This window comes from Triturus cristatus, chromosome 7 (genome assembly GCF_964204655.1).
Source record: "Triturus cristatus chromosome 7, aTriCri1.1, whole genome shotgun sequence".
Lineage (NCBI taxonomy): Eukaryota > Metazoa > Chordata > Amphibia > Caudata > Salamandridae > Triturus > Triturus cristatus.
In genome coordinates this window covers 472451908-472740265 of record NC_140590.1, presented here as the reverse complement: position 1 = coordinate 472740265, position 288358 = coordinate 472451908, and the positions used below count along the sequence as shown (strand labels likewise).

The following is a 288358-nucleotide window of genomic DNA, read 5'->3' as shown; positions in this document are numbered from 1 at the left end:
TAGGGACCCTTAGGATTCAAGGGGACTTAATCTCTCAACTCAGAACGCCCACAGGCCCTGTGGCGCGTTTTTAAGTTGGGGAAATAATTCCCTTTCAATCCTGAGGGACCCTGGGGTCCAACTAGCCCACCAGGTGCTTCCAGTAAGCACCACTGCTCTGCGTTGCAGAGAGGTGGTGCAGGCCGTGCCACTTTTTACACCTCTCTGCAACGCAGCTCTGTGGCGCTTACTGGAGGTACCTAGTGGTCTAGTTGGACCCTAGGGACCCTCAGGATTCAAGGGGACTTAATCTCCCAACTTAAAACGGCTACAGGGCGTGTTTACACAGTGGGGAAGGGAGGGGACGGGGCATGAGGTGACGTGTTCAAACACGCCCTGTGGTGCGTTTTAAGAGGTAGTTTTAATCCCCTGCCCTATTATATACTAGGGGCTTACAGAGGAGGTCATGCTAATCACAGGGGGACCCCAACACATAGTGTGCCCTAGTGTATGTAGGTGTTTTCACTGTATTCTGAGTGTCTTTTAACATAGCACTGGCTCTAGGACTGGTTAGTCAGACTCAGTTACCACCAGTATCCGTCTGAAAAAGTTGAGGGTACAGGATGATTTTGCAACAAGGCTTGTTTCTGCTCTTCTGTTTGTTCTTTCTGCACGTTATACTTCTTCCTGCACTTTTCTTCGTCTTTGAGGACTTCTGTTGCTTCTTTCTGCATTTCTTTTTTTTCTTTCTGTGCGTTTTTCCTTCTTTCTTCACATGTCCCCTCTCTGTAGGCATAGCTAGAAATTAGCATTTAAAAAACCTTTGAAATTCACTGAAAAAAACATAGGTTTCAGGCATGTTATAGCTAGGAATTAGCATTTAAAAAACCTTAGAAATTCACTGAAAAAAACATAGGTTTCAGGGGCGTTATAGTTAGCTGGAGTCTTCACTCGTACAAAACCATAGAAATTCCCCCGTTATAGTTAGTTCAGCTAACTATAACTCGCGCGCCCGCAATGCACTGCTGATGACGTCACATATTACATCACTCATGACATGGTCAGTGACATCACTCATGACATCACTGATGACATCACTGATGACATCATCCCTGTGATAGAGTGGCAGACCTCCTCTCCCCCTAATATAACCTTTGATACACACATTCAAAAATAGAAATAAAAAATTTCAAAACAATGGACATACCAATACCAGTTACAACAACCTATTCAGTAATTGTAAGATCCACATCCACATCCACTCATTCACCAACAGTCCTATACAGTCACTCATACATGTACTCACTCATCATATGTACTCATACACCTATACATCCTGTTACACAACGCCACTCATCCATAAAGTTACTCACACACATAGTCACTCATGCTAATAAAGGATCAAACATCTGTTTACCTGCATATACAGTTATACACACACCACCACACTTACTTCTACAGAAACTTACACATACTTAGTCTTTTAAACAATCACTTATAGAAACACATACTTATTCATACAGGAACTCTTTCAATCTCTCACTCTCACATATACTCACTTATATACACCAATAGTCACATATACTAGTTTAAAACATATGTAGTTACTCATAGAGACACTATTGAGACAGTCATTCACTCACTAACACAACCATGCACACACTCATCCACCCATACAGTCCTGCACACATGCTGTCTTCAACACATACAAACAGTGAGTCACTCATTCATGCACCTATGCACTACGTAATACCCCCACCGAACCATACAGACATCAGACACTTATACTGATACTCAAAAAACCAACTAATAACCTATATAGACACTCATGTAGCTACTCACCAACCCATGCAGCCACTTATACACAAAGTGAGAGACTGATACAGATATTTACATATTTAAACATTACTCACTAAGCCATGTATTCACTAAGATACACTTAATCAGTCAGTTATACAATAAATTTTTCAAAAACAAATCATCCATTTAGACAATTATATACCCATTTATTCTTCCATCGACCTTGAGATAGACATATATAAAACATATGTAATTTTCAGAAAAACACACATTCACTGGATGATGTCATCAGTGATGTCATCAGTGATGTCATTTGAGATGTCATCAGTGATGTTATGAGTGATGTCACTGACCATGTCATGAGTGATGTAATATGTGACGTCATCAGCAGTGCATTGCGGGCGCGCGAGTTATAGTTAGCTGAACTAACTATAGCGGGGGAATTTCTATGGTTTTGTACGAGTGAAAACTCCAGCTAACTATAACGCCCCTGAAACCTATGGTTTTTTCAGTGAATATATATATATATATATATATATATATATATATATATATATATATATATATATATATATAGCAATGCTATTATAGATAATCGGTTGTGCTTCTTCAAGTCTACAAATCTCTCTTTCTATTCATAGATTGTATACCTCTCCTGTGTATGCAGTCGTTTACTGAAGTTGCGGAAGAGGGGATTATTATAGGTATTGTGATACTTATATGTAAATGTCTACTTGCACTATAGTATGATACACTCTTCTTTATATACAGGAGACACATAGAGATTCTTGGGGCACCACACACTTTCCTGCACTGCCTTCGTGGGACCTGTGTTTTTTCTCTTCCCTTCCCCTCTCCCCCATTTCACCTTGACTAGCTTTGACCTTATTGGGCAGTCTTGGTAGAGGGAGGAAGTTGGGACCTTGCTTCGTTGTCTCCCTATCGCTCCTGTGTATACACAAGTGAGAATCGACACTCTTGACCCTGATGAATATCGTTGTTGTGTAGTGTTTGTCTTTGTCACACTTACCCCCAAATCCCCTTTCTCATCCATTTATCAAACCCAGGCTGTGTGATTTTTTGAGGTGTGGCTTAATTTACAACATAAATGAATCACACACTTGTGGGGCGGATGTGGTGAAGCGACACCAACTCACTGCGGGATCTTCGATTACCTGAGCAAGAGCACACCAGCTCCACTTACCCACCCATACATAAAAGGGGTCCATATTTTAGACATGTAAGAATGTCATTTGTCAACATCATCATTCAGGCCTTGTATTACTTAAATGCTTAACCGTGTCAACTTCTGACTCTGAGTCCACTTCTCCTGACTCATGGATTTTGTAAGTTTAGTTTCAATTAAACACTAGTCCACATTGCTCAGAAAAAGTTACTATTGCTAGTTTTTGTTATAATATCAGGTCTTTGTTGTGTCATGGGGGTAGTCTGGTCTCAGTCTTTCTAAAGTTCTGATATAAATATAATATAACAAACTAACTATGGGGCATATTTACAACAAGGCGATAAAAAACTTATCACCGCTTTAGCGGCCGCTTTCGGCCGAAAAGCAGTGATAATTGTATCGCTATATTAGCATGGTCACGCTAACGCGTGAAACCTTGCTTTAGCGTGGGGATTTCTAACGCCCAGCTTTGCATCTCTAATGAGATACAAAGTGGGCGTTCCTGACCTGACATGATAGGAGAAATGTCGCTAAGCGACATTTCTCCTATCATCAAGCCCCACGCTATGAAGCATAACGTCAGGAAAAGTAGCGCTAACACCTGTTATCGCTACTTTCCTAACACCTGCTTCAGGACTGATTTAGCCATGATATCCTATGGAAGGAGGATATCATGGCTAAGTTTGTGAGTCCCTATCAACAAGCTAACGTGAGATTATCGCTGGGTTTCCAGCGATAATCTCACGTTAGCCAGTTAGCATTTGAGATAAGCGTTGCTAATAGCACGCTATCTCAGCGAAAAAAATCCCCGCTAGCCGGCGATAATTATCCTAGCACTAAGTGCGCTTTGCAATAATTATCGCCGGTTGTTGTTGATATGCCCCTATGTGCTTCTTTCAATCTAGTTCCTGTGGTGGATAATCCTTTGGCTAATCCTGCAGTTGGAGTTCACCTAGGTGGGAGTAGGACCTCGCATAGTAACCTTCCCTGTTTGCGCGCTAGCCTGCTACTTCTTCCACCACCATTAAGAACACACCTTGGAAAACCATGCAGTAAGAAGACTGACAGAAGTAGCAGCCATTGCCTCATCTATTCAAGTAAGAGAACCATGGAGTGAAGTGAACTAGTTTAGTTAGTAACTAACTTCTACTGATGATGCTGTTTATCTAAGTTGTTGTAGGCAATGGCAATCCCTCCTAGTGGTAAATATAGTTACAGAGGGTAGTAGGACAAGGGTATAACTAACTTCTATACTCTTTTGTAACCAGATTTAAGAAATGAGCTGTGCTCAAAGGCAGCAGTGCAAAATAAAGCACCCAAAAAAGATTTGAGGCATAAAGTAAAATAATAATTTCACTTTAATTTTTGTAAACAATAAAAGTATAAAACCCACCCTCTCCACCCACAACAGGCCCACCCCTCTCCCCAAACATCCCCCCCATCTCCAACTAATGTCCAAAAAAAAGAACTTCCAAAAGTCCAACTTTCCCTTCCCAATTCCCACCGTCTCCACCCACAACAAGAATCCCTTCCACCAAAGCAACAAAGCAAAAAATTAAAAAAGGGCTTTGGAGCGCACAACTTTGGAGCTAAGGCTTATCAACCGGCAAAGACTCCTGGCGAAGCTGTGCCAGCTCGCGGACCACATGGCATTGTAAGTGGTCTTGGTAAGGGGGGTGCAGCAGTGGTAGATCGAAACGAGGATCCCAGCTGCAGGTGGCAGAGCCGACGTTGTGGTCGTGATGGAGATGCTGGTGGCTGGCTGGAGGAACTGGGGCTCCGGGCAGTAATGGCAGATGCCTCCTCCTCCAGAACCACCAGCCAGCAAAGTTTGGCCTGGATGGCCTCCTTCCACTGTTATTTCCTCCCGAGATGATGGACCAGCAGGAATAGCTATACGAAGAAAGAAAAAAAAGACAAATTGCAAATTGCAAATAATGCTCTGTGCAATCACTTGTTTATATAGTGGCAGTATATTGCTGGTCCCCTAGGACCGTTGTAATTATTCATGTGATTAGTCACAGGGCCATGTTTTCCGCACACATGCCTCAAAAAAAGAAGGACTGACAGTTTCCAAGGAATTAAGCCAGAATATTACACCACCAGATTAAAAGTAAGTGATCTTTTTTCTTTTAAAGGATTCCCTAGTAAAAAACCTAAACTAACACTGTGTAAAAAGAAATAAATAAATAAATTACCTCTCATTAATGAGTACGGCATTGTGCACTATCCAGCACAAGTATTCTTCTTCTTGTGCTAAATTAATAGAGGCATGCTAGCGCGTCAGGTACTTTGCTACTTTTTTTAGTCTGCAGCTGGGGCAGATGTAATGGACAATTTATTATCTTACTTTAATTCCAACGGCCCTGCTCTTCTCCGACTACTTTTTAATTCTACTCTGACTCCAAAGAGGCAGATGAATAACAATAATACATCACACATGTCAGATATAAAATGCGAATATCCTGTCTGCTATAAGTAGACAGTGGGAAAAACAATGCACTGCAGTACAGGGAAAGGAACAGGAAAGCTTTATTTGGCATGTTTGTCATAGTGTATCCCATTGGTCAAACTCTAAATCAAGCACTTAATCCCACTTTGCTCCCTGGCCTCTTTCTCCAACACAAGTTATTTTCAAACAATGCCTTCGCATGGTAGTAAGGAAACTTACTCTACTCCCGGGTAAGTTAGAGGGATTAGGTAGGTAGAGGTTTTGCTATAGAATAGTGGGCTGTGTGCCAAACTTTGGCTTAGTCAGTCACAGTAGTTGACGAATGATGAAAGGGAAAAATTTGAACAGGCGTAACCATAAATATGTTAAGGGAAGCCATGAAATATATATATACATAAATCAGTCGACCAGAAAAATGTGGCACATGCCAACAATGGATTTTTCAATTTCTTTGGTCTGCTGGACAGAATTTAGGAAATAATAAAGGAGTTAAGTGCTAGTAGGAGGTGACTGAGTGGGCACTGGAAAACACACCCTGTTTTCGGTTTGCAATGCATTGAAAACTTGGTACATGCCGCATTAACTGAATCAAAGGCACTTTGCACAGCCAACACTGCAGTGCTAAATTGAAACATGCTGCAGTTAGGTTACTACCCAGATGGTGAAATGCAATGGGCAGGGAGGTGATGCATGATGATTGGTGGGATATCTGCCTCACTTAACAAATACATTGAGTATAATTAATTTGTCAATAAGCAAGCAACGTGGCTTACCACCAACCATCCCTGCTGCCGCTTGGACTCCCCCTCCAATGCCTCTTCTGCCTCCAGTGCATTGGCACTGCTGCTGGCCCTGGCACTGGTGGTATGTCTGGCTAGAAAAAAAATTACACATTTTAGACGCCAGATATGCTTCAGTTTATTGTTATTTTTTAACAAAATACAACTGCAATATCTCACTACAGTTTAGTTAGAAGTATCTTTTATCAAAACTATCATTTTGGGCAGTTTGTTGCCGTTGGTTGACAATGTTGAAAAAGCCAGGTAGTCAAGCCAAACACATGCACTTTTACACCCATACAACCACTCTCACACCCACTCACACACCCATGCAGCCACTCAGACACCCACTTACACACGGATATACACACAATGATACAGACACCCACATAATATATGTTAGAAGTAGTATCAGTCATTAGGAGTACATTTAGTATACTAATTTAATTTTTGTAGTATATTAGTATATACGTTTAACAACATAAACTCTTAGAAAATACTTACACTCTATGGATATTATCATTAGTGATATCATTTGAGATGTCATGAGTGATATAATCAGTGATATCACTGACCATGTTATGAGTGATGTAATATATGAGGTCATATGCAGTGCATTGCAGGGGTGTAAGTTAAAGTTACTATAACTGCTGAATTTCTATGCTTTTGTATGAGCAAAATCTGAGGTTAACTTTAACGTCCATGTAACCTTGTTTTTTCAGTGAATTTCCATTTTTTAAAACTTTTATTTCCTAACTGTAACCTGTAGACTTTGAGAATGGATGTTTGAGTGGCTGTATAGGTCAGGTAGTGGGTGTATGAGTGGCTGTATGGGTCTGTAAGTTGGTGTGTGAGTTGCTGTATGGGCCTGTAAGTGAATATTTGAGTGGCTTTATGGGTGTGTGAGTGTGTCTGCGAGTGGGTGTGTGAGTGCCTTTGTGGGCCGGTGACTGGGTCTGTGAATGACACTATGGGTCTCTGAGTGGGTGTGTGAGTGCCTGTGTGGGTCTGTGAGTGTGTTTTTGTGTACCTGTGTGGGTCTGTGAGTAGGTGTTTGAGTGCCTGTCTGGGTTTGTGACTGGGCTTGTGAGTGGTGCTATGGGTCTGTGAGTGTGTGTGTGTGTAGCTGTGTGGGTCAGTGAGTGTATGTATGAATGCCTGTGTGTGTCTGTGAGTGTGTATGTGAATGCCACTATAGATTGTGTGCATTTGCATGCTTAGGGTATTTTAAAGGGAGAACAATGGACTCTGCCCTCTCCAGGACAAGAGGAGAAAGAAATCACTCATCACAGTTACTACAGATCAGATTGTGTTCAATTAGATCAATGATGCAGTCACCTCCATTAATCAATCAATCAATCAATCAATCAATCAATCAATCAATCAATCAGAGATTTGTAGTGTGCTATTCACCCGTGAATAGCACTGGTCAAGGCGCTGGGGGTGGGAGGAAACCATGCAGCTCCATCTCACCCAAAGAGCTAGGTCTTGAGGTTCTTCCTGAAAGTTTGCAGAGTGGGAGAACATCTGATGCTGAGCTAGAGTTCATTTCCGGTCTTTGCTGCGATGTAGGAGTAGGCTCTTCCACCCGTTCTGTATCTGCTCATGCGAGGGGTATTAAGGATTTCAGATTGTGTTTCAATGCGGAAAACGAGAGGAAACACATTTGCTTTGCCCTCCCCAAGGCCAAGAAGCTAGTATTCTTTTTTTTAAACAAGGGAAGAGGGCTGCGTGGCTCCCCTTCCCCGGGTTGATTTCGACCAAGGGGACACCATCCACCGGGGCCTGGCCACAATTCAGTGGGGGAGGGGGCAGAGTGCAACCCCTCCCTTGACCGGTTCGGCTCCAGGGACCCCATTCCTTGGGACCCAACCAAAATACAATGGGGTTAGGGGTGCTGTGTGACTTCCCTTCCCACGTCAATTTTGGCCCTGGGGACCACATCCCCTGGGACCCAGGCCAAGTCTCCCTGGGTGTCCTGGCCCCACCCAGAGTATTCAGTGTCCAGTATCCAGGGGACCACGGGGAAGCCTCAAGGACCCATGCAATCCCAGCCAGCCCCACGCCTTCTGCAGGAGCCGGCATTGCTCTTGCATGCAGGGAGCTGCTGGAAATGCAGATCCCTGCATGCAGGAGGAATACTTTCATCTCTTTCCCTGCCTGCATGTCTGCGGGCAGGGAAAGAGTTTAAAACTCCACCTCCAGCAAGCGGATGCATTTTGACAGCTCCCATTTGCTGGAAGTGGAGTGTTTGCTTTGCTTGACAGAGCTGTCACAGCTCCCACCAAGCAAAAGCAAACAGCTATCTCCTGAGGGTGGGCACCTTGGGAGATAGCAGGAGCCGTCCCTAAGGGTGGCACTCCCATATATGGCTCCAGGAGTGGGCTGTGCAGTTCCCCTCCTTTATTCAGCACTGGCCGGCCCCGGAGAAGTGGTGGTCCTTATATGGCCTGGAGGGGGCCATGCAGTCCCCCCTCCATCTTTTTGAAAAAAAGAAATTAGCCCCGGGGAGGTGGTGGTCTTCAAGGCCCGTGGGGTCCACGTGGCTCCTCATGTGATTTTTTTCTTTATAGCCCTGGGGAGGTGGTGGGCCCCGGGCCCTTGGGGGATCCACACAGCTCCCTCAATTAATATTGCATTAGCCCCGGGGAAGTGGTGGTCCCCAGGGCATTATTAGGCCCTTGGGGGTGCAGTGTGCCCCTCCTCCATTTTTATAAATAGAGTCTGTATCCTTGCGGGACCTGGCTCATCCGGGAGACTTTATTCATGTGTTTTTTAATTCACAGTGAAATTCACGCGCATTCGTGAGGAAGAAGATATCCAGGAAACAGCAATATGGAGTCCAGGGACGCGGCAGCTCAGGTAAGTAATTTTTCTTTATCTAATGTTTCTAGTAATTGTAAAATGAGGGCGGAAGGGAGGCGGGCAGCGTGTAGTGGGGCTACGCGAAGTGTGCGGGTGGGCGTAGATTTGCCCCTACTCCGTATTGCTTCACATAGCCTCACTACGCCCACTATGCCCAGGGCTGGTATTTGTACCCTGCCACCTTTTCTTTTTTTTGCATTTGTTTTGGAACTCAGCTGAAGCCGAGTCCAAAACTGGCTGGCAACACTTCCTGGTTGAAGTGTTGGCAGACACCCATAGCTCTGCTGATCTCTGAAGGAACTCATCATTATTCGTGAAGGCTTTGCGACCCTAGATATACAAATATAGATTTCATATAATATCTCAAAAACTACCAAACGCATTTATACCAAATAACAGAAAGTATGCTTTCTGGAACAAAAGCTACCTTTTTGGCAAATTTGATGTAAATCCGTCCAGCGGTTCGGGCTGTAGGCATGTCTAAAATCTCTATGGGAATTAACATGGGAAATGCACTTTTTTTGGTCACCCCCCTTTTTCTCAACCCCCACTTTACGAATCAGCCCAAAACTTTCCATGCACAACTCGAATGAACTGGACACCTTTTTTGAAAAATGTAATGAAGATTCGTCAACCAGCACTAAAGATATAGGCAAGTCAAAATCAATATATATATATATTACCTACTGGCGGTCGCCAGTAGGTAGTTATAGTTAGGACCCTGTTTCCATAGGAAATCCGCAACATTCTATTTTGAATAACTTTGGCACCGGTCGACGAATCCTCGCGAATTTCTCAAAATAGGTGGGGCGCTACGCTGCGCTCCTTCCCTGAAAGTCTCGGGGGGATTCGTCAACCGGGGGCTGAGATAAAAGGGGGGTCCCAAAACGCGTTTTTCCCATGCATTTTTCCATAGGACCTTTAGACAGGGCTACAGCCCGAACGGCTGAACAGAATTACTAGAAATTTGGCAGAGAGGTAGTCCTCAGGTCAAGGAAGTGCCTTTTGTAGGTTTGGTGTAAATCTGTTCAGTAGATTCTGAGAAAATAGCCTTTAAATCAATATATATATCTGAGCCAGCTTACGGTACGCTTACCGTAAGCTTACCGTACGCGTACGGTGGCGTGCGCGAGCGCGATTTTGATTGGCTGTTAGATCTTAGTAAACATTCGAATCGGCCGAAACCAGGAAGCGGCGGCCGCCATTTTGTGTATTTCACTCCGGTAAAAAAGAGTGATATCTTGAAAAGGGGGCAAGGGAGAGAGTTACAGACCCCCTAACATTTGTAAGGGGGTCAAAGAAGGACAGAAAAGTACAAAGAAAACATTTATTGATTTTTTAAAAAAATCACGGGGTACGCGTACGGTAAGCTTACGGTAAGCGTACGGTAAAAAAAAAATAAAAAAAGAAATGAAATTCAGATTTAAGTGTTTAGATATTAGGGGGCTCTAAAAAGAGCCGTTGTGTTTATTAAGTGATTTTTTAGTGGTACCTACAAGTAAGTACCGATGCAGAGTCTAAGGTTCAAGAGGAAGACTCTGTTCCCTTCATCATTGAAGTGCACACCATCTCCTCTATAAATGTCTTGCATGTCGTAACGCAAGTTGTTGTGGTAAATGGAACCCATACCATAGTCACGGAGGAAAGCAGAAACAGATTTGTTGACGTGCTTTCTTGCTTTGTCAATCTGCGGACAGAAATGATTGGACCAGTTCCATTTTTGCCTTTGGCATATGTTAGAAAACACAAAGGCAGTTTTAGGGAAAAGTGAAAACAGTTGTGCAAAGGTGTCCTTCATAAGCATTTCCAGACCTACCCCAGTCAAAGTGCCTAGGTCATTGCCACCACAGTGCACTATTATGAGGTCAGGGTGTTGGATTTGCATGAAGGATTTCACCAATGGCATCAATTGGTGCCACTTTAACCCTCTCTGACCAATCCATTTAATGTCTACATTTGGCAAAGCAAGGTCTCTCACCATACCTGTTTTCTCTGCAAACTTTTCACTCCAGAAGACATAGCTGTGCCCTACAATCCACGCTGTGAACATCTTCAAAGGAGAACTGGATGCACTCAGGAGGTGTCTTTCAGTAGAATGGCAATATGAAAAGAAAGACAGTTTGGAAATGGAGGCATACATATTTTTTTTAAAAAAAAAAGAACTGATTGGCTGTTTCATACCATTCTAGAATAAAAACTAGACTGTATGTGTAAATTAATAGAAGCATGTTTTGTATTGGTACAGAAAAATGTGTTACCAAAGAACAGTACTATGGATTTGCTGTTAGGTTTGAAAAGTCAAGCACTCTTGCTCTGTGGAATTGAAACATTGTTTAGCGAACTTCTGACCTGACTCCACACAGCAGTGTTCCATGAGCTGTTGCTATGGTAGCAGGCAGAAGTCAAGTTGGGGGAAGGGTACTAGGCAGAAGTCAAGTTGGGGGCAGGGTACTTTTGGAAAAGGATTGGTTTTCAACCAATAGAAATGTGTGATTACATTTGAAAAAAAGGGGCAAGCACTGAGATTTGAAACTTACATGTATATGTGTGGAAAAATAGAGGGAAACTTTGCCATTATCTGGTTCTGCTGAGAGGAGAGAGGTGTAGAGAACAGAGATCCTGGCTCTGATAATCTGCTGTTTGAGTGCCACATTTCTTTCACAACTAACTAATTTTAAAGGTGAGGTTAGAGTTTGAGAGGGGATGTATATGGTAAATTAAGAAATGAATAATAGAAATGTAATTCTTTTTGTTGAAGTTGCATTTATTATTTTCTGTTTTGGGAGAAATTTAAATGTGAGGAACATGTAAAATAATATGGACTATGTTTTCACGATAAATTAAGGTGTATTGGTATAAAAAATGAATAGTTTAAGGGTTTGAGGTTGGACTCAGTAATGCAAATACATTCAGCATCACTAAGGCTGGTTGCCCTTGGTGGAATGTAGGCAGTCACCCAGGTTACACATGTTGGGAAATATAGGCAGAGATTTATTGTGTACAACTCTGGTAATTTTATATTTGCATTAGTAGGAAAAAGGGGGAGCGATTTTTTGGTGCAGAAGCAGACTCTTAGCACACACCCAGCTCCTTTCCATGTATAATCATGCACAGTATTTACAAGCGAGTGGGGTTTGAGGTTTCAGTCTGTAATGCAAATACATTCAGCATCACTAAGGCTGGTTGCCCTTGCTGGAGTGTAGGCAGTCACCCAGGATACACATGGTGGTGGTCTGAAAAAGCAGTTTGGACATGTGCATTTAAAAAAATCTGAAAAGTGGATTCATAATGTGTCAGTCTGTAAAAGTGATTATCACTTGCCAAAAAAAAAGAGCAGTAAGTGTGCATTCAAATTGGCAAAGAAATTTCGTTTTGTGACTAATGTGAAAACATGACTCTGTGTGCAAATAGGAATTACAGGCAGAGATTTATTGCGTTTTGCTCTGGTGATTTCACAGTTGCATTAGTAGGAAAAAGGGGGAGCGATTTTTTGGTGCAGAAGCAGACTCTTAGCACACACCCAGCTCCTTTCCATGTATAATCATGCACAGTATTTACAAGCGAGTGGGGTTTGAGGTTTCAGTCTGTAATGCAAATACATTCAGCATCACTAAGGCTGGTTGCCCTTGCTGGAGTGTAGGCAGTCACCCAGGATACACATGGTGGTGGTCTGAAAAAGCAGTTTGGACATGTGCATTTAAAAAAATCTGGAAAGTGGATTCATAATGTGTCAGTCTGTAAAAGTGATTATCACTTGCCAAAAAAAAGAGCAGTAAGTGTGCATTCAAATTGGCAAAGAAATTTCGTTTTGTGACTAATGTGAAAACATGACTCTGTGTGCAAATAGGAATTACAGGCAGAGATTTATTGCGTTTTGCTCTGGTGATTTCACAGTTGCATTAGTAGGAAAAAGGGGGAGCGATTTTTTGGTGCAGAAGCAGACTCTTAGCACACACCCAGCTCCTTTCCATGTATAATCATGCACAGTATTTACAAGCGAGTGGGGTTTGAGGTTTCAGTCTGTAATGCAAAGACATTCAGCATCACTAAGGCTGGTTGCCCTTGCTGGAGTGTAGGCAGTCACCCAGGATACACATGGTGGTGGTCTGAAAAAGCAGTTTGGACATGTGCATTTAAAAAAATCTGAAAAGTGGATTCATAATGTGTCAGTCTGTAAAAGTGATTATCACTTGCCAAAAAAAAAGAGCAGTAAGTGTGCATTCAAATTGGCAAAGAAATTTCGTTTTGTGACTAATGTGAAAACATGACTCTGTGTGCAAATAGGAATTACAGGCAGAGATTTATTGCGTTTTGCTCTGGTGATTTCACAGTTGCATTAGTAGGAAAAAGGGGGAGCGATTTTTTGGTGCAGAAGCAGACTCTTAGCACACACCCAGCTCCTTTCCATGTATAATCATGCACAGTATTTACAAGCGAGTGGGGTTTGAGGTTTCAGTCTGTAATGCAAAGACATTCAGCATCACTAAGGCTGGTTGCCCTTGCTGGAGTGTAGGCAGTCACCCAGGATACACATGGTGGTGGTCTGAAAAAGCAGTTTGGACATGTGCATTTAAAAAAATCTGAAAAGTGGATTCATAATGTGTCAGTCTGTAAAAGTGATTATCACTTGCCAAAAAAAAAGAGCAGTAAGTGTGCATTCAAATTGGCAAAGAAATTTCGTTTTGTGACTAATGTGAAAACATGACTCTGTGTGCACATAGGAATTACAGGCAGAGATTTATTGCGTTTTGCTCTGGTGATTTCACAGTTGCATTAGTAGGAAAAAGGGGGAGCGATTTTTTGGTGCAGAAGCAGACTCTTAGCACACACCCAGCTCCTTTCCATGTATAATCATGCACAGTATTTACAAGCGAGTGGGGTTTGAGGTTTCAGTCTGTAATGCAAAGACATTCAGCATCACTAAGGCTGGTTGCCCTTGCTGGAGTGTAGGCAGTCACCCAGGATACACATGGTGGTGGTCTGAAAAAGCAGTCTGGACATGGGCATTTAAAAAAATCTGAAAAGTGGATTCATAATGTGTCAGTCTGTAAAAGTGATTATCACTTGCCAAAAAAAAAGAGCAGTAAGTGTGCATTCAAATTGGCAAAGAAATTTCGTTTTGTGACTAATGTGAAAACATGACTCTGTGTGCAAATAGGAATTACAGGCAGAGATTTATTGCGTTTTGCTCTGGTGATTTCACAGTTGCATTAGTAGGAAAAAGGAGGAGCGATTTTTTGGTGCAGAAGCAGACTCTTAGCACACACCCAGCTCCTTTCCATGTATAATCATGCACAGTATTTACAAGCGAGTGGGGTTTGAGGTTTCAGTCTGTAATGCAAAGACATTCAGCATCACTAAGGCTGGTTGCCCTTGCTGGAGTGTAGGCAGTCACCCAGGATACACATGGTGGTGGTCTGAAAAAGCAGTCTGGACATGGGCATTTAAAAAAATCTGAAAAGTGGATTCATAATGTGTCAGTCTGTAAAAGTGATTATCACTTGCCAAAAAAAAAGAGCAGTAAGTGTGCATTCAAATTGGCAAAGAAATTTCGTTTTGTGACTAATGTGAAAACATGACTCTGTGTGCAAATAGGAATTACAGGCAGACATTTATTGCATTTTGCTCTGGTGATTTCACAGTTGCATTAGTAGGAAAAAGGGGGAGCGATTTTTTGGTGCAGAAGCAGACTCTTAGCACACACCCAGCTCCTTTCCATGTATAATCATGCACAGTATTTACAAGCGAGTGGGGTTTGAGGTTTCAGTCTGTAATGCAAAGACATTCAGCATCACTAAGGCTGGTTGCCCTTGCTGGGGTGTAGGCAGTCACCCAGGATACACATGGTGGTGGTCTGAAAAAGCAGTCTGGACATGTGCATTTAAAAAAATCTGAAAAGTGGATTTATAATGTGTCAGTCTGTAAAAGTGATTATCACTTGCCAAAAAAAAAGAGCAGTAAGTGTGCATTCAAATTGGCAAAGAAATTTCGTTTTGTGACTATTGTGAAAAGAAATGTCGTAATATATTTAAATAAAATAAAGGAATTTTTTTTTAGTTTTTTTCAGGTATTGCTGAAGAGCAGTGAACAAAATTTAAGATGCCTACAAAATCCAGAGTTCAAAAAACTCACAAAAAAAACCTATATTTGAAGACAACTGGAGGACCAAAGTTAGTAGAAGATGCTCATGTTGGGAAAAAGAAAAAATCTTCTGGTAAGCAGAAAAAACAATTTCTAAAAAATATATTCAAAAGAATGAAAAATGTACAAAATGTCTGTACTGGAAAGAATGTTTTGAAAAGAAAAGGACAGGAAAAAATTGAGAATTTAGTTAATGCAAATATACCTTCTGCAACTGAAAAGATTTACATAAATAGAAAAACAGCGTTTAAAGAGATACGTAGAAAAATGTTTCAGAGAAGAGTTATGTCCAATTTGATAAAGGATGTGAAGAAATATAAGCAAAAGAGTAAGTTTTATAAAAGAAAAAAAGAAATTGAAGCCATTGCAGCAAAGGCATTAGAATTAAAAAGGAAACTATTCATTTTAATTTTGAATAGGATGCGTACATTAGACAAAATGGTTAATGTACTGAAATCACATAGCAAAAGGAAAAGAGTAGTGAACAGAACAAACTTTTGTAAAGTGTTTTTAGGAAAGTGGATGCATAGTTCAAGTAGTGAACCTTTTTTTAATGAAGAGAGCTATTTTCAAAGTAATAGTTTGCTGCATGCAGTTGACACCAGAGGTCGTGCTTACGAAGTAAAAAATGGTTGCATAATGGAGAAGGAGATAATGGTTCCAAGAGATGAGGTACAAGTGATGGCAGATGAGGCTATGGGGAGACGTCCTAAAGCCCCAGTGTACACTTGGAATTGTAGTAGTATTTGCACTGTGCGTCAGGAATCTATTGACAAATTTCGTGAGTTTCTAAGAGAATATAGTAAAAAAAGTATAAAACAGAAGATTAAGGTGCTTCAAAGTCTGGATCCATGCAGAGTGAGAGAGAATACTGGTTTGCAGGGTCATTCTCTGGCTTGTCTATCTAGAAAAGTGTGTAATAGTGTTTTCCATCATTTTAGGATGCTGGCTGTTCATCATACTGAAATGAGAAAGTTTGTGAGACGGTTGTACTTTGCCAAAAGTCCAGCAATAAAGTTAAATGAATTGAATAGGGCTCTGTTCCGAGGAACGGTATCAGATGTAGAGAAGGTTGTTGATGAAATTCAGTTTTGTTACTTTGGTCCTGAACAAAACAGTGCAGAGAAGGACACAGTAAATGAGGAAGAAGTGGAAGAGAATGTAGAACCCTCTGTAAGTAACACATTTAATGATCACATAACAAAATTTGCAATAATCTCTAATGAAAGACCAAATTTTACTTGTATTTGTTGCCGCAGAACTCATTATAGAAAACAAACTAGGAATGTTGATCTCTACAGAAAGAGTAAAAATGAAGATAATTATAAGTGGAAGGATTTTGCCACATATATATTTCTTGAAAATTGTTTTGATTTGGGTGAAGATCAGCGTATTTGTAAATACTGTTACAACAAGTTAGAGGAAAATAGAATGCCGACCAGAGCTGTACATAATAATTTAGAATTGGATGCTATTCCTGCTGAACTTTCTGAATTAAATACATATGAGTCTATACTCATTCAATGTGTTCATCCGTTCCAGACCATAGTACGTATGGAGCCCAAAACTGGTAAATTACCTCCTTCCGATTTACTGAGAGGTTTAAAAGGTAGAGTGGTGTATTTGCCCTTGGATTTGAAAAAAAATATGGAAACTATTGATGCGGATACTTTGGAAACTGAACCATTAATTATTCTGGTTAATGGTGTACCTACAAAGAATAAGAAGCTTTGGCAGGAGCTGGTAGATGTGCGGAAAGTACAAAGAGCAAATTTGTATTTGAAAAGGAATAACAAATGGTATGAATCAATTTATATAGAAGAAGAAGAAGAAGAAGAAGATTTACAAGAAGACACAGAAACACCAACTGGACAAATTGAAAAAGTGGACAAGTCAAAGGAAGAAGAAATTTATGAACATTTTAGCATACATCCTCTTCATTCAAAAGAAGTTATGGGAGACAATATTGATCTCTTTCAGATGAAGAAAGCAAAAGGAAGTCCCGTGAGTGTATGGGAGGAGAGCTTGGAAGCTCGATGTTTTCCCCAGCTGTTTCCTAAAGGAAAAGGAGGACGATACGATGAACGTCCGGAACAGATTCCAGCTTCTGAGTATCGGACTACAAGACTATATGCTGAAGATCCCAGATTTCGACAAAGTATTCCTTATTTGTTCCATCTTTTATTTGAAAGCGACTTGTCTGCACTGTCTTATGCAGTAAATCACATTTTAAAAAGTGGAGTACATTTACAAAATGTGTCTGCTAAGGATTTTATGGAGAAAGTGCAGCACCGAGATGATCATTTGGAAACACAACTGATCAATCTGATGGCTTGTCAGCGTGGGACAAATGAATATTGGTACCGACGCCATGGTGAATTAAAATGCATGTTACGGAATTTAGGAACACCAACATGGTTCGTTACACTAAGCTGTGCCGAGTACGCTTGGGATGATTTACTGGATTTTCTACGAGAGGCAAATTCAAACATTAAAAACATCGAATACAAGACAGCAGGAGAACTGTGCTCATTGGATCCGGTTAATGTTTGCAGATATTTCAATCATAGATTTGAGGCTATGATGTCCTTCATCTGCAATAAAAAAAATCCACCTCTTGGAGAAGTAGTAGATTTATTTTGGAGAAAAGAGTACCAGGCAAGAGGTGCTCCTCATATTCATATGCTGTTGTGGATCAAGGATGCCCCAAAGTTTGGAACAGATACTGATGAAGCAGTGTTATCTTACATTGAAGAATATGCAACATGTGCTATACCAAAAAGCACAGAAGAGAAAAAGTTAAAGGAGCAAGTTTTACGTTTCCAAAGTCATCGGTGTGGAAAATACTGTCGACGGAAATACAAGAGCAAAGATAAATACTACACTAAATGTCGATTTGGATTTCCTAGACCTGTTCTTTCAAATGGAAGAGTAAACAGTTTTATGTCAGCTGTGAGACATACTATCACAAGAAAATCACCTAAGAATACCCACAACCTTAAAAGAAAAGAAGAATCAAAAAATATAAATGACTACAACCCAGTCATTTTATCCATGTGGAACGCTAACATGGATATACAGTATGTAGCTGACAATTCCATTGCTGTTGCTCGATATCTAACGTCTTACATTACGAAATCAGAAAAAACAGAATTGAAGGAAATGTGGGAAGAGATTTCTCACGAGAAGACTGTCAGTAAGAAGCTGTACAGTTTCAGTTTGAAGATGTTATCGCATCGAGAAATTGGATCCTACGAATGTTCAGATAGGTTATCTTCTGCAAGTCTCTACTCGAAGTCAAGAAGAATAATTTGGGCAAGTTTAGGCCTTGCAGCAATGAGAAATCGGGTATTAAAATCTGTTGGAGAAATTGAATATTTGGCCGAGAATGACCCAGAAAGTACAGATATTTTGAAATCAAACATGTTGGACACATATTATCCCAAGAGAAGTCAACATCTGGAGAACATGTGTCTCTATGAAGTGCTGCAGAACTACATTTATTCACGGAAAGCCGCAGAAGACATCAACAATGGAAAATATAAAGTCATTGGTGAGGAAGGATGTTTGGTGAAGCAAACAAAAGGAAGTTTGATAAATCACAGGAAGCTGAGTTGCGACACTACTGACAAGAAGGAATTTTACTACTTGGCTCTTTTACAGTTGTTTAAACCATGGCGTACAGAGGATGAACTACTGGGAGAATTTCAAAGCTATGAAGATTCTTTTAATGCTTGCAAAGATAGCATACAATGCAGTACATTCTCAAGTTATCTGCAAATGTTAAATGAAGAAATTGAACAGGAAACTACAATTGCAGCAGAAATAGCTAGAGACAGTTCTCAGGACAGCCAAAGTTCAGAAACACTCAGTCAAGATCCCCTAGGACAACCAATCGTTGAAAATGAAGCATCAATAGCCATGAATGAAGTGGAAACGGCTATGAATCAAGCTCAAGAAGAATTTATAGACTTACAAAATTTGTAAAGACAACTGAACGAAGAGCAGCAACAAATTTATGAAGAGATCAGAAACAAAATTGATCACGGATTTCTACATGAAAAAAAAGAGTGCTCATGCACATCATTTCATCCAATCAGGATGTATGTAAGCGGACAAGCTGGAACTGGAAAAAGTTTCCTAATTAAAGTCATCAGAAGCTACCTACAGCAAAAAACGGATTCTACTTTGTCTTGTGTGGTTACTGCTCCAACTGGGTTAGCAGCATATAACATAAAAGGAATCACTTTACATCGTTTGCTAATGTTACCAGTGGAGCATGAGAACAAAATACAATACAACAAGCTAACTGGAGAAGCATCCTTGGAAGTTTCAAGAGTCTTGAAGAAGATGCAAGTTCTCATTATTGATGAGGTGAGCATGGTTTCAAACTTAATGCTTGCCTTTGTGCATTTAAGAATGCAGCAAATTCTGAAGACAGACTATGACATGTTATTTGGTGGAAAACACGTCATAGTTTTTGGAGATCTTTTGCAACTTACTCCAGTTAAAGGACAACCAGTGTTTAATACTGTCACACATGAAGACACGAAGAAGTCATTGGGAAGCATCGGAAATACAAATATTTGGTCCTTCTTTGAGTACAAGGAACTTACTACTAATATGAGGCAAGCAAGCGATGAAGAATATGGAAGTATTCTGAAAGATATCAGAATTGGACTACTCACAGAAGTTGGCAAAAAAGCATTACAGAGTCGGCTGCTACATAATTTATTTCCAAAGGAAGAAATAGTTGCAGAGAAGATATACAAGAACATTGCAGAAAACAAAAGTATCATCTGCTTAATGCCAACTCTACGTGAATGCTCAATATTCAATGAGGAGCTTTTGAAATTGGAAAAGGAAGAGATCAGGAAATTAGAAGCAGTGGACAAAATTGAGGATGGAAGAATTACTGTCACAGTAACAGGCACACTGAAAAATAAATTGGATTCACTAGAGAAGAACATTTCCAAAACAGCTGGATTAGAAAAAAATCTATATGTTTGCATGAACTGTAGAGTATTTTTAAGGAGAAATTTGGATGTTGAAAAAGGTTTAGTTAATGGAGCTATGGGAAGAGTTGTGGGTTTTATTAATTATCAGAAAAAAGATGGAATTGAATGTTTAAAAATAAAATTTGATCAGATAGAAGAAGTTAAAGACATTTGTCGTTGTACAGTTCGTTTCATGCTTGTGAAAGACTTATATGTACGTAGGAAGCAGTTTCCGTTTTCGCTAGCATATGCTGTAACTATTCACAAGTCTCAAGGATTGACTGTAGATTGTGCATTTGTGAACATTGGTTCAACTGTGTTCAAAGAAGGTATGGCATATGTTGCTTTGTCACGAGTGAAAACATTATCAGGTTTATTCATGATAGACTTTGATGACTCAAAAGTTAGTGCTGATACAAATTGTGTAAAGGAGTATAATAGATTAAGAAGAAGCTATGCTCCTCATTTAGGTCAGTATCCTGTGTTGGAGAAACGTGTAGTTTCTCGTAAAAGGAGAAATGAGAATATCTGTGATGAAGATGTACAGAGGAGGAAAAAAAAGAGGAGTGATGTAATTGCAAGCAAAAAGAGTAAGGAAAAAGAAGAACAGGTTGTAGGATGTCATTTTGAAAATAGCTCTGGTGTCAACTGCTACGCAAATGTAGTGCTGAATGTTGCATTTTATCTGGAAAGTTTGCAAGAGCAGATAATAGTAAATCAGGGAAAAAGATTCTGTTCAGAGCTGAGTCTCCTTTTTCAAAAGCTGAGTAATGATAAAACTCAAATAGAAAGTGCTACTGAAATTAGAAAACTTTTAGATGTATGTTCAGGACGAACACAGTTTTCTCAAAATGAACAGCAAGATGCACACGAATTTTTGATGTTTTTTCTTCAGGTACTGGAAGAAGAAGAAGTTGCAATTGATAATTTATTTGGTCTCTCTTATAAATGGGAACATAGTTGTGAAAACTGTTATAATATATGTGGCTCTAATGTTGATAATGAAAGGTTTATTTTTTTGACATTGCCAGAGACTAAAACAGTCACTTTTGCTAAATTAGTTAAAGATGCTAATCATAGCATGCAATGCGGTGAGTGTCAATCTGACATGTTTTCAACATTAATTTTAAAGGAATACGGACAGTATGTAATTTTAATGATGCAACGATGTAGAGCTGATGGTTCAAAATTGGATACTTTAATAAAGAAGTTTACAGGACGGCAATTATCAGTTTCAGGAAAAACTTTTGTAACTGTTGCAATAATTTTCCATGAAGGACCTACTGTTACTTCTGGACATTACACAGTTTATCTTAAATGTGAAAAAGGCTGGACACTGTGTAATGATTCCCAATTGGTTTTTAAGCAACGTTTGCCTTTTGATTTAGCAAATTCCTATCTAATCTTCCTGAAACCTAAATTTTAGAGAGACTTGGCAAGATCTGGACAAAACAATTTTACCATTTTATTGGATTACCATTGGAATTTTCAAAAATAAAGATTTTTTAAATTATCATTTGGCCTAATGGAAAGATAACCAATTGTAATGTGGACTTTTTTAATTTTTAATGAAACTTTCGAAAACCAAAAATTTAGAGAAAATCGGTAACATCTGCACAATTTAAATTTTGGAATGTTATTGGAGTGCCATTGGAAATTTTTTCAAAAAAGATTTTTTAAATTACTATTTGGCCATGTGGAAAGGTAACCAATTCTATTGTGGACTTAATAAATTATTAATAAATATTTAGGGAACCAATATGTTACAGAGAATCGGTGAGATCTGTAAAACTTTAGAATTTTATTGGATTACCATTGGAAATTTAATCAAAAAAGAATTTTAAAATTACTATTTGGCCTAAAGGAAATGGAACCAGATGTAATGTGGAGTTATTTGAGATATAATATTGTGATTATACTTCTGAAACAAACATATCAGACGGTATTTTAAAGAAATAAGTATTGATATTAGATGATATTTTTTTAGAATATTATGCATTTCTATAATGTTAAGTTTAAGTAAAAAGAGATTCTGGGCTTTTTTAATACAATCTTTGAGATTGTTATTTTTTTTTGCCCGCTGTAAAATGATGAATGCAATTGCTTTCACAATTTATAGTGAAATGCAATATATTCTGAAAACAGCAAAAATAAGGCAAAAATATTTTTTGAAAAATATGTAAATATGTGTACTGTATTATAAAATGTTTTAAAAATATTAATACTTTTTTCTTTTTTTTCAGATTGATATAGAAAATTTTCGAAAACTAGAACCATTTTTAAAGCAATTTTTTTAAAAAACAAATGAATAAATATTTTTTTGAGTGGGTATGGTAAGTCAATAATAATAATTGTAGTCTCTCAAGGACCTTGTAATGTGATAATTGATTTTTAGTGTTTTTAAAAAAAAAAAAAAAAAAATTACGCGTACCGTACGCGTACGGTAAAAAAAAAAAAAAAAAAAAGTTTTTCAAAACATATATAAAAAATAGATGAAAGGTAAGGTTGGCTCTTAAAAGAGCCGTTGTGTTCATGCAGGGACAGAGGAAAGAAAGATTGGGAATATTAGACGGTACGACAAGTGTGCTGATCTATTTTACTGTTCACTAGGGAAATACTGGTCTCCCTATAAGTAATTAGATCGTGACAAGTGGCGCACCGTACTTCAACCCTCGCAAACCGAGGGTTAATTTCCAGAGGGCCAGCAAAAGGAGATGCTCCCCCCACAGATGAAGGGCTCACCTGACCTGCAGAAGAAGGACTCGGCCCTGCAGATGATGGTCCAGGCTGAGCTGCTGTGGATGTGCTTGGTTGACTTACTGAAGGGTTACCTCCAGTAAGTCGAGCATGTGTCCTTTTGTGTACATCCTTGAGGTGCCTCATCATGGTATGATTCCCAAAGGAATACTTCCTGTCAGGATTACCTCTTGAAAGTACACGCTGACACAGCTTGCAAGTCACTAAGGGTGCATTTACCTTTAGCTGGCCTTCAGGAAAAGTAAAATAATCCCATACATAAGAGGTCTTTTGTTTCCTCGCTCTCTGCCTCAAGGTAGTGCTGCTAGTGCTAGCCTCACTCTCAGAAGGGCTCTGCTGTTCTGCCATCGTATCACAAAGACAACCCAGCTCCTTCTCCTAAGGGATCACAAGCAGAAATGAGGGGAATGGGTGTGGTGTAGGAGAGTTCTAGAACTGAAAGTAGTTTCATCCAATCAAAAGTTGTGTTTCATGATCACATGACCTACCGTACGCTTACGGTACGCTTACGGTGCGCTTACGGCAAAAGTACGCATGCGCGTAAAAAAGACACGCGCTTGCGCGCATGCGCATAACAGTCACTACCCGACACTTCCGCGTAACGTGCGCGTGTAGCGTACACGCGTACGCGTCCCACGCGGAGTACGCGCGGCTACGCAAATTGCGTAACTATACGCAAACAGCGTAGATAAATTACGGGCATTGCGTAAACCGTACGCTTACTGTAAGCTTACGGTACGCGTACTAAAAAAAAAATTAAAAAAAAAGGAAAAAATGTATTGCTAATAAATTTTACCTGTTTATTTTATAAAATATTTTTTAAAAAACATATTATAGAATTTTAAAAATTTAACCATAGTCTTAAAAAAAGGATAGAAAATTAAAAAAAATATATGTTTAAAAAATAGAAGAAAATAAAAAAATTAGCATTTAAAAAACCTTGCAAATTCACTGAAAAAACCATGGGTTTCACACACGTTATAGTTAGGAATTAGCATTTAAAAAACCTTGCAAATTCACTGAAAAAACCATGGGTTTCACACACGTTATAGTTAGGAATTAGCATTTAAAAAACCTTGCAAATTCACTGAAAAAACCATGGGTTTCACACACGTTATAGTTAGGAATTAGCATTTAAAAAACCTTAGAAATTCAATGAAAAAACCAAAGGTTTCACACATGTTATAGTTAGCTGGACATTTCACTCGTAAAAAACCAATGAAATTCCCCCGTTATAGTTAGTTCAGCTAACTATAACTCGCGCGCCCGCAATGCACTGCTGATGACGTCACATATTACATCACTCATGACATGGTCAGTGACATCACTCATGACATCACTGATGACATCTCAAATGACATCACTGATGACATCACTGATGACATCATCCTTGTGATAGAGTGGCAGACCACCTCTGCCCCTAATATAACCTTTGATACACACATTCAAAAATAGAAATTAAAATTTTAAAAACAATGGACATACCAATACCAGTTACAACAACCTATTCAGTAATTCTAAGATCCACATACACATCCACTCATTCACCAACAGTCCTGTACAGTCACTCATACATGTACTCACTCATCATATGTACTCATACACGTATACATCCTGTAACACAATCCCACTCATCCACAGAGTTACTCACACACATAGTTACTCATGCTAATAAAGAATCAAACATACATTTATTTGCATATACAGTTATACACACACCGCCACACTTACTTCTACGGAAATTTACACATACTTAGTCTTTTAAACAATCACTTATAGAAACACATACTTATTCATACAGGAACTCTTTCAATCTCTCACTCTCACATACACTCACATATACACCAATAGTCACATATACTAGTTTAAAACATATGTAGTTACTCATAAAGACACTATTGAGACAGTCATTCACTCACTAACACACCCATGCACACACTCATTCACCCATATAGTCCTGCACACATGCTGTCTTCAACACATACAAAGAGTGAGTCACTCATTCATGCACCTATGCACTACGTAATACCCCCCACCGAACCATACAGACATCAGACACTGATACTCAAAAAACCAACTAACAACCTATATAGACACCCATGTAGCTACTCACCAACCCATGCAGCCACTTATACACAAAGTGAGAGACTGATACAGGTATTTACACATTTAAACATTACTCACTTAGCCATGTATTCAATAAGATACACTTAATCAGTCAGTTATACAATCAATTTTTCAAAAACAAATCATCCATTTAGACACTAATATACTCATTTATTCTTCCATCGACCTTGAGATATACATATATAAAACATATTTAATTTTCAGAAAAACACACATTCACTGGATGATGTCATCAGTGATGTCATCAGTGATGTCATTTGAGATGTCATCAGTGATGTCATGAGTGATGTCACTGACCATGTCATGAGTGATGTAATATGTGACGTCATCAGCAGTGCATTGCGGGCGCGCGAGTTATAGTTAGCTGAACTAACTATAACGGGGGAATTTCATTGGTTTTTTACGAGTGAAATGTCCAGCTAACTATAACATGTGTGAAACCTTTGGTTTTTTCATTGTATATAGATATATATATATATATCCACTAAAAAAACCATAGGTTTCAGGCACGTTATAGTTAGAAATTAGCATTTAAAAAACAATAGAAATTCACTGAAAAAAACATAGGTTTCAGGAACGTTATAGTTAGTTGGACATTTGACTCGTACAAAACCATAGAAATTCCGGCATTATAGTTAGTTCAGCTAGCTATAACTCACGCCCCCGCAATGCACTGCTGATGACGTCATATATGACATCATTCATGACGTGGTCGGTTACATCACTGATGACATCGCTGATGACATCTCAAATGACCCACCCAGGGGATTTTTCAAACAAAATGCCTCTTTTTTAAAAAAAATCACTCGGCAGAATCCACTACCCCAGCGCGACTTCTGCCGTTTTTAAAAAAATGCTCCTTTTTTGCCCTGGAGGGCCTTGTGGGACCCCTGAAAGTCCAAGGGATGTAGGGTGTTTGTCCCTGCCCCCTTTTCTTCCTTTTCATATTTACATTTTCCTCATTTCTTCTGACTGGGTTATTGAGAGAGAAAATGGCTGCCAACACATTCTGGTTTTGAGTGTTGGCAGCCAATTAAAATGAAGCGCGTGATCGGGAGGAGTCACGAACCCACTGCGGCCATAGATATCGATATTTTTATTTTGTGAATTTTCACAGCAACTACTGAACGGATTTGCACCGTTTTATAAAAGGTTGCTTTCTGAACCAAGCACTACCTTTTTGCCAAATTTGGGGTAATTCCGTTCAGCAGTTTGGGCTGTAGCCTTGCCTAAAGTTTCCTATGGGAAAATGATTTTTGTACTCTTATTTTTTAAATTTCTCAGCAACTACTGAATGGATTTACAACATTTTTTTTTAAAAAAAAGGTTGCTTTCTGAACCAAGAGCTACCTTTTTACCAAATGTGGTGTAATTCCGTTCAGCAGTTCGGGCTGTAGCCTGTCTCAAAATTTCCAATGAAAATTGACACACGAAAAACACGTTTTGGGTCCCCCATTTTTTCTCCACCCCTGCTTGACAAATCACCCCCAAACTTTCAGGAGAGGAGCTGACATGGATAGACTTTTTTTGGGAGAATTTCGCAAAGATTCGTCAAACGACACCAAAGTTATTAGCAAATCAAAAAATGCTTTTCCTCTGGAAACGAGGTTCTAACTATAACTACATACTGGCGACCGCCAGTAGGTAATATATCTATATATACATATAGATATATATATGGATATAAATATTTCTATATTCACTGAAAAAAACAAAGGTTCCAGGTACGTATAGTTAGGAAATGGGTTAAAAAAGAACCTTAGAAATTCACTGAAAAATCCAAAGGTTACAGAGACGTTATAGTTAGGCTCGGGTTCCATTCGTACAAAACCAGAGAAATTCAGCAGTTATAGTTAGATGAGCTAACTAGAACTCGCGCCCCTGCAATGCACTGCTTAAAACCTCACACATAGCATCACTAATGGCATGGTCAGTGACATCACTGATGATATCACTCATGAAATCGCAAATGACATCACTGATGACATCACCCTTAGACTCTGTGATGCACCCATTCACACCCCCATATAACCTTTCATACTCCAACTTCCACACTAACATTCTCAAACCCTTAACAGTACTTGCAGAGCATTAATATCTTATTTAGCCCCAGGGAGGTGCCGCATGGCCGCCCTGCATTCTGTTATGTTTAGCCCTGTGGAGGTGGAGGTGGTGGTCCCCAGGGTGAATGAAATCCAATTTGTAATGAAATCCAATTTGTAATGAAATCCAATTTGTAATGAAATCCAATTTGTAATGCGCTACTAAGCCCAATGGGCGTCAAGGCGCCTAACTAAAGAATGCTAGTTAGATCAAATGAACTTGCTTACTGGTAGGCCTTGATGAAACACCACGTTTTGAGCGCTTTTTTAAAGAGGGCTAGTGAAGGTTGGGCCTTAATCTCAGAGGGGAGGGCATTCCATAATCGAGGGGCCACGTTGGAAAAGGCCCTGCTGCCCCATCTGACTTTCTTGGAACGGGGAACTACAAGAAGATTCATCTCGGAGGAGCGAAGACACCTGCTTGGGATATAGCAGGTTAGCAGGGAACCTAAGGAATCAGAGGATCCGGCCAATAGGGCTCCATACGCCAAGCACAGAAGTTTGAACGAGATCCTATGCTGGATTGGAAGCCAGTGCAAACTCTTCCTGGCTAATGTAGCCAAGGAAGCATTAGGTACAGCCAGAACAAATCTTGCTGCAGCGTTCTGCACAGCCTGAAGGCGTTGAATGAGACCCTTGTTGATATCTGCATATAGTGCGTTGCAATAGTCCAACCTTGAACCCACTAGTGCAACCACAATCTGCTTACGGGCCTGGGGGGAAAGATAGTGAATGATTCTCCTAAGAATCTTGATAACCCCCCAGCAGGTGGCCACCGTTCTATTGACCTGGAAAGTCATAGTCAGCGAGGTGTCAAATATAACGCCAAGGTTCCTGGCAGAGTGGGATGGAATAGGGCAGGTTTCCAAAGATGGGGGCCACCACTCACTGGACCAAATATCCTGATTCTTACCAAAGATCAGGACCTCGGTTTTATCGCCGTTCAACTTTAGGGAGTTTTGGATCATCCATTCGGAGACTGCTTGCATGCAGTTCCTAAAGTTGAACGTGGATGTACTAACCGAGTGAGCCAGGGACACCATGATTTGGGTGTCATCGGCGTATGACACCACCTCCATCCCCTGCGATTTCACAAGCCTAGCAAGTGGGGCCATGTAAATGTTAAACAGGGTCGGGCTCAAGGCCGACCCCTGTGGAACCCCACATTGCAAGGATTTGGCAGGGGAGAGAAACTCTCCAAGCTTGACCCTCTGCTCTCTTAGATCTAAAAAAGAGGACAAAAGGCTCAGGGCCGGACCCGCCACTCCTACCTCCCTCAGACGTGATGTTAAAGTCGAGGGAGACAGGGTATCAAATGCTGCCGTTAGATCAAGTAGGACCAAAAGAGTGGTCTGACCTTGATCCACCTTCGTTCGAATATTATTCACCACCATAGTGAGTGCAGATTCCGTACTATGGAATTTCCTGAATCCATGCTGGGAGTTGTCCAGAAACCCAGAGGAATCCAGGAAAGCAGACAGATGAAAATTAAGGTGGGATTCGAGCATTTTGGCTGGGGCAGGCAGCAGAGATATGGGTCTGAAGTTTTTGAGCATTTCTGGGTCCTGGGTGGGCTTTTTAAGCAGGGGCTTCACTATCGCCTTTTTCCAGGCTGCCGGGAAAGTACACTGTGCCATAGCACCATTCATCACCTCCATCAGAGGCGGTAGTAGGGTGTCCCTACATGCTTTCAGCACTTTCAGGGGACAAGGGTCCGAAGGAGAGGCCGACTTTGTCCTGTCCAACAGAAGATCAAGCTCCTCAAGGGAAAGCGGCGGGAAATGGGTGAGGGTCTTAGTGGGATCTCTGGTCCAGGACTCCAATTTTGCGAGGGCCAAGGGAGAGTGAGCCCCCAGGGTACTCCTCTGTGTTTCCAGAGCAAGATAGATATCCTCAATTTTGTTATGGAAAAACTCTGAGATTTTATTACACAACTCCTGTGAGCCCACAACTGGATCAGGCACTTGTAGGGAACATAGGGAGTCCACAATCTTAAAAAGTTCCTTAGATGATGTGAGGGATGTGGTAAGGTTGGAGAAAAACTCCTGCTTTTCCTTTATCACCTTGACCTTGTATTCTCGCAGCAGACGTTTGTGTGCCTCTCCTTCAGTGGGGTCCCAGGATTTTCGCCATCTTTTCTCCTGTCTCCTGCAGCTCTGCCTCAGGAGCCTTAACGGCTCAGTGAACCAGGGAGCTGAAGGTTTACGCCTTGCTGAGTACCGAAGGGATGCAGGGGCTAGCACATCTACAGCTCTAGTGATAGAATTAGCGAGCTCTTGTGCAGCCTCACCAGCTTCCCTGGTAGATGAATACGAGATACACCCTATAAACGGAGCAAGGGATTTGTTGGTAATATTCCTATAGCTCCTTTTGGGTTCTCTGTTGATGGAGCTCAGCTTAGGCGCACCTGCAGGGGAAGATGCTAATTCTAGAGGCACTGCCAAATGGTCAGACCAGACCAGAGACAGGGGGGGACCAACCGAGAGTCTCGGGTCGTTAGTAAACACCCCGTCTAGTATATGGCCAGCCCGATGGGTTGGGCTGTTCACCAATTGAGTAAAGCCACACGCGTCCAGCGAGTCCACCAAGGAAAGCGTATCTTTAGACCCCAGGTCATCCAGATGAAAATTTAAGTCCCCTAGTATGGTAAGATGGAGTTTACCAAAATAGGGTTCCAAAATTCTAAAGAGCTCACAGCTGAAGTTGGATCTGGGTTCAGGAGGTCTATAAATAAGGATGCCTGTAAAGGATACCGAAGGGGAACAGGAAATAGAAAAGTACATAGCCTCAAAGGAGTCCGAGGGCTCAGACAGGGCTTTAATACTACAGGCAAAGGAAGCTTTATAAAGAATTGCCAGCCCGCCCCCCCTACATCTAGTTCTGTCAAGTCTATGCAACGCATAGCCTTCAGGAATCGCCATCAATAAATCATGACCAGACGAGTCCGAGGCTCAAGTTTCTGTCACAAACACCCAAGAGGGTTTCCTGGCAGTCACAAAATCGTGAAAGGCAACATTATTTTTAATGAGTGACCTAGCATTGACTAGAAAGCCCTTTCTAAGTTGGGTATGGTTCGGTGAAACAGACGAGGTTTGTGTTATCCCGTTAAGGGAGCAAGAGGGCGATGGAACACTGTTGCAAGTATGGCATACAGAAGAACGTAGAATGCCTTCAGGCGAAAAGCTGTGGTGACAGGCTAATAGAGACGGCTTTAAAGCAATCATCTCCTGGAAGGAGTACAAACATGTTACCTGAGAAGAAGAATGCAAATCCTCTGTGCCCAGCCCGTCCCGTAGCCCGTCCTCAGCGCGGACGGGCGCAGACGGGCTGAACTCAGGCGTAACTCCGGCGGAAATCCGGCATCCCCGCTGCGCGTATCCGCTGCGCGTCAGCATGACCCCCTTATGTGTACGTCTAGCGTCCTTGTGACGACTAGAACGTCCGACCTCCAAGATGACGCCGGCAGGCGTCCCTGTGTACACCTAGTATGGCGGCCAAGGTTTCAGAAGCACCGGGAAAAGGGCCCGCCCAACAGCGGTGGTTTTCGGTATATTATGGTGCAGGTAAGTGGGCTCGGGATAAAAGCAGGGGATAATACGAAATTAAATATAACCAAGATAAAAAACGGGATATTTTAAAAATGCCAGAAGTAGGCGGCAAGAACAAACAACAAATTACGCAGCGCGCTCTGGACGCTCTGTGTCAGCTAGCAGGGTGTTGGGGTTGCCGCAAGGGCAGCCCTCGCATAAATAATGAAACTTGGAGATGGCAGTCCCCGGGGCTTTAGGAATTCTAGGGGGGGCCAGTGCAACCCCTCCTACATATTTACACATGCCTGTGGGACCTGGCCCACCTGGGGGCAAACAATAAACGAAGCGCGGAAGCTCATACTTTGTTTGTTTTGTCATTTTCGGCCAAATACGCCGATCCGGCTGAAAATTAAATTTGTGTGGGAATCAGTTCAGCCGAGTCCCAAAATGGCTGCCAACACTTCCTTATTTTAGCATTGGCAGCCAATCAAATCTCAGTAGGATCTCAGTAGACTGTTGGGCTCCCAGATATCTATTTTTTTAAACTTATATATCTCTGAAACTACTGAACGGATTTACACCAAATCACAAAAAGCACGCTTTCTGGACCAACATCTAACTTTGTGCTAAAATAGGTGTATTTCCGTTCAGCGGTTCGGGCTGAAGTTGTGTTCAGAAAATGAAAAATACCCGCAGACATAACATGGGGAAAATGCATTTTTGGGCCCTCCTTTTTTCTTGGCCCCCACTTTATGGAGCACCCCGAAACGTTCAACACAGCAGCTGAACCAAAAAGGGGACTTTTTTTGAAGATTTCATGAAGATTCATCAAGCAGTGCCGAAGGTATTGGCAAAACAAAAAACAGTTTCCCTATGGAAACTTTGATCCTAACTATAACTATCTGCTGGCAACCGCCAGTAGGTAATAAATATATATAGATATGTATTGTGTGTGTTTGTATGTGTGTGTGTGTGTGTATTTCAACCTGCCCCAGGGCACATGAGGAATTGAACAAGACACTAACCGTGTTGGAAAATAAAACGAGGTACTTGGAGAGTAGAGAAGGCGAGGCCTAAAACTCCCTCCATTAATGAACAATTTGTGTGGTCAACAAGGAAACATGGGAAAACCCAAGATTCAAGGGGTACGTGTTCAAGTTACACACTGAGGATGATAGAGCGGGTAGATTACTAGTGTACTGCTCTAATTTGCATACAACCTAACATCACAGGAAGTGACACCACAGGAAGTGACAGCTCTTGACCTTTCATTTGCTTTGGTAACATTTAGGCAACTTTACAAGAAGTAATATCTCTTGGCATCTTTAAATGGATAGCAAAATAAATAACTAAAAAGCTAATTGAAATAAATGCCTGCATTCTCCTGTTCTGACCTTCGCTTGCACGCTTCTCCCAGAAGTGGACTGGCCTATATACCTATATACCTCCTGTTAAATAAAGACAAACGAGGATGTGAAAGGGTAAGTTATATGTTAGTCAGAGCCTTACACAAGGCTTAAATTACACTGCCTCAGTGACAGGTTGGACTGGGGCATCTGTGGTCTGTGAGGGAGGAGATGGTGTGATGTGTGTGCCATCCAAGCCTGCACTGGGCCATGGCCTACAGCCCCGCTGTCTATACTGGAGACTTTAGCACTGGTGGCACCCTGTGCGACAATGTTTGTTGGGGCCTCCCAATGACCTCCTCCTTCTGCATGGATTACCTCACTACCACCCTTTAACAGTGCCCTAAAGTCTCCATAACCAATCTCTCTCATGCATTTCTTTTGTTTTATAACATCAATCATACCAGTGTAAGGTGTCAGAGCACTTTATATCGCAAGCATAGTACACAGAGACAATGAATCATAAGTGTGTAAATCAGTGTATAGGAAACTTTACATCAGACTGAGGACTACCAGGTGTAGAAGTCACAAGTCATCCCCACCGGTAGACAGTATAGTTTAAGAGTGCTTGGTCTGGAGAAGCACAAACTCGGAATTTAAAATGTAACACTATGGTTGGGGCTTGGCTTTACTAATATGAATTGATTTCTACCTAAGGGAACCCTTTTTGCAACATTAGTATAATGAAAGACTGGGGGGAAATCATAACACTCTAATCTATACCTTGCAGTTTGCATCCAGCTCTTTGATGATAGCCAATAACTCACTGTTCTACATTAGGATTTAAACATATGAACAGCAAGTAACAAGAGTCTCTCTGACAGAAGCAGTAATGCACTGACCTATTTATATTGTATGCAGGGTACACTTGCTTTGCAGCAGGCATTTTAAACTCCTGTGCTACTTTATGGGGAGTCAAACTTTCACAAGACAAAACTCCTATCTCTCTGCAGCGGGTCCATCAATCACCAGAGTTATCTTGACATTTTTATGGGTGCCTGAAAATCGTTGGAGGTAAGAAATGCATCAGCAGGTGCTTTTAAAACCGCATTGTACTTGAAAATAGGGCACCCCAAAGTCAGCTTCCGGTGTGGTGGCACTGTTCGCACGGCCCTAGAGCCAGCCCTGCTGGAGACTTGAGTCATGACACCAGGGGCGGCTCCTCAGTTATGGCGGAGGAGCATTGCCCCCCTGCTGAAAGCAAGCAGCAAAAGGTCAAAAATAAAATGAAAATAAAGCACTTTTATTATCATTTTATTTTTCATCCTGCAGGCTGGAACTGCGAGGCGAAGGAGGGGCGTGGCAAATTACACTGAGGCTGCAGTTGCACCAAAATGGAGGAGGGGGGAGTGGTGGGCACTGCCAAGTGCTTATGACAGTTTGGCCAGCCCTCTGGGACCTTTCTACACCTAGCTGATTTTACAGCTGGGTGGAGAAACCTACACAGCTCTCAGACTGAGGGCTGAACCGAGAATAGTATTCCCAGTGCTGGGAGTGGGAGCTAGGAGCCTGCGCAGTGTGCAGCAGTTCCTGGACATCTGGGCGGCGAGGATTGGGAGGAAGGCGTTGGCCGTCGGAGCAGGTAAGTGAATTTTTCTCTTTATTTATATTCTTTTTTTTTAGTTTGTGTTCCCTCTGCCCCCCCGCTTCACCACTTAGCAAGATGAGAGGCAGCTCCTGTAGACAGACATAAATTAATATTTGGATTGTGTGTAAGATGCTGCTTCTGGTTTACACATTTTAGGGCTGCACAGCAGAGCACGTTACTCTATCAAATCCAACCAGTGTTTGGAGGAGGCTTGCACGAAGTGCATCTGACGTAAGGCCCAGTGCCTCTGCCTCCAGTCAGCACATGCTGAGATCTTGTCAGCAGCGTGGGAGGGAAATGGCATGCCTGAGATGCAGCAAATGTTTTCCTAGGTCAACTGCTATCCATGTGATAGCAGAGACCATTTTTATGTCCTTCATTGTACCTTCAGATTATGTGGTAGGTTAAGCCTAGATACTTTTACAATTGTATGTGACAATGGTGAAGGATGGTACTTTAGTCTTGGTCATCTTCAGACTTTAGCATCCTTCAATACGACTGACCGCGAGCGAGGTCATTCCTGAATGGAGAGAAAGACATGGCCTCCGATGTATTACATTTTGTCTCTCTCTTCTCTAGTGCCCTGTGAGTACTTTCAGCCCTTTATTTCAGCAATTGGTGACCCTCTTTTAGAAGTTATCCTAATACATGACCTACTGAGAGCTCATAAGGCTGGTGACGTCTCTGATACTTTCAGAAACAGCCTAAGATTATTTGACATTTTTCCAGGGAAACCTCAGCTGGTTTTCAAATATTCTCAGGTCGCATTAGGGGTCTTGAGTCCTTCCAGAAACATGACACATATCCAGGACCTCTGCTGAATTCTAGCATTAAAATGTAACAGCAAGTTAGAGCAAGCCCACACTTAGCAGTGCAACACTTTTTCCTGTTTTGATGCCATAGAGGCAGGCACCAGTAGAGAATTACAGCAACAATTCTCCTAAAAGCTGCGTGACATTGATACAGTAGTTCTTTATGTCACATCTACAGAAACTGCAAGAGTAAGCTAAAGAAACAGATTATTGGTTAGTGGAAGAAAGAAGCATGAGGTGGAATCAAAATTAGAATGCAAAGATATGCAACAGTCTCAGGATTTGGTACCATTCTGCAGCATTGGCAGTCAGTCTGTAATTTACAATTTAGGCACTGATCTAAAGTGGTAACTAATTGCAGAGCTTAGAACCTCTTGCTTTACCTCTTATTCCAGAGAGTGCACTGGTAATTGATGGAATGATGGACTGTTGGGGTTATACATTATTATAGGTGTCTACGACCCTCAAACATTTAGGGCACTGATTTCAAGTTAAGCAGAGCAGAATTACCATGCAGAAGTTTGCTCTGCCCGATCATAACCATTAGGTGTGTCTGCGCCTGATTTTCCTGGGTGTGGGAACTCTGGATCCAATGTTACCAGCCAGAAATTACAGCCAGAAAAATCATATGAGGATTTGGTTTTAAAAGTGACCAAGCCTCGTCCCTGGACCCTGGCAAGCTTTTTCTTTGGCAAGGAGGGAGGATGCAACACTTGTCAAAACTGTTCTTTTGTTTTCCTGCCGTGCCTTCTCAACCTAACCAAACCCATTTCTTCAGATGTGACACATAAAAGTATGGAAGCATGCCACCATACTTATATATGTTCCACATGCTTGTATATGTTCCACATGCCACATTTGAAGAAATGGGTTTGACCAACATTCAATTTGACATGTCTCAAAATGGCAGCTAATTTGACTGATCTCTGTTGCCATCCGACATTACTATAAAGGTTGCGCTTTTTGACAGGAATGGTGATATGATGAGGACATGCACCTTTCTAAGATGCCCGTCAGACATGCTAGATAACTGGTTTTATCAGCAGTTATGATGCTCGGTGTAGTATCTTCATGTTGTTATAATGTTCTCTGTTATCTTGTTCTTAGCTGCTCAGCCAGTGTGAGTGTTCTGTGTAGAATGTTGGTGCGTGGGCCATTAGTGGAATGTTTGGGTGACTGGTGTGAATGGTGACAGTTGGAGGATGGGCTGAGCAGCTAGCAGGCTGCTCTTGGTGGGGCTGCTGTACAGGATTTAAAAATGCTACATGTTGTCTACTTCAATAAACCTACTTAAACATCATCTACCAGCGTGGACTACTTTACTACACTTGGTACAGCTGAATACTGCTTAAAAGACACCCGTCTGCACTGCCTTGACCTGGGCGAGCGGCGAATGGTAGATCTGCCGCACTCTACACGTGCAAGTAATGTGAGTAGCATTACCTTTCTTTTGCTCGCTACTGGGGTTCCGTTTAGACACACGGCCCATTTTGTCTTGATAAAAGGCACAAGAACTATTCAGAACTTTACTCATTTTTTAGGTAAGCAGCTGTGCGCTACCTCTGCCCTGACTGTTGAGGCATTACTTGATCGATCCAAGGCGTAAGGTTAATTAGAATCTCTAGATTTGTAATTAAAAAAATTGGGATGTAACAAGTTATTTAACAACCCACTGTATCTCACATGCATGCCTTGTTCCTCTATATGTTGGTCATGTATATACATTCTGCTACTGTGCGGGTTGTGTGTTATATGCTTCGCTATCTAGATCATTTCTGGTTTATTCATACATGGGGCCCTGTAGCTCTACTTTGGCCCGCCCACACCAGACGCATCAGAGAGTGCCTAAAATAACTGACCATGGACCTTGCTCACAGGGCGGGACCCGTCAGAATGGCTCTTTCAGAACCATGATATCATGGCGATTTGTAAGATGATATCATGAATGGGGACATGATGCGTGTCACTATTATATGTGTCTATGTCTCTGTGTTTATATCTGGAAACTAATGAGTACCAGCTGAATGTTGTGGTCTACTAGTAGGGACACTCAGGTTTTTATAAGGAAGTCCTATACCAGATACGCAATAACTTGCATGTTGGTGTCTTACACTGTTTTCTTCTCATCCTTTCTAGGTTGGATGATCATTTTAATCGTGGACAAGTACGCAACTTCCTTTTAGAGGGGGTCCTCTCATAATGATTTATAGTTGTGGGGTAGGCCTGTTACCCTTCTGGTCCTGAAGAAGCGCCATGGATCATTTACAGATCACAGGGGCGCAAAACATGTTGACCTGGTTTTACCCCACCTACACACACACTGAGGTTCATCATACCCCTATAGTAGCACTAAACAATTCTGTTTTATAAATCTGTCAGAGGATCTATATATGAAAGTATGATTTGATATCCACTAGTCAGTTTTGATTTACCTTCTTTCACAAACACTGCCACCCCCCTTGATTGAACACCCACACACTCATCAGATGGCGGTAACAATCATAAGATCTCTACTAAAGTGACCCTTCAGGGGATCCGTAGGGCATTGCAGCAATGATGAAGCATGACATCCCTAGGAGTTTGTGAGGGCAACAAGAGACAATCCTGAGGATTGCCTTTGACGTCCTTCCAGAACTTAGTTCTCTTGATCTTTAGGAACAGTATTCCCCTTGTTGAATTGATCTTAATTTCGGAGCATGGATACTGGACCTTTATCTGCTCCTAGTTCCCCCTCTTTTCTTTTTCTTACACATGTGGCAGGATGCACCTGGTACGGAGGCTAAGGCACATGCACCAGGTGAGCTATTGGTTCCATATTGTGATCCAGTCCAATATGGTACCAGAGATGTTTTGATATATATGAAAGTGGGAGGTTGTCCCTACCTTCCAATGGGCTACCTGATAAGGTCAATCAACAGTCGAAATTCAGGCCACAATAATGTCGCTCATAAAAAACAACTTTGCCACATTTACTAAGGATCTGCACCGTGATAAAGTCATGCAAGGGGACACACATGAAACAACCATTACAACCTGACTGTTACCATCCATAGCGATTACCACGCATTGGTTACAATGCGACTTCTGTTACATCGCATAGCCTTTACCATGTGTGATTTTACAATGAATTTGCCTTTACCACGCATGCCTTTACAACGGCACGTTATAAAGGTTTGAATGGTAAGGGCTTATGCATGATACAGGTGGTAAATGCTTATGCGTGGTAAAGGCAATCAGCATCTTTACCTCAGAAGACCGGCAAAGAAATAGATGTCAGTCTCCCGCTTTATACAAAAACTAAAAATCCCTGTGCGTCAGTGAAGAGCAACTGGTGCGGCCTTGTCCCCTTGTAGACAAGGGGGATTCCACACCAGGACGTGGGGCGGGGGAGTTTTCAGGGCTGGTGCCACAGACTGTTCGACTTCAGGGCTCAGGGCTAGGTTTTTTTAGAGCAGGGGTCAGGGGTGGTAGCTCAAGGGGCTGGTTTTAGGGTTCAGGGCTGGGGCGTTTTTTTTAGGACTGAAAACTAGGGGGTTATGCTGTGGTCCGGTTTTAGGGCTCAGGCTTGTTAAAGATAGCGCGTGGTAGCGGTACCTGCATTGTAACCATCGCGTGCTAAAGGCATGCGTGGTATTCGCAGGCGAGGTTCCATCATACATCCTGACACACATCATGGTAAACTTTTGCCAGGGTAATTAAATTCCAGTGAAAAAATTATTTTGTATTGGAAAGGTGTCCTTTTCTTTGTGCATATAGCACTCTCCATCCCTTTCTGTCAAAGGAGTGATACTCGGGTGGATTAGTGTTACCACAGAGTGGGGCAGATTTATGTTCCCTGGCGCATCCCTGCAAATCAGCAGGGATGCGCCAGGGAAGATGCGTCACGCAAGTTTGCCCTTGCGCCACCGCAAATACGCCGCATTTACAATGCGGTGCATCGTGGCACAAGGACAAGCAGATGCGTGACGCATCTACCGGAGTAAGGTTGGCGCAGTGCTGAAGTTGTGTCGCAAGCGTGACGCAACTCCAGCACTGTTCCAACCTACCCTATCCCTAACATGGTGCGTCACACCTTACGCCTGCTTCAAGCAGGCGTAAGGATTTGACGCACCAGCAACGGGAAAGTGACTGCGTGAAATCTTGTAGATTTCACTGCGTCACTTTTCCGCTGCTTTTTCTGACGTAACGCCCACCCTGCATACATTAAACTTGACGCAGGTTTAATGTGGCGCAGGGCTTTACAACGTGACGCATCTCCCCAGATGCGTCACGTTGTAAATCTGGTGCAGCATGGCGCTTGCTTTGCGCCGCCGCTGCATCACAAAAGTGACGCAACGGCGGCGCAAAAGTGGCGCACGGGGCTTGTAAATCTGCCCTATAGTATTTGATGCAAAGCCCGATCTACTGACATAACCAGTGTGCGCTTTGCATAAAAAAATAACGCCTACTTGAATCAGGCTCTAACATAGAGAAATGTTTTCATTTCCGCAAACATTCCAAACAGTGCATGTGTGCACTGTGCAGTACGTATAAAATGTAAGGAATGTTTATGAATTTTCCTAGGGTTTGGGAGGGTATGCATCTTGCCTAAGGCCCTACATACCCTTAAGATGCCACCTCATGGTACAAGTACACAGTGGTACAAGGCATGATGGAGGCGGCCTGAAGAGGCCCACAAAAAGTACTGGCACAGTCACACAGATACCCTCCTCATCTTCTGTATGTCTGTCCCCACACTGCCAAATCAGTGCCAATAAATCCCTCAGTGGGATCAAGACATCCAACCCTCATCGAAAACACTACATGCCGCACACATGCACCATCGAGCAGTCTTCTTCGCTCCCACCTCAGACCCCTCACTCCTGCTGCCACTCTGACAAGGGATGCAGTACACAGCTCAAAATATCCTTCCATTAAAAAATAGAGATATATTCCCCACCTGGGGGCTTCAAGAGACTGCGCGCGGAACATGCCAGCCCTGCTCTCATTCTCTGGGCTGTCACTCGGAGCCCTCGCTGGGAAACGCCGCGTTCTTAACGGCGAACCATCCAGAAGTCAATGAGTTAGTGATGGATTCTCATCCATAATTCTGTATGTTGACAGGCTCTGGGAGGAATGGGCCCGGTTTGTATTAACAGCTCTGTCAGTGAAGATCAATCACGCGCCAAAAATCGGTGTCATCAAAACATACTAAATATGAATGCATGACGTGGGCCATCATTTTTGAAAGAAGTTTGACGGCAGCCGGACATATATCGACATGCACGCGTTCGCAGCCATTTTTCAGCCTATCACTATGGAGATGCTGACCTCTCCAGGCAGCAGGCCTCTGATTGATGGGGACCTCACAAGGGAGGCTGCGCCGCGTGGTCCTCTGAAGTACAGTGAAGCTGAGGGATGCAGGAGGGCACCAGAGCGACCGCGAGGGCAATGGCATATCAGGCACCTATGGGGTGCTCCCCAAGGGGGTAATAAGGCACTTCAGACTCACCCTAGTATTACCGTGATAACAGAGCATGATTTTTGCGTCCACATACATTGTGGTGAAAGATAGTAAGGGGCATATTAGCTAGGAAGTGACGGAGAGAGGAGCTAGCCTTCTTGGCCTTACGCCTCTCTCCGCCACTTCGGAAATGCAAGGCTGCACCATATTATCAAGGATCTGGTGCAGCCTAGCGTTTCCCGCTGCGATGGCGCTAAGTTTAACAACTTATCGCCAACGCAGGCACCCTTGCACCAGAGTGCAAGTGTGTCTGCGAGCAGGGAGGTTTGTTTATGTGCAGGAAGGGACACCACATAAAATGCCAGAAATGGGCACCTTCCTGTACATAAACAAACCATGGCATTTTGCTTTTTCCATGGTTGCTGCACAAGGCAGCACACGTAGAAAAAGCAAAATAGAGGAGAAATAAAGCATTTCTCCTCTTTTCACCATCTTAAGACCAGGGGGCATATTATCAAGGGCTGGCGATAGAATTATCGCCGCTTTAGCATCCCCTTTTGGGCGAAAAGCGGCGCTAATTTTATCGCATAATTAACAAGGACACGCTAGCACGTGTTTCCTTGATTTAGCTCCCGTTTCATCACGACTCGCATCGCATCGATAATGAGATGCAAAGTAGGAGTGGCTGTCAAAACAACATAGGAAAATATTGGTAAGGCAGCTTCGCGATATTAACAACGAGGCGTAGCGATAATCATAATCACACTAACTCTGCCTTAACACAGGAATTTAACGTCTGCCAAATTCCTGACTAAGGCATACCTAACATAGAAGGTGGATTATGGGGTTAAGGCCACAGGGCCTTATCACCAAGTTTATTGCCGTTTTAAAAGGGACATCGCTGTTTTTTCAGCGATGTTTGGCTATTTTCCCACTATCGTTGGAATATTTATCGTCATAGCGCTAAGCGTTGAAAATACAGCGCTAACTTGGCAATATATTCCAGCGATAGCCGGCGATAATAAAAAGCGCACTAAGCACGCTCAACGATAATTATCGCTGGGGCTTGATAATATGCCCCCAGGATTTTCCTGGTCCTAAGTTCGGCACTGCCACCTATTATCGCCACCCTTGATAATAGGTGGCAGCTTCGAATTCAATGGGTGGTGCGGTGGAACGCCCACCGCAACACCCACTGCAGGCCCCCTTTCACGCTAAGTTTAGCGTGAAAGGGGCACTATTATCAAAGCAGCGTTAAGTCACTTAAAGTGGCTTAACGCTGCCTTGATAATAGTGAGCTGACTCAATTGCCACCACAACGTCACAAAAAGTGACGTTGTGGTGGCGATGTGGCGATAGGGGCTTGATAATATGCCCCATATTTTTTTAGACCAATGACTTTGAAACAGATCCCTATGGAACCGTGTATTAGTGTCTTTGATTTGACAGGCAAAAGCACTGATCGTTTTCTAACCAGTGTCTATAAACACCCGTTAGGTAATGTCCCTTAAGGTAATGTCAGTAAAGCAATCCCTGTCTAGATTTTACAAGTTTTACTTCATTTTGCATTCCCTATTTTTTTTTTTCACTGATGTTGGGTTTATTTCGGGTTTTTTCAGTAACATATGACTCTTGCGCTACATGCTGTGAATTGAGTTACCCCCAGGTGCCTGGGTGAGTTCAGGTTGTGGGTGGGTGTTTATGACTAGACAGACTCAGAGCTCAAGAGCTCGGCGGTGACTTACACAGAGTGACTATCAGGGGATCATAAAGGTGGCCTGACTACATTAACATCCAATCTGTGGCCTCTCTGCAGAACACACAAAAGTAACGATCTGCTAGTTGGCCACCGAATTTGTGGGAAAATGTGCGAAAGAGGACCACAGCTGTGAATTGTGGACAGCACCGAAGGAAAAGAAAATGCAATGCTTAAAGGTGAGTGGATGGGGTGGGTGTGTAGAGGGATGGTGATCTGTAGGAGAGAATAAAGAAAGTGAGATATGCAGATAGAGAATTTCAGAAGTATATGGGAGGAAATTGTGTACTTGCCTAACAACGTGAGAAACCGAATAGACAAGGGGTGTGAGTCTGAGTTCTGAAGAAACTGAGACACTTCTAATCCACTATCCATTTTTAGTTCATATGTCTTAAGCCATGCCCATATTTACATAGGCCACATCTCTAGAAAATGATTCCTAGTTACGCTCTCTAGGCCACTTCTCTTTTAGAGACCCCCATCTTTTTCATCCCACTTAAAGCACTGTTTGTATCTAACCCTGGGCATAGTACTACGCTACGCATAGTACTACTACACACTACGCAAAATGCACGTAGCACAGTCAAAGACTGTGCTACAACACATAGCGTAGCAGCAATATCAACAACACCTACAAATGCTTTGATAAAGCAATTTTACATGCTAAAAAGCATATAACCAATTCACAAAAATGAACTGTGAATGAACATATTAGGCAATGAGTGAGGTGATGATTTTGGGGTCCCCCCTAACCTAGGGGGAGGACCAAGCAGATGCATTGAACACATAGAGCATATCATGCTGGTGAAAGATTCACGGGTGGTCCCTTCCTCCTAGGACCACCCCAAGCACAGTCAAATTCAAAAGCATTGAAAATATCATTACATCAAGCTGCAGTTCCACTAGTCGTTACTAGATGTCCCTCACGAGTCAAATGCAAAAGCACTGAAACCCTTTCATGAACCTTTTGCATTTGACTCCTGAGGGACATCTAGTAACGACTAGTGGAACTGCAGCTTGATGTAATAATAATTTCAATGCTTTTGCATTTGACTCGTGAGGGACATCTAGTAACAACTAGTTGAACTGCAACTCTTTGTAGAATTATTTTGATATTGGATACTATAATATTCACTGCCCACTGCTAATCTCGTGCCATAATGCTTTGCAGGGCCTTTGGTTGGAATTGTATTTTTGCCAATAACTGTGCTTGGGGCAGTCCTAAGAGGATGGGACCACCACCGAATCGTTCAAGAAGATGTGCTTTTGTTTTCAAGGCATCTGCTTGGTTCTCTCCCTAGGTTAGGGAGGATCCCAAAATCATCACCTCTCTCACTGCTTGCTAATGTATCATTGTCACTTTTGTGAAATGACTATATGCATTTTTGCATATAAAGAGAGAGATAATTATTTTATCCTAACTTGCACTGTGCAAGATGCTTTGGGCACTTATTGCTCAGAGCAGACAAGCACACATTGCTAACAGCTACACACTATGCAGTTTGCATAGCTGAGCGTAGTTCAAAGTGTACTTTGTGTAGCTACGTGTAGTGCTACTATGCAAACTATGCACAGGGTTATTTGTATCCCATGTACACATTTAGTACTTTTCCACATTTCATGTTATCCATCTGTGCCCTACGTTTTCAAATATAAACACAGAAAAGCCATTCAAACAAGGGGGTTCATGGTAGATACGTTCTCATTCATCCGACTGCACTGTCAAGCACCAATAAAGACATGTTTGAGAAAGACAGAAGATCATTGGAATGTTTTCTCCTTATGTGTTGAAGAAAGTGGGGCACATTTTATTCTGTAAGAGGATGCAATCAACAACTTAAAAACGTGTACAAAAGTTTAATATGCACATATATATTTATATATCCACATCTATGTATAGCCATAGGATATGAGGCTAGTCAACAAGGTGTTTGCACACCCAACAATAGTTGAGTTTTGAACCTAATCCCTGCTTGTTCCCATACTTAGGTGATAAGGTACTATTGCTGGATATTTATGACAGACAGAACGTGAGACTTACATGGCATCTCACACCAGTGATTAATAATGAATCGGTTAAAATATCAACTTTCAGTTCTAACTTCTCAAGCCTCAGCCATTTTAGTTGCTATATTTGCAAGGACCATGTTTTACGTGGCATTCCTCTAGAGGTTTGCCTGTTTTGTGGGCTTTAGGCCTCTGTGCACTTTAGCATAGTGCTATGCTCTCCTTTACAACGTGCTGAAATTGGTCTACACCTGATTGACACATTTTAGTTACATTTAAGCCCGTAGTATATGATACTACATGTACCCAGGGCCCGTAAGTTAAATGATACTAGTGGGCTGCAGCACTCATTTTGTTGCCCACTGTAGTAGCACTGTAAAGCGTATCTCTAGGCCTGCCATTGCAGCCTAGCTGTGCAGTTTTTAAACTGCCAATTCAACTTGTCAAAATCCCCCGTTTGAAGGGCCTAAGCCATCCTTTTCAAATATTTATAAGTGACTCCTAAGGTGACGTGGGGCGGGGGAGGGGCAGGGTGGGGGGTTGTAAAATGTGGCATACCGACGATTTCAGGTACCGAAAAAAAAACAAAACATTTTGTTGCGCACGCTGCATCGCATTTGGCGATGCAGCGCGCGCAACGAAATTCGTTTTTTTTCGTTACTTACATGAAATCATCGGTTTTTTTCGTTACTTACCTGAAATCATCCGTATGCCGCATTTTACAACCCCCCACCATGCCCCTCCCCTGCCCCACGTCACCGCTTGGTGGCACGCCCTATACAGGCCGTGGCTGACTAAAATCAGTTTTCACCTTTTATTTGTACTCCTTTTTGGGGTGAGTGTTCCACATGCCCTTGGGGATCAGGGTGTGCTCACCCTGTCCCCTTATATTTTTTTTCATTTTCAGTGTGCAGGGACTATGTCACTGAGTCCTTTAATGACTGACCCAACATATTGTTCATGTTGTGTGCAGCCAATCAGGGGATTGCCTAGGTCTATTTAAATTGGCCAATCACATAGCTGACACCAACAGTTTAGATAAAGCTATTTTTAACCCCCATCATGATCACCCCAAGAACCTCCTTAAAATGCAAAATTCCCACAAAGCACAGTGTCTGAGTAAAGTGCACATTTTTGCCAAATGTTGTATAATTCTGTGTCATTTCCAAAACAAATGAGAAAAAAATAGAGAAAAGGTTAAGGAGCTAAAAAGACACCACGAACATTGAACTAGGCTAAGGGGAACCAAACATATGAATTCTTTTAAAACAAGCCTATAAAATGCCAATCACTATCAAAAATAAAAGTTCTCGGTGGATTGGGACCTATGCTCAATTTCAGGGTGACCACAAAGGAGAGGAAGTTGGATACACCTAGCGAGTTGTCCCGGTGTTATCTTCAGACAGTTTCCAACTGCTGGGGAAGTTTCTTTTAGTCAGTCCTGCAGCCCCTAGCTCCTCAGGGCAAGCTTCTGGGCACAAGGTCTCCTGTAGTCCTCTGTAGTCAGCTAGGCCCTCTTCAAGTCAGGAGTCCTTCTGCGTTTTGGGTCCTTGTAACAGGTAAACAGGATGCCAACCTTGTGTACTTGTGTGATTCTTCTTCCTCCAGCAGATGTAAGGAGTCTGATGTCAGGATTCTTCTTCCAGCAGGGCCTTCTGCTTCAGATGCAGTCTTCCCAGGTATAGGAATGTTCTGAGGAGGTGCACTTTGCACTCTCCTGTAATTGGAGAAACTCTACCACTGAATCCTAAATATTTTTTCTCATTCCCTCAACTTCCTTTGAAGCACTTCCTCTTTGCTTTACCATAATATTACCCAAGATTCTCTGTTTCAACATGGCAGGATGCAGCTACCACCAGGCAGGTCTGTCTTCCGTTCTTGGCCACCTCCCTACCTGGCAGGGTCAAAACAGTTTTTCCATCCTACTTTGACAGGAGTCTGAATTTAAAAGAGGCTCTTGGGCAAGAATAGGTAAATTCCTCCCTGGCCTCTCCCAGTCAAAACAGGTAGTGCTAAAGCTACTTCTTTGTTCTGACCACTGTTCCTGTCCACTCTTGGTTAGCTAATCCTTTCTAAGTGGTAAACAGTTAACACTCACTGGTCTTTCCTGGCCCAGAGGCAAACTATTGTCCTCTAACTAACCCTGGGCGTAGTGGGCGTAGTGGGGCTACGTGGAGCATCACGTAGTGTGGCCAAATCTACGCACACTCGTACACTCCGCGTAGCCCCAGTACGCGCCGCCCGCCTCCCGCCCGCCCTCATTTTAAAATAACTTAATTATTAATGCATGCGCATTTGTGAGGAAGAAGTTGCCGCAGAAGCAGGAAGAGGGAGCCCCGGGACGCCGCACCTCAGGTAAGACATTTTCTTACTTTTAAATACTTTAAGTTATTTTAAAATGAGGGCTGGCGGGAGGCGGGTGGCGGGCAACTCTGCTCCACCGTGGCGTGTGTGTAGCGCTGCCTGCTACGCCTACTTTGTGGACCACGAAGCAGGCAGCACTACGCACACTCCGCAGGCGGAGCGGAGCACTACGCCCACCCTTACCTCTAACCCAGAGTCCTTAATTCTTGCAACCAAAGATGTGTAGTCTAGCTCTGGCGGTGTGACAGGTGGCAGAACTGGTTTTCCTTCCTACTGTGACTGGCTGTTTGGGAGGGTCCTGGATATTGATGGGAGAAGCTTTCCCTGGTTTCTCCAAGTCAAAAGAGGTAGTGCTAAAGCTGTTTTTTGTTCTCCCAGCTGCTGCCCTCCACCTCCAGGTAGCTTATCCCTGCTAAGTGTCCAGCAGTTAACACCCATTGATCTTCCCTGAATTCAGAGGAAAGCCTTTGTTCTTGGAGTCTCAACCATCTCAGCTTCTTCCTGGAATGTTTTGGGGTGATCCATCAAGCCGGGGCTGGGAAAACGGGGGGTAACAAAACTCGTTTTCCCAATGCAATTTTCCATAGGAAAACTAGACACAACTACAGTCAAAATAAATGAACCGAACTACACCATCTTTGTCAGAAAGATCTCGGTCCAGAAAGTGTGCTTTTAGTGATTGAGAAATTAAGGTTCAAAATGTATGTATATATATATCATGCCACAGAATATCCGCGGAGCGTACAGATCTAGAGATAAGACCTGATTGGCTGCCACTACATTAATAAAGATGCATTAGCAGCTCAGGCTCCTCTCCTGCAAAAAGGTAAAAACAAACATATAGGGAGGCAGGGTAGGGATTCCCTGTTGCACTAGGCCTGGTCAGGGGATCACAGAGGGCTCTCCGGGTCCAAAAATGTAAATATTTTTGCAGTACTGTTGATCCATGGTAGCGGTAAAAATATATTGTGGGTTCCTGCCCTTTTCAAAAATAACCCTCTCTGAGGAGGGTTAAAGCCCGGGGGTGGGAGGGTTGGCAGTTCATATTTTTAAAGGGGAGGAGGTGTGCTCCCCTCCCTGAGCCATTTAAAGGCCCCAGAGGACCCCATGCCATCTTAAGGTCGAGCCTAGCGGCAGTGCGCATGCACTGGTCACTCTCTGAGACTGCTGTAGTAGAGTATGGGAGAGAATCCATGCCCACTCTGCCCATATTTTTCATTGCCTTATGTCATTGTCTTTCGTAAATGGGATTCGTTAATAGGCTTGTTAGTCCCTCCTTAGTATGGCCTTGTCTTCATTTGTAACCTCCCATGGCTACTGCCCCCTTTACTTTGGTTGTTAAACAGGACCTGTTATTTAGTCTGTAAGCACTATTTACTTTATTGAGTTTCTCTTACTGCAGCCTGGATATGCGCTGCTTCAGCTGAAACTGCTTCAGCTGAAACTGCTTCTGTTTTTTAAGCAGTAAGGCTGCCCCCATAACACGGTGCCCGCTTTCAATCACTTTAACCCAGCGTTATCTTATGTCTGTTTCAACCATCCAAGTAAAATGGATTTAGAAATTATTAGTGAATTAAGTCATGTGAATTCCAAGTAGCACATAATCGTGTGCTAATGGGCTGAAGCTGACAACAGCACATCTGTGTAACATGCCGTGTGCACTTAAGCCACTTGATAGGTTGTTTTCAAAAGCCTGTTTTATTAACAACAACACCAACACGACCACCAATCACCACCACCATCAATACCACCACCTCCACCACCACCACCAATACCACCACCTCCACCACCACCAATACTACCACCACCAATAAAACCACCACCAATACCACCACCACCACCACCACCACCAACACCGCCAATACCACCACCACCAATAGCACCACCACCAATACCACCACCATCACCACCACCAATACACCACCATCACCACCAAGCCCATCATCACCACCAATACAACTACCAATACCATCCCCACCACCAATTCCACCACCACCAATACCACCATGAGCAATACCACCACCACCAACAACACTACCACCACCAATACCACCACCACCAATACCACCGCCACAACCAATATCACCACTAATACCTCCGCCAATTCCAATAGCACTGCCAATACCAACACCACCAATACCACCACCACCACCACCTATACCACCACCAATATCCCCACCACCAATACCACCACCACCACCAATAACGCCATCACCAATACCACCACTACCACCACCACCGCCAAAACTATCACAACCACCAACACCACCACCGCAAATACCAATACCACCACCACCAATACCACCACCAATAGGACCACCACCAATTCCACCATCACCAATACCACCACCAATACCACCCCATCACCAATGCAACCATCACCAATACCACCACCACAAAAAATACTATCACCAATACCACCATAACTACCAATACCACCACCACCAATACCACCAATACCACTACCACCACCAATAGCACCACCAATACTACCACTTATACCACCACCAATACCACCACCACCAATTCCACCACCACCACCAATACCACCACTGCCACCAATACAACTACCAATACCATCACCACCACCAATTCCACCACCACCAATACCACCACAAGCAATACCACCACCACCAACAACACCACCACCACCACCAATACCACCACCACCACAACCACCAATACCATCACCACCAATCTATTATGGCTGCCAATACCAACACCACCAATACCACCACCACCAATACCACCACCAATATCACCACCACCACCACCAATACTACCACAACCACCAATACCACCACCAATACCACCACCACCAATCTAATATGACCACCAATACCAATACCACCGCCAATACCAAAACCACCAATAACACCACCAATATCACCACCACCAATACCATCACCAATATCCCCACCACCAATACCACCACCACCACCAATACTACCACCACCACCAATTCCACCACCACCAATACCACCACCACCACCAATACAACCATCACCAATACCAACACCATGAATACTGTCCCCAATACCACCACCACCACCAATACCACCAGCAATACAACCACCACCAGTACCACTACCACAAATACCACTACCAATACCAACAATACCACCACGAGCAATACACCCACCACCACCAATACCACCACCAATACCACCACCACCAATACCAGTACCACCACCACCAATACCAATACTGCCACCAATACCACCACCACCAATACCACCACCAATACCAAAACTGCCACCAATACCATAACCACCAATACCACCACCACTGATACCACCACCACCAATACCACAAATGCCACCACCACCACCAATACCACCAATACCAGCACCACCAACACCAGCACTACCACCAATACCAATACCATCACCACCACCAATACCACGACCTCAGCACATCTTGCTCACTAGTAGTAGCAGGGGCGCTGTGCGAGGCCGGAGCTACAGACGAGACCATCTCTCCCTCCCTCCATGTCTGCATAAAGCACAGCCCACCCTGCACCAGGAGGTGGAGCCAGGGCCCTACTACAGCTGGAATGTTTTTTATTAGGCCAAAGATAGCAATGACATTACGCAATGCCACACTGCACTCTCAAATTACAGAGAGGGCAGGAAATAGCTCCCCCCTCCCGCTCTTACTCTTGATCCATAATCACAGAGCGAATGGTGTTGGAGCGCTTTGTTTTTTTTTATAGCTCAGATCATATCCAACTCTCATTTCACAATTTGTGCCTGTGTAATTTCCAACACTTACACATCTTCTTCACTGTAATATTTATCACTGCTTTGAAGACTTCGCATATATACATGTATGTATGCTTCACCGTCTCCGCTTCACTGCTTCAACAGAAACTCACGGCACCACAAACATCGGTATGTTTCTTCTCCACCATAGTGCACAGTGCATAGTGCAATCACATAGATGGATGGTCTACGTGTTTCGGCTCCCAGCCTTCTACTGGACCATAGAGTACCTGCATCTACAATGCGTTTTTAAAGTGCTCTTCTGCATTAACCCCTCATTCCTGTTTGTTTCTCTACACAACTAGACTATGGGTCTTCACTTTGCTGTTGGCAATATTTCAGCACCATTTTTTATCTCTATAAAGTACAGATTGCACACTCATATATAAGCAAAGTTTTGCATTATAACAGTAAATATTTAAAAAGAAGGTGCAAGTGCAGAATATAGACAAAAAAAATATACTATATAAATACATAAAATCAATATTTAAGTTCCAAACTATGCATGGTGGGGGTGGGAGCCAACACTACTTGAGATAACTATAACTGGTGGATTTAAGTGTTTGTTTGTTTAAAACAGTATATTTTAACTTACATTTTCACCTAACTATAACGTCCTTTTAAGCTTTGTTTTTTCAGTGAATTGTATGTGTATACATATATATGTGTATATGCATACATATATACACACACATTTATATATACATAAATGCACATGTGTATGTTTATATATAGACACACACACGCACACACACACACCCATACACACACACACACACACACACACATGTTTCAGCCGCTCAATTGCCCTCTATGAGGTCCGGGTGGGCTTTCTTCAGGATCTAATTGGCAGAATAAACTCTGCATCAATGTAAACCTTCTAGGTTGAAAGGAAAAAAGGGAAGGTACTTGACCAACTTTGATCACTTTATCATGCTCACATTGTCCAGACCTGCACTTGCTCTCTGTGAGAAGGTTGTAAATAGTCCCCAGCCTATGGAATATCTATGGACAGGGCATGTATTGCCATTGTGTCCTTTCTTTCTGTCTCATTGGTCCCAGCATAAATGAATCATTCATGCTGGCCATCTCACACAGAGTGAATGCAGGTGTGGAAGTCTGAAGTGCATTTGAGGGCTGAAACATGTCGACCTCACAGGGTAAATTATTCTCCTGTTTTTTTTAATATACCTTGTGGGAGACAATATTAAAGTGTATCAGTCCACTTATGAGGTATTTTTGATATTGCACTATTCACTTATGTTCAAATTAGGCATTAGACAGCTCTCTACTTTACATCTACTTTACTCCAGCATGACCCTCATCTCGTAGTGCCCTCTTATACCATCCTAAGTCCTCCTCTACATCAGCAGGGCTGTATACCACGCCTTGGGGCATGAGGAGGAGCCCTATAATGAAGCATGCTTCCTGGCTGGTGTTTTTCTTTTTAACAGATAACTCACCTTACACAGTTACCAAGACACAAGATTCTTTTTTTATTTTGGTCTTTTCATGTCTCCACAGGATCATCTTTGCCTTTTGTTTCTCACTCTGAACTGCGCCCTCGGTGCAGCAGTGGGTGTGGAAGACAACGGAAGGTCGAAATTACTATTTTAACTCCAGTCCTAGAATATTTGGAGAAAGAGCAACTTTCCCCCAAACATTCCAAGAGGATTTTTACTATTCTATATCCAGTTCTGGAATATTGTGTGGAAAGTTCTAAATCCCCCAAGTATTTTCAGGAAGGATTGAAAAATAATACTTTTGAATTGCAGAAAGTGCTGCCCCGAGGGCGCAGCTCAGGGCAAAAACCGAGGAATATCCTACTCTGCTTTTTGGCAGTGCTGTGTTATGTCCCCTGGTTTTTCCTGTGTACCAGCTGACTTGTTTTAGGTGCTTTGTATTTGCATGTTGAAGCATGCTTTTGCATTCTTATTTGCTACTGCCTGCTGATGAGGCTTCTTTTGCTCCTCGAATTTCTGTACCTTACAGGATGGCCTTCAAAGCTCCAGGTATTTATCAAAAAGCATCCAATTATCTTTCGTCGAAGTGAGGTTGACGTAGAGTAACATTGATTCCTTAGGCCATATGCATGCGGTAGATTCAAGCTGCAGAAAATGCACTGTTAGTCAAAGGGGTTCATTTGCTGACCTAACTTTTTAGGAATTGGTTTTATAATATGCTGCATGCACTGCGGACTTTGATATGTATCTTAAAATACACAACTGGTTAGGTGTTTACGTGCACTATTTGAAACCTTTCTTTTTTTATGAGTCGTGAATGGGCTTGGACCAAAGCAGATACCACCACAGTGGGTGTTGAAACTAAGCCATGGAAACTCTGGCTAATCTTAACACTCACTGTAAAATGTTCAGGCTGGAGGAGGAATGCATAACACTGTATGGTGAAATCTTAGGTCTAGATTTAGGAAGAATTCACACAAGGCAGTACAGCAATTAAAGTTGCTGAGTTGCATTAATGGGAGAGAGCAGAACAGTGCCATATCTACTAATATGGAGCACTATTCTGATCTCTCCCCATGCTGGCGACTTTAAGCTGCCATGCACCAAAGCATACACCTTTGTGCCATAGTGCAAGGGTGTCTACATCGTGGTAAGCATAGTTTTTGTGCAGGAAGGGCTCTCTCTTTACAAAATCAGATCTTTATGAAAACATTTCTCTTTGTTACGCCTGTCTCAGGGAGGAGCAGGATTTTAGTGGTAGTGCCTGCCTATAATTGTTCGCAGATAGGGATTTGCATCAAAATCGATGGGTGGGTGCATGCACTACTCATGGAACACCCCCTTGACGCAAAGTACCACAAAGTTACATTGTGCATGACGCAACTTTGTGTTACTTTTGGTTACAATCCAAAGAATATCACTGGATTGCATTGGTTTATAAATACTAACACAACACTTTGTGTCAAATTTGCAATCAAAAAAGTAACAAGTAAAAAGAAACAGAAACCCGACGCAAAGCCATTTCGTAAAAAGCAGCCGAAATCCAATGCACTGGCTCTACAAGTTTCTGTCGATGTCTACACTGTCACACCAACAGAATAGACATCGGCAGAAGCTTGTAAAGTGTGGCATGGAATGCACAGGGGTCTGGAATGTGGTTTCAAGAAGAGATGTGACAGAGAGTTGGGAGGTGGCAGAAGAAGAAGATTGTATTTACCCTGTGAAGTTCTTAAAATGTGTTTTTTCTGGACAGTTTCTGAAGTTATTTTGCTGTTCAAACAAGAATGAGCAGATGAAAAAATATAAAAATTAAGTTATTATGAATTTGTACAGGTTAACATTGAGTACAGTGCTTAATATGTAAAAAGAAAACAAGTGTCAGGGCTGTCGTCAGGAGGCCAACTGCAGCTTGCACCACACATTGCCCCTGCCATGCTGCCAATGATAGTAACAAAACAACTGCTAACCATCACACTCCTACAAGGGTGACAATTCAGACTATTTCAGGCCTCCAAAGTTATAAGATTGGCTTGGCCAGCAAGTGATAGTCGTTTTTAATGTTTATTGAATTAATAATTACCTGTTGTTCTAGTCATCTCTAAATTAGCCAGACAGCACCACTTTGTGGCAGACTATCACAACCGCCAGTGTTGACAATTAAGTGCAGGTGCCGAGTACCAGAAACCACTGGTTCAAATTAAGCACTGGTTGTGTAGAGATGACTACCAGAGAAGACAAGAGCAGTATTGCAATATTTTTCCCATGTTAATGACCAGTAGCCGTGTTCTTTTGAGGCAGATCTGAAATAAATTGGCACATGACAAACATCTTAAGATGTCACGGAAGAGCAAAAGAACAAAATATTGTTTATGGGGGCATGCCCCCAGCTGTGATGTGATATTAAGGGCAGATTTAGAATTGCAATGAATAGAATAGGACTTGATCAATGTATAGGGAGGGATGACTCCTCCCTTGATCACTGTAAATTACCTCCTGACCCGTGGTTGAAGTGTTTATTCAATACAGCGGATTCTTTCTAGATATAACTGGAGGGTTAGATGTTTGTGATTGTGTGGGCTGGTTATTTTTCTAAATGGCTGAAGGTTTGTTTTGTTCGCAGTATATTAACTCTCATTGGATTTTTGGAGGCTGTTGGTGTGTGAGTGGATCCTTTTTGTAGTGTGTAGATAGTGCAAGAGTGTTTCTGTTATTACTGAAGGATATGTGTTGTCATTGCTGTCTCCTTCATCTTCTGTTGACCAGTGTGCTGTGTGCATGGCTGAGACTTGGAATGCTGAGGGTTCTGGAACAGGGAGTCATGGGGGGCCGTAAACATAGAGTGTGAAGAGATGCTTTGATGCAGTAGAAGAAGAACCTACCTACCTGTTGTCCGGTAAACGTTTTTGCTTTAACTTGTTTCTTGTGGTCCCTACATTAAGCTGACAGGATGATTCATGTTGAGATCCCACTGTTAGATAGGAGATAGATTAGATGCAACCTGTGCCATTCTTTAAGCTGAGTATAGAGTCCCCCTAGAACACATATTTGCTTCCTAGGATTCCCGGGACCAGATGTTTGGAACATGGACACCTCCTAAACTGGTCTTCCAGGCAGCTATTAAAGGTTGTTACTTCCTAGGAGTGTGGGGATGTCTGCATGGGTGCAGGCCACAAATTATGATGGGCAAGATGATGAATGAATTATCAATTAGAGATCTGATGAAGTTTGAAAAACGGCTACAGTCCCAAACTGATACTCTGCTAAAAATCCTTCTCACAAATGTAGCAGAGGAATATGGCATTTCATGTTTCGCGGCATTGTTTTAAAGGTAAAAGGGTTTGGTACCTTACTTGTGTCCGGAATGCCAAAAAGGGTCATGCCAGCTGTTTAAATCAACACGATCAGGACACCCTTTCAGCAGCAGGAATCGTGGCACCATGTACTATTATTTTTCTAACTGAATGGAAATATTGATCATGAGGTCCCAGACATACTGGTCTGCTGTAGCTAAGAGAGAGCCATCTAAAAGGGCACCATCTGTTAGAGGGGCACTTTGCAGAATGAAGTACGCATGACACATTTCTGCAGCATGTAGCTGAACAAGCCTACACAACTTCTAAACATGTGGGACTTCTTCCAGGTAGCAAGCTTGAGAAGCTAATAACTTGAATATTCACTCACAGATCAAGGGAGCTTGAAGAGGCTTGTCAGAGAAGAACTCTTAACAAATGGAGAGGTAAACTGTCCTATTTTTAGCTCGAGTTTACCAGACAGTGCAGGGGAGTGGGACATCTTGTGGTTCCCTCCCCTGGGGCATAGCCTCTTTACCATCTCTCTGACTGGCTAGCTTCTTTTCTTCCACTACTTTTAGGGAGCTTCTTTTTTCGTTTTTCGTAAGCACTCCATAAGAATGTAGGTGTGCTCACTCCCTCAAGTGCATATCTCGTCTGTGTTCTGTGTTTCCGTCTCCCTCATTTTACATGATCTCCCCCACCAAATCCCCACCCCACCCCATACTCTGTGTTGCTTTTTCGCTTGTGTGCTGCTTTTCTCCCTCCCCACCTACTCCCCGTTGTTTCCCTGCCACCCTCCCCTGGCACCCGAGTCATTTATATGCGTGCATGTGTAATGGCGCATGTTCACACACATGTCTGACACACACGGGTCATGTGCGTGCCAACAAATGATGCCACCATTACGGTCATGTCATTGCTCCTCTTTTTAATTTTGGCCATGCTGCACAACATCTGGCAATGCTGTGCAACCTTGCCCAAAGGCACTGGCAAAACCAATAGTTCCATTAGGCACGACCTATTGGCTATGCCGATTCTTTCTTGCTAGACATTGTCATCATGAAAAGGGAGGGAGACTCCCAGTGCACATCAAGAAAGTTCGATTTTTTTTAAAGCTACAAAGGAAAAAGAGAAAGTCTTGAAACATTATACATAAGCACAATGGGTCATCTGGGATCTCTAAATATCTTAACTAATTAATGCCTTGTTCCTCATATCTTAGTTAATTCCCCCACATTTTCATTAGTGGTTACCAGTGACCTTCATGGAATAAGTTTGAACGGGTCCCTGCTTTTAACTAGTCTTTCTGTTAGTCCCTTTTACATTTGTTTGTGGCCTGTAACTCCAAATCCACTGTCCTTGCATAAATTGCACTGCATTTGTTTAACAAATGCCACAATTGCATTACTTACATAGTACTCGTGTAACTAATGCAAACCCAACAAGACTTTTGGTGGCTGTTTTAGGGCGCTTAATATTACAATTGTGCCCTAGAGTAGTTTCTCTGCATTGAAATGAGAATCCAGCGAGTAGAGGAACCCTCTATGGAGTCAGCTAGGTCTCTTCTCAGTTCGTATCAGGAGAAGGCAAGTTTTTGCTTCATTTGCACCAGTGAAAAGTTCAATATTGCTGCATTTCTAAAGGTAAGGGCAACTATTGGAGCCAGGCCTGTAGCCAGAAGTATATTTTTAGGGAGGCATGGCCCTCAGCTATGACCAACATTAAAGTGGTTGGGCCCGATTCACAGAACTAACTTAAGACAAAATCCTAAACTTACTACCATTTTGGTATTCACAGAAGGCACTTACTCATTTTGGTATTCACAGAAGGCACTTAGTCATTTCGGTATTCACAGAAGTTAGGAGTCCTAACTTTAGGACTCCTAAATGCCTTCTGTGAATACCGAAAGTCTTAAAATAAGGATTTTTCTCAATTTAGTAGTAGTAAAGTTAGGACTCCTAACTTTAGGACTCCTAAATGCCTTCTGTGAATACCGAAAGCCTTAAAATTAGGATTGTTCTCAGTTTAGTAGTAGTATAGTTAGGACTCCTAACTTTAGGACTCCTAAACTGAGAAAAATCCTAATTTTAAGACTTTCGGTATTCACAGAAGGCATTTAGGAGTCCTAAAGTTAGTTACTTGATATCATGTGCCATCTATATTCTGGTTTCAATATTAAGGTTCACGCCCTGTGATTCTTTGTGAAGCAATATGTTTTTTTCCTAAGGTACATATTAAATCACACTCAATCAACTTTTCACAATCCAACTTTAAATCCTATCAATTCGATGAGATTCAAAGTAGAAGAATGTAAAATTGTAAAGTAGGCTGATTCCCAACTCAGTGGACTTTCTAAACTGTGCAAGTTTTGTGGAATGCAAAGCTTATCAAGTGTTTTGCTCTTTTTTATAAAAATGAGCTGACCTCGGCTCAGAACCCTGCCTCCCACACCTCTTACCTCAGGTGGTGAATATCCAACTTCCACACTCAAAATTATTTTGCTGAAGCGTGTCCTACCTGGGACATTCTGCATCAGGAAATCCTCACACCTAGAAGGCCCAAGTGGATAAACCTTTTTTCACATAAATTTAGGAAACTTCATCCGCCACATAAAGCTTGGAGGTTCCTAATTCCAAACAACTTTGTAGGTGAAGTTTTAGCTTGATTCACCACTAATTTAAAATAACCTTACAGAGAGTTGAGAAATTAGTGGCACACAGTGTGTTTTAAACATTTTAGGGATGCAACAAGGGTAAAAACTAAGTGGAATTTCAATGTCATTTTCCAGGGGTAGTTGGGATGGTTTTACAATGAATTTCACCGTAAGGTTGATACAAAAGATGGATAGTTCAATCATGATTCATCAAAAGCACCAATCAAAACTACATGGAGTTGAAGCAAGCTTCGACATTGGCATACACCCCTCATATTTACAGGCAGGTTATGCGAAAAGTCAGAAATCCGCCAGCAAGACAGGTGCGCATGGTAAAGCATAGATGATTGTGCGAGCCTGAGATGGGTCCATTTGAGGTCTGTGGTCTAACTAAGCACACTATTAACAGCATTGCCTTTAATGCTCTGAGTGGTGGTTTCACAGCTTGCAACTAGGACCCTACTCTGTGATAATATCTCTGTTTGGTGCTAGTGGCATGGTATCTCCCATTTGGATGGCGCAGAGTCCTCCACTTTTGGATTTATGGACATTTTCCTCTCTTTCACATGCAGTAGACTTCTTGCATAGAATCCACAAGGTGGCACCCTCTAAGGGGCTGACATTGCTTGGATGAACATGGGCTTTTCTGAGTGGTGAATGTAGGAACCATTTAAGCCTGCCAAGTTAACTAGAAATGGAAATTATTTTCTTGCAGAGGGATTGTTCGGCATTACTACCAGGTGCAGATAAAAGTCACGCTTCATTTTATGAAGCAGTTAAGGGACTGTCGTATTTAAATGTATATTAGAAGCTCAGATCACTTCCTTAATAGAACTTCTCAGCAAGTACATTGTACTTTCCAGTGACTATGCCAGCAAATGTACACATGGGTGATGGATTAAAAGAGAAAGTGTCAGTACTTCTCATCAAGAGCTTATAGTAACAAATAATAAGGGGGTTTCATTGTTAAGCAATTTGGAAAAAGCAATGTGGGTCAAGGAACAATGGTAAGACCTGATTAGGATTTTATGGGCCACTATGCATGGTGATTTTGGATATTATACTAAGATCCTTTTTAGAAATAAAGTGGAAAATTGCTCTTTGAAATTACATTGGGCCGACTGTATTGGCCGAAACATGATAAGCTATAGATTCCAATTAAAAATACTCACTCACCATAACTCTGCATGTACCTAGCTCATATTTGCTCCTTCAGGCTTTTTCTTACTTTCGCTATTCACTTCCAATCTCTACCCCCGCTTTCTCTCTCAACCTTTTCCCCACTATCCATTTCTGTTTACTGCTGCATCTACCTTCCCATTCCTGTCTCTCCTGCACTCTCTTGCTTTTTCTATTTACTCTCCTTTCTCTTAATCTTCTCTCCTTTTCTTAAACCTCTTCTCTCTATCTTCTTTCTACTTCTTAATATTCTGCTTACTCTCTCTACCATTCTTCTACATGGAGCATGTATGACAACTGAAACTTTCTCTTGGCTGTGCGTGGCCATTAGCAGCACCTGCCATATTTCTTTGACCGCAATGCTTTTCGCTGTTCCCCAGTCCCTGAAGCCTTCGATCCTAGGGTCCTCCTGGAACTGGAGAAGTCCACTTCAATCATGGAACAAGAAGTTAGAGCAACGTGGCCTTCATATCCCTGCAGCGTGTTGTCAATTATTGTTGGACAGGATATCAGGCTGCATGGATTTGGTGGGTTTTAACTGCTTTAAGGCAGATGATGACAAGTTGATATCCACCACACTACTTTCACAGTGCGGCGGATTTAAATGGTCATCCATAGTACTGGAAAAGAAAAGGTTTCTGGTAAAAACACCAGAAACGTTTTCTTTTTCAAAACCAAAGTCGGCATGCAGGGAAAATGCTTCCCAAGAGTCCCGAGTTAGTTTTTTTATTTTGCTGTATTGCACACCATGCAGTGCGAACTGACGTTACACAGTGAAACAAATGTGACTGCAGATCACGCTAACGGAATCTGCTGTGATCCACAAATGTCCTACCACACAGCATTCCTACCCTTCTCCCGATACCAGTAGTACCCTGTAACACTAGGCTCTGATAGTGGAATAGCACACAACATTCTGTGCCAGGGGGTTACTTTGTTAGTGATGATTAAGGAGCTAGAGAAGCACTGGTTTCGGAGGTGTTAGACTCTTCTGTTAAAGCATACCACAATTACAGAGCAGACTCAAACTAAGAAACCTATTGGCACTTTCACAGAACTCAGGAAGTCCATTATAGATTAACTCCCACTACTACAAGGCACCAGCAATTCTGAACACTGGTGGGTTAGAGAAAAACTACACAGCTTGCCAAATTACATTGTTTCTACACATTACAAAATCTAAGTCAGTGCAGTATCTCTACTTACAAGCAGGAGTGCTCGTGAAGATCTGGCGGGAAACAATTCCTGAGAGGATTAGAGACAAGCATCGTACTCTTAAGTGACTCGCCACTAAATACAGCCCTCAGTTTAAAGTTTATGCACATACCAGGTGGTAGTGTTTATTTTATTTGGGAGTTTGAACTTATGGTGCAGACTTTTCACTTTCAATTCTGTCCTACGGCACTGTGCCAGTTATTGGGTGCATGGATCCAGGGGTTTTCTATACATTAAATCCAGGGAGCCATGTGAAGGTGAAGGTAGACCCCATGGAGAGGAGTGACCGCTGACACAGGAGAAGGAAGAATGAAAGAGCCGGCTGCAAGCGCCAAAGAGGCTCAACTTCCAATAGCTGCATGCCAAGAAAGTTATGAAAATCATAAACATACTGACTCAACTTCCTATAGCTGTATGCCAAAAAAGTTATGAAAATTGTAAATTTCTCTTCTTTATGTCTGTCATTTAGGTGACTCAGGTAAAAGTCCTAATTTTCTGTGTTGGTCGAGAAAGCCCTATGTGCTCTTAGAGACATACACATACGTGCCCCCTTTTGTAATCAAGCACTGTACAAAAAATGAGTCTTTATTCTTGGACATAAATCGGGGATTTGAGGACTATATTGTCTTTGAGAAGTTTGGTGCTATTGGTAACCATACACCTTTTTGTTTTAAAAGAAAAGTAAGTTTAGTTCTTTGAGTACAGGTGATATAAGTTGCTTTTCACCAAACTCAGAGCTAGATGAATGCAACATTCTGGAGGCTTGAAAACTAATAATAATTCAGCTTTCAGGACCTGAAATGGCTGAGATTTGATGCTGAAAAGAGATACCCATCTAGGGGCCATATTGCATCATGTGAAACTGGAAAATCTAGGATCAATCCTAGCTGCCCTGTTATTCCAAGTCTTATTTGCACACTCGACCACTGCATAGCATTTTAATCTTGACTTTGTGCTTCTACAGGCCAAGTACTCTTAATGTATAATTCCTACCACTTTGCATGATATGTGGCTCCTACACATTGCCGTCTTCATTGTGCACATTGATTGCAGTGCTTTAGTTAACATTTAGTTTACCATCTCTCTGTGCACTCTCCTGAGAGGCCAAAGATTGGATGTGCATTTAGTCTGAGCACCTTAATGAACCACTGCCTTGCACTATGAGGAACCAGTTCTGCCTTCAGCCTCAGGATTCTCTATCGTGGTCATCATAAAAGTCTACTCGCAATATGAACTCACCTAGACCTGAAGGAGACTTAGTTCGCAATTTGTACTTGTTAGAGATGGGGTCTCTAGAGCACCTTTGCCAAAGTAGGAACCCTTGTTTCTAGTCAGGGTAAGGAAGTTACGCCCTTAGATAACTCCTGCTCACCCCCATGGTAATTTTGTATGAGCAGACAGGCTTATCTCAGAGGCAGTACAGTAACACAGTGAAAACTCTACAAATGGACAACACACCAGTTTAGAAAAATAGTAAATTTTTATTTAAATAAAACAAGAACAAAAACCAAAAATCGACCACACATATATCAAGATATCACCAAGAATAGGTTATTCAGAAGAATAAAGCTTGTAGCAGCAAATAGCTCCACCTGGGGCTATTACGACTTTGTGACAGTGTCGGGCCAGGTGTGCGGTATTGGGCCAGGAGTCACACGGACCCCAAAGAACAGTGCCTTGGCAAACAATGAAAACAAAGATGGTGCACAGTGTCGGATAGGTGATGCTTCGTTGGTGCCGTGCGGCTTTGGTTCCTTACGACCACAGGGGAGATGAGGCCTCGTTTCCTTACGACGATACGGGGGTCGATGGATTCGGGAGGTCACCCATGTCAGGTACAGGCTCCATAATGAAGAAGCACCAGCTCCCGTGAGGTCGGGGCTGCAGTGTGAGTTGGGGCGGTGCATAGTGAGCAGTGCCCTCAGCTCCGCTGCCGGCAGGGGCCTCGTGATGGCATCAGAATCAGTATGGTGTGGCGTCTGCAGGCATCGGGGCTGCGGTGCAAGTCGGGCGGTGTATTGTGCCTTCAAGAGCGGTGCCCATGTCTTTGTTGCTGGGTCACAGCGTCCCTCGCCGGCGTCAGTGTTGCTTTTGTTTTTTGTGGCAACTGAAACCAAAGTTCCAGATGCAGGAGAATAGAGGGAGTGAAGTGTTTGTGTCCCTGAGACTTCAGAACAGGAGGCAAGCACTACACCAAGCCCTTGGAGATCTTCTTCAAGCAGGATACACAGCACACAGCAAAGTCTTGGTCCTCTCCTTGGCAGAAGCACCCACTGCAGGTCAACCCACCACAACACACAGCAAAGGGGTATAGGATCCAAATTTCAGAATATGATTAGCACAGTGTAACTAAAAACTAACTTATTTGACTCAGCCCCGTAAGAAGGCCCTTTTTGCATCCATTTAGTAAGTACGGCGGAAAGGGCAGAAAACAGAACCGCGGCCATCTTGGCCCTCAGCTCTCTCTCGTCTAAAGGAGCTACAATCACGTGGTTCCCTGAACCCGTATTTTCCTTGTTCAGCAGACACTAGTTTTAGAAGACAGGCTGAATTGTATTTACGACCGAGAAGCAAGGTCACATCTGCCAAAAGGGAGTACCAAGCAAATTCCTTCTGAACCTGGGACGAGAATGGAGTCACCCGGTCGACCTACTATTCTTAAAGATAGTAGCCTTTTTTGTATCATTGAACCTAGATATAGGATGAGCTCATTAGGAGCGCCTAGACTGGCTGGTACTTTTCCACTTATAAGGCTTTGTATGTTGCACTGTAATGTATAAAAGTATGAGTTTGTCAAGAAGCCAGCAGTCTTCCTCGGCACACCTCTTGGGTGAGGACCGATGAGGCTCCTCTATGTAGAGTTTCCTGTTTGGCCAATAAACGCTTGAACCTTCTACGTTGCCAACTGCTCGTTATTTGACTTACATTGCGGGCCACTGGTAAGTGTGGCCCTTGAGACTGAAAATTGGATACAACAGTTGGCGACCAAGAAGGGACCCCGTGATAGGGTCCGGCCTCCCCCGTAATCGGGTGGTAGGTCCGAGGGCGTTTCGGTCGGGTGGGCGGAGAACGAGCTCGAGGGTTCCGCTCCGCGCGCTCGAGCGGGAAGCCCTCTGCTGCTAGTCACCCTTCAGCGGGGTCCTACGGGCTCAACTCAGGAAACGGACCGGGTTGGTCGAGAGGAGTTGGCAGCGAAGAACGGACATTCGTACCAGGGTGCACCCGGTGAGTAGAATTTTGATTTGAAGCACTGGCTACAAGCAGTCCCCGTTTTGGTTTTGAAACACGCGAGGTGGAGCGTGTAGTGGTATTTGAAGCACAGGCTCTAGGGCGGTGCATTGATTTTGAAGTAGGCACTGAGAAGCCGTGCTACTGTTGGTTTGAAGCCCGAATGGTATGGCTGGGCATTGATTTGAAAGTACATGTACTTATGGTATGATTTGATGGGCCCTTTTTTCTGACTCGATGAACCGCGCGCGGAATATAGCCCGATTGCGCCTGGGAGACTCACGACCCAAGCTGGGTAGCCGCGAGACATATCCTCGGTGAGGCACAGACCTCCCCGGGACAGGCCTCAGTGGTGAACCAGAAAGGCAGTGAGAGGATCCATGGTGTAGTCAGGGATGTCTATTGTTGGAGATGCTACCGATTAGTGTGGGACTGGCTCACTGACTAGGTGGAAAACGTTGTAACCTCTTGGTTGTGGTTTATGTCATTTGTGTTTGTATTGAACTAATCACCATGCCTTGTTTTAGTAAGTTGAATTGTTTCAGCTGTTACTGTCGGACGGGTGACTCTCGGCTAGCTGAGAGTCAGCCTGCCCCGCCGGAAGGCAGTCCCAGTCACTATATGTATGTGAAGCATGGAATTACCCCTTTATTGTTTTGTACTCTGTGGCATAAATATACTAAAAGTAACGAAGAATTGCTATGGCCAAAGACTGGCTCGTTTTACGAGAAAAAGATTGCTTTCTTGCAGGAACAACTGTTCTCCAGACGCAGCCGCCAGGCTATGTTTGATGCCCTGGGTTCGTGGCTGAAAGAATCCAAGCAGCGCCGGATAAGGGAGGAGAAGCGATCTAGGGCTAAGGCAGGACAGAATGTGACTCAGAAGGCCATAGCTTATGATAGGTCTCGAGCAGAAAAGGGAATAGACTGTATGAACCGTGAATTTCGATTAAAGGTAGATAAGAGCTATGTGACTCGGCCCAATGCTGAAGATGAGATAGAGGACTTATTGGATATACGGCCACCACCTCCTTATGTGCCGCAACGGCTGTATCCGGAGGTGGCTGGAGTCTCGGCCCCAACCACGGCCGCACCCTTAGGAGCCTCAGGAGCCTCAGCCCCTCCGGCTCCCCCCAGTCCCCCTCCTTCGACAGAGCTCTCCCGACTGTCTACATCTGTGTCGGAGGTGATAACTATGTTACCAGCCCTGTTAACTGCTGCAGCAGCTGGGACAACACAGCTGCCACCCGGGTCAATGACTTCCCCTTCTGCCTTGCCCTCCTCCTCCGCGAGTACTACGCCAGTAGCAGCTGTCACCACTCCGACACGTCCGGTTCCTTTGGCTGAGGGTAAAAGGTTGTTTACTCGTTCGGCCTTGGGAACCGAAGAAAAAGACGCTATTGCTGTGCAGGCATCCCAATGGATGCGGCAACCCATTTATTTATTATCAGATATTTGGAGCACCATGAAGGATCACGAGCCGGTAATGCAGCAGCATGCATTAGAACATATGGCAAACCGCCTTATATCATTATGGGAGCAAGCACACACGGAGGGAAGGGCCCCGGCCATATTATACGATATTGTCACACAAGCCCATAAATCCCGCCTTACCCCCGAAGCAGTGTATGGGAATGTGCAGACCCTGGTGGCGTATAGAACCCGCCTGCAGTCCACTAATCCTACGGGGCTATCCCAGTACCCTATGCGGGAAGTACACCCCATCTACCATCCCGAGATCACGGAAGTGGTAGACGCCCATGGGGTAGTTACTCGTCCCAGAGTGGAGGCGCGCTTCCAGGAACAATGGGTGTACACTCCCTGGAAACGTAGTGAGGTGTTGTCACTAAAAAGTCAGTTACCAGATCCCAGGAAGAATCCCACCGCGTATTACAAAGAGCTTACTGAGGCGGCTTCCTCCGCAGTAATGACGTTGGCAGACATCGAGCTATTCTTCGCTCTACTAGTACCGGTGGACATTTGGCGCCAGGTGCATGATCAAGACCATGCAACCGAATTTGGGGGGACCTGGGAACAGCTACGGGGATGGGATAGAGATCGTAAACCAGGGAATAAGCCCCGGGCGGAAATATTGGCCCTTCCTGACAGGATAATAAATTATATGCATTCACTGATCCCTCCCCGAAAAGTGGACTGGGATAAGTTGACGGCCTGCAAGCAAAAGAAGGATGAGAGTGTATCTGATTTCTTTACGAGATTTGAGGGAGTTTTCATTGACTTCAGTGGACAGGACCTAGCCACTGAGGTGGGGGTACGGTTGTTCGTGAATCGATTCGTGACCAATCTGTTGCCAGAGGTGTCAGCTCGATTACAGGCTGCCGAAAGCACCTGGACAACCACCACCCCGTTGACAAAATTGAGTATGGCTCAATATTATGAACATCGGGAGAATGAAAGCAAGGACAGGACAGAAAAGAAGTCAAAGGACTTGAAGACTCGAGTATTGTTACAGCAAGTAGAGAGAGGACGGGGAAGAGGGAGAGGGTCACAGAATTTTGCTTCGAGAGGGGCGGGTCCGCCGCAGACGATGGGACGGACAGATTTGGGCATAAATCAATGTGCTTTCTGTAAACAGGAGGGGCATTGGCGAGCCCAGTGTCCGTTACTATATGAACAGAACAGTGCTCCGAGAGGACGGGGAAGGGGACGTTTCTCCGGACAGCGAGGGGGATCTACGAGATCAGAGCATTCGGCGACAGGTGAGATAGGTCAGAACTGTTTTGATCACGGTCAGGGAAAGCAGTATTATAATGGCGATTATGTGGCAGGCGAAGGATCAGGTTATTCTCAAGCATAGGACAGCCAAAGACAGAGTCAGGGGCAGGTGTCGATTCCAATTGATCAAGCTGGACCTTATGTTCATGCACGATTACTGAATGCATCAGGTACGTTTCTAGTTGACACTGGGGCCATGAACAGTTCTGTTTCACGTGCCCTAGTCCCGGGGGCTGCTCTGTCTGGCCAGAATAATGTGTCTGTGGGGTTTTCTGGAACTCCGGTGGTAAGCCCCATCTCAGAACCGCTCCCCCTTACCCTGGGGCCGGTATCAATAGACTCACCTTTTCTTTTGACCTCCCAGTGTGGAGAGAACCTTTTAGGCATGGACCTATTGAAAAGATTACATGCTCACATCTATTGTTCCCCAGAGGGGGTCTACCTGACCATAAAAGACCCTTCTCCCCTCTCTGCACAATGCTTATCTAAAACAGAACCACTACCACCAGAACTGGCGAACATTCTGGAAACCCTCTGGGCGACCGGAGACACTGATGTGGGCCATTTACGAATAACCCCAGTATCAATTACCTTAAAACAGGACGCTCAGTTGCCGAAGATTCCCCAGTATAAAATTGCCCCTGCTGGGGAACGGGCTCTAATGGCTATCATTTACGATTTGATAAAAACCGGAGTAGTGGAAGAAACGGCCTCTAATACATGTAGTAGCCCTATTCTTCCGATTCTTAAACGAGCCCTGACACAACCGACTCCTGATTATGCTGATACCTATCGATTTGTGATTGACCTCCGAGAAATCAATAAGATCGTGGTACCCCAGTACCCTGTGGTACCTGATATTAACTCCGTCCTGACAATGATTCCTCCAACGGCGCAATTTTTCTCAGTTATTGATTTAAAAAACGCTTTCTTTAGTATCCCTATACATCCAGACAGCCGCTATCTTTTCGGCTTCACATTGGGGGGCCGTAGCTTCAGATTCTGTCGCGCACCCCAGGGGTTTACAGAAAGCCCCAGTATCTATAGTCAGGCACTGAAAAGGATACTGGACACCTTGAGCTTGCCGCCAGGTAATGTATTACTCCAGTATGTTGATGATCTCCTGGTGGCCTCTGATACTGAGGAAGGCTGCCGGACGGCAACAGTGGAATTACTACAGCATTTGGCAAAACATGGTAGTAAGGTATCACTGTCAAAATTCCAATATTGTCGACCGGAGGTGACCTATCTCGGTCATCTCCTGTCGAAGGAGGGAAGGCGATTGACCCCGGAACGTATTGCATCCATTACTAACATGTCTGTTCCTCGCACCCAATGTGATGTCCGCGCTTTGCTTGGCATAACCTCTTACTGTCGCCAGTGGATTCCTAACTACTCTCTCATCACTAAACCTTTCCTGTATTTGATCACCAAAGACGTGCATGAACCCCTACCTTGGACTGATGAGTGTCAAATGGCTTTCCTTTCTCTAAAGGCTGCTTTATGTTCTGCTCCTGTGCTTGGCACCCCAGACTACCGGAAGCCTTTTGTGCTCTATGTGCATGAGGTGGACGGTTGTTCGCTTTCAATGTTAACGCAGGACTTTGGAGGTAAGCAAAGACCCTGTGCATATTTCTCAGCGGTTTTGGACAACGTCGCCAGAGCACTTCCCAGCTGCCTGAGAGCCACGGCCGCAGTAGCGATGGCGATCAGGCAATCGGAAGGGCTAGTCCTAAATACGGATCTCACAGTAATGGTACCACACGCTGTGGACGTATTGTTAAACAGAACTCAGACGCAGCACTTAACTAGTGCGCGTCTTACGGGGTACGAATTGACCCTGTTTGCACCTCACATAACCATTAAAAGATGTATGACTCTGAATCCTGCCACGTTGCTACCCCTCCCCCCGGGAGAAAGTGGCCAGGATGTACATGATTGCATATTCCGGACTGAAGAAGAGACAAAGGGCCAGATAGATCTAACAGACACCCCCTTATCGGAACCCCAAGGAGAATTGTATGTTGATGGCTCATGTTTTAAATTGCCCAACGGTAATACGGTTGCAGCCTATGCAATTACCACCTTGCGGACCGTGGTAGAGGCGGCCAAAGTACCATATCTTTCCGCCCAAGCGGCTGAATTAATCGCGCTACTTAGAGCGTGTGAGTTGGGAAAGGGACTGAGGTTGAACGTCTACACCGATAGCCAGTACGCTTTCGGTGTAGCCCATAGTTTTGGGAGGTTGTGGGCAGAACGAGGGTTTCTTACGTCTCATGGTGAAAAGATAAAGAATGGACAATTGGTCGAACGGCTGCTGGCCGCATTACCTTTGCCAGAAGCCCTCGCCATTGTAAAATGTAGTGCCCATAAGGCTGTAACCAATGATGTTGGGAGGGGTAACGCTTTTGCAGACAAGATTGCTAAGGAAACTGCCCAGTCAGATACCCCCTCCATGTTTGTAATTAGTCAGTGCAGAAGGATGGTAGAAGCAGACACTTTTCGAAACACTGTAGATAGTGTGAGAGAGTTGCAAAAAGAAGCCACCCCAGAGGAACTACAGTATTGGCAGGAGCAGGTGGGGCGGTTAGACGAGAATGGGTGTTGGACGGATTTATCAGAAAAATGCAGATGGCTGTTACCGAATGCATTCGTGAATGCGGTGGTGGCCATGGCACATGGTCCCGCTCACGTCGGGGTCCGAGGCATGTGTGCAATGTTGGACCCTGTATGGTACAACATTAATATCCAGAAAACGGCTAGAAATCTGGTCCAGCATTGTATGATTTGCCTCCAGCATAACCCGGGGGGTAGTACCCCTGTGTTGTCAGGAAGTTTTGCCCCACCTACCTTGCCTTTCGAGGTACTCCAAATGGATTATATACAACTGGAACGGGTTAACAACCTTAAATATGTTCTGGTGGTAATCTGTACCTTCAGTAAATGGGTGGAAGCATACCCCACTAGAGAAAACACAGCTATAGCAACTGCCAGAGCCCTAATAAAGGAGTTCTTTCCCCGATACGGGTTACCACGAGTAATCTGGAGTGATAATGGGACACATTTTAATGCCAACTTAGTTCAGCATGTATGTAATGGTTTGGCAATACGACAGAAGTTCCACGCCGCACGGCACCCACAATCAGCAGGCCTAGTTGAGAAATATAATGGGATCCTGAAGCTAAAATTAGCTAAACTACAGGACACGACTGGCCTGATCTTCTGCCATTGGCCCTATTGTCTGTAAGAACCACCCCTCATTCTCGGAGTGGGATTTCCCCTTACGAGGTGGTTTTTGGGAGACCAGCTAATGTATGGGGGGTGCCCCGGCCCAAGTCATTTAGGGATATTGAGTATCCTATGTTGGCCGACTACCTTTATGCGTTAACTAAAGATCTCCGTTCTATCCACCAACAGATTTCAGCAGTACTGCAGCCTCTGCCGGAGGGCCCCGGACACAGCATCGAACCAGGTCAGTGGGTCCTAATTCGGAACTACCAGCGAAAGTCGAGCTTGGAACCCAGCTGGACCCAGCCACATCAAGTGCTTCTGGCCACGAGGACGGCGGTAAAGGTCGAAGGGAGGCAGCATTGGATTCATGTTTCCCATCTGAAGCGTGTCCCGCTTCCCTTGCCCGAGGATTGCCAGGACCAAGAGGAGAACGAACGGCACAGAGGTGAGCACGACGCCGAAGATCCGCCCTCCCCCGAAGCCCACGGAGAAACGGAAGGGCAGGGAGAGAGGGCCACGAGTTCGGGGTCAGCTGTGGCAAATAAGGCCCTGCCTGGGGACCAAACGCGTGACCAGGAGGGCCACACGCCTTGTTCCTTCTCTGATCCCACTGTGCCCATTTTGTTCATAAATCCTGAAACCCCTGGTCACACCCGATACCACCTGCGGCCCCGCAAACGGAATGAGATCCCCCGGTCCGGCTTACCATAAAAGGTGAAGTCCGAGTTAAGGGACCTAGGGGATCATATGAACACTGGACTGAACTCGTGGAGGGCGTAGAACTATAAGTGATAACCCTGTTCAGAAAGAAGATAGAGACATTGATAGTAAAAGGGGCCCAGGTAATCCTCCTCTCCGACCAGAGTTGCGTCAAATGCAGCTCCCACGCGAGAAGTTTTTTGCACCCTTGATTTTTATCTTTTCTTTTCTTTGATACTTCTACTGTTTTGGAATGCTAAGAGTCTCCCTGTGAGGCTCTAACTCGGACACAGGAAAGAAACACCCTCCGGCAGAATGGACTGCGTGTAGTTTTTCTTTTGTTTTCATTGTTTCCCGAGCTTAGAACTGGACTTTTAGTGAGAATGTATCCCTTTGCTCGCTTAGTCCTTGAAGAAGAGCGTCCCATAATCCCCCGCCCTAGATATGCACATTTACCAATGTTTTCCACATGGAGTTTGCGTACTAAAATTGTGTTTATTTCTATAATAGCCGTGTCATTTCTATTATGTTTAGGATTGTTCATTTATCTAGAATTCCGCCACCCAGTCCATACCTTGGTGTTGACTACCCCCACTCCTCAGGAACACCATTTTCAGACTTTGGCCCCTCACAAAGAAAGGCATCGCCAGACTTATGTACATAATGCCTTCATAGAAATGTTGCATCAGACTCACAGTTCCACGAATGTCACCGATTGCTGGGTATGTGGCCTCCTCCCTTCAGTAATGCATAAACATGATTTGTTTATATCAAAGCCGTTGTCACATCTAGGGAGCTGTGAAGCTTGGTTTAGATTGTTGTCTATGATATATGAGCATTATACTGTGGATGCGCATAGATTCTCGGAGAAAGATTATGACCTAATCCTGGCCTACATAGAGAGGCATCAGGGATTCACTCCCAATGCAGAAGGCACTGATGGCACTTTAGATCCAACAGCCTGCATGAATGTGTACATGGACCATGAGAATGATACTTGGCTAAGGGATGAGATATTAGATTTTGTATCCTTCAATTTCACCGAGTACTTCAGATATTTTCAGGAACGCAATGTCTCCGAAGACAAGATTATACCTGTCCCTGTACTAAATACGTCATCCTCCTTTTGTGTCCAGGGTTCCGGCCACTTGTTCGTAGGATTTAGCAGATGTAACTACACTTATCGATTACGGACTTTTAGTAGTCCTCCCATTTTGACTCCCCCGAACATATATTTCGTATGTGGGGAGAATGCTTACACCTGGCTTCCCAGGGGATGGTCGGGCAGGTGTTATCTGTCCTTCCTCTATCCTCCTGTTTATATTGCCCCCTCCGATTACCATAAATCTCATTCATTGAATAAAAGAAGTCTGTTATCCCTATCCATTGATAATGATGTCACTGATCAAACGGATACCCCGGCCCAACATTTCGTAGACATTATGAAAGGGGTCCTACCTATATGGGGCCCTATCCTCACTAGTAAGGAAATCAGAAGGCTGTCCAGGGTGGTGGAGGGAGTAGTCAATACCACGGCCGGGATATTGACAAATATCACTGTTGAGCTTCAGGCGACCTGGCTTGTGACCCTTCAAAATCGTCTTGTTTTAGACGTCATACTGGCTGACCGTGGAGGAGCATGCCGGGTGATCGGGAGTTCCTGTTGTGTATATATACCTGACTCCGCCCCTTCAGTTCATTTAGCCATTCAGAAACTCCACCGACTGGCATCAGAAATCCATACCGAGACTGGTACCTGGTCCCTGTCAACTTGGTTCTGGGACCTTCTGACCACCTGGGGGTGGAAACTGTTCATGTTTCTGTTGGGTATTATGGGTTTCCTCTTTACCTGCTGCATTTGTATCCAATGCGGCCCTGCCTGTTGTTCCTATTGTGCCACCCAATTTCGCTCGGCACTACCTAAATCCCCACCTACCCAAGCTCATGCCCAGATGGCCAAGAAAGAAATTCATGATCTAATGCAGATAGATGAAGGTATCTTTGAGGATTAGTCATACTTATTTTTATTTTATTTTAGCTACACTGTGCTAAAAGGGCCGTTCTGTAGGATCCAAATTTCAGAATATGATTAGCACACTGTAACTAAAAACTAACTTATTTGACTCAGCCCCGTAAGAAGGCCCTTTTTGCATCCATTTAGTAAGTACGGCGGAAAGGGCAGAAAACAGAACCGCGGCCATCTTGGCCCTCAGCTCTCTCTGGTCTAAAGGAGCTACAATCACGTGGTTCCCTGAACCCGTATTTTCCTTGTTCAGCAGACACTAGTTTTAGAAGACAGGCTGAATTGTATTTACGACCGAGAAGCAAGGTCACATCTGCCAAAAGGGAGTACCAAGCAAATTCCTTCTGAACCTGGGACGAGAAGGGAGTCACCCGGTCGACCTTCTATTCTTAAAGATAGTAGCCTTTTTTGTATCATTGAAACTAGATATAGGATGAGCTCATTAGGAGCGCCTAGACTGGCTGGTACTTTTCCACTTATAAGGCTTTGTATGTTGCACTGTAATGTATAAAAGTATGAGTTTGTCAAGAAGCCAGCAGTCTTCCTCGGCACACCTCTTGGGTGAGGACCGATGAGGCTCCTCTATGTAGAGTTTCCTGTTTGGCCAATAAACGCTTGAACCTTCTACGTTGCCAACTGCTCGTTATTTGACTTACATTGCGGGCCACTGGTAAGTGTGGCCCTTGAGACTGAAAATTGGATACAACAGGGGGCAGTACTTCTCCTTCAGTTTTCACAGCTCTTCCCCTTGGCAGAGGTTCCTGTTGAGTCCAGAAGTAATCTAAATGTCTACGGTCTGGGCCCCAATATTTATACTACATTTTCCTTTGTTCTCTTGTGGCAGAGCGTCTCTTAGCTCAGTCCAAACCAGTTCTGTCCTCTCTGGTCCAGCTTCCTGGCAGGAGGTGGAGACAGCATTGTGTGAGGCAGACCGGGCCTATTCAGGTGCGAGGAAATCTCCTCCCACTACTTTAAATGCAGCCCAGGTCTATTCAGCCCAGCCCTGGCTCATCCAGGAAAGGCAGGACACAACTCAACCCCCCCAGTGGTTGTCTACAGCAAATACACCTCCCCAGCCCCTGTCACTCCAAAGCGACAGGGAAGAAATGAAAGTTAAGAGCATGAATGTTTAAAGCCCTGGGTGGGTGATAGATGTAAAGGAGCCTCTTGAGATAGCTGACACCAGAGTGGGACAGCACTAATGACGAAGCGGAATGGAGTGGGGTGGTACAAGAAGAGTGATGGCAGTATCAGCAGAGCTGAGGGAGTGTCAGTGTTGAGGGTGTCACCAAAAGTTCTGGGAAAATGGGTAATTTTCCTTTCTGCTCCATCAGCCATGTATTTATTTGTACCTCAAACAAACCTATCAGCTGCTTGCCAAGACTAGGAACTTTAGTCTAGTGCTAGCTTCACCACAATAGAAGCAACAATGTCCTCTATAACTGTTAGTGTTTAGTGCCAGAGTAAGTGGTCACAGTTAAGGACTTTGAAAAAAAGGACAGGGCATTGATCAGAGCAATTTGCTATCGCTTTTCTGGCCTCTTCAGTTCATTGTAACTGAGAGGTGTGGAACTGTTGTCTTCCTGCAGCAGCCCTAAGTTTTCCCACTATTGCTTCACATTTATGTACACTTCTTTTGCACATAACTGCTTTTCAGCTTTCTCTGCTGCAATGTTTATTCTTGCTGTTGTCCAATTCTGTCCTTGTGAAGGAGTTTTTTGTTGCTGAATATCTTCAGGCAAGTAGATAGAATGTAAGCCTTAGCAAACAAGCTGTGTTCCAATCACTTTAATACGAGGAGCTATTTCTTAATGTGTTTCATTGCATGCTGTTAATTCTGAATAATAATTTCAGTATTCTTTTTTGGAGACACATTGCTGAAATAGCATTGACGTTCCCATTGATAGATATAAAGTGGGTTGTAACCAGCTCTTATAGAGTTAATTCAAAATGCCAGGTTCGGGTTGGGATCTGTGGTGACAGAACTACAAGTTGAAAGTCAAAGTGGGGACTAGTCTTGAAAATTAGTAGTTATTAACACAGGTTCCATGTTAACCTCCTCTGCTATCTCTTTTGAATAGAATTTAGATTTATCCTTAGAATGATTTCCGAAGATTATTTTTGCGTAATTTGAGAGTTGAAACTTTGGGCTGATTTTTGGGCAGAAACTGGTCTGTGTTGGGCATCATTTGTGGTTATACTTGAGCGGCTTTGGGCCTGGAACGGGTCTTAAAATCTGCAACACTGAGGATCAGGTAAGCGTACGGTTTCTCCAAACAATTACTATTGAAACTGGAGTCCGGGTGGGGAGAAAAGTTGGCATATGATATGCCCAACTACTATTGGCACTAAAATCAAAGCACGACCTTCACACTAAGAGTGTGCCGATGTTGAGAAAACTTGCCATTCACGAAAGCAAGCTAAGGTCCTGCCTCGAATGACTGCAAGATGCTGAAGTGTGCATTTTTTAGTATGCTTTACATAGGAACCTGCTCGTTTGACTTAGCATTTTTGGCACATGGCCCAGCCATGTGCGACACCTTCAGTGAGTCCTGTTGCATTTAGCCAATAGCACCTAAATTGCTGGGACATTATTATTGCCATTCATAAAAGAAAAAAAAGTGAATTTACAAGGCCCATGGCCATTTCAAAAGATCTGCCATATCATCTTTCACCTATGGAGCCAGTCATGAAACTACTGGGAGGGGGCTGCAGAATGGATGAGAAAAAAGATGGACCTCGCCTAGGGAGTCAATTCACCTTGAGATTGCCCTGCAAGTCCCAGTGTGCAAGGCGTTTTTGAAAAAGCCAGGACGGGCAGACAATGAAAGGTACATACCTTTTCTCTTTCATTTCTTTCAGGCGGCCTTTATGCTGCACAGCCAGTGTGCTATTGGCAGGAAAGAGCGCCGCGGCCAGACCTAGAAGAAACCATATGCAATCAATAGGGCTGGTATTGCACTCACTGCTATAAATCCCATTTACCTATGGGCTTGCTTCGACCTTAATTGAGTGTTATGGAAATGTTTCCCCTGAGAACCCCGGGCAGCGCGGCAGCTTGGTAACGCAGGCTGCATTTTTCGCATTAACCGCTGGAAATAATTCCAGGGTATGTTAATCGCCAGCCGTGCTGGTATGTTGAAAGCTAAGCATTAAGTTAGCCTAATGCCTCTGCCAAGTTATAACGGGTTTGCAGGCCGCCGTGAAGTGGATAGAAAATAACACAAAAACATATCTCCTGGTGCGATTTCTCTTCTGGTTTTACAGATCTCCATTATGCCACGCCGACTGTGGTGGGATGTTAGTCTATTTGTCAAATACCCAGGGATCCCGCATCAGTGGGTCAATTACCAATGGGGATCTAATCTTCTTCCTGGGGGGGACTTGGTTCCAAAATTGCTTCCGCCGACCTAATGGAAGCACATTCGGAAAAAATAGATTTAACAGCCGGCCCGCAATACCATGGCCGCCATTTGTTTAATTTTTTCAAAGACGAAGGGGCAGATTTACAAGCCCGTTGCACCTCTTTTACGCCGCAGTTGCGTCACTTTTGTGACGCAGCGGTGGCGCAAAGCCAGCGCCATGGTGCGGGATACGTACAACGTGACGCATCTGGGAGATACGTCACGTTGTAAAGCCCTGCGCCACATGTAGGCATTCCAGTACGGGGGGGGCCGTTTCGTCGCAGGAACGCCTCCTAAAGGTGGCTGAATGAAATCTACAAGATTTCACTCAGCCACTTTTAAGGCCATGCTGCGTCAAAACCCTGCGCCTGCTTGAAGTAGGCGTAAGGATTGACGCAGCATTTTAAAGATAGGGCACCCTCGACCGTTGCTGGTGCTGCGTCGTGCTTGCGACGCAACTCCAGCAATGCGCCGCCTTTACGGCAGCAGATGCGTCACGCATCTGTCCATTTTTGCCCCATGGTGTGCCGCATTGTAAATGCGGCGCATCCATGGTGGCGGAGCTGTGACGCACAATAACTGGCGCATCCCTGCTGATATGCAGGGATGCGCCGGTTATTGTAAATCTGCCCCAATTTACAACTCGGGGATTTGTTTTTGAACAACAACAAAAAAAAGCAATGTCTGTGACAAGCTGGGAGTTTCTCTGACAGCCGTGAGGACATTTGAGGAGTTGTCTACACGAGGCAGCCTTGGTGTGTATAGAAAAAGCTGAGAATTTTGACTCTGGTGGAGTCAACCCACATGGATATAATTTTCACCAGTGGGTGGGAGGATTTCACACAGGGAGAGCCACCGGAGGCTGTTGCCGGAATCACATTGTTTCACCCACCTTTAATTGAGGCAGAGTGGGAAAATGTGGTTATCTGCAGGTTTTTGATGTGGTCCTGTTACTATCCAACTCCAAATAGGGACCCTCTAGTCCTCTTGGAGTTGTAAGGGTTGGCGATAACTCAGAAGAAAGCAAAAATATAGCCTGGGAACTCTTCAAGTGCACAAGTGAGTTATGAAGGCGAAGCTTGAAAGTTGAACCATTTTTAGAATTGATGGACAGCTCCATTTTTTAAAGAAAATCTAGATTTGACTTAGTAGGCACTTCGATTTCTTCAGTCAGCGACTTCTGCATGTGCTGTAGTTAATAAGTGTTGAATGAATTTGGCGGTCAACAATGTGCGGAATATTCTGCTGTAGAACTAGATGAAAATGTACCAAAAAAGCATTCAAGCTTCTCTTTTTCTCTAGCTCTGGTTCAGCTGCATCAGGTCAGGTCCTCTCCTGCATCGGTTCGTGACCGTGGTCCGTATTCTAGCTCTGCCCAATGTTTACAGTGGAAATGAAGTGTTGTCAGGTCTCCTCGGCATTTGAGAGCTGCTTTTAATTCAGAAGCTAGTTCGCTTGATTGTGGGTTACAAGGAGATTCCTATATGTGTTAACTTTAAAGTTTTGGGCACGCCAATGCAGCAGGGCAAGGTGAAGGGAGGCAATCCCATTCCCCTCCCCCACGCTTTGGTAAGGTGAATGGGAAACAAATCAGTTTTGTTCCCCATATCATCAGTATAGGGGTGGGGGAAAGGGCAAAATTGCCATACCCCACACTTGGGCAAAACGATGAATAGGATTGGGTTATTCAAAAGAGACTGCATAACCACTACTTAGAATAACTGAGAATAGAAGTAACACTGGAATGATGACAGAAGAAAAGGATTCAAGAATGTTTATTGGACGGGCATCATTTGTTGAGCCTGATGCTGAAGAAAATAGTATTCCAGCAACCTCTAACAAGCTGCATCCATGGTGACTGGCAGATCCTCACATGGGGAGGATGCCAGATGTGCCCCAATGTCATCATGAATGTCCATGATTTTCCTGGTGAAATATGAATCAAGGTTATCACATCAAAATTGTGTATAATGAATGGGTGAAGCTACATGAAAAAATGTTTTAGAAGAGTTGGCCCCTACTATGATAGATGTACTAGACTGCCACACACAAACCGTCAGAATAACATCTGCACAGATTGTCTCCCAGATGCTCTCTCAACTGAGTAAAGCCACATTATTTTCACCACCTTTGATCTACAATTACATTTTTTTATACTATCTTCCATAGAAATTACAGAATTCACCTGCTTGTTGTTAATTTCTTCTTGGCAAACAAGACATGCTGTTCCCTAAATGCTCCTAATCGGTACACCGATAACACTTTAGTTTCACATTCCATTTGATATTTATAAATTTCTATAGCGCTGAATCACACCATAAGGGGTATCTCTGTGCTTAGCCAGACCCAGGGATTCAAAAAAGAAAGGTTTTTAAAAGCTTTCTGAATAGAGGGAGGCTCTGACAATTGCAAAGCTGGAGGAGCAGTTCGTTCCAGAAAGTAGGGACAAGTTGTGAAAATGCATTGCCACCCTTGGGAGTGCATAGAAGTAACTTGGGCCCTGATCTAAGGGTTCGCGGGGGAGTGTACCTGATAAATTTGTCGGACAAATATGAAGGCCCCTGACAATTAAGGGCGTTATAGACAATGCAGTTGATCTTGAATTTAACCCGCTTTCTCACAGGGAGCCAGTGGAGTTTATTAAGAAGTGGGATGGAAGCCGTTCTGGGAGGGGCGTTGGCTACTAGTCGGGCAGCGTTATTCTGTACAATTTGTAGCTTGTTTAAGGAGGCCTCGTTAGCCAAAGCTCGTAGTGCGTTACAATAGTCCAGGCGGCTTAATACCAGGGCTTGCATCAATGTTTTTTTTGTCGAGGAAGGAAGCAGAGGGAAGACTCTTTTGAGTAAGCTGAGTGTATGGTAGCAGGTGCCAGCAATGGTTGTGGCGTGGGCATCGAATGTGAGATTGTGGTCTATTCAGAATCCTAGAATCATGCCTACTTCTTTGGGAGAGGAAGCCGCGCCCAACTCCTCCGGCCACCGCCTGGGAGTCCATTTCATATTCTGATGCTTGCCCTCTACACTGTCCTTTGCTTTTACGGTGATATTGCCATGCAACCCTTCAAAAATGTTACAACGTTAAGACTGAGTTTGAGCTATGTCCAGTGGTGGCCGGCACAGATCTGGGGTGGCGGGGGAGGGGGTAAGGAGTTGTAAAAAAAAATAGACTTACCTCCTCGCCGCTCATCTCCCGTGTTGTTTCTCCTCAGTCTGCCGACCAGGAAGCAGCCAGGCCCCCCTGAGCCAATCACAACGTTGCAATGTAGCATTGTGATTGGTCGGAGTGCCGAAATTCAGCGCTCAGACAGGGACTAGGGGCCTGGGCATGTTCTCCACCCAAGCAGTAATGCAGCCTGGGTAGAGAACATGCTAAGTGAGCATGACTGTTTGGTCGGCCCGAGACTGCCGGCCAAAGCGTCATCCATACTTCAGTGTGCCCACAACTCCTCTCCTGCTCTGTGAGCAGAGCAGCCCCGCCCTGCCCTGCCCCCATGCTGCCGCAGCAGGAAGGAACTAATAAAATGATAATAACATCGTTATCAACATTTGTTTTCCTTTCCTTCACTGCTGCCATGCAGTGAGGCGACGCTCCTCCGCCTTAGCGAATGAGCTGCCACTGGCTAGGTCAGAGATGATAGGACAGTACTGAATGCCCCTCTGACTGAAAATTTGTGCGGATGATCGCACAGCAATGAAATCACTTTGGTGAAAATAAAGAACAAAAAAGTAAAGAAAAATAAAACAAAGCTTGAAGACTGCTTCAACCTGTGGCAGAATTGCAATTTCTAGCCGCCATAAACTATTACATTTTTTGGACTTTCGTAGTCGTCGAAAAGCCACAAAAAAATGGTGTATCTGATTAATAGCCATATAGTTCTCATAGTGGTCAGTAAACTATCAAGTTTACAGTACTGGAAGGAGTGAAAAGGTATTTTATGACAGGAAGGCAAACTAGACCATTGTTCACAATGCAGTGCAACAATCAACGAGTTGCAGGAATGAAGCTTCTGTGATGCAATGTAGTCTAGATCTACATGTGTGTGCCTTTAGCAGAATATCCCTCATCACTAAAACTCATAGGGGCATATTATCAAGCACATGCAATAATTATCACAAATCGTGCATAGCGCGATTTTTATTATCGCCGTCTATCGCTGGATTTCAGCACCGGGTTAGCGATGTATTATTACCGCTTTTTACCCAGGCGATGTGAAATCCAGCGATAGAGGGTGATAACATGCATTAGCATGAGAAAAGCAGCGAAAAATGACCTGCTATAATGTAAACCTTGATAATAGGCAGGTGTGGACTTAGCCCTGAGATCCACCTCCCATGTTAGAGAGGGCTAAGTCGGATTAATAGCAGGAGTTAAAATCCTGCGATGAAGGGACCTTAGCACAACTTTGATCATCGATTCGCGGGTCCCGGGCATCCTTGTAAAGATCGCAGTGCAGTTTTAGCGATGTTTACCCATGTTGTTCTGTGAGGAATGCCCACTTTGCATGTCATTAGTGGTAATAATCGCTGACATGCAAAGTGGAGAAAAGACGGCTGCTAACTCAAGGAAACACGCGTTAGCGTATCCTTGATAATAGAACGATATTTAAATCACTGCTTTTCGGCCGAAAACGGCCACTAAAGCGCCGAAATTGGGCTTGATATTATGCCTCTTAGTTTGATACAAATGTATATTTTGATTGTCTCTGCTGGAAATAAATTGTACGAGGGGAGTTGAAATTTGTTAGACCCCTTGAGCACCAGGAGTGCTTCCTTAAGAGGAATGTTAAATGTTCTCTTAAGAGTAAGGAGTTTTGCCTCTTTAGAAGAGATGCTCCTCTGAGAGCAAGGGGCAGCCTTGTCTTAAGCAGGGCTGTACTACAGGATTAGGAGTACATTGATTAGGAAGATGAAAGATGAAAGGCTCATTTCGAACTAGAACTTAAAACCATGGGAGTCACCTCTGGCACATTAGGTGAGAACAAGAGCACTCATTGAACGAATAGCAATAAAGAACAAAGTAGGCCCATCACCAATGAAGAAACTACGGAGCAAAAGCTGTAATGATGTGAACAGAATGCGAAGAAACTAGTCAAGTAGGAGGAAAAGATGAGGGAGCAGAAAATGGGAGTTTTGGAGTTAACAGAGCAAGGAAACTCGTAAAGAATCAAAGGGAAGAAATGGTCAGCAGTACACAGTAAAAGACAAGTAAGAGGGCAGACATGTCAGTAGTTCTTGCGGGGCCAGAGTAAGAGAGAGAGAGAGAAAGAGAGAGAGAATAGAAGATCCAGCATCTGGTGCCATCTACTGATATTAGCTATGTTAGTTGTCATGTAATTGATAGCAGGGCAGCCTTGCTTTAACCCCTTCGCTGCTAGGCCTTCCCCCCCTGTTCTAAGCTTTTTTGTGGCTATTTGGGGGTGTTCGTGCTTAGGCCCCTGTAACTTTTTGTCCTCATAAGGTATCCACGCCAAATTGTGTCCTTTTCTTCCAACTTCATGGGGATTTTAAAGGTACCCAGGGTTTGTGGAATCCCCTTGAGGGGACCAAGAAATTAGCCAAAATACAGCTAAATTCTTTTTTTAAATAGGGAAAAAGTGCTGAGGAAGAAAACGTCTGTCTTTTTCCCAACAAATGGTATCAACAAAGGGTTTGTGATGCTGAAAGCACCATTTTCCCAGCTTTCATGGACAGGCAGACGTTTGTCATAAAACCAAAATATTTTACACAGTTTTGGCATTTTACTGGGACATAGCCTATATTTGCTACTTTTTGTGCTTTCAACCTCCTTCCAGTTAGTGGTAGTTTGTTAATGGGTATGAAACAATAATGGATCCTGGAAAGCTATACATTTCAGAAAAGTAGACAAAATTCAGAATTCAGAAAGGGGACATTTGTGTAGATCCTTCAAGTTTTTTTTTTAGAGAAACTAACAGTTGAAAATAAGAAAAATTGAAAATGAGTTGAAATAAAACAGCCATTTATGCCAACGTTTTCACCTATAACTTATTCTATGTATGACAGAGCAGACCTGGGGGAACACTGGGTGGTAGGAAATTTGTGGTGGCCTCGTCATCCCACAACTTTCCCACACAGAAAAGTGATGAAAATGTGATTTTCCTAGCTAAATTTAAGGTTTGCAGAGTATTCTGGATAGGAAAATGTTGAAAGATCCATGCAAGCCACACCTCCGTGGACTCCCCTCGGTGTCTAGTTTTCAGAAATGTCTGGGATTGGTAGGTTTCCCTAGATGGCCACTGCGCCAGGACAAAAAACGCAGGCGACCCTCTTGAGAAAAAAAAACAGGTTGTTTTGTGATAGATAGGTGAGCACCTGTATTTTTGGTCCCGGGTTTGCAGACGTCTAGGGGAACCAAATAAAACCAGACATTTCTGAAAACTAAACACCTTTGGGAGTCCAGGGTGGTGTGGCTTGCGTTGATGTCTCAACATTTTCCTACCCAGAATCCCCTGCAACCCTCAAATTTAGCTGAAAAAAATCAAATTGTTCTCACATTTCTGTGTGGGATAGTTGTGGGATCACTGGGCTGACAAAAATGTCTTCCCACCCAGCGTTCCCTCAGGTCTCCCAATTAAAATGGTACCTCACTTGTGTGGGTGGGCCAAGTGCCCGCAGCAGGGAAGGGCCCAAAATGTATTGTGGAGACATCAAAGTGCCTATGATATGGAAGGGCCAAAAACATGTAGAGATTGAGGGTGGCCCAAAGCGGGTCCAAAAGGGCAGTTTGTTTATTCGTTTTTAGGCTGACACTACTTTGGCCACCCACACAAGTGAGGTATTGTTTTTCTTGGGAAACCAAGGGGAATGCTGGTTAGTAGGAAATTTGTGCCTGGGTGGTGATCCTACAGCTTACTCACACAGACATGTGAGGAAAATGTGACTTTGTAAGTAAATTTGAGGTTTTAGGGGATTCTGGGTAAGAAAATGCTGGGGGATCCATGCAAGACACATCACCAGACAAGTGTCAGTACACACCCATCATCATCCACGCACACCACCAGCCAAGCGCCATCCACGCACACCGACTGCCAAGCGCCATCCATGCACACCGCCAGCCAAGCGCCATCCAAGTACACCGCCATCCAAATGCTATCAATGCGCACAGTCAGCCAAGCAATATCCACGACACCGCCAGCCTAGCGCCACCCACGCACTTTGCCATCTAATCGCCATCCCCAAACAATGCCAGCCAAGCAGGGCCGGACTGGTAACAGCAACCAGCCCTGGCAGATTGCTGCTCTACTGGCCCTGGAGGGGGAGGGTGCTGGTAAAAAGCACCCCTCCTGCTTTTGTTACTGGGGCCCGATATTGCAGCACTGCTTCAAAACCAGACTCCAGTGACAAAACTGCCCCCACGGCCAGAAAATCTGGGGAAACGCCTGATGCCTGCTATGGCCAGTCCGACACTGCAGCCAAGCATCAGTCCACGTACACCACCAGCCAAGCACCACTCCACCCACACAACCAGGCAAGTGCCAAACTACACACACCGTCATCAAGCACAAGTCCACCCACACCATTAGCCAAGTGCAGGTCCACAAACACCGGCAGCAAAATGCCAGCCAAAGGTCAGTCCATGGAGACCGTCACCCAACCTCCAGTGTACACACACACACAAACTCTCCTTGGTTTCTACTGGTTTTCTGCCCCTGCTTGGGTTCAGATGAGAATAAAAAATATCACAGAAACAGCCAAAATGTGTGACTAAAAAAAAGGAGCGCCCCTTGTCTATGATGCTCCTCACTGGCAAGCCCATAAACATATCCCTGGTGCCTAGTGGACTTTCTGCTCCCCTGGGGGACAGATAAGGGGCTATTGCTCTGATCTGCCAGAGGCAGAAAGCCTTTTTTGGTGGTGGAGGCATTAGCATGCCCATTCTCTGCAGCCCCCACCCTATATTAAAAAAGAGAATCTCTGGTGCTTAGTGGGCTTTCTGCCCCCCAGGGGGCAAGCTAGGGGCTATTGCCCCCATTTGCCTCTGGGAGGGGCAGAAAAACGGAGGGATTTTTTTTTTGGGGGGGGGGGATTGGGGCATTGGCATGCCTTTTTGGGCAGCCCCCACCCTTATTTACATAAAAAAATTCCCTGATGCCTAGTGTGCTTACTGACCCCCGGGGGTAGGGCAGATCGGGGGCTATTGCCCCCATCTGCCTCCCAGGGTAGGCACAAAGGCTGTGGATTTTTTGGGGGGAGGTGGGGGCATTGGCATTCACATTTTGGGCAGCCCCAGCCCATTGTATGAAAAAAACAATCCCTGGTGGGCTTTCTGTCCCCCGAGCAGATCAGGAGCTATTGCCCCATCTGCCTCCGGGGGGGGGGGGGGGGGGGCAGAAAGACTGCAGAATTGTTTTTGGGAGTGGGGGCATTGGCATACCCATCTTGGGCAGCTCCCACCCCTAAATTGCATGAATAAAAATTCCCTTGCATCTAGTGGACGTTCTGCCCCCCAGAGAGAGGCAGAGAGACTGATTTTCCCCAAATAATTTTGGGGGGAGTAAAAGCCCTTGCCTAAGGGGCCGCTCCCTCCTCCTTGGTGGCTAGTGGGCGGATCCCTGCTTGGGGATTGCCCTCCAGGCAGATTCTCCCCTTTCCAACGATGCCTCTCCTGACTTTCTACGTGCTCAGGGGGCTGAGATAGCCCCCTGGGCATGTAGAAAGTTAAACTTATCGGCTCTTTTCAGTTTCACTGAAATGACGTCAGTGCAACTTGCGCGCTGATCGTCAAATCAGGGAAACCACACAAACAGCCTCAGGAGCTGGGGAAGCTCTTCCCCAGCTCCCGGGGCTGTTGGTAGGATTTCAAATGTCATGTGCGAAGACGCCTGTGAGCCGTCCTGTGCACACGCCCACCATGGCTCTGGACGGCTCTCGGCCGTACTGAGCACGGAAGGGGTTAAAATCTATGAATAATGTTGTATCATGAGGTGGTCCATAGAAATGCATAGGTCTGGAGAATAATGACTCCTCTGACCTTCTGGCAGGCCCGGAAGACGTCAGAGGACAGGTGTACTTCCGGTTCACCCTTGAACTGTGCTGGTAAAACGTGCTACCTACAACCTGGCACAGTAGCCATTACCTGCCCCGATTTCCACTCTGACTGTGTACTAAGGAAGCAGTGGACAGAAACACAGAATGGTATAGGAGAAAGGTAATGGAGGGGAGGAGAATGGGTCTGAAGCAGTGGAAGAGGGGAACTGGGGCCTAACAACCAAGGATAGAATATCGAACAGGATTGGGTGCCGAAAAGAAGAAAGTCAATGGGGATGAGGGAGAGGCAAACAGACACAGTCTACTGCAAAGCACCAATGAGAAGAAAGAAATAAGAAAGGAGCATAGTCCCAGTGTGAAAATATCTTAAACATTTCCACAAATGATGCTGCCTTAAACTTACTTAGAGATCCTGGAAGTTGCGCACCTTTTTTCAGCCTATGAATCTTTGCCACCGTTTTCTAATAGAGTTTTACACATCACAAGACATCAATACTTACATTTGAAGTTCAGTCAATAAAGAGAGAATTGGTGAAGTTTTGAACGTTTATTCTCTCATTTAGTAGCTTAGTCGATATTTATGTTCTTTTATTCAACTTAGTGGCAAGTCGATTGCAGAAATATTAAGAGATAAAATAGTTAGAACAAGCCTAGAAAAATAAAACAGTGTATTTCCATTCCGAGTATTGTCCTTATTCTAAACTAAAGGACCTATACTACCCTAACAAGAAGCAGAAAGAGTTCTTTCTGGAAAAGAGCAAGTAGATTTCTAAGCAGATTCAAACAGCTAAGAGGAATAATGAACTCCCCATAAAGGGTTGTTCTGGAGACTCAGCCGAGTTCTCCTGACAATTGCATTCACAGCCTTCTATGAAGAGAGAGAGAGAAGGAAGGAGGCACAGCAGTAACTATGATAAGCATATAACAGAAGATCTACTCAGAAAATGCAAGGAAAACAAGGACATCCCTGTTAGCAGTAGCTTATGCCAAGGCGGGCTAGCACAGCAAAGTGCCAAGGGGCATGGCAGGGTGGGAATGCATGGGAAGTCTTGGGTCTCTCTAGCTAGGAACATGTACTATACAGAAAGCAGCTAAACATGTTGCAAAAACAGGTGCATGTCATCATCATTGTCCAATGGTGAGAGGTCTTCCGATGGTCCATCATCTTTGCCCTCGATTCCCACCGAAAACGTCTGTATGAAGTTGGTTAGAAATGGCTACAACATATAACAAAAAGTTATATCTACAAAGGTTCTCATGAGAACCCCTTCCAAGCCTACTCTGTTAGCTGTCTTGTTTCTCACCACATAACAATGAGCTGTTCTGTGATATAAAACATTCAAATTCAGGTATGTCCTGGTTAGATCACGAAATGTAAGCTACAGCAAGCATTTTCTTTTCATTAATACTTATTCATTATGCATATGTGGCAAAGAAAACAATCTAAGTGCAGTGAAGTCATACAGTGTGAGGAAAAAGAAAGAATACCTTTTCTCAAGACACAGCACATTTCACAAAACGTCAAGCCCTAGGGTTCAATTACAAAGTTAAATCACTATTTTGTGGAAAGCATTAATTTTCTGAAAGGGACAGTGTTGAATAAATGAGCAGTGCAGCCTAGCAAGTGGAGAACGACAGAAATGAAAGCTTTCTGCACAAAAATAAACAACATGTTCACTTTTGCATGTTAAAATAAAGGCATGTTTTCTAACATTTAACTAACTTTTCATTTTCATGATAATATTTAGCTAATGTCTATGTTGTTATTATGTGGTAAAATCTACGTAAACATGTTTAGCTTTATCAATAGAGAATTGGGTGATGGCGAATGGTAGGATAAGTTGCCCTCTCCTATTTAGCAAGCGCCATTCATTTATTCACCATGCCAATACTGCTCTGAAAATCACTTCCACCAGCACATACCACACAAGCTTTAAAGAGAAAATAGAGTAAATGAGAATAGCTGAATGCATTGGCTGTGGTCAGTGATGGAAAAGTGCCACTACAGAAGAGCAAAGCATCCTTTACATATGTAGAAGGAGTATGCTGCTACTTCTCCAAGTGGCTACTTCACATCAAATAACTGCTATGGAAGGACTCCTTTCTCATGTATGGGTATATTTGATGGAAATATACACCTCAATACATCTACCACTGATGCCTCTCTGCATTATGATGCTAGTGGTCGGAAAGTAAACCGGCCAGTCATTCCGGCTGGCTTACTACGGGCTCATGGAGCCTGTCGGCTAGCTGGAGCTGGCACGTAATCCCAAAGGGCAGGCCTATCTGCCTTTGGGATTACGATGCATGCCTCCCAACATGATTTCCATGCAGGGCTGTTCGACATGGAAACCATGTCGGAAAGCGTGTTCGGGGGCCCACAGCAGGGCTCACTTGGGTGCACGGCCTCCGGTTAGGGGCTGAGGAGGCACCTATGTTGCCCCCCTGTTGATCCCTGCACCTTGTGGCACGTACCATGAGGGGCCTGCCACGGGTGCAGGGATGAACAGCACCTCCCATTTCCCTATGGGACGATCTATTACGGCCGGTGTATGTCTGTAATGCATGCTCCCATAGGGAAATGCAGGAATGCAACCGAACAATGTTTGGTCGCATCCTAATGAGGCGGTTGATAACGTCGACCAGGGGTCGGCTGGTCCCAGGACCGAGTCGGTGTCTGGCGGAAGCAAATCGAAATAGGCCCCTAGTCTTTTGCTCATTCCATATGACTTCTTGATGCTATTGGACTCTAGCGGCACAGTGACATCCTTTCTGGGTTATTATCTATTTATTATTTTGAGAACCAAGTGGCCTCCTGGGACTCCCGTAAAATTTAATGAGTTGAAAATCAAAAGGATACTCCAACTTCAAAGATAGACCAAAAAGTGAGCTTCTTTGAAAAAGTTTCTAGCCAAGAACACCTGTTTCGCTTCCACTTTTGAATCCTAAGATACATGCAGTTTACAGAACAATAACCGAAAACCAAGATAAACTGACAAACTTAAGTGTGAAGAATTATAGAAATCTTCGCATGACATATGTTCCAGTCACGGTAAATTCATATCACTATGTTACTCCTGTAAAAAAATGTCTTCAATTTGTTTAAAAAAATCTGTTGATGATAAATATCTGATGGCTCAGGAAGAACATCTTTTACATTATTAAAAAGCAGGCATATTGCTAGGTTATGTAAGATAACCCTAAAGATACATGCCTTTTGTCACTACTATTGGAAGTGTTTAGCTTCACGTGGCCACTTCACATTGCTTTCAGTGTTCAGCAGTGACTCGCACAGCTCAAAATGCAGCAGATGCCTTAAATGGCAATGACATCCTCTTGTGAAGTTGCTGATTGGTGCTTGGTGACCCGTGACATTTGTAAATGTGCTGGCCACTTTTCGATATATGATATGGTATTGGGCTCACCCACTTGCGTCAAAACTAGCACATACGCGGTTTTACTTATCATCAGTTGCGGCTCCTCCTCTAAGGTGAAGGAACATCGCACCACTGCTTATTGAGCAGTGGAAAATACAAAGAAAATGATAATAACCAGAAGTTATTATCATTTTATTTTCCTTTGCGGCTCTGGGTGTGGCGGGGCTGGCTCGCCGCAGAGGAAGCAGGTTTGGTTTGCTCTCCCTCCCTATATGCGCATGACGCTTTGACCAGCACTCTATGGCTGACCAAACAGTCATGCATGGTTGACATGTTCTCCATTGGGTTGTGTTGCACAGCCCCATGGAGAAAATGCCCAGCCTCTCCAGGCGCTGCCTGAGTGGCCAAACAGGCTGCTCAGACTAGTGCTTAATTTGTGATCAATTAAGTGCCAGGGCTCTCGTCATGAGGCTACTGCAGCTTGCACCACAGATTGCCCCTGTCAGTGCTGCCAGTGATGGTAACACTCAACTATTAACCATCACACTCCTACAAGTGTGACAATTTGGACTATTCCAGGGCCCTGAAGCTATAACAATGACTTGGGCGGCAGGTAATAGTCATTTTCTGATGTATATTGAACTGATACTTAACTGTTGTTGTGCCAGTGCTGAGCACTGCAAACCACCGGCTCAAATTAAGCACTAGCTCAGACCAATCTCAACGCTGCTCCTGCAGCGTCGTGATTGGCTGGCAGAGTTGAAAGCCTGAGTGCTTCCAGTTAACACTGCAGGCAGCAGCCGGGAAAAAAACAAGAAGACGGAGGAGAGGCGCGCAGAGGATGCGGCAGCAAAGCAAGTATGTTTTTTTTTTTTTCAGCCCAACCCCATCCCACCACCCCCGTCCATAGGCAGCCTCCGCTGCTTATCGTACTATCCAAATGGTGACTAATTAGACTACAAAGGTTTTTTTTTCTCTCACCCCCATTAACGATATAGAAATATCTGAGAGGTGAACTCGGGAGCAAATGCTTTCCGACATACAGCGTCTTTGTTTCTGAGATTGTCCATTCAGTTCATAGTCACCCAGGCTCATTGCATGACTACGAAGGAGTTAAAGCTACTGGATAGGTAATATGGAATAATGATTTTATGCTGCATTAAAATTACAGCTCCATTTACACCCCAGTCTGGGCAACCTACTGTTGCATTGCAAAGGAAAGAAAATCTCTACTTTGGTCCTATGTCTGGCTTCTGAGTCATTACCATACATACTAAACTCAAATCAAGGCCTTTTATCGAAATTAGGCTGCGGCCTTCTACCAATGGAGGGGATCTGTCCTGATTGAGGTTTTATTTGGAGGATGGAGATGCCTGGTCATGAAGGTGGCGTGGAGGGGAGGCAGGGGTCGGGGCTGCACGCTATGGCCAATCTGACTTCTTTACGCGTATTGTACAGCGCCAGGCTGGCAACCCAATCCCCCCAGAGTGCTGCTCGCTTCCCACTGTTGCTTCAGGAGCTGTCATCGGGCGGTGCTGGCACTCACACTCAAGTGGAACGAGAAGCCTCGCAACATCAACAACTTGTCTCATTCGAGGAACGAAGAGTGTGTGGATTTTGGAAGAGCGGCAGCACAGCGAGCCGCGCATAGCGGGGTTTCCACACATTCCAGTCCTACATATCAAAAGCGTATGTGCGCACATAAATATAGAAGTGCTGCATTGTGGCTTGCCAGGGTTTCCATTTCTGTTAAAAGAGGATGACGCTTGCTTGCTTCAGTCTGGGCACGCACTGCACTCCCCAGTTTACGCTAAGAGCCACAGATCACGCCACATGTCAGAACATACCTTCCAGCGGTGCAGCTTTATAGGTGCATCTTATTAACTTTGAAGGGCCAGCTCAGATTCCAGCAGTATCCCCAAATACCCCCTGCGTCCTAGACTCCCTACCTAAAAATAAGAAAAGCATGACATATGGAGAGTTTACAAGTAGGCACTGGGATAAAAAAGGAGAAGAGACAATTGCAGGATGGCGGTAAAGTAGGTTTACAGATGGCTTTCCGTTAAATATAGACTGTTCTCTTGCATCTTTCCAGGAGAGAGGAGGGACAGCATGGTCTCATGGTTTGTCGAGGAGACCTGTCCTCGGTCCATACCCATGCCAGGTAAGCTGTGATCAAATGCCATTCGCAAACTTCGACTTGTTGGGTGGCCATCTGTGAAAATACTTCCTGGCCGCAGTCTCCTTCCTGGTGAGAATGGGATCTCATTGCTGGAAAACCAGATAGTTGGCACTAACTGCAGTCTAAAGAGAAGGAGAATCCAAGGCCTGACTCGGAATGAGCTTTGGACTCCACCCTCACCGTCAGCCTCCTGAACGGGGTCTAAGAACCCCGGCGGCACTCCATACATGTCATTTGTGCTACTTGGGATGGTTTCAGTCACCATCACGCAAAATCATATGACATTGATGCATTTAATTGTTGATACCAGTAACTGACCAAAACGAGGTCCCAGGAAGGATGAGGACACTGTCACAATCTTCATAATAAATAAGTGCCAGCCAAAATCTAAGACTAGATATGCAACGCTGGTGCAATGATATGTGCTGCTCTAAGCAAAGCAGCAATCTGCAGCACCTCGATCTATTTCACGTTGCAAGGGAATCTTTGCAATTTATTGAGTCATCATTCGGAGGGCCCACTGTTATTACTATAAGTGACTACCTAGTTTTACAATGCCTCCGATCGGGTGCAACAGTCAGAAAATGTAAACAAATCGATTATATGCCTGCGGTGGTAAGTCCATCGATGGTCCATGAACAGTGTTACAAAAAAGAATTCCAAAGTATAAAAATCCTCATACCTAAAACACTATATAGTATAAACTGTGAGATTGAGATTAACTGATAATTTCTAATGCAAAGAATGATGGAAATATAAGAATGAGGCTAGACGTCTGTCTGTAAAAAACGTACTACACTTTTAAGGGAAATATTTTGAGAAAAATGACAGTCTTCTACTTTATACAGTGATAGTTATGATGCCCCACCGGCAAATCTTCCTTTTCAGGTTTCAACTGAAACAGCACATGTGTTGTGGCTTGTGAAAGCATTTTATTTGCTTACAGGGGGCTTAGTGCCCTCCCCTTGCTTAACATTGTCTGACTTCAACAGCACTCATATTTTCTTGCTTCTCTTTAGTGTGCACAGGCCAGCTTCACTTCCTGTTTATGTGTTTGTCTCTCCCCTGGAGCATGTCCCAAGTACTGCTTCCTTGCCCAGTGTCCTTCTCCTGCTAGCTTTCAGAGCTATTTTCTTCTTTTAGTTGTCACACTCCACATAAGTGTATGTGTTTGCAGGCTATCTTCCATCTCCCACCCCATTGCTTGCCCCTACCACGTAGTTGCTTTCTATGTCTCACATGCCCACCTCCACTGTAGTTGCATGGTTGCCCCGTCTCACCAATACCCTTCCGTGTTATTGCTTGCCCCATCCCAACTACCCCCTCCTGCACTGTTGACTGCCTGCCGCGTCCCACCTGCACCCCTCCCATCTTGTGCCATTCCCGTCCTGTCCCTCCCAACTGTGCTGCTGCTTGCTTGCCCCATCCCACCCTCCCTCAGCCATGTTGTTTTGCTTGCCATGTCCGTCTCACCCCTACCACATTTTTATTGTTTGCCTGTCCCTGCTACATCGTTGTTGTTTGCCTCACCTATCACTCCTGTCATGTTGTTGCTTGCCTCATCCCTCTCAAGTTGTTGCTACTTACCCTGTCCCTTTCGCCCCTCTCCTGCATTGTCGATACTCGCCCTGTCTCTCCCATACTCCTTCCATGTTTTTGATGATTGTCCTACCCCTCCCGCTCCCAGCCTCATTGGTGCCAACTGCCCTGTCCCTCTATCACCCTCCTGCCCTCTCCTGCTTTGTTGTTGCTTATCCCTCCCCCCCATTTTTTTGCTTGCCCTATCTTGTCTCTCCCAAACAAATTAAAGTACTATGGCACATCATACTACTTTTTCTTCCAACTTTCAGCCATGATGCTGTACATTACGAGTAAATACATACTGACAATGTAAATATCCGTTTGTTCACATCATGCTACATTGATTAGCAAAATAGGGAATTTGTGAATGTGTAGTGTACAGACAACCCCCACTGCTTCCAACATGGACATTCCAAGTTTGCAATTGTGAGTTGTATGCAAGCCCCAGACCGCTGGGCATTTCTGGGCCATGAAAATGTCAAGGAGAATAAACAACTAATCAGAGTTGGTGTCTTACCCAATGAGAGGTTGGGTGAGCTTTGACACATGGTAAAATAAATGCTGTTCCATCAGTTATGTTGCTGTGTCAGTCTGTATTTAATACGCATTGTGCATCAACCCATTGAGTTCCCAATAGATCTTTTGGAGACCACAGATGTTTATATTGCTGTTAGTACCAGCAAAGGCGGCGAACATGTTACATCATAACTAATGCAATATGTCAATGTAAATTATTATTGTTTGCTGTCACAGAGCATAGCACATCTAGGACCTGTGCGCTGATTGTTTGGATGAACAGTACCTTGTTGCCGGGCGGCCAGTTTAGAGTGCTGATGTCATGATCCACGGTGTGTGTTCACCAGTGTATACTGGGTGAGTGCAGAGGCACAATCCTCTGAACCTCTTGGGTGTTGGGGTCTTCTGCTGCAGATGAGTCCAGAGAGGCATGCACAGCATGGGCGCCACTCCTACTGAGACTTGGCGGCTGCAACATCTACACTACGCTAAACACGCCATTGGATTTAAGACAAACTACATTTCCCAAAGTGCTACGTGACTCTCCTGATTTGCAATGGCGGTGTCCTTCTTGGATCTACTGAGCAAGGTTGCTCATGTTACCAAGTGTTCCTTGCTGGACAATTGTTATACTTAGTTGCTGCAGTTGAAATCTTATTGCCAGAAGTTGGATTTCATTGCAACTTAATTCCAGAACTGTTCAGGACTTCGTACTCAGAGAAATATTCTGGATAAACATTAGAGAGAATGGATTTAGATTATGATTTGCTCTTAGCACTGTAATCATCATAATTAGAAATACAAACTCTACACTGGAGTCATCTGTTTGGGATAACAAATTCAATAACTGAAGTCATCCTTAAAGGGTTATGAACTCTGTTGTACACAGTTTATTTGATTTGACCCACATATGCTACTAAAGTACTGTCAGTGGTGAGGAAGTGAACGCATATCACCAGAAGTGAAATACTTATATTAATGAGTATACACTGTGATACAGCTAATGAACCAAGGGGCATATTTACAAGGCGGCGATAGCAAATTATCGCCTAATTAGCAAGGTCACGCTAACGCATGAAACCGTGCATTAGCCCCTGAAATCTGAACGCCCAGCTTTGCATCTCTAATGAGATGCAAAGTGGGCGTTCCTGACCTGACATGACAGGAGAAATGTCACTAAGCGACATTTCTCCTATCATCAAGCCACACGCTATGAAGCATAGCGGCAAGAAAAGTAGCGATAACCCCTGTTATCGCTACTTTCCTTACGCCTGCTTCAGGACTGACTTAGCCATGACATCCTATGGAAGGTGGATATCATGGCTAAGTTTGTGGGGCCCATCAACAAGCTAACGCCACATTTCGTGAGATTATCGCTGGGTTTCCAGCGATAATCTCACGTTAGTCAGTTAGCGCTAGGATTTTTATCGCTTTTGAGATAAGCGTTGCTAACAGCACGCTATCTCAGCGATAAAAATCCACGCTAGCCGGTGATAATTATCCTAGCGCTAAGTGTGCTTAGCGATAAGTATCGCCGGTTGTTGCTGATATGCCCCCTTGTGTTTTAAAAATTAGTCAAATAGCAAACTTGATGTCTAACTTGCTGTAGGAAGTCATATGTATACATTTCTGTCTAATTTGCTGAAGGTTGTTATAGATACAAGAACATATTTTACATGTTTGGATGATTTATTGCACACGATACAGTGCATAAAAACACATATTTCCACATAATCTGTGAAATATGAGAAATATTTTGTGGTTCCCTGTGAAATATGGATTTCTTCATTATAATGACAGCCCCCAAACCAGTCTGTGACACCTTACCATTGTCTGGGCAACTAGAACTATGTTGAAAGGACAAACCAAATTATGTAGCACGTTTTTCTGAATTATGTGGCAATAAAAATGCAAATTATGCAGTACATTCCCAGGCAGTATTATTTCCATCCATTTTAGCAAGAAACAGTATTATTTTGTGTAAATCTGAAAATTGTACTAATGATGCATCAAATTATGTCGCAAATGTAGTAAATCCATAATTATGTGGTAAACACTGTAATCACAGAATCACAAAAGTCCTCTGGCCCTCATCATTGTCCATTGTTTAGTCAAATAATTCATTTTTGAAAGGTAAGCCTAAATATTCTAACTACAACCACTGCAACATTATTAGTTGCAAATTGAAGAGCACACAATGTTCAAGGTGCCTATCACAAAATACACATGAAATATAAAAAAAATTCATAACAGTTAATATGGTCTTATTTTGCCATCTTGGGTCTCTGGTGACATTTACAAATCTCTCGGTCTTCTGCACCCCTCTTCACCAGTATGGGACAGTATTACACACTTACTGGTTATGCATACTCTATGTTCAGGTTATTCCGTGCAATGGTTATAAAGCATATTTCTCTTTAAGCCCTTGGAAATAATAACAGTCAGCAACATCAGAAACTGGGTTATGCATAGTTTTTATGAGGTATAACAGAGGACACAGTGAGATTAGTGAATTGTAATCTCATTGACTGTAATCCAAAAGCATATTTTCTTGTTATAGATATAAAATTGTAAATTGATACTTGTATAGCGCACTACTCACCCGCCAGGGTCTCAAGGCGCTTGTACGAATACTGCTGTGGAACCCATCCTGGCTTTCCCTGTGAGGCGTCCACTCCTGGGCACCCCCAAGGTGGAGGCCAGGCATCCTTAGCGTTGTGGGGGCCGTTGTGGAGATTAAGCAAGCTATTGCCCAGAGTTGCAGAGTGGGACTCCATGATTGGAATAGGCACCGAGGCGAGAATTATCAGGTCCGTGGAATTTTTGAGCCCAAGACCTGCCGTCTCTAGAGCACAGGTTGAGTCCGGCAATAGGAAGAGGCAAAGTGAAGCTATCCAGTGTCTAGGGTTCTCTCCCTTTCTCCATTCTTCTTTCGCCTAATTCACTACTGACCAGGATTAAAATCCACAGCATGGTCATCAGTGGGCTCAGGGAACGGTGAACTCCACTAATATTGCTCCTGTTGGATCCAGATTTCCAGGTTAGTGCACCTTTGATAATGAAGCACTCAAAGCTTGCCCAACTAAAAGAGAGAGTATTGTTTTAGTCTTCTTGCCCCAAAGCTTGCCAGTTCTATTGGAATGTCAGTGAATGATCATGAGCATTCAGATATGATGATGTTGAACCTGGATCAGTTTTGCCCCTGTGTTCTACCAATCTGAATTTGGTCTTGGCAATCAAGAAAGACTATCTGGTTCCATGAGTTCTTTTTGTAGTCTAGATGAATGCAAAACACATGCTCCAACTAGGAGTGTTGCACAGAATGATATTGTACAATCATTCAGAGTTTTGAAAATGACCCTTCGCAGAACTCTGAAGAATAAGACAGTTTTTAACAACAGGAAAATGTGGCACAAACATTCCTTACAGTTCTGCTAAGACTTACATGGGTGATTTTAAGAATCTCTGGGTTTATTAGGGTGTGTGAAAATTGCAGGCCTTCACATCTGCAATTTGTTTTAAGTCTATGCCATCCCCACAGGTTTTCTGAAAGTCAAGCTATTTTTCAGGTTTTGTAAGAAAAAAAGGATAAAAAAAATCTCTTTCGCTCATTTTTAGAGGAAATGCATTTTCTGAAATAACAAAAAATTACATTTTGTGAAAAATAGTCCCACAAAAATTGGATGACACTGATTGGATGGTCAGTTCACACACTCACAGAAGGAGAAACAATACATTGAAGTCCAAGGGTAAGTAGGGCTGCAGAATATAAAAGAAAAGTCTGTAAGTGCCAGATGGAGAGGAAGATTGAGGCAAATGGCGCCTCTATGTGTTGATCTGGCCTCCTCTTGCACAGGTCTAATGCAAGAGGCTAGTGAAAGATAAGAGAGTTCAGGCTGCCTGCCAGAGTTAAAGGGGGGGGGGGATAGATTAAAAAACACTGGACCTTCCATTTTGAGATTCCTACTTTTAGCGAACACTTCAAGACTGAACAATGTGGGAAGTAAGTATCTTAAATGAGTATGAACTCTTTATTGAGAAAATCCTTTGCCATATGTAGTTAGTGCATTGAACAGTTCTGACTGGTTACTGCCTGTGACTCCACGATTGTTTTAGTATGACACTTTTCAACTGCCTCGATATATTAGAATGCAAAATCCAACTGCACACTTTCAGCTTCTGAGAACGTTTCACAGTCTCCTTAATAATGTGGTCAGTACATGTATATATATCTAATTGCCGGCAAACTCACAAATCTGAAAATATCAACTCAGCCAGAAAGAATTGCTCAAGATCACAGAGAATGTCTGCATGCAAAGGGCCGGAGACTATGGCAATTATATGTACTGTGCGATGCAAATGTTACTGATGATGGCTACCTCACAGATCTGGAAATATCAAGATGACACAATGTGTCTGCGTGCAAAGAGCCAGAGACTATGGCCATAGTGTTTTAACAGGGTTGGAAATTTAAGTAGGATTTACTCAGTGGGGTAACGCAAAATGAGCCCTGCCTCCCCTCGCAGAGTGTGAGGAAAGGCCCCTGAGTTTCCCATGTTTCACAGATATTCATTGGTCTTATGGGTTTGAGGGTCCTTGGAACAGCTGGAGGCTCGCTGTGCTCCTGGGGCTCCAGGTGCTGCAAGGCCCTGTGTTACAGACCTGGAAGAATTCAAATGACATTTCCCAAACAATTCCGCGGGACACAACCCCTTCAATTAGACCAAACTCGCTCGTAGACACTAGTTTTAAGTTCTCTCACACTGTCAGCCATTGCCAGTTATACAAATGCCATTATGCACTTTTTCAAGTGTTCTATGGGGCACCAATAGCCTAGGCAGTAAGGCCTAATTTATAAAAGTATGAGTGCCAGTGCCAGAGCTCTGCCCAGCAGCTCATGGCTGGTGCAAATAAGTGCCAGCGCACTGAATACCAAGGCTGCGTAGTCTTAAATCCACCTCGTGCTTCTTTGATCCATTAACAGATACCCCATTCCCCTTTATCCCACTATTGCAGAGTCCTGCTTTCTCCCTTGTTGATGGTTTTCCAGTCTTTCTCTTTCTCCACCTATCTGCTTTGTGCGTTTTCACTCTCTTATTCTCGGTAAATGTCTTATACAAAAAAAAAATGCTGGTTCCCAAAAATGAGAGCTGGTCGCCCTCCTCAGCAACCACCAGCTCCAAAAAAACACTGTCAGGTAGCCATTTACCGGTGCCCCCTCTACAAATGGGTCTCCGGCAGTTCAGAATAAATATTTGCCGCAGCCTTAACATGTGAAACTAGATCATGAGGGCTTGATTCACAAAAGTAAGCTTACTTGTTTGTGTACATTTACGTTTGTTCTGCTATTTATAAACAGAGTTGATAGTAAGTTTACGACTGCTAATACTCAGTTGGCACGGAGAACTCCAAGCACAAAAAGGTTTAAAAGAATGTTTTGTGAATTAGGCCCTAAGTTTTGATTTAAAACACTCTGGTGTGCAGCACATCATATTTTGGGTGAATGCAGATGCAGGAGCTGTCTCTGGCTAAAACGTGGTGCTGCAGCTTGTCAGCTCCTGCGTGGAGAATGTTAGTCATGGGGAAAAAAGGTGGGAGAGAAGTCTTTCCATCTTTGCTCATGGAGGAGGCTCCTGCTTGCAAAGTGACGCTGGCTAAAACGTTAGTACTGCTTGAAGGTGTTACACGTGGGTAAGTTTTCCATTACTCGTTTTATTCTTTCCATTCTAGAGATTGCTGGTTTGCTTTTAACCTTACACATGCAAGACTACATGCCCCCATAATACACAAAGCAGGGCTTTATTATAAGCAATTCAAGCTTAGCAGGCAATAACTTTAGACTTCTGCAGTGCTTAATTTGTAAAAGAATGAGTGCCAGTGCCCAAAGCTCTGTCCAGTGGCCCATGGCCGGCACCATTAAATGTCTTTGTGCCAAATGCCAAGACTGCAGAGTCTTACATCCAGATCATGCCTCTATAATCCTCTATCAGACTACCTGCCCCTTTAGCTCACTCTTGCATGCTTCTTCTTTCTCCATTTATGACTTTTAAGGTCTCACCTGAACTAGCACATGCGCTGTTCTGGCGAGACTTTTAGTTAGTAGACTTCAAAACGCCGACCGCAGCTGTTTGTGAGGCCTAGAGCGTGCGGTTACGCACACAGTTATGCGCAGAGGCGCCATCTGGCTTTCCTCTCAAGCGCGCGTGACTCGCTCCGCCTCTCCGTCTTGCTCGCGCTTCAACCCTCCTCCCCCTCTCCCACCACAGAGCATGTCTCGCGGCTGCGCGTCTTGTTTTACTTTGCGTCTTGTTAAGACATGTGCCCTGACAGTATGCTTAACTAAAACTGCGGCTGTGAAGGTCTTTCAGTGCTTGTTTCCCCTTGATATCAATACAACTGATTAGATTGTAAGCTGACGTGGGTTGCTCTGTCCTTCTAGTTTTTTTCATTTCCATGGCAGTTCCCCTGGGACACTGATAATACTAGCTTCTTTTCCTCGCTCTGTCCCCCTGGAGTACATAGAATTGCATGACTAACCCATGGTCTAGTTTACCCATTTCCAACTGACAAAAGACCTGCCTCCACAATCGAGCTGGTGCATAGTTCCTGATTCAGTCAGGATTCGCCAACTGTGGCTTCAGGTAAGAACGCCTTCCGGTCGTCTAACCCTCCTGCTACTAGTACACCCACACTTGTGTTTGCATGGTTACGCGTGGGACTGTCCACAGCGTGGACTTGCCAGCAAGTCCCAATTCTAACAGACCCCTCTCGGGGGGAAGTAGCTTCTTCCCCACTCGATCATGCCCGCTTTGGTGCCACTTGGCCCCCGCTGGACGCGGAACTCAGCACGCATTGGTTAGCTGGTCCGACATTCACTGTCCTCAATACTTCTTTGATTGTCTGGCTCAGGTATGACTCCATCAGGCATGTTGATATCCCATGGTGCACAAGTGCATAGGCTTTGCAAGGCATGATGGCATTCATCACCTTGTATATTTGCTTTATTTACTAATTACCCTGTGGGTCTCATTGGTGCCCTTCAGCACACACGCGTGCTGGTACTTCTAGTCTGTAATTAACTGCCAGTGCCTGGAGCCATCTTAAGAGCCTGGGGACTGTTGTTGATTGAATGCCAGTGGTTTTTCCTCACTCTCTCCCTCCACAGAATTTTCCACATTTGTGCTTCCTTTATAGTTAGTCATGCCCTGTATAGATTGATTCACACACTCTCTCCAGAACTGTGCAGCCGACACCCCATTGAGCTCGCTGAAAGATTAACTCTGGGTCAGTTCCTCGATTTAAGCTTCCTTGTAACGGGGGGCTTGCAGCAAGCTTCCAGGGTACCTTACCCAAACCCCTGTAGGGAGCGTTTTCACTCCCACCCTCCCAAGGGGGAGCCCCTCCTCCAGGGCGCTCTGTGGGTGGAAACATCCTGTAACTATCCCCTCAAGGACATGCATACCATTGTGGACGTTAGCCGCCGACTGTGACCCCGGCTTTTGGATTCTTAAACTCTGCCTGAATCCTTCCATGTAAGTGCCTCTCTAGCTTAACTCTTCTCTTAGGGGCTGTATAATTGACTACAAAGGCTTATGCCACCCCCTCTCTTATTGGTCTTCTCTAATCCTACAGGTACGTACAAAACCTTCCAAGTACTTTATATTAGTCCCTTGTTTACGTCATGTGCCTGCTTAATTCGGTTCTTCCATCTATAAATCTTCTGTCTTTTTTTTCACCCAGTAGGCAGTTATCATCCTATGTTGTGTTCTTTTTGTCCTGATGATGAATGCCGTTGACATAGACAAGCTAAATTTGGACTGTGATTTATGCATAATTTTACAAATTTTCTTTTCTTAACATATTGGTTCATGCATAACTTCGTTTTTGAATTCTGGTCCAATACGCTGTAGTATTGTTTTTTTTTTCTTCACCTGTTTCACTTGTGCAGTCTAGTATGTTCTCAAGAGCACAAAGTGGTCACTTCTTCTCTTAGCACACAAGTCAAAAAGCATGGCTGATTCTGCATTTCTTATAAGGTCCCAAAGGCGAGACCTACTGGCTATGCCAATTGCTACCTCACATCATAAGATGCCCACGCAGTGAATTGCGCACAGAACTTATATGTGCACTGGCGCCGATTTAGGTCTTGTGTTTTTAAGATGTAAGCTATTTCCAGAGGTAACAAGCATTGGCATAGCCAATAGGTCTCGCCTTTGGGACCTTATAAGTATTTAGTTATGCAGCACAATATCCTTGGTGCAACAACATCAACTGTTGCATGGCTAAACACTTATAAGACCCCAAAGGCGAGACCTATTGGCTATGCCAATGCTTGTTTTTACATCTTTCTGTTTGTCCGTCTTTCTCCATTGTGTGTTTTTCTCTCTCTTGTTCATGGGAAATGTCTGATGTGTAAAAATAAGTGCCTGTCCCCAAAAATATGTACCTGTGACCCCCTCCAGAAATCACAGGCTCAAACTAAGCAATGCACTTCTGTAAACTCCATCACAGCACACACAATATATTGCACAGCATTAAAATAATATAAAACTAACATCTTAAGAAAACCGCTGGCTTGATTGTACATTTAAAGACGAGGCACATAACTATATGAAACACATACACTGTTCTTCCCTTACACTCACACCTTCACACAGAGTTAACACACCAAGCCTTCAAGACTTATTGCCAGAAGAGCAAATAAAGGAAAGAAACTGCTCTGCAAATATTGCCTAGTCCTGAATGGCTTTTTGTATTTTCTGCCCTTAGGTATCTGGAATAGGATTGAAAAACAAGACCCTTTCTGCGTTATCCCTGACCATACCTTTGTGATATTGAGTTTCTATTAGAGGTAGGTGGAACTCGCTGAGTTTCACTCTGCGGATTTACATAAAATCTCCACGAGATTCCATGGACTTCGAAGGGTGGAAAATATGCATATTGCACTGCTTGTGCTTTAATTTATTGCTGATAGAGTAAGCAGCGCTAAAAAATCAGCATGAATGGCACCATAATGTGCGCAAGAGAGCGCACTCATTAGAGTTGATTTTGCTGCCACTCAAGGAGAAAATTTACTCCAGTGGCAGCAAATATATGCGAGAAGCAGCCCAATGACTGCGACTGCTCATGACCACCTGGGATTGAAAATCGTGCTAGGGACGACAAATCTCTCTTGCCCTCACCAGCTCACATTTTTGGAGCCTTGTGGGAAATAATTCTGCCAAGTGACGATTGCCTGAATTTGGCACAAGAGTAATGTGGAGTTGCCAAATTCCGCCAGCAGAATGCAACGTTCTGCCCACCCCTAGTTTCTGTTGGAGAAATTACGGTGATTCACCCTCCGTTTCTTTCCATTCATTTCTTTCCTTGTGCTAGTCTATCAGAGCTATTCTAAACCGTGTGGCTTTCCAGTGCCACTTTCATCAACTTTGCCGCCACCCAACATGCTTTCCACAGTCAAGTTACTGCAGCCATCATGCAGTCGAGAAAACCCCTTCACCTGCACTCTAAATGAGGAGGTGAGGATGCAAGAGAACAAGACAGCTGCGAAGATTTGGCTGGTGTCCTTTCACCACCCACTTCTTAATGAGGATGAACGTGTCTTACAATAGGTTTTGACAGCGATAGGGAGCCGAATAAGCAACTTCAATGATGGGGCAGTTGAAGCAAAATGTCCAGGTCCCATTGACAAGAACAGTCTGTGCCAATGGAGTCCATGAAGAAGTGATCAGAGACTTCCAAATAATCTAGTCAAACATTGGTAAAATCAGTAATTGCTGATATCCATGTAGATAAAGAGAAATGGGACGAATATTTGAAGGATCTTAACTGGAAGAATAGGAAGCCAGCTCTACTGTTATCTGTAGGACCACAAAGATAGAGCTGAATCATTTCTGAACTGCAGATTTTTCATTCACTTTCAACAAGTCACTGGATTCTGCCTCATCAGCATTTAATGTGAGTCATCTGCTGCCAATCAAGGCCCACGCTTTGGCCATCCAGTGTTAGCATATAGTTGAAGTGACACCTCCATTCTTTCAAAAGACATTCTTGGTGTCTTCTGTCTGTGTCTAAAAATTGGATGTTATGGGACTGGATGGTGCTTGCTAAAGGCTCAATGCATTGACTACTGTGGGCAACATTGGGCAATGGTGACACAGTAGAATAGTGTTGGTCTTCTAGTAGGGCCCCCTTGATTTTATTCCAATCGCCGAGAGGTGATGAGCTTTTGGGGATAGCATGGTCTTGTTACCAATCTGGGAATGATAATTCAAATAGGATCGCTGGGGGGGTTCGGACCATGTACGAGGCAGTGAACCTGTGTAAGCTAAGTACAGATGGTTGGATAAGATGCTATCCAGAGTATGGCCTGCATCGTGGGTAGGGTCTTGTACTAGTTTTACTAGCCCTGTGCTACTTATAATATCAATCAGGCAAGCTGTATTTGAACCCCTAATAGATTCAAGATGAAAGTTAAAATCACCAAGCATGGTGACGTTTTTTGTGCAGAGACCATCCTGCAGTAGAGGGCCTATGTTTGCCAAAAAAAGCATTTTTAGGACTTGGAGGTCTATAGAGTAATATTCCCTTGAAGCAGTGATGGTTAGAGTGTTGGAAACAGAAGGATAGGGCTTCACAGGCAGTGGCAGAGACTGTTTGGGAAGCTGTCGGCAGCAAGTTATGATAGATAACCGTGAAACCCCCAACCAGCCTGATGGGCCCATTCAGAGTATGACAGAAGAACCCAGTGGAAGTAATTTTGACCAAGTCTGGTCCCGTTGACTCATCTGTCCAGGATACTGTGACGAATGCAAGCTTTATTTTCTGGCTCTCTATTAATTTCTCACAGTTTGTACTATGTTTCACTAGGGATCTGGATTTTAAAAGGATACAACGCAATGATTTGTTACTTTGCTTGGCGTTGTTAACAGATTTGGCGAGTGTATAGAGATTGATTCCTGAATTCTCAATCCTTGGTCAGCAGGCCTTACATTTGCGGCAAATTGTTTGAAATTGCTTTGGGGATGTATAAAAGGTTAGGTTGAAGCAGGCTGGGTTCTTACCTCCAGTGTTTCTGCCCTGGTATAACTTCTAGTATGCCTTACTTCGACCATTGAAGATGCAGGGGGGCTGGCACTGAGCGCGGTCCTTGCCCGGACAGGTGCAGACGGGCTTGATTTTGGTGTGCCTGATGCGGGAAACATCCATTACAACACAGTCATTACATCGACCTACCTTTACAGCGCAACTGTTACAACGCAACTGCCTTTACATCGCATGTCATTACCATGCATGCCATTACAACGCATGTCAGTACAATGCATGCCGTTACAATGTATACCATTACAACACATGCCATTACAATGCGTTACAAGGTAAGTAATGGAGATATTTTTAGTATTAGGGTGGGTATGGGTTTTGGGGTACATGGGAAGAGTACATTTTACCCCTACACTATCCAACACTTTCCCTACTGTTGCACTTACTGGAGTGGGAATAGTAATTTTTACCCCTACACTATCCAACACTTTGGGGCCTATTAGGATGGCGGGCAGATCGCCCCTACTGGGCCGGCGGTAGCCACCGCTGGCCCGGCAGGGGCGAACCGCCCGCCATCCATGCCTGAATGACCCATCGCCATATTAGTATGGCGGGGGGTCCGCGGCAGAGGGAAAGACAGTCCGACGCTTTTCCGCCGGTCGACTCGTTGACCGTGCGGAAAAAGGGCATAACATGGTGGCGGTGTCTGCAAGACACCGCCATCCATATTATGATTAGGGCGGAGATGAGCCTTTCCATGCTGCCATGGAAAGGCAAGCGGTTTCCACTTGTGGGAGCCCGTTGTGGGCCCCCTGAGTGTTGGGGGGTGGGGTGTGCACTTGGGGGGTACCTTTGGTACCCCCCTACATTGGCATGGACAAGGTGGCAGGCATCACGCGGTGCCTGTCACCTTGTGCATGCCAATGCACAACGTGCATTCCCAGCATTGTGGCGGGTGGTGCTGTGAGCACCGCTCGCCACAATGTTGGGAAGAGGGTATGCCACCACCACGGTGGCATCCTAATTGCATGTGTGGGACCGCCGCACCCCTGGTGGACGGTTCCGCATTCCGTTACGTAGGCGGGCGGACAAATTCCGCCCGCCATCGTAATGGTACCCTTAGTAATTTTTACCCCTACACTATCCAAAACTTACCCTACTGTTGCACTCACTGGAGTAGGAATAGTCATTTTTAACCCTACACTATCCAACACTTACCCTACTGTTGCCCTAAATGTTTTATGCGTTGTAATGGTATGCATTGTAATGGTATGCGTTGTTTTGGAATGCGTTGTAATTGTAGTTTTAAAAAAATGCATTGCAATGGCATGCGTTGTAAAATCATGCAATGTAATGGTAGTTGTGATGTAAAGACTGTGTTGTAAAAGCATGGGTTTTAATTTCATGCGTTGTAACATCATATATTCACCCGATGCGCGCAGACGCGCCTTAGCTGGCCTTTAAATAAGTCCCCATGCGAGGCCAGTAGGGCCGGGCGGGCGTGCCCTGATGTGCTGTAAGCACAAAGTAATAATAAGATTGGGCAAAATAAATGCGAAGAATGGCTCAGACTCAGAGGAAATGCTCCTTCTTTGTTACATGGGTTCTCTATGCTCTTCTTTACCCTTCAGGATCTGCTAGGCAATTCACCACTGTCTCTGATAAAACTAATGGAGCGAAACTCTTCATTGTTTCTGTATCCGATCTTCACGGCTGGACTAGAAAGCCAAAGCAGCCCTGGCAATTTTGATAGAACCAGCCCCGGGGGATGGGGTGAAGTGCAAGTGTGAAGCACTGCTGCTTTTGGTACTGGGGGCCGATATTGCAGCACTGCAGCAAAACCAGTCCCAAGTAACAAAAAGCCCACTCCCTCTGTTGCCAAACCGTCCCTCACCCTTTTAGTCTCCCGGGAAAACACCTGATGCTCGCTACGGCCAGTCCGGCCCTCCCGACCATCGACAAACTCAGACTAGACTGCGCACTGGCATAACGAAACTCGAGGGGACCTCCCTGCAAGGCTTGTGGAGGGCCCCTCTCCGGGCTCAATCAGGTGCTCTGCAGCCAGAGTGCTGTGCTGAGGGGGCCCCCTAGAGCATGGGGCTCCCCCGCACCGCGGGGGCTGCAGGGGCCTGTGTTACGCCCCTGAGACTGCGTGCTATGGCATATCTTCTTCCGTTCAAGAACCTCTATTGGTTTCTTGACAAAACATACTGTTTAGACCCCAATTGAGCACAGCATTTTTACAATTCCAATGCTCAGTTTGCTTTCTTACCCTTTTCAGCAATTAATGATGATGGCACAAATGCATCGTTTTGATGCCAGGGGTGACTGCCTTTGTTTGCTTGGTGAGTTTGAGACTTATGGAAGTGGTAAACATATGCAGGCACTGGTCTATATGTAATATGCGGTAACCTTTTCCAAAGTGATGAGTGAGTTACACATATAATTCATCCTTATGGGGTGCTAGTTACAATCCATTTGCAGTATTTGCTTTTTCTCATTCCTAAATCATGCATGTGGCTAACCCATCTGTTAATGCTGTTGGAACATGGTTTACTTTTTAGCGTTCTGCAAATCGGCCCTCAGCCGTGAAGAGGAAGCAACATGCAACGCTTGATTGGCGTACACCTGGTCCAGAGATCAGAAACAATGAATACGGTGGAGTAAAAGTGGCATTCATAGCATCTCTCGTTCCCTCCTTCCACCAGGTTACATCAACCAATAGCAAGTTGCCCACATAAATTGTATCCCTAAATGAGACATTGGATATATATATGCACTGATCATGTCTAATATCTCCAAATTATATGGGGTGTACTGAATGGTTTTCCAATATGGCAACCTCACGTTGGCATTCTTCCAATCCACTGCGCAGAGGGAGATGCGCAATGTCTTGGCCTTATTTAAACATTCCGTAAATTCATTCATCCCATCCGGTGGCTCAAATCCAGCCCAGGGAGCTTCATGGCTTTAGAATGGACTCGCCAGGTATGTGCTCACCAGACCAGAAGCAACTTCACAGCTCACGCTGCAAGAATGCCCATCCCTTCCAACTCTTGGCGTCTGGAATTCCTATATTAGGATGCAGAGAACTAGGATCCACATGTCGACCACACAAAGAATTACAAATTGACACAGAGCGGCTGTGTGTATCATCACTGCAAGGGCAGTTAAAGATACAACATGGTGTTAGAGAGATACTCAGATATGGGACGGTATCCTCTAATGGAAGTCTATTAGTCAAGAAACCACAACAGTTTAATCAGAACTGAGTGATTGAAGAATACCAAGCATGCAGCAGAACTCTGCCTCGACTAGTTGGCTGCTAACCCAGTTGGGAAGCAGCAGTAACCAGTCCGCAAAAGCATAACACGCTTAAGGAATATTACCCAGATGAACGTCACTAGCGTTGCGTTTTGGGTGGACGCAAAATTCACTTTAAATTATATGGTTTGTTCCAATGCAGAACAGTACCATTCTAGAACAAAGGACTTTTAGCTGACTTGCGGGTAGAGGTATAAAATTGAACATGATGCATATATGTCTTAATGTACCCTGTCCCGTACATCCCATGGGTATTGCAAGTCGCCGAGGGCTATCCAGGCAATAAAGAGGATCGGAGCTGAAGGCCAAGTTCAGTTACTAAGTCATGGAACACCCGGGTGACATGCAATAGTCTTGTCATTTTCAGGGGAGTTTTCATTCTAGTAATTCATTAAAATACCGTCCCTCCTCTCCCCCGTCTTTAAAATCCTTGGTCTCTTGCTCTTTCATATGGAAAAGATATCATGGGTGCACATATATAGAATCAATGTGGAATTTGTGATGTGAAAATAAACATGCCAACAATCTTTAATTGATAGCAAAGTATATTTTCGGTGTAATCTACCTCACTTTGAAAAGTGGCAAAACCTTAGAGTATGTGGTAACAAGCACATACATTTCCGGTTCACGTAATGACCACCCACGGTGCTATAAATAAACATTATGCCATAAAATTCTCCTAATCCGCTAACGGTTGTGAGGTTTAAGCGCAGAAATAGTTCAGAGTTCAGGTGAAGAACTAATTGTCCCGTCAGGAATACATCTGCTCCATTCACACTGTCTTTTGGCTCTGAAAGTAGGCACAGTGACATCACAACTCATCTGTAATAAGTATTACAGTCGAGTAGTTGTGCCACCTTCTTATTGAAACTGTGCACTGATGTCATAGAGAGAGTAATGGCTTCCAGCCCATACATTATTCTTTTCCTATGTTGTGTAAGATAAAGTATGCTATGCAAACAGTTTGAGTATACCCCTCCCACTCTCGGCGCTGTTCAAATAGAAGTTGTGCCTCACTACTTGGAGCTTCTTCTTTGTTCATGTTATTGTGACAACTGCTCGTTCTTTCTGAATCCCAGCTTGGCAGGAGTTACTTGCACAGAAGCACACCAGTGTTTTCACTGCCCTGATTTAAGCAGCACGGATTTGTAAAAGATTCTTGGAGTTTATTAAATACCTGTGCAGGGATTTAACAAAAGCGATTAGAAACAGGTGGCAATTTGTGTATAGGGCACAATAGACACTCTATCATTTCCTTATTATTGTGAGATGACTGCATGTCACAAAGTTTTGTGCATCACTCAAAATTGTAATCAGAGAGGATAATGACAGTTATTTCATGTAATGACTCCGGGACCATTAAATAACAATATTAGACATTGTTCTCTGAGAGCAACACAGGTTAGGAATATTCCACCATTGAGTTCATTTAAATAAATCTATCATGAACTTTGTGCTGTTGACTAGTTTACTTCCTAGGCAGTGCTGCTTGACAGGCAGTGCAGCATTCAGCGGCTCATGATAAGCTAAGCAGTCTCAGGCAAAGTACATGGGAGAAGAAAGAACATGCTCCTTCTTTGCTGCATGGGTTCTCCATGCTCTCCCTTGCCCTGCAGGATCTTCTAGGCAATTCACCACTGTCTCTGATGGAAAGAATAGAGCAAAACTCCACAATGCTTCTGTATCTGATCATAGACAAACTCAGATCAGACTGCGTGGTGTGGTGTATCTTCTGCCCTTCAAGAACCTCTGTTGGGTTCATGACAAACCATGTTGTCAAGAACCCTATAGAGCACAGCATTTTTACAAACCCAATGCTCAGTTTGCCTTTTCACCCTTTGCACCAATAAATGTTTGGGCACAAATGCATCGCTTTGATGCCACAGAACAACGCCTTTGTTTGCTTGGTGAGTTTGAGACGTATGGAAGTGGTGAACATATGCAGGCACTGGTCTATATGTAATGTGCGGTAACCTGTTCCAAAGTGATGAGTGAGTTACACATATAATTCATCCTTATGGGGTGCTAGTTACAATCCATTTGCAGTTTTTGCTTTTTCTCAATGCTCTGGCATGCATGTGGCTCACCCATCTGTTAATGACGTTCGAACACCATTTACTTTTTAGCATTCTGCAAATCGCCTCTAAGCCGTGAAGAGGAAGGAACATCCAACGCTTGATTGGCGTACACCTGGTCCAGAGATCAGAAACAATGAATACGGTGGTGTAAATGTTGTATACAGTATGGATCTTCACAGCATCCCTCGTTCCCTCCTTCCACCAGGTTACATCAACGAATAGTGAGTTGGCCACACAACTTGTATCCCTAAATGAGACATTGGATATATATATGCGCTGATCATGTGTAACATCTCCAAATGATATGGGGTGTACCGAATAGTTTTCCAATATGACAACCTCACGTTGGCACTCTTCCAATCCACTGCTGCAGAGGGAGATGCGCAATGTCTTGGCCTTAAAAAAACATTCCGTAAATTCATTCATTCCATCCGGTGGCTCAAATCCAGCCCAGGGAGCTTCATAGCTTTAGAATGGACTCGCCAGGTATGTGCTCACCAGACCAGAAGCAACTTCACAGCTCACGCTGCAAGAATGCCCATCCCTTCCAACTCTTGGCGTCTGGAATTCCTATTTTAGGATGCAGAGAAGAAATGTTCACATGTCCATCAGATAAAGAATTACAAATTAAGACAGATCGGCTCGCATGCATCATCTCTGCAAGGTCAGTTAAAGATACAACATGGTATTCGAGAGATATTCAGCTATGGGATGGTGCCCTCTAATGGAAGTCCATTGGTAGAATCCTCAACAGTGTTACCAGAACTGAGTGATCGAAGAATACCGAGGCTGCAGCAGAACTTTACCTCGGCTGGTTGGCTGCTAATCCAGTTGGAAGCAGCAGTAACCACTCCGCAAAAGCCAAAAAGGTTTAAGGAACATTACCCAGGTGAGCTTCACAACAGCAGCGTTTTGGGCGATCACAGAATTCACTTTTAATGATATGGTTTGTTTCAGTGCAGTTCTAGAAGAATACACTTTTAGAGGTATAACATAGACCATGTTGCATGAATGTTTTAAAGTACCCTGCCCCGTACATACCATAGGTATTGCAAGTCACCGAGGGGTATCCAGGCAATAAAGAGGATCAGAGCTGAAGGGCGAGTTCAGTTTCTCAGTCATGGAACACCCGGGGGACATGCAATAGTCTTGTCATTTCCAGGGGTGTTTTTATTCAAGTAGTACATGAGAAAACTAACGCTCCTGTCAAACCTCGTTTAAATTGTTGGTCTCTTGCTCTTTCATATGGAAAAGATATTAAAGGTGCAGATATTTAGCATAAATGTGGAATTTGTGATGTGAAAATAAACATGACAACAATATGTAATTAATTGTGAAGTATATTTTCGGAAGAGTAATCTACCTCACTTTCAAAAGTGGCGAAACCTTTGAATGTGCGTTAACCAGCACATAGGTTTCGGGTTCAAGTAATGAACACCGGCGATGCTATAAATAAACATGATGCCATAAAATTCTCCTCATCAGCTAACAGTTGTGAAGTTTAAGGGCACGAATAATTCAGAGGAAAGGTGAAGAGCTAGTTATCCCTTCTGTTGTATTTCTGCTCCGTTTACACTGCCTTTTGACTCTGAAAGTAGGCACAGCGACATCACAACTGATCTGTAATAAGTGATCACAGTAGAGCAGTGCTTAATTTGTGCCGGTGCTTTCCGGTGCTTAGCACCGGCACTTAATTATCAGGGCCGGGTCTATGCATCTGCTGCACACGTCACACATTGCTGTTTTTTAAAATTTACCGTAAGGCTGTATTCGGTGCATGCAGACTCAGCGTGTTCACTGTGAGCCACGGCGCGGTTAACAGTGTCTGGTTGCGCCGTTGCGGGTGTGTGAGACACTTCTTAATCACCTCGCCTGCCCTGAGGCTGAGCCCAAGTCCAATTAATAAATTATATATGTTGATCGTGGCGGCCGCGCGCTGCAGCACTTCGTTCAATCACAGTGCAGTGTTGACCGTTGCAGTGTTGCCACTTGCAGTGACACTGATTTATTTGGGCGGGCGCCGGGCTGGATTTTGGTTCTGATGTGGGGGAGTGGCTGTGCGCGCAGAGCGCGCATATTTTTTTCACATGGCCACACCCGCCCCCAGCATAACCACCGCAGCTCACACTGCCCACCACGAGTCATCACCGTTGTTCAAAACAGGCGACCTCCGACTGACGTCTACATTGAGAGAAGGGACGCCTGTGCAGGCATCGATCAGGCAGTAGAACAGTGGAGTACCGTATGGTAGCAAGCAGCACCAGGCCGCGGCGGCCGCTTAATCGTAAAATCAGTTATTCACTGAGCAAAGGCAGTGCAGCCAGTGTGTGTCCCTGCCGGCCGGCTCACCACGATTAACGAGTAAAGGTAAGAAGTTAAAACTTTACTAATCCTCTTGGAAACCAGAATTCGAGCCTCGAGGTTGTGTCCACCACGTCCTGTGATTCTGGGCAAATCACTTAATTTCCCCGTGCCTTAATGTGTAATGTAAATACGGACGGTGCTATGTAAAGCGCTCGAATACCTTCGGGTCGAGTTTGCGCTATAAATATTTGCAACAACAAAAAAAAAAACATGATAAATGCTTCCCACGGAATCTGATCGGCTCACCAGCTCTGTAAATCTTCCTCATCCTCCAAAAACAGGGTCCCTTCTGTTGACATTCACGACCCACCCCCGCCAAAAGCCCCTGATTTCACCCTCCTTTGAGACTCAGTAGTGTGACGGGTACGAAGAGTCACTGAGCCCGGGACACCTGCATTTTTATAATTTCGAAGGCAAATACGGGCACCGAGCATCACCCAGCGGTCGAAGTGGGCGGGATCGTCAGGGCACGGCGTGCCCCTACTTCTTTAATTGATTAGGTTCCGTTCCCCTGCTTTTTCATTTAAAAGATGCGTCCCAGGACGCCAGAAATCATCAAGGCCTATAGATAAGGCTTGGCGTTCGGGTAGGGGCGGGGTGAGCAGAGAAGGAAATGGACTCTGTCTTTTCTTTCTGGCCCAGAGAATACTATGACAGTGTCCACTTCTGCTCTGCCACTGGCAGCTGCCCCCCCTTCTTCCTCTTCTTCCCTCTGTTTCTGTCTCGCTCCACCTCACTCACTGAAAACCGTGACTTCAAGAAACTGGTATTACCCTGTCTTTCCTCCTTTCGTTTATTTGTTCCCTTTTGAAATGGGTCCAAAAAAAGAAAAAACACTTCTGCTGGAAACGTGGTCTTTTTCTGAAATTTTCAATTTCAAAGTGCAGCCTCGAGATGGAGAGAAATAAAACATTCAAAATATGAAAAATAAATAACCACAGCAACACAGAGCGGTCGCAAAGTGGCCAGAGTGATTTTCTTCACACCCAAACACATTAGCGCCACTTTACAGTGTTTGCCAGTAAGCACTACTTCTATGTTATTGTCTCTCTTTGAACACCATTGTTTTCCCTGGGTGGGAAAGTGCACCATTCCTGGAGGTACTGAAATGCCTGCTTGATGGGTGGATTGGAAAACAAAACAGGGGCTGTGTGTTCACCATACTGCTTACGTATTGTAAGGATATAAGCAATGGGCATTGAAACGGGTCCCTTCTGGGCCCTGTAGTCATGTCCATAACTTGTCAGGCAAAAGCATTCACTCATTTCTGAACAATGAGCGTAAAAGCGTTAAGGTAACCATGTTGTTCCTCCTTATCCGCACCTGCTTTACTTAATCTAGCTGCCTGCCTATGAGTGTTTGCGTTTTCCATGATGATATTATTTTCTTTTTAGGCAGTATATTGCTCTTGTCTAGTACGTAATTTGAATTGAGTCACATTTAGGTGTTTATAGCGGGGCACAGTTGGGTTGTAGCTGAAGGCAGTGCGAGTTTTGCTCAGTGGGACGGTATGGTGTTCAGTGGGGGAGAGGATGTGGCACCATAGTCAGAGCTGCCGAATTTGGAACTGGGGAACCAGGTTCAGCCTTCATGACCAGTCCACCAGACCACTCTACTGAGGGATCCCATTCCCATGCTAGACTTTAGAAGGCCCCGCAAGACCTTAGAAGCCCTGGTGTCCTAGCACCAGCAGGTGGACCCTAGCGGTGGCAGGTGTGGGTTAGTCTTGAGGGCCTGTCCACCACAATCCACACTGGTATTAATGGGACTGTACATTTTCTGATATTTTATTATTAGGACATTTTTACAGTCTAACAGCTAACAGTCTCTGCAAATTTTTTTCCTTATTAGTACCAGTATAACATACAAATGCAGCAGTGAGAAAGGTGAGCAATCAACCTTTGCAAAGGGCCCTCCACTTCACAGCAGCACGTCACATTTTTTAGTAACTTTTGATCCGTTTGAGCTTAAAACAATTTATTAGTTAAAATCGTCAGATTAAGCAGCAGATGATGCATTATGTGGCAAATATGGCAAAGCCATAAATATGTGGAAAACATTTGCAAACTAGGATATTTTGCCATTCATGTTGGAATTGCTCTTGTGGAAAAAAGGAGAAGTGCTGATGACAGAAACTCCATTGCTCAGAGACAAATGGCTTGTGATTCCACTTTTCAGTGTATTTGGGATGTTATGTGATTGGAAACATATTCCACTTTGTGAATGTATTTTAATATCAATAACTCATATTAAACCAAATAAATATGTGTATCTATTGGTTGAATTAAATAACGTAATAAGCTGTAACCGGTTAGTGAAATGGGAAACAAATACAAAGAATTGGTATATTTTGCTCTTTCGGCCACATCTGATCCAATCCTGGGTTATTCCCACCCTCTGATTCCCCGCCCACAGTTCCCCACTTTTTTCCCCCCACTTCGACCACTGGCATCACCACAGCCCTGGGGTACAGTCAGCAATGGGATCAATGCACCAGCCCCTCTGTGCTAAGAAACGTTACTCGAGACCTGGGGACCCACCCAGCAATGGGAAGCAGCAACCCCTCTAGAGCATTCATAGAGGCCATGGAGGGATGGTCAGCAATGGAGTGAAGGCACTGACGTCTTACAGCAGCAACACACATTACCATACTCCTGGGTGAATTGTCAGCAGTGGAGTACCGCAGCCCATCTATGGCAGCAGTGCTGCAAGCATTGTGAATTATTAGAATCTTGTTTAAAAAGATTTGGGGTGTGACTTTCAGATTTTTCGACAATCACGCTGGCATATCCAGTTAAAATACATCATATGACAAAGGCGTGGGGTTAAGGGCAGTGGAGGGGGAGAGTAGTATAGCTCCAGGGAGTACGTTATAATAAGTCCAATTGTTTATCATCTTTTTAAATTGTTTCTCTAATAGTAATCGCTTTAACGGAATACTAACTCTATTTATGAATCCCAAACCCCTTCGGCCACCGGAAGTGACAAAGTGACTCAATCAAGTGCATTTCATGATTTTATTCAGCTGATCTGTTTTGACTAGTGTTTTCACAACACTTTGGTTTATTTCTTCACATAAGCTATGTAAAAGTTGTATCTTTGATGTCATAGACTCAGTCACTGCATAGACTCTATTAAAATGGGCATACCCTACCCCAGTATTGTCCTTTTCCCCAAATCAGCACATAGAGCACTGGAATTGTCCCTTTTCAATGCATTAGTGATTTCCGATAATTTATTCCAAATTTGTGCTTTAAATGCACTTTTGATTGAATCTTTTTCAAAATGTTCTCAGGGCAGGGAAACCTCCTATCAAAACTTTATTATGAGGAAGGCTCCCTTGCTGAAATTCATCTGACTTTTCGCAGTGCCAGTTGAGGATGTGGGTGGAGCTAATACAGGAAGTGGGTGTAGCCGGTGGACGAAGTGGGTGGAGCCAGAGAAATGGGTGTGGCCTCCGATAAAGATTGGAGCACCTGCACTTCATATTTTACAAATTAAGCACTGCAGTAGAGTAGTTGTGCACCTTCAGTGCAGTGATGTCGCACGTTCAGAGTAATGAGGAAATGATCGAGTGTTTATTGTGCCCTCAATACAAGTTGCCACGTGTTTCTAATCGGATAAGTCGGCCCCTTTTGTTAAATCCCTGCACAGGTACTTAATAAACTCTTAAGAATCCCTTACAAATCCGTGCTGCTTAAATCGGGGCAGTGAAAACACTGGTGTGTTCTGTGCGAGTAACTCCTGCCAAGCTCGGATTCAGAAAGAAGAAGCAGTTTTCACAATAGCATCCACAAAGAGGAAGTTCCAAGATGTGAGGCACAACTTCTATTTGTGAAGCGTCATGAGTGGAGGGGTATAGTCAAACTGTTTGCATAGCATACTTTATCTTAGGCAACATAGGAAAAGATGAATGTACATGCTTGAAACCATTAGAGTAATTCAGAAGCACCTGGCCTTTCGTAAAGCCATAAAAACCTGGCTTTTCTCTGGCTCTGTTAAATTAACATCTCTTTAGCTAACATCTTGCTTCTGTCTCCTGGGCGCTTGTCTCGGTTGGGGTTGCGCTGGGACGCCCCGTTGCTGGGGCAGCCATGCGCGTTACAAATTGGACTAATAATAATAATAATAATAATTATCATGGGATAACTGCATGCAGGACAGGTTTTAGGGCAGTGCGACTCTGCGGCCGCACTGGGCACTGACTTGAGGACGGGGCCTTACCTGAGGGTGAGGGATGGGGGCGCTGTGTTTAGCAATAACTTATGATTTAAAAACACCTGCATCAGAGTTCCTTGGACGTCCAGTTTTCAGGCAGCACTAAAAATGTCAAGATAACTTGTGATTAATGTTCCTGCTAGAGAGAGAGTTCAGAATTTGGTCTAGTGGCAGTTTGACTCGCCATAAAGTAGCGCAGAGGGTTAATATGTCAATATGCCTTCTGCAAAGAATGCGTACTGCAGATCACAGATCTGTATTTTATGTGGATAGCTGAGTCGAATACTGATTTTGTCACAGAGATAGATGCCTTTGTCACCGCAGTTCATAAGATACAACTGCAATATAGAACAGTTACTGTTACCAACTGTCATCAAAGAGCTGCATGCAAACTGCATAAAATAGGTTAGGACATTCTATGTTTTTTTCCCCGAAACTTTCATTATCTATTCCTAAAGTTGCTGAAAAGTGTTTGATTGGTTAGATATACATTCTTATTAGTGAAGTCAGCCTTAACTAGTGATTTAAAATAGATGAAATGTATGTGAAAGATGGTCTATGGAGAGATGAGCGGCATGTTTGCCCGGTGGTAGTGAGGGAATCTGAGTAGGTGGCCATTGGGGTACGAGGGGCCAAAAATTATTGTTGCACCGGGTGCCACCAGGTCTAAAGCCGGCCCTGACTGCATGCCACAAAGTTATGTGTCCCACTGAAAATTGGAATAAGAGATAATCGGCACATTTACTTCATTTAATGACTCCAAAGCCATTTATTAACAACATCAGCCATTTGCTCGTCTAACACGGAGGTTCCCCAGCATAGTAGCGGCGTTTAAGAAACCAGAAGATTCTGTCCCGCACTGTTAAACGCAGATCACTCCCCCCCACCCCTACACTTCTGTCCTGATGAAGATCCCGGCGTAAGGGATACAACAGCCTACTGATCTTTTGGGGTCGAAACGTCGACTTTTAACCATTAAGCCAGCATGAACAACAGAGATTTTGTACTGTGTTACTGTTTAAAACCATGGCTACATAGGGGCCGATTCCGATCCTGGAAAAATATTCCCCGTACGAATCGTATCTGGATTTTTTTCCGACCGAATCGTACAAGTCCCGTACAAACTGGCAAGTACGATTCGTATGGGAAAAAGTCCATACGAATCGCATTGGGAAAATTCCCCCACATGTCCTCGGGTCGGGAAAAGTCTCCGACACGTCCCCGGACATTTTTACGTACAAATGGGAAAACTGAAGTCCGAATGCGCAAGTACGATCCGTCCCATCCGTCCGATTGTACAACTGTATGGATAAAAGACCGTCCGGAGCGAACTCCCATAGCAACCATGGAGATGTCCAAACAGGTGCCCGGTATGCGCTGAACACCCCCCCAGCCCCTCCCGTGTGTACGCGCCATACCCCCAGCCCCCCATATGTACGGAGCGTACCCCCCAGCACCCCGTATGTATGGAGCGTACCCCCCAGCCCCCCATATGTACGGAGCATACCCCCACCCCCGTATGTACGGAGCGTACCCCCCAGCCCCCCGTATGTACGGAGCGTACCCCCACCCCCGTATGTACGGAGCATACCCCCCAGCACCCCGTATGTACGGAGCGTACCCCCACCCCCGTATGTACAGAGCGTACCCCCACCCCTGTATGTACGGAGCGTACCCCCAGCACCCCGTATGTACGGAGCATACCCCCCAGCCCCCTGTACATACGGAGCGTACCCCCACCCCCATATGTACGAAGCGTACCCCCAAGCCCCCCGTATGTACGGAGCGTACCCCCCAGCACCCCGTATGTACGGAGCGTACCACCCAGCCCCCGTATGTACGGAGCGTACCCCCACCACCGTACATACGGGGGTGGGGGTACGCTCCGTACATACGGGGGTGGGGGTACGCTCCGTACATACGGGGGTGGGGGTACGCTCCGTACATACGGGGTGCTGGGGGGTACGCTCCGTACATACGGGGGGCTGGGGGGTACGCTCTGTACATACGGGGGCTAGGGGTACGGCGAGAACATACGGGGGCGGGGGGGGGTACGGCGCGTACCGGGCCCCCTAATCAGCTCGCATCGCCGCGTACTTAGCTTTCCCGGCACTTTTTGGGTGCCGTAAAAATATTCCCATCCGGACTGCAGTCGGTACGAATCGTACTTGCTGGTACGTAAAAACATGCCTAACTCCGTCCGGACGTCACGTCCGCGGTGTCCCGGATCACATTTGTATGTATTTTTCTGTCGGTCGGTCTTTTTTCCGATTCGTACGGAAATGGTGTTTCCGTGCGAATCGTACTTGCAAGTTTGTAGGGTTTTTTTCCCGGGTACGAGTCGGACGGAGAAAACGCTCCGACCGACGGTTTGTACCCGGTTTTTCCAGGATCGGAATCGGCCCCTTAATGTTTTGATAAAATTGTGACTAATAGGCTCAAAGTGACGTATTGTTTTGATGCACACTTTACCCTACAGTCACTTTCCGATCCTCACTTGAATCACAATCACCCCACCCCCTTTTCCCCTTTTCATTTCCATCTAGGGGCATTTTCGTATGTAATGATATGTGAATATTGACAATAACAGATCGATGCCCAGTGTGAATAAAGCACTGTGAGCAACAAATACTTTTTGTCCGAGTTTTGCATTTGAATTTATGTTTTGATTCATGTGATTTTCAGCATTGTAGTACTGTTTTCTGGGACCATTGTTCCTATGTACTGACATTTGTTAACTGAGAGCAACACAGGTTCAGAATATTCCATCCTTCAGTTCTTTTAGAAAAATCTATCATGAACTTTGTGCTGTTGACTAATTTACTTCCTACGCAGCGCTCCTTGACAAGCAGTGAAGCATTGAGCGGCTCATGATAAGCTAAGCAGTCACAGACGAAGTCAGATTGATATCACATTCTGTTTGGCTGGCGGAGCATTGTATAGAATCGTTCTGACCATGCGTTCGTTTATTATGAAACGGCATACAGAGAATTATTGCATCACATGAATTACTGACAGAAAATGCCCTTTTTGGAGCCAGGTGTTTCAGGCAGCAAATCCCAAAAATTGCATGCTGCCCTAAATATTCAGAAATTGTTTGAAAGCTATATATCAAAATATACATTATCCCAGCACGTCTCTGAAATAATCACAAATCTATGAAAATATTACATTGAAAATTATTAGGAACCAAGTTTGCTATTCACAGTAAACTAAATATACAGTTTAAATACATGCTCCTCTAGTAAACTTCCTAGTGAAGCATGTGTCACTAGGTCAATGCTGAATATAGACAAGACCTGTTCATTACATCTATAGGCTGAAAGTCCCAGAGACCAAGGGGCATTGTGTCAATCAGAGTGTACCCTGTTGGCCTTATTTAACCTACAGCTGTAGCCTCTTCTACTGACTCTACTCTCCCTAAGCCTCCTGGGAAGGCGAAAGATTTGAGAAGGTGACTCCGAGGGTGAGTGCCCTGCATGTCCTTGCTCATATGATTAGTATATACCAAGGGGCAGATTTATGAGCCCCTTGCGCCACTTTTGCGTCACTTTTAACATGGGAAAAGTGACGCAAAAGTGGCGCAAGGGGCTCATAAATCTGCCCCCAAGAGTTTACCAGATGGACAAAATCGCTGCATCTGAACTCTATTTCCCCCAGCGGCCATTACCAGTAATGACACTCTCTGCCTCACTTTGTCAGCATCCATCTTGGGACTGGTGGCAAAATCTATGCAAGATTTTTAGAGTCCAGGACAACGTGATAAACTGGCGCTTGGGCGTTCCCTTTTCTGAGCAGCAAGGTCATTTTTCAATCTGCTTGTTGCACTCTGGAGCCTTCGTGTGCGGCCATGAGTTGTGGCACACTAAGGCACCTGTCCGAAGAGGCTTAATGCATCCTTCACAGACATGAGCCTACAACACTGCTATTCGTAAAAGCTACAATCGTAGGCATGATGTTGGAATTGACCTGCCATGCATCTCTGACCTCATACCCATATCTCATACAGCATCTGCAGGAGCATCAAAAAGAATCTCCTCCAGTCTAACATTAAAGCGGACCAGTCTCTCTGCTCGTAGACCTCTCAGACAGCAGATGGACACAGGAATGCACAGATAAATGGCGGAAAAGCTTGCCTGAGCTGGAGAGAAGCACACACATCCTCATGCACAAACCTTCACACATTTGACCATGCAAACTAGCATCTGGCATCCACAATCCGGAACAACTTCCAGAATATCTGCAGAGGCAGTGGAAAATTACAGCACCATCTGCAAATCAATTAAAAACTTTATTTCCTTAGTCGTTGGTTCATTGTCCAGCTTGAGGATACAGTAGATTTTTTTATTTTCTTCAATGTCGTATATTTTGTCGCACTCTTTCAACCTTCAGCGCTAGGAATGCTCATTGGATAGCAGCATGCTGAATACATGATATAAGTAAAATAATTCAATGTTTGACCCTATCTGCTGCTGGGGACCATGCAGAAGGGCAGGGAGTCGAAACAACAGAAAAAAAACAGGCTGTTAGCACCCTGTCAACTTTCTGATTCTGCCACTGTCTTGATGGTGCTTGGGACCAATGGTAGCAATGGGTCGGCAATTGGTTGCAAAAAGCGAACCCCTAATTGACGTCAATGGGTAGTGTGCAGTTAGTTTGATTGGAGAATTAAACATCAAAGGGACATCAGATCTGTCATTCAATCGCTTCTTGTTATTTACCAATTTTTTCAGGTCACTAGAAGCTCGTTAGACATCCCCATATCGAAGATAGGCAGAAATGAAAGGAAACATTGAATCTATGAAGATGGCTTCTAAGGAATTCGATCCATAATAGATGTCGATTGTTTAGAGCAGATGGGCCCAACGTAGATCCTCAGGCCATGACCCCCTATGAGATTTCCAAGATATTCATGTGAGTTACATTTACATAAAAAGCATCTTAATGGGAGGAATTTACCTACTCAGTGAGTTGGGTGATCGAGGTCCTCGAGAACCAGACCTGGGCATGAGGTTTAAAAGAATGTGAAGAGTGTGCAGGACTTGAATAACCTTAAAACAAAAGCAACAACGAAAGGTGACCTGGGTTTGTGGTAAGTAACACCCAGCACCCTTTCCCAAAAGCCCTTCACTGATAGAGGGAGAATCCTGAATATACTACTTCAACAGAATGACGGTTCTCCAATTATTATGCAGAGAGAATCTTGATTTCATTAAAGACAAACGGAGGCTAGCATTATGCAAATACTTTTATTTGCTGCCCAAACATGCAGCCCTTTAAAGAATGTTATTACATCACAATAAATAGAACATTAGTAACATGACAAGTACACTGTGCTGGCTCCAATCATCCTCGTGGGCTGCGATGACACAGCTAATGAACTTGAAATTCCAGTAAATCCAGTTAATCTTTAACATTGTTCTCTGAGAGGAAACAAAAAAATTGAATAGTGAAAAGAATAAAGACCAAAATAATTATTGTACATTAATGTATAATAATAATAATAATAATAATAATAACACATTAAAAGGATAAACATTAATCAACCCAAACCTCTCGGGGAGAGGAGGGTGGGATAATGATAGCCTCCGTTTGTCTTTAATGAAATCAAGATTCTCTCTGCATAATAATTGGAGAATCGTCATTTCATTACAAGACCGGAGGCTATCATTATGCATGTTTAAAGCCATGTAGAGCTACACTGCTAACATGCTCTATTGGTCTCAAGTAAAACTTAGAGAAAGTACTTGCGTTAGACCAATCTGCTGCTTTAAGAATCTCGGGGAGAGATCCTCCTCCCCAAAATACTTTGCTAGCCATTGCACCTCTGGAAGAGTGAGTTCCGAATCTAGAGAGGTCCACTCCAGCTTCAAGCATGATCAAGCGGATCCATCTTGATAAGGTAGCAGATGAAACAGGTTTAAAAGGTTTGACATATGATAAAAAGTTGGTCGCAACCAATAGGTCTAAAAGAAAAAATCTTGTTTTCATAGCATTTCATACAATTCACAACACAAAGTTTTTCACATTCATGAAAGGTAGGATAAAAGATGGATTCTGACATGGTTTTCGTTCTTTTCCAGATATCGAAGTGTACGCATTAGCAGGAGTAAAATCTATTAGAAAGTTCTAGTGCTCTAATGTCGCATACCCTTCTAAATGAAATCAGACACAGGAGAGTCGCCAGTTTCATTGATAATCTTTTAAGGGAGAGTGAGTTGTTGTTAGGCCAAGAAATGAAGAGATTAAAAATAAGGTTAACATCCCAAAGGGATTGATAACGGGCCTTAGGAGGTCTCTTTAGATGGATACCTTTCATAACTCTTTTGATAAGGAAGTTGCTACCAATTGCAAGATTATTAATGAGAGAATGACCAGAAGAAATTGCTGTCTGTAACAATTGATGGTTCTAAAGGAGAGACCTAAATCGAAAAGATAAGCAAGATAATTAGCTACGTGTTGTAGAGGACACTGAACGGGATCCAGATCCCTTTCCAGGCACCAACCAGACCATTTTCTCCAAACGCCCTTGTATCTCTTTCTGGTTCCTGGTGCCCATGAATCTTCCAATAAGCTTTTAGCTTCTCCAGAAAGGTCAGGATATCTGCCTGAATCCCTGATATCCTCCAGGCAAGAAGGTTCATCTTCCCTTCTAAGACTAAAGGATGCTCTTCTTCGTCTGAACCCAGGAGAAGGCCTAAGGATGATGGGATCAGCCGAGGAAAGTCCACCGCTAACTCCATTACCCCCAGGAAACCAAATCTGTGATTTCCAAAAAGGAGTTATCAGAATGATTGAGCAAGGCTCGAGTCTGACCTTCCATAATATTCTCTGAATCACTGAGAAGGGGGGAAAGGGGTAAGCCTTGATCCCTTCCCAAGACTGGACAATGGCATCTACTCCCGAGGCATTCGGGTCCGGCCTCCAACTGAGGTATCTCTCCACTTGGTGAGTCAATCTGCTGGCAAAAAGATCTAATTGGATTGGGCCCCAAAGTTTTTGAATCAGAGAAAAGATCTCGGGATTCAATTTCCAGTCGCTTGAATCGTGAAGGAAACGAGAATTCCAATCTGCCCTCAAATTTTGTGATCCGGGGATGAATTCTGCTCTCAAGGTGATCTTTTGGTTCCAACAAAAATACCATATTCGCTTGGCAATATCTGAGAGATTCTTGGATCTTGCTCCACCAAGGCAATTTATATAAGAGACAGCTGAGAAGTTGTCCAAACAGATTAGGGTATTTGAGTTCTTTAGATGCTCTTTGAAGCTCATAAGAGCATTCAGAGCTGCTAACATTTCTAGAGAATTTATGTGGAGAGATAGTTCTTCTACGGACCATCTCCCTCCTGTCTCTAAATTGTTTAGGCGAGCACCCCAACCGTGGTTGCTCGCATTTGATTCTAAGGTAAAATCTAGAACATTCCCGAAAATAGCTTTCCCGTTCCAGGATTGGAGATTTTTCAACCACCAATGAAGATCCTATCTTGTGTCTTCCGAAAGAGGTAGGGAGTCTTCGTACCAAAGGCCCTTTCTCAGGCCCAGTGCTTTTAGTCTTTGGAGACCTCTGTAATGAAGAGGACCTGGTGAAATAACCTGAATAGAGGAGGAGAGGAGTCCTAAAACTCTGGCCAGATCTTTTAGCCGGATAGAATCTTTGGAAAGGATAAGGAAAACCTGTTTTTTTATTTTGGTAACCTTCTTTTGGGGCAGGATTAGGTTTGAATGAATAGTGTTTACATTGAAACCAAGGAATTCTATTTCCTGTGAAGGGGTCAGAATAGATTTCTCCATGTTTATAATGAAGCCCAGGTCTCGAAGGAGGTCCATGGTAATTTTTAGATGTTTTGTGATTTCTAACTTGTCTTGAGACATGATGAGGATATCGTTTAGATAGATTATTAGGTGAATCCCTCTCTCTCTGAGGTGGCTGACTACCGGACGTAGCACCTTGGTGAAACACCAAGGGGCTGATGATAGTCCGAAGGAAAGACACTGGTATTCGAAAAGTGTTCCTTTTCAAGTAAATCGAAGGTACTTGCGATATTCTTCGTCCATGGGGATGGTAAAATAGGCATTCTTCAGGTGCAACTTTACCAGCCAATCTCTTGTTTGCAAGATGTCCCTCAGAAGGTGGATACTTTCCATCTTGAAGTGTCTGTATGTTAGAAATTTGTTTAGATATTTGAGGTTTATGACAGGACACCAACCTTTGTCCTTCATTTTTACAAGGGAAATAGTACTTAAGAAACTCTTTGAGATTTCTGAAAGAGGACTTTTTAGAATAGCTCCTTTGTCTAACATTTGGCTTATTTCCATTTCTATTAATTTTGAGTTCTCCTTGTCTAGAGTAATCGCGTTAGGAATCTTTTTTTGGAAGGGTTCTAAGCAAAAGTCTATCTTGAAGCCACTTACAGTTTCTAAAACCCATGGATCTTGGGTGATTCGAAACCAGTTGTTTACAAAATGTTTCAGTCTTCCTGCCACTTTGGAAGGGAAGGAGGGATTTAGACTTATCTTGGAAAGTTTGGTTGGAGAAACTTGATCTGCCACCATGGGCTCTTGAACCCCTTCCTCTCTGGGGATAGAAGTTTGAGCGGGAGCCTCTGTAAGGGCGAGTCGCTCTTGTCTCTTGGGGATAAAATTGGGACCTGAAGTAACCACGGCTGGCAGCTTGTCCCCTTCTGCCAGCCCTTCCAAAAAGTGGTCGTCCCCCAAAAACTCTTCGTATGTTAGATTGCGCCTTACTAAAAGCATTGAAGGTGGCCACGTATTTACCCAATGATTTAACGAAATTATCGCCAAATAACACGCCTTTGGTGTTGCACATGTCTTCTTTAGCTGACAGGTCCACGAGTTTAGGATTCATTCTAAGGAGGACTGCCTTCCTCTGTTCAGTAATCAGGTTGGCGTTGCCAATAAGACAAATTGCGCGTTGCGCCCATCCTCATAATAGTTCAGTATCTATTGGGGTATTGTTAGATTTAGCCTCTTCAGTCATGTCCAAAATTTTTGATAGTGGTCCCATTATGTCGAGGAGCTTGTCTTGAGCTTGCTTGAGGCATTTTTTAATTCCCTTCCTAGGGTCCCTTCCTGATTTATAGACGAAGGTGATCAGCTCGGGGTCAAGGTTGGGTGTGCTGCAGATCTTATCCTCCGTGGAGGGTCTAGGGCACTCATTCCGCAGTAGATTGCGTGTATTTGTATCAAGAGGTTTTCTGACCCATTGGGATAAGTATTTACCTACGTGGTCCATAGGCCACCATTCAGTACTGCGAGAGTGGCGAATGGTTGTAGGATTAAACATCTCTTCTCCGAGGGGATCTTTAACATTAAGAGAAGATGTTGAGGGGTGGTCTAAGTCCTCATCGAGGTCCTTGAATGTATCTTTAGGGTCAAAAATAAATTCATCCAAGTCCTCATAGTCTGTTGTTTGATTCTAAAAATCATTATAGTAATCATTTGTCCCGTAAAGGGTACTACCTTCTATAATGCCGCTATGGGCACCCCTTCTCTCTGCCCCAAGGAATTGGGGTCTCTCTATTGTGCTGCTATGAGCACCAAATTCTTTTGTAGCGCAGGGGCTACCAAATCTCATTGCATTGTTAAATGCTTCCAAAGTATGTTTTCTTTTCTGGGTAACCTTGCCCCTTTTTTTAGGTCCAGAGGTGGAGGGGGATTCCCCATCGGAGAGAGAGAAATAGATCTCCTCGGGAGGGGAAGCCCTCTTCCTCTTATAAAGAGCAGCATCATCTGCCTCTCTGATTGAAGATTTTAGTTCTTCCCCAATAAACCTCTTGAGGTTGTCATCCAATGTTTCCTTAGGGGAGTGTTGGGTGACGTTGCCATCAGATTCCATAATAAAATAATTAAGTGAGGTTGAAAAAATATTCTTATAATGCCTAAATAAAGGCTTAATGGATAAAAATCCTTTGAAGATTTAAAACCCAAAAGGTATATGCAGGGTTAATCAATTTAAATCTATTTGTTAAGATGCCTTACCAACAGACTAGTTGTTGTTGATGTTGCAGCTTCTGGGAACAAAAAACGAGTATACAGCGGTGAAATTGTCATTCAATGCTTCCCTGGGTGAAGCTATATCCAAATATTAAAATATCCAACAGGTGGCGATCTTTGTATAGAAGTCTTTGTTGTATAAATCAAAAAAACGGCTCGGGAAAGGCTTCTGTTATGCTCACGAAGGAAGCGTAACTAAGGAAACCAAACCGAGCCGTATGATAGCGGAAGCAGCGCAAGGGGCTGAGGCACGTTCCCGCGTCTTCCAGCAAGTTGCTAGGAGGCGCGGGAATCGAGGAAAAACAGGTTATGCTTTGAGCGCTAAATCTCGAAATAATTATCACTCACGGAAGGCGAACGCTTATTATAAACGTTATTATCTTTATTGAAAATGATGCTTTCCTCGTGAGCGTGTAAATGGGACGCTTTTCAAATAAATAAATGAAGGATCGTGAATGCATGCAATCGTTAGTTTTTTGGGGAAAGTTTACGATCGCTTGAGCACATTATGAAAATAGGGATCAGTAATGTTTTATTAGAGGAAGTAATCCTGCCATAAATTGGTAGGAGAGATGCTGAAAGGAAGGATGTTAAGTATGAAGTGAAACAAACAAGTACATATTAAAAATACATAATGCATAATAGATCCTAGAATCATCACTATAGAGGTATAATGATATAATATGTAAAATATAATGCCAAAGGCAGGTATATCCAATCAATCAAGAGGTAAACATTGGCAAGAAGTAAATGGTACTTAGCTGTGTCAGGGCAGCGAACAAAAGAGGATGATTGGAGCCAGCACAGTGTACTTGTCATGTTACTAATGTTCCTTTTATTGTGATGTAATAATATTCTTTAAAGGGCTGCATGTTTGGGCAGCAAATAAAAGTATTTGCATAATGATAGCCTCCGGTCTTGTAATGAAATATATGTCCTTCTTCAATCACTCTCTTTGGTGGAGGTTTCAATCATAACGTTTAGTGATTTCTCCTACCACTCTCAAAGTGTGCCCAAAAGCCGCCTCTGGAGCGGGAATTAGGGCAGACGAGATGGAGAACCACATTCCGATCAGCTCACCAGGGAATGGCTGATTCAGAAGGAAGTTGATGTTTATTTCTCTGTTTTATGCGCTGTCCGCAAGTATAAACCTGTCAAGCTCTGCAGATGGCAGAAGGAATTCACTGGCCCAATCTAGACCAGGAGAGGCACATTTTGTAGATTCAAATGATTCTCTCTTAACGCTGTGTCTTGGCCAAGCAGCTCCATGTTGATGGGGCGGGAAGGGATTAGAGGACTGTAACAGGGTCCTAACTGAAATAGGCACACTTATATTTTGTAATTTTCAAAAATATAATCAAAGGAAGACATAGTCAAAACATTGAACATCTCTCTGTTATGTTTTTTTGCATCATAGAGGAGGTAAACGCATTTTTGGTTTTTAATATAAATGGCCTTCCATTTTGACACACTCACACATACATACATAAGCACACACACGCATGCAAACACAGGTTAAGAAGTTCAATCTACAGGGCCTCATCTATGAAAAGTGTTGCATCGCTGAGGTAAACAGCGATCCAACACTTTAAAGTGCATCCTCCTTGTGACACCATGGATGCACCGTATTTACTATACGGCGCTCATGTCGCAAGGATTGAATGACACGTTGAAAGGTGGTCTGCGTCACCCCTGCGCCTGCTTCAAGCAGACGTAAGGATGTGACACTTCTACAAGCCTTTTCTGCACCGGAACGCCCACCCTGCACACATTTTACCTGTCGCAGGTATAATGTAGTGCAAGGGTGTACAAAGTGATGCATTTGCCTAGATCTGTCTCTGTAAATTTGGTGCAGTGTGGTGCATTTTTTACTCCCTCGCAGCGTCACAAAAAGTTAACACAACGGTGGCGTAGGGCCTCATATTTAGAGCTCTTTAAAAAGGGGGGTCACTGAAGGCTTGAAAGCCTGATTAAATAATCTGTTGTGCCAAAGAATACTTCAGCCAGCACACAGTACATACTGGTGTCAGCACAGAGTTTTGTTTAGAGTACAATTATGGCATGTATAGGACATAATTAGCAGTAGATTTATGGTTAGTTTAAGCTCAAAGGGGAATATTTATCATAGGCTTGCGTCGCTTTTGTGCCATGCAATGGGTTGCAAAACTACGCAACCCTTAAGTGTGATTTATCATGTCACATAAGGCCACCTTGCATGGCACTGAGTGACTTGATAAATCTGTAGTAGCGCAACACTGCGCAAATCGTTGCGTTGCTTTACTCTTCCCAGGGAGGCATTCCATGGGTGGCACATGGGTGTTCTCACCCAACACCTATGTATTTTGGCGCATTTCCCAAATTTACCATTACTGGAGACCTGATAATTGTATTGCAATTGCATTTATAAACCGCTTACTACCCCTGATGAGGCGCCAAAAAGGATTATTGGTGGATTAGTATAGTGAAATTTGAGTTACTTTGAGTGGTGGACATGTGAGTCTGTTAGTTGGATTGAAAAGGATAATGGGGGATAGAAGAGGGAAGAGTATAGAAAGTGTTTATTGGGAGATCATAGTAGTAAGGTGAGGTTTGGTGAGAGTATAAGGTGAGAAGGAAGAGGGAAGAATCTCTAGAAATGGATTAGGGAAATCATAATAGTAAAATGAGTTTTGGGATGAGTCAAAGGAGGGATAGGTGAGAGAAGAATTTAGATAAGTTGTTTGGGAGATCATAGTATTAAAATGAGCTTTGGGGTGATTCAAGGAGGGATAGAGAAGGAAAGAGTCTAGAAAAGGTTTTTTTAGATTATAGCAGTAAAATAAGGTTTGGGATGAGTCAGAGAGTGGAGGTAGAGGATCTATTGAGAGAGGTATAGGGTGAAATATAGGGTAGTGCAATGGAGACAACATGGTGAAAACATTTGCAAAGACAATGTCTCTTGCATAGGCTAGACCTCCTGTCTTTGCCAATGCTTGTTTTAATTTAACTTTATACATACCATTGAATTATACGTGGCGACTGTCTGGCTCAGCTTCTCAAATTTTCTTAAGAGCAGCCAACAGTGGGTTATTCACTGCCAGCTCGTCTACTTTCATTAGTGGAAAGGTCTTTCGAATAAGGTGAGAAAGAAGACTGATAAACAATAATGCGTTTATGAACGAGTTGACACCTCTGCATAGGACTTCATGGAACAAGGCAGGAGCTTTAAATCACCCTCTGTTGACAGAACAGCATCTCCTGGAGTAAAGGTGGTAAGATACTCCCAAGTTAGAGAAGATAGTGACCCAGCACTTGTCGAAGGATGAACCACTCTAAAAGACTGCCTCGTTGAGTTGAAGTGCCCATGCATTAGCCTTTCATAGAAGGCAGGTGGTGGAAACTAGACTTAACCTCCGAGGGAAAACAAGGATTTTAATTTCACCCTTCTTAGTCCTAAGGGAAGACAACTTCCTTGTTCCTGAGCCTCATAAATTACATTCCCCAGGGACTGCGACATCTACAAGAGTGAGTCAAGAAACCTGACCACACATACACAATGGTCATCATTCCAAGATATTTTCTCCACACAGGTTGGACATTGGTTTTAAAAATGGCATGATGGGCTCAGAAAGCAGGGAATTGAAACAGCAAGGAAAAAAGGTGAAATGCACATTTGCCCAAAAGGCTAAAAACGAACAACTTCAAAAGTATTTGAACAAATTCCAATTCCACCAAATATTGGTGTTTCCATCTATAACTAGCAGTCAACTAGAGTTGTCTTCAGTACTTATCTCAGAGTGAGGAAATAAATGCAGCCTTCCAAGGTTCTTAAATCACCACATTCAATTTCTATTTTGTACAGTAGTTTCACTGAACTTTATGGGGTACAATTCTTGCATCTTTTATTTAGTACTCTGTTCTAAGTGGTGTTTTAGCCAAATATGCTATGTGATCAGTCAACTGTAAAAAGCTAAATGAATGTTGCCTTATTTGGCATGTTTTCTGTTTATTTTGTTGTAAATCTAAAATCTTTTTAAAAGTTATGTTCCAGGGGAACCTACCACATCCAGAGATGTTACATCTTTTCCCAATCCAAATGGTGAACCAGTATTCAGGGAAAGATATTTAAGTGGCTGTGATCCTGCATATGCGCAGTGATGTTTCTGAATACTAGTTATGAAAATCCATTTTAATCTTTTTACACAAGTTAAACAACTAGACCTCACAGCCTACCTGACACTAGTCCGTCCACAAAATTGAAACTACAGGAGCATTTTAATACTTTTCTGCTCTGAAAGGCCTAAGACAAGTAAGGCTCTCAAAGGTATAGATATAGATGGTGAATAGCCTACATAGATATCACACAATTCGACTTAATTTGAGAGACCATGGTGAATGTTACTACAAAATATACCCATAAAACCATCTGCTCCTGTCATGTTAAATTTTGATCAGCAGTCTAGGAACATGACAAACATTTTCATGAAGTAACAAGGCACCAAATACTTGGATCAACACTAGTAGTCATTACAGAATTTCAGGATTATCTGTAAGCATTAGAATACCGTGCCCATAGTGTTCATCATAAGTACCGAAAGTCGATTTTTCCCAATTGGGGACTATCAGGCCATAGTTGTAAGTTTAGCACACTCTGGTGTAACCTTTATGTCCCAGTGGCACTAATGCACCTATCTCAAGTTGGTTCAACAGCACTACGAGTAGAGTCTGTTACTTTGGAATTACTGTTGAGGCCGAGCCCCATGCTGCTGACGCTGCTGAGACTGGCTGACACGCTGGATGCTAGAGGAGGGGCAGGTATTGGGACTGGGACTGATGCAGTGGAGAAAGTACTCAAAGGAGAATGCATACCTTCCTCACTCTCCAGTGCAGTGTACAAAAGACCTGTGTGCCAAAAAGCTACAATTCCGCAGGGGAGGCATAATCGAGGAGCAATATCTTTACTTCTTCTCGTTTTTTCCTCTTTTTCATTCTGCAGCACACATAGGAAGAGGAAAGTGCCTCAAGGGCACTCCTTCCTTCCTGCACAAAAACAATCCTGCTTGCAATGAAGGCACCCTTTCACCATACATCTTTATTTTAAGGGTGAATCGTGTTCTTGATATCCCTATAACTTTACCTCTTCGCTAACCTGTACAGACATTCATGCCTGAATGGGACACGTACACAGAACGTAGGTTATTTGCAACATTAAAACCACATTTTACTCACGTTTTTGAGACAAAATGAGCAGTCCGATGCAAGTGTTTATCAAACCTCTATTTTATGCAATTAGTAGAATGTGTTATACCATAAGAGGTCGTATAGCGAGGTGGAAAAAGCTGACAGATGAGTTTAAGGTTGACTGTAAAGTGAACGAAGAGCGCCAGACATTCTCCACATAGCAGCAGCTTTTACAGGCGAGCTAAGGCCACCCTTCTGAACACGACCAGCTTTGAGAATTACAGACGTGGATAATGAAGAGTAGCCAAGAGGAGGGCGAGGAGTAAATGGATGTCACAAATAGTGCAGACCAGTGTGACAAACTGCTCAATTTACCAAGCAACACAACTATCTTCTTTTCTTGCTGAAGCCAGTGTAATTTTACCAATTATTTTTTTATGGTGGAGTAACCTGGGATCCCTGGAACAGGACACATTCCCTTTTTATAATCTGCGGACGTTTGATGTTATGTTAATTAAAATTTGTTATGTGGCCTACTCACCCCCGAAGGGGTAAATGGCGCATACAGGCCACAAAACAACAGGACTTGATCTATAGAGGAGAATGCCTTGTAAGAGGATAAAACAAGCATTTACAATGCAACGGTCTCGGCATTGTTAAAGTTAGAGCTATTGGCATTGCTCATGATATTATTTTTGTTTATGTTTTTGTTTTTAAAACATTTAAAGAAACGGCATTGTTATTTACAATGTCAATAGCTTAATCGCTCTCAAATTAGTATGGCCTGCCTCCCAGGACCGCCGCCGCGCTCTCTGTTTCTAACACCAGATGGGAGGCTGTCCTCGTGAAGCCCGGTCAGGAGGGCGAATCCCTCGCCTCGGTGTGGGTTCTTGCGCCTCCTGCTTGCGGGCTGCCAGTGCTGCGATCACCCCTCTCCTCGCTGCTGTGTATCCGAGCCCCTCTCCACGCGCGCTTGCACCCAGAAAAAACAACTGTAACTTGCACACCCGTGCCATCTGACGCCCAGTCACTTAAGTTTTCTACAGATGAATGCCCTGTTATCTTATTTTGGAAGTTTATGTATTTCTTTGCATTCTAACACTTGCTCCTGCCTCAATGCATGTACTCAGCGATCTTGCTTCACAGGTCAGCCCTTATAACCCCTGTTTTTCCCACTTCCCTTGTCTTGATTACCATGTTTTTGGCTGCCTTTTAGTAGCCCCTATCAGAACCCCCCCCGCCCCCCCGCAACCACCCGTTCCTGCGCGCACAGCTATCCGCCGAATGCTTATTCTTTCCACATAGGCGCGCTCTCGTTACTGCTATTCTTCTAGTGTAACTATCCAGATTCAAAGATTTATTCGAGCTCCCCATAAGAGGTCGAGCCCATCCGGTGGAGGGGGTGGGGGCACCTATGTTGAAGCATGAGGGAATTGTGTTGGCCTATACCTGTCTCTTCCCCTGTGTTTGACTCCTCAGTTCTGGTGTTGTCCTTGAGGCCAGGCCAGCAGGCAGTGGCGCGCGCACACACTGAGACCACCATGATCACAGCTCAGATTGTGTATTTGAGAAGTGGCTGCTCTTGAAGTCTGCTTTTTAATGAGACGGACAAATTAGGTGATTAAAGGATGGTCATTAAGCTATCAGCATGAAACGATATTATAAGTAATGTGTGGAATGGAAATTGAAGTACATATTGACGAATAATAAGGTTTTATTGTAATAAACATGGGCAGGTTAGGCTAAACCTGTGAGTAGAGATGGAAATGTTCTATTTTCTACGTAAAATGTGTTCATTGGTAATTAATTGAAGCAAAATTCAAGTTAAAAAATGTTAGACCCCCTACATATGGCTGCCACCTCGCTACCATGTTTCCAGTTCACTGCTTTCCTTTGACAATCAGGTGCGTCCTGGCACTTATGTTATTGGCTTGCTTAAATGATAACTTCTCTTTTGTGGTCCGTGTTCAAGCAACAAATCAGCAGCTGGTGAGAGCCTCGTTGTCATAGTGAACAGTCATTACTCCCGTCAAAATCTACTTACTCCCTAAGCCAGCTCAATGATGTCATCACTTAGATGCCATCATCACGCAGGTTCTACTATCAGAAGGCTTGGTTGTGCTCGGTGCCAGTGTTTTCCCACTATGCAAGCAGAGCACTCCTGCACACGCCGCAGAACCTTCGCAAGCGCGCGCGGTCCCTTCAGCGGGACTCCTTGCACATCGCCTGAAGCAGCCAGCTGTCACACAAGGTCAAATGCGAGGTGCAGGCAACTGAACTCAGCGAATGCTACAAGTTACCCCCAGAAGATGCTGGAACAGGGTACAGGCGACCCTACTTCTACTGGGCGTTTGGCCGTTTCTGTGCTATACGTACTTTTCAGTTTAGAAAAAGAGTGCCCAATGCAGTGGAGAGGCGCATTAATAGCACGAATTAAAGCATGCGCGTGTGTAGTAGACACATCTAAGAAGCACGCTTGAACACGATTCTAGCACTCTATTAAAATAAGATGTCATTCTAAGATCTATTTAAAGATCACGTTTATTATTTATAAAATAAAAATAATAAATAATAATAATAATAATAATTTGAAAACCAGCTGCTGATTTGTTGCTTGAACACAGGCTTTTACTTGCAAGATCCAGGCTCTGCGTGATAAGCTGTGGATCTTCCTGGTTCAGTCTTTTTATGCTGTTCGACACACGGAGGGCTGGAAACGGATGCGACCGGATGATCAACAGAAAATACAAGCAGGTATGTGCTCTCGCTTCATTGCTGCGCATTCGTAATTATCCACTTGCAAGTAATTGTTTATACGTTTTGGGATGAAGTAGATGGGTTTATTAACCATAGATGTGGCGATTTTATGCTCGAACGTTTTAAAATGTCAAGCATGGCGGGGAGGAACAGGAGATAGTGACGCCTTTCTCCGAGGTCAAGCAGAAATGCCTCAGAGAAACGCAGCGTCATGTTCGGATTCGGGGGCGTGTTTTTCTTTCTCTCCTCTTGCCATTGGCTGGAATGTTTACATTCCAGAGGAGAGAAAGAAAGTAAAAAACACGCCCCCGAATCCGAAAAAGACGGGGCTTCTTTGGAGAGACAAAGCTCTTCTCCAATGGCTGACCAGCATTTAAGAGGCCAGCCAATGGAGAAGAGGGAAGAAGAGGGGCGGGTTAAAGCCCCACTTCTAAAACATTGAATCTCGCGAGCGAGACTGCGCAAGCACAGCCTTCGCTAGCCGAGACCTAAAAGGAGTTTAAACAACCATGTTTTATGAAAGTTCTTGAACATGAGTCATGCAAACATTCGATGAGCTTGAGCTAAAGTGATTTAATAGATATTAAAACTCTGGGTGGGCTGTAAAAAGAGACACTGCTCCGCAGATAAAAAGGGCTTGAAAAGAATAAAAGGTCCCATGTGTGCGACAAAGAAGCTTGAAAATTACACACTTGCGTATTGGAACCCAGTGAATGACTCTCAGTATTAGAATAGATGGGAATCACGAAGGAATATTGCACACCATTCGAACTGCAGTAATTCTTATAGTTAGAAGGCGAGTAAAGATATAATCAGCCACACCCACATAGAGAGTGTTACCATAGCCGAGCAGGCTTGTGATGAGAACTTGAATAATGGGTTTACTTAATTGTATTAGAAGCCTGTTAAAAATGTTGCCCAACATGCACAGGCTCCCATAACAAGCCTTGCACGCTGAGGTGATCTGTTCCATTATCGATAAGGTGTTATCCACAACAATCCTCAGATTTGCCGCTTTCTGGGGAGTGGGAGCAGAGACGAGTTCATTATGCCAGCAGTTAGCAGACCAAAGAGAACTGGCTTTATCAAACAAAAGAACCACTGTCTTATCGTTGTCGAGCTTAAAGCAGTTGTCCTTCATCCACATGGCCAATTACTCAGTCCTGAAACTTAAATCTTATTGCTTTGGTATTGTCAGCAAAACTATTATCAATTGCACATCAACCACATAAGATCAAATATCAAAGCACAAGCTCTAAAAATGGCTGTGAGAGGGCCATGTAGATGTTGAAAAGTGTTTGACTAAGGGACGATCCTTGTGGAACACCGCAGGGTATAGGGACAGGGTTCAATTTGAATAGAGAGAAATGGATAGAATGATAACTTCCCAAACAAAAGGAATGAAACTATCTAAGGGCATTGGAAGACAAACCTATGTCATGCAATCTTTTAATCAATATAGCATGGGACATCTGTCAAAGGCTGCCCAGAGGTCAAGAAGGATAAGGGCTGCAGGTCTACCTTCATACAAACCTTAACCTAACATGATCAGTGGCATGCAGTAGGGCATGGCCTAAGCCCTGTCTGAAAGGGATCCAAAAAAGTATTATGCTTTAAATTGGAAGATAACTGGATACTTATCAGTTTTTCAAAAACGTTACCCAGAAAGGCGAGCAGGGATATAGATGGGAAGTTGACCAAATCTAAAGGGTCAGCCAATGGCTTTTTAAATAAAATGGAAGCACATTAACATGATTTCTTGCAGCTGGGAAATCAGCAGTTTGAAGAGATAAATTAAAAAGATCCCTCAATAAACACAGAAAAAAGTGGAATTGATTAAATTATATAATGTGTTCAAGGGTCTACATAGGATCCCGACCGTATAGACTGCATGTTTTTCCACTTCAAGTGGGATGATGGTATTTAAATTGGCTAGGCAACTATGTGGTTTGGAATGAGGTTTTCCCGAAGATATGATAGAGATTTGCAGGAAGGCTAAGGGTGAAGTTGGAGTAAATGTTATTAATTCTGTCTTGGAGTTAGGACAAGTTGGAGAAGAGGGAGGTTGATGTGGGAATGAATTGAGTGGTAGCTGATCAAATACATTTCAAGGCTATTCATTTTTTCACAAATTGCTGGCACAAAATAATCTTACTCTCTGTTCACACAAAAAAGGAAGTGGAAGCCACCTTATTGATTTGTCAGACAAAAGACAGCATGGTGTTGAAGAAAATACCCAGATTCTTAGTTTTCTAGCTTCGATAGGAGTTGATTTGAGGATGGAAGGCAATAGTAAGAAGACAAAGTGGGGAGAGTGTCTTCAAGTATTAAGATCCCTGTCTGACCAGAGTGTAGCTTAAGACTGTACTATCACATGCAGGAGGCTACAGCCCAGTGGGGTCAAAGGTATTATGATCTGTGGCTTTATCAAGCCTTTGATAATTTGCATATCATGAGCATATGCATAAAATAATCAAACCGAAAGAGCTGATGAGGATGGTTAAAGGTGCTATGTGTGCATGATAGAGGATATGGCTTACTAACGAGTCTTGGAATAAGCAGCTTGGTATACAAATTAGAAAAAATGGGCACTGGTCTGCCTGATCAATTCATTTTGGTATTCATTTCTTATGTAAGCAGATCATACCCAAATCACCTCGAAGACTGATGAATACATTAAATTTGTTGTGGCCAACTTTCAAAATACTATGGTGCTATATAGACATGTATGTCCAGTAATTAACTTAACCTTAACTAAAATAAGACAGAAATGTCATAACTATCAATTCAAAGGACCAATTGGCAGCACAATTTATATCCACAAGCTTTTAGGAGTCCTGCTGTGACTACCAAATGTGTGAAAAATCTTGGAGTTAAACTTGGTTCACACTACTGCAGCACATATTATTGCTTACTCCTGCCTGGCTTCTCTTCATCGTCTCTCAGACTCTGATCACATCCACTTTACAGAATTGGTACACAATACAGGTTATAAACCAACCCATCATCCAGTCTCATCAACATGTGCTTGATACAGCTATCGCAGACCTAGTTATCTTTGTATTCTCAAAGCCTTTGCTTGCAGATGCATTCGACCTGGTGGGAGGGTCTTTTTTTTATATCTGCTACTTCTCTGAGGAATGCAATGCCCTTGTGTGGCATGTTCATTTACTACAATAGCACCTTGATACTCAAGGGGGTAGTATTCACACTTTATAAAAATAGAGTCCTTGCTTGAGTACAACCCAAAAGAAAGTATCTAATCCAGTCAATTGCCAGTGACCTGATTAATATGATATGGATCGTGTGCAAGAGTCAGTGATGGTCAATGGTGTCAAAAGCACCATACAGATCTAGGATAATCAATGCTAAGGCAACACCGCCATCCAGAGCCATATGTATGTCATTCAGTGCAGCCCACAGGAAGTTCTTCTTGCTATGGGTGGAGCTGAAGCTAAACTGCAGAAAACAAGGACAGAAGTCTGATTCAAGACAGGCGAGTAATGATGTCCTCAGATGAGAGAAGATGGAAAGATTCAAGAAGAGGGTTGTCAGCTGGACTGGCACTCATACAGTCGGCAGACGAAGTCAGAGCTTGAGATGGCAAAAAGAAAAATCTGATATCTTCTATCTTTCCTTAAAACAACGATGCCTAACACCACAGATCGCTAGAGAGGGAGGAGCAAAACACTTACTACAAGCAGGGTTACTAAGGACTCTTTTCAGTTTGAAGATTGCTATAGAGGCATCAGAAGAGTTGGCAGATCAATGTTTTATCATAAGATATATAAGGGCATTAGAAGTGACTAATAAGGGCTGGCTATAAAGGGAAAGCGATATATTCAGGTTAACATGGAACTCCAATACCACTGTAAGAAGGGATGATGGATGGATCTTCACAATTACCTTATCCAAATATAATATTAGGTCGCGCTTATTTGGTTCAGGACTTGTATCCTGCCAACACTACACATTGATGTGATGGCAACTAGGAATACTACTTTCCAGGAAGATTGTTACAGAGTGGACTTATTAACGGGTGGACATAAAATGTAACAAGATTATTTTGGGGTTTTCAAGTCTATAGCCTACCTTTGGGGAGGAAATTAATGTTTTGGCTATTTGAGTTTGATGAGCACTTTCCAGATTAAGGACATAAGTGATAAAAAATAGAAACATTCTTGACCAGACCATCAAAATCATGTGCCTTTCTGATCCATTCTCAAAGTATGTGGATGTAAAGCCTAGGCATTTTACATTTTCAGGAGCTATGCTGCATCTGTCCCCAGTGATGTGCAATTCGAGCAAAATGTTCACTGCACATGACCCACTTGTGGCTTTTCATTGTTGTATAGCTAAAGATGTAAGCTTGCTTTTTTTGTACTGTGAGATGGATTGCATGGTCCCGTGCATTAGTCACAGCCCGATGGATTTTTTCCTTCCTGAAGAGGTTCTTTGATTTGTACTCACCATCTTGTTCAGTTTCTTCATTGTGTTATCATGTCTGATAGGATTAACACTGACTTGTTGATCAATACTGGCATATAGAATTTCATACTGAGGTAGTGGCTCTTGGATACAACATTAGAAAGGTACCTTCCTTCAAACTTTGCTTGGCCCATCCCAGAAATCCTCTCCTTTTAGCAACTCCAGTTTTTAAAATCAAACCCCTATATGTTTGCTCTTGGACACTATGAATGGGAGACCCCTATGATCTCCAATGCTCAGTACCTTAGTAACAGTCAAGTAGGTTTCCATCTTCAACTTTCCTCTTGTCTTGGAATGTCAAATGGACTTGCATAATAGGACAAATATAAGCCTTTCTATGTAGGCACGGGGATTGATCTGCCTCTGGTATACCCATGCTGTCAGAAAGGGAAGCTGTGCACCCAAAAACCTATAAACAGAGGTGTGGAGGTGCTTGCCCTCTTACTTCCCCATCTAAATATGCCATTAAGCACTTTTCAGGGACGTTTGTTAACCCATAATAAACGTATGACCATAGTACTGCGTACCCCATTGAAAGAAATGCATATATGAAGTATTGAAAATAACCAAACACATAGAGCATCTTCAGTAGTGTTAGATTTTGAGTATTGCCCAGCCACAGACATAGGTAACAGTTTCCACCTTTCCATTTTTTCCATGAGCCCCATCAAAGTGTTAAATACATTAGTTAGCAATGTGCTTTCCCAAGCCAGGAACATTTGGATTTTCCAGCTATCTAATTGATTCCAGTGCTCGGACCAGGGGCAACTCTAACACCTGCCCCCTCAAATGAGCCCATTGGAACAAACTTATATTTAGACCATTTTAGATGAAGACCAGAGACCTCTTCAAACAAATGAATATTGTTTACTGTCTCTGGTAAAATGGAAAGGGGGTACTGTTAATATATTAAGATATTAAGCCCACAAAGACCAATCCAATCCCGTAAGTAATAATACCCTTTCACTTTATTTCTATCCTTATGGCCTGTGCTTAAGGCTTCGTGGCAAGAGCTAAGAACAGCTGGGACAGAGTGTTCTTTACTACAGATCACATTTCTCACTCATTTACTCCTATAATTGTCATGGTGGATTTAAAAAAAGATCTAACAACATATATAAAAAAAAAATGCAAATTGATTATTTTGCAAATGAAACAGGTACTCTCATTGTACCAAATAGGAGGCATTCTCATCATCCCAGCAGGCTATCCCTACGCTTGATTCAAAATCTGATTCAAGTGTTACCTGAGATAGTGTCCTTCTATTACTGGCTGATGTCCTGCCAGCAATAAATCTTGCCTGCTTAGGGTGTACTAGGGTAGTCTTGTGGGGTATCCAGCAGAAAGACAATATTCTGATCAGGAGTTTTGCGTCTATTCTGGGAAAGGAGACTGGCCAATTTAACTAAAACGCTGCTGATCTTTGTTTTCATTCAGGAAAACTCCTCTTTGAGATTCTCTTATGGCACTGATAGGTGCAGCAATACAGAGTAATATTTATAGAATTCCACCATTGAATCTGTCCAGGCCCGGGACTTTGCCTGAACTCAGTCTCCAATGGCATCCATCACCTCTGAACAATGATTTCCGAATAGAACGGTGCACTTGCTTCTGCGTTGATGCCCTTTATCAATCTCATCTTCACATATTGGCACAGATTGTGCATCTAGGGTTCTGTAGAATACAGCAAATTCTTCACATATCTACTTGGTTCCCAGGGACTTCAATGGAGCCCAGCAAATGTTGTCCATCAGCTCATTTTCTGCTCTCCTGCAATAGCCCGGCCATGGTTTACCTCGATCTGTTCCTCTTGACACAATTCTGTGGCAACAGATTTTTGGGTACACTGCTTCAAGCTGACAGGTTTTCCTAGTGAGCCAAATCATCTTGTATCCCACTTAATGTACAATGACACTTCATCACACTGACATTTGTGGATCAATGGCAAGCGCTTAGTCCCATATGAGTGCCTAACCTGTGCCGGTCATTTCTGAGCCTCGTTGATACAACTCATACAACCTGAGCTGCTCGCTGTTCTCAGGCCTCATCTATATTTAACTGAGTGCTAGTCGGAGAGATGCATTTGCAGCAAACACTGGTCATGTTTGTCTAAATGCACGGTCTATAATACCTATGGTCATCTTTCCTGAAATATTGATATGTTAATGTGTGTCAAGGACACGTCAATGTATCCATATGGATCATATCACACTGTAGGATCCATAGGCGCAGATTCTGCACAATGCGTTGCAGGATCCGCAGGTTCTACTTCGGAACATGAGTAAACACCTCAGTCCTCCTGGATTGTTTTGTCACACAGACCATTGTTCAACAGTAAAGGCTTTCAGGAAGACAAAATGCAGAGGGGATGTGAATCACTGGCAGTTTTCTTCATATTAGCATGATGGACAAGTCTGCTGCAGTGAAAGTGTGATGATTATGTGATTGAAAAACATATCCCCTGACTGAGAGGTCACAGCAAAATATTGTAATTGGTGTGTTTGTACAAAGAATTACTAAATTCGGTCACAGCTAGTGAACAAATGGGTAAAGCCCTGAGTTCAGGAACCTTCTAGTTACGGGGAAAATGAACTGTTCTAAAGTACCATCTGCTTACATCCATTTTTTTCCATTTATAAACAGACATTTACTAAGCTTCTGAAATCACTATCTTTAAATTACCCTTTAAAAAAAGGTTAGTGTCCGTAGATAGAAAATCCGAAACTTCATGGAAACCTTATACCTAGCAGAGTTTAAACACTTCCCCCAATATGATGCTACCTATCCGGTATGCATAAAGGGGGAAGTGTGTCACCAAAATAACCTGTTCCTTTTTTAGGTCTCGCCTAGCTATTGCGTAGCAATCGCAATGCAAGACTATAGTAAGGGGCTCCCAAAAGTGGTCCCAAAAGTGGATTGCATGGCGAGCACGCGCACAATCATGTGCATCGTGCCGCCATGCAATCCGTTTGGCATCGTACTTCAAAGGGTCCGCTCCCCCGCCTGGAATGCGCTCACCCACCCCCGCAAAGCGTGCGTGCCACGCTCCGCCGGGCATGTCTTGTTTCTCTTGAAACATTCTTTCCGTCTCCTCTTGCTCTCACCCCCTCTCACTGTGCAATCTCGAGAAAAAGCAGCCTTTCGCTTGTTGTAATTGTCATTTTTATATTCCACAAACCTCTGCGTCCTTGCACGCGCACTTGGCTTTATTCACTTAAAAGGACTGTACCTAGAAGAGTCTTGGGAAGAAGGGTTAACGGTTGGCACGGTTTCTCCTCCACTTTGTCTTTTTTTGCTTTGTCAAAGATTTGGGGAGTTCAGTTCAAGTGGCCATGAACTTTTAAAACTTTCATATTCCCTCTAGAGAATATTCGTTTTGCTTTTGAAATATAATTACTGCCTGTATTAGAAGAAAACAATGTATTTCTCCGTACCCTGTAGATCTTAATTTGTTCAATTACGGTAAATAAAAATAGCATGTTACCATGCGACGGATAGTTTATATATAGATAGTCCTCGATTGCAGTGCCTCGGTCCCCAGCAAGCCAAGCATCCATGCAGGCCACGGCACTTTTACTTGGCACGGATTCTGCTAAGTTTGTATCTTTACAGATAGCTGTACACTGCCTACCTGGACAGGCACGGAGTTATTATTTACCTGTTATTTTAAGTATGCCGTATGCGCCTATAGGTGCAACCGCGAGCATGTCTTAAGTAAATCGTTTTTTATTTCTGAAATGCTCTAGTGCTTCAGTTCGAGTCGCACCTTGCCTCCAGCAATGGATGTAAACCAGTCTTCCAAATACAGTTCTATTGATTTTATCTACAGTAAGCACAAACAAATGATTGCATATAGCAACTGATTGAGAACCCCCTCTGTGCTAGTTTCGGAAGCACTCTAATTCCAGCGCCTTTGTGTCAAGGTGGCCATCCGCCATTGATCGCTGTGTCAGAGGCGGTGTGCCCAGGGCAGTTCTTCAAGTCAGCCTCTGCACGGAGAATGTCCGGGACCCTGCCCGTGCTCGGGGTGTTGAGATTACACGTGTTCAGGCACCGTGTGCTTCACTTGATGCTGCTCCAGGATTTGGACATGGTTCATGTTCACATCTGGTGATTGAGAGGAGCGTGTGCGGGTTCTGCATGTTGGAACCTGCCCTGAGGCGTTAAGCTGTTAGTAACTACCAGTCCTCTTTAAAGTTTTAAATTTTCTACAAGTAGATAAGTTAGCCTGTGCTCCCTCGTAAACATAGTCCGCCACCATTTTTTTTTCCTTTCTTAACCTTTGACTAATGGCACCCATTACTCAAAATACAATTAAAATTTGAAAGATTTTACTCAGTTAATTCGCGAACTGTGCCAGTTGCAAACGCTAATGTGCATTCTAAAGACGAGCACGCAGCCTGTCCTCGCGATAGAGACGAAGTGCTCTGCTAGTGGATCAATGCTGAACACAGAGGGTGTGGCTTAACGGCTAGAGCGGCCGACCTGAAAGCTTGGGACCCCAGGTTCGAGACTGGCAGGAAGGCTCAAAACATCCTGTGATTCTGGGTAAATCTCTGAATCTCCCCATGGCTAAAAACAAATTTAAAAAAAGTGATCTATCTATCGTATCTATCGTATCTATCGTATCTATCTATCTATCTATCTATCTATCTATCTATCTATCTATCTATCTATCTATCTATCTATCTATCTATCTATCTCAGTTTTATAAAGCTCAAACTCGACCCGATGGTATCAGAGCACTTTACATTGCGGTCACATTTTTTTTTAGCCATGGGGAAATTAAGTGATTTACCCGGAATCACAGGATGTGTGAGCCTATGTAAAGCGCTCTGATACCATCCGGTCGAGTTCGCGCTTTATAAAACTGCTATGTATATATATATATCAGTCACAGGTAGACGTTTCCCCCGTTGTTGAACCACGCAGACACGCGCTCGCTCCTGCCCCACTCCAAATGGACCAGAGAGCGGCAGTATAGACCACTCCCAGGCCAGCCCTGATCTGAGCGGAGTTTGGGTTGCACGTGGCCCCCTGTGTGCCTTTGAGCTGTTCTTACGTAAGGAGTTTTGTATATATGCTGTGACTAACAGTAACCGACCATGGCAAGGTGACTTTGTTCAGACTTGAGTGGAGCTAACCCACATCGACGCTAACTTAATAAAAATAAGCATTGGCATAGCCAATAGGTCTCGCTTTTGGGACATTATAAGTGTTTACCCATGCAACAGTTGATGTTGTTGCACCATGGATATTGTGCTGCATAACTAAATACTTATAAGGTCCCAAAAGCGAGACCTATTGGCTATGCCAATGCTTGTTCTACGTTGGCAGTCTTTGTGTGCCTAGCAGAGGTTTGGACGGAGTCGGGTACGTGTATTTTCTCTTACTTGTGTTTCTGGGTGTAGGCGGCTTGCTTTAGCGGACGCGGTTCTTTCATGGTACACTATCACACCCTGCTTTAGAGGGTGCTATGTTTTTGTTGCGGGCAGCGGCGCTGAGCGTCCATTTGCCTGTTTGTGCATGCCTCCTACTCTAATGAGTTTGCTCGCCTAACTGGCTTCTTTTTGTGGTTACGGGCGCTTCCTGCTTGTTGGCACCTCCCACGAGAGGGCGGGGGCTGTGGGACTTCATTGCTTAGTGATGAGTCTTTTTGCAGGAAGAGCCCGTCTTCTGCATTTTGGTTTAGTGCTGACATGGAGCAGGCTGCCTCTTGCTCTGCTGTACCTACGGTGGATGCCCTACGCCTCCTGATCAATGAGGCTGTGGAGCCTGCTTTCAGGGCACAGGAGGTGGGTGGTCTTCCGTGAAAGGTGCCTCGCCCTGTTCCCTTGCCTGATGCGGTGGACTCTGAGGAGGAGGATGGTGTGAGAGGTCATTTTGTTCAGGGAGCTGAGCTCTCTGACATGTTCAGCCATGTCAGGAGTAAGTTGGGGTTTCATACTCCTGGGGTTGATGGTCTGGAGGATGATTTGTTTACGCAGTATCATCAACCTGATCCTGACTCTTTGCTTTTGCACAGTACTGCAAATTGCTGACCCATGAATGGTGGGATGTTGACAAGTCAGTTTTACCTCGCTTTTTGGGTAAACGTTATCCATTGGAGGGTTTAAGTGCAGTCAAGGTTGATAATTTAATATCTGGCCTTTCCTCTCAGGGCATGGTTCTGTCAAATTATGCCCTTCCTTCTGACCCAGTCGATTAGAAGGTTGAGGGTGCTGTGAAGTGGTCCTATCCCGCTTCCAACTTTTCTGCGCGGTCTATGGCCTATTCCAACTATATGGTCCAGTTCCTGTTGAAAGATTTCCAGGCTCTGGCTCTTCAGTTGAATGAGGGTGAAGATGCCTCCTCTCTGTTGGCTCTCATGGAATTCCAGGTACGATACCTTCCAGACATTTCCTTCGATAATTTACGTGCAGTGGCTGCTGCTTCCGTGGTTTCCATTGCTGCACATCATCATATTTGGATGCAGACTTGAAAGGCGGATTTCTCTCAGAAGTTTGTCCTGCTGAAGTTGCTGTTTTAGGGTTCAAAAGTGTTTGGGCCCCAGCTGGAGGTCCTGGTCAAGCAGTCGGCTGAATATCGAAAGCTTATGGCTGCCATTCGACCTCCTTCTCGGGGTCGTGGGTTTGATTATCATTGTGTTTTTGCCTTTCCTTCAGCCAGGGGCACTCAGCAGCCTTTTTGTGGCAGGGGTTGTTGCCGGGGGGCCTGGGTATGACAAGTGCCGGTCCCAGTCCTATGGTTCTGCCACCACTCCTTCTCCAAAGCAGTGACTATCCACCTTTCCCGGTTTGGGGTCGCCTTCACTTCATTTGTCATCGATGGCTGGGTCTTTCTGATGCCTGGGCAGTTTGGACTGTGACTTCTGAGCGAGTTTTCATCTCGGCCCGCTCCAGTGTTCCGGGAGACTTCTCTGCCACGTCATCCTCTGAGGCGGGCAGCCTTGTTGGAGGGCATTCGGCTTCTCTTGGAGAAGGCTGCAATAGTGGAGTTTCCGCCTCTGGAAAGAGAGCTAGGTTGGTATTCCATCCTCTTTCTGGTCTCCAAGAAGGATGCAATGGACTTGCACCCTGTGTTGGATCTGAAGGGGGTGAATCTCTACATGTATCATTGCCCTTTCAAGATGGTGACTTTGCTGTCTATACTTCTACTGGTGCACCAGGGGGGCTTCCTTGCCTCCCTCGACCTGATGGACGCCTACCTGCATGTTCCCATCCATCCAGCGGATCAGAAATGACTGTGCTTTGTGGTGGACACCCAGCACTTTCAGCTCCAGGTGCTTAATTTCTGCCTTTCATCAGCAACAAGGGTTTTCACAAAGCTCTTGGCCCCCCTGGTGCGTATTCTCCATTCCCGGGACCTTCAGTGTTTTCCTTACCTTGATGATTGGTTGATTGTTTCTCCTTCTTTCTCTCACTCACAGAAGGATGTGGCTCAGGTCTGTTGTCTTATGGAGTCTTATGGGTTCCTTATCAACCACAGGAAATCCTCCCTTCAGCCCTCCCAGACTCTGAAGTTCCTCTGGGCTCTCTTCCGAATGGTGTTCCTGTTCCAGAAAAGACAATTGACTCTGTTCAGGCACCTTTCTTGGGTGCTGTCTCAGTCTCAAGTGTGTGCCCAGCTCTGGTTGCGGAGTTAAGGGGAGATAGCCTCCACTCTGCATCTCCTCCCTTGGGCCTGTCTGCATTTGTATCCCCTTATGCATCACATTCTGAGCCAATGGGATCCTGCCTTTCAGGCCTATGATGCCCTTATTCCTGTGTCTCCAGAGATTCGAGCTTCCCTTTAATGGTGGTTGTCCCCTCAGAATCTCTCCAGGGGTTTCGATCTTCTTCCTCCTCCTGCCATGGTGGTGTTGTCGACTCATGCCAGTGCCATGGGATGAGGTGCGGTCCTGGGGGTTTCAAATGCCCAGGGCAGATGATCCCGTGTTGAGGCTCTCCAGTCATCAAACTGGTGGGAGTTGAAGGCTTTTTTGTTGACCATTCTTCAGTTTGCTCCCCTCCTTCTGGGCCGGGCTGTTTTTGTTCAGACCGACAACCAGGTTGTTTGTGTTTAGAGGAATCTCCATTCTCCGTCGGAAGTCTGACTTCCTGGGAGGGAGAATGGGCCTTTGGACTCTTTGAGCATGGTGTTTCCGTCCTCTGTGACCATGTGTCTGTCTCCCCCTTTGTTCCAGCAGATTCTCTCCCGGTTCGGCCTTCCTAAGCTGGATCTTGTTGCCTCCATACACACAGCCCTTCTTCCATGTTTTTGTAGCCTGGTTACATCTTGGCAGACCTAGGCGATCGATGCTGACTCCGTTCCGTGGTCCTGGGGGATCCTGTTTGCCTTCCCACCCTTTTCCTTGATTCCCAGGGTCCTCAGTGTTAGACCTGGCACCTTGGCGTGAGTCTCCCTTCCACTTTTTGCTGATGTGCCTCATTGTGTTTTGTTGGTGTTAGCTGCTCAGAGCACTGTGACACTGCTGATCAGTGCCACAGTGCAAGTGCTCCCTTTTAAAAATGTATACATTGATTGGTGTCCATGATTGAGTCATTTGGTTTACTGTCAGACCCTAGTAAAGTGCACCAGGAGTGCCAGGGCTTGTAAATACAAATACCGCTGGTGGGCCTGCAGCACTGGTTGTGCCACCCACAGAAGCGGCCTAGTAAAATATGTCTAGGGTCTGCCACTGCAGAACCTGCGCGCAGTCTGGTACTGTCGCGCTGACTGCGCAAGTGCCCCCACTTGCCAGTCCCTCAACCTTCCCTTAACTACATATTAGTCACCCCTCTGGTAGGCCCAAGGGCAGGGTGCATTGTAGGCATAAGGTAGGACATGCCCTGATGTGTGTGGCATGTCTTAATAGTGAATTACAGCCATTTTCGTTTTTCACTATTGAAGGCTACCTGCTCTCCATAGGCCAGAATGGGCTGCTGGAGTCACTACACGCTGTGACCCCAGTGGACTCATAGAGCATGGTAGAAAGTCATGTTTAGTATGCCTGGACTCAGAATAATAAAATACTTCTTTTAGTAAAGTTTATTTTAATATCCTGTGTTTGTAAATACTACTTTTAGAAAGTTAGTATTTACTGATCTGGCCATTCAGTCCGCCTCTGCGCTGTGTGTGTGTGTGTTCTGCCTAGCAACAGTAAGGAGCAGGGTTGGGGAAACCCCAGAGACAGGTTGGCTGCCAGGTGGTGGGTAGAGAGATTACACCAGGATGGGTGGGAGGAGTACACCCTGACTCTTGAATAGACCTGTGCTCTGCCAGCACAAAGCCGGCGCCGCCCCCTGTGGAGCGGCTGATGTCTCTGCCCTGCTGCTGAAAGGAAAGCGCAGAGTCACCATAACAAAGTGCTCCAGAACTGGACTGAGCCAGGCCCAGGCCCCCTGGCGCTAAAGAACAAAAGAATTGGTGTATAAAAGTAGGAGCCTGGCTCCTAAGAAATCAGATCGTGTTGACGCCAAGACGAACCTCTGCCTGAAGGAGAAGGACCTGGAGAAGCTGAAGGAGGAATACTGTCTCTCTGCCTAAGAGACTGGCCTGCAGTGGGTGCCTGCTGCTGGAAGGAGAGGAAGAAAAGACTACAGAAAAGACTTTTAATCAACTTGTGCTGAAAACAATCTCCAAGGGCTTGCTAGTGAACTTGCCCCCTGATCTGCGCCCCAGGAACAGTGGGCGCTACCTTCCTGAAGAAGAGGAGAAGTGCCAAGGAGTGATTCTGCCAGCTGACCCCTGAGAACCTGAGCATCCCCTGACCTCACTGAGCAACGCGACTTCTGCTGCTGGTGTGGCTGCAAACAAAGTAAAGGCCTGACAGCCCGAGCACCGTGAACAGCTGCCCCCTCGAGCCGTAGCTCGCAAAGTAAGGAGGAGAGTCCTGCGTCTGAGCGCCGAGCCCCCTGTGACCCCGCCGGGTTGTGGAGGCTCTTGTGAGGACCGTGCCCTGGTTCGCCGTGCGAAGCTGACAGCGCGCTGCGCTGTGAAATCACCCCCGAGACTGCCCTCCTGCTTCTGACCCCCCTTCGCGGCGACCTGCATCCTGCCCGAGCGCCCCACGAAGCTCCGCTGTCCCCTGGACACTTGGGACGCCAGCGCGACGTGGGACACCCCTGGACTGGACCGCGAGGCCGCCACGCACCTTCGCCGTGAATTCTACAAGGTATTGTGCCAGCGCGTGAAAAGTACGACCCGTACTTGCTTTCGTACGGACCGTACCGATCGTCCCAGGGCTGAGTCCAAGTGTTAGTTTGAAGCGTACTGCCTTTTATGTTTGAGCGTATTTACTGCCTGGAAGCAAGTTCGCACCGTACTGACGCCGGGAATCACCTGGTTCGCCTCGTACATTTGCCCCGTACTGACTGTACCAATATCCTGGTTCGCGCTGTAATAATAGCTTGGTTCGCACTGTACTGCCTTTTGACCCGCTCTGAGTTCGCACCGTACTGAGGAAGCCGTGTTCGCACCGTACCGGTGCTTCCCTCCAGGTACGGAGCGTCCCTGACAGTCCGAACCGTACCCGCATAGAAAACCATTGCCGGTGCTCACGCGAGAAGCGTGAGGTACGGCAAGCGTACTTGTGCTCACGCGAGAAGCGTGAGAAACGGCAAGGTACTGAAAAAAACTTTGCCCAGAGCATCCCAAAGGCGCTACGAAGTGCGCAGAAGACCCAAAGAACTGATTTTAATTATAACTGTGCCATTTTTACAACTGTGGACTGCCCTTAAAGCATTTTGAGAGTAACTGGATTATTTTACCAAGAGAACTGTATTTATGCAACCTGCCTGAAAGAAAACCTTTTATATAAAGAATCCTATTTTTGATAAATACAGCCTTGTGTCTTTGTGTGGTGGGGAGGTGATTATTGTGTGGGACAACTTGAACGCTTAACCTATATGCCCTCTGGAAATCTAGCCTGACTGCTCGCGCCACGTTACCTAGAGGGTGAGCAGGGGTTATTTTTAAAGAGGTGATCCTTTGCCCTGACTTAGAGGAAAGGGTCCCTGCTTGTCGCAAGTGCATACCTGCGCCAACCAGAGACCCCGGATTCTAACATTGGTGGCAGCGGTGCGGATTTACGGATTTGCGTTCTTGGTGTCTGCGCAGTGATTACTAACCATTGCACAGTGGACAGTCCAGTAGCTTAAACCACAGAACTTTTTCAAGTTTTAATTTTCGCTTGCCAAGGAAAAAGAAGATCCCTTGCGTTTGAAGCCATGCCGGGCTCAAACAGCACAGCATCTGAAGCCTCTGAGATGGAATGGGAATGGGATGCGTCAAAACTGGACGACTACACAAGAAGGCAACTCAAGTACTTCTGCAAGAAGTTCAAGGTTCCACATGTGGGGTGCAAGCTCAAACCACAGATCTACAAGGCGCTGAAAGCCTGGATGGAATCAAGGGGTGCAGCTGAGGATGTTGTACCTGAGGAGATTGACCTAGTGGAACCAGCGGAGAGCATCCACAGTGCGGGCAGAGGTCTGTCACCAGAGGAGCTGGCAGACAGACAGGCCGCAAGAGAGCAACAAGTCACTTTGGCAAAACTGAAAATAGATGGTCAATTGGAGCTGGAAAGCAAAAAGCTGGCTCTAGAAGAAAAGAGAATGGCTCTTGAGGAGAGAAAGATCCTGATGGAGCACGACGCCAGAATGAGGGAACTGGCGATCAAAGAGAAAAGTTTGGAGAACACTCCCTCTGGTGGCAGCGCAACGCCGGTGCAGGTAGAGTCAAGGGTGTACATCCCAAAAGATGTAGTTAAAGAGTTCTACAGGAATGATGACATAGGGCAATGGTTCCGGGCCTATGAGGTAGCCATGTCCTCCCACCGGGTCCCTGAGAAAGACTGGGGAGCGGGGTTGTGGGGGCGGTTCCTACGTGAGGGGCGGGACACACTTTTAGATTTGCCCTTAGACATGCAGAATTCTTACCCCCACATGAAAGAAGCTTTAATGACCGGATATGGGCTAACTCCTGAAATGTATAGACAGAGGTTCAGGGGGTGTACCAAGATTGCGGGGGGTACGTATGTGGAGTATGTGACCTTTTTCTGCAGAGCACTGGATGGCTGGGTGAAGGGTAGCAAAGTAGATGATTACCAAGGTCTCTTTGATTTAATTGCATGGGAGCACTTGTCGCTTAATTGTTTTCCTGAGCTACGCCAACACCTGATAGATAGCAAGCTGACTAACCCTAGGAAGCTTGCTGAGGAGGCGGACCGCTGGCTCAGCACCAGGGTCCACAAGGGTCCCGTGGGAGACTCCGCCAAGGGTGGGCAGGGTCCCCAGCCGAAGAATGGGGGGGACAAGGGAAAACAGAAAGGGTTCCAAAAAGGCCCCCAAAGTAATCCCCAAGGGAACCAGCAGAAGGGTTCTCAGCCTCCCCCGACCCCGAAGCAGACAGGGGCCCCGACAGGTAAACCTGTTCCCAAGGGGCCCCCTCAATGTTATAAATGTGGTGAACTAGGTCACTTTGCCAGTGATCCCAAGTGTCGCCAATATGTGAAACCCGCACCCACTGGTGCTCCACCCAGGCAAGTGGCTACAGTAGCCTTTGGGGAGGAGGTAGAAGTCCAAGGTGGGTGGGACCCCGTCCAGATGACCTTAGTCTCACTAGGAGACAGTGAGATGGTCCCCCAAGCCAACTTGCCCTCTAACACTAAGAAATATGGGCAAGTGGTGACCGTCAATGGGAAGAAGGTAGAGGCTCTTAGAGACACAGGAGCCAGCGTGACTGCAGTGCGGCAGCACCTGGTATCTCAAGAGCAGGTCGTACCCCATGCCTATTGTCGGGTTGTCAATGCTGACAACACGGAGAGTCATTGTCCAATGGCTCAAGTTCCCTTTGAGTGGGGGGGGGTCTCTGGTACTCTGCAAGTCGCTGTGAGAACTGCCATGCCTGTAGACTATCTCCTAGGGAATGACTTAGAGAGCTCCCCTTGGGAAAAGGTGGAGAAGACAGCCCATCTGCGGATGGTGGGTTTACCTGATTGGGCGTGCGTGACCACCCGGTCAATGGCAGCCAGTAGGGGTGTTGAAGGGACCCTGGAGCCTGAGGGAGAGGCCCAGGAACCGGCCTTAGAGAGAGGGCAAGGGAGGCACGGGAAACCGGCTCCTGAAGTTCCCACGGCCCAGGAGGAAGCAGACCTTGAGGGGGATGCCCTGGAGCCTACCGGGGAACAGATAGCCGAACTGGGGGACCTGCCTGAGCTGACCCATTGGCAGCAAGAAGGAGGCCCCTCCAGGGAGGAATTCTGCAGGGAGCAGAAAGAGTGCCCCTCCCTAGAGGGTATGCGGCAGCAGGCTGCAGCCCAGGCCAATGGTGATCAGTCCGGAACTCACTTGATCTACTGGGAGAACAACCTCCTGTACTCAGAGCCTAAGGTTGCTGAACCTGGGTTAGCCCGTGCGCTGGTGGTACCCCAGAAGTTCAGAACCTTCCTACTGGGGCTGGCTCACGACATGCCATTAGCAGGGCATTTGGGGCAGGACAAGACCTTTGAAAGGCTTGTCACCCACTTTTATTGGCCCCAAATGCGCAGGAGTTCTGATACTCACTGCAGGACATGCCAGACTTGCCAGGCAAGTGGCAAGAGTGGAAGGAAGCTGAAAGCTCCACTCCAACCTTTCCCTGTAGTCAGTACCCCATTCCAGCGAGTGGGGATTGACATTGTGGGGCCACTGGACCCCAAGACAGCCATGGGCAACAGGTTTATCCTGGTCTTGGTGGACCATGCCACCCGGTACCCTGAAGCCATCCCTCTGAGGACAGTGACGGCCCCCGTGGTGGGACGAGCACTGATGGGAATTTTCTCACGAGTAGGATTCCCTCTAGAGGTGGTGTCCGATAGGGGGACCAATTTCATATCGAAATATATGAAATCCCTTTGGCAAGAATGTGGTGTGACATACAAGTTCACCACCCCTTACCATCCACAAGGAAACGGGTTGGTTGAGCGATTCAACCGAACCCTAAAGGGCATGATCATGGGCCTTGAAGGACCAATGAGGCGTAAGTGGGACGTCCTCTTACCATGCCTTCTCTTTGCTTACCGTGAGGTGCCACAGAAGTCTCTGGGGTTCAGTCCCTTTGAGCTTCTGTATGGCCACCCTGTACGTGGACCTCTGAGTCTGGTCAAGGAAGGCTGGGAGCAATCTCCCAGGAAACCTCCCCAGAATGTATTTAGTTACATGCTGGCCTTCAGGAACCAGACTAGGCGTTTCAGGCAACTTGCTGAGGCAAATCTGGAAGCCAGCCAGGAGGAAATGAAGCGGTGGTACGACCAGAATGCCACTCTGGTTGAGCTTCAACCTGGTCAAAAGGTATGGGTCCTTGCCCCAGTGGAGCCGTGTGCACTCCAGGACAAGTGGACAGGACCCTTTGAGATTGTGGAGCGCAAGAGTTCTGTCACCTACTTGGTGAACTTGCAGTCTCCTAGGAACCCCTTAAGGGTCCTACATGTCAATCGCCTCAAGCCCCACTTGGAGAGGTCCGAAGTGGGCATGCTCTTGGCCACCGATGATGGGACGGAGGAGGAGTCAGAACCTCTTCCTGACCTCTTGGTAGCCTCAGAGCAGGACGGGTCAGTGGATGGAGTTAACCTCTCACTCACCCTGACCCCTGAGCAACAGGATGACTGCCGCCAGCTGCTGGGACAGTTTCCTGACCTGTTCTCCCTGGTTCCTGGTATCACAGATTGGTGCGTCCATGATGTGGATACAGGAGACAGCTTACCTGTGAAGCACAAGGCTTACAGGGTAACTGACAGGGTCAGAGCCTGCATCAAAGAGGAGGTCTCAAAGATGCTTGCTCTTGGGGTGGTTGAGTCCTCCAGCAGTCCTTGGGCCAGCCCAGTGGTCTTGGTCCCAAAGGCTGCAGCGCCGGGTGCCACACCCGAACTCCGGTTCTGTGTGGACTACAGAGGACTCAATTCAGTCACGAAGACTGACGCGCACCCCATCCCCAGAGCTGATGAGCTCATCGATTGGTTAGGGGCTGCCCGGTACCTCAGCACGTTTGATCTAACGTCTGGGTACTGGCAGATCGCCTTAACTGATGGGGCCAAAGAGAGGTCTGCATTCTCCACACCAGATGGGCATTTCCAGTTCCGTGTCATGCCATTTGGGATGAAGAATGCCCCTGCCACCTTCCAGAGGTTGGTCAACCAGGTGTTGGCTGGACTGACCGAGTTCAGCGCAGCATACCTGGATGACATCGCAGTGTTCAGCGGCACATGGGAGGAACACCTGCAACATCTCTGGGAAGTGTTGATGGCACTGCGCAAGGCAGGCCTCACGATCAAGGCAAGCAAGTGTCAGATCGGGCAGGGGTCCGTGGTGTACTTGGGACACCAGGTGGGGAGCGGCCAGGTGGCGCCCCTACAACCCAAGATAGAAACCATCCTGGCTTGGGAGCCCCCAAAGACCCAGACGGAGGTGAGGGCCTTTTTAGGACTCACTGGGTACTACAGGAGGTTTGTCAAGGGGTATGGCAGCATCGTTGCCCCCTTGACAGAGCTGACTTCGAAGAAGCAGCCCAGAAAAGTGATATGGACTGACACCTGTCAGAACGCCTTTGACACCCTGAAAACTGCCATGTGCACGGCGCCCGTGCTCTTGGCTCCTGACTTCTCCAAGGAATTCCTAGTGCAGACAGACGCATCAGAGCATGGTGTAGGGGCTGTTCTCTCACAGATGACTGAGGAGGGGTGGGACCAACCTGTAGCCTTTATTAGTAGAAGGTTACTTCCACGGGAACAAAGGTGGAGTGCGATAGAGCGAGAAGCGTTTGCTGTGGTCTGGGCGCTGAAGAAGCTAAGACCCTACTTGTTTGGGTCTCACTTCCGGGTTCAGACCGACCACAGGCCCCTCAGATGGTTGATGCAAATGAGGGGTGAAAACCCAAAACTGTTGAGGTGGTCCATCTCCCTACAGGGTATGGACTTTACGGTGGAACATCGCCCTGGCACAGATCACGCCAATGCTGACGGTCTGTCCAGGTTTTTCCGCCTTAGTGAAGAGGAACTCCCTGGGGTAGGGTAGTTCTCCCCACATTTCAGCTGGAGGGGACACGTGTTAGACCTGGCACCTTGGCGTGAGTCTCCCTTCCACTTTTTGCTGATGTGCCTCATTGTGTTTTGTTGGTGTTAGCTGCTCAGAGCACTGTGACACTGCTGATCAGTGCCACAGTGCAAGTGCTCCCTTTTAAAAATGTATACATTGATTGGTGTCCATGATTGAGTCATTTGGTTTACTGTCAGCCCCTAGTAAAGTGCACCAGGAGTGCCAGGGCTTGTAAATACAAATACCGCTGGTGGGCCTGCAGCACTGGTTGTGCCACCCACAGAAGCGGCCTAGTAAAATATGTCTAGGGTCTGCCACTGCAGAACCTGCGCGCAGTCTGGTACTGTCGCGCTGACTGCGCAAGTGCCCCCACTTGCCAGTCCCTCAACCTTCCCTTAACTACATATTAGTCACCCCTCTGGTAGGCCCAAGGGCAGGGTGCATTGTAGGCATAAGGTAGGACATGCCCTGATGTGTGTGGCATGTCTTAATAGTGAATTACAGCCATTTTCGTTTTTCACTATTGAAGGCTACCTGCTCTCCATAGGCCAGAATGGGCTGCTGGAGTCACTACACGCTGTGACCCCAGTGGACTCATAGAGCATGGTAGAAAGTCATGTTTAGTATGCCTGGACTCAGAATAATAAAATACTTCTTTTAGTAAAGTTTATTTTAATATCCTGTGTTTGTAAATACTACTTTTAGAAAGTTAGTATTTACTGATCTGGCCATTCAGTCCGCCTCTGCGCTGTGTGTGTGTGTGTTCTGCCTAGCAACAGTAAGGAGCAGGGTTGGGGAAACCCCAGAGACAGGTTGGCTGCCAGGTGGTGGGTAGAGAGATTACACCAGGATGGGTGGGAGGAGTACACCCTGACTCTTGAATAGACCTGTGCTCTGCCAGCACAAAGCCGGCGCCGCCCCCTGTGGAGCGGCTGATGTCTCTGCCCTGCTGCTGAAAGGAAAGCGCAGAGTCACCATAACAAAGTGCTCCAGAACTGGACTGAGCCAGGCCCAGGCCCCCTGGCGCTAAAGAACAAAAGAATTGGTGTATAAAAGTAGGAGCCTGGCTCCTAAGAAATCAGATCGTGTTGACGCCAAGACGAACCTCTGCCTGAAGGAGAAGGACCTGGAGAAGCTGAAGGAGGAATACTGTTTCTCTGCCTAAGAGACTGGCCTGCAGTGGGTGCCTGCTGCTGGAAGGAGAGGAAGAAAAGACTACAGAAAAGACTTTTAATCAACTTGTGCTGAAAACAATCTCCAAGGGCTTGCTAGTGAACTTGCCCCCTGATCTGCGCCCCAGGAACAGTGGGCGCTACCTTCCTGAAGAAGAGGAGAAGTGCCAAGGAGTGATTCTGCCAGCTGACCCCTGAGAACCTGAGCATCCCCTGACCTCACTGAGCAACGCGACTTCTGCTGCTGGTGTGGCTGCAAACAAAGTAAAGGCCTGACAGCCCGAGCACCGTGAACAGCTGCCCCCTCGAGCCGTAGCTCGCAAAGTAAGGAGGAGAGTCCTGCGTCTGAGCGCCGAGCCCCCTGTGACCCTGCCGGGTTGTGGAGGCTCTTGTGAGGACCGTGCCCTGGTTCGCCGTGCGAAGCTGACAGCGCGCTGCGCTGTGAAATCACCCCCGAGACTGCCCTCCTGCTTCTGACCCCCCTTCGCGGTGACCTGCATCCTGCCCGAGCGCCCCACGAAGCTCCGCTGTCCCCTGGACACTTGGGACGCCAGCGCGACGTGGGACACCCCTGGACTGGACCGCGAGGCCGCCACGCACCTTCGCCGTGAATTCTACAAGGTATTGTGCCAGCGCGTGAAAAGTACGACCCGTACTTGCTTTCGTACGGACCGTACCGATCGTCCCAGGGCTGAGTCCAAGTGTTAGTTTGAAGCGTACTGCCTTTTAAGTTTGAGCGTATTTACTGCCTGGAAGCAAGTTCGCACCGTACTGACGCCGGGAATCACCTGGTTCGCCTCGTACATTTGCCCCGTACTGACTGTACCAATATCCTGGTTCGCGCTGTAATAATAGCTTGGTTCGCACTGTACTGCCTTTTGACCCGCTCTGAGTTCGCACCGTACTGAGGAAGCCGTGTTCGCACCGTACCGGTGCTTCCCTCCAGGTACGGAGCGTCCCTGACAGTCCGAACCGTACCCACATAGAAAACCATTGCCGGTGCTCACGCGAGAAGCGTGAGGTACCGCAAGCGTACTCGTGCTCACGCGAGAAGCGTGAGAAACGGCAAGGTACTGAAAAAAACTTTGCCCAGAGCATCCCAAAGGCGCTACGAAGTGCGCAGAAGACCCAAAGAACTGATTTTAATTATAACTGTGCCATTTTTACAACTGTGGACTGCCCTTAAAGCATTTTGAGAGTAACTGGATTATTTTACCAAGAGAACTGTATTTATGCAACCTGCCTGAAAGAAAACCTTTTATATAAAGAATCCTATTTTTGATAAATACAGCCTTGTGTCTTTGTGTGGTGGGGAGGTGATTATTGTGTGGGACAACTTGAACGCTTAACCTATATGCCCTCTGGAAATCTAGCCTGACTGCTCGCGCCACGTTACCTAGAGGGTGAGCAGGGGTTATTTTTAAAGAGGTGATCCTTTGCCCTGACTTAGAGGAAAGGGTCCCTGCTTGTCGCAAGTGCATACCTGCGCCAACCAGAGACCCCGGATTCTAACACTCAGGAAGATATGTGCAGATCGGGTGGAGGTTTTTCTGGTTGTGTCGGTATGGCCCCGGCGGCCTTGGTTTCCCCTTCTTCTGGATTTGTCAGTGTGCCCCCATTGGCGGTTTCACCTGTATCCCTCTCTGCTGCATGCTCCTCTTCTCAGTGCATCCTCTCTGCTTCACCTCCGGGTGGGGGTTTGGCACTTGAGAGGTTATGTTTGTTGAATCAAGGTTGTTCTATTGAAGTGGCTCAGAGCAACCAATTGTCTTACAGACCATCAACCATGAGGTCTTATGGTCGTCATTGGAAGAACTCCTGGTGCCTTGGGAAGGGTCTGTCTTCCTCCTCATGTGATCCTGCGCGGACATTGGGTTTTTAATGTGATGGGTTTGTCCTGCGTCTGGCTGTCTCCACTCTTCGAGTTCAGTGGGCTGCCATTCTTGCCTTCTGGGGTTCTGCTGTGGCTTCTGTCTCTCCCTTGTTTGCTTGCCTTTTGAGAAGCGTTTTGCTTCAGTGTCCTGTTTCACGCTCTGCTGATCCAGCCTGGGATCTTCCCTTGGTCCTACAGGCATTGACTTTTCCCCAGATTGAGCCCTTGCTTTCTGTTGACCTTTAGTTTCTCTCAGCCGAGGTTCTTTTTTTGGTGGCCATTTCCTCTGGGAAATGGTGAGCTTCGGGCTTTACTGGCTTCTCCCCCTTTCCTGTTACTTTGCTCTGACAAGGTAATTTTGCATCCTAGTCATTTTTTCCTGCCAAAGGTTTTGTCTTCCTTCCACTGTCATGAGGATATTGTCCTTCTTGTTTTTTTCCTGACCCTTCTTCCCCCAAAGAGGAGATTATGCATTCTTTGGATGTGTTGAGGGCTCTCCGCATCTATATGGATAGGACCCATGCATTTTGTTAGGTAAATTCCTTATTTGTTACTTACGGTCTCTCGGGGAAGGGTCTTCGCCCTTCCTTGTTCACTTTGACTCGATGGGCGAAGAGTGCTGTTCTTTTGTCCTATGAGGCTGATTACTGTCCTCTTCCTTCTTCTGTCCAGGGCAGCTCCACAGGCATGTTTCCTCTTCCTGGGCCATGTTTAAGGGTGCCTCTTTACATGACATTGTAATGCTGCTATGTGGGCCTCTCCACAAACCTTCGATTCCCATTACTGGTTGCAGTTGGGGATGGCAGCCTCTGCTGTTTTTGGCACTCATGCTTTGTCTGCTGTACATGATTTGTGATTTGTACTGCTTTTCCTATTATTAAATGGACCTGTTGTTTGCTGCATCCTTCTAGTCTTTGTGTTTCAATCACCATGCGCGTGGGCACGGGCTCATTGTTAAGGAATAGGGCGGGAAGACGGACGAGGAGGTAATGCCCGGTTACTCACCGGTAATCTTCATTACTCTGAGTCCTGGTCTTCCCAGTCCATTCTTGAGCCCTTCCTTCCCTCCCTATTGTTGTTTCTGGTGATTATTTTATGTTTTTTTCTTCTCTGGGTTTCTTTGGTATTCTCAGGTTATTTTGGTGACACACTTCCCCTTTTATGCATACTGGATAGGTAGCGCCATATTGGGGGAAGTCTATAAACTCTGCTAGGTATAAGTTTCTGCGGAGCATACGAGCTGCTCATTATTAAGGAATGGAATGGCAAGACCAGGACTCGGAGTAATGAAGATTACCAGTGAGTTATGGGGCATGTGTGAATTTGATTTTGCTTTCTAGACAAGGCTGTAGCTTTACGTTCTTGTTTGCCACCTTTTTTAAGGCATCGTATGGTGCACCTTCAACCAACAGTTCTGTAAAAGTCTGTTTTTTAATGAAGTCATTTAAGTACTGATGATGTTCCGACTCCCTTGCAGACCTGAGCTTTTTATCACAATTACTCTTCTGACCAGATCTTGCTTAGTAAGCACAAACTCATGCCGGATTTGTGCTGGCGAGGAGGATTGAGGCAGGTTGAACACTAGTTTGAAGGTATTGATTTGCACTTTATCCAATATTGCGGCACCTGGCCCTCTCTTAGCCACACTGTTATATGTGATGTTATTTATTTATTTGTGTTTTATAGATCGCAAACTTGAACCGTTAGAGTATCAGAGCACTTTACAGGATTAGCAGGTTTAATACAAGAGACTTGAAAGGGGGGGTCGAAAACATATGGGATGCAAACATGTAAAAACATTATACGATAAACTAGAGGTCTCAGATCCTTGGGTGGGATGCCCGAAGGTGCCGGGTGGCTGACATCCGGATGGTCCTAGGTGTGGCGGTAAACAGAAGAAGATTAGCAACACTGAGGTGGTTACCCCACAAGAGATTAGAGAGGAATTTGCCCATTAGGAAGGTTTTGGCCTCCTTTTTAAAACGTGCAAAGGATGGAATTCTTCTAATGGCGGGCGGGAAAAAGTTCCATATTCTTGGTGCGGCCCCAGAGAAGGCCTGATTGTAAGATTTTTTTTCCGCAAGCGTGCTGGTTGGAGCAAGAGGTCTTTGGCAAGTTGGAAGTGACTTGGTAGAGATAACTGTTAAGAGGGGCTGCAGAGATGGACCTTCCAGGTTTTTTGCCAAGGTGGTGAAATGATGGATAAGTGCATTCTCCTTCTTCATTATATATTGATTTTGCTTGGTAAAAGTTATTTTGAAATCTAGGTTCAACCCCATGTATTTGTAGCTGGTTACAGTCGTTAGTTGACTATGATTTAGTTAAACCAAAGCAGCCTGCCCCTGTTTTTTGCAGATAGACATAACTTTTGTTTTTGTCACGTTCGCCTCTAGATAGTTGGCTCTAGCGTACCATGCAAGGACACTAACTAATCTTTGGTTGAGCTAAATGGGACCCAGACGATGGGGGGTTGGTTTTTATTGTCCAATGCTGTTGATAAAACTGTCATAAAGGGGTTAAAAAGGTGGGGAGCTAGGACACATCCTTGTTTAAGACTTTGGTAAGTTGGAATCTTCCTGGATTTTCTAGTGCTGGTCCTGAGCTTTACTTGAATCCAGGTTTTGGAATACAGCAGTTGGATTGCTCGTCGAGGCTTGTCAGGGAGACCCCAGGTCTTCAGCTTGTTCCATAGCAGCACACAGTTTATGCCCTCAAAATCAGCTTTAAAATCTATGAAGAAGAGGTGTAACTTTGCCCTGGCCTGTTTACATTGTTCCATCAAAAAGGCGGCTGCTGGGATATTGGTTTTTGTACCTACACCTTTTATGAAACCATTCTGGTTTAATGGGATCACATTGTTTTTGTTAGACCGGTCAATTAAATCTGCCAATAACAAGGAAGCTTAGTACTTATCTTCTGTATCTACAAGGGCTTTCAGCCTATAATTGACTGTGTTTGTCCTGTCACCTCCCTTGAATATTGGGTTTATTATTGAACCTCGCCAACTCTCGGGTACTACGCCACTGAGCTGAGCTTCCTTGAACAGCGAGGATAGTACTATTTCCCAAAATTCTACATCTTCTTTGAAACTGGCCTATGGTAGGAGGTTTATCCCAGGCACAGTTTCCTGAGCGGTCCTTGAGAAGGACTTCTTTAACTTGTGATGATGAGTAAAAGTTTTGGTTAGGCTAGGCGGTGAACTCCACTCTGGCTGCGGAGTTTGTGGAGTTTTTCACACTACGTGCTCCAAGGAGCATGCAGAGTTCTGAAAAATTCTGCTTAGTATAGCTGAGTTTTTTCCTCACTCGCCAATGTTAGGTTGGCGAGGGCAAGTGAAAAAAATCCAACTGTAGACCACCTCCCAGTGAGATTTCTCAATGCGGGCAGATGCGAATAGTAGCTACTGCTCGCGTTGAAAAAACTTCCATTCACGTTGAGGAAGTGCCGCACGAGCATAACAGCCACACGAGCGGCAGAAAGAAGCAGCACCTTCTTGCGCTGCGTATGGTGCCTTTCTCGCTGATTTTCCAGCACGGGACAAACACCCAGTGCTAGAAATCAGCATTAATGGCGCGACCCAACGCACTTCTCTGCTTGCGGGACTCCGTATAGCACAGAAGTCTTTTGGTTACTTTGTGGAGCACCGCGTAGTGGAACTCCTTGAACTCTGCCCAGGCCTAGTTTTGGTCCTCTATGGGCTGCAGTTGTTTAATCCATGTATTCGTCACATCATTGTCAGAAAATCTCAACCTCAGATGCCCTGAAGCTCATTCTTATTGACCAAGCTATGCCACTGATGACATCAGGAACCTACAGTGACAGGAAGACACAGAGGAGGACCAGGGGCTGCACAGAGCACACACTAGATATAAAACATTGATGTAGCCTTGTCTCAGTACTTGCACCTGGTCTCAGAGTCGACAGCCTGTCCCACAATGGCGCCTTATCTTTGACCTGAGACACTTTGACCATATCACCCCACCTTCAAGTACCTCCTCTTACACTATATGAAGCTGGGGACAGAATTCAGAACATTCCTGCCTAGTGCACAGAGCCCTGCAGTGGAGTCCTCGCTAGCTTGTCCTAAAAGTACAGCACTGGCCGACAGGCAGCATAAAAGCTTCCTCCCTTTATGGCTCGATATTGGACAGGCGAAATAACAGGCATTTCGAATGGAAGGCCATTTCACACATAGAGCTCTACCCTTCCCAGCTCACTTCTAGTGCCAATGTCTGGAGCACATCTGCCCGAAGGAAGCGTTCTTCAGCACACAAATGGTGTGTGTATCTGATTCCCCAGGTGTCCCGTGGTTTATCTTCTCCCAGTTCTTTCTCCATTGACTCTTCCCAAACAATACTCCGAGGCAGCTGAGAGGCGAAACATATAAAACAACTATAAAAAAGAAAGTACATTTGAAACCCCTACTGGCTTGCATTGCAACACTACGGTGTAGAATTACAATCCATGCATGTTGAATCCCGACCACTGACACGTTGTGTTTTTTGATGAGGAGCATTTGTGGAAATAGAAGTGATACGTTCATACATTTGCTTCAGCTTCAAGAGGAAAGTCAAGAGAGCTTGTCTTGTTCCTGCAAAGTCACCCGGTAGTATGATCTTTTTAGCAACTTATATAGCACACACAAACTCTTCGGTACCAGATGATCATCCTTAGGAGGATGACACTCTAATCTGGCCCTGACATGTTACATTGATGGCCTGCGTTTTCACACAGACCTTTACAGTAGACTCACAATACAGCAAATATTCTCCCAAGTAGCCGGCTGCATGCGTTGCCCTGGCCAGCTGCCTGTGCGTGACCCTTGCAGGGAGCATGCGTCGTTCTCCGGGTAGTTGTTCACAGTGTGCGTTTGTTGGCCTATCAGGCCTCCCTTGACAGGCAAGGGGACACCGTCTTGTAAGGCTTCAGTGCTGACGGCCGGCGGCATCTCAACGATCAAAAGCATCTTATATTACAAGCCTTCGAGATCCTTCCATCTCTCCGGGCTTTGTATGGTGCCATTGTGAAGCGTTCCTTCAGTCACCGGCCCCGTTGTGCTTTGAGTCCTCGTCAGATGTAGGTGGGTTTCGGGGAGGTGAGGCGTTCCTCACAGCGCTAGTTATTCGGGGTGAACTGGGTAAGAAGCCTGACAGCCGACTGAGCCGAGAGCCTGAAACCAGCCTCGGAGTCCGTCTGGTGACTCTGGCTATCGGGCCTGACGTGAATGACTCTTCCCCAGCCCTGCCGGCCATCTACATGCACTGTGCAAAATGCCTAAAATGCAACCGCTGGGAGGCACTGGGTTGCCGATGCAGGCGTGGGATGCTACGGATGATTCTCGATCCATGCCAGCCTTCTGAAGGCTGTACCTGTAGCTCTGCCATGCTAGTGATCTGCCCTGGTGTTCCAGGTGGGCTGGGCACTCGATGCCCCTGCAGCCTGTCGCTGCTGGTCCCCGGTTCTGGGCGCCATTTTTTCCGTGCTCCCATTGCAGCCAATGTCGGTAGCTGCTTTCTGCCATGTCGCGTTACCTTGCACCAGGCTTGAGTCGCGGGTCCAGCGGCTTAGGTTCAAGAGCTATTCCCTAGGTTGAAAACAAACCCTGCTGAAAGAACCCGGCTTCATGCCTGGGTTGCAAATAAGGGGCCCCTCCGGAGCTGCATGTTGGCGGTAATGGGAGGTGACAGCTGATGAAAGCTGCTATTCATGGGCTCCTGCGGACTTCTTCCCGCCCGTGTGGCAGGAACCTAAACATGACCCAACTCCAAGGCAGGCAGAATGTATCCAGTGCCCCGAGGGGCGCCTCGGCAGGCTCTTGTGTTTGAGGGGGGTTCTAACGGCATCAAAGCAGCCTCTTGTAAACAATGGCGCTTTCATGTTGCCACTGGCATCGCTCAGCCCCTCAAGGTGCCCAGGGTGGTCCATGCCTTCTGTTAGGTCTCTTTAGATCTCCCGTTCTCGCATCGTTTACTCATTTTAAGATGGACGCTGCATTCTTAGATCCGAGTTCTCACTCTTGCCACACGACCAGAACCGCTGGCCGCACACACCCTAGGGCAAAGGAGGACTTCAGTCCCCTGGGCTTCCAGTTCGCCATCTCTCACACTGGGCCAGTTCCACAGTTTTAAATATTTCATGCCTCGGGTGGAGGTTTAGTTTGCAAAGTGAAAACACACACCCACTTTATTTTCTGCGAAAAAGCACCAACTGGGAGAAGCCTGGACAACTCGAGGCCTGTGGTCTGTCTTCCCTCTCTTCACTGTGAATGCGCAGCGCATGAAGGAATTGCAGAAAGTTCCCTGTTTCTCATATGGCCTGGTACCTCCTAAGTCCCCCTTTCCTACAATGCACCCCAAGTATCTATTGGCTGGATGGGGGGCTCCCTCCCTCCCAAATTACAATTATTACAAACTACACAGTTTTAGGATTAATGGGATTGACCCCCTGGCCGTATTTATTACAAACAAAACATTAATTATTAATTTACATTTTTTTCTTTATGCAGAAAGTCCAAATACATTGATAGATACATGATGTCACTTGCATAACCTTAACATGTTCTAATACAAATCAGTTCCTAACGTACTAACAATGTATATACTTTACTTTCTGCGTGTCCTCTAGAGCCTACGGCAAGGTCAATGACGGGCAGCCCCAGAGCTTGTTAAACGGTACTACTCCACTGGAGGAGGCTAACATAGGGCGTATAGCTTATCAGACGGATACTTTCCCCCAGGCCCCCGCTACGCCCTAAGCCTTAAACTCCATAACGAGGGGAGCAGTTCTACATACTTGTGCCCTAATGCGCATGCGTGTGTGAGGGTGGCCACAGGCCTACTGGAAAGAGTGACTCTCCTGGCCCCCGCACCGCAACAGTCTACAGACCGGCTGTCACTGCCCCTGGAGTTACCCGATGCTGGCCCCTAAGGGCCGAATACTGGGCTTACCAATCATGACCTTACCGCCACAGGCCTGCATAGTTGCCCGACTATCTGGCCTCCCCCTGAGCTCACTCGGAGGTCATGCCCTGAGACCCGTGGACTCCAGCCATGCAAAGATGTCTTCCAAAAATGCCCTGTTCCCTTTTTGTGATAGATGAACCCCGTCTTGCAGAAAAAACTGATCGCCCCGAATACACCCATGTCCTATGGATTTTAATTTTGGTGTCTTGAACAGTTTATCAAACTTATTGTTGACCCGCTTCACCGCGTGATTCAACGCCCGCACTGATTCACCTCCCCTCCATTGGAACCTTGGGATCATGTGGGACAAGACGATGACAGCCTTGGGGCACTTCCTTGCTAACCACCCCACCTCACTAAGCAGTTCCTCGACTAACAGTCTGCGACCTAGGCGAGCCAAGTCATTACCCGCTAAGTGCAGGATCCAGATTGCTGGTGGTCCCTTACTTTGTTTCAAAACGCGATTCACCAAGGCCCTGAATTGCCCCATGCACAATCCACCCTGCCCATGGAATACAAACTTTGCTCCTAATTTACGTGCCCTGGCCGCGTGTGTCTTTGAAAAGTAATCCTGCAAACGACGTACATAGGAGTGGCCAATGAGCCATACTTCTCACTGTTGCGGGGCCCAAGAGTGAACGTGGGCCATAACCTGAGCTGTCCGTTCCTGTACCGTTGACTGATGTTTTTCTGAGTAGTACGGTGATTCCTTCCTATTCCGAGTGTGGACAGATGCAGATTTCTCCCCTGAGTCACAGGATGAAGAAACTGTAAGCAAACACAGAAATTGAACAATGGTCAGTGCACCGCTGTATTTTACTGGTTAACACATCCATACAACATAACGCTTTACGTAACCGTGCATTTTTTGGGCGAGCTTCCTACTGAGTAACAGAAAGAAACAACACGCAGTTAACCCGAAAGGGGGCTCTCATGCTGAAGCGGCTATGCTAGAGCATGTGCAGCCGTACGTAGCGCTTATAGCAGCTCGAGGACCACCTGCCTATCCTTTTCCCCTCTAAGACCCATGGCCACTGCCTGCGTAGCCCTCCAATCCTAAAGGAGCGAGTCCCAAAAACTAGCTGCATCCAAACCAGCGTCTTGCATAGCCAATGCCATGACTCTCTTGAATTGAAAAATAGTGAGGGGTGACCTGTCCTGATGCATGAGGAGTGGCCCTGTAGCAGCATACGTCCGCTGTGCTAGGAAAGCCTCCATGCTGGCAATGGGGCAGCATGTATTACCCCTAGCCCTGTGAAGCACTATGCTCTCGCCTCTTCCTCCCTGATCCATCTTAGACTTGGGCAAGGTGATCCATAGGGAGTCCCCAGTTAATTTAACATGCTCTACCTGAAGACCCCCCTGCCAGTCCTTTTTGTTTCTTGGTATGAGCTCCCCCATCCGGAAGGCGCCATAAAATGCCAGACAGAATGCCGCTTGAAACAGCGTAACCTCACCCGGTGATGTACACACCCAGTGTAAGACGATCAACAACTTAGCTAGTGTGTCCAGACCTATTGACCTCCGCCCATCAGGCTGCTCCCCCTGAAGGCATTGCCAACCCTTCAACGCCTGGCGCACTACGAAATTCTGTGTTGGATCATCTTTTCCTCTAGCTTTTGCAAAAAAGGATATGGCCGTGATGTGCCGCCTAACCCCCGCTACTGTGCGCCCCTCATCCCTTAAAAAGCCTAGATAGGTGACCACCGTACCCGGGTCGTGCCATTTTTTCTCCCAAGGACTGACAAAAAGACCAGAGCACCCCTTCATACTCTCTCCTGGTCCTTGGCGCTAGGCTAGCTGCCACGAGGTCCGGTAAGTGGGGGCACCAAGCTGCCAAAGTAGTTCTGGGAAAGGCGTTGGGTGTAGTGCTGCCTCTGGGAAGTGGGACCTGAACGCCTGCATTTTAAAACGAGACAATGCGTCATCAGCATGATTCAATACACCAGGCACGTGTTTGGCTCTAAAAAGCAGGTTCAATCTCATACACTGTAATACAATCTCTTTCAACAGTCGCAGGATCATGCTGCATTTAGCTGCTTGGTTATTGATGCATTCAACCACTGCCATATTGTCCGACCAAAATATCACAGACTGGTCTCTCAAATGCTCTGGCCACACAGCCAGCACTACCAGTATGGGGAAGAGCTCAAGGAAGCTAATGTTACTTGTGAGTCCTGAGTCCCTCCACCACCCTGGCCACCGCTGTGCAACCCAAGCAGACCCCAGAATGGCACCAAACCCCTCACTGCCTGCCGCGTCTGTCTTCAGTCCCAACTCGGGGCTGGATCTAAGTGGGCTAGGCCACACCACTCTACCATTGAAATCGCGCAGAAATGCCTTCCAAATGAGCATGTCCTGCTTGACCTCGCTGGATAGCCTAGTGTGATGATGCTTCTCTCTGAGGCCGGACATAGCCTGTGCAATGGTGCGGGAAAATGGGCGTGCCAGGGGGATTATGCGGAGTGCAAAATTCAATTGACCCACTACTCGTTGTAACTGATGCAGAGTCACCTTCTCCTTCGTTAAACACTGCTGTAAAGCTGCCCTGAAATCCTTCACCTTTTCCTCTGGCAGCCTGGACACCCCTTGGGCAGAATCCAACTCAATCCCCAGAAATTCTATCTTTGTGCTAGGGCCCATTGTCTTGCCGGGCGCCAACGGCACCCCGAACTCCTTCATGAGGGTGCAAAACTTTGTTAAGGCTGCCCCGCACTCCCCAGAATTTGGTGTCCCTAGGAAGAGAAAGTCATCAAGGTAATGTAACACCCATGAATGGCCCGGGCCCTGCCTGAAAACCCACTCCAAAAAGGAGCTACATTTCTCAAAATAGGCACAAGATATTGAACAACCCATTGGCATGCATTTGTCCACATAGTACTGTCCCAGGAATTGGAAACCTAACAGGTGAAAGTCCAAAGGGTGCACAGGCAACAGGCGGAAGGTGGACTCAATGTCACATTTTGCCAACAATGCCCCCTTCCCTAACTGCTTCAGCATGTCCACAGCCTGGTCAAAAGATGCATATCTCACGCTACATATTGTGTCAGAAATTGCTTCATTCACAGAATTCCCTTTTGGCGCTGATAGTTTGTGTATTAGGCGGAAAGTTTGTGTATTAGACGGAATTCACCCTGCACATTCTTGGGCACTACTCCTAGCGGTGAGCATACAAAATCCTGCATTGGGATGCTATCAAAAGGGCCTGCCACCCTGCCCAGTCTGACCTCCTTCTCAATATTTGCTGCTGCGATATCACCATTGTCCCTAACTGATAGTTGGTTCCTGCAGTATGTCATCCCCTTGTAACCCTGCTCCGGGATCCTAAAACCAGTCAAAAACCCCTCCCTGATAACTCACGCCGCTTCTGGGCAGTTGTAAATGTTTAACCAAGTAATCATGGCGCTAATGTTTATAGGGGACCTGGTAATTTCAAGTGACATTCCTTCAATCCTGCTTTTTGGCTCCTTTCTCCATGGACTTCTTGAAGCACTTAGATTCGGGGTGCGATGCGTTTCCACAGAAGCCACAATTATGTTTGAACCGACACATGCCGGGGGCTCTGTTACAGGTCTTTTTATTGAAATCAAAACACACCCCTTTTTTCCCTGTGCCCCCTGTCCTCCCTGAGGTGCCCCCCACATTACCTGAGGGCCCTGCGTGAAAGGGCTGATACCTAAAATTTTCCAGCACCTGTCCCCGGGAGCTGTCTGCTTGGCCCTGCACCAAGTGTCTCAAATGGATAAACATGTCTGTCTGATTCCATCTTAAAGTCGGGTCATGGGCCTTTGCCCTTCTAAATTATTTGTCGTACTCCTTCCAGGCATCACCCCCCTGAGAGGCCTGCGCTACTGTTATCCTGTTCTGGTAACACGCCATTTCTGACCCCATATCCGGGAAACGTTCTAGCATGATCGCTGTGTAAATGGTAAAGGCCTGTACCCAATTAGCCAAGTTTTCGTCCACTCTGTATTTCATGGCCACATTCACCCATTCCCGTGGGAGCATCCACTCCTTGCTTTTCCTATCCTCCTCCCTGTCTGCCTCATCTATCAACAAGGAATTTTTTTTTAATGAACGTCCCTTTCCATATTTTTTCCTTTGTTTCTTGAGATAAATGCTGCCCCAACTGATCCCTACATGAATGCAGTTCCCCCAAACCTAGTGGTGGCAGTGTTTTTGTCATACCTGCTGCTGCTGTGTCAGCCGGCTTCTGTGCTTCTGGCGTTGCTGGCGTGCCTACCGCCACTGGACTTCCACCACTAGTTACCGGTAATGCGCTCACAGGCGCTTCTGCTTCCACCGGTACTGCCGGTGTTGCCCCTCCCGCCGGTACTACCGGCTGCGCACCTGGCTTTGCCTTTCCCATCTGAGTCATTATTTGTCTTGCCTTCTCAATGGCATCACCCCCGCCGCCGGAAGCCCCTGCTGCTGGCAACCAGTTTCCTACTGTCTCCAGCCATGGCAATACTACTGCTAGGTTGGCCAAAATGTCTGGCTGGATCGGCGTACTCCCCCCCGTACCTTCCACTGGAGGAATCCCTGGGGCCTGTGGCTGTTCCACTGTCGGTAATTCGATTAACAGGTGAGTCTCCCTGGTACCCACTGGGCCTGGCGTGGGAGCCGCAGGTTGGGGTACAACCTCCTTAGGAGTAGTCCCTGCGCTGCCCTTGGGCCCATTACCACTTGACTTGGGCCTACTCCTTTTTGCCACAGGCGGAGAGTATGGTTTAGGAGGTAGTATTATAGGACGCCTGGGCCTCCCCATCCCCTTCTGGACCATCAACCTTCTCTTGCAATCGTGTCAGAGCCTGCCCTATAACCTGAACTTGTTGCATCAAGGCCTCCAACATAACATCCGTGTGGGACCGCTTTACGGTACGTCTCACCTTAGGTGCCATTGCGTCCAACTAAGCGCACTGTGTAATGGATGGCACACAACCACTATCCCACTGGTCTAGGACACTGCCCAAACCCTTACCTGACAGTAGTTGCAGTCACCAACCACAACAGCACCCCTTGCACCCAGAGATACTCTCACCAGAGCGTCCAGTAAAGAAGACCCCAAAACGTGTGGCTCCTAGAAGAGATTAGTAATGCAGCTCGCTGTACCTCAGGAATGTCTGAAAGTAAAAAGATTAAGAAAGAAAGAGTATGCTGTTCCTCCTGGTCAGGGGAGGTTGTGTGAAGTGTACACTCTACCCCAAGGTGAAGACAAAGTGAAAGATAATGTCTAAACAGCCTGAGGACTTGAAGCACGTGGTGGGTGGGGGGACCCACACGGGTGGAACTAAAACCCTCACACACCCAGCAAGCTAGGTGTCATGCTTCATCATCTGGGTTTTGCTCCTCGTCGGGTCGGCGCTGCAATTCCCAACGGGCACCCAAAGATGGGGCTCTTTATCGGAGATCTTTTGTTCCTCGCCGAAAGTTGAGTGCAAGTGAGGGCCAGGTAAGTGTAGACGTTGGTGAGTGTATTTTAAAACAGGGTTGGTTAGTCTGAATAACGAGTTTATTGGGTCAGTAAACCACCCTATTAAAAACGATATGAGTGGCGGTAGTCTGGACACAGTGGGTTAAAGACTCGCTCCGCTCAACTCAGATGGTCAACATGTTTCTCGCCTAATGGTCAGGAGGATCCCACGGCAATTAATCAGGACCAATGTGGTGTAAACTATCTACAAACGTGAGGGTGTATAACAGGATATCAAATTATTGTGTTTGTGCCTGGACAAATCTACCCTATGAAAGTGTGGAAAAATCTAACACTTCCGCATAGGCGTGGCCTAAAGGAAAGGGAGAGAAGAAGCATAACAGGCCAACACGAAACATTAAAAAACACTTTGTCGTTTATATACATGGTAATATGGAGCCGAAGACTCCTCGTATGCATGTCCTATACATGAAGCAATTGCGCTCGAATATAGTGATCATGCATAAGTGGATGCAGTGTCAAACAACGTGTCAAGTGATCTAAAAGACTTCAATCCAGGGCACCCTGAATTATAGTAACGAGGTCTATAACGCTCACCTAAGGATTGAGCTAGTGCCGCTCCAGTCGGTGCGTGGCGAGCCTCTTGGGATGGCGTAGTAGCCTGCTGTAATGTGCATTAAAACAAGAGACTCAACTAGGTAGTTATATAAATACAATACACCTGCTGGGTGCTAGGTGCTGTCAAGGGAACAGGTAGGCACGATCCCCCGGATCCCCGGCAACCGGGAACCACCGCTCGAGGAACGATCCACCCCTGAGCCTAATGTGCCGCCCACAGAAGTCGGCAGCCCATGTCAGCGTTAGGGTCGGTCAGTCACATGAACAGCGGTCACCCGTCTACCAGCGTCTAGGGAATCCCAGACCGTTCGATCATTGTTACGTGATCCAGGTAGTAGTTTACTTACGGTTCTGTTGCCCAAGGGTGGTTTGTAAACCTACCCCGCTCCGCCGAAACCGGGAAGTGGTGTTCACTATCCAATGCTCCAATAAGAACCGGTTCGGTCAAGTGTAGGCGTACACTGATTGGGCGTCCAGTGTCAAGTGACTCGTGTCGGAAGACCCACCCAAGCATTGTAACTATGGGCGCCATCTTGGAACGGGGTACTGAATCAGTATCAGGTCGCAGTTGGTATCTCTCAGGGGCTCAAAGGACCCCAGAAGGAGTAATGATACTCACTTCACTATGGTCCTGTGTTGTATAATTTATAGGGTATAGGTCAACTCGACAGAGTAGGTAATGTGGGTTGTATGCATCGTGGAAAGGACCATGTAATGCGAGTTGGACCAAGGTATATCCCGAGTTATTGTTATACTGTTCACGCACCAGGGGAGTCCAATTATTGGTGCGGGACATTCGGGGGTCACTTCCGTGACAGTAAATAATTCAGTCCACCCATTATCTATCAGGGTCGGTACAGGGCTGTAGGGTCATTGACAATACTATGGAAGAGTGTTGCTATATCAGTGTGTTAGTGTACCCCACGGTATATCGTCATTCAAACCTCTCCTATCAGATGAAAGTCTGTACACCCATCTTTGTTCGAGTCTGAACAGTGCTTGTGCTGTAATTCTCGGATGTGACTCCAAAACGACCCATCTAAGGGAGTCTGGTGTATGGTGTAAACTCTTAAAGTGGGTATACAGTTTTGTGGTCTCCTTCAAGCATCTTATATTACTTTTATGCTCGGTGATGCGTGTTTTAATAGCTCGTGTCGTCATCCCTATGTAGATCAGTGTACAGGGGCATTGCAATAGGTAAATGCAGTTGGTGGAGTTACAATTCGTGTGGCGTGTCAGTGACCAAGTGAGGGTGTCGGACAAGGTAACCTCCTTGGTAGTGATCGTCTGTTTACAGGACGTACAATTACCACAGGGGAAGTGTCCAACAACTGGTGGAAGCCCCCATAGAGTGCCCTGGGGGTTCTGTATTTCTTTTCTGGCAGGTCTGGTATGGATCAATATGTCTTTCAGATTCTGTGTCCTCTTAAAGGCGAATCTGGGTTGAGGTAAAGAAAGTTCACCAGAAGATAGGATACCCCAGTGTTTTTTGATCACCTTTTTCATTTTATTTGAAGAAGGGGTAAATGAGGTAACGCAGGTCAGGATGTCAGTTTGTTCCCTAGTCCTGGTCTCAAGCAGTGCTTCTCTGGGATTATTCCTAGCGCGTTTCATAGCTCTTGTAATTGTGTTAGTTGGATAACCTCTTTCTTTTAAATTGTTTGCTAGGATATCCGCCTCTTTTTTGTAGTCCACTACTGAGCTACAGTTTCTCCTCAAACGGAGAAACTGACCGAAAGGTAAGTTATCCCTCAATGCCTTGGGATGGTGACTGCTGTAAAGCAAGAGGCTATTCCTGTCGGTTGGTTTTTTGTAAAGGCTGGTTGACAGAACCCCAGAAGCCAATCTGATGTCTAGGTCCAGAAATGCTATGTGAGTCGTGGAGATGTGATTAGTAAATTTCAAATAAGGGTTCTGCACATTAATCCATTGACAGAAATCATCACATAGTGTCCACGGTCCTTTCCACAAGATGAGGACATCATCTATAAAGCGTCTCCACATGAGCAAGTTATCACCAAAAGGATTGGTGGGGCTCCGGATGATCTCATCTTCGAATGCGGCCATGTAAAGGCAGGCCAGACTAGGGGCAAATGTACTACCCATTGAAGTACCCTGGCATTGGTGGAATAGCTCATTCCGGAATTCAAAAAAGTTCTCCGTCAATGCCAGGGACGCCAGGTCCATGATGAATGACACAGGTGTGGGTGATGTCCATTCCTCATTGCGTAGGGCCGCTTCAATCACTGTGAGGGTTGCCTGTTGTGGGATATTAGTGTACAAGGCCTCCACATCTAAAGTAACCAGGAGGCTAATCTCCCCATTCGGTTCAAACCCTTCAATAGTTCTGAGGATGTCACTGGTGTCTTTGATGTATGACGGTATTTTTTGGACCAGTGGTTGTAGGAAGTGGTCTACAAATCTGGACAAAGGCTCAAGAACAGAGCCTATCCCGGACACAATAGGTCTGCCCGGGGTCGGTGAGGTTCCTTTGTGGACCTTGGGCAACGTGTAGAAATATGGTGTTACAGGATCACGAACATTGAGGTAATCTGCTTCTTTCTTGGTGATCCAACCATTAGTCTCTGCCTCAAGAGTTAGACTAGTGATGGCATTCTTCAATCTTGGTGTAGGATCTATTGTGATTGGTGTATAATACTTCCGATCACATAGTTGCCGTCGACATTCTGTCTCGTAGTCAGAGGTGGACTGGATGACTGTAGCACCACCTTTGTCTGCCTGTTTAATCGTGATCGAGTGGTCGTCAGCCAGGGCCCTGGCTGCATCCATTTCCTGTTTGGAAAGGTTGTAAAAAGTCGACCTGTCTTGCCCCATAGCTAGATCTTTAAGAATGGCCTTTTCGAAGGTATAGACTTCAGGGGGGACCATGCCCGCACTGGGGGTGAAGGTGGATGGTCTATGTAGACCAGTGTCTGTATTGTCTGAGTCTATAGGGGATTCGTTATGGAAGAAGGCCTTCAGGCGAATCTTTCTAAAGAAACTGTGAAGTTCGCATGCTTCTTTGAATTTGTCAACCCTGGGGGTGGGTACGAAACCCAGTCCCTTGCGAATCACTCGTAGCTCAGTGCTATTGAGTGGTCTATCCGATAAATTGATAACTAAGTCCTTTTGCCCCTGCGTTGGCTCCGGGTCTCCATCGGGGGCTGGGGTTGGTCCTGCCACTGTACATGCTGTGTTCCTCGCCTTCGCCCTCTTCCTCTGCCCCAGCCTCTGCCTAAAAAAGGTTGGGGGTTAGCCCCTGGGTAGAATTGGGGAGGGCACGGTGGGAACATAGGGTATTGCCAAAACTGGGGTTGTGGTGGGCCAGGGAACATTGTTTCCCCTTGATTTTGGAATGTCCGGTTGTTCTTTCTTCTCTGGTTTGGGGTGTCCCAACTACCAGAGCTCGAGTTACTGTTATTGGAGCCCCTCCTGCTGTTGTTACTTGACTCCTCATCACTTGAATAGCTATTCCTAATAGGTGCGAAATCAGGTTTCAGGTAGGGGAAGATCTTTTCTTTATCGAACCTCGAGATATCTTTCTGCAGTTTGGCAATCTTTTGTTTTAGAAGGTACTCTCTATTCTCTGCTATTTCTGAATTGATCTCTGCCAACTTGGTTTTGAAGATATTGTTATGTACTGTAGACTTCATGGTTGCCTCAGCGGCCTGAATGACGATATACCGTGGGGTACACTAACACACTGATATAGCAACACTCTTCCATAGTATTGTTGTGGAAATTTAGCTCGCAAACTGAACATTATCTGCGCCATCTTGCCCCTCCCCAGCACCACGCGCAGCGAATGCACAGCCGCCATTTTAGGCACCCCGCTCTCTCCCCGCTCACTCTCGACCGCCAGCGTTTTCCCTTGGCGCTGCAAGCATCCCCCGCGCGCCGGCCACCCCCGCTCTCTCATACAGGCCATAAACCCTCTCCTTCTGCGCGACCCTGCTACGGAACCACTTCCAACCGACAACCCATACATGGTCATGCCTCTCCTTTGATAACCCCCTTCCTCTGCGCCCCATTGTCTGAACTGGTCCCAGGCCATCGCCTAGCCCTGCGGATGCAGTTTATTGCCCCTACTGTAAGGGAAACACCCCACTTCAAAGGGATTACAGTAGATCAAAGCCCCTACCCCCTGAGACCCGGCCAGTTGCACACACCCCCGGGAATTAGCGGAATTCCCTGCTGCGCGATAGCCATCTCCCACTGCGGGTAGGGTGGGAACTTCTACTGTATCTATGTGTGGGATCGGATCTGAGCCGAGGCTTCAGGGGATGTTCTTTCAGGCATCAAAGGAATCTCAAGAATGTACTATATGTAATAAAGCAATAAACCAGTGTATAAGAGACCAGGTCTCAGAGATGCAGTTAGAGCACCTCGTGACGATACCTTGCTGTCTGATCTGATGTGTTCTGCTCCGACGGAATAAAACTTTGTTTCCTGCCTTCCAGTCTCCGGCGCCTGCCTCTTTTATTGGTAAATCATCGAGTGGTATGAGAGGCGATTACCGCCGGGCAAATACTTGAAAGATTATCGACTGAAACTGCCGCTACCATTTAACAATTGGCGTCCCAAACGTGGGGCCCATCAGCGACACGTGGATCCAGTGGGAGAGGTCCCGACGACAGAGTGAACGACTGCAACGATCGGGAGAGCTCCTGCCCAATAGACCCTCGTCTGGCAGCCGATCATCCGAACTTCACTGGTTCCGAGCAGACCTCTCTCGAGTGATCTACGGTCCTGACTGGGAACCATCAGGAGTGCCGCGGCAAATACGGAGAATAGAGGACGATCGGGCGCTGGAGGCGGAAGACGAGAAACTGTCCACGCGGTCCGGGTAAGGTCGTGAAATACGACAAAAGTGCGAAATAATTGATTGATTGTTTGAATACTAGTATTGCTCATTGATTGTGCTCATTGATTGTTCTCTTTGAGATATTCGCTGTCTACAAATGGGGAGGAGTAGAAATACTCTCTCTCTCTCTCCCTTTGCAGATGGTGAAGGGTAGGTAACGCAGACTTTTGTCCCCGTTGAAACCCGTCGTGCCTATCTTTATCTCCCCATTGATTGATTGTCCGAACATTGATTGTTTTGAAGAATAGTGCTTTTGAGATATTCTCTGTTTGCAAATAACGTAGAATAGGAATATTCTGTCTAGTCTTTGCAAATAGTGAAGGGTAGGTAACGCAGACTTTTGTCCCCGTTGAAACCCGTCGTGCCTATCTTTATCTCCCCATTGATTGATTGATTGATTGTCCGAACACTAGTTGTTCGATATTGGTTCTTTGGAGGTATTCTCTGCTTACAAATAACGAAGAATAGAGATATTCTGTCTAGTCTTTGCAAGCAGTGAAAAGATAGGTAGTGCTGACTTTTGTCCCCGTTGAAACCCGTCATGCCTATCTTCTCCCCACTGATTGGTAGTTGGTTCTGCCCGGACCGCTTATTAGAGGTGAACCATCCGGCTCCACTGGAAGGCACCCCTAATAAGGACATGTTCACTAAATATGGACTAGTCGCCGTAGCTTATAGCAAGCTGTGGCATAAATATACCAAGAAGGACCCCGAAAGTCAGTGGCCACTGATGGGATCCTTCGACGACCATAAGATAGAAGCGCTAGAAATAGCTCTGCGTAGCAATAAGACGACGCCTACTATGCTTGACAGTATCGGCATGTGGCGCAAAGAAGCAACGCAACGGAAAAAGAGGGAAGAAGTAAAAGCAGAAAAGGAATTACGAAAGGCAGCTCACCTTGCCGCTAAAAAGTTAGAAGAAGACATAAAAGAGAGAAGGGAAACTAAACTAAGACAGGAGCCCGAAACCTCAGGCCAGTACGCTGTTAGGACCCCTTCTCTGCTCTACCCTGTATTGTCCTCCAAGCAGCAAATGAATGACGAATTACTGTTAGGTCCCCCGACCATTTACATGCCCCCTCCGTATGCACCCTCCCAATCGGTAGTGCAACACCCACAACCCCCGAACACGAACGAAAGCAGTACAGGGGCCTCGGCCCTCACGGCCTTCGCGCCGGCTGAGCCTCTTGTGCCGAACCCAACGTCGACTACAACGCTAGACGACCATGAGATAGGAAAGAAAGAGTCCACCAGAATGAATCGATTAGCTAAGGATGAACGAACAGGAATCGACAAGATAATAAAGGCACTGGTAGGATCCTTTTTGACCTTACAAAAACTAAAATAACGCTAGGAGTTAGCCCTTTGTGGGACATATGAAACCAAGGGAAGGAGTCAAGCTCACGGTCGAGACGACCACGAGGTAGCCCGACTCCAATACTCTCGCTACCTAAACATGTCCGCCCTACTGCCCACCCCGCCCAATAAGCATGACAAAATCCCGCACAAACGGAAGCCTGCTGATACCCACCATCAACGTCACCACACTTGATTAGGATCACGTGCAATCGAGCAAACGCCATTTTTTCCGAATACGCTAACCAGATCGCTGATATGTACAAACACTCCAACGAAGTAATGTAGTTATAACATTTTAATAACTTATAAGATATAACAAACACACCAACAGGGTAAACAGGTTAAAACACGTTTTAAAACAACTATTTACATGACGGTCTGCTGCAACCTCCATCCCAAAGCCTTAACGTCCACGTGACACCGTCCTCGCCTCTCCTTCCTCGAAATTGCAACATTGGCCTGTTTTGGGCGGTCCCTCTTAGTTGACTTTGGGCTATAAAAACCATGCAAAAATCCATTGACATCAGTGGCGAGCGATTGTGCGAATAGGCCGGAGGCTATACGAAGCGCCGAAGTTCTGGCAACACCAAGGCGGAGCCCGCCACGCTGTGCGGACCTTCCCGTTTTCTTTCTTTCTTCAATTATGGCTGCTGCCCTGGCGGGGGGAGGCGACGCGGACGGACCTCCCCCACCTCCCCAGGTGGAGGCTCGCCAGCAGATGAGGGCACCCCAAACCACACCTTTCACACGTCGGCCAGCTGAGTTGCGCCCTGCCACTTCATTCGCCGTTCGGCTGAGCCGGCACCCCTGCACGCGGCCGCCAGGCAACCACCCAAGCACCGGGTTCACCAGGACTGCCGCTAGCGCCCGACGTGAGGAGTGGGCCCCCGCAGCAAGGTAATCAGGGACCCACCCCGGTGGTGATACCATCCAAACTGCTGTCGTCACTGCTACTGGAATCACCCCGGTGGCAGCACCACCCGAACTGCTGCTGTTACTGCTGCTGGCTCCTCTCCGGTGACTGTACCGAAGAGCTGCTGCTACTGCTGCCCTTGAACTCCGGCGGTCGACCCCTCCGGTCCCAGGCCTGGCCCACCGTGAGACAATTCTGGACTCGAAAGCTTGTTTGCTAGGGCATGGGCCCCACCCTTGACAGAACGCTCCCCTCAGCCTTGCAGAATTGGTTGGAGTCATTTGACGTTCGACTCCTGCGGACTTCCGGTAAGGACAAAACCACCACCATTGCTCTTTTTGCCCCCGGGCGGCAGCCACCTTGCCTCCGCTTGATACAGTGAGACAGTAAAGCGTCGGCGGAAGAACCCGCCTGCTGCCCCGCCCTAAGAACAAACCGTGGCATTGCTACAAGGTTGCAGTGACGCAAAGTTGACGCTAACGAAAGTTCTCGAACTACCGAAAGGGATTCTGGTTCAACTGCTAATTCATGGAAAGACTTAGACTGTGCACTGGCCCGACCCCGCCCTAAGATGGCGCTGATGTAGGAGTAGCCTACAACTCCTTGTGGCGTTCCAGTCACGTGACATTCGTGTTAAAAAGAGATATATATACATGTATGCGATGCTTTCACACATGGCGGTGGGGGAGAGGGGGGAACCGATTTTTATGTTAATCCAGTGTTGCTCATGTTGCTCGACGCCTCTCACACCGTGGCCGGTCTGTGGCGGCTGTAGGCCCGTATTTCCATACTGACATTGTTTTAAATAAAGGGCTTCTTAAAAAGGAATTACGAACTCAGTGTCATGACTAATCATCTAGGTTGTTGAAGGTTTTTCTTTTGAATAAATGATTGTTACTCCTAAGCGAAAGCATACAGATAATACAGACACCATTTGCCTAAAAATCTTTTTGTTTAACGGAATTTGTACCCATCACGCCTGCCCTTTTTCCAAGAATTGTCAAATCAATAATGAACTATAACTCAAGGTATATGTCGCATGCAAGGTACGGTATCCTGCACCATAATACACGACCAATTGAGAAATACATGCACGACCAGGGAACGCGAATTTAGGAGATGAATGAACTAGAGCATCTTTGCCTCAAACTAAAGAATAATGGGTCCGTGGTATTACCCAACCCTGCGGCTAGCCTGGTACATGGTAGGTAGAACCTTTCGTGTCTGCGCGCGCTGGGGTATTTTGATTACTGCACCTCCCCTCCCCTCTTATTTCCCCTCTATAGGTCACGACGAAGTTCCGACTGAAGAGTGGAGTGGACATGGACCGCACCAAGTTCAACATCAGGGAAAACATAGACAAACGTTGTGAGATAGTGTGTAAATTACAGACCACCATTGAGAACATGAAAAACTGTATGATATGATTGTGCGTGTGTACTACGATTATACGATATGAATGTGTATGCCTTTCATGTTCGGATCACTTGAAGAGAGCGTCATTGTATGATTGAAGTGTGCGTCCACCGATCAAAGGGAGGAGAATAAAAGGGTCAGACAACCCATAAGATAAACTACAAAAATACTAAAGGTACGCAGCGTGCATAGGAATAGAGGACAGGAAAGGAGAGGTCCCCGTGCTCGACGCAACCCTGAGTCTCCGTCTTGTTGCATGTACTGTCATACCCTATCCGGCATTTGTGTGTACATGATCACCGAATTTATGTCTTTTCCCCGCTTGTGTTTTCTTACATGGAACAGACCCATGCTACTCCATGTTGTGTGTGCACCAAGTGGCCTATTATCTTACCCATCTCTCTCTCTCTCGTTTTGTGTCGTATGTATGCCAAAATAGCCTACTTGATGCACACGTCTCTCTCTCTCTCTCTTCTCTCTCTCTCTCTCTCTCTCTCTCTCTCTCTCTCTCTCTCTCTCTCTCTCTCTCTCTCTCTCCTCTCTCTCTCTCTCTCTCTCTCTTCTCTCTCTCTCTCTCTCTCTCTCTCTCTCTCTCTCTCTCTCTCTCTCTCTCTCTCTCTCTCTCTCTCTCTCTCTCTCTCTCTCTCTCTCTCTCTCTCTCTCTCTCTCTCTCTCTCTCTCTCTCTCTCTCTCTCTCTCTCTCTCTCTCTCTCTCTCTCTCTCTCTCTCTCTCTCTCTCTCTCTCTCTCTCTCTCTCTCTCTCTCTCTCTCTCTCTCTCTCTCTCTCTCTCTCTCTCTCTCTCTCTCTCTCTCTCTCTCTCTCTCTCTCTCTCTCTCTCTCTCTCTCTCTCTCTCTCTCTCTCTCTCTCTCTCTCTCTCTCTCTCTCTCCTCTCTCTCTCTCTCTCTCTCTCTCTCTCTCTCTCTCTCTCTCTCTCTCTCTCTCTCTCTCTCTCTCTCTCTCTCTCTCTCTCTCTCTCTCTCTCTCTCTCTCTCTCTCCCCTCCCTCGCAAAGGGCTCTCTCTTGCCTCTTTTCTTCTTGAATAAATTAACGACATACACCCCTTTGGTAAGTGTATAATTGGCCTGAACACAGTGGTGTTCGAACAAATTGACAGAAACAAAAACGACCATACTTTACCACGTTACTACCTCTCCTTTTTACAAACATTAAGCCTAATCGGCTGAGAAGGAAAGGACAGGTAAGACGACTGATGTCTCCCAATCTGACCCCACAACACGGGGACTATATGTCAGTGGTTTTTGTTCTTAAAGGACACCATCTCCACCACCCAGAATTACCCCTGACCAATTGGCCCGGAATAAAATGTCTAAAGCACCTGTTCTCCCAAAGATAACTCCAGCCCTATACTAGCCGTCTCAGAGTATCCCGAACAAAACAGCTGATGGCCCCATTTTTAAACTGATAAAGGGTCACCTACTGTATGAAAAGGATACTCGTGAACGCATGACCATAGCACCTCGCACTTACGGGTATTACCAAACCTTGCATTATAGGGCGCAGAAACTGACACCTAGAAGGCCAGACGATGGACAGGGACACCCACAGAACCCTGCACCACAGCAGCAATTAATAGATTAGTAACACGCACATTAACATCAGAGTTAATAGACACCAATCATATAGTAACAGATAAGAGCATTTCCGCAACTACTCAGTGGTTGGGAGAGAGAATGAAGTATGTAAATGTCTTCCCTGCCAAGATCTCTAAGACTTTCGTTTCTTATAACCTATTCAAGGATAACCTGCAGACATCGGAAGAGAGGGGTCGGATGTGACGCACAGTCTGGCTGCGGATCATAAAACATCTATGACATCGACCAAGGGGGAAGCGACGAAGCAACAAGAGTGTGAGACGAGGCACCCTTATCAGAACGATGAGCGCGAAGGGCTACATCGAGGCCCCTGCTCACTGACCAGCGTGCCTGAAGTCTTAACCCGTCGGGCCCGATTGATGGGCCCAGTGCTGAAAAGATTCTGCTCTCCTTGGTCCGCATTTTTGATCTGATCCCATGCCACCCCATTCTCTCTTCCTCTTTCATTTGGACTATGACTTTGACCTACTACCGAGGAACAAAAGGCCGGCACCCTGTCTCAAAAGTACCTGTGGTGAACTGTGTTAAGGAACAGGACTATGATCAAAGAACAGTGAGTGGTCACACCCTGCCACGTGAAGAAATCGGATTTGAGCTGGACCTTAGTTCCACCGCCGGTGCTCAACAGTGCCAACGAAAGAAGAACAACAATGAGAGCTTACCAGTGATAGCTCTTTATAAACAAGGACACTGGAAAGAAGAACCCATGTCAAAGTTGAAAATCCTCTCCCAACCACCTTATTATATTAACTATCTTCTTATCAAGTTTTCATGATGTTGCATCAATCACTTCCGACTGTACACTGAGAAGTTAAGAAAATGTAACTTTGTATAGTAACATTCATACAACACCAGCCATGTACACAACTATACTGTAACTTTGAATGTACTTCCTCCTCGCCTGCTTCATCAAACTGTATGAGACAATGTACAAATGTGTCAGATTACTCCTGCCTACCCTAAAAACTCTGTATCTTTAAATGTGTGACGAACATTGACGATACTGTAACTGAAAGGCTAACAAAGGCGAATATTGGCCGGACAAGCTGGCGAGATATGTTAAAAGGGAGGACTGTGGAAATTTAGCTCGCAAACTGAACATTATCTGCGCCATCTTGCCCCTCCCCAGCACCACGCGCAGCGAATGCACAGCCGCCATTTTAGGCACCCCGCTCTCTCCCCGCTCACTCTCGACCGCCAGCGTTTTCCCTTGGCGCTGCAAGCATCCCCCGCGCGCCGGCCACCCCCGCTCTCTCATACAGGCCATAAACCCTCTCCTTCTGCGCGACCCTGCTACGGACCCACTTCCAACCGACAACCCATACATGGTCATGCCTCTCCTTTGATAACCCCCTTCCTCTGCGCCCCATTGTCTGAACTGGTCCCAGGCCATCGCCTAGCCCTGCGGATGCAGTTTATTGCCCCTACTGTAAGGGAAACACCCCACTTCAAAGGGATTACAGTAGATCAAAGCCCCTACCCCCTGAGACCCGGCCAGTTGCACACACCCCCGGGAATTAGCGGAATTCCCTGCTGCGCGATAGCCATCTCCCACTGCGGGTAGGGTGGGAACTTCTACTGTATCTATGTGTGGGATCGGATCTGAGCCGAGGCTTCAGGGGATGTTCTTTCAGGCATCAAAGGAATCTCAAGAATGTACTATATGTAATAAAGCAATAAACCAGTGTATAAGAGACCAGGTCTCAGAGATGCAGTTAGAGCACCTCGTGACGATACCTTGCTGTCTGATCTGATGTGTTCTGCTCCGACGGAATAAAACTTTGTTTCCTGCCTTCCAGTCTCCGGCGCCTGCCTCTTTTATTGGTAAATCATCGAGTGGTATGAGAGGCGATTACCGCCGGGCAAATACTTGAAAGATTATCGACTGAAACTGCCGCTACCATTTAACATTGTCAATGACCCTACAGCCCTGTACCGACCCTGATAGATAATGGGTGGACTGAATTATTTACTGTCACGGAAGTGACCCCCGAATGTCCCGCACCAATAATTGGACTCCCCTGGTGCGTGAACAGTATAACAATAACTCGGGATATACCTTAGTCCAACTCGCATTACATGGTCCTTTCCACGATGCATACAACCCACATTACCTACTCTGTCGAGTTGACCTATACCCTATAAATTATACAACACAGGACCATAGTGAAGTGAGTATCATTACTCCTTCTGGGGTCCTTTGAGCCCCTGAGAGATACCAACTGCGACCTGATACTGATTCAGTACCCCGTTCCAAGATGGCGCCCATAGTTACAATGCTTGGGTGGGTCTTCCGACACGAGTCACTTGACACTAGACGCCCAATCAGTGTACGCCTACACTTGACCGAACCGGTTCTTATTGGAGCATTGGATAGTGAACACCACTTCCCGGTTTCGGCGGAGCGGGGTAGGTTTACAAAACACCCTTGGGCAACAGAACCGTAAGTAAACTACTACCTGGATCACGTAACAATGATCGAACGGTCTGGGATTCCCTAGATGCTGGTAGACGGGTGACCGCTGTTCATGTGACTGACCGACCCTAACGCTGACATGGGCTGCCGACTTCTGTGGGCGGCACATTAGGCTCAGGGGTGGATCGTTCCTCGAGCGGTGGTTCCCGGTTGCCGGGGATCCGGGGGATCGTGCCTACCTGTTCCCTTGACAGCACCTAGCACCCAGCAGGTGTATTGTATTTATATACCTACCTAGTTGAGTCTCTTGTTTTAATGCACATTACAGCAGGCTACTACGCCATCCCAAGAGGCTCGCCACGCACCGACTGGAGCGGCACTAGCTCAATCCTTAGGTGAGCGTTATAGACCTCGTTACTATAATTCAGGGTGCCCTGGATTGAAGTCTTTTAGATCACTTGACACGTTGTTTGACACTGCATCCACTTATGCATGATCACTATATTCGAGCGCAATTGCTTCATGTATAGGGCATGCATACGAGGAGTCTTTGGCTCCATATTACCATGTATATAAACGACAAAGTGTTTTTTAATGTTTCGTGTTGGCCTGTTATGCTTCTTCTCTCCCTTTCCTTTAGGCCACTCCTATGCGGAAGTGTTAGATTTTTCCACACTTTCATAGGGTAGATTTGTCCAGGCACAAACACAATAATTTGATATCCTGTTATACACCCTCACGTTTGTAGATAGTTTACACCACATTGGTCCTGATGAATTGCCGTGGGATCCTCCTGACCATTAGGCGAGAAACATGTTGACCATCTGAGTTGAGCGGAGCGAGTCTTTAACCCACTGTGTCCAGACTACCGCCACTCATATCGTTTTTAATAGGGTGGTTTACTGACCCAATAAACTCGTTATTCAGACTAACCAACCCTGTTTTAAAATACACTCACCAACGTCTACACTTACCTGGCCCTCACTTGCACTCAACTTTCGGCGAGGAACAAAAGATCTCCGATAAAGAGCCCCATCTTTGGGTGCCCGTTGGGAATTGCAGCGCCGACCCGACGAGGAGCAAAACCCAGATGATGAAGCATGACACCTAGCTTGCTGGGTGTGTGAGGGTTTTAGTTCCACCCGTGTGGGTCCCCCCCCCACCACGTGCTTCAAGTCCTCAGGCTGTTTAGACATTATCTTTCACTTTGTCTTCACCTTGGGCTAGAGTGTACACTTCACACAACCTCCCCTGAACAGGAGGAACAGCATACTCTTTCTTTCTTAATTATTCCAGGGCATGTATGCTGGACCTCATTAAATATAGCCCACCCGTTTTTACTTCCTTCCCCTGGTTGAGAGTGAAAGTAAAAAGAGACACAAATGACCAGTACCGGGCCACACAACAAACTGATGTTCTGCAGTGCCTGTAAAACCCACCAAGCGCTCACACCACACCGTATGCTGCCCCTCAAACCACTATTTACAATGCTGCACTAGTATTCGTAAAAATAGCCTTTTGCGGCTTGATGACGCCCCCAGCTTTCTTTTCCTGTTGATTTTAAAAAAAAAAAATTGCCAGGTAGATTATGCCACCACTTTCACTTGCGGAAAAAGGTATATTGAAATACCAGGAATTGAACACCTGGTTTACTGAGCAAGGGACTTACAACCCCAGATTGTCATGCGTGTGCACATTTCCCCAAACACTGCAAATGGCCTAGCGCTTCACTTGTCACCGAGGCCAGCAACTCTGATCCTAGGTCTGCCGCGCACTAAACAATAGAGGCAATGCCCCGCACCAGCACGCAGTTATTATGTGACTGGTAGACAGTTGGACCCGACCGAAGTTACCGCCAAGTAAATCCTCAACGCCGGCAGTACAAAACAATGCCCCGAGCGTGTGCCCGGTCCCCCGCAGAGTTAAGGAGGAAATAAATGCCCTTTCTGAGGATCGAACTGCGGCCCTTCAGATTATGAGAATGACGGGCTGCCTACCGCACTGCCTCAATGATTAACACCCGAGCCTCGCTCGCTAAGGGGCTCTCGATCACCAAGCGTGTACTTAACTTGTGAAACGCTTGGATCGACCTCCGTTCCGGTCCCGCAACCACAAAGCCGCGCTGTCCCACGAAGTCCTTCTCCTCGCTGAGAGCGCTCCGACCGCCGCGCTGTCCCACGAAGCCCTCCTCCGTGCTGAGAGCGCTCCGACCGCCGCCTGTCCCACAATGCGCTTCACCACGATGAGAGTCCTCCGACCGCCGATGACACCGCTGCAACCGAAGCCTCCACGAAGCTGCAGCACCCAACTCCACCACGATCTGCAAAGATAAAAACAAAACAAATTTAGGGGCCCGCTGGTGGCCCGGGTACCGACTGGGTGCAGCGGGAGGAAATAAGAGACTGCTCTTGCTCCCGCTGCCCCCTTTTAATGTGGGTGCCAGGGGCGAGCCGGTCTAAACCGGCCTGCCCCCCGTTTGGCAAACGCATGAACTGGAAGCACTAGAAGTGCTTCCGGTTCACGCCTCGTCGATGCCTGATTGGATGCAGGTGGGGGCGGGTAGGGTCGCGTCATCCAGTGGCGCGCGACCCTCCCCCTACTTTGTGGGGGACTGGCGGGAACGTCATAGTGGCGGCTCCCGCTAGCCAGCGCTTGCCTGGTCCATGTTCCTTGGTCGGCTGCACATGGGAGGCCTGCTCAGGAAGGATAAGGTCATTTGGCATGCCTGAAGCCACGCTCAATATGAGTAATTGCGGGGGGAGTGCCTACTGAGACTGTGAATGTTAGGGTAGAAAGGTTCCAGAGAGAGTGAGCTGATCTCAATGGGAGTGAGTAGATGCTGCCCGGAGCCAGCCCAATGGAGTGTGGGCCTCGCCCAGTCAAGCATGGCTAGCAGGGAGCTGTGAGCGTGGTACTCGCCAACTCAAGAATGGCTAGCTTTGAGCGTTGCCCTTGCCCAGTCAAGCGTGGCTAGCAGGGAGCTGTGAGCATGGCCCTCGCCCAGTCAAGCATGGCTAGCAGGGAGCTGTGAGCGTGGTACTCGCCAAGTCAAGCATGTCTGACAGGGAGCTGTGAGCATGGCCCTCGCCAAGTCAAGCATGTCTAGCAGGGAGCTGTGAGCGTGGCCCTCACCAAGTCAAGCATGTCTAGCAGGGAGCTGTGAGCATGGCCCTTGACAAGTCAAGCATGGCTAGCAGGGAGCTGTGAGCATTGTTCTCGTCCAGTCAAGCATGGCTAGCAGGGAGCTGTGAGCGTGGCCCTCGTAAAGTCAAGCATGGCTAGCAGGTACCTGTGAGCACGGCCCTCGCCAAGTCAAGCATGGCTAGCATGGTGCTGTGAGTGCGGCCCTAGCCCAGTCAAGCTTGTCTAGCAGGGAGCTGTGAGCGTGGCCCTCGCCCAGTCAGGCATAGCTAGCAGGGAGCCGTGAGCGTGGCCCTCGCCAAGTCAAACATGGCTATCAGGGAGCCGTGAGCGCGGCCCCCGCCCAGTCAAGCATGGCTAGCAGGGCGCTAGGAGCGTGGCCCTCGCCAAGTCAAGCATGGCTAGCAGGGAGCTGTGAGCGTGGTCCTCGCCAAGTCACGCATGGCTAGCAGGGAGCTGTGAGCATGGCCCTCGCCAAGTCAAGCATGGCTAGCAGGGAGCTGTGATTGTGGCCCTCGCCAAGTTAAGCATGGCTAGCAGAGAGCTGTGAGCGTGGCTGTCGCCAAGTGAAGCATGGCTAGGATGGAGCGGTGAGCATGGCCCTCGCCAAGTCAAGCCTGGCATAATGGGAGCTGTGAGCGTGGCCCTCGCCTAGTCAAGCTTGGCTAGCAGGGAGCTGTGAGTGTGGCCCTCGCCCCCAGTCAAGCTTGGCTAGCAGGGAGCTGTGAGCGTGGCCCTCACGAAGTCAAGCGTGCCTAGCAGGGAGCTGTGAGCATGGCCCTCGCCAAGTCAAGCATGGCTAGCAGGGAGCTTTGAGCGTGGCCTTTGCCCAGTCAAGCATGGCTAGCAGGGAGCTGTGAGCGTGGCCCTCGCCCAGTCAAGCATGGCTAGCAGGGAGCTGTGAGCTTGGCCTTCGCCCAGTCAAGCATGGCTAGCGGGGAGCTGTGAGCCTGGCCCTCGCCAAGTAAAGCATGGCTAGCAGGGAGCTGTGAGCGTGGCCCTCGCCAAGTCAAGAATGGCTAGCAGGGAGCTGTGAGCGTCCCTGTGAGCGTGGCCCTCACCAATTCAAGCATGGCTAGCAGGGAGCTGTGAACGTAGCCCTCGCCAAGTCAAGCATGGCTAGCAGGGAGCTGTGAGCATGGCCCTTGCCAAGTAAGCATGGCTAGCAGGAAGCTGTGAGCCTGGCCCTAGCCAGGTCAAGCATGGCTAGCAGGGAGGTGTGAGCATGGCCCTCGCCAAGTCAAGCATGGCTACCAGGGAGCTGTGAGCGCGGCCCTCGCCAAGTCAAGCATGACTTGCAGGGAACTGTGAGCGTGGCCCTCGCCCAGTCAAGCATGGCTAGCACTGAGCTGTGAGCTTGGTCTTTGCCCAGTCAAGCATGGCTAGCAGGGAGCTGTGAGACTGGCCCTTGCCAAGTCAAGCATGGTTAGCAGGGAGCTGTGAGCGTAGCGCTCGCCAAGTTAGGCATGGCTAGCAGGGAGCTGTGAGCGTGGCCCTGAGCGTGGCCCTCGCCAAGTCAAGCATGCCTAGCAGGGAGCTGTGGGCATGGCCCTCGCCAAGTCAAGCATGGCTAGCAGGGAGTTGTGAGCGTGGCCCTTGCCAAGTAAGCATGGCTTGCAGGGAGCTGTCAGCGTGGCCCTCGCCCACTCAAGCTTGGCTAGCAGGGAGCTGTGAGCATGGCCCTTGCCAAGTAAGCATGGCTAGCAGTAAGCTGTGAGCCTGGCCCTAGCAAAGTCAAGGATGGCTAGCAGGGAGGTGTGAGCATGGCCCTCGCCAAGTCAAGCATGGTTAGCAGGGAGCTGTGAGCGCGGCCCTCGCCAAGTCAAGCATGGCTTGCAGGGAACTGTGAGCGTGGCCCTCGCCCAGTCAAGCATGGCTAGCACTGAGCTGTGAGCTTGGTCTTTGCCCAGTCAAGCATGGCTAGCAGGGAGCTCTGAGACTGGTCCTCGCCAAGTCAAGCATGGTTAGCAGGGAGCTGTGAGCGTAGCGCTCGCCAAGTTAAGCATGGCTATCAGGGAGCATTGAGCGTGGCCCTGAGCGTGGCCCTCGCCAAGTCAAGCATGCCTAGCAGGGAGCTGTGAGCATGACCCTCACCAAGTCAAGCATGGTTAGCAGGGAGCTTTGAGCGTGGCCCTTGCCCAGTCAAGCATGGCTAGCAGGGAGCTGTGAGCTTGGCCTTCGCCCAGTCAAGTATGGCTAGCGGGGAGCTGTGAGCCTGGCCCTCGCCAAGTAAAGCATGGCTAGCAGGGAGCTGTGAACGTAGCCCTCGCCAAGTCAAGCATTGCTAGCAGGGAGCTGTGAGCATGGCCCTTGCCAAGTAATCATGGCTAGCAGGAAGCTGTGAGCCTGGCCCTAGCCAATTCAAGCATGGCTAGCAGGGAGGAATGAGCATGGCCCTCGCCAAGTCAAGCATGGCTAGCAGGGAGCTGTGAGCGCGGCCCTCGCCAAGTCAAGCATGGCTTGCAGGGAACTGTGAGCGTGGCCCTCGCCCAGTCAAGCATGGCTAGCACTGAGCTGTGAGCTTGGTCTTTGCCCAGTCAAGCATGGCTAGCAGGGAGCTGTGAGACTGGCCCTCGCCAAGTCAAGCATGGTTAGCAGGGAGCTGTGAGCGTAGCGCTCGCCAAGTTAAGCATGGCTAGCAGGGAGCTGTGAGCGTGGCCCTGAGCGTGGCCCTCGCCAAGTCAAGCATGCCTAGCAGGGAGCTGTGAGCATGGTCCTCGCCAAGTCAAGCATGGCTAGCAGGGAGTTGTGAGTGTGGCCCTTGCCAAGTAAGCATGGCTTGCAGGGAGCTGTCAGCGTGGCCCTCGCCCACTCAAGCTTGGCTAGCAGGGAGCTGTGAGCCTGTCTCTTGTCCAGTGAAGCATGGCTAGCAGAGAGCTGTGAGTGTGTCCCTCGCCCAGTGAAGCATGGCTAGCAGGGAGCTGTTACTGTGTCCCTCGCCAAGTGAAGCTTGGGCGCAGGGAGCTGTGAGCGTGGCCCTCGCCTAGTCAAGCATGGCTAGCAGGGAGCTGTGAGCGTGGCCCTTGCCAAGTGAAGCATAGCTTGCAGGGAGCTGTGAGCGTGGCCCTCGCCAAGTCAAACATGGCTAGCAGGGAGCGGTGAGTGTGGCCCTCGCCGAGTCAAGCATGGCTAGCAGGGAGCTGTGAGCGTGGCCCTTGCCAAGTCAAGCATGGCTAGCAGGGAGCTGTGAGCATGGCCCTCGCCAATTGAAGCATTGCTAGCAGGGAACCGTGAGTGTGGCCCGTGCCAAGTCTAGCAGGGAGCTGTGAGCGTGGCCCTCGCCAAGTCAAGCATTGCTAGCAGGGAGCTGTGAGCGTGGCGATCGCCACGTCAAGAAAGGCTAGCAGGGAGCTGTGAGTGTGGCCCTCACCCAGTCAAGCATGGCTAGTAGGGAGCTGTGTGCGTGGCCCTCGCCAAGTCAAGCATGGCTAGCAGGAAGCTGTGAGTGTGGCCCCCGCCCAGCCAAGCATGGCTAGCAGGGAGCTGTGAGCATGGCCCTTGCCCAGTCAAGCATGGCTAGCAGGGAGCTGTGAGCGTAGCCCTCGCCAATTCAAGCATGGCTAGCAGGAAGCTGTGAGTGTGGTCCTCGTCAAGTAAAGCATGACTAGCTGGGAGCTGTGAGCGTGGCCCTCGCCAATTTAAGCAAGGCTAACAGGGAGCTGTGAGCGTGGCCCTCGCCAAGTCAAGCATTGCTAGCAGGGAGCTGTGAGCGTGGCGATCGCCAAGTCAAGAATGGCTAGCAGACAGCTGTGAGCGTGGCATCACCTAGTCAAGCATGGCTAGTAGGGAGCTGTGTGCGTGGCCCTCGCCAAGTCAAGCATGGCTAGCAGGGAGCTGTAAGCGTGGCCCTTGCCAAGTAAGCATGGCTAGCAGGGAGCTGTCAGCGCGGCCCTCGCCCACTCAAGCTTGGCTAGCAGGGGGCTGTGAGTCTGTCTCTCTCCCAGTCAAGCATGGCTAGCAGGGAGCTGTGAGCGTGTCCCTCGCCAAGTGAAGCATGGCTAGTAGGGAGCTGTGAGCGTGGCCCTCACCAAGTGAAGCATGGACAGCAGGGAGCTGTGACCGTGTCCCTCTCCAAGTGAAGCATGGCTTGCAGGGAGCTCTAAGCTTGGCCCTCTCCCAGTCATGCATGGCTAGCAGGGAGCTGTGAGTGTGGCCTTTGCCAAGTGAAGCATGGCTTCCAGGGAGCTGTGAGCGTGGCCCTCGCCAAGTGAAGCATGGCTAGCAGGGAGCGGTGAGCGTGGCCCTCGTCAAGTCAAGCATGGCTAGCAGGGAGCTGTGAGCGTGGCCCTCCCCAAGTCCAGCATGGCTAGCAGGGAGCTGTGAGCGTGGCCCTCACCAAGTCAAGCATGCCTAGCAGGGAGCTGTGAGCGTGGCCATAGCCCAATCAAGCATGGTTAGCAGGGAGCTGTGAGCATGGCCCTTGCCAAGTGAAGCATGGCTTGCAGGGAGCTCTGAGCGTGACCCTCTCCAAGTGAAGCATGGCTAGCAGGGAGCGGTGAGTGTGGCCCTTGCCAAGTCAAGCATGGCTAGCAGGGAGCTGTTTGCGTGGCCCTTGCCAAGTCAAGCATGGCTAGCAGGGAGCTGTGAGCATGGCCCTCGCCAAGTGAAGCGTGGCTAGCAGGGAGCTGTGAGTGTGGCCCTCACCAAGTCTAGCAGGGAGCTGTGTGCGTGGCCCTCGCCCAGTCAAGCATGGCTAGCAGGGAGCTGTGAGCGTGGCCCTCGCCCAGTCAAGCATGGCTAGTAGGGAGCTGTGAACTTGGTCTTCGCCCAGTCAAGCATGGCTAGCAGGGATCTGTGAGCCTGGCCCTCGCCAAGTCAAGCATGGCTAGCAGGGAGCTGTGAGCGTGGCCTTCACCATGTCAAGCATGGCTAGCAGGGAGCTGTGAGCGTGGCCCTCGCCAAGTCAAGCATGCCTAGCAGGGAGCTGTGAGCATGGCCCTCGCCCAGTCAAGCATGGCTAGCAGGGAGCTGTGACCATGGCCCTCGCCAAGTCAAGCTTGGCTAGCAGGGAGCTGTGAGCGTGGCCCTCACCACGTAAAGCATGGCTAGCAGGGAGCTGTGAGCATGGCCCTCGCCAAGTCAAGTATGGCCAGCAGGGAGCTGTGAGCATGGCCCTCGCCCAGTCAAGCATGGCCAGCAGGGAGCTATGAGCTTGGTCTTCGCCCAGTCAAGCATAGCTAGCAGGGAGCTGTGAGCCTGGCCCTCGCCAAGTCAAGCAAGGCTAGCAGGGAGCTGTGAGCGTGGCCCTCGCCAAGTCAAGCATGCCTAGCAGGGAGCTGTGGGCATGGCCCTCGCCCGGTCAAGCATGGCTAGCAGGGAGCTATGACCGTGGCCTTCGCCAAGTCAAGCTTGGCTACCAGGGAGCTTTGAACGTGGCCCTCGCCAAGTCAAGCATGGCAAGCAGGGAGCTGTGAGCGTGGCCCTTGCCAAGTAAGCATGGATTGCAGGGAGCTGTCAGCGTGGCCCTCGCCCACTCAAGCTTGGCTAGCAGGGAGCTGGGAGCCTGTCTCTTGCCCAGTCAAGCATGGCTAGCAGGGAGCTGTGAGCTTGTCCCTCGCCAAGTGAAGCATGGCCAGCAGGGAGCTGTGACCATGTCCCTCGCCAAGTGAAGCATGGCTAGCAGGGAGCTGTGACCTTGGCCCTCGCCCAGTCAAGTATGGCTAGCAGGGAGCTGTGAGCGTGGCCCTCGCCCAGTCAAGCATGGCCAGCAGGGAGCTGTGAGCCTGGCCCTCGCCAAGGCAAGCATGGCTAGCAGGGAGCTGTGAGAGTGGCCCTCGTCAAGTCAAGCATCCCTAGCAGGGAGCTGTGAGCATGGCCCTCGCCCAGTCAAGAATGGCTAGCAGGGAGCTGTGACCGTGGCCTTCGCCAAGTCAAGCTTGGCTAGCAGGGAGCTTTGAACATGGCCCTCGCCAAGTCAAGCATGGCTAGCAGGGAGCTGTGAGCGTGGCCCTTGCCAAGTCAAGCATGGCTAGCAGGGAGCTGTGAGTACGGCCCTCGCCAAGTGAAGCATGGCTAGAAGGGAGCTGTGAGTGAAGCCCTCGCCAAGTCTAGCAGGGAGCTGTGAGCGTGGCCCTCGCATAGTCAAGCATTGCTAGCAGGGAGCTGTGAGCGTGTCGATCGCCAAGTCAAGAATGGCTAGCAGGAAGCTGTGAGCGTGGCCCTCACCCAGTCAAGCATGGCTAGTAGGGTGCTGTGTGCGTGGCCCTCGCCAAATCAAGCATGGCTAGCAGGAAGCTGTGAGCGTGGCCCTCGCCCAGCCAAGCATTGGTAGCAGGGAGCTGTGAGCGTGGCCTTTGCCTGGTCAAGCATGGCTAGCAGGGAGCTGTGAGCGTTGCCCTCGCCAATTCAAGCATGGCTAGCAGGAAGCTGTGAGCGTGGTCCTCACCCAGTCATGCATGGCTAGCAGGGAGCTGTGAGGGTGGCCCTCGTCAAGTAAAGCATGACTAGCTGGGAGCTGTGATCGTGGCACTCGCCAATTCAAGCAAGGCTAGCAGGGAGCTGTGAGTGTGGCCCTCGCCAAGTCAAGCATGGCTAGTAGGGACCTGTGAAGCTCAATTCAGGGTATTCTAAAGTAGCAGGTGGCCCATTCTTTGTTGGCCACATCTTTGAAGTCCCAAGGGTTGGACGGTTTAGCACTAGGCCAAGCCTAAGGATCCAGTAGGCAAAATTCCTAAGTATTACCCATGTGATATTCAGTTATCTACAGTTCTGCAGTTCATAGGATGCAGAGGAATAGCTATTACCTGAAACCATAGACTCACATCTAGGCAGTGAGAGTATGATGTGCTTTTATAGCTACAACACCTAAGTGGGTGGGGTTGGAGCACCTGGTGTAGTTTCAGTTGCCCACAGCCATGGCAGACCCCTCACAATTCCCACATGGAATACTAGCAAAGCTCAATACTTAGGTGGACCATGGGAGGTTTGAGGGTAGCTGGTTCAATATTTAGTGCACTGCCTCCCAGTAGTGTATGTATGGAACTTCTGAATTAAGAACTGCAAGGGGGGAGAGGAGCTGAAAAAACAAGATTCAATCTGGTAAGGGAAGCATAACATCCTCTTCAAGCTCTTCCAATAGGAACCCCCGCATTTCAAACCAACTCACAAAGCTCCTCACCAACGTTCTAAATCACCCTCACTGAACCTTCAGCCTTCTAAAGCAGGTCAGAGCACCTTCCAAGCAAGATTCAGAATGAGGGAACCAGAAAGGTGGGAAAGCATTAGGAATGAGCATAATAAATAATTTAAATTACAGAATTTAACAGGAGCCCCAGCTGACACTGATGGAAGATGAGTCAGAACATGTGGTCCACACACAAACGCATCAGGTGCTCAAAGGCCACCTTCTTTAGAACTCAACTAGATCAAGCTGAAAACCATCCAAAAAAGATGTTAGAACTCATCAAGTCCCAATCTAACAATCATCCTAACCTCTTGGGTCCGGATCAAGGGACACTGCCGAACTGTGAAGAATTTGCTGTTTTCTTCAGGGATAGGACTTCTAAGATCGAGTCTGATCTACGCTCGGCCCGGGACCAACTCTCGAGCGGTCCGCTGAACACCCTATGCCCCTCCGAGTCGAGTATCACTGAACCTACTCAGCCCTTCCGCCCCAAAAACAATGCATCTTGGAGCCTGTTCGAAACCTTGGATGAACCCACTATTCGCAAATAGTTTTGGACTTTGAAACCTTCCAATCACTACAACGACCCTGTGCCATCGAACCTTTTCCCGGAAGTGAGATCCACTTACCACCACTCTGGACGACGATCGTCAATGCCCCTGTTAATCAAGGTGCTATTCCGGATTACCTTAAATCAGGTCAGGTTACCCCGATTCTTACGAAACCAAATGCGGATCACACGGACCTTTTAACTTTCTCCCAGTCACTAACATCCCCACCTTGGCAAAAATTGTTGGAGAAATGTGTGCTCGACCCACTTTCTCTGCACATCGAACATTTCCAACTCCTGGACCAATGCCAATCGGGTTTCTGCCCAGAGTCGGCACTAACGCTCATCGTGGATGATGCGCTTAGAATGCTGGATCACAATGAGTTGTGCATACTGATCCTTCTGGACCTTTCGTCAGCATTTCACACTGTCAAACATGATCACCTAATTGACCTCCTGGAACACAGGATGGGGCTGTATGACCCGGTATTAAGCTGGTTCTCTTTGTTCCTTCAGAACAGATCCCAAAGTTTCAAGGTGGACCAATCCCTGTCCCACCCTGCACCAGTCACCTTGGGGGTTCCTCAAGGTTCAGCATTGTCCTCCACACTCTTTAACCTGTTCATGGAGACTCTGAGAGAAATCCTAAAATCATCCAGCATTCGTTATCATATGTATGAGGATGATACCCAACTATACCGGAAGATCACCTCCCCCGAAGACATTCAGTCCCTCAACTCAGTCCTGCTTGAAACACAAAGCTGGCTGACATGCAATCACCTGAAGCTTAATGCTCTTAAAATGGAATTCCTACTGATCTCACCCCACAACCAATCCCTCGTCATGGAACAATGGTTAAACCTACTGACTGCTCTTAACTGCAGACCGCACCTTGTGGACTCGGCGGCATCTCTGGGTATCATTCTTGACAAAAGCCTGAACATGCAGAAGCACATCCGTTCCCTCACCAAAGGAGCGAACTTCCAACTCAGCTTACTTAGGAAACACAAACCCTTCCTCCCTGCTACTGACCTTGAGGTTGCAGTACAAGCATTAGTGATCTCAAAGCTAGACTACAGTAGTGCAACCCTTTGCGGCCTGCCTAGAATGGCGACGGCTCCTCTTAGGGTTTCCCTCAATTCCGCTGCTAGGCTCGTAACTGGCACAAAAAAATACCAACTTATCTCTCCAGTCTTGCGGGAACTGAATTGGCTTCCACATGAAGGTCGGATACAGCTAAAAATTGCATGCATGGCTCAAAAAGCCATCCACTTCAAGACCCTGCTGTACCTCGAGCAGAAACTGGAACTCTCGTGTGGTTCTAGAGCCTCCCAAAGTGCCAGCACCCTTTTGCTTAAACCTCATAAATTCAAGAAAAAAAAGACCTATAACCGAGCCTTTTCAGGGATAGGTCCGAGGTTCTGGAACTCCCTTCCCCCCGAAGTCAGGGTGAACCCTTCAACTGTCTTCTTCAAAAAAGAAGTCACAGGGCTCCTGATGAAGACATTTCTGCCTTAGACTGCCACCATCATCTGACTCTGGGTTCATACCCGTTGTCTCTGGCCCAGCCACCTGGTCCACGTGTAGGTCGTGCATTTCTAGAGTTTGATTTTTGCTTAACTGTGTGTTTGCTTTTCCCTCACGAGATTGTTGGACAATTTGACACTCTGATCTTGTTGAATTGTTTATTCTGCTTTGTATGCTTATACCCCTGTGATGCATACTCTGTATTATTCTCTTGCGATGCACAATCTGTAAAGCGCTCTGATACCCTCGGTGGTCATGTTCACGCTATATTAACCTTTCAAAATAAACAAATAAACACGTAAGATAAAGGGCACACATGAGATGCACAGGGTGTTTCTGTGCTTCCTTGTGTGAATGACAAAGTTAAGTTTACTTTTCTATTTAGAATGGCCATGGTTTGTAAATAAGCTGCTTATGCTGTGATGCAAAATTTAATATATAAGTAATCACTAGGGAATGACACCCTGACACATGTCTATCTGTTACCACTGCCCTAGGAGTTAGACTTGTTTAGAAGACATTCTGAACCATGGTAACCTGGTGGATGCACTCAGTATATATGATGGTCTAATAAGCAGAATTCCACATATAGCACATGTGACCAGGAATCAAGTCTGCTCCTCTACAGGTCAGCGGCAAACCCGGATATGCGGATATGCTGCTCGTTGCGATGGGCCATAGCAGCACCTTGAGACCCTCACGAGTGAGTAGCCGGGCTATACAAACTGCTGATTGATTGATTGATTTTTTTTTGTTAAATAATTTTTATTGAATAGGTAAACAGGTACCAAGAATATAATTTAGGCACAAGATAATGGAGTAATTTACTAGAATACATCATAAAAAGAGAATAACAAAGGAATACAAATTGTGTAATAGGAAAACTATTAATTACAACTATGTGCAGTAAATAAAAGTGAGAAAATAGGAAGATTAGGGTACCATCTGGAATATGATTAATTGAACAATTTTATAGTATAATCAGAGAGGGGAAGGAGAAGAAAGGAAAAGGAGGGACAGAGGAAGGGAAGACAGAATGATTGGCATTAGGGGTGGGCGGAATTTGCGTAATCGCGTTCCGCAAATCTCCGCGAAACGGTAAAAAATCTCCGCGAACACGCAGAAATTCCGCGAACACGCGGAATTGCTTGTTCGCGATGCTTTTTTCCTGTTCACAATCGCTGTTTGCGTGCTCGGGGAGAAATATCTCGCGAACACGCATTTTGAGAACGCGAACAAGCAAAAAATTTCGCGAAGTTGCGGAAAGCAGAATTTTTGGCAATTTCGCGTTCTCCGTGGAACGCGAAATTACACAAATTCCGCAAATTGCGTGAGCGGAATGGAATTTACCGCCCAGGCCTAATTGGCATATGAGTATTAGAGTGCGGAGGGATGTGAAGATAGAAAAGTAGTAAAAGGTAACCAAAGTAGATCAGATTTAATTTTTGGGGTTAAAGATGAAACAGTAGATATTCTATGTTCGTCACATATAACATTCCACCATTGTAACATACAAATTTGGGAATTGTCCTTCCAACAAGTAAGAATAACTTTAAAAGCAAGAGCAATAAAAAGATCAAGCAACTTCAATTTCAGCAATGTATCATGAAAATCAGCAGAAAGAGAACCAAGGAATACATTATGAATTGATAGGGGGATACAGAATCGAAAAAGCTTAGAACATTTAGGCCAGATATATTCCCAGAATTTTTTGACATTGGGATAATAGTATATCAAATGGGGAAGAGTACCATCGGAGGAAAGGCAGGACCAACAGAGAGGAGAAGACGTAGGGTCACATTTATGTATAGATACTGGTGTCATAACAGCTCTATTGTACAGAAAACACAGGGATTAGGTAATATTGGCAGCTCTAAAGGTGGATTTTTTTTTAACCATAACCTATCCAATTTTGTAGATGAGAGAGTGATGGGGTCTAGTTCCCAAGCAAGTTCAATTGGGGATTTTGGTCTTTCAGAAGTATGAGTAGATAAAAGTTTATATATAAAGGTAGCTTTAGGATTGGAATCAGAGGACATGTTGTGTAAAGAAGTTAGGGAAGTAGAAGAAGTACTAATGATTGGAAACTTTTTGGAATGCCACAAATGATTGAAGTGCTTGCGAAAGTTGATTATATTGAGAGGTGTAGGAAGAGGGTAGATCATAACATTGTTGTAATGCACTAAAATGAATAACAGAATTATTAGATACAAGTTGGTGAACATACAAAATATTATTTTCTTTCCAATGTTTGAAATAGAAGGATTTGTGGCGGAATTTAATAAATCTATTGTACCAAATAGAATATTAAAGGAAGGCTTGATAAAAGTTAGAACCATCTGTATACAGTGAATGTAACAAGTGCTGGGAGTATTTTAGAATAGGATGTTTAGATATGAAGGTGCAATTAGACAGAAACCAAATATCATAAAAAGAAAAGTCATGTAAAAGAGAGTGTTCAAAACGGATCCAACTAGGAATCGGAACATCTTGGTGTCGTCTGTTCAAATCATATGCTTGCCAAATTAAAAAAGTAGTGTGATATGGTTTAAAATTAGGAAATTGTACACCTCCTTCATTTTTTGGTTTAACTAATTTGGACAAAGCAATACGAGTTGGTTTATTATTCCAAAGGAATTTAGTGCAAATGGAATTGATTTGATTAAAATAGTAGTTAGGAATTTTGAAAGGTAACATAGATAGTAAGTAGAGTATAAGTGGTACAATCATCATTTTAATGGTATCCAACCTGCCCCACCAAGATAAATATAACGGAGACCATGAAGAAAGTAAAGTTTGAATTTTAAGTCTTAAGGCAGTAAAGTTATGGGATAAAGTTTGAGGGATAGTAGAAGAAAACCATACACCAAGATACTTAATTTCAGATGGACACCATTCAAAGTTGGTGTCAGCGAACATGAATTGAGAACAAATTGAATTAAGGGGTAGTATTTCAGTTTTAGAAAAAATTAATTTAAACCAGATATTTCAGAATATAGGTATATTTCCTGCAAAATGGAGGTATGGAGGTTAAGGGTTTGGAAAGATAGACAAGAATATCATCTGCATAAGCAGATAATTTATTTTCACAGGAGTTGTGAGAAAAGCCAGTAATCAAAGAATTATGATGAATACGCTCAAGGAAGGGTTCGAGACATAAAAGAAATAGCAGAGGAGAAAGGGGACAGTCTTACCTTGTACCTCTATGTAGATTAAAGTAAGGTGATAATAGACCATTAACCGAAACACATGCCCGGGGGTCAGAGTACAATCATTTGATGAAAGACATAAATTTGCGGCCGAAGCCAAACCACTGAAGACTTTTAAACATGAATTGCCAATTTATGCGATCGAATGCCTTCTCAGCAATTAGGGAGAGAGCGGCTAAAGGGTCAGGATAAACTTTCCCCAAAGCGAGTACATTAGACAACATTCTGGCATTATCTGAGGAAAGCTTACCCTTAATAAAGCCAGATTGGTCAGATTTGATAAGTAAGGGGATAACACCTTCCAATCTAGAAGCAAGGATTTTTGCAAAAATTTAGCAATCATAATTGATTATGGAAATTGGATGGTATTTTGGGCAAAGGGAAAGATCTTTGTCAGATTTAGGAAGAATAACGATAAGGGCATCAAGAAAGGAACCTTCAGGCTTAGAGTGGAGTAAAAAGGAATTAAAAAGATCAAGTAAATGTGAAGCACAAATAGATAAGAAAGAGGATATAAGTTCAATGGAGAAACCATCAGGGCCATGGGCCTTAGCTCTTTTTAAAGATTTAATTGTATCAGAAATCTACTGAGTAGTGATATCCTTTTCCAAGAGGGCCATAGTGTCCGGAATAGGACAAGGGGAAGGGAGACCGTCAAAAAATAATTGAGTGTCAGTTGTAGTAGGATTAGTATCTTCTGTATTGAGTGTATGATAAAACGTCTGAAATGCTGAAACTACGTCAGGATCCGAATGTAATAGAGTGTTATTGAGGGTATTGCGAATGGGACCAACGGCTTTTCTTTCTGATTTGACTTATAAATAATTGGCCAATAATTTCCCAGCTTTGTTTTGTCCCCCATGATATTTAGATTTGATTTTAAGTAAAATGTTACCAGCATCAGTGGTAGCCAATTTGTTTAGATCAGATTTAGCCTTGATTATATCTCGAAGATGGGCAGAGGATTTAGAAGTGTAATAGGAATGTTCAAGGGTTAAATATGACTAAGTGAAGAGAGGTATTGTGAGTTCAGTGATTATTTCTTTCTAGCAGTATATGCGATGGTAAAGGCTCTAAACGAGGGCTTGAAGGCAACCCAGTTGTTGTGCACTGAGGTGTCACCTGACTTGTTAAAGTGAAAACATTCTTGTATAAAGGACGTAGCCTTTAAAATCAAAGTTTGATCTGATAATAGGGAGTTGTTGAATCAACATCTAGCATGTTTAGAGGTAGTAAGGGACAAATCAAGAGAAACTAAAACAGGAGCAGGGTAAGAAATAAAAATGGAGCCAATCTCAGAGGACTGGAGCGAGGGAAGTAAAGATTTCGAAATTAAAACATAATCAATGCGGGACACAGTATGATGAACATTAGAATAAAACGTGAATTCACAATCATCGGATTATAAATCTTCCAAGCATCATATAAGATTTATTGGGCTTAAATTTACAATCAGATTTTCTGTCGGAGAAAGGGTCAAGCCAATTATTGAAAGCCCCAGCGACAATAATATTGGGGTTAGTGATTGAAGATAATTTTAATTTAATACAGTTCCAAAAATCCGTATCAGATTTAACAGGCCCATAAATTTTAAAGAACGTAACAAGTTTATTATATACTGTGGCGTAAAGTATTACGTATCGTCCACTCGCATCATTTTCAGTAGATACAATTTGTAAGTTCAAGGATTTATGGCAAAGAATGGCAACACCACCCTTACAACCGTAGGAGGGGAAAAAACAACCTGGCCCACCCATTGACGCCTGAGTTTGATAGATTCAACATCAGTACAATGAGTTTCCTGTAAAAAAAAACAATCTGAGAATTAAGTTTTGATAAATGGGAGAGTACCTTCTGACACTTAACAGGATGACCCAGACCACGAACGTTCCACGATACAACATTAAACATATTAATGTTTGAGAGGCAAGGGGATACGCACAATGGTGACAAAATGCAAAAAACAACAATAAAAATGAAAAGCAATTATCATAAATGATAGATAACCGGAGAAAATTAAGAAGATTGTACAAATGCACATAAAATAAATACTCATATAAATGTAAGTAGAACAAAGGGAAGATAAGCAAAGACAGGGAGAGTGAAAGAAGGGAAACAAAATAAGAAGCTAAAAAGAGAAAGTGAAAATAGAATTAGAAAAAGAAAAAGGAAGAAATGACAGATCAAAGACATAAAGCCAGATCTATAATAGGCAGAAAAAGAGATAGAATCCGGGCATGTCCACACTCAAGGACAAGACAAAAAACATAGAGAGCTAGAGAGGAAGAGGATAAGAAAAGTATTAAGAAGAAGATGATATGCGATATGGAGTAAGTAAAATAGTAGAAGAGAAATTATTAGGACCGCTTAAGACCTCAATAAATGAGGAACATTAAAGAACTAGATAAGATGTAATAATAATAAATGTAAAACATTAGCAATTAACAATTTAGTAGTATTAGAGCATAAAAAATGTCAAAGACATTGAGCAGAGGTGTCCATATGCAGTCTAGCGATGGAATGTAAAAACTGCTTTCGCTTGAGAGGATCTTCAAAAGAGCGGGAAACACCTTCATGGGTGATTTTGCAAAAACAAGGATGCATGATGCCATAACGGATATTCCTAGATCTTGTGGTCGGAGGGCTAGTAACTCTTTACGCCTAGCATTGGTAGCATTAGAGAGATCCTGTGAAATGAAGATGTTATGTCCTGACCAAACAAGAGGATGTTTTTCTCTGGCAATTTTGAGAACATGCATCAAGTCGGTGAATTCACGAAACAGCATAATTATGCCACGTGGTTTAATAGAATAAGGTTAAGGGTGACCAAGACAATGAGCTTGTTGGATGTTGAAGGGAGCTGAAGACTGAAGATCGAGGAGGTCAGCCAAGAATTACTTAAAAAACAGAAAGGAGATCCGGACCTTCGATATTTTCGGGCAGTCCATACAGACGAAGATTGTTCCTTCTGTTACGATTTTCAAGTTCTCAGTGTGGAGTTTAGGTTTATGAATTTCTTGCTCTAACAAAGGAATTTTAGTAGTCGCATTTTGAAGGTTACTAATTCGCTGCTCCATTTTGGACATTTTACCTTCCATGTTGATCCATCGGTCTTCAATCAGCTGTAATTGTTCATTAGTGGCAGTCATGAACGGTTTTAAGGCACAAAGCTCCTCCAAGATAGAGTCTAAGACCGGGTTGGAAGAAGATTGAATTGGTGATGGGGGATCATTTTTTACTCTTTTCGGTTTGGCGCCAGACAAAGACGACTTCGTAACAGAAATGGATTAGCTGGCCATCTCGACGAGGTAAACTTGACGCCGGGGAGTAGGATGATTTTTAAAAGTAGGGATCCTTCTCATATATAAGAGTCACAGAAATATTAAGAACAACAAATATGAGCAGCTATTACATAAGCAATATTGATGCAAATAACGTGTAAGACGAAAGATGAATATTGGTGAGTATAGCAAGAGCATATACATTGACGAACCATCCACGACCTCCAGGAAACAACTCACTTGTGAAAGAGAATTGAGGTCAGTCAACTGCAATTGAAATCAAATAGTAGAGGTGAAGATAACCTGTAGATATGAATGTTGAGACCAATCCTGAGGAGTAACCACAGCACCAAAAGCTTCTTGCGTCAAGAAGAATTAGGGTAGCGGCATTCTTGAACTCTACACAACATGATAATAGGCATGTAGACCTATGTATGGAGGTGCTCACAATCAAAGGTAGTCACAAGTATGCATGAGCAGGAGAGATATAGGCAGAAGTAGTTGACACTGAAGGAAAGATGCCAGCAAACATTCCCCTTAAGAGCAAAACACTTGATAATGAAGAAGATAGGGCATAAGAATGGCAGGGCTGGACTTGCTCAAAAATGCCCTTTCAGCAGAAAACTATCACCTCCTCTACAAGCAACGAGCAGCACCAAAGACAGATATGGTAATTAATACATAATTACCAAAGTGGCATGCCTGTAACAGCGCTGGTGGCCATTCGTGAGATTCTCCTCAGCCAGTGACGGGCGCCACACACACAAAATGGCGGCCGCACGCATCTGAAAGGTGAAGTGAAGACGCAGTGAAAATATAGTAAATGACAGGCACCCCACACTCAAGAAGGGCAGCAAACGCGAACCGCCATGAAGCGGGAGGCGTTCACTGCCTGTTAAATCTAGGGCAGGCTGCAACAGCGGTTGGAATCCTACTCCGGTGCTAAGCGCATCAGCGGAGCTCAGACAAAAGCTGCCATCCTGCACGGCGCGGTAGCCACGCCCCGATTGATTGATTGATAGCTATCACAAACATGAGGAAAGAAGGAGTACAAACCTAAAGCTGTACACTGGAGAATAGGATGAGTAGAACATTCTTGGAGCTAGGGAGAAGACAGAAGGCTAAGAAGTTACTACTTCTACTACTAGTAACAATACTAATAAACGTTAGGGTAAAGTCCTCCTGTAAAGGCCTGAGGTTTCTTATTTATGGCCGTGTTCCAACATCAGACCGCACCAGTAATAAGATGACGTCACTCGTCACCTCTCATACCTTACTGCATAAGTGTTGGGATGAAACAGAGTCTCTGTCCCACGTTTGGGAGCTTCTTTTCTATCCTCTTCATAATATCGTTCATGGGAGGATCCCACACCAGGATCAGTGCTCTTCATGCGTCTGCCCGATACTCTTACTCCAACACTACCCTCTAACAAACTAAGCTGTACCTCGGCTTCGGTATGCAGACATGATATTGATGTCTAAATATCAATATATCATTATACTGATGTTTAAATATCGATATGACAGAATATCGACCATCAAGAATATCGTCAACTAGAATATCGTCATGCAGGTAAGAAATATCGTTTTAATTATTATCGATGTTAGTAATATCGTCAGTAGAAATATCGTTGTTAATAATATCGATTTTGTTTTTAGTGTTTTGAATGTTAGTATATGTGTTAAAAGTATAGCTTATTTTTGTAATGTATGTTTAAATTTTTTACAAGTAATTAATTTATGTTAATTACTTTTTGCGTATTTTTGTTCTGTAGCGGGTTGTGGGTGTATAGGGGAATAGGGTGGGAAGTAATTTAATTATAATACATTTATTAATAATTTTTTTGAAGTTAATAATTTTTTTAAAAACATAAATATTGCGTTTTAGTTCCGTGGACGGTTGTGGGTTTATAGGGGAATAGGGTGGGAAGTAATTTAATTATAATAAATTAATTATTAATTTTGTTAAGTAATATTTATGCAATTAATATTTTTTATTGTTAATTGTGTATTTTTTTAATTAATTATTTATTAATTGGATATTAATTATTAATGCATAATTGGAAAATATGTTAATTGTGTAATTAATTATGAGTTGGTTGTGGGTTTATAGGGGAATAGGGTGGGAAGCAATTTGATTATAATTAATAATTGTATTAATTAATATTTATGTGATTAATATTTTATATTCTTAATTGTGTTAAAAATGTTATTAATTAGTTATTAATTGGATATTATGTATCAATAAATAATTGGTAAATATGTTATCAGTTGGCTGTGGGTTGATAGGGGAGTAGGGTGGGAAATAATTTAATTTGAATAAAAAATTTATTATTTTTTATATACAATATTTATTTAAAGTTATTTTATAGTGTTCATTTTGTGAACTAATTTATTTTTTATTGTTTTTAATTTGCTTGTTAATTGTTATTAGTTAATTAATTAATTGTTAAATAATTATGTTAATTGTGTAGTATTTTACAATATTGGTGGTGACGTTTATAGGGGAATATAGTAGAAGGTAAATTATTTTTGAAAAATGAATTATTTGTTAATTAATGTTAATTATTTTGCAGAAGTGAGAATACTAAATTATTCCCCTCCACTATCCAACACTTTCCCTACTGTTACACTTGGTGGAGTGGGAATAGTAAATTATTCCCACCCACTGTCCAACACTTTCCTTACTGTTGCACTCGCTGGAGTGGGAATAGTAATTTTTACCCACCCGCTATCCAACACTTTCCCTACTGTTGCACTCACTGGAGTGGGAATAGTAATTTTTGCATACCCGCTATCCAACACATTACGTACTGTTGCACTCACTGGAGTGGGAATAGTAATTTTTACCCACCCGCTATCCAACACTTTCCCTACTGTTGCACCCACTGGAGTGGGAATATAATTTTTACCAACCCGCTATCCAACACTTTCCCTACTGTTTCACTTACTGGAGTGGGAATAGTAGTTTTTACACACCCGCTATCCAACACTTTTCCTACTGTTACACTTGGTGGAGTGGGAATAGTAAATTATTCCCACCCGCTATCCAACACTTTCCCTACTGTTGCACTCGCTGGAGTGGGAATAGTAATTTTTACCCACCCGCTATCCAACACTTTCCCTACTGTTGCCCTCACTGGAGTGGGAATAGTAATTTTTACATACCCGCTATCCAACACTTTCCCTACTGTTGCACTCGCTGGAGTAGGAATAGTAGTTTTTACCCACCCGCTATCCAACACTTTCCCTACTGTTGCACTCACTGGAGTGGGAATAGTAGTTTTTACCCACCCGCTATCCAACACTTTCCCTACTGTTGCACTCACTGGAGTGGGAATAGTAGTTTTTACCCACCCGCTATCCAACACTTTCCATACTGTTACACTTGGTGGATTTGGAATAGTAAATTATTCCCACCCGCTATCCAACACTTTCCCTACTGTTGCACTCGCTGGAGTGGGAATAGTAGTTTTTACCCACCCGCTATCCAACACTTTCCATACTGTTACACTTGGTGGATTTGGAATAGTAAATTATTCCCACCCGCTATCCAACACTTTCCCTACTGTTGCACTCGCTGGAGTGGGAATAGTGATTTTTTACATACCTGCTATCCAGCACTTTCTCTACTGTTGTAAATGTAAATGTAAATTGATACTTGTATAGCACACTACTCACCCGCAAGGGTCTCAAGGCGCTTGTACGAATACCACTGTGGAACCCATCCTGGCTTTCCCTGTGAGGCATCCACTCCTGGGCACCCCCAAGGTGGAGGCCAGGCATCCTTAGCATTGTGGGGGCCGTTGTGGAGATTAAGCAAGCTATTGCCCAGAGTTGCAGAGTGGGACTCCATGATTGGAATGGCACCGAGGCGAGAATTATCAGGTCCGTGGAATTTTTTAGCCCAAGACCCGCTGAGGCGGGGAATTGAACCCTGGTCCCGGGCTAAATCTCTGCATCAGGGTCTGCCGCTCTAACCATTGAGCCACACTTCTCCACTGTTGCACTCGTTGAAGTGGGAATAGTAAATTTAACCCCCCGCTAGCCAACACTTTCCCTACTCTTACACTTGTTGGAGTGGGAATAGTAATTTTTACCCACCCGCTATCCAACACTTTCCCTACTGTTGTACTCACTGGAGTGGTAATAGTAAATTATTCCCCTCCGCTCCAACACTTTCCCTACTGCTGCATTTGCTGTAGTGGCAATAGTAAATTATTCCCCACCGCTATCCAACTCTTTCCCTACTGTTGCACTTTCTGTAGTGGGAATAGTAATTTTATCCCCTACCCTATCCAACATTTCCCTACTCTTATAGTTTATGTAGTGTAAAATATTTTTTTATAAATAAATATTAATTTAAATATTTTAATTTATGATATATATATATATTATTTTTATATTTATATTATAGGTTTATGTATATATATCTATTTATAACTTTTCTTATGTTTCGAACATTTTATAATTTAATAAAATAATTATTTATTAATATTATTAAGTTAATATATGTAAAAAATATGTATGTTTAAAAAAATTATATTACATTTATCATTTATCAGTTTTTAACATTTTTAAATAATTCTATGTTTTCATTAATTATGTTTATTATTTAATTATTTTTTTATTATTTTTAAGACATTTAAAAAAAAGGTTTTTTAAACACAGATATTTTAAAAAGCGATATTTTCGTTTCGATATTTTTGTACTTACCATTGTAGAGATAGGCTGTCGATATTCTGTCCGTCAATATTGTAGACTCGATATTCCTGTAGCTCAATATTCTGTCTGTCGATATTCTGTCAGTGATCCCTCGGCTTCATAGTCCAGCACTGGGTTTAACAATCCCTGACCACAGGGAGGCAGATTACATTGAGCCCCCACCCCGTTCCTGGCTGCTGTGGACCACCAGCCACTGTGCATGCCAGAGCCCAATCACATCCAGGGTGCAGAGCAGAACCAGAAGATCCCACGTGCCATGAGAGCTCAAAGACACATGCATTCACTATTAAGATAATAATGCAAATAACCTCAGACGTCTGTGGCCTTACAGACCCCTGGTATGTGGTTTTGTGCTCGTATATCATGGACTATGTGGTGAACTGCAAAATATATAATACACTGTGGCTATTTTATCCCTAACCCAGTTATAACCAAAAGACAACATTAAGGGTGATGTTAGCCTAGATCTTTTGTTCCTAATTAAAATAATACAAATACCAGGCATACTTACCTGCACTTTCAGTCAGCTCTTGTCATCCACTTTTCTGTTCCAGTATAATTTGCAGTTGCTTCCTCCTGCCACAGGCATGCAGCACAGAATCAGCCATTGACTTAACTGACGGAGCGACAGAATTCTGCACCTGCACAATGTGAGCCTCCACACAATGAATAATCAATTCAGTGCCAAAGACCACTGGTGCTTGCTATCTATCTATCTATCTATCTATCTATCTATCTATCTATCTATCTATCTATCTATCTATCTATCTATCTATCTATCTATCTATCTATCTATCTATCTATCTATCTATCTATCTATCTATCTATCTATCTATCTATCTATCTATCTACCTGTCTATCTGTCTGCCTGTCAGTCCATATGCTTTTAGACAATGTTTGTTTTCCTTAGACAAGGGGTCAGCAGCTGCCAATGCTGCGATCGCAGGAGCACTCTTCTCATATGTCTTTATACAAAAGCCATTCACAAACCAAATAAGTCAGCGCCAAACCTACTGGCTTTGCCAATTCTCATTTACATTGCGATTCTTAGAGACTATTTTCCAGTTGGTGGCATTGTAAATAAGAGGCGCTACTGTCACCCTGCTGAAAGACATCCAATGCTTTGGGTGGCAGAAGGGTGAAAGGTTGATCTTTCCTAAATTGGGGTTTTCCCATCGGGCCCATTGTTTTGCCCTCACAAGATCACGCTAGTATCCATCGTTTCACCGTGGCAAAGGGAAAGCCGAGATTCCAATTATTTCTCAGACACCAGCCATTGGGCTGGATGAAGCTTTCACCGCACAAAACCAGGAATCCGTGAAACTATCCACTCGGCACAAACAGATATATTAAACATTGTGGATCAATATGAATCCAAAGTTTAAAAATACAAAATCAGCAGGTTTCAAAATCAGTTCAGTTTATCATGCTGTGATTCAGGCTGCACACCAACATCGCGCGTTTCGGCAGAAGGCGTCCATCACCCTTCCTCAGGGCTTCACAGGAGCAGCATGTGCACCATTGGGTACCACACCGAGGATCAGAAGCCACCTGTCTCGGAAGGCGCAGCCGATGCAGGAAAGGTGAAACCTGTAAAGAGTAAATGCATCTGACAGACACAGGACAATAGTTCCACTATGAATGGATAATAAAGCTGCACACCATGTAGCTTGTGTTCTGGGAAACGGGTAGACAAAACACCTAGCGTCCTCTATCTAGTGTCTAATTACATCATTTATACTTCAATCATAATGTAACAATACACACCCCATGTGGTGTAGAGCTAGCAGATTCACCTGGTCGCTTTTCAGAGTTCCCAGCCTGTGGCACCCATCGGTGGATGACGCTGGTTCCGGGGTTACAGATCTGTTTTGAAACTATTTGTTTATATGTAAAGCACAGCAACAGCCTCAGCTGATCCAGCTGCAAATACCTCCAAGGCATGCATGGACATCATTTATTCATGTGTTTATTTACTGCTGCTGTTGCCCGATTGACGGTCATTCTAATTCAGGCGCGACACGGGGACGTTTATTTATTTTGTTTCGGTGGTGCTTCCCCGAAAGATCTGCTCGACCCAACAGTGCAAGACCTCCTCTCACCTTTGTTTGCACAGCCTGGTCTTCACCAACCAAGGGTGGGAGGGGGGCACCTTTCCACCAGTGAAAAGGCCCCAACAATAGCATTGTCCGTGCCAGAGCGCAGTCAGCTCATCCTCTCCATGTAGACCACGTAGGACCACTCACCATCAGGAGCGGCACAGACTTTGCCCCAGCTGGCCGAAGCAGGCCTTCCAGTCAAAAACTATCCAAGGAATAACGCAAGATCGTGTCATTGCAGGAATATCTAACTTTGGGACAGTTTACTATCTACCAACAACCTAGCATACTCATCTTGGGGGGCAGATGGTGAACCCAGACATCTGTTGGGAAATCACTGCTCCCCATTTTCCCAAAGCGGCCATTTGTCCTATGCTGATAACAGTATCTGATGGTACCTTAGCAAAGTTCTTAGCCTAAGACAATATCAGCTGGATCCTCCAGTCTTGTCAACTGTGACCAGTATTGTTGCCCCAGATATTTTAGACCTTGATGTTCAGTCAGGGGCGCAACTAGACCCGAACCTCGGGGGGAGGGGGTGGACGAACACTCCCAGCCAGGGCTTGCACTAGCACTGGTCGCACATGGTGCAACAGTCTTTTTTGGTGCCCCCTCCCCTATTTCCTCCTCCCTGAATTCCCTCACTACCACTCACCAACAATGCACCTCGTCTCTCTATAGCACCTTTCTGACAAAAATGTCATTTTTTTAATAACGCTACTCATAGTTTACTCACACTCAGTACACGTTCTTTGCAGCAGGCACATTAACCCTCTGTGCTGTGTGGGTGGGAGGAGTGCCCATGTGAGTGCACGGGGAGCAATGCGACAGTGTAAGAGGAGTGACTGCAGGGTGAGTGAGGTGACCATATGAATTTGGGTGCAGATGTAAGTGCAGTTTGGGATGAATTAATGCATGGTAAGTGATAGGCTTGTTTGAGTGAGATTGCAGATTGAGCAGTGAGGGGGACAGGTGAGTGAGGTGTCATATGAACATGAGTGCAGGGTGAGTAGTGTGCTTGTGTGACTGCAGGGTGAACAGTGCAAGTGCATTGTAAGTGCAGAGTGATCCCTGTGAGTGCTGGGTAAGCGGGTGAATGGTGTGAGTGCATGGTGATCAGTGTGAGTGCATTGTGATCACTGTGAGTGCAGGGTGAGTATGAAAGTGAAGGGCGAGAATGAGGAGTGAGTTGTCTGAATGAAGGGTGCATTACCAGACACTAGAAGTAACTCAGCGTGTTATTGATGGCGGCTTAGAGTTTCAGATATAAGTTAAACTATTGCTATTGTGGCATTAATCAGGGATCGGGGTGGAGGACATAAATAAATAAATAATGTGCTGATCCTGCAACAAACTTCCAGTCTTATGATTAGGGTTGCTAGCTCATTAATATTGATGTCCAAGACAGTATCAAAATAAGCAGTCACCTAAAACCATATTTTCCGCACTTATCTGTGCATACTTCGAACAGTAAATATAAATAGAAAGCACTTTTAATTATGTTCTAGGGCTGCCTGAATGATTCATGACTGAAAATTAAAAGAAACAAAGACAGAAAAGTCACATTAGAAATTAATACATACTTTTTTATTTATAACCCTATTTAGGGGCCCATTAGCATGGCGGGCGGACTTTAGTCTCCACACCACCCTAGCGGTGCTGGGACCGGCTGCCAGCGGTGCGGTGGTCCCACACCCCCAATTAGGATGCGACTGCCACCGTGGTGGTCGCATTCCGCATCTTTGGCATTGCGGCGGGTGCTGCTGTAAGCAGCACCCGCCACAATGTCAAAGAGGCATCTTGTGCATTGCCTTGCACAAGGTGGCAGGCACCACGCGGTGCCTGCCACCTTGTGCATGGCAATGAAGGGGGGTTCCATGGCTACCCCCCCAAGTGCAGCCCCCACCCCCCCCGAGGGCCCCCAACGGGCCCCCAAAGCATTCCTCTGCCAGCCTTCATGGAAAGGCCTTTTGAACCATGCATCATAATATGGATGGCGGGGCCTTCTAGGCACCGCCACCATATGATGCCCCAGCTACGCCTGGCCGGCAATCGTGACGATTGCCGACTGGCGGAAAAGCGGCCCCGCCTTGATAATGTGGCGGGGAGTAAATGCAGTTGGGATGGCGGGCGGATCGCCACGGCGGTGATCCGCCCGCATTTGTAATCACCCCCTAAGTGTCAAGAGGAGGTCTATGCAGGCTCTCAAGCGCATGTGCTAAAGAGTCGAGGAGGTGCTCAGTTTTGGGTCAATATTAAAGCTTGCCATGGGACTAGAGTGGTAAAACCTCTCACTGTTACTATTGTAGCCCAGTAACCCTTATTGCCTTGGGACTCCGGACAAAGTTTTTGTAGCAGATATAAAGATGAAAGGAGGTAAAGTAGAGCAGGAAACGAAAAAGAAATCGAAGCATTAAGTGCAGGTCTCATGGAGTCAGTTTACCCAGTGAGTAAGGAGAAGGAAGGAAGTTTAAGAAGAAAACCAAACAATCGTCAACAAAGAGAACCAAAGGAAGAGGGGAAATACAAAGAGTACAAAATGGCAGCAACTCTGTAGTAAAGAGCAGCGGTCATAACCTTGATAAAGAATCAAAGGAAGACAGCATACGTCAGATGTGTTTTTCATTAGCTAATGTAATATCTGCAATCTAATTAACAATACGTAGAAACAATGCCTTCAATTAAGTCATTATGTGGTCTATACTAACTGCAGTGGGTCTATTTTTCACTAAGCAGCGCAGACCAGCCATTAGGTAATGTAGGACATTCACCATTACAGATCCTAGCTGGTATTGAAGCCCCACTGGTGGAAGCCTTCCGCAGTGACTGCTGCTGGGTGGGTGGTAATTCTGCACTTGTTGGAAGGAATCTCTATGCCAATGGCAACGCCTGAGCACTAATGCCTATCCAACATAGATTCCATCAGTGGCAGAGCAAACACAGCCCATACTAAGATATGGCTATCAATACGCTACATTTAAACAGAGTTTTTCGTTAGGGGGGCAATGGCTGTAGTTAAGTGGCACACACTGCTGTGTGGTGGGGACACAGAAGCCATCCCAGCTGGAGAAACACCAAATACCTCCTTCCATCTGAAAAAGTAATTGCTGGTCAGTACTCCTATGGGCCACTGGGAGAAATTAACAAGGCTGTTTGCCCTTCCACTTTTCCTGCTCGCCCTTGTGGAGAGGGATTACCTGGTCTCCTAGTTAAATTATATCAGAGGAAGGCATCAGCCTCCCTATGCCAAGTTTCCGCCTTGAAGCCCATAATTTCAAGGTGAGGGGGGATCTGTAGATGCTGCCAGTCAGGGGGCAGTATCCCCTCCTAATAATCCTGCCAGCAGTCCTCCAACCACCCTCTATGCAATACTCTGGTTGTAGGACATGCAGTCTGCATTTCCCATGGCGTGACGGGGAATACGCATGGGAGTGGCGGCACTGATGTTGCTGATGCAACAAGTATCCTCCTCCCACGGTCGGCCTCAGGGTATCCTGTACCGCCACGTCTCTGAGGACAATTACCACCAGCGAAGGAACAGGGGGCTTATCATAAAAGGTTGGGGCAAAAGCAGTGTCCAGACAGAGATTCCGTTTATAACAAGAGCCTACAGGTCTTAGCTTCCCTGGGTGCTACATCACTTGATATAACGCCACACAGTTTTGGTGCAGGTTTAGCTGTAGGCGGTGTCACAAGTACCAGTTCCCATTCAGTAACATGAGCTGTCACTCAGCCCTATGAGCTGTCTACCCAGAGTCATCATATGGAATAAAAGGATCAGACGCCTTTTTCACATAGTGTTAACAAACGCACATTCAGTGAACTTTAGGACAACGGAAGTCATATAACCCCACACCCAAAAAGTGGGACGTTAATCCACTTCTTTTCAGTGTAGATGACTTTGGTGGCAGACAAATGAATGTCACTACTTTGCTGAGTTGTCGCTGCCATCCCCTGTCTTTAAACTTCACGAAAGAAACGGAGGTCTCGGCCTGGACACAAAGACTGAAGGAAGGAATGTGGAGACATTTAAGTCTGCCGCCATTTTAAGACTTCTGAGACTCCACAGCTGGTAGCAATAATTATAAAAATATTGAACTGTACGGAAATCTTTTATTTCCTGGCTCCTATTTTTAGAAGCCTTTGCTTTCAGATTTCTAGAAACTGTCCAAAGAGGCCCTAACTGAAGCACTGATTGCCTCATTTTACTCCAACAAGGGAGTGCATTATTAAACTCACTAGTCAGCATCAGCGTTTCCGAATGTAGCTGTTATTCTTAGCTGATGCACAGATGTATGTATATTTTTTGCATATAGCGTACCATACTCGTGGGAGTATGAGCTCTTCACTATTTAAGGCTGCTGGAACGCGCCAATAAAATGATGACTAGGAAACCGGGTACTTTCCTTGATTTGCAAACATTTTGCCTGTACAATTTACACTGAGTGGTTGTTAGAAATCTTGGGCAGCATTCCATGATCGTTGAACAAGCCATATGGGAAACATTGTGGAATAACACAACAAGCCTCGTCTTTCAGTTTGAAACCCCCTCTGTGCGTAAATGATCCAACAAGGAGTGGAGTGAGGCGGGCTTGCCTTACATCTGCACAGTCACCTCCAATGCTTCCTTCCTACTACCTCGCAGTATGAATGTGCTGTTAAAGGGCCATGCACACTTAACAAAACATGGCATTTTTATATTACTGATTTTTTATCTTCTGAATTTCAGAATCATTGTTACGTTAACCGATCTTCTTTTCATTTTCTTTAAAGCCGTTATCCATTATGTGGACTTGATGCCATCCTTGAAACAGCAAGCAGAAAAAGAGAGCAGGGTCCATGGAATAACATGATTATTACCACACTGAGGTCCTGGAGTCAGCTTGAGAGCCCTGTAAGGAAAGTCATAACTACTCTTGGGAGACACACTAGGTCTGCTGAGGGCAGAGGGCTGCCTGCCCAGCCTGGATTTCACCCTGGTGAGTCTATCCCTTTAATCATGCCCACTTTCTGACCCTGGCACCATTTTAGGTCTGTGGACCATCTTTACCTGAGGGAACAAAATTAGATTTAGGACCACAAGATGAGGTTTGGAAGGCAGCCTACCTAAAGAGCTCATAGGGGGGGGCTACACCTAAACAGTGTGCCTCTATCCATGAGTAGGTACAGCTGGCTTAGAAGGCAGAAGCTCATTAAGCCAACACTGTACCCCTTTCTATCTGCCCTGGTTCATTTAATGCCTGCTCAGGAAACCTCATCTAGGGGAAGAGTCTCAGATGAAGGTTTGGGAGTCTTCTTTTAAGTATTTCAGATCTTGGCAGACTAGGGGGCATATTAACAAGGGCCGGCGATAAATATCGCAAAGCGCGCTTAGCGCTTGCATATTTATCGCCGGCTATCACTGGAATTTATCGCCTGGTTTGCGCGTTATTAACAACACGCATCGCCGAGGCGATAAAAATTCCAGAGATAGTTGGGATATCGCCGTTTTCCATGGTGGAAAACGGCGATATCCTAGATGATAGGGCCTGTGGTCTTAGCCACAAAATCCACCCCCCATGTCAGGAATTTAACAGACGTTAAATTCCTGCGTTAAGGCATACTTAACGCGATTTTAAAAATCGCTACCCTCCCTTGTTAATATTGCAAAGCTGCCTTCGCGATATTTTCCCAAGGGAATCTTGTCAGGCACGCCTCCTTTGCATCTCATTAGCGATGCGATCAGAGGCGTGCTGCAAACGGGCGCTAAGTCAGCAAGACACGCGATAGCGTGTCTTTGCTGATAAGGCGATGAAATTATCGCCGCTTTTCACCCAAAAACGGACGCAAAAGCGGCGATAATTTCATATCGCCGCCTTGTTAATATGCCCCCTGATTTGTTCTCTTGCTCCTGGAGATTGAAGATAACGGATGGAAAGGGCTTCTGCAGACGACTCAGTGTTTTCTTATGTTCTTCACTCCAACGTTAGTTTAGGGAAGCTACTGCATTTGCTGTGCTATGGATAAGAATTGGTTGTAAGGTCTCTATGAGGTCAGAATAGAACTATTATCGTCTGTGAGATATCATCTGACCATACAGCATGTATCTGAAAATAAACGTAAATGCCCTTTGTAGGTGCTCACAGAATGTAATTTTTTTTTTGCTGAATTTATTGATAAAGATTCTTTTTCTTTAAACAGCATACATTTGTTCATCTTTTCGATATAAATAAACACTCAAAGCCTCAATGTCACTAGGAGGCTATTTGGCAGAATTGGGGATGTCATTTGGCAGAGTTGGTGACACAGACTCAGAGATGAATTGTAGACTAGCAAGGGATCTCCTGGTGCCAAGTCTCTCCATTGCAATCTTCTTGAACAGGATCATCAAAAATGTGCCAAACTAAACCCTCGGAGTAAATGAGGGAATAGAGTGAACATATTCATTACAGAGACAAGGACCAGAGTCATACAAGTGTTTATGTGTAATACATTGTACTTAAATTGCATCTGACTACTGACAGGTAAACATCTAACACACGAGGTCAAAGGTGGGCCAAACAGCCCCAGCCTCAATACCTGAGGGTAAAAACATATTTAGTACAAATTGCTAACAAAAGCAACACATGAGTCATAGAAGAGCAGCACACAACGTGGCACAGCACAGCACAGGCATGAGCTGTCACCAGCGTCTGATCTGAAGGAACCTTTGCAAGGGATCGCCATGCTTTTAAAAACGTACTATTGCAAAAGAAAAGTCTTTTTTTAGGTTTGGCTTTATGAATACTACCAGCAACATTCCTATGCCGCAGCTTAATGAGGAAATATGGGCTTTGATAAAGGTTATGCAGTGTGTATTCAAAACCTTAGCCATTTTCTGCGAAGCTCCAGAACTTCCCCTCCACAAACCTTGGAGATGTGTTCTGGTTCACCTCTGTAAAGTTTTTCTCATTACAGGAAGATAACTTTCTCTCTAAGTGAACCCAGAAAATTAAAAAATATATGACCACTTTTTTTGCCAATTTTTCCATTTTCAGAGATCTTTTTGAAACTCATAATGACATCATCATCTTGAATGTCATCATACCTCGTCTGTGGGGCCAAAAGGCAAACAGGCCCCTTATGTGGGGGCTGGGATCATTTACCTCCGATGTCCCAGGCACTGCTGTAAGAAAGCCAAAACTGCAAAGTAGACTTTGCCACACACCCCTTCCAACCCTCTGCTGTGTTATGCATATGGTGGGCCTCAGAACACTTTTATCCTCTGACACACCATGGACACCATTCTTGTGGTGGTGTGCTGGAAGACCAGGGTGCCAGGATAGAGAGGTCTTTTTCCTGCACTGAAAAAGATAGATGTCATAGCAGAAAGATCACTATTCCTGCACCTGGAAGATGACTACATTGACAAACTGTTTCGTACTCGCACAGGCACATAGCGCCCAGACAGGCATACCGCGGTTCAGGTGAATTTCAAAGTGTACTTGAAACCCCTTGTGAACTCATGTTATAACATTTCCTATTCTGACAGGCTGAATACTACATGATAGTGGTGAGTGCACGGAATGCTTGTGCTTCCTTGCTTAAAGGTTAAGACATGATATAGTCCCAAATTATTCAGGGCGTGTCAGTAGGCAAAATTTAAGATGGCTTAGCCTCTGAGAACCAAAGATGTCACTCTGTCACTGGAGCACTCTCTGTCGAGTGCATTTCCTTGAATGTAGTGAAATAACAGAAGCACACTTAGAATTCTCATTCACCAATGTGACCTTGGAATCAGATCCCGAAGACACCCTTGCGCTGCTATCAATCTTCAGCATAGAGCCAAAAAGAGACAGATGTAAGAGCACAAAAGTATATTGTAAGGGATTGGCTGGTCGCACATTATTTGCATCTGATTCCTTTGCAAACTGCCCAACAAAAGAGAAGATATGCTTCATCTATGGCAAAGTCAAGTGCTTCATGTAACTAGCTGATGAGTGGGCTCTGACCTAAGGTGCACAATGAGAGCATCAACCCAACAGAATGTCCAGATCATGCAGTCTAAAGAGAAATAAAGTACATCTGAAGTACCTAATCAAAATAAAGAGGTAGACTGCCCCAGTTGTCATAGACAATGAACGTTATGGGACATGAATAGGTCCTATGCCTTGCCCAATCTCCCATCATGGTACACATGTAAGTTTCTTCAGTACAATGCCTATACAACTCAACTAGGCATTAATCACTAACACTGTGTACACGAACCAACACAACAAAGTGTGCCCCGCAAGGCTGTTCAGCTTTATAACCAAAAAAGCTCTGCATCTCATGCATTTTGCTCTATGTCCTGAAACGTGCAGATTACGTGAGATGTTCAAAGAATTCCAAAGACTATTCCAAGATATTGGGTGCTTCAAAAAGAAAAGGATCAAACTTCAACTCGATAATAATGTGCAGCATGCTCCCTGAATCCATTATAGCTTTCAGGTTGTGAAACTGAGGATGCTGATATTGAATGGTCCAAACTCTATTCACCTGGATTTTTCTTATCCTAGAACAAAAGCACCTACTCAAGGATGCTATCAAAAGTACATACCACATCATACCACATTAGATGATCTTGTGACACAAATCGAAGGGTCACAGCGGTTCAACATTGACCTCAGTTCTACATAGCTCCAGTTCCTGATACACTGGGAATCTTGAATCAGTTTCACATGCTCAACGAGTGATTGTTGACATTGATGGGACAGCCTAAGGTTTTGCATGTGCAGTGCAACCAATGTGTTCTAGAACTGCATCTTAGAAATAGTGTTAGGCCCAATGGGTAACATTCATGTCACAAAAGGCAGCATGATGTTCTACAATGAACCAGACAGTCAAGCTGTGGGCTAACAATCCACCTCAATAAGTGGGAATTACTCTGTTGCAACATTGAATTCACATTCTGACATAAAATACATGGCCTTCTAGATCACGGCCGATATGGTATTTTAAAGAATGCTGCAAATGTCAAAGCAATACCTCCGTTTGTTTTCTAAAATATGATGTTTCCTTGGCATGGAGACATAATGTGGCCATTTCATCAATAACCAGACATTACTAAGAGCCACTCTGCAACTTACTGAAGACAATGTCGCCTTGGGATTTGACCAAAGAACACCATAACATCTCCAGCCCATGAAAGACCTGACACCATGCAGACACCACAAGTAGGTCTACGCAGCACTGGCTATTGGCAGGAGGCCCACAGGTCTTAAAGCTGTCCTGATGATTTGTGAAGACTCTTCTGCAATATTACTGAAAATCTGTGGAAAATGATTCATGTTTGTCAAGGTTGAAAAGTTTTTCACTTTGGTCTTATATCTGAAAATCATCACTTTTGTATTGTATAGTATTGTAATTGCATTTATATAGCGCTTACTACCACTGATGAGGCGTCAAAGTGATTTTTCGGCGAGTAGCACGCCTCTCCGGAACCCATAAATGATTAGTGTTGAATTAGTATAGTGAAATATAAAAGTAATTTGAGTGGTGGATATGTTAGTCAATCATTTGGATTCAGAAGGATAGCGGAAGGAGAAGAGAAAAAAAGATTTGTATTTATAGGGCGCTAGTTACCACTGATGGGGTGTCGAAGTGCTGTTTTTGGTGAGCAGCACGCTACTCCATAAACCCATAAAGGATTAGTGGTGAATTAGTATAGTGAAATATGAAAGTAATTTGAGTGGTGGATATTAGTCAGTTATTTGGAGAGAAGGATAGTGGAGGGATAAAAGTGGGAAAAAGGTTTGCAATTTAATTCTATAGTGCTTGTTACCCCTGTGGGGTGTTGAAGCGTTTTTTTGGCGAGTCGCATGCTACTCCTGAACCCATAAAAGATTAGTGTTAAAAATTAGTATAGTGAAATATGAAAGTACTTTGAGTGGTGGATATGTTATTAAGTTATTTGGATAGAGAAAGGTAGTGGCAGACTAGTAGAGGGAAAGAGGATTGCATTTATATAGCACTTGCTACCCATGATGGGGTGTTGAAGTGCTTTTTTGGTGAGTAGCATGCTACTCCGGAACTGATAAAGTATTAGCGCCCGATTCACAGAACTAACTTAAGACAAAATCCTAAACTTACTACCATTTTGGTATTCACAGAAAGCACTTACTCATTTTGGTATTCACAGAAGGCACTTACTCATTTCGGTATTCACAGAAGGCACTTACTCATTTCGGTAGTCACAGAAGTTAGGAGTCCTAACTTTAGGACTCCTAAATGCCTTCTGTGAAAACCGAAAGCCTTAAAGTAAGTATTTTTCTCAGTTTAGGAGTAGCAAAGTTAGCAGTCCTAACTTTACTACCCCTAAACTGAGAAAAATCCTAACTTTAAGACTTTCAGTATTCACAGAAGACATTTAGGAGTCCTAAAGTTCGGAGTCCTAACTTTACTGCTCCTAAACTGAGAAAAATCCTAACTTTAAGACTTTCGTTATTCACAGAAGACATTTAGGAGTCCTAAAGTTAGGAACCAAAATGAGTAAGTGCCTTCTGTGAATACCAAAATGAGTAAGTGCCTTCTGTGTATACCAAAATGGTAGTAAGTTTAGGATTTTGTCTTAAGTTAGTTCTGTTAATCGGGCCCTATGTGTTGCATTAGTATAGTAAAATATGAAAGTAGTTTGAGTAGTGGATATGTTAGTCAGTTATTTGGATTGAGAAGGGTGGGGGGAGGGATAGAAGAGGGAAAAGGGTTTGCATTTATATAGCGCTTGTTAGCCCTGATGGGGTGTTGAAGCGCTTTTTTGTCGAGTAGCACGCTACTCCGGAACAATAAAGGATTAGTGTGGAAAAATTTGTATAGTGAAATATGAAAGTAATTTCAGTGGTGGATATGCTATTCAGTTATTTGGATAGAGAAGGGTAGCGGAGGGATAGAAGAGGGAAAAAGGTTTGCATTTATATAGCGCTTCCTACCTTGATGAGGTGTTGAAGCGCTTTTTTGACGAGTAGCACGCTACTCTGGAACCCATGAAGGATTAGTGGTGAATTAGTATAGTGAAATATAAAATTTGAGAAGTGGACATCTTAGTCTGTTATTTTGATTGAAAATTATAGAAGTGTCAAGGGTTTAGACTTTTTTTTGTTTTGGAGGTGATAGCAGTAGGAGGAGGCTTGGGATGAGTAAAAAGGAATGTGGAGGTGAAGAGTCAGAGGGAAGAGCACAGAAAGGCTTGTTTTGGGGGATCGGTATAGTAAAAAAGAGGTGTCAGATGATGCAAGAAGGGGTAGAGTAGGGGAGAGCCTAGAAAGGGTTATTTTGGTGATCATAGTAGTGGTATGGGATTTGGGATAAATGAGAGAGTGGATGGAGAAGATATATTGATAGAGGTATAGGGTGAGAAATAGGGTAGTGTATTGGAAAGGGTAGTAGAAAGAAGTTTGAGATGAGTCAGAAAGTTGGGGTAGAAGATATATTGAGAGAGGTATAGGGTGAGAAATACGGTAGTGCATTGTATATGCTGAAACAGAAGAAAGTGATAAATATATAGATGCATAAGTACATGGACAGTATATAGATGCATTAAGGAGGTAAGTATATGTAGATTAAAGATATTGATAGAGGTATAGGTTGAGAAATAGGGTAGAGCATTGAATATGTTTTTTAGGAGAAAAGCAATAAATATATAGATCCTAGTACATGGAAGGTATATAGACGCATAAAGGAAGTAAATATACGTAGATTAAAGATGCATTAGATAAACTCTGGTTTTCAAGTGTTGTTGTACTTAAACATTTATTTTATTTATTTTTTAACAACATAATTATTCTACATGTTTATACAAAGCAATACACAAAGATAGGTACATATCTATAGTACAAATTAATGCTTATATACAGAGGGATATGCTTTATATTTCTGTTTGCATATGGTGATTATGTGGGAAAGAGCCAATTCTTGAGTAGTTTTCTGAAGATAAGGTGGTTGTCCGTGGATCTTCTGATGGGTGTGACAATTTTTCGCACATTTCCTTTTTTGCTAATAAATTAGACCTGCTCTGTAGAAGATATGCTTGGCACTAAATATCACTTTGAAAAACAAATGGAAATCAGCTTTACCAGAGCAGTCCCATAACATCCCATCAAGGTGCAAAGAATGTACCTCGCTCTCCACTATGTATAAGGAGAACTGTAAATTAAGATTATGGAGTGCTGGCCTGTGCCAACTGCCTGGTACTGTGAACGACACGGACTCCATGCCTTCTACAGCTGACCCATGCTGAACAACATGGTATTATCAAAACAAAAGCATGCACCAATGAGAAAGTATGATTTCCTCACATCAACATTAACGTTGAAATTTATGGGGACAGTTTCCCTGCAATCCAAGTATTTAGGACCCAGAGACTGGCGTGCCATGCTTATCGCAGAGAATATCCCAACTATTCCAGGGGAGGGGGCCAATGCTGACTCCTAAAGCTTCCTTTTGGTGAATGATGATTACTCTAAATGTATAAAGGCCAAAATAGTCTGACAACTTCAGAAGATTAAGTCATTCCTCAACTGACAGCCCCTCACTATTTTCAGGAGTACTTATTCTTTGGAATTGGTTCCAGGCGATTGGCACTCATGTTTAGGGATCATAACCTATTTTCATTTATCAGACTTTGATTCAGTTCAAGAAAGAGAAGGACAGAAAAAGAAAAAAGAGAGGAAGGCTTTGGCAGAGGGAGAAAGCAGGGGTGAAAAAGCGCCATCAAAAGAGAGATAAAGAAAGATGACGTGCATGATGGTGGAAGAATACGGGGAATATTACTGAACAGTTGACTTGGGATAAAAAGTCTACCTGAAATATTTGTTGACTGCCCAAGTCAAAGGAGCTGCCGCTCATTTTCAAGGAACTGCCTTCTCATTTGGATTTCCAGTTTCAGACTCAAAAAATTCCTGAACAGTCCACACGGGTAAAAAAACTGCCTGGAATACCACTTGTATTAAAAACTTACCAGAACAGTAAATCGTGCATTTAAATATCTCCCTGAACTTATGCGATGTGGCGTATTCTCGGTAACTTTGCAAACATTTACTTACAGGAAATTACCGAAATTATGCCAGTTACTCAGATTTAATGAAAAGCTCGCCCAGGTTTAATGGTAATCTTCGAGATCTGCAAGAGGACTAAAGTCACCTATGAAAAGGGTGGAAATTGGTTAAAACAGAGTAAAACAGAAAAGAATATAGGAGCGGTGGCATATTTTACTCACCAACTTCCCAAGGGGGCCTCATGTATTACCTAAAGGGAAGGCTGAGGATTTTGAAGGTTCCATTTCATAATTGAATATAGGGGCCCTTACAAATATCATAGTATAGTGCTGCCCACATCGCAAAATGAAACTGTTTCCGTATAGTACAGGTAAAAATATGCCCACTGAAAATGTCAGTTAACTTCCAAAGATAGGCAAATTCTTTAGCATTGAACCTATGTTGATCATTTTCCACAGATTTTTATCACATAATGCATGCAAATTATATTATGCTACAATAAAGTGCATCAAAATTCTTACCACAAAAAACCTGCTTACCCCTGATAATGTGCTAAGCTACGCATATTCTTTTGTTAAAGAAAAGGTCTGCTTACTCACCTTTGCCTTCCTTCTCTTTCTTTTCATCCACGCGCCACAGCTCTCCTTTCCAATCTCCTATTCTTCCTTTACAGCTATGACTTGACTTCGCTGTATCTCTCATTTCACTCCTTTCATCTGTCTCCACCCTCTGGTTGTCTTTTTTGTTCTCTCTTTGGTTCTCTGTTTCTCTTTTCTGTACTCTGCGCTTTCCTTCTCATCTTACTTCTTTCACCTGTCTCCTTGTTCTTGTTGCCTTTTTTACTCTCTTTTCTGTCACCTCTCTCTCTCTCTCTCTGTTTCTCTCTTTCCATCTGTCTCTTTCCTTGTAATCCCACCTCCCTGCCCCTTTTATCACTCTTCCACTCTCTCTCACTTCTGTTTCCCTTTCCATTCCCTCATACGGCTGTTTTTCTGTCGTCCTTTTTTCCTTTCTTTCCCCTAGTTCCTTTAGACATCTCTCCCATGCCTCTTCTATCCTTCGAAATCGACTCTTCTAAGCTTTACTTCTCTCTCAGGTCATGCACTCGAGCTCAGTGATAATGAGAGGTCTTTTTTGCTACTGAGGCCTCTTGGAACAATAAAGCAATACTTGTGAAAACCTGCACTTACAGCTCAAGAGAAAACATAAACGTAACCTCAAGCTTTTAATGTACAGGAGACTGAGGGACCCCGTCTAGAATGGGGAACCATGGGCACCACCGCAACACAAGGGCTGCAGACCCATTCTATCATGGTTCTGGAACTGAGCCTTCAGCACTAGACTCCCAGTGGGAGCGATGGTGAGCAGTCACAAACTTCTCAGGGAGGTTAGTGTGAGGAATACAACAGGGTCAGCTCTTAAGAGACACCCAACAGTTTAATAACCGATTGTCCAGCGCAGTGCTTCCACACACCTGGTGGGCATGTCCTAAGATCCAACCTTTCTGGGTAGAGATACAGAGCATCATGCAAGTGAATACTAATGTCCATCTCCCACTTGACCCTCTGCAGTTTTTATTGGGCAATCCCGGGGTAGATTTCATTTTTCCCTCATTGACCACTCAGGGCCGTTTTTTATCTTAACTCCTTGCAACACGGCTCTGTGTGACGCAATTCCGGAAACAACCACTCTCTCCTCCTGTAGCAATGTGGTGGGGTAAGGTTTTGGGTCTATATGCCATGCGTCCCTTCACCACTCATGTTAAGCATTCCTGACAAACTGGAGGTCTCCACATGACAATGTCGCAAATACTATGTGCTTCTGATATTTATGTTAAGTCTCCTGCTGGTTCAGATGCCGACTCTGTGGAAATGTGAACATTAAGGTGCCAGTTACGATCTGGCAAAAACCGGTTACGAACCGTCAGACGGAGGCTTTTTTCCGTCCGACTCGTACCCGGTCGTAAAACTTTACAAACATGCAAGTACGATTCGCACGGAAACACCATTTCCGTACGAGTCGTACAAAACACCGACCGACGAAAAGATACATACAAATGTGATCCGGGGAAAGAGCCGATGTGACGTCGGGACGCTCTCAGGCCGCGATTCACGACCCAGGAAGTACGATTCGAACCGACAGCAGTCCGGACGGCAATATTTTTACGGCACCCAAAAAGTGCCGGAAAAGCGAAGTACGGCGCGAAACGACCAGAGTAGGTGGCCCGGTAAGCGCCGTACCCCCCCCAGCCCCCGCGTACCCCCAGCGCGATGCACCGTACATACACGGGTGGGGGTACGACTCGAACGTACACGGGTGTACATACACAGGGGGGTTCGACACGTACTCGGGTGTACATAAACGGGGGGTTCGACACGTACTCGAGTGTACATACATGGGGGTTCGACACGTACTCGGGTGTACATACACGGGGGTGTTCGACACGTACTCGGGTGTACATACACGGGGGTTCGACACGTACTCGGGTGTACATACACGGGGGTACGGCGCGTACATGCGGGGGCTGGGGGGGGTACGGCGCGTACATGTGGGGGCTGGGGGGGGTACGGCGCGTACATGCGGGGGCTGGGGGGGGTACGGCGCGTACATGCAGGGGCTGGGGGGGAGTACGGCGCGTACATGCGGGGGCTGGGGGGGGGGGGGTACGGCGCGTACCGGGCATCTGTTTGGACGTCTCCATGGTTGCTATTGGAGTTCGGTGCGGACGGTCTTTTAACCATACGGTTGTACATTCGGACGCCCGGGACGGATCGTGATTCCCCGGTCGGACTTCGCTTTTCACGTTTGTACGGTAAATCGTCCGAGGACGTGTCGGACACATTTTCCGACCCGAGGACGTGTGGGGAATTATTCCCAATGCGACTCGGGGCTTTTTACCATGCGAATCGTGATTGCCAGTTTGTACGGCACTTGTACGATTTGTACGGTAAAAAGACCGGATACGAGTCGTATGGGAATTTTTTTTACCGGATCGTAATTGGCACCTAAGTGTGCATTTCGGACGGTATTTGGCAATCTCTGCTTTCTTTCGTGTACTACTATGTGGGACTTGCTCTCCTCATTGGATGTGGGATTGGTGTATTGTGTAAAATGATTATATGTGATGCGTATTGTTTATTTGAAAATGCAAAATAAAGTTGTTAAAAAAAGAGATGTTCTTTAAAATACAGTAAAACATAATACTACACAAAAAATATCAGGTACTCAGACTAATGCCTCCCATTGAGGATGGCGTCTGTGCCCCCTTCCACCTCCCCTCAGTTTAAAGTACCCCAGTGTAGGTTTTAGCACAGGTGCCGTATTTTCCTCTCTGGATGGTAGGCATTGATCTCTCAATTGTTTGCTCACCCACAGTTCGGGTCTCTGGTAGGTCTCACTCCAGCCTCCTGCTCTTCAGTCCTGGCCCTTCCACCATGGTCCCAAGACGCATCAGACTCGGAGCATCAAGTGGCTGCACCAGCTCTTCTGAGTAAACAACATGGGCTCCACAGCAGTGACTGGACGCAAAGGCAGACATGCTGCTCTACTCAGTCTGCAGCTCTCTTCCTGGCACACAGGGTTTACAGTGGACGGGCTCCTCAGGTCACAGCAGGACTTCCCTCTTCCTCGGCTCGATGAGCCATCTATAGAGCAGCTTGGTCTTCACTGGGTAAGGGTGGTAATACAGTACATTTGTGGTCCTAGGCACAGCAACGGCAGTTGAGTTGCTCCAAGGCCCTTTAGTGCAAAAGCAATGGCTTGGTTTGATGGGGCGTATTTCGGTCAGCACCTTATCAGCTGCACTGTCACTCAGGCGCACAGTGGCAAGAGTCTTGAAACAGAACCTTTACTTCTAGCAATGTGGTCTATTCAGGAACACTTGAGGGCACATGTCTCCTATTCAGTGCAGACTCAGTTTGCAAGTGCCATGATTTAATGATGGTCTCTTCTTCGATGGATCAGACTGCTTGGAAACACTTTGGAGCCAGTGCCACTGCTGCGACAGCTGGGTCGATCCACTCAGGCACGCTGTGGCATTGCGGCAAATCCCTAATTATGACGATAGTGACAAGCTACGAGCTTGGAGCATGCCAGCTACACTTCCATGAGTCCATGTCAAACAGATCCACTGAATCAGTGTCAAGTGTTCTAAACCATGCCAGTAGTCCGCTTTCTCTTCAGGGTGTGCACGTGCCTTACTTTATTCTCCAGTAAGGTGTCAAGTACCACGCACCTCGTAACTTGGCTTCCACAGGAGCAGAAGAGCAAGTCCCAAATCCCAGACTCCCCTGCCAGTAAATATATTTCACTCGCAGTAAAGAGGGGGAAGGGGGAATGGGAAAAACAAGAGAGACTGCCACTGCTGTGTTCACCTCACTGGAAACCCTGCAAGGATTCTCACGAGCACCTGTAAATACAAGAACAGGGTTTGCTACTTCTAACACTAGCCTTCTCTATACTCCCAACCTCCTTCTCCCACGGAACTTAATTACCTTTTAGACACAGTGGTTTAGCTGCTCTCTTTAGCCTTGTTAGTTTGAGACAAGACCTACTTAAAGTATAGTTCTTTACAACACGCACTGCAACTACTGCGCTCCTACTTGTAGCATTAAGTTACTGTAGCTCTTCTTGTTAAAAGTCTTTTTGCTTTTCTCTCTTTTTTCTCTCACAGATGTTGGGTGCGGATAAAGATGGTAAGTACAAATATCTATATATTTATACCTACTGTAGCGTAGAGTCGAGTGTAGATAGGTGACTGTACTAATGAACAGAAACTCACAAACAGTTTTAAGTATCTTCTCAAATATGTTCTTAGGATGTTTGTACTAACTGCACAGCAACCTAACTTCCATAATGAGTCAGTCTTGAAATGGTATTCTGTGTAGCCTGTATAGCTGTTCTCAAAACTCACTGCTGCCTCTAATTCACTCAAAATTTCTCTGCATGTCCAGAATTTTCTTTCTTTAGAGGCTCCCTGACGCAGAGAGGTTCTGAACACCTCAAGGAAGGGTATGCTTAGGATTTACTTTCAGGGTCATGTATAATTCTTTAAAAATTCATAGATTACAGCTTCCAAAGAATAAAGGAAACTCACCAGTCTCACGAAAATGTCGAATTCTCTAAATACCTGGTGCCTGGAACTCAAAGTATTTCCACAAGAAAAGCTGCCAACACTCAAACGAGTCTGGTAGAGCAGCGATAATAGCGAAAACGCTACTCTCCTGAGGAAACTTCTTCAGAATTACTCATGTACAAAACGAAACACTGCCTCACTCCAAAGTATACTAATCTTCAACTGGGGGCAAAATACTAGAGCGCAGACTGGGAATGGCACAGATGGCGGCTGCCATCTTGGAATACCGCAGAGAACTGCAAAGAGCATACTTAGTAAATGATTGAATAGGCCTTGTTTAATGAGCAATAAATCAATCTCTTCTTTGACCAGAGAGTGCCTGATGAACCCCAAGTCGAGATTTAAATTTACCAGTCCTGACAGAAGGATCCTCCAGGTGTTCCACTGCATGGAACAGCTGCTGTTTTAGGTCAGACTCCAGGTGGTGTCTGATCACCTCTGAGGAGAAGGCTGTCAAGCAGAAACTAGCCTTGGTTGTACAGCAGTCCTCTGGGTAGTCTGTGGAGCAACCCTTACTTGGTTGAAGAGAAATTGGAACTCAAACAACAAGTGGGTCAGCAGCTCCCACTTTTATAAAGGTATAGCAGACAAGGGATGTGTATTCTCTGCGTGTACTTTTATACCAATTTGGTTCTTCTTTCATGTGTCCTCATGCTGTCTTCCAAACGTGGACTTTGACTACAGTAATGTTCCTCACAGTAGGTTTTATGGTCTGGTACTCACCTATGTCCCCTACACCCACTACACACCCTGGGGTTGGGAATGGTACCTCCCTCTCCCCCCCCCCCCAGCATAACACACCAATGGACACTACCAGAATGTTATAATTTTTTGGATTAGGGGGGTGTAACCCGCCCGGCCGAATTTATTAAAAATAACAAACAATTTTGTAAAAAACATTATATACAGAAACTTTACGCAGAAAATACAGATTCATTTGATGGACAGATATTCAGGGCTAACCTTAACACGTTCTAATACATAAGACACTCCTACTGTAAATCTATCAATGTATGTATTTACTTTCTGCATCTCCCTTCTAGAGCATACGGCAAAGTCAATGACTGGCAGCGCCCCCCGGTCCCAGTGTTCTAGAAAATTAATAAAGGATGTGCAGGGGGTACAGCTTATCGGATGGATATTTTCCCCCGGGCCCTCCCTACGCCCTGTGCCTTAAACTCCTTTACCGGGGGCCGCAGACTTCTGCATAATGGCACCTTGATGCGCATGCGCGTGCGGGATGACCCCAGGCCCACTGGGAAGGATGACTCCCCCGGCCCCCGCACCCCAACAGCCTACTTACCAGCTGTCACTACCCCTGGAGTTAAATGGTGCTGACCGCTAAGGACCGAAGACTATGCTTATCAATCATGACCTTACCGCCACAGGCCAGCGTAGTTGCCCGACTACCTGGTCTCCCCCTCAGTCCCTAGAAAGGTCATGTACTGCGCCTCATACTCTCCACCCCCGCTAGTATGTCCTCCATGAAAGCCTGATTCCCTTTATGTGAGAGGTGCACCCCGTCCTGCAGAAAAAACTGCTCCCCCTTGATGTATCTGTGTCCGATGGACCTTAATTTTGGGGTCCTCAATAGTTTATCAAATTTGTTGTTGATCCACTTTACCGCATAGTTCAATGCACTAACTGACTCGCCCCCCCTCCACTGGAACCTGGGAATCATGTGTGACCAAGCTATGGTCGCGTGCGGACATTGTTTTGCTAGCCACCCTACTTCTGTGAGCAGCTCTTGCACCAGTACCCTCCTGCCTAATCTGGTCAAGTCATTACCCCCTAGGTGCAGGATCCAGATTGCCGGTGGCCCCGTGCTTGCTTTCAACGCTCGATTCACCAACTCCCTCAATTGACCTACGCACAAGCCACCCTGCCCGATAAATGAGAACCTTATCCCTAGCTGATCGGCCCTATTCCTGAAAAGAAATTTTTTAAACGGCGAACATATGAGTGCCCTATCACCCAGACATGTTGATCTTCCTGGTGCGAAGAGTGAACTTGCGCCACCATTTCCGTTGCGCGCCCGAGGTTCGTCGTCCGACGCTGTTCTGTTGGCTCCTATGGTTTGTGAGTGCGAACGGGTGCAGGCTTCCCCCCTGAGTCACAGGACGAAGAAACTGCGAATGACGTGGAAAAACAAGAGAGCCAAGGTAAATGTCCTGCCATGTTGGCAATGCCGCAAACAAATACCACAACAAACTGCTCCTAATACTAAATGATAGTGAATATACCCCTCTCTCTGAGTAACAGGAAGAAGGGAGCAAACCCATCGTGCACTTAACATTGAACAATCACACCGTGCTAGAGCATGTGCAGCCGCACATATCTCTTGAAACAGTTAGAGGACCATCTACTAATGTTTTTGCGACACTCGTCCCCCAGCCCTCTTGCTGCTGCCTTGGTGGCTGTCCCTATCCTGAACGAATGGGTCCCGAAGTCGGCAGTGTCAAACCCGGCTTTCTTCAATGCCAGCAACATGACTCTTCTAAACTGGAAAACCGTAACCGGTGACCTGTGCCCATGTATCAAGAGAGGCCCTCCCGTGGTCTTTTCCCGTTGGGCCATAGAGGCCTCCAGCCTGTGGACAGGGCAGCATGAAATGTCTTCCGCTCTGTGTAATACTATGCTCTCCCCCCTACCATCTTGATCGGTTTGGGAATTTGGGATGGAAATCAGCACTGAGTCCCTTTTTTTGCTAACGTGCCCTAACTGTAGGCTCCCCAGCCAATCTGATTTATTCTTTGCGTCCAGCTCCCCTACCCTAAATACGCTGTAAAATGCAAGGCAGAATGCCGCTTGGAACAGGACTGTTTTGTCTGGAGAAGTGCAAATCTGTGGCAGTGCCTTTACTAGTTTCCCCAGTGTTTCTAAACCGATGGGTTTCCTAACATCTGGCTGCCCTTCCTGCAGGCGTTGCCATCCTTTAAGTGCCTGGCGTACCACGAAGCACCTTGTGGGATCTCCCTCTCCGTACATTTTTGCAAAAAATGATATGGCTGAGATATGCCTTCTAGCCCCTGATACCGTGCACCCTTGCTCCCTCATGAAAGCAGGATATTCAACTACTGCCTCTTGCTTGTGCCACTTGAGCTCCCACTGTTTCCCCAAGAAACAAACAAAAAGACCCAAACGCCCCTTCGTAGGCCCTCCTGGTTCTGTGCGCTAGGCTCGCCACCACGAAGTTCGATACTCTAGGGCACCAAGCTGCCACAGTTGTTCTGGGAAAGGTGCTGGGTGTACTGCTGCTTCTGGGACGTGTGACCTGAAAGCCTGCATTTTGAAACGAGACAATGCATCAGCCGCGTGATTCAGAATACCTGGCACGTGTTTAGCTTTTAAAAAGGATATTTAATTTCATGCAATGTAACACAATCTCCTTCAACAAATGCAGCATCATGCCGCATTTCGCCGTTTGGCTATTTATGCATTTCACTACTGCCCTGTTGTTGGACCAGAATATTACAGATTGGCTTTTTAGTCCTTCCTCCCATACATTCAGTGCTACTAGGATTGGAAACAGCTCTAAGAAACTTATGTTCGTGGTGAGCCCAGATGTTTTCCACCCCTTTGGCCATCGCTGAGCTACCCGCTCGTGCCCCAAAATGTCCCCGAATCCTTCGCTACCCGCAGCGTCAGTCATCAGGCCAAGCTCTGGGCTGGACCTAGGTGGGCTGGGCCACACCACTCTCCCATTGAAGTCACGCAAGAATGTTTTCCAAATCAACATGTCCTGTCTGACTTCGCCGGACAGCCTGGTGTGATGATGCTTCTCCCTGAGGCCCAACATGGCATGCACGATGGTGCTGAAAAATGGGGGCGCCATTGGGATTATGTGTAGTGCGAAGTTCAACTGGCCTACCACCTGCTGTAACTGGTGCAGCGTAACCTTATCCTTGTTGAGGCAGTGTTGCAATGCCACCCCGAAATCTTTGACTTTGTCCGCGGGTAATCTCAAGACCCTCTGGACATAATCTAGTTCAATCCCCAGGAACTCAATCGTTGTGTTTGGGCCCACTGTCTTATCGGGTGCCAGGGGCACACCGAACTCCTGCATCAGGGTGCAAAACTTTGATAATGCTGTCCTGCATTTCCCAGTTCGTGGCACCCCCAGAAACAGAAAATCATCCAGGTAGTGTAGCACCCAGTGATGCCCTGACTCCCTCCTGAATGCCCATTCCAGAAATGAGCTAAACTTCTCATAGTAGGCACAGGATACTGAGCAACCCATTGGCATGCATTTGTCGACATAATACTTCCCCAGAAACTGGAAACCTAGTAAGTGAAAATCTGCGGGGTGGACCGGTAGCAATCTAAATGCAGACTCAATGTCGGCCTTTGCCAGCAAAGCCCCCTGACCTAATGACCTAAGCATGTCCACCGTTTGGTCGAAAGATGCATACTTCACACCACAAAGTATGTCAGAGATGGCATCGTTCACTGAACTGCCCCTTGGTGCAGAAAGATTGTGAATCAGTCTGAATTCGCCTGGCGCTTTCTTAGGTACTACCCCTAGCGGGGAACACACAAAATCCTTCATTGGGACGTCATCAAAAGACCCCGCCACCCTCCCCAGGCTCACTTCCTTAAGGATTTTTGCTGTTGCTATGTCTACATTGGACCTGTCTGACAGCTGGTTCCGGCAGCGCGCCACCCCATTGTAGCCCTGGGCTGGGATCCTGAAACCTTCAACAAACCCCTCCCTGATCGTCCTGGCTGCTTCGGGGCAATTGTAAGACTCTAACCAAGGTATCATAGCGCTAATGTTAACGGGAGATCTAGCCATACGTAGCAGAACATTACTATTCTTGTTTCTTAACCCCTTTGCCCCTGGACTTTTTGTGACACCTGGACTCAGGGTGGGATGCATTACCACAGTACCCACAGAAATGCTTGAACCTACATGTGCATGGCGCTCTACTGCAAGTTATTTTGTTAAAGTCAAAACAGACGCCTTTTTTACCAGTGTTCCCTGCCTTCCCTGTGATCCCCCCCGTGTTACCGGTGGGGCCTGTTTTAAAGGGCTGGCACCGAACGGCGTCAGGTATCTGCCCCGCCCATTATCAGTTGTTCCCTGTACCAAATGTCTCAGATGAATAAACATGTCTGTCTGGCTCCATCTTAGAGTTGGGTCCTGTGCCTTTGCTCTCCTAAATTCTTTGTCATACTCTTTCCACCCATCGCCACCTTGTGTAGCATGGGCGACGGTGATCCTATTCTGATAACATGCCATCTCAGATCCAACCTCTGAGAAATGCTCTAAAATGACGGCCATGAATATAGTGAAACCCTGTATCCAATTGGCTAAATTCTCCTCCACTCTGCATTTCAGGACTATATTGGACCATTCTTTGTAGTGTGTCCATTCCTTGTTCTTTTTAGCTTCTTCCCTGTCTGCCTCATCAATCAAGAGGGAAAACATGCTAACATATTCCCCCTTCCAGATCCTTTCCTTAGTCTCTATTGACAAATGCCGCCCCAACTGTTCCCTCCCAGAGCACATTTCTCCCAGACCCAGTGGAGGTAGCGTTGCCCTCGTACCTGCTGGTGCTGCCGCATCTGTGTCCTTCGCGTCGCTGATTATTTCGTGGGGACCTTCGCCACTGGGGACCGGTGCTGTGGCAACGGGTGTTGCGCCCCCTGCCGGTATTGCCGGCACCTCGCTTGGTCTTCTCTTTCCTAGTTCAGCCATCCATTTTTTCGCCCTTTCAATGGCAACCCCTTCACCCCCAGATGTCGCCCCCGTGGCGTGAGACCAGTTCCCAACCATCTCCAGCCAAGGTAGAACTACCTCCAGGTTGGCGGCTATGTCCGGCTGGGCCGGCGGGCTCCCCCAGTCCTGTCCCCGATGGGGAGAGCCGGGACAACAATGGGTACCACAGGCACTGTACCCCTTGGGCTCCCTTCGCCCGAGGGGTCCGGCGTGCCTGCCGGTGGGACTGGGTGACCCGCGCCTCCCTCTCCCCGAGGGCTTGGCGGAGGAGTGGGCTCACTTCTTGGTGTCACCCCTGCCCTTCCCCCACATGGCCTGCGCCTGTTTCTCTTTGGTGGTGGCGGGGAGTAGTGTTTTGGTGGGACAATAGGCCACCTACCCTTCCCCTCTGGCACCTCGGGACCCTCCACCTTATCCTGTAACCTGTTGAGGGTCTGCCCCATGACCTGGACTTGCTGCATTAAAGCCTCCAGCAAGACGTCCGTGTGCGATCGCTTCTCGTTCCGCCGCACCGGAGGGGCCATGACGAAGGATGTAAAATTATACGGGACCTGCCTGCACACGTAACCGCAGCCCCAGATAGGTGACTGTGTCACCCCTTACCTTCAAGAAGTAGCAGCCACCAGCCAACCTTTGCATCCACGCAACCAGAGCCACGACCTACTGGCTAACCCAGTAAGCTCAGGTGAGCCGCCCGCTCAAACCCTCTGTGGCTCCCAGAAGCGATGAGATGCTGGCTAGCCGGTGCCGCCCAAGCGAGTCCCTCCAATGACCACCAGCAACCCTTTTCTCCAAGCACCATCTGGTACTCCCCGGGATGCGTGCTGTGGAAACAACAAATAAAGGCAGTTTTGCTGCGCCCTACCTGTCTGTTACCACGTGCTCATGCGTTGCAGGGGGATAAATTAAAACACGCTTTAAAGCCGCTGCAACCCACCAGCAACACTCACCCTGGACACAGCACTCCTAAATCTCGCCCAACCATACTAGAGGAACTATCCTTTGCCTACACGTTACACAAAGTTATCCCCCAATCTTACTGAAGGGAATACCACTGACTGCCCTTTAGACTGAGCTAACAGTGCATTGAAAGACTAGTGTTTGACTGCTGGTGTACCAGATGAATCACTGCCACACAAAAGAAACAACTATCAAAACTAAGCACTGCTTATTATATCCCCCAGCACATTTCAATCGTCATAAAGGAATGATAACATATGTCTGCCATTCACCCTGAGCAAACATTGACTCTGCGCGACCCAGATTTAATGCCCACTGTCTAACGCTAGAAACACTGCTCAACCTTTGCCCTGAGCATACGTTGGGCACGCCACAAAAATGTTGCACAACAATGCCAGAAACCCTGCTCACACCCTTTGCCTGAGCATACGTTGGGCGCGCTGAAAAAACACTGCTTAAAGCTTACAATGGGCCACCCATGGGTATAGACCGGCTGGATCTGCCTTGTCTCTACCGCCCTTCGCCGCGCCCGCTATTAAACACAATCCCCCGCCTTACCTGCAGCTTACCGCACTACCGGGTGGGCAGCTAGCGATTCCGAGCGACCTTCAATCTCGCTCCAGTGCGGACCGCCGAATGTGCCGAACTTGTCGCTCAATCTCATTCAGGGGCACACGAAAAAGCTGGCAGCGAAATCCCTTGGTTCATGCGACGACTCTGCTCCGACCTGCTCCAGTGAGGATTGCTGACGTGCCGATTCTCGTCCCAGTTCCTACGACGACTCCGCTCGGACCTGAAAAACAAAGCAAGAGATGCCGGACTTTCTCACTTCCCGCCGATCCTCCTCCTCCGCTGCTTGTAAGCCTGCAAGGAAAAAGAAAAAAGTTTATGGGTCCGCCTCCGGCACGGTGTCTGTTTCTGTGGGGAGCAAGAACAAGAGACTGTTCTGCTCCCCACGGCCCCCTTTTAAGGAGGGCGCCCCAGGCCGACCGGATCAGCCTGTGTGCAGGCTGAACGTCTTTTGAACTGGAAGCACAAAGTGCTTCCGGCTCGCCAGAGGCCGCCTCACCTCATTGGTTAATACGGGGTGGGGGTGGGAGCGCCGCGCTGCGCCATTAGCTGACGCGGCCTCCCCCCCACCTTGCTGGGGACAGTGTGACCGCCATAATGGCGGCACGGTCCATTGTGTCCCTAGCCTTCTCCAGTCTCCAGGTTGAAGTGCGTACAACAGAGGCACGAAGAGGTTTGAGGATTCTGTACATGCAGCCACACTTGGCAGTGATCAAGAATACAGACAAAATGTTGACCCCTTTCTAAAGGACTGTTACACTCTGCCAATAATTACTGTAGTCCCTCTCTTCACCCGTGTCGTCTACCAAATGGCAGCATTTAGAAAGATAAATCATCATTTCTCTGCAGCAAAAAGACTTCAGTGAAAATCTAAAGGTTGCTTGTCTTCTCTTTCCCTACTTCACAGTCTATGTCCCCTCCCTCCAGTCCGAGGAATGGCAGCAATAGACTTCTGTTTCCTGGGAAAGTAACCTAACCTCCATCTTGTGCACACAAACAGGTCAGGGGCTTTCAAAATTGACCTCACGGCCTCCTTCACTCTGGTTCACTCAGACAGGAGCAATGTGTGTAACACAAAGATAGTACATACATACATGCGCTTAGGATATGTGTGGCTCAATGGTTAGAGCGGCAGACCCTGATGCAGGGTCTGCCGCTCTAACCATTGAACCAGGGTTCGAATCCCGCCTCGGCGGCTCTTGGATTCAATTTCCCCGGACCTGATAATTCTCGCCTTGGTGCCTATTCTAATCATGGGTCCCACTATGCAACTCTGGGCAATAGCTTGCTTAATCTCCACAACGGCCCCCACAGCGCTAGGATGCCTGGCTTCACATTGGGGGTGCCCAGGAGTGGACATCTCACAGGAAAACCAGGAAGGGTTCCACAGTGGTATGAATACAGCGCTACGAGACCTCTGGGTAGAAGTGCGCTATATAAATACATTTACATTTACATATCGGCACATGGCCCTGTGTTCACCTGTAGCAGGGGAACTTTGCAAACGTCTGGTCACACTACGATCACTAAAAACATGGTGTGATGCCACCATCGAGCCACACACTTGAACATGTGATGGGCATAGTAGTCCTCTGTCACTATAGAGAGCACCCTTGGCGCGCCCTTCCAAGGCCAGGATTGGTCCATGAGTGGACTCATAATAAGGGGTAGGTTTAGGCCTTCGTACACATAGGAGATTAGAGTGAGGATGGAGCCAAAAATGAAAACAAAAAACAGGATATGCGATACTCGCAGTCGGTCATTCAGGGCTGGGGACACAACTGTGCACCATTCAGGGCACATTCCTGTCACAACATAGGAAAACTTTCAGGGCCAGATTTACCACGTACTCATGCAGTGCAGTGCAGCAGCCACAAATGCTGCGCTGCACTGTGTGAAAAGGAGAGAGGAGGAGAGTACCATATTTACAGAAATATGGCACTCTCCCCTTTCCTGAGCCCTGGCTCTAATCAGCTGCTGTACCACGGAGACACCCTTGCGCCATAGTGCCAGGTTGTCTCCATGAGTCTAGCATACGTTTTGTACTGGAAGGATACCCTTCCAGTACACAATACTATGTATAGACTAACTTTAAACCTTTTCCTTCTTTGTGTGTGTGCTGTAAAGTGCAGCACATGTAAAAAAGTCGAAAAAGGAAGGAGAAATGAAAGCATTTCTCCTTTTTTTCCGACTACTTCAAAAGGACGTGGTTTTCTGCAATGAACCCTGTCTACTTCATTTAGTAAATAGAGTTTAGATTCAGAAACCTTGGGGGTTGCATGAGAGCTCCCAGGCTCCGCCCATGGTACGCCCCCTTGGCGCTCAGTAATGCAAAGCTGCTCTATGCGCTTATTTCCTTAACTTTCATGTTGTTTCCAGTGCTAAACCAGTTTAGCACTGGAAAGTAAATAGGAAAAAAAGATTTTGCACTGATTTCATTCACTTTGTGATGCAAACACAGCATAAAATCTTAGTAAATCTCCCCTGTTTTCTGTGAAGCATATTTTTTTGCAGACCATTTTGTTAGAGTGAAATAATTAATTTTGTAAAATAAGATGTTGCAGCGCTCACTGTTTTCACACAGATGTGGTAAAGTTTTTCATGTACCTTCACAAATGTTACAGAAAAAAAGACTTTGCACCTTAGCATATCCCTAGGGGTGATGCAAGAGCTGGACCTGCTGACTTATCTACAGGATGATCCATTGTCAATCTTTAAAAATGTAGTTTTGCTTGATCACATATTCGTTCTACAGCATTTGTTGTTTACATTGGTTTGGTGCTGGTACAAAATAAATACATTTTTCTCAGAAATGGTGCCAGCAAAATTCAAGAAATTCTGTTATGTTTAGCATATGCATCACACATGTTTCACACAGCTGTGTGCCCTGAGCTTCACTTCATCCACTGCTCCTTGTGCACCGCACCCTGCACTGTACTGAGGCATTTTCCCAGTGCTCCAGTAAGGATTATCGCCCAATCCCATGGTGTGTTTGATGGGGGTATGAAAATATATATTTTTTACACTGCATTGAAAGTGGAAGTCAATTCCACAGATTCTCCTACCAAAGTTGAAAAGGGCAGAAGGTAGGTAGTATTTTGCTGCAAATCAAGAAATCCTGTGCGATTACCAGTCCTTTAACCGTCACATCAGATACGGAATAGTCTGTGATGGGACAGGTGGGCAGCAGTGGTGGCTGCCCCAATACTGAAGTGACGGTGCGAGATGGGGGAATAATAATAAAAAAAACGTACCTGAGTACGCAGCCGCCTCACTACTCTCCTCCAGCTCTCCTCGAGTCCCAGCATGCACTGGGGCACAGTCTCCACACCCAATCCTGGCACTGCTCTCATGCTATTAGCAGCTCCAGGATTGGTCTGAGCGGTGTGGTTTACCGCTGTAACAGCGCCTTAGGCGCCTGTGATGTTTCTCCAACCCGGCTGTGCAAAACAGCTGGGTTGGAGAAACCTAAGAGCGCATGTCTGTGCCTAAGACGGCCGGCTAAAAAGACATGTGCATTTACAGTGCGCCTACCACTCCTCTCTGAAATGCCTGGCCCCGCCCCTCTCTACACTGCTGGCATTGGCTCAATCAGTGGGGTGACACTCCTCCACCATTACGGAGGAGAAGCCATTGGCGGGCAGCGAATTTAAGGCAATTTGAAAAAAGATTGTTCTTGTTCAGTCCTAAATATTAGTGTTCTTTCAGTGCAAGTCACAATTGTTCAAGTTGAGCACATCTCTAGGGCACTCCTGCTGCTGTTCACATTGAGCCTTGTGCTGCACATCATCCTGTGCCCGCTGATACTCATCACCCTCTGATTTGTGCTACATATGGCTATGTATGACTAAATACATGTCCACTGATGCCTTTATATGTATTCATTTTACATAGGGTCTTTATGTTAACCTGTAGCGAGCGTACCTGCTCTATGCATACATGCGTACTTGTATGCTGTATGTCTGTCCCTGAATGTAGTACACAAAAGTCAAAGCAAGCTATGGAATGAAGAACATATTATTACTTCATCTTTCCAGAGGAAGGTAGCCCTCAACTGTGGATATGCCAAAACATCAACAGGGTGTTTTCTGGAGTGTAGCGTACTCAATACCTTATTTAACTGTCTGATGTTTGGTATAACTAATATGATTAGTAATATCAAGTTTTTTATCCTCTGTCTTACAAACACTAGGAGCGTGCTTTTTGACAATATTTTTGTAACCTTATATTTAAAAAAGAAACTATATATATACCCATAGTTTTCACCCCAGTAATCTGAAATACAGCATTCCATATGTGTAGAATCTCCGCATGCGGAGAAACTGTAGCAATGAAGATCAACTTCAGATAGCACAACAAGAACTCAGGGATAGATTCGCTATTCGTGGCTACAGTCAACAAGTACTGGTTGGTGCAAAGACAAAAGCGAACAACAAACCTAGAGAACAACTGTTGTTTTCAGATAGGAAAAAGAGCACAGGCAATCAGCAGGAACAGGAATTCTGCTTTATTACAGGTGACAGTATGCAACATCAAAAAAATAGAGACATGTTGCAGAAACATTGGCATCTACTTCGGAGTGATCCAGTGATTGGTTAAAATTTACACAGCAGACCACTCATTGCATTCCTTAAGGCAAGGTCAATGAGAGAAGATCTTGTAATAAGCAGTCCAGAAGTAAAACAACAGTGGATGTGGCTTAGTGGAAGTGGAGGATTCGAAAAATGCCACAAGCACAAAACTTGTAACTACGGAGTTAATACCACAGAAGTACCTCTACCATTTTCAGACAGGGTTGTCGAAAATTAAGAAATCACTCAATTGTAGAAGTAATTTTGCTATATATGTCTTAAGGTGCACTTGCCCAAAGGTCTACATAAGAAGTACCATCTTGAGAGCGCCTCAGCGCATTTTGCAACATGTTAGAGCCATCAATAATAAAGATCCAATTTATTCAGTGGCAAGGCACTTTGAGGCAATACATGCAAGCAAGGTAGAAGACCGTAGATATTTTGTATTGGATCAAGTGCCGAATAGAATAAAAGGTGGCAATAGGGAGAAATGTTTGAGGCAACTTGAGTCTAAGCACATTCTGAAATTTAACTCAAAGGTACCAAATGGTATGAATATAGAAAAATAACTTTATGTTCATTTATAGAGTGTGAAAATTAGTTTCCGTTTAATTGCGCCAATTCAGCTAGCCATTTCATAAAATATAGATTTTTAGAAATATTGGGTTTCATGTAGACTCTTGTAGGCACTTTTTGTTTTAGAGCTATAGTATGATTGATACATGCAGTTGCGAGGTTGATTCAAGAAAGGCTAATTTTGATATTTTACATGAACCAACAGGAGTGCAGATTTTGATGTATATGTACCAATGTTTATATTTCCATTGCTTGATTTGCACAACTTGAGGAACAGCTAGGATATTAATAAAGGTATTAGGGGCACTTGCCCATAATCCTTGAGTAGATACATGCTGGAAGTTTAATATTCCCATTTTTGCTGGATGAGAAATAGGAGAAACTGTGAAAATCATTGGAACATTGACTTTTATATGAGGGTCTTTCCTAACCTTTAATTGATTGAATAGTTTTGTACTGTTCTTTTGCTATGGATTACACATTCCACGTATCCTGGTCTATGTAAAAACGTATCCTGGTCTATGTAAAAACAGCACCTTTTGCGCTATGCACTTTAAAAGTGGTATTGTAGTTTGTTTCCTGGTTGCCAGAAGCAACGTGTAAATTTGAATATCTTTTAAGACTCGTGGCGTCTGCTCTGGCAGCTCAAATTTTACATAAAATACTCAGCTATGTGCCAATGATTTGGTATGGGTTGCCTGCATTGTGATTTTAACAATGCAGTACAACCGGGAGGTTTCAGGCAGTTGTTTTTAACTGTACCATCAGACTTTAAAGCCTAAAATGCACTGTCAGTTTACTTTTTTTTAAAAACCCAAGTGTGTGTATAAAAAAGTCAAAATGGCAACTTACAATTGTTTTGAGAAAGACTGCGGACGTCATTGAAAAGCGTCACCTATAGCCACAATAAAGTCCTTTTACAGAAGCGAGTCAGAGCTTGCCGGAGCCTGTTTAGATGTGTAAGCGGACACACTATATATAAATATATATATACGTCACTTGGGTTCACTTCAGACCCCACACTGACCCCATATAGTGAGTGACACTGCATGGTGTGTGTGTGTGTGTATATATATATGTATATGGTGTGTGTGTGTATATATATATATGTATACTACATGGTGTCAGAGTGGAGTCTGAAGTGAACCTAAGTGACGTATTATTGAGACAATGAAAGAAAATCAGTATATTCATCAAAATATTTTGCTTAGGTTAGACAGATATCCTGTTACCTCTAATCATTAGCCAAAACTAATACTGCAGAGATGAATCTAGCCAACTGACAACACAGGTTCAAACATATATATTAATATTGGCCACTAAGGAATTGAGTCAAGTGTGGAGCCCATATACATGCGAGGTCCAAACAAGCATAAGGTGCAGTAATGATTTTACATCCCTAGTAGGCCTGCTACAAGACAGTATAGCCATTTCAAAGAAGGAGTGATTTCTGTTTTTAAAAAGGAAATGAAAATGCATTTCGATGCCTCATTCTTTTTAACATTACTATGTTTTATTACCTTTATTGAGCAAACTTTTTCTAACTCCACACCCATGAACCTTGATGATATATACGTATACCATCAAGTTACAAGGGTGCGGAGGGAGGAATAGTACAGCTACAGTTGCTTACATAGACCTGTTTTCACAATATTGTTGTAGACCATATTTTAGCCAAAATATTCATCTGGTCAATATTAAAATCTTGAGATTCCTGTTGGAAATAGTTTCGAGCCTGAAAAGACTTCATCCTAGAGAAATAAAAACAATATTCTAGGTAAAGCCACACTGGTGATGTGTATGTTGGGAACAAAAGTGCTATTTCTCTCTTGATACTACAACAATATTCTTGGTGCCCTGTTTCTTTTTTACAATGTGTAGTCACCTTAAGGCCATTTAACATGAATACTTTAAAATGCTTCCCTATTTAGTGGCCACAAGCCTTTTGTCCAATCTTATTCCACTTGGTTGGATGGATGTGCCCTTTATGTATCATTTTACTCCTGACTGCACGACGTGTAACCTGCTCAGCGATGGTGGCCTCACGAAATGAGAAAAGGCATCATCATTCGGGTGGCAAACTAGTTCTGGTATCAAATTATTCTACACTGACTATTGTAAATGTCTGAGAAGCAACCTTGCAGGAACAGTCTATTTTTCTAGAGCATCCAAAATCCTGGCACCATTCATGAAACCGCCATCTTCAAGCCCCCTCTCCATGTTATCTTAATCACTTCTCATATTGACATTCCAGGGGGCCATCTGTCAACAGATCTACCTTTCAATGGAGTCTCTTTCTAACACTGGTGATAAATGGATTGATGAGCACAGGACCACGATTCAATTATGAGTCCCCTACTTTTCCTCAAAATTAACCCCTTTTATCATCTCCTACCCCCCATCCTGTTCTGAACCAAGTTTATAAACCTTGCTCCCATTCCGAGGCCAGCGGAGTAGCTTCTGTTGGAGCAGCAGGTGCAGTGGCACCGGGGCTCAGACATCTGAGAGGCCTACTATAGCATGGCTATTGCTGGATTTACAGTTCAAACATGGGCCAAAGGGGGCATTTCCTTCCTTGCCACTGCCCGTGGTCACTCATATTCTTTTTAAATGCTCTACGTAGAACGGGAACAAACACTGCACTACAGTCTGCCTAAGCCACACCAACTTCTATGCTGTGTTTCGACTGGGCCTGCTCAAATAAAGTGAATTAGATGTCTGCTTTAATTTGGATTAATTTCCCAAGATGTGACCATGCTCCGTTTTAAACATGGAAGATCAGACGTGTTTCAAAGACTAGAGGAACGGGGAGACCTTTTCTGACTTTACTTGTTTCTTTATGTCTGCCAGAGGACAACCCAAAAACTGGCTACAGTCCAGTCTCTAACCCCAATGTGGTGAGGGGTGATCCGGAAACAAGATAACCCAAAAACTCTGCTAGAAGGGTTGGCAACACACAGATGGTCTTTGTGGGAAGAGCCAAAGGCCTGGGAGCGATACTTGTTTGGTGCTGTGCTTTGAAGGCCCTCATACGAGTGAAAGTTAAAGCAAAAACCTTTGATTTCTTTCATCTGGGGGCCAAGAATATAACAAAGTCTTTGATTGAAGCTCCCGACTGGAGAGCGTGCTTTCATCACAGCACACCCGGATTACCGCCACTCCCTGTACCCGGGATGCCTCAATACATCACAGCCTGGAATGCAGCCGCTAGTCTAGTACATTGTAGCAAGCTCCCAGCTCATCAATTAAGGTGTCTGTACACCACACTCTGGCCGAGCCAGCTTCCGAGCTCAAGCTCCCTGCAGCAGAGTTGAACTAGGAGTGTAGGAGATAAGTGGCGTGTCACGGTTCACACACAGTGTCAGTGAGGTGCCAGGAGTGGAATGTCTGGACTCCAGATTCGGTGCACTGTACAGGAGGCTGTGAAAGTTCCCTAAATCTGACAAGGATCTATCAATTTAAGCCTGGGGTACTCTCATGGGCCACGTGTTCTACTGGATGCATGCAAACAGCATTTCCTTTATCACGTTGATCATTTTAAAAGAAGTAAATGACCCACATCTCACTTACAGGAAGACATTTGGGCAGCGACTGGGAGTAGGGCGTCTCCCAAATTTACAAAGATAAGAGGCCTTTGAACTTTTCTGGCCGGTGGGACTTGAGTCAACATCTAGAAGAGATTGCCCGGTTCACATTAGCAGTTGTAATTTTCTAAATGCTTACATTACACCTGCATAGAAATATTATATCACCTATCACTACCCACAAAAATAAAACATAACACATACGAGCACATTAAAATTTCATTCCCATACAAAATACTACAGCCGCTCACAAAATACCAAAACATGCCTAGTGTAATCCTCATGCAAACACAAATAATACACATCTTAAACCAGCTTTACCACGCAATACACAATTTTCAATCAATAAAAAGACTAAATGCGAACTCTGCTTATACACAACACTCGCACACCCGCCTTTCATCCATTGTACAATTTAAAGCCTTGAAACATGACCCTCGTGCTTCATCTCCAGCCTAAACGATACACCTTCCATCCTCAACAAATGCGAAAGACATAAACAATGCACAACTCTACATAACCTTGCATCTCCTTCTCCATCACACAAGACTACCCTACAAAAACAACTCCACAGCCCATCACCTCACTCTCAACCATTAACTCTTCCACCCACACATACAGACCCAACAAAATGCCTTCTAAGCCTAATAACGATGTAGACAAACACCACTATTGCTGACCTGTCAGCGCATTGAGAACCTCACATGTGAGTTGATGCACTTGACAAGTCTCTGATTGATTGACTGATTGATTGATACAGTACACACTATCGCCGATAGTACACCTACTAAAAGTTCAAAGGACACTTCTCATTGTTCCAGAAAACAAATTCACATCACCTCTAAAGCACAATCTGTATTCTGCCTATGAATAAATGCTTGACCCCTTTCTAAAAACAAGTACCACATTTCCAGCCTATTCACAGAGACAACTCATAAATGAATCGTGGTTGGTGGACGACATGGCTCCAGTAATACATGAAGCTGCTCCTCTAGGTTATCAAATTATCACACAAAATCATATAGGCAAAAGAGGAGGCGGACTAGCAATTATATTTATGGAAAAAACTAATGTCACCAAAGTTGAGAATGTTTCCATACAAGGTTGTGAGGCCCTCCTTGCCAGATGCAACCCTACTCCAACATTTTTCCTGTAACTTCTTCCTTCTTTACAGACTACTACCTAGCAATGGAAGATTCCCAGACACATTTCTAGACACATTTCTTACACTATATTCAAATCAATGCATCTTTGGTGAACTAAGCATATGGTTTGAAAAACCTAATATGGCCCACCCCATAACTATCACCAGTAGTCTAGGCACACTCAACCTACATCAGATCATGCCCAAACCCACACACATTGCCAGTCACATTCTACATGTCATTTTCTTGCCAACCCAGACCTAGTTACCTTCTAAGGGATTACTTCAGTCATGTGGTATTACCACAACCTGGTAGCCGTCCAAGAAAAGACACCACAGCCCACCACACCTAAGCCCACCTTACCTGTAACTAAATATTGACCTTCAGAAAAAACTGAATTTAGGGGAACTAAAAACACAAGCAACATCCACAACATAACTAGGCACAATAAAGTCAGTTCAAAAACTCTATGTGTGGCTCCAAGAAAGTTTGATATCTTAATTCCACTAAAAAGAACAAAACATGGCAAAAGAAAACAAGCCACTTGGATGAATGCTGAAGTAAAAAAGATAAAACAATGAATCGCAAAGCTTCAATGCATCTGGCTCAAAACAGCACTCAAGATAAACTATCTCTGCACAAACGTAACACAATGTACAAGTCAAGAAGCAAAAAAGCACAACAAAAAACCTACTATTCAAACAGAATTCACAATGCAAAATGTGCAAATAAAGACTTTTATAAAATTCACACAGAATTTTGAAAACCTAAATGCACAGATGAAACACATCTCATTTCTTAAGATGTTTGTGAAAAACTGGCAAATCATTGGGCAACCAAAGCAGACATGCTGGATTCCCTTTTAAACAAAAAGAAAACCGCCAGCACCAACTCATTTCCAGAAACCCAACTAAGGGGCATATCAACAAGAGCTTTATCTCTGCTTTTTTGGCTTTAAAAGCCAAAAAAGCAGAGATAAAACTAGCGCCCTATCAACAACAGGGTGCTAACACGCAAATTTGCATGTTAGCACCCTTTTACTCTACGCTTCCCCTTGCATCTCTAATGAGATGCAAAGGGGGCGTTCCAGAGTAAAATAATAGGACAAATGTCGCTAAGCGACATTTCTCCTATTATCAAGAATGTCGCTAACCCTGTTAGAGACAAAAAAAGCAGCGCTAACCACGGTTAACGCTGCTTTTTTACGTCTGCTAATTTTCAGACTTAGCCATGATATCCTATGGAAGGAGGATATCTTGGCTAAGTTTGCCTGTCCCTATCAACAAGGTAACGTGTGATTATCGCTGGGTTTCCAGCGATAATCTCACGTTCGCCTGTTAGCGTGTAGATTTTTATCGCTATTGAGATAAGCGTTGCTAATAGCACGCTATCTCAGCGATAAAAATTCACGCTAGCCGGCGATAATTATCCTCACGCTAAGAGCGCTGAGCGATAATTATCGCCGGTTGTTGTTGATATGCCCCAAAGGGTTAGTCAGCACAGTCTCTGCATTACTTCAAACAACTATCCAAAACTGGATTTTTAGATCATTTCAAAGAAAGCAGGAATACATATGACCATCATTTAAGAAAAGAAACCTGGACCCTAAAGAACCCATCAACTACAGACCTATTGCAAACGGACCATTCATGGCCAAAGTAATAGAAAAAGCAGCCTTCGCCAAAATATTGGAATTAATTGAAGATAAAGCCATACTTTAAGACTTCTAAACAGAATTTCATCCAGAAAGAGGCACCAAATCTGCCCTAATCCCGACCTAGTATGACCATAAGAACACAATACATCACAATGGGGTTGTTGCACTACTTCTCTTTGATCTTTCAGCTGCCTTTGACACAGTTGATCATGACACTCTAATCAAAAGACTCCACAAAGCAGGCACATACTACCTACAAAATAGAAATAGAACAAATGTCATCTATACTACTCCTTTCTCATCCAAACCCTGCATAATAACAACAGGAGTCCCAGAAGGCTCTATCGTCTCACTTAAGCTTTTCAACATCTAAATGAAGTAATTACGAGCAACAATCTATTATTTTCAGTACACCTACTAAAACAATACAGATGACTTGCAAATAGCTCTTAAACTGGAAAGCCCAATAGACATAGGAAACTCCAAATTCTTCACTCGCCACTGAACCGCTGATCAGTGGATGATGTGGAGTCACCTCCAATTGAATACATTAAAAACTTAAATTTTGACTTTGACAATTAGAAAAATTGTTACCCACTCCACACCTGGCCTTCCGATCTAAAGCCACTTCCTAAAGTATCCAAGAGGAAAAAAACCTCAGAATTACCATGAGCGCCACACTATCATTGAATGCCCAAATAGATAAGGTATCAAAATCACGTTTTATTGCTATGAAAACTCCGAGACGCCTCTTCCCCTACTTAGGAGTCCCACACAAGGCCCAAGCCACAACTTCTCTAGCACTATCTAAAATTGATTATGCTACTGATTTATACCACAGATCTCTTCTGCCAGACTATTCCTACATGTAAAGCCTCAAGTGCACATCCCCGCTGCCCTGAGGGACCTCGGTTGCTTACCAGCTGCCAGAAGACCCACGTTTAAACTGCTTTGTACCACCCGCAAAGTGACCACTTTTCATCGGGAAGAAAATCACCAAATGCATACAATAAAAGGAACCTCACTAAACACTGGAGCCTGCCTCAAAATCTAAAAAGAACAATAGTTGGACGAAATGCTGAACACTGTCACAAAACTAAACCACAGGAGGTTATCCATAGACCCAGTTGAGACCTGGGTAATAAATGTGCACAACAAATAACAGCGTCTCGACAGGTTATACTTAAAGACAGTTTTATGAAAACATGCACGTCAGTTGCAAAAAGAAGGAAACAGAGAGGCATTAATGATAGTTGCAATAATTGCAGAGAGCAGTCTGTATTTAAACAAAGTAGGATGACGGTGAATGTACGTGTAACCTGTGTAAGCTTGTGCACATATGTGCTCATGAAAAAAGTGGAGGCCAAAGTGACAAGTGAAAACAGCGAAGGATGGTGCAAGGAAACAGTGATGTCAATATATACAAAAAAACACTTTTAAATGGTTCAAGTTCATTTAACAAGGATTTAAAGAAGGTTGGTTATTTGATGAACCACAGAGGTTGCGCTAAGAAATGACCCTGGGTGGTCGACGGCGTTTCGATCTGTCATCAGTTCAGGTTATCTTCAGGGCCAGGTTACAGATTTGTAAATGCTGTGGAGAGAGAGAGAATGGGGCAGGATAGAGTAAAGGTAGTATAGAGGTCTGGCATGGCCAAATAGGTGAGGAGTATGGGACTATGATACCTGTGTAATGTCTGGCAGTCAAATTTCAACACGATATCAAGAGCAGCATACATGGATGGCATGCAAGAGATGGAGGCAAGAAAGATGCCTACCAGATGGCCCACTTGTAAACCTGCAGGGGGAAAGGACGCTATTAACGAAGGAACTGCTGATGCAGTCTTAACAGTTGATGATCTAAAAACGGGGAGGTGCAGGCTATAGGGTCACCAAATGAATAATTAGGTGATACCAATAAAAAGGTACCAATGGAAGAACGAAGCCACCTTAACAAAAAAACAATAACCTTGGTTATCGGTGAGGAACAAATGAAAAACAACTCACCAGAAACATCCTAGATATGTTAATTGATGCAGGAAAGGCATCAAGAGGAGGCAGGGAGCCATTGGGTCGGCAGGGACAGGTAGGGGTGGGCCCTTGGAAAGTGGGCCAGAGCTATTGTGGGGACTGATGTCAGGTGAAAGACGCATACTTAATACCCGTGCGGGTAGTACCGCTAGTTGATTGTTAAGGTGGAGACCACCTGACTACAGCCGCACTCACCTCATTATGTGGTCTGTGGTGATTTCAGTTTTTAGAACAGAGGTCAGCCAGAGTGGCAAGGTCCTCTGCTTGCATCAGGAGCTGCTGTGTTAGTCTGAGCAGGGACACACAAGTATGATATGCCTAGGCTAAAAGGTTAGGACACCAGAATAGCATTATGACGACATGCGTGTGCATCATCGTGTCGGGGCATTGGCACTAAGTTGAGGAAGTCGGCGCTGGCAAGTACGGGAGAAAGAAAAGTAGTGAAAACAGAAGACAGATAAATACATAATTTGATATAGGGCATACAATATTTTTATAATTGAAAAAGCAATCAAACAAAAAGGGAAACCAATAGGTTAAAGGCATCCGACCGGGTTTTTAGTGGCACGTAAAATATTGGAAATTGGCCGACAATTGGTAGGGTTCTCAACCAGTCGAGAGACATATAAAGAAAACACATAATAAGGGCTATGGATATGACTGTCTGAACCTGATATCGTATTATGCATAGTCATAGAGAAAAACATTCTGAGGGCAGGGAAACCAAGGATACATTGCAAAACGAGATTGAGAAATTACTCCATTGACATGGCATGCATACAGGCCTAGCAAAGTGAAATGTGTTGAGGCAGTGGTAGCTGTGAGCTGGTAGCAGCCACATAGGGGAGCCACCGCAGCCAATCAGTGTGGAAAAAAAGTGCTTGTCTCGAAATTGTGTAGCGCAGTGGCCCTATATATTCATGTATATGTGAGTATCAATGTTTATGATGGAAGAATAGCAGATAATGTTGTTCACCGGGTACCCTGGAGGGATTGATTAAAGAATAATGGTGTTGTTTCATTCGTCCAAGGTGTTAAGTCCATGATTTACTGAATTACAGTGAGTGATCCATCTGCACTCGCATATATTCAGAAGTTGTTCTAAGTTACCGCCATGTCTCACAGTGGCCTTTTTCGAGATACTGTGTGATGAGGGGTGCATTCTCAACTTTCAAACATTCACCCCAGAACAGAGATCTGGGCCTCAATCCATAATTTTTTTGTTCACCATGCCATTACGGCCTAGACCCAGCCATATGCAGATCAGTCTTTTCCCTGCTCCCCATGCGAACAGTCTAGCCGGAACTGCTTGGCCCGGTCCTCCCTGGACTGGAAACAAGCATCCTTTGACCAATTTTGGGGAAGCATCCCCCATCAGCCATGCTAGCTTGATTCCAGTGGCACAGGGAGCACAGGACCCAGGTCTGGACATACCATTCCAACTTTCCAAAGAAAAAGTTAATTCACCTCAGTTCCTCCTGGAAAGTTTCGGGGTGATCCGTCAAGCGGGACCAAGAACAAACGGAGGTCCCTTAAAGTAAAATCCCCACATATTTTTCATAAACTTCTTTAGGACAGGTTATAGCAAAAACAGCTCAACAGAATTACTCCAAATTCTGCAAGAAGCTAGATCTTAGTCCGCAGATTGGGCTATTTGTGATTTGGTATAAATCCGTTCAGTAGGTTTTTGGATATTAAGGCTAAAAAATAATTGTATATTTTGGCAGTTGGGCTTGCGAGAAACCCGCGTGTGTATCATGAAGTAAACAATGGAGCCCTGTGATTTGGTCAAGAGGCTCTCATGAGAGCGAGAGGCTTCCACTTGTCCCGCGAGCGCTCTAATTGGCTGGCTGTTGGAATTTTAGAAATGAAATGGCTGCTACTCCTGTTTACTGTGAAAAATTCGAGGTGTTTTGGAAATGAAGTAAAAAAACCAAATAAGGGGGCAACAGAAAGGCATGCTGTCCCCCTAAATTAAGAGAGGATGTGTCTCAGGGATGAATACTGTGAAGTAAATAAATGTTTATTGTTTTTGACTATTTTTTAATGATCTCACTGGACTCTCACTGGATCGTGAATAATAAATGGAGTAGATGAGTTCTCAATACACTCTATTAGCAGGAATGCATATTGTGGTCTGTTTTTTAGAGGAAGTATGTAAGAGATAAGTACTGTGATAATTAGAAGATTAATTCATTTTCTTTTTTAAATGTTACGATCATGCGAGACTCCCACAAGATCATGAAAGTAGGAAGAAGTAGGAGATGTTTGAATACACTCACACACTTGTTACTGTAGGAAGGAGCCTTACAGGAGATGATGTTTATCAGAGGCATCGACTTAAGCCCATCAGCTTGGTAAGAGTTGTGAGTAGAGTTAAGGCTCTTGCCACACCCTACTATGCACACCCATCATCAAAGGGTGGGGGGGAGGACAGTCCCTGGACACAGCATACTATGCACACCCGTCATCCATGACAGAGGTCTCAGTGGAGAGGCCAGTCTCTCTCCACACACTGTACTACGCACACCTGTTATCTGAGTGAGAGGTCTCAAATGAGTGACCAGTCTATTCACACACCCTACTACGCACACCATCATCTGAGAGAGAGGTCTGCTGGAAGAGGTCAGTCCCTCCCCATGCACTATTATGCACATCCATCATCTGAGAGAGAGTTCTGAAAGGAAAGGCCAGTCTATCCCTACACCCTGTTACACACACCCGTCATTTGAGAGAGAACTCCCAGAGGAGAGGCCAGTCCATTCACACACTCTATTATACACAACCACCATCTGCGAGAGATCTGAAAGGAGAGGCCAGTGCCTCCCAACAACTTACTATCCACACCCATCATCTGAGAGAGAGTTCTGAAAGGAGAGTCCAGTCCCTCCGCCCAGCCTACTACACACACCCATCGTTACAGAGAGAGGTCTCAACAGAGAGGCTAGTCCCTCCAAAAATCCTACTGTGCACACCCATAATCCAAAAGAGGGGTCACAGGGAAGAGGACTAGTATCTCACTACAGCCTACTATGCACAGCCATCATCCAAGAGAGAGGTCCTATGTAAAAGTCGACTCCCTTTCTACACCCTACTATACACACCTGTAATCTGGGGCAGAGGTCCTAGCGGAGAGCCTAGTTTCTCCACAAATCCTACTACGCACACGCTGCATCCAACAGAAAGGTCTCAGCGGAGAGGGCAGTGCCTCCATTCACCCTATGCATACTTATAACCCGAGACAGAGGTCTGAATGGAGATGACAGTTCTACCTCACATCCTACTATGCACACCCATTATCCAAGAGATGGTTCACAGTGGAGAGGCTAATGCCTTCCATATACTACTATTGTCCTGCAATTGTGTTGCGTTCTCATGAGAGACTCGCAAGAGTGGCGTGCAAGCTTCAAGGATTTAGCTTGCCGCATGGGTTCGTTCCATCTCAGAATCATTTCACGAGATGCATGGAAAATTACTGGGTCTGCCATGAGGTGTTTTACGACCCAGCAAGAGTCTTGCGAGATCGTATAGGGAAAAGTAAAAAAAATAAAAAAAAGGGCCAAGGCTCAACCAATTGTTACCATCCTTATTACAGGGTTATAGAAATGTTGTGATGTGACTGTGAGGAGACACTGCAATTGATTGGAAGTTCTGCTGAATCCGTGGTGTGGAGGTCCATCCTGAAGCCACCATCACAGTGGGTAAGAGACTACATCAGGTCCTTAGTCCCAGAATTTAGCATATGGCAGACTAGGAAGAAGCGCAATAGTTTAACCTTAGCACCCTGCAACTGACAGAAATCTGCCATGTTACCTATGTTATGAGTATGAAATGAGTAGTTGCAAGGAGGCCTCAGAGGCGTACCCCCTGAGGTCACATTTTTTTTTATAGTCAGCTTGCTAGGAAAGGTGAATATTGTTTGTCACTTGGTCCGCTGAATGTGACACAGACAATATGCTTGTCTCCTTGGGTTTGATACAGGGTTGAGGCCTCACCGCTTGGACCACTGCATGTGGCACAGATGGTACGCGTAGGCCTTGGGTGTGATATAGGGTTGGCACCTCTATCTTATTTTTTAGTTTTAAAGAGTTTTCTCAGTGCTACCGGTTTCTTAACACTGTTGGTGTCTGAAAGAAGTGAGAGGTGTTGTACCCTTGGACTGCTGGGCGTGACACAGATCGTATGCTTGGCCCATGGGTGTGATACAGGGTGCAATTCGGACATTAGGTAAAAATATTTGTACCTAGGAGATTAGGTGCAGCATGTGTTTGCCCAAGAGAGGCCTGTGGTTTCCTGAGTTATTCCTTTTTCTCTGCAAAAAATTGTCATATTCTTTATCCCAGAACCCATACTGATAGACTATCGGACTCACTTAGACCTGTGTACAGTGTAGAGCTTTGCCTGTTCACAGCATAACATGTGCTAATTTATTTTTTGAGAAAGTCATAATTTTTTCTCTGTCACTTTTTTCTAAGTTGTGACCCGTGCAGTGGCGGCTCCTCCGTTAAGGCGGAGGAGCGACACCTCACTGCTTCTGAGCAGTGCACAAAGGAAAAATAAAATAATAATAACACAATATTATTAACATTTTATTTTAAATGCTGTAACAGGGCAGGGTGGCTCTGTGCTATCCTGACGGACAGCAGCAGCCATCAAGTAGGAGTGCTGTACATCATAAGTGAGCATAACAGTATGGCCGTCCGTCTTAGGACAGCCAAACCATCATGCGTACTTAGCATTTCTCCATCCAGCTGTGTTGCACAGCCCGGTAGAGAACAGTCCCAGGCTCCCAGGCACTGTCTGAGAAGCAAACCAGGCCACTCAGATCAAAAACGATGTGGTTGTCATGCCGGTAATATTATTACCAGCATGACAGCAGCGACTTGATTGGCGTATGGGAGAATGGGAGCCTGTGTGCTGCCGGGAGTCAGGAATCAAAGAGTACAGAGGAGAGGCAGCGGCCATACACAGGTAAGTGATCTTTTATTTTTACTTCTCCACCCCTGCCGCCCCACCACTTCTGGTCACCAGCAGCTGCCATTGGACCCATCATATGCATTGTTATTTGTGTTTGTGAAATATTCATGTTAATGCATCTGTAGATAGCACTGTGCTCATAGTAAGTAGTTAGAACCAGTAACCCCACGTTGTCAGGACCCACAAGAGGTTTCCTCCTGGTAACGCCTTTCTGGCTTCTATCTCCCTTTCACAAGATTATCAAAAGCCTTTCAATCCACTAAGCTGGGGGGCTTGTTGGCACCGATGGAATTCTAAGATGGCTGCCAACATGTCCATACTGCTGCAGCACTCTGCTGTTAGCGGTCTAGTCTCTTAGAGTTCTGACACCTGGTGAAGTGTGTGTCAACATTCTACTGTGCACTTCACTGAAGCAGCTGAGAGAAGAACACCTGAATTCCCCACGTCGTGAAAGTCAGTCAGGGTAGTTTGCGAATGTGCGGGGTTAGTTTCGCCGGGTATTACCCTTCCCTTCAGAGAAAAAGGTTAGTGTTTCTTATTAGGCTTCTAATGTAAAATTCCTGAGCAAAAGTATATTATCAGTTATGGCGTTTTAAAAATCTAAGTTTCAAAACCACAGGAGAAATGTTAAGGGTCAGAAATAAATAACCAAGCAGTCTTCACAGGAACAAGCTTTTAAAGAAGTTCTTTGAAATAATATTGAGGAGGAATCCTTCGACGCGCAAGCTTTTGAACCCGAGCTTGGCGTCTGAAGAGATTGTATCTCCTTTTCTGAGTGAAAGCAAGTGTTGAGTTACCTCAGACGCGAGCGCGCCATTCAAACGCTGCGTCTGAGTTATTCAAGAGGCAAAAGGGAATTCCTTGGGACCGACGCTGACGTGAGTTCTGAACGTCACGTCGGCCTTTCGGGAATTGAATTGGCTCTCTGCATAGCGGAGTTGGAAGCTGAGGCAGGCGTCCAATACTTCCGGCTATGCAGGATGTCTAGAGTAAAAGAAATAACTCTTGAGAGTTAAAGTAGAGCTAATCAAATAAACCCCAAAAAACGAAATTGGAAGAGTCTCTTCTTGGGCTTAAGGTGCCAGTTACAAATACCAGGAATCTCTTCCTATACTCTTTAATTACACTCAGCCCAAATGGGCTCTAAGAAATAATTAGGACAAAACAATACAGGCTTCCCCTAACAAATACTTACCTCGTGGTATAGCGCTAAAACAGAGTGAGTCATTATAGCGTTTCATGGGAAAATACTTGAGGGGTTAAAGCCCACAAATTCAATATTAGGTCTGTTACCCATCCTCTAAAAGTATTCCTTCATCCAGATCAATCTGGCACCACAGACTCCAGAATACCGACTCACTCATTCTCTATTAAGTAAGTAACAGAGAGAGAGAGAGAAAAGGAAGGTACATGCCTTTAACTATAAACGGCACGATTAACCTACCTTGTTCCTATTCTTTTCTGTGAAAGGCGAAGAGGCGATCTTGAGCAGCATGACCTCCTAAAAAGAAGAGAATAGAGTGAAGACTTCTCCTCCAAGCTAGATGGAATAGAGAAGTGAGAAGAGTAGCAAGCATCCAAAGGCACCCTGGTAAGATAAGGGACTTGGGAAGTGGGAAGCTGTAGGAAGAAAACAAGTTAGAAGTAAGTTACATTGTTGTTAATGTTGGCAGACCTGTAAGAAGACCAAGAAGAAATCTCGAAGCAGCAGGCAGGCCTTGGAGCAGTCTCTTCTTGTCCCATTCCCCTTTCCCCCCTTAGGAACTTACCTGTGATGAGATTGAGATTCATACAGGAAGTGTTCTGAGAAGGGCATTGGGACCATTCGTCGTTCTGCTCCTGTGCAAGTTGAAAGATGCAAGTAGTAGGTCCTGACAGAGTGAAGTGCCCACGTTGGTACAAGCACCTGAGCAGAATGGCGGAAGGTTTTGATTTAAAAAATTTCGGTGAAATCCTGAGTAGCATACAGAGGGACCTGGAGGCAGTCAGAGAAGAAAACAAAATTCTGAGGCAAGAGATAATTACCTTCAAATCAGGGACATCAACTTTTGGGTCCAATCAGCCAACGGAGTCCTTCGGAACTCAGAGTCAAAACACTAGTTCTTCGTCCTTTACACCAACACAAGTAATTCATTCTCTTTCCCCCGTGATACCCTTAGCCCCCCCTGAGCGATTTAATGGAGACCCTCAAAAGGCCCAAATTTTTTTTGACACAATGCTCCTTACATTTTATGTGCCGCCCAACGATCTTTCCTGATGCACAATCCCGGGTAGCATTCATCCTGTCATATCTTAGTGGTGATGCCGCCTCCTGGTCTATGCCTTTGGTAACCAAGGATGATCCGATATTATATAGTCTAGATGACTTCAAAAAAGAATTCCTCCGAATTTTTGACAGGAGAACGGCATCTCAGGCCTCTGATAACGAATCGTTGGAATTAAAACAGGGGAACAGAGAACTGGTGGCCTATTTGGCTCAATTTAACAAGTTGGTGGTCGAGACTAATTGGCCCGAAGACAAAAGAGCTGCAGTATTCTACAGAGGGTTGCGTGATGAATTAAAGGACTCTCTCTCTCAGATTCCTAATCGTCCCACTGACATCTCGGCTCTAGTGAACCTTACCTTAGAGATAGACTATCGTTTGAGCGAACGTAAAGGTGAACGAAGGAGAGAGTTTAAACCAAGTGTTCCTCGTTTTGACCGAGTCCGGGCTGAACCCACACGAGCAGCTGAGACATCTTCTGGAATCGAACCTATGCAGATTGGGGTGGTTAGAGGTCCACTTTCTAAAGAGGAAAAGGAGAAGCGGCGGCTGAATAAACTGTGCCTTTATTGCGGAGGAAGTGGGCACTTTGTCAAAAATTGTTTGAAAAGACCGAAGCTACCAGCCAAGGAGACGGGAAACTAGAGGCACCACAGGTTAGTGGAGTTGGACCTGTGGCTGCGAAGGAAAAGAAGACTCCAACACATCACCAATTGGCAAATACGATACAAGTTTCTTCTCCCCATTTAATCATGACTGTGACCTTGAGGTTTAGACACCAACTGTTGACTGGAGTGACGGTCATGGTGGATTCTGGGGCAACTGGTAATTTCTGTGACCAGAAGTTCGCTACTCTGATTGGTCTGCAAGCCATCCAGAAGGAGAAAAGTGAGAGAGTCAGAGCTGTGGATGGGACAGACCTAACTTCGGGGCCAATAACCAGTCACACTGAACTAATACATATGACCACTGTTGATGGACACCAAGAAACCTTGCACTTTAACTTAATTGACGCCCCTCAATTCCAATTGATTCTAGGGTTACCATGGCTTACGGAACATAATCCTTTCATTGATTGGGGAGCTCGCACCATTCAATTAAATTCAGACTATTGCACAAAACACTGTTTCAATGGTTTCCAACACTCCTCAGCACCTGGTGCTGCTACTTCACTATGTGATAGCGGAGTTTCGGTGTGTGTTATTCAATCTATCACAGTACCAGAAGAATACCTGGATTTTGCAGATGTTTTTGATGAAGTCAAGGCTGAAACCTTACCCCCCCACAGGCCTTACGACTGCAAAATTGATCTAGAACCAGGGGCCAACCTACCTTGCAGCAGAGTTTATGCCCTGACTGAGAAGGAGAATGTTCATTTGAAAGACTACCTAGCAAAACATTTGGAAAATGGATTCATCCGACCGTCCCAGTCTCCCGTTTCTTCCCCACTTTTTTTCGTGCCCAAGAAGGATGGTGACCTCAGGACCTGCATCGACTTTAGAGCAATTAATCGGATAACTGTCAAGAATCGTTATCCATTGCCCCTTTTTCAGTATTAATTGACCAAGTAAAGGAGGCTAAGATATACACTCACCTTGATTTACGAGTAGCTTACCATCTGATCAGACTGCGGGAGGGCGACGAGTGGAAGACCGCGTTCCGAACCAAATTTGGTCTCTACGAGCATTTGGTGATGCCTTACGGTCTCTGTAACGCTCCAGCGGCCTTCCAGTATTTCATTAATGATGTCTTAAGTGATTTCATTGACCGTTGTGCTATTGTCTATATTGATGACATCTTGATTTATTCTAACACGGTAGAGGAACATCGTAACCAAGTCAGAGCGGTCTTGCAACGTTTACGGGAGAATTCTCTCTTTGTAAAGTTGGAGAAATGCCTTTTCAACACAGATACCGTGGAATTCTTGGGCTTCGTGTTATCACCTGTCGGAGTTCGAATGGATGAGCACAAGGTAAAGGCAATCACGGATTGGAAGTCCCCCACCTGTATCAAAGAGGTCCAAAGCTTCATTGGCTTCTCTAATTTCTACAGACGTTTTATTCATGGATTTTCTCAGAAGATTCTTCCGCTGACGCGTCTTCTAAAGAAAGGAGTTCCTTTCCATTGGTCTGAAGACGCTGAAGAAGCCTTTCAATTACTAAAGAATAGTTTCACCTCAGCTCCTGTGTTGTTGCATGCAGACCCCTCTGAACCCTTCTACCTCGAGACGGATCCATCTGATCTCGCCATTGGAGGAATACTTTCTCAGAGGCACAAGGATACGGGACAACTGCACCCAGTGGCTTATCGCTCTCGTAAACTCAATCCTGCGGAGTGCAACTATACCATCACCGAAAAGGAACTTCTTGCGATTAAAGATGCATTCAAGGACTGGAGGCATTATCTCATGGGGGCGAAACACACTGTGACGGTGTTCACAGATCATCGTAACTTGAAATTTCTGCGTTCTGCTCGCACACTCACGCCCCGTCAACTTCGTTGGTCTCTTTACTTCGCAGATTTTGATTTTGTCATTACCTTTCGTCCCGGATCTTAGAATGGAAAAGCTGATGTCCTCTCTCGACTTGATACTGGCAATCAAACTACAATTGTAGAAAATCACCAAATCATCCCGGATGGAAAATTCATTGGCTCTATTTCTGTAACACCCTTTGAACCCCTGGTTCGACGATCATTGCCTGACCTTGACTTGGCAACCTGGGCAGCGGGGGACCCACAGCGTAGTGTCCTTAATGGTCTTCCTTATGTGGGCACTGCCCTGTTTTTACCTACTGCCGAACTTCAACTTAAGGCCATGCAGGAATGTCACGATAACCCGTTGGCTGGACACAAGGGTATCCTAAAAACCGAAGAATTACTCAAACGAAGTTTTTGGTGGCCACACATGTGTCGTGACATCCGTCAATATGTGTTAAGTTGTGACAGTTGTGCACGGGGAAAATCTGATAGGCAGGCTCTCAAGGGTCTTTTGCAGCCTCTACCTACTCCCCCATACCCCTGGCACACGGTCTCTTTGGACTTGATTGTTGATCTCCCTTATTCTCATGGGTATGATACCATTCTAGTGGTTGTTGACACCTTCAGTAAGATGGCCCACTATATTCCTTCCAAGGGTACCCCTACTGCTAAACAATTGTCCCAACTCTTTAACCAACACGTTATCCGTCTTCATGGAATTCCTAGAGTTCTCATTTCAGACAGGGGTTCCCAGTTCTTATCTCGATTTTGGCAGGCTTACATCAAGGGCCTTAATATTGACCATCGGTTTTCCACCAGTTTTCATCCGGAAACTGATGGCCAAACTGAACGCACTAATCAGGACTTAGAACAACACCTTAGACTTTATTTGTTAGATCAGGAAGGTGACTGGCCTGACCATTTGTGGACTGCTGAGTATGCTCACAATAATGCTATAAATGTATCCACGGGCCATTCCCCTTTCTTCGTCAATTCTGGCAGACATCCTAATTCCCATGCTAATTTTAGTGAAGTTGAGGTTCCTGCTGCTCAAGATATTGCACGTCAATTGACCAAGATTCATCACTCAGTCACTCAGAATCTGTCTTCCGCGAAGGTTCGTTACAAAAACTTCGCTGATCGTAAACGCAAACAAGGACCTGAGCTGCATGTAGGAGATCTGGTCTGGCTCAGTACCAAAAATCTTCGACTAAAGGGTCCTCGTAAATTTCAACCTCGCTTTATGGGCCCCTATCCAATCGCAAAGGTTGTAAATCCAGTTACTTACAAATTATCTCTTCCTAACTCTACCAGAATTCACCCGGTTTTTCATGTTTCTCTCCTCAAACCAATTCACCCAGGGTTACGTAGGACCTCCCCTCCTGATCCTTTGAGTGTTAATGGTGAGGCTGAGTATGTTGTTAAACGAATTTTGGATTCAAAAATCACACGTGGTGAACTTTTCTACCTCATTGACTGGCAGGGTTATGGTCCTGATGAACGTTCTTGGATTAAGAGCAGTGATGTCCATGCTCCCCGTTTACTTAAAGCTTTTCATGCAAAATTTCCTACCAAACCGCGTTTGGAGGAAACCCCATTGGGAGGGGGTACTGTCAGGACCCACAAGAGGTTTCCTCCTGGTAACGCCTTTCTGGCTTCTATCTCCCTTTCACAAGATTATCAAAAGCCTTTCAATCCACTAAGCTGGGGGGCTTGTTGGCACCGATGGAATTCTAAGATGGCTGCCCACATGTCCATACTGCTGCAGCACTCTGCTGTTAGCGGTCTAGTCTCTTAGAGTTCTGACACCTGGTGAAGTGTGTGTCAACATTCTACTGTGCACTTCACTGAAGCAGCTGAGAGAAGAACACCTGAATTCCCCACGTCGTGAAAGTCAGTCAGGGTAGTTTGCGAATGTGCGGGGTTAGTTTCGCCGGGTATTACCCTTCCCTTCAGAGAAAAAGGTTAGTGTTTCTTATTAGGCTTCTAATGTAAAATTCCTGAGCAAAAGTATATTATCAGTTATGGCGTTTTAAAAATCTAAGTTTAAAAACCACAGGAGAAATGTTAAGGGTCAGAAATAAATAACCAAGCAGTCTTCACAGGAACAAGCTTTTAAAGAAGTTCTTTGAAATAATATTGAGGAGGAATCCTTCGACGCGCAAGCTTTTGAACCCGAGCTTGGCGTCTGAAGAGATTGTATCTCCTTTTCTGAGTGAAAGCAAGTGTTGAGTTACCTCAGACGCGAGCGCGCCATTCAAACGCTGCGTCTGAGTTATTCAAGAGGCAAAAGGGAATTCCTTGGGACCGACGCTGACGTGAGTTCTGAACGTCACGTCGGCCTTTCGGGAATTGAATTGGCTCTCTGCATAGCGGAGTTGGAAGCTGAGGCAGGCGTCCAATACTTCCGGCTATGCAGGATGTCTAGAGTAAAAGAAATAACTCTTGAGAGTTAAAGTAGAGCTAATCAAATAAACCCCAAAAAACGAAATTGGAAGAGTCTCTTCTTGGGCTTAAGGTGCCAGTTACAAATACCAGGAATCTCTTCCTATACTCTTTAATTACACTCAGCCCAAATGGGCTCTAAGAAATAATTAGGACAAAACAATACAGGCTTCCCCTAACAAATACTTACCTCGTGGTATAGCGCTAAAACAGAGTGAGTCATTATAGCGTTTCATGGGAAAATACTTGAGGGGTTAAAGCCCACAAATTCAATATTAGTTCTGTTACCCATCCTCTAAAAGTATTCCTTCATCCAGATCAATCTGGCACCACAGACTCCAGAATACCGACTCACTCATTCTCTATTAAGTAAGTAACAGAGAGAGAGAGAGAAAAGGAAGGTACATGCCTTTAACTATAAACGGCACGATTAACCTACCTTGTTCCTATTCTTTTCTGTGAAAGGCGAAGAGGCGATCTTGAGCAGCATGACCTCCTAAAAAGAAGAGAATAGAGTGAAGACTTCTCCTCCAAGCTAGATGGAATAGAGAAGTGAGAAGAGTAGCAAGCATCCAAAGGCACCCTGGTAAGATAAGGGACTTGGGAAGTGGGAAGCTGTAGGAAGAAAACAAGTTAGAAGTAAGTTACATTGTTGTTAATGTTGGCAGACCTGTAAGAAGACCAAGAAGAAATCTCGAAGCAGCAGGCAGGCCTTGGAGCAGTCTCTTCTTGTCCCATTCCCCTTTCCCCCCTTAGGAACTTACCTGTGATGAGATTGAGATTCATACAGGAAGTGTTCTGAGAAGGGCATTGGGACCATTCGTCGTTCTGCTCCTGTGCAAGTTGAAAGGTGCAAGTAGTAGGTCCTGACACACGTATATATATATATATATATTCCCCACAATTAGAGCACAACTAAAGACTCTCTAAATAAGAGAAACTGGGGCTTATCTGTCCTCTAAAACTACCCTTTACTTATTATGAGTTGCCACTAAAACTGTGTTTGCGGTAGCTCACATTCCAGCAATTACGTTGAAAATCATCGAGCATAAAGGGGCTGTATTCAATTCGTAGAGGCACCAAATATGGACATCCGTAAGGTAAATATGATCCCTGAGTGCCCTGATGTGGAAGGGTTAATGGCAGAGACTATGAAACCCAGTGAAACCATAACTAATTTTCTGCATAGGATGAGGGAATGATGGGGACAAGAGACAGGACAGCCATGGACCGATACGGGCCCAGAAGTCACATTCTTTTATAATATCCTTAAACAGGGTCTGCTCACCGAGATACAAATCTAATTGGAAAGCGTAGTGGGGCTAGATACCAAACCGTTGCATGAGATACAGGCGCACATCTTGAACTATCACAAAAAGAAACAGGAGAAGGATAGGGAAAAACAGGAGCAAGCCCAGAGAGACACTGCTAAGTCGGTCCAACACAAATTGAAAAAGACTGCCCTTGAGGGGGCTGCATTTGTAGTGGTGGGCGGAATTTGCATAATCGCGCTACGCAAAGCTCCGCGAAACGGTAAAAAATCTCCGCGAGCACGCAGACTTCCACGAACATGCGGAATTGCTTGTTCCGCCCATTCGGGATGCTTTTTTCCTGTTCCCGAACGCTGTTTGCGTGCTCGGGGTGAAATATCTCTCGAACACGCATTTTGAAAGCGCAAACAAGCAAAAAATTCCACAAAGCTGCGGATAGCAGAATCTTTGGCAGTTCCGCGTTCTCCGCAGAACGCAAAATTACCCAAATTCAGCAAATTCCGCGAGTGGAACGGAATTTACCGCTCAGGCCTATGCATTTGCCGTGAGCGCTCTTATGGCACCAGTCTTAAAGGGGGCTCCACCGCAAAACTCCAGAGGGTTTCAACTATAACAGCAGAGGCCTGAGTGGTTGGCAGCAACCAGACCTTAGGGAATGTCACTATGGTCACAGAATGGGACATATAGCAGAGGATGCTAGCTAAAAGCATACAACAAGCAGAGGTCAATGAGTCAGGGCCAGTCCCCACAAAATCTCCATCCACAAAATCATGCCCAGGGAAACCCAAATGCACCCTACAGCTACAGAGAGGCCAGGCACCACCATAACAGGGATCAGGTAGTCTGACAAACACATGGCAACAGCAACAACAGCAAAAACAGACAGGGAACCCAGCCCAACCACGGCAGGGAGGGGTAACTGTCTAGGGAGATAGTGCCTTCATAAAGACGCAGAACCCAAATATGCAATAAGTTGAAACCCCCAATTCATGCCACACATTTGACCCACACCTCAAAGTTCACTGCACCAAAAATCAAAAGAATTACCAAAGAGACAATATTAGGAATTCAAGCCTTTACTTATGTTTGGGAACTGAGGACTGCTGTATGTGCTTTGTCGATCAGGTACCTCACTAGAGTCTGCCGTTCAGGGAGCCCCCTGTAGCCTAGGCCCTACTCCACTGCTAATCCCTCGAGGTAGGTCTGGCTGGCCACATCTCAGGAGGAAGGCAGTCTGATGAGGGGTGCAGGGCTACTCCCCAACCAGTCCTTAAAAGCAGGCACCCACGCCCCCGTAGGCAAATTCAATTGGAACGGGTTGCAAGTCAAAAGGCCCCTATACTCGGACATCCAGCCAGGGACCAAACTTCCTCCATGGCACATGGTCCCAACAGTGGCCCAAAACCTAGAAGCCTCCAGACAAATGGAGGTTCCCTTTATTGTTCTAAAACAAAGCTGCCCTCAAGTGTCGGGAGCCAGACTTCCTGTACGCTGGGATAGTGAAGAGCTCACAGCCTCTGTAGCACATGCACAAAAATAAATACGTTGCAAAGAGTCTGCCAAGGCGTCAATTCAATAGGGTGGTTCACCTGAGTAGTCAGGCATCCCAAAGCCCAGTGCAGTCCAGGATCTTCATCATCAGGCAGGACTTCGGCGGGAGCACTGCATCCTTGTGATCCTAGTTATGCTTCCTTTCTTACTTCCTCTCGAGATTTTAAAATTTCCACAGTCTGGTCACTAATGTCATATCCCTCCAAAATAGAGACAGGAGCATGTTCACTAATCAGAGGTCCCTACCCACAAGCCAGGAACCACAGATCCAAACACACTAGGATGAAGTCCGAGGGAAAGGGGGAGCCTGGTGGAAGGGGGCCCATGAAGTCCATCACAGCTCTGAGTTAGAGTGGATGCAGAATGTGTTCACCCCTCGTATCAGGCCTAGCATTCAGCCAACACACAAGCCCTTACATGCACCATCTGGAGAAAACAGTAAGTCTAACCCTAAACATCACAAAACGACATGAGCAGGGATACACAGGGGCCACTATACAGCTTTCCGACCACCTATTTTTTCATGAAATAATGGGACAACAGATCACGTGAGATCTAGGAAGGCTCCCAAAAGACCAACAAAAAGAAGCCCGAACTAGCCCAAAATGAAGTATTTAGAAAAAGGGCTAAGCCAAGACACCTGGAGCCATGAGGGTTATGTTGCGCACCACATGCCATGGTCTAAAGGGGTACACATTTGACCTTAGGGCATGTTACAATCATCAACAGCACTCATATAGCGACATGCCCCCTCATTCCACATCGTCCCATGCAGATGCAGGTCAAAAGACACAGCCCGCACCAAAAGCGCCCCCCCACGCACCCACTGGGAGAGAAGGTCTGGTGACGCCCATAGAGCCTTCGCCAGAACTGATACTATCTTAATATTCACAAGATTACCCCATAAAAATCCTTCATCACTCTAACACCCAGTTAGGTACAAAGAGGGGGGAGGCCTAACAACTCTTTAATGTAAAGCATCAAAAATAGATACCCTGAGTGGGGCCTACTTTCGGTGCCTCTCTAAAATTGCATGAATGGAGTGTGAAGAACACACCCCTAAATAACAGCACAGGAACCCTAAAGAAAATGATTAACAACAGTGCATACAATAATGCACTGTTTTTTTTAACTAACCAATGAACGTAGCTCCTATCCAACAGGTCGGCAATCTAATGTCCAAGTGCACATCCTTTTCAGCAGCCACATCAGCACCCCAACAGAATTTACAATGTGCGAACTGAGAACTACGAACTATACCGTGAGCTTTTTGTCTCAAACTTTTTCAACTAAAACTACTTCCAATTACCAGAGGACTAGAGACACCTCCCCTGGATTCATCCTACAACCGTCAATGTGCAATAAGTTATGTATTGTTGCACTTCTATGTACCCTCTATTTACGATGGGTGTTGCCTCACCCATCCAGCACCAAATAACTGCCTAGTCAAATGGAGTCCACCCAGGAACTATTACAGTGCTATTGTAGGGACCTTTCCCATATCACTTACAATTACACAGAACCCAAAACTAGCATCACACATGAACTACACAGCACCCTCTCACACAACACTTGGTATCAGCACATGATCCCCGTGGACTCCAAGACAGCAAGCTGGGGATGTTACGTCTGTTCGCTGATAGCCCATGCAGTAGGCACAGATAGGCTTTACTTGTCCCAAGAGGTAGCCACCGAAAAGGTAAAATGCCTTCTTCACCTATACCTATGTAGGAATACGGCCAAAATACAACCCAACAAGGTAAAAACCCGCAGAGTATTAGTGAAGTATTAGTGAATCTGACCCAATATGAGACCAATCCACCACTGTACATTTTCACAAAGCCTAGCGACATACAAACTGTGCTAGAGAGGATGCCCAGGAGGGGGTAAACAACGTTTACTACGAAACTTTTTTCCCACAGGGAATTACAACGCGGTTGTTACAATGACCGCGTTGTAGTTCCGCATATCATTAGGAGAAGGTGTTGGATTTAAAATCCAACACCTTCCCTACTGTCCGCACAGACTAGAGTTGGAATAGTAAATTATACTATTCCAACATCCTGCGCTCCCCCACCGCAAGTCGTTGTTATGACTTGCGGGGTAATGGTATGCAGAATTACAACGCGGTAGTTGTAACGACTGCGTTGTAATTCCCTGCGGGGACGAAGACTGCGTGATAATATATATTCCCAGGAGGGGCACCATAGGGATGCTGCTGTTTGGCCCCAAGACTTCCCAGAGAAAAGATTCTTGGCGGTAGCAAAGCCACGAACCAGTGCACAAACCCATCCACCCCTGCCTCCATCTGTGGTCCCAAGGTGGCCCTTAGCGTATCTGGGGCAGTCTTCTTTAATAACAAATGGATCCCAGACATGGAGTTCCAGTTTGGGACTATTCATCTCAGTAATAAGTCTTGCAGGGGAGGGTTTAACAACAGTTCAGATGCCCCATGTCAGAAAATCAGGGATACCCAGGTGGGTGGATATACATGACTAGAAGGGAAGGGTCAACCCCTAATTTTATGGAAACTTACACTGTACTCCTTGTGTTTCAGAGGTAAAGGAACAATTTCACTAGGCACAAATGAAAACTGTGGCGCAATCCTGCACATTCTGGGCATGCAATGGGGTACCTCCACACTGATGAATAACTTTTGTCAGTGTGGTGAGTTTGCCTAACTCAGCTGCTCCCTCCTCACCATACACATCCAAACCCTGGTCATTCCCGGAGAAGAACTGTCGCATTTGTACCAACACCCGCTAAGGAAGAAGGTGTCTCTGTTGCATCACGCTTGTGAAAAAAGAACTGCTGATTTTTTGGGCTGGGTTCAGTACAAAGACATTCCAGAAGAATTCAGACTGTTCTCTGATGCACAAGTATCAGCGGGAGGGTCAATACCCTTCTTCACCTTGCAAACAAAAACAAACACCCTCTGGTTGCAGATACCCAGGTGGGAAACGCTCACGATGATAAACTGCACTGAGCTCATACTTAATTTCATCAAGGAAGAACTGAGAGCCCTATGGTGATATGTTATGTTATGTTATGTTAATTAGTTTTATAGCACGCACAGCTACTCCTGGGAGTGTCCCGGCGCGAGCCTGTAAGAATCCAGAGAGGGAAAAGTTAAAACAAGAAAGTTTTGAGCTGCTTTTTAAACTGACTAATCTCTTTAATGGCGCGTAGGGAGACGGGGAGCAAGTTCCAGGCCCTAGCAGCCGTAAACGCAAACGATCTGCCCCCCATTCTCTGGAGGCGCACCCGAGGAATTTTTGCAAGCAGCTGAGAAGACGATCTCAGATTCCTGGTGGGCACATAAAAGGCAAAGCGTTTCCTAAGATATGGCGGGCCACCAGCATATAGGGCGCGATGGGCTATCACCAAGGCCTTAAACTCCACACGCTTCCTTATCGGCAGCCAGTGGAGCGTGCGCAGATGATGGGCCATACTCATCCTCGCCGGAATATTCAAAACCAGCCGGGCTGCCGCATTCTGGACCACCTGCAGTTTTTTGAAAATATAATCAGGAAGGCCCAGATACAGCCCATTGGCATAGTCAACCCGGGAGAGGATCAAAGCCCGAACCACTGTTTCCTTCGCTGATCTTGGCAGTAGTGGGAGAAACTTCTTAAGAGACTTAAGTATCCCAAAACAGCACCCCGCCAGTTTTTTGATCTGGGTTGAGAAGGACAGCTGCTCATCAAACCAAACCCCTAGATTTTTAGCTGGGAGACCTGAACATAGGGGTAGGGGAAAGTCAGAAGGCGAAAAGTAGTTCCCTAAAGCGAAGAGGAAAATTACCATAGAGAAGGATTTCAGTCTTCCCCTCATTACATTTTAGTTGAGCCACCGAAAGCCATTGAAAGACGGCTGTCAGGCACTCCTGTACCCTTGCGGTGGAAAAATCCGATTTACCCCAGGTAAACAGCAGCTGGGTGTCGTCGGCATAGGCCACAATCTTTGCTCCACGTGCCTAAGCCAGAGAAACCCGAGGGGTGACATATATATTAAACAACAGGGGGCTCAAAGAGGACCCCTGTGGAACACCCGTGGTAACCGGCTGCGGAACAGATGAGAACGGCGGCAACCAAACCTGTTGCAACCGTCCCTCCAGGAAAGACCCCAGCCACTTCAAGGCTCAACCAGTGACACCAATGTCTGCTAGTCGAGTCAAGAGCAGGGCATGAGGGACGGTATCGAACGCCGCCGATAGATCCAGCATTATGAGGGCTGCACTGCCGCCCGAGTCAAGACACTCGCGAATGGCTTCCGAAACCTCTAGCAAGGCGGACTCTGTACTGTAAGCGGCTCTGAAGCCCGACTGAGCTGGATGCAAAAGACTAGACCCCTCCACAAAGTCAGTAAGCTGTTTGTTAACAGCTTTTTCACAAATTTTAGCCAGGCAGGGAAGCAAAGAGATGGGCCGATAGTTCCCTGGAACTCCCGGATCCAATGAGGCCTTTTTTAACAATGGAAGGATGATTTTGGCTTGTTTCCACTCCAAAGGGACAACAGCCTCTTTAAGTTAATCTCATTATTCACCACCTCGGCAGTAGAGGCCAGTAGTCTAGCTGTACACGGATCCGCAGGGGACCCTGATTTCAAAATTTTCAGGGTCTCCGACGGGTCGACAGAAACAAAGGCAGACAACGTAGGGGCAACTATAGGGGCCGCATCCAAATACAGACTCTGGCCAGCAAAGGTCCCCTGAATGGACCGTATCTTGTCAATAAAGTAATTTGACAGTTGTTCACACCAGGCGGCAGAGGCCGGGAGTTTGGACATCATAGCCTTAGGAGCCATAAAGCTCTGAACAATAGAGAAGATTTCGCTCGAATTATTACTAGCCAACTCGATGCGATCAGCGTAATAGAGACTTTTGGCCTTTCTAATGGCTTGGTAGTACACCTTCTGCGCATCTCTAATAAACTTTTTTGCTGAGGCGCAAAAATTAACACGCCAACCACGTTCAAGCTTTTTGCAATGTTGCTTGAGCAGCCTAAGATCGGCTGAGAACCATGGTTTAGAGGGAGTATTCCTCACGCGATGGCGGCAGGAGGGGGGTGGAAAGGGTAACCACAGCCCGCTCAATCCAATCTGTAAAGCAGGTCAGTGCCCCGCACAGATCTGCAGGGAGAACAGTTTTTGAAATCTCTAAAAGATTCTTAAAGGCAGTCGGATTGATTTTAGCAGTGGCAAGCCCCGACGTATCCTGGCGCTCCACAGCCTCAGCTCCCAGGGGCCATGTGAAGCAAGAGAAAAAATGATCAGACCAGGAAACTGGAAGTGGACTCTCCATGTGGATGGGGAAATTGGAACAAATAGGATCTAAAATATGGCCCCCGCAGTGGGTAGGGTACTTAACCCATTGGGAAAGCTGGGACAAATCTAAAGAATCTAGAAGAGACTGGGTATTTACCGAATCCGTCTGATCTAGATGGATGTTAAGGTCGCCCAGAAAAAGATATTGGGAAAAACGCAGGGCCCGAGGAACAATAACTTCCTTCAGACCATTAAGAAAAGGACCCGCAGATCCAGGTAGTCTGTAAACCAGTGTCCCGCCCAACGTGGAGTGGGCCAAAAAAACAATGGTAAAGTCCAAAAATTCACCCTGCCCCAATACAATGCTAGTCCCTTGGGAGACCTCCCACACCTCTCTATGCACTATGGCAATGCCGCCCCCCCTACCACTAGAGCGGTCAGCCCAAGAGATCCGATAGCCCGCTGGAATAGCCAATTGAACAATGGGGTTAGAGGAAGTATTCAGCCAGGTCTCAGTAATAAAAAGGAGATCCAGCTGATGGTCCAATATAAGATCAAAGATGTCTTGATAATGTCTCACCAGCGACCTACTATTGATCAAGCCAGCTTTAATAAGAGGGCAATCTTTCATTTTTGGTAGGGGGGCAGACCTGAACTCTGATCCCTTCAAACCAGCACCTAGATGGAAATAGCAATCTGGGCAGACTGAGCGCCGAGCAGAGCCGACATCCCAGCTAGAAGGTGCTGAGCAGCTGGCGGGTCTTAATGATAACAAATGCCCCCGGGTATACCCATTGTTGGCCGCCAAGACCACGGAACGGCGGGCAGCATACCTGGCGCTGGGCGCTTTCGGGACGCTGATGGGTGCAGACGGGCTTGCCTTGTGCGCGCCTTCGGCGCGCCCGCGGCGCACCCGCTGCGCGCGTCCGCTGCGCGTCCGATCAGCGCGCATTAAGTAATCCCGTGTGCCTGAGAGCTAGACCTCCACCGAGCAGAAAATGGCGGCTCTCACGGCAACACGGAAGCACAGGAAGTATGGTAGCGTGTGCCCCCACAAAGCAGTCCCCCGTGAGTAAGCGGATTCAATTATATTTTAAGTTAAAATTGGGTAAAAACATAGATCATCATCAATTTTAAGGTGCAGGTATGAGGCCAGTAAAATTCCGACACAGGGAATGTGCAAATAACAAAAAAAAGTGAGCAGCTAACACAAAGCAACAAAGGCGGACCTTCAAGCGCTGCGCGTCCGATCAGCGCGCATTAAGTAATCCCATGTGCCTGAGAGCTAGACCGCCACCGAGCAGAAAATGGCGGCTCTCACGGCAACACAGAAGCGCAGGAAGAATGGTAGCGTGTGCCCCCACAAAGCAGTCCCCCGTGAGTAAGCGGATTCAATTAGCAGCTAACACAAAGCAACAAAGGCGGACCTTCAAGCCTGGAAATGATACAACATCGATATGTGTTCGACTTAATTACCTCAATGAAGGGATGGATGTGTGCCAGATCGGTGAGTGCTTCTGCGCATTTATGCCTGGAAATGACATGGACAATGCCATTCTAACTCTTGCCATCCAAGCACTGCACTGCTTCCAAAGTGACATGTGTAAGGAGGGAGGTGCCCCTGAGCAGGAATGATTTTCAACCTGGTTTTCCTGGCTCCCACAGTGTCTGGCACGTCATTGCTGCCCATTTTCCTATTGATATTCTTTTTGTGTGGTTTCCAGCAATTGGGTGTATCCTGATGTAAAAAAGTAGTCCTGAAATTGGGTAGAATGCAAATAACTAGGAAAGTTGTAATGGTCAGAACTGGGGAACAACCAATCCCCAATAATGTGACTGTCATGAAGTATGGGTTAGGTAATGTAGTTGAAAATTCAACTAGAGAGGGGAAAGTTAACATTGAAAAAGTCAATGTCATTGTTAATAATGATACATTCATATGTAAGAATGAAATCGCATCTTGTATCTAATTCCCCTGTCATGAACTCTTCATTAAGCTCAACTCAGAAATACATGGTCAGGCTGGCTCTGAGACCTAGGCTTGAGGTACTGAATGACACATCCCAGGGGGGTGGCATGTAGCCGGCAGACCAACGCCTGAACAGGAAACTCAGGTCAATTCCAAAGATAGGCACAACAACTTTACAATGGTCAAGGAAGATTGGCTCCAATTAAGCATACATTGCTGGACGGGTGTGCGCATTCCAAACAAACACCATAAAGTCAGATGCCACATGAATTTAAAAACACATAGTCAATCATGACACAGTACACACAGTACACACAGTACATGCAGTGATCACGTTCCCCTCATGCTGGACATCTGGACACGTTACCCACTAGCCCTTCATTGTATCCACGCAAGGTCAATGCCCACCTGCATTTATTATCAGGGGCCTTATTTATGACCCCAAAAACAAGGTCCCCAGAGATATAAAAAACCTTGCTCAGATTGATTGTACTTTGAGACAGTCCTCAGACCCGCTTCCGTAACTGTACTCCCGGCCTAAGCGTTTAATTAAACCAACTGTTTCTGTTTTGCCAAATGACTCTTGTCATTTATTTTTTCAAAGTAAATTAATATTTGAGCAACAAAACAAAGAATGTGGAATGTATTAATATAAGCCCTGGTGTTTTTATGAACATCACTGTACATATACCTTAGCCCTATAAGATGTTTGAGTGGTGAATTTGCTATTTCTAGAATGAAGCAACATGCTAATTGTTAGCAAAAGTGTCTCAAGAGGAATGTGTTACTTTATAAACTTATAAGAAATCAGGTTTGATGCCATGTCATAATATATTTGTGAAAAATATACACTTGGTGTGAGTGTAGACTTTTTCTATTAGATATACATATGTGATTGAAGGTGAAAGATGTAGAAGACTTTACAGAATATAGTGAAGAATGACTGTTAAGATTTATTGACTAACTTGAGACCATTATATTTTTCTTTATTTTCTCTTTTTGTAGAAGAAAAATGAAAAACAGAAGCTCTGAACAAGAAATCCACCCTGTGAGAAAATATATGGAGGAGGAAAAATGTCTTGTTCACTTTTGAAAAAACAGGAATTAATTACTCTGTAGAAAGTGAGGAAACTTAATTGGAGAAGTGATAATGATTATATTGCATAGGGGGATGTTTGTGATCTTGCACAAGCTTGTGCTGTGTTGTCAACTTGTAGCTGAGGAAATATTTATCTGCTGACGTAGCAGCAAAAATGAGCTTTGTTTATATGAGCAGGATTATTGTCTTGTTCAATAGGAGTACCTGAACAGTCACAGTGTATCCAGGTTGAAAAGATGTGGAAGCACATAAAGAGCTCTGCAGTTCAGCAGCACGAGCTAACTCTGCCTGAGCTAACCTTTGTGAACTCATCTAAAAAAATGGTATGCATGAGGAACTTTGCTGAGAAATTTTTTTTAATAGCTGGCCTCAAAACAAACAACTGCCATACCAAAGACTCTTTGCTAGGCTGAGGTGGTACAGCTACACCAGGCTGCTCATCATAATGTGATGAAGACATTATAAATTAATAAAGTTGGTTGTTTTCTTTGTTTTATAATTGCTGATATAGTTTGATACTGTAATTGTGGTTATTGTGGTTGTAGTTTTGTAATGCTGTTAAATTGTTTTTTATAATAAAAACGTTTAAAGTTACTATTGATGTATTTGCTTAATAGTTGTTATAGATTTTAATTTTATTACAGGATTTTACTGTTGACTAAAACTGGTCGTTCCATCTTCAGGGAGTGCAGAAATGCTCCTGCATGTGTATATATATATCTATACAATACTATGTAGTCTTTTATGCTACCGAGAATTGTTGACTACCCAACTATGGTGACGTCTCATGCAACAGTGAGGTCCTTTAGAGAGATCAGTCCTTGCGATCACAGTAGTAACCAGACCTCTCATACAAGAAAGAGGTTTTGGCACAAAGGCCAGGGCATTTTCATATTCTACTACGTGCTGCTATCAGCTGGTGGAGATGTGATTGTGGAGAAGGCAGTCATTGTTCACATGTAACTATATATGCTTGTGACTCTGGAGAGAAGTTTCAGCAGAGAGGCCTGTCCTTGTGCACACCCTACCATGCCCTATTACCCCAATGGGGAGAGGTCTGAGGGAGAGATGAGTGTGTCCCCACATTCAACTATCCTCATCAATCAACCAAGACACAGTTATCAGCAGAGAGGATACGTAATTTCTATGCCCTATTACACACAGCCTACTTTGCACATATATTACTCTAGGGCAATGTCTCAGCTGAGACAGTGGTATGTTTACACATCATAGTCGGTATAGTTGTAGCCAGAGAGGTAAGCTTATTTTCACAGCCTAATTTGCACACCCATCATCCAAGACACAGACCATAGGAGAGGGGGCAGTCTCTTCCCACACTGTACTACGCAAACTTATCATGCAAGAGGGAAAACAGCCTTTACAATGGAAGCATTACAACACATGCCATTACAACGCATGTTGTTACAACGAGAAAGGATTGTTGCAGGGGGTAGAAGGTGTTGGAGTTAATTCCAACACCTTCTCTACTGTTGCACACACTGGAGTTTGAATAGTAAATTAAATGATTCCAACTTCCAGCACACCTCCGACAGCAAGTCATGGTAAAGGTATGTGTTGTAACGGCATGCGTTGTAATGGCATGTGTTGTAACGTCATACAACCTGCAAGAGAGATGTTTCACCAAACAGGGCACTTCCTCCCGACAATCTACCATGCATACCTGTCAGCATGGGAAGTGGTATGAGTAAAGAGATACATATTTTTCAGGCCTAGGCGTAGTTCGCGGAGTTTTGCCCCGCGGAACTCCATGAAGTTACAAGAAAACTCTGCGAAGTTCCACGAGTGGGGGAGTGCAGTGCGAACTGCAGTTTGTGCTGGTATTCCTGCAGCTCAGGTAGAAATTCTACCCGAGCGGCAGCTCGCGCTCGCGAACTTACCATTTGCGATCGCGAACTTACCGTTTGCGATCGCGAGTGGGGAAAAACTCCGCTGCACATCGCGAAGTGAAGTTTTCTGCACTCCGTGAGCTCCGTGGAGTGCGGAGTGCAGAAAACGCCGCAAACTCCACGAACGGAGTGAAGTTCACCGCCCAGGCCTAATATTTTTCAAATCCTAAAACAGACACCTCTCTCCTGGTAAGATGTATTAGGGGGGAGCTCACTCCATTTCCAGACACACGTCTATATCTCTATTGCTGTGGGGGGAGGTGCCAATACCGAGGCTAATACTTCCCACGCCGCACTGCACATCCATGTTGTCCTTGAGATAGGTGTTAGTGGAGAAGACAATGTTTCCCTACAAACTCATGTAAATGTCTGTTATACTGGGGGAGCTGAGACTGGACAGTCAAATCCATCCCTACACCCAAACATATGTGGTTATTTCGATGTGGAGAGGTCTCAGTGGAGAGGTCAGTACTTGCTATACTTACTATGGAATATTGAGTTCTTACATGTGAAGTGAATATCTTCTCCACCTTACTATGCATACTACTGAGTGTGGGGAAAGGTGTGAGTGGCGAAGCAGGGTCTCTTTACACCCTATTCTACACACTGGTAACCTTCATGCAGGTCTCACTGGAGATGACAGTCTCTCCCCATGGTCCACTATACGCAGTTGTTAGGCTGTGGAAAGGTGTCAGTGAGATCTCAGTTTCTCCTTACACCTATAATGTGAAAAGGTCTCATTTTAGAGACTACTTTCTCCCCTCACCCTACTAATGGGCACTATAAGGCATAAGTACTGAAATAAAGGAAAGTGTAAATTGTTCCTTTAAAAAAAGTGTACGATCTTGAGAGATTCGCCCTGGATCATAAAAAAAGTAGTGATTTAACTTTTCTAATGGTAATACATGGACTTGAAGTAAATAAATGAGTATCAGTGTGTGCTCTGTACCAATGTTCATCTCATGCTGATAAAACATAGGTTTTTTAAATAAAACTAAGGACCAGATGTAGGTAAATCTGAAATACCGATTTCTTATTAGCGAAGTTTACCGATTCGCTATTAAGAAATCGGTATATCCTACGTAGGTAAAGATTCGGTAAAAAATAGCGAATCCTTAATATTCCTTATTAACGAATCGGTAATTGAGATTCGGTAATAAGGAATACCTACCTATTCATTTCTATGGGCTTGGAGGCCCATAGGAATTAATGTGAATTAATGTAATACCGAATCGCTAATAGCCGGAGCACTTTCAAGGGTGCCAGGGTGTCAAAAGGACACCCTGTTGCACCCCTGAAATGTGCATGTGTGCACATGTGGCGCACATACATGCCCTAAGGGCATGAATGTGTGCCACATGGCACTTAACCAAAAAACAAAAAAGTGATTTTTTTAAAGGAAATCGGTAATTACCACCAACTTGAAGTTGGTGGTTATTACCGATTTCTTAAGGTTAAAAAGCACTCTTTAATGTGCTTCCTACATTGCACGATTCCTTAAATGCAAGAGCAATAAGAAATCGGTATTTACCGATTCCTTATATACCGTTTCCTTACCTACATTAGGAATGGCTAAATATCGGTCGGTAACGCTGAAATTTACCGAATTTCGGCGTTACCGACCGGTATTTAGCCACCTACATCTGGCCCTAAGTGATTTATTTTTAGCCACGATTATATAATGGATTGCATTTCATTAAATTAAGTATACTTTTATTATTCTAGTGTATATCATTTATACATACTGCATCCGAATATATTTAGTGTAAATGCAAAGTTCATTACAAAATGTACGATCTCGCGAGAGGGTCACAAGAGCAAACCAGGAAGCACTGCACGTGAGGGATTGACTCCCTGGCTCTCACAAGAGTCTCATAAGAGCTTTGGTGATGGGAAAAAAGGGGAAACATAGTGCAAACAACATAGATCATGAAACTATGGGGTAGTTCTAAGAAGAACTCTTTCTGTTAACAGTTTTCAAAAACTATTTAAAAAGTTTGTGTTTTCAAATATTTTTAATATTGTTTTGGTATTTTTAATTTGTTTAAAAGGGTACAGCAAAACCATACAACTTGAAGTGCTAAACAAACACCAACAGCATCTCCTTAAAAACAAAAACGTACAAAAAACAGTTTAGAAAAAACTACTGCCTGGGGGGCACTTGTGCTCTTCGAGAAGCTTCTCCTGGGCAGACCTGCTTGTCTCTGACTAAAAAGTGATCTGCTTACACAAGCAGCAAAATGGTGCATTATTAAAAAAAAATAGGGTTATTGTTTTCTTGTGCACTGAGAACCTGCGCAGTGACAGTATCTCCTGGAGCAAATGAAGTTGAAGCCCTTGTTGAGTTGTCTAGCACCGCAGCATGAGCCAAATCTGCCCCTGCAAGCCTTTGCGAATGCATAGACTTCAGGTGTCTCTACATCCCTGGCGTACTCATGCTAAATTGTCTATTTCAGCCCTCTGGCTGAACTCTTTGCTGCAAAGTTTGCAGATAGTGTACTTCCCAGAAACTTTCTTAGCACCTGGCCTCATTTCAAAGAATTGCCACACCAAGGATTCCTTGGGTGGCTGACATGGCTGAGGTGGTGCTGAAGCTCCTGGCTGTTCATCAGAATCTGATGAAGAATTCTTTCTACTGAAAGGGAAATGGGATAGGACAGCAAGCCAAATATGTCTACTCTCACCAAAGTCCATTAGTGAGATAAAGCAAAGGGTTTGGAATATTCTTCTTCTAAATAAAGACATCCATATGAACAAATCAGAATCTTTCCTTAGGGTGTGCTTCCGCTCCCTGACTTCACGCAAGTGTCTCATGGGCGTCTCCCGAGTGCATAAAAAATACTTAATTTGTATATTCTGTAGAACAGCACACAATTCATTTTTCTACCCTAAACAACATGTCCTCTTTTGTTCAAAATTACAGTAAAACAATGTAATTAACTTAATTCTAAATGTACGATCTCGTGAGTGGTTTGCGAGAGTTGAACAGGAAGTACAGCCCCCTCGGAGTCCACGCAGGGGATTGTGGTCAATGACATCAATTATGACATTATTGATGACATCACTGGTGGCATTACCCAACCTACGTTTTCCTGCAAGATCCCGACTGAAACAAAAATCCTTCGAGGAGGTCAGACAGAGTTAGAGGGCATCGACTCAGTGTGTATTCCTACATAGGAATAAATCTGGCAAACTCCTCTCCTGGCTGGAAACCAGAGATGCAACCTTCAGATTCGTACCCTCCATTCAAGACACTGTGGGCTGCTGCCATGAGCGTACCACAGAGATAGCGCAGGTCTTTGTGGACTACTATTGCATTCTCTATATGGCAACACCCATCTCTACACAGTAACTCGAAACTCCGCAATTGGTGGAGATCCCGCTGCCCAAGGTCCCATTGTCCTTGGTGCACGACCTCGACCAGCCACGGCCCTGTCATACCTGCTCTCTGGTAGGACACCGAGTCCTGATGGGTTCCTGATTGAGTTCCTTAAGCACTACACTGCGTAAGCACTGCTTTCTCACCTCCTGGGGCTGTATACAGAGTCAGCGGACGGAGGATCATTTCCGCATGACTTGGACATGGCCACAGTTGTTGTGATACCCAAGGCGGGGCACCCCTCTAACCATATAGTCCTATCATTCTCATCAACGCGGACATTAAGGTGTTCGTTAAAATTTACCTGACTCTGGCCTCCCGCCTGAGTCAGACCCTTCCACACCTAATCCACCTTGACCAGTGTAGATCCATGACAAATAGGAGTACTTGCCACTGTAACCAGAGGGTCCAACTGGCTCTGTTCTATGCCCAACGCCTCAACGCCCAATCGGCCTTGCTCTTAATTGATTTTGAGAAGGCATTTGATAGTGTTGCATGCACCTTTTTGGAGGCGATATTGCAAAGCACAGTCTTTTCGCCCTTCTTCTGTAAACTGGTCAGTCCCCTGCAAGCTAGGCCTATCATGCAGGTTCAGGTTAACCATATCCTTTCACCACTCTTTCCAATCCACAGTGGCACCCGTCAGGGTTGTCCCCTTTCTCCCCTCTTATTTACGTTTGTGTTTGAACCTCTGGTGTGTTGAATCAGATGCGACGCCCAGATACGGGCGTGGTCTTGGGGAGGAGGTCCGCAAGAGCGTATAGCCTTATAAGCAGACGACCTTTTGCGGTTCCTGGAGGAACCGCTAACATCAAGGCCCAGATGTTTGGAGATTTTCCGCCTATACAAGGAGGCCACTGGGCTAAACAAATCCAGGTCTCCGCTGGTGCCGGTGACGGGCGACACAGGGGGCAATTCCTTTAAGTACCTTGGCATCCTTATTTCCATTCTCCCGAAGCTAACGTAGAGTTTTAACCTGCGGCCCCTTATGACAGGGCTGACCAGAGACCTGCATGAGTGCTGGAGGCTACCCTTGAATCCCCTTTGGCAAGTAGCACTGTTCAAAATAATGTGCCTCCCACGTTTTCTTTACTTCCTTGCAAATGTCCCCTAGACTATTCCCAGGCAATGCTTTCTTTCACTGGCGTCCATGATCTCCACCTTCATATAGATTGGAGGTCGTCACCGAGTCACCGAGTGTCCTTCGATACTTCCAGACAATCTCACTGGGGTTGCCAGATTCTACGGCAACTATCTAGCCACCTAACTTGTTAACATCAATTATTGGTTCAGCGGAAGCTGGGATGACCCTGCCTATGTAACAATTGTGTCTCTTAGGCCTTAACGGTATCTTGGGACAGCTTCATGGAAGCCCACTCCCTAGGTCCCTCTCTGACTGCACCCAAGCAACCGTATTATGCTAGAAGGTGTCACTGTGCTTTGTTAAATAGGATCGTAAATTCACTGGAATGACCCTACTGTGGCATGGGACATGTCTGAACCATACGGCGGGCCTACATGGCTTCACTCAATGGGACAAAATAGGATTTACCCTTTTGGTGGATGCTTGGCGAGTGTATGCCCTGATGTCAATTCAAGACTGCAAGAACAATACCAGCTTTTTCGTGCCCAGTTTTATCACTACCGTCAGCTAAGACACACCTTGTTGGAACACCTACCCACAAGTGCGCATATCCCGGAATTCAACCCTCTTGAAGCCAAGCTCCTGCTTGGGAAATTGGGTAACAGCGCTATCTCCCTAACATACTGCTCCTTTCAATTAATGCTCCAAACTGATTTACTGACCTGCAAAGGATGTGGGTCGCACGGGTGGTGATGACTGGCATGGGGGCCCGTCTGGCCGCCCAGAAACTGGCCTTTCCCGCTCACCTGTGCATGATCCAGCTCAGTTATTTACATCTCACATACTTGACACCCCAGGGACTTTTCTGGGCAGGCAGAGCCCCTCAGGCCTGCTGCGCGCAATGCTCCCTACCGCAAGATGATTTCTTTCACATGGTCTGTCTGACATTAGCTGATATCTTGGTAGGGATTGAAGGGGAACTCTCTGGTACTGGAGCATCCAGTTGCCCTTACCCCTAGGGGTGTACTACTGGGACTTCTGGAGAAGATTGGGGGACAGAGAATGAAGCGATCCTTTGTGGGAAACAACCTTTTCCACGCAACCGTTACAATGCATGCAATTACATCCCATGCCATTGCAACGCAAAAGGTGTGCAGCAGTGGGACGAAGGTGTTGGATTTAACTCCAACACCTTCCCTACTGTTGCACACACTGGAGTTGGAATAGAAAATGTATCTATTCCAACTTCCAGCGCTCCCCCGACAGAAAGTCGGGGTAAAGTTTTGCGATGCAATGGCATGCAATGTAATTGCATGCGTTGTAACGTCACATATTCACGTTGGATGTGCTATGTTGGTGGGACACTGCATGTCATTGGAAATCTTTAGTTCCCCCCTCACTGGCGTGGAGGAGTGGGTTGGACTGGTGTGCTCGTCAGGAGAGACCTATTTATGAAGCTCATTGATGCCCACCGAAGCATGATAAGATCTGGGGCAGGTGATGAGAGCATAATGGGATGGATATATAATCCGGGTTTGTCTTATCTGATGTTATGCTTTCTATACAGACGTGGACTTTATTACTGTGAGTTTTATATATTCCTCCGAAAACAATACAATTTGGTTATAAAATAAATATAGTTATGGTTATCAACAAAAAATCTAAAAACACTAAAATGTACATCTTATGGTTACTTTCACAATCCATAACTCTCACAACAGCTACACACACACCATAACCTGCACACAAGCCGCAATGCAATAGATACAATTACAATTGTTTTAAATAATCTCACAGGTCAGATTTCATATCAGACTATCATTATCAAAGAGACGACTATGAACATATTATTATTATTTCTAAGTTTGAGTACGTGTTGTCATTTAATTATGATGTGTTGTATTTATTAGCATAAGTATTGAGCAGTCATAAGCATTGCATTTGGTGTCCTAGCTATAGGTTAGGGAGTTAACCTTCATTTGTGAATTTCTGGTTATTTTTTCAAACACATATTAAGGTGTTTTAAGCAAAGCTAACCATCATTTCATTTTAACTTATATTTTCAGTGAGTTTCTGGGAGTTTTATATCATACACTACTTACAATTTCTTAGGAATAATCTGGATTTATGCGAAATTATGTTTGTCAACACCTCTAAAATACTATGGCGTGTTTGAGTGAAATAGAAACAGACAGCTTCCCCACCCACAGAGAAAGTTTAATCCCCTGGAGCACTAGGCGTTAAATAAATTATCAACAATAACCACCAGCAGGATGTAGGGTTGCTCTCTTGCTTCATGAATAAGTAAATGGGGCTTTTGTTTATCCAGTGGTGTTCATAATGGATGACAAAGAAATTCTCAATGTTTGTACATCCGGCTTCTGTAGGACAGCGATTAATTCACTCAGGGCATCACCCACTACATGTCACTGCACAGGTGAGACGAGCTGCGGCACTGGAGACAAAACCCTGTGATTAAAGCTGAAGGGAAGCACGCATTGCTGCAAAATGTACACTAGTAAGACCAGATCGCTTCCCTAGCTACCTCCTCGGGGGTGGTGATCGCAGTGGGTTAGATAAACTGATGTTGGTGAATGATGAAGGAATGAATTATGCCTTTAAGGTTGTTTTAGGTACCAACCTCTCGAGGCCGATGGACCTAAGTTATACATCCCAGATACCATTAAGACCAAAAGGAGTAGATGGGGACTGGACCATCCCTTGGAGAAAAAAAACAATATATTACACCACACGACACACTCTGTAGCGTGTTTGTGGACAACTATGGCACAAAGGAAACAAAATTAATATGTGTTCACAATTTCTAATAGTAAGGAGCGGTCAAACAAAGCTGAGACACCTGCAGAAGTAAATCTCAAGGTCAGAAAGAAGGTCCTTGAGATGATGTGTTTCTCTGCCATTCATAAATAGCATGCTGGCCATCGACAGGAAGACCTTTGAACCTTTCAGAAAAAAAAACTCTCCTAGTTCCCTTTTTTGGGATTGATGGTCAAGATGGGTTTAAGCATTTACTTTCTGTGACGCCATCTGTGGAAATGTCAGCATGTGATTTTATTAATTCACTGAGGTTATAGATAGGCTGAAATTTCATTTCTATCAAAGAAGACCCACGTCACTATGGAACAACATTGAATCTATGGAATCACATGTTGCAGCATTACAAGGATTGATAACTGTCACTTTGGAAAGTTTGTTGAGATTAATATCAGAGAATACATTTGATAGACAATGCTAATAAGAAGGTCCAAGACCAGTTATCAAGTCATCACAAATCAACTGTACCAGAAACTAATTGACCATTGACGTTGAATGTTCTATTAAGGCAGTTAAACACACAATGATGATAAGGTGCCTACCTAAAAAGTTGTTAAGTCAAAAGTAAGTTAACGACAAAACTGCCTCTGAAAAGAGCGAGGAAAGGAACATGAGGACATTTTAAAAAAAGAGTTTTAGATGTGGATCCAACAACCATATTAAATCTACCAAGAACTACCGGCTAGTGGGTTAAAAGCAACACGACTGCCAATGTGTACAATAACACTTCCAGGCAAATTTAGGTTGAGGATGTCTTTGATACAGTTATAAAGTGTATAAATGAGCTATTAGTGCACTGGAGGTCAAAAGAGGTAGATAACGACCACACCAGCCAAACATTACTAATAGTGGAGAACCTTGTAGCACATCAAGCTGCTTATCTGAGATTGATAGGAGGTAGTGTTAGCTAACTCAGGGTCACCATTTACCATTTTTGTCAGATTCATATTTTTACAAATATTGGCAGAATAAGAAGTTGCAGTCTAATGATGTGAATAGATTTTCACATGAGGGAGAGTGTGATTCATAATGATTGTGTTGTTTTCTGTTGATTACATTTCTCCAAATCAGAAGGATTTTTCATCAAGGAATATGTGCCAAGAAAGGCTATCATATTCTGGGTTGTCATCATCAGAGGGATTTGGTATTAAATTAGACCCCAGAGCCAGGGCCAAATTAGGAAAAGTGAGGTTCGTGAATCTAACCAATCAAGATTAGGAATATATCTCCACATAGTGCCAAACTGTGACACGCCTTATTGAATCGTTTTAAAGTTTGATTATCTCTTAACAAGAGCTTGCTTCCTGTCCTGCCAGTCCTTCCTGTCCTGCCTAGTAAGTACTATAAAAAGTGCAGAACAGGAACTGTCTGATTCTTAGTAGCCTGCCTGCTGAAATCTTCCCAATTCTGTGGAGTGAAAAATCACCTCTGCATTTGTATTCTACATAGTGCCTGTTAGTTCCCATTGTTTACTAAAGATGAATTGCAAGAATTTCGGTTGTGGGTTGACTGAGGTGTGAGCCCTGGTCAAACAGCAACCACAATCGTTGTCAGGGTGAGGCACAGGCCAATCATACATTCACCTGTGCTCAACTCCCTGGTAGCTTGGCAAAGAGCAGTCAGGCTTAACTCAGAAGCTATGTGTAAAGTATTTGTGCAACACTTCAAACAGTAATTAAGTGCACAACACCACACAAAAGGTCCCACACCAATGTAGATTAGAGTGACTTTTAATAAATAAAACAAGATCAAAATAACATAAATGCAATCAGTAGAACCGTAGATATACAGTTTTAAAGATTTTAGGCAAAATAGCGTTAGAAAGCACAAATCTCCAACAGTGGCTATCTGGTTGTGCGGGACCAGGACAAAGTCACAAGTTCAGGCCGACTGCGATGGATCGTGGGCCAGCTGATCAAAGTACCTTAAATCCTGGTTTGAGGAGCGCTGCGAGGATCTGCGCTGAAAATGCATTGTGCAGTCGAAGCGATGCACCAGTTCCGAGGTGCGGCAATGCTTCGATGGGAGGTCCTGCATCGCCATCAAAGATCCCATCAGCGAGGGTTTGCTATGCGAAGTACGGCATCGAGCATGCATCTTGCAGTCGGGGCGATGCGTCGATTCAGAGGAGCTGCAAGGCTGTTGAGTCCATTGTCAATGTCGAGCCAGCCGGTGAAGAGGAATGCGAGGGCCTGCGCAGAGGTTGTATCACGTAGCGCTTGTGCTAAAGAGGTTGCGGGATGCAGCAGCGATGCAGGTCTTTGCAAAAGGGTCCAATCCACACAGCGGCAGCAATGCGTCTGTTCTGCTTGGGTTGTGCCCACAGCAGAGGAGATGTGTTGGTTCCTCTGCATCCACAGAGGCTGGCAGAGAGCCTTAGGCCCACTTCCAAGGTCCAGGGTTGCAGTGCTACTACCTGGAAGGGTAGACTCGGAGATGACAGAATACAGGTGCAGCCTGTTAAGTCCTGAGTCTTCAGATCAGGAGGACAGCTCTTAGGGTCATTTTGGGGTTGTGGGTTCAAGAGATGCAGGCCGAGTCCTTCTCACCAAGGCAAGACGGCAGCAGGCATCAGGCAGCAGGTCAGCACAGCAGGGCAGCAGTCCATTAGAGCAGCAGTCCAGCAAAGTGACAGTTCTTTCAGCAGCACAACAATCTTTCTTCCTGGCACAGTATCCACAGGACCAGTAGTGTACGGAAGTGTCGATGTCTGAGGTCCAGTTTTTATACCCAGTTGTGCTCTTGACATGGGGAGAAGCTTCTAGAGGCTGGCATCTGAAGTGCAGAGGTTCCCTGCTGTCCTGGCCCTGGCTCCAGACTGACTAGAGGGCGAAAGCAGCTATTGTGTGAAGGCAGGGCACAGCCTATTCAAGTGTAAGTGGGACTGGGTCCAGCTCCCCCTCCCATTCTGCCAGTGATGGCCCATCTAGGCACACCTAAGCTCCCTATTGTGTATGGCTGTCTAGGAGGAATTCACAAAGCCAAACTGTCAACTATAACCAGTCATGTGACCCAAAGACAGGCTGCAGGCACCAAATGGCTAAGCCTCGAAAATGCCAACTTTTTAAAAGCGACATTTTCGAAATTGTAATTTAAAATCCGATTTCGCCATACGTTAGGATTTTTCATTACAATTCTAAAGACACCAAACATGAATTGGGTACCTAGTCCCATTTGAAAATTACACCTATAAAAAGTAATAAGGAACTCCAATGTTATCCATAGGAGAGGTACGCTTTGCAGTACTGAAAAATGAATATAATAGTTTTTACTATCAGGACATGTAAAACTTACATGTATATGCCCAAGGTTTTAAATACACTGCACCCTCCCCTTTGGGCTATCCAGGGCCTACCCTAGGGGTAACATAAAAAGGGTTGGGCCTGATATAGCCGCCTAAAACTGCACAAACAGGCTGCAATGGCAGGCCTGAGACATGTTTAAAGTGCTACTTAAGTGGGTGGCACAATCAGTGCTGCAGGCTCACTAGTAGCATTTGATTTACAAACCCTAGGCACAGGTAATGCCACCTTACTAGGGACTCACAAGTAAATTAAATATGCCAATTGGGTATAAGCCATTTCTACTATAATTTAAGAAGAAAGCACAAACACTTTAGCAATGGTAAAGTGCTAACACCAGCAAAAACGCAGTCAGCAAAACAGGAGGTATGAAGGCAAAAAGTTAGGAGAAAAACCACACCAAGGACGCCAGATCTAACACTAATTATATTGTGTAGCTAGTACCACTAAGCTTACATTTCGAAACCATACCAAGAGCTACCTAAACGAACAGAAAACTGAAGTCAGAGGGAGACAATCACAATCTGCACAAGTGCTCCACGTCTTATCCCACCTGAGAGGCACCCAAGGTATTTTAGGTCTCACTGCATTGAGTTGTAATCAAAAGGCACAATCACTTAAATGAATACTTACACTTAAGATGTTATCTATGTAAAGCCCGAAGCGCAACAAAACTTTAGCTATGAAACAATCTAACTGCTGGCTAATTTGGGCTCAACCCCGCCACCTAGACATTCATAGTTCCCTGATGGCAAGGAACTGCCAGAACCAACTATGTCAGGAATGTTAGCAGACAGCCCCTTTGCCTCCCAGTAGTTTAATAACACTGCACCAAGGACATTATTTAGGGGTCGCCATGGATTGCAGCTGTGACCCCTTGTTGCCCCTTACGACCACTGGCACTTGCTTTAGGACCCTTGTCCTCAAAGGTGACATAATCATTGACAAGAAAACAGGGAGGGGTGGCTTGATCATGTTTATTACACTAACAGTGAATTATATTCTGTTATTTTCTTTCAATGCAATACAAATGAAAGCACCAGGACCTTTCGCGGAAATTGAGGTAAGTAGAATATGCATTTAAAGGTATACTGTGCACGTGCTTGCACATCAGAGTGTGTTGGTGTGAGAGAGTATGTATGCATGTGTGAGCGCATGTAGTCCGATTGAGTCACTGAGAGTGAATGAGAAAGAATAATTAGTAATGAGAGTGAGGGAATGTTAGAGAGTTTGAATAGGAATGAGAGTGAGTGAGAATGAGTGACAGTGATTAACAGTTAGTGAGTGTAACTGAGTGAGAATGAGTGAGTCAGACTGAGAATATGTGAGAATGAGTGAATGAGAGTAAGAATGAGTAAAACTGAGTATGAGTTAGAAAGTATGAGAGAGTTAGAGTAAGTGAATCTGAGTGAGAATGTGAGCAAATGAGTAGGTCAGAATGAGTGATAAGTGAGAGTGATTGAGAATGAGAAGAGTAAGAATGAGTACAAGTGAGTGTGAATGTGTGAGAAATCTTGAGGTACTCATAGTATGAATGACTGTTAGTGACTGAAAATGAGTGAGAGTAAAAGAGAGTGCAAGAGAATATGTGAGAATGAGTGCAAATAAGTGAGTGTGAATACGTGAACTGTGTGTGCATGAGTGAGAATGAGTGGAAGTAAGTGAATGTAAGTGAGCATGAGTGAGAATGTGTGGTTATGCTTGTGAGTCTGCTGTTGGCCCCAAAGTACCAAAGGTAAATCTAGGCTTAGAGAGCAATCATGGCAAAATATTGGCATGGCATACTGGAGGCAATTCTCAGCACGGCAACCACTTGTAACATTATATGGGCACTGGCATACTGTTAAGAACCCCAATGTACCCCAATATAGGCATAGGTAGTTACACAAACTTTTACCTATGTCTGTTCTACTATTGTGCTACATAATGGGTATGGTGCTGACCTTTTACCTAGTTAGGTGCTACATGACTGTCCTGTGGTTTTGTCTGAAAACTAGCCTCATGTATTATACATGAGGATTCTCAGTTTCAAAGCAGGATTACCATCTTCTGCATAACAACTCTGTATAAGGGTCACCTCTATCGTCATCTCCTCCTCCCCAACACCTTGAGACCCTCTCGGGTGAGTAGCGCGCTTTATAAACCCCCTGATTGATTGATTGATTGTCATCTTTGTCTGACATGCCCACCGTACACTTCTAGGTATAACCCCTGGGGGTGCCTTTCAGGTATGTAAGCGCTACATCTTTGCTGGGCAAACCAGAGGAGAAAGTCTTCCATGCTGACACACTGACACGAGATGCTGAGGTCCCTGCACGCAGACACTCCAGCATGCAGTGGTCTGACATCCCTTGTGGGGTGTCCGTCTAAAGGCCAAGACGAGGTCCCATGCTTTCCCACATCAAGTAATGGGGTTAGTTCTACCCTAAGGGGATTCTTGGCTATACACCCGCATACATGCTCGGTACATTTAGCTACATCTAGTTAGTGTTCATCGTAGGAGTACACATTATTACTGTTATGTATCTATATGCCTGCATATATTCATTGTTTTAGCACTATGGCAGAATTCTACCTTTTCTTTACTCTACTGGTGCTTATATTTATATATATATATATGTTTATGTCTAATGGTTGTTGCAGCACACAGATTTTATACTAGAATAACGCTGGTTCAATAAATACTTATTGAAAACACCCCCACCATTTATTCTGTGTATCTCTCTGAGACGAAGTAAGCACGAGTGACTGTGCGAAAAGTAATGTACTGTTTCCACAATCCCTGAGGGGTCAGGATTGTCATGTTCTATAGTTGCCAAAAACTATTCGCTCCTTGGTAAGAGGGGCTCATAGCGGCACTGTGAACTAGCTGGTCCACAGACTTATCCTTTGGGGATGTCTGGAATAAGCCTGGACACTGATCCTTTAGTTTAGGTTCTCTAAACGTGCAGATCCTATATAAATTTGTAGGAACTACATGACAATACCAGATTCAAATCCTGGCATAATGGGTACACGTGGCAAAATATTGGTACGGGCATACTAGAGTTAATTCTTAGCATAAGGGGTACCCATGGCAACATGCTGGCACTAGCACATGGGAGGTAATTCTTGGCATAAGGGAAGACAATAGTGGCATATGGCAGGGGGCAACCATGACAAAAAGCTGGCTCTGGCATAGTACAGGTACTTTTTGAAATAAGAGTCACCCATGGTATATGTACAGCATTAACAGCTAAATTCTGGCGCATGCTGTTTATACATTTTGGCATAAGTTGGCACCCTTGACAAAAGTGCTAACCCTGGCATGACAGAGGTAATGGTTGACATATGGTTGAACATTCTGAAAAAATTGGAGTCGGCTCCTGTGGAGTGTCTGGATTCATTATCTTGGCTCACCATGAAGAGACCTGAATACTTATTGAATCTCCTTTCAGATCCATTGCTTTTTAGGAACTTTAGGTGAAAATTGTGCTTTAAAATGCACCATTTGATCCGATTCATTTTCGAAATTTGCTCATGGGAGAGCTCCCCAGGACTACCCTAGAAGAGGTCTAATTCCCTCACTTCACACGCTATCATTCACATGTCAGTAAATAGACATTTGCCTGTGTTGTGTTATAGTAAGCATGCAGTTATTGTGGAACTTCTGCAATGTCAAATATTGTGATGTCATAATGGCTAAAGTCATGTGGCATTATGAGTCAAAGGTCATATTATATCACTTCCTGTGATGGCACTAAAGTCAAAGGGTGTGTGATGTCACTTCTTCAACCCCTGACACTTTGGTGAATCGACGTCAATGTGCTGTATATGGTGAAAATAACCAGTACAGAGTACCCAACCTCATTAAAGTGAATAAATGGGGTAGGGACTGGAGAAACACTGAAATCGTCATAGTCTAGAAACTATGTTTTATTTATTACAAATAAACAATTGCAACATGTAACATCGGAGCTTATCAAGTAATATGAATCCATATAAGTCACTTACCATCCTGGGAGTGGAGGAAAGACGATCCCCAGGAGGCACCACTACCAGCAAGAGCGGAAAGCAAACAGGTTTAAACAGGTTTCCACAAATAAAAGGTTAGTGATTAGCTAAATCCACAAACAATCAGAAACCAGGAGGGGGAGAGAAAATATGAGGGTTTCCTCACAGAGAGAGCAGGGTGCGAACTGGCAGCAAGAGAGGAAAGCACACCAACATGCTCTCCGTTGCTTGGTGCAGAAATGCACTTCTGGCTTCCTTTTCATCTCTCTGCATTCCTAAATCAGAAGCAGCTGTCATTTTAATTTGAGATGGAAGCCGCCTTCCAAATGTGCAGCATTGCATATTTCCTCAACCTTAAGAGTCACTTGGCCACCCAGGCAGCCGAACCACCATCTCCCTACCACTGCCAGCTCACATCTCCAATTGCCTAGACGTTTATCCTCCAGCCTGAACGTGGAGCTTAAGTGAGAATCTGGGTGAGTCTTGATAGCAAATTCATCAGACGGGTCAAGAAAGAATCACGAGGTACCCTTCCTTATAGGATTGGGCATTTACTGCTGGATGATATGGCCCCAACCCCGTCATCCTGTTTGAGGACCTCTACTCAATGGGACTTCCTAGAGGACATTGACTTTTTAATTTATGTATGGAAATGGTACTCTTGTAACTTTTCCAATCCAAAAACAGCTTTAGTCGACAAAAGTCATAAAAGCAATACAAAACAGGTACAGGTGACAAAAGACAACATTTTAAAATCGAATACCTTATAAAATATATACAAGATTAAAAATACATATAGTTTCAAAGAAAATCATTGAGGGAATCATCTAGGGCAGCTAACACTTTACTGACCATTACTCTTAATTCTTATGATCCACGCCCACCCCAGAAATTTAGCGACAGCCACAACGATTACCGGGTCAGTACTAGTACGAAGAATTCTTCCTGCTTCGCCACTCAGTCTAGTACCCAATAATTTGCAGACAGGTCTCAACCAAACACGCCTCGGGCCGTGTAAGCAGGGCATGCAAAAAACATATGTGCTATTGTTTCCTCATGGGATTTACACAGAAGACATAAGTTGTTTCTATTGGTGTCCCACCGGGCAGTGAATGATTTTAGAGGCCGCGATCCCACCCGCATCTGGAAATATAGTTTCCTATCTAACACTTTTGTAACAAGGTCCCAGAAAGGTTCCAGCCTTGGAGCAGGTTTAATGCTCAAAAAGCCATCAGATAGCGAAAGGGATTTGCTGTCAGAAAATACCTTGGCGTTAACCAGCTCCAAATATTTCTCTTTCAAGAGTGCTTTAGATGGGAAGGTGGCACCCGAGGGGTTCTCCCAAAGAGCACTCATCCCCAGAGCCTCAAGAGATTTTCTGAGTTCTTTGAACCAGCCAATATTGCGGGAGCCCACCAAAGACATTATATCAAGGAAACCCTCAGCATACTGAACTAAAGCCGGGGTAGTCCATAATCTACGTCAATAAAGGATGGGTCGTAGCCTAGCTACATCAGCAATAGACTTCTTGCCCAGGTCGTGCCTCAAAGGAACTATAGGTGTGCTCTGTGGGAGCGAAGTAATGCTACGCATAAACTTGTTTTCCAAGATGGTTAAGGAAGACAAGTTCTCGTATCCCCACAGTTCAGCACCATAAAGGGCTGAACTCACAGCTTAGCACTATAGACCTGAAGCACGGGTCTAATTGGTTTCGATAAAGATTTCTTAAATTCGCCAGATATTACTCCTACAAGCTGCCTATGTTTTAGGGTAGACAATTCCCTCTGCAATTTCCACGTGAAGTTATTTTGAATATTAACTCCTAAATAGTTAAAAGCCTGTTCTTGCTCCAGTGGATTTTTAAACAAGACAAATTGGTTTTTAAAAGATCTCTGTGGCCTAAATGCCATAAGCTTATTTTTTTTTATATTAACTTCAAGGCCACGTTCCACACAGAAATTCTCAAAGATATCCAATGAACGCTGTAGACCGCAAGGTGTTTTAGCAATTAAAAGCGTATCATCCGCGAACATTAGAATTGGGATCTTTGTGTCGCCAAGAATAGGGGCGTCAACATGAGCTTTCAGAAGACGATCAGCTATATCATTGATATATAGGGAAAATAGGGTTGGGGCCATAGCACAGCCTTGTCTGACCCCCCTTTGGACCG

General features: G+C 45.1%; 1 long non-coding RNA gene across 1 annotated transcript; it reads left to right on the top strand.

Annotated features, from left to right (window-relative positions):
* Window positions 1–132459: 132459 nt before the first annotated feature.
* LOC146809941 (uncharacterized) lies at window positions 132460–269756 on the top strand. The gene is made up of 3 exons (XR_014965604.1): window positions 132460–132591; window positions 225093–225114; window positions 269595–269756. It is a non-coding gene; the product is annotated as an uncharacterized LOC146809941 (long non-coding RNA).
* The last annotated feature ends 18602 nt before the right edge of the window (window positions 269757–288358 follow it).